At 36.2% G+C, this 288,358-nt stretch overlaps 1 protein-coding gene and 1 long non-coding RNA gene across 2 annotated transcripts; one reads left to right on the top strand and one right to left on the bottom strand.

The window, feature by feature from the left end:
- Window positions 147,568-259,839, bottom strand: DKK2 (dickkopf WNT signaling pathway inhibitor 2). The gene is made up of 4 exons (XM_003129269.4): window positions 258,860-259,839; window positions 154,146-154,296; window positions 152,831-152,986; window positions 147,568-149,944 (listed from the first exon to the last, which is right to left on the bottom strand). Exons 1-4 carry the CDS (start codon window positions 259,079-259,081, stop codon window positions 149,694-149,696), a joined length of 780 nt encoding a protein of 259 aa, XP_003129317.1. The 5' UTR covers window positions 259,082-259,839; the 3' UTR covers window positions 147,568-149,693.
- Window positions 249,163-258,273, top strand: LOC110262177. Its single transcript, XR_002346839.1, has 2 exons — window positions 249,163-252,247; window positions 257,289-258,273. It is a non-coding gene; the product is annotated as an uncharacterized LOC110262177 (long non-coding RNA).

Raw genomic sequence — 288,358 nt, 5'->3', positions numbered from 1 at the left:
GCTCTTATTTATAATTTTATATAATAATTTGGTAGTTACATTTTATCCAAATTCTAGAAGATGACCTGTGGATTCTGTCAAAATCGCATAATGTATGCCATAAATTTTTAGATTATCTAGTTGACTCTTTATTCTAAGGTAGATTATGTGGTAGCTTTTTTCCTCATTAATCTTTCACAAGAAGGGGCAGGCTTGGCAGGCTGTGTAATATCATAAAAGTAAATACAAATGATCAGCAGGGACTTGATTAGAATAAAAATTTGAGAGAAGATAATGAGTAAATGTAGAATCCTTAGCCGCTGAGAGTATAGGTGTAGCTAGAGCCTTGAGTACTTAAATAGTTTTCTAAGAATCCACTCCAATTAAATAAGAAATTTTTCCAATTAGCTAAAACTGAAATTTTGGATATCGAAGTCAAAATAGAAAAGGACTTGAAAAATGCAAGTTGAAAGAGAAGGAAGAATTGAATAAGAATAGGAGGAATAGAAAAGACAGATGTATGGGAATTGCTTTATCATCAGTCCCTTTTCTTGGTACTTGCCATAACTTATTCAATAATATAGCACCCTAACATGGTATTGTTTTTTGAAGTCAAAACATGGAATCAGTCCATTAGAAAGAGAGAACTGAGTGAGCAGAGGATCAATGACAAGTAGATTTATATGGATGACTAGAGAAGAGGAACTTGCAAAGCCTGAGAAATACATTCTGAGAGGTAGAAGGAGACTTAGGAAAGAGTGAGTCACTACAGGCAAAGAAGCATGGTCGACAGCATTGATTTTGTAGATTAGTCAATGGCTGCAAAATTTGAGAAAAACCGACTTGTTTGACCAAGTAATAAGTTGGAGAAGTTGAAGGATGTGGGAAAAAGCTGGGAGAGAATCTAAGTTGCAGATGGTTAAGGAATACATATATGGTAAGGAGTGGAGTAGAAAACTAATTCTGTGATGGGAAGAATGACTCATAGCTTGGTGACATAGAAGTAAAGGAATGAGTCACTGGAGAGGATTCATTGATGTGGGAAACTGAAGTGGGAATGAAATGATGGGGAAGTACTAATGGAATTAAAAGGCCAGCTAGAGGGTTACCATTGCAAAGATGCTGACAATTAAAAGGGAAAAGTTCATAGTATTTATACTGTGTGAGCTCTGTCTTCTGAGTGAAGAGGCAGGATCAACTGCTGAGAATGAGGGATGCAGTACATCTTCTATTTCTGAAATGAAATTGGTTATGTATTATTCTGTGATAAACTGCTGGCTTTCATTTGCTAAACTGTTAAACAGCTTCATTCAGTGAGATTCGCCTGCCTCATTTTTAATAATTTGCTACTTTATGACATTGTCAAAATAATAGCTATTTTTCAAACATTTTATATATGAGAATTACCTGTTCTTTGAGAGTTTGAGAATTCATTTCTAAAACTTTTGAGGTGGGTATATATGATGAAAAGAGTTCTTTGAAAAAACTTTAGCTTCTGTCCTGATTATGATTCTACTCAGGGCTTCTATTTCTTTGTGTTTTATATCATAAAATGATCATATTGTTATTTTTCATTTTCTTATTGATGCAAATTTAATGTCTTCTAAAACTTCCTAGTCATTAGTTATTTTAAAATTTAATTTCTTATTAATTAAAAAATTTAATGCATTTATAATCATGAATAGGATCTGTACAATTTCCACTATTGAGTTATTGACATTAATGTGGCTTGATATAAAATAGGTACACAAATACTATATAGTGTAAGTGTATATGTATATAAACTCAGAATGATCAAGGAACTAAACATGAGGTAAACTATAAGTCTTTTGGAAGAAAAAAAAAGGGCAAATGCTTCATGGCACTAGATTTTACAAAGATTTTTTAGGTATGGCACCAAAAACACAGGAAAAAAAAAGATTAGCTGAGTTGGACTTCATCAAAACCAAAAACTTCTGTCAATCAAAGGCCATAACCAGGAGTTCCCATCATGGTTCAGTGGAAATGAATCTGACTAGGAACCATGAGGTTGAGGGTTTGATCTCTGGCCTCTCTCAGTGGGTTAAGGATCCGGCATTGCTCTAAGCTGTGGTGTAGGTGGAAGATGCGGCTCAGATCTGGCATTGCTCTGTCAGTGGTGTAGGCTGGCAGCTACATCTCTGATTAGACCCCTAGCTTTGGAACCTCTACATTCTGCGGGTACAGCCCTAAAAAGATAAAAAAAATAAAAAAATTTAAAAGGCCATAACCAGCACTGTGAAAATACAACCCACAGAATGGGAGAAAATATTTGGTAGTTATATAGCTGATAAGGGGTTGCTATCCAGGCTATATAAAGAACTGTAACTCAAAAGCAATAAAAACAAACTACTGGATCAAAAAATGAGCAAAGTATTTGGATCACAGTTCAGTTAACATATACAAGTGGCCGATATAAACATGAATAGATGCTCAGCATCTCCATTCATTGGAATATACAAGTCAAAATCATAGTGAGAAACTAGTTTATATCTATTAGAATGATTGTTATCAAATAAACAGTCAATAAGAGTTGGTAAGAATTTGGAGAAATTGAAACATTTGTTCATTGCTGGTAGAAATGTAAAATGATATAGCAGCTATGGAAAACAGTATGATTGATGGTTCCTCAAAAACTTAAACATAGAATTGCCATATGATCCTGAAATTCTGCTTTTGGGTACGCACCCTAAAGAAATGAAAGCAGTGGAGTTCTCATTGTGGCTCATCGGAAACGAATCCGACTAGGAACCATGAGGTTTCAGGCTTGATCCCTGGCCTTGCTCAGTGGGTTAAGGATCTGGCATTGCAGTGAGCTGTGGTGTAGGTCGCAGACGTTTCTTGGATCCCACATTGCTGTGGCTGGGGCATAGGCTGGTGGCTACAGCTCTGGTTCAACCCCCAGGCTGGGAACCTCCATATGCAGCGGGTGTAGCCCTAAAAAAAAAAAAAAAAAAAAAAAAAAAAAGCAAAAACAAAAGAAATGAAAGCAGAGACACAAACTGATATTTGTACACCCATGTTCATAGCAACATTATTTACAATATCCAATAGATGGAGGCAACTCAAGTGCCATCCAGAGATGAATGGATAAACATATTGTGATATATACATACAGTGAAATAATAATCAACCTTAAAAAGAAAGGAAGTTGTCACTCATGTTGCAACATGTATGAACCTTGAGGACATTATGCTAAGTAAAATAAATCAGTCTCCAAAAGACAAGTGCTATATGATTCCCTTTATATGAAGTTTCTAGAATGGTCAAATTCATTGAACTAGAAAGTAAAATGATGGATTTCAGAAATTGGAGGGAGGGGAAAATTAGGAGGGTATAGAATTTCAGTAGGGGATGATGAAAAATCTCTGGAGATAAATGGTGATTATGGTTGTACAAAATGTGAATGTTCTTAATGTCGTAGAACCGTACATATAAAAATGGTTAAAATGATAAATTTTGTGTTATTTATTTTAACTCAGTAAAAATGGTTTAAAAAGTCAGAGGGAAAACCATAGTACATTTGTTAAAAAATGCTGTTCATTCTAAAAGCAAAAAATAGGGAGTTCCCATCAAGGCACAGTGGAAACAAATCCAACTAGGAACTGTGAGGTTGCAGGTTCGATTCCTGGCCTTGCTCAGTGGGTTAAGGATCTGGCATTGCAGTGAGTTGTGCTGTAGGTCACAGACATGGCTCAGATCTGGCGTTGCTATGGCTGTGGCGTAGGCCAGCAGCTGTAGCTCTGATCAGATCCCTAGCCTGGGAACCTCTATATGCTGTGGGTGCAGCCCTAAAAAAAGCAAAAACAAATAAACAAATAAAAACGAAAAATAAAAATACTTTCCATATGATATAAAAGAGAAAACAGAAAAGAGGAATTAAAGTTTTACAAGATAGCAGAGTATGATTGATAAAGTGTATGGTATATACAGATAATAAAATTAATAGGGAATTTTAAAATTCTATTGTACTCTGTACCCTACAGTGTATACACACAAGAGTACAAGAAACATATATTCTTTTTTCTTCCTCCCTTTCTCCCTACCTCCCTTCCTTCCTTTCTTCCCTTTTTTTCTCTGTCTTTTTAGGGCTGCACCCATGGCATATGGTAGTTCCCAGGGTAGGGGCTGAATCCAAGCTGAAGCTGCTGGCCTTCACAGCAACGTAAGGGATCTGAGCCACATCTGCAAACTACACCACAGCTCATGGCAACGCCAGATCCTTAACCCACTGAGCGAGGCCAGTGATTGAACCCACATCCTCATGATCCTAGTTGGGTGTATTATGGCCAAGCCACAATGGAAACTCCCTCTGCCTCCACTCTTGATACAAGTATCAAGATGATACCAGGTGATCAGGTATGCCAGAACGTACCACGCCCTTACAAGTTAATGGTATTTTTCTCGTAAATTGTCTTTACATAGCTTTAAAGCATTGTTTAAAGACATGTAGATAATGTGACTAATTTCACCTCTGCTTAGCTTAAAGCATAGTAAAATGTATTATGTGATAGCAGGTATTTTTTTAGCTAGTGTCTATACTTTCTTTAGGATCCATACACGTTGTTCTTGTTCAGAGGGTGCTGTGTATTGTATATAGCAGAAGGATGAATTGCTGAGCTCAACCCTATAGGGAGAGATAGCATGTCAGGAGGAATGAACCCTGGGTGGAAAGAATGAACAACAGGGCTGAATGAGTTAAGGACTTAGTGTGATTTTCTGTGATTTCCCTTAGAGTGTTATTTCTTAAGATTAAGCCTTTCTTGTCTGACCTTATCATGGGTACCTCTGCAATCTGATATAGGACTTCTATGGCAGTTTATTTACTTGTTTATCTTTTCAATTGGTAAGTCTTATTTTCTTTGATTCTCTGAGGGCAGTGTTTAACATTGAATGAGCATTCAATAAATGATTTATGTTTGAGTTAATGATTTTTTTTAAGAGAAGACATCAAAGAGAAGAATACTTGTAGATTTCTTTTTTGAATGACTTTTTTGAATGCTTTTTTGAACTCACCTATAACAAAATAAGTTTGGTGAATTTATATCTTGGTTTATTAATGCTGCCAATTTGAAGGATATGAATTAGTCTAACAATCTGATAACTCTTTTGCATGTTAGAACCATGTAAGGGACTTGTAACAATCCTATGTCCATGTAGCTTCTCAAGGTGTGGCATATAGACTAGCAGCACCAGAATTGCTTAAGAATATATTTTAAAATGTTCTCACGTCCTTATTCAGGTCTACTGAATAAAAATTGGCATTTTAAAAAAGATGCTTATATGATTCACATTAAATTTTGAAGACTGATATAGAGCATTTGCGAATAATCATCTACCATATTATTTGAATAGTTAAGCAATATATTTTTTGGTTATCTTCTATCATAATAAATCTAATTGATCAATTTTGTGAACATAGCCTCAAAGATAAGTCAGTTGATAGAATTCTTAGCTTTTCTGTCTCTGATAATAGGATTTTTACATGTAGTTAGCCATCCATTTAATAGTAATATAATCCTTTCATTGTTAGAATGAAAAAAAGCTTTCTGTATTCCTGCCTTGTCTTTTGTCCTTTGTGGCTACAGTTTATCTCTATTGATCGATTCATTTTGACCCAAACCACATGACTAATCTTCTACTAAATTCAGCCTTTCAAATATTCACCATTATGTCTACCTTGTTTAATATGGTATGTTGAATCACTCATTACATCTTCTGTTCTGTTTCTTTCTGAAATCCTAAAGTATTACATGGTGAAGGATTAGAATAATTAGAATAATCAGGAAAAATTAGAATAATTAGAATAATCAGGAAAAAATATTAGTTGGAAGGTACATGTACGAATGGTAACTAACTTAGACTTGCGAAAGTTGAATCTTAAGATTACTGTGGAGAAAGCCCAAAGGATGCCATGTTATGTTACAGAACTCCAAAGTTGCAGAGAGTGGCAATACCAGTTACCTTTGAGGTGGAGGTAAACATGGTGAATTATTTGAAAATCAGATTAAGAATGAATTGGACCCTCTGATTTCCTCCTCTACTTTGTGCAACAAAGAGATTGCCTCTCCCCAGAGAAAAACAGAGGTTTATTCTTTTTACTGGGGCACCTAGTCACAGCTGGGAGTAGGCACTGTAATAAAAAGAGGAGTTAAGTGAAAATTAATGTTATAAATATTGAGATTATTTAGCTTTCTTCCTGTATCTTTTTCATAGAATGCTAGGTAGCAGACTTGCTCTTTCTAGGAAGCAGATTTATGGTGTGTCCTCTGGGATTCTGAACACCATAATAGAAAATATCTGAGATATAAAGATGTCAGAGTTTTCTTATTGAGATGACCCAGTAGATTATCTCACAGCCAACAGTTGATGAGTCACTTTCATGAACAGAGCTTTCTCAAGTCTCGTACATAAATATGAATAAATAACAAAAGAACATCAGTTAGTCAAGGAGACAGAGGCTGAAGTAAAAGTAACTTGGAGGGAAGTACACAGTGAAGGGAGAAAATGAGCATGTTGCCTATGTTGAATAATAACAGGACGCTAAAAATATAGCAAACAATAGTTAGAAAACAAAGGAAATTTCTTGGAAATTATAAATATAATAGCAAAATTTTAAAATTCATTAGAAGAGATGGAAGATAAAATTGAGTTACTTCCCAGGAAAGTAGAACAAAAAGGTAACTAGGATAAAAATAAGAAAAGAAAATCTGAGGATTAATATAGAAAATTCAACATAAAATCATAGGAATGCAGAAAGGGAAGACAGAAGAAATCAGAGGAAAACGTAATCAAAGATGTTAATTCAAGAAAAATTTCCGGAACTGAAAGACATGATTTCCATCAGTGTTAAAGAATGCCGGATAGATATCCTTACCAGGTACTTTTGTACAGTGCAAGAAAATAGTCACAATATACACCATCATGCAGTTTCAAAACAATGTTAATAAGCACAGCCTCACTTTATTCTTTGCCTTTCTTTTTAAAGACGGTTTCTATGCAATTAAATTTATCAACATTTTTTTTTAATAACTTTCTGTCTTTGGTGCCATGCTTAAAAGTAGCTATCCCACCCAAGTATAGAGAGTAAATACATCTATAGGTTCTTGCTTCTGTAGTTACTTCTGTTAAGATGTGAGGTAGATTGTAGCTTTGTATATTTTAGTTTAGTTTTAATTTTGAAAACTAAATAGAAATATCCCCATTGTTTACTAATTCATCTATTTCTTAATGAATTTACAGTCTATTATAACCAAAACTATGTATTATATGTAACATAATGCACAAGTACAGTATATTTTATTTCTTGAATATTTTTTCTCTTCTATTTACTGCTGTCTTTAGAGTAGCTTTCATAGTTGGCTGAGAAAGTATTTCTTTTTAACTTCCTATTTCAGAAATTCCCCGACTATTCTTGTCCAAAGTAATTTTTTCAAGAGAATTTGAGAAACATTTTTCCATCATTAAATAAAATATGCAAAACTCTTATGGATTTTGATTATTATACCTTAAAGTTGAATATGGACAGAATTGCCATGTTCCTTCCACAAATTTTCCCCTTTTGTGGGCATAGAATCTCATTCAGTCTTTTAAGATTTCTTAAATACCCTTAAGTAGATAAGAATTCATTATTATGAATTTATTTTTATACAGTAATTGGATTTATTTTATAATTCTACATATTTTATGTTCTTTTTTATTATAAATGGGATAGTTTACATACTAATTAACTAATTATTAGAAGAATTCAAGGAAACCATGTGTGTAAGTGTGTAGCTGTGTGTGCATACACATATGTAAGCATGTATTTTTAAAATATTTGCCTTATTTTAACCTGGTGTTATCTAACTTCTTCCTTTATTCTTTTGGGTTTTCCAAGTATATGGCCATATCAACAATAATTGTTTTGCCACTCCTCCTTAGGACTCCTGGGCTTCAAGTATCTTGAATTTTAATATCCACAAATTTCTTTCTCATCCACTGGTTGCCACATGCAATTTCTGTCTTCTGGAAGTTCTTTCCTCTCTTTTCATTACAATTAATTCCTCAGTTTATAGCTTAGCCATCAATCTTCCAGATCTTTGGAGACTTAGTCAAGTGTTCTGCCTATATATTCCTATGTGCCCCTTCCTATTGTAGCATTCAAAGAACCATATTGAAATTATCTAATTACTTGCCTATACTTTCTATACTATAAGTTACAGGGACTGTGTCCTGTCTAGTGTTTTGACAGATGCTTGAAATATAGATTCTCTTTTAAAATAATTTTTTAAACTTTTTTTAATTGAATGAAAGAGTCTTTAAAATCTGTACTGCTTTACAGTTTTCAAAAGTTTCAACATGTTTCAAGTACTCCCACAAAAACCCTTTTAAAAAATCCTCTACTCCTTTATTATCCCTCCCTCTTCCTTCTCCCCACTGGTAACCACTAGTTTGTTCTCTGTACCTGTGAGTTCACTTCTTTTTCATTAGTTTGTTATATTTTTTAGATTCCACATACAAGTCATATCATACAGTATTTATCTTTCACTGCCTGACTTATTTTACTTAGCATAATGCCCTTCAACTCCATCCATGTTGCTGCAGATGGCAAAATTTCATTCTTTTTATGGCTGAGTGGTATTCCATTGTGTGTGTGTGTGTGTATCTACTTATTTATTAATCTGTCAGTGAACATTTATGTTACTTCCATACCTTGACAATTGTAAATGATACAGCTGTGAACATTGAGATACATGTATTTTTTGAATTAGTGTTTGCTTTTTTCAGATATATACCCAGGAGTAGAGCTGCTGGGTTATATGGTAGATCTATCTTTAGTTTCTTGAAAAAGCTCCATACTGGTTTCCCCAGAGGCTGCACCAGTTTAAATACCTACAATATAGTTTAGGATGATTTCATTTTCCCCCCATCTTTGCCAAAATTTGTTATTGGTGTTCTTTTTGATGATAGCCATTCTTACAGGTGTGAGATGTTATCTCATTGTGGTTTTGATTTGCATTTCTCTGATGATTAATTTTGTTGAGCATCTTTTTATGTGCCTATTGGCTATCTGCATTTCCTTTTTAGAAAATAATCAATGTGTCATCCATTTTTTAGCTGGATTTTTTTATGTTTTATGAACTGTTTTTGTATTTTGGAGATTAATCCATTATCAGTCATATTATTTGCGATGTCTTTTCACATTCAGTAGGTTGATTTTTGATTTTGTTGATTATTTCCTTTGCTGTGCAAAGCTTTTAAGTTTAATTTGGTTCCATTTGCTTATTTTTGTTTCTTTTGCTTTAGAAAACAAATAAAAAAAATATTACTGTGAATTTATGTCAAAGTGTTCTGTATATGTTTTCTTCTAGGATTTTTTTAGTATCTGTACTTACATGGAGTTCTTTAATCTGTTTTGAGTTTATTTTTGTATATTGTGTTATAGATGTTCTAATTTCATTCTTTTACAAGTAGCCATTCAATTTTCCTAGCACTGCTTATTGAAGAACTCTCTTTTCTCCATTATATATTATTGCCTCCTTTTTCATAGTTTAATTGACTATAGATGTGTAGGTTTATTTATGGACTTTTTGTCCTATTCCAATGATCTTTATTTCTGTTTTTGTGTCAGTGACATACTGTTTTGATGATTGTATCTTTGTAGTATAGTCTGAAGTCAGGGAGTGTGATTCCTTTAGCTTTGTTCTTTTTTTTCAAGATTGTTTTGGCTATTCAGTCTTTGTATTCCCATGCAAATTTTAAAATTATTTGTTCTGTGAGACATGCCATTGGTAATTTGATAGGGATTGTATTGAATCTATACGGTCATTTTAACAGTGTTAATTATTCTAATCCATGAACTTGGTATATCTTTTCTTTTTTTCTGCTTTATTTATTTATTTTTTTAATTACTTAATGAATTTTATTACATTTATAGGTGTACAGCAATCATCACAACCAAATTTTACAGCATTTCCATCCCTGAGGGTTTGGGATGGAGATGCCATCTTTCATCTATTTTTATTGTCTTCAATTTCTTTCATCAATGTCTTATAGTTTTCTGAGTACCTATCTTTTACCTCATAAGTAGATTTATTCCTAGTTGTTTTTTTTTTCTTTTTCATGCTATAGTAAATGAGATTGTTTCTTTAATTTCTCTTTTTAATAGTTCATTTTTAGTGTATAGAAATGCAAGAGATTCTGTGTATTAATTTTGTTTCTTACAACTTTTCCAAATTCATTGATAAGCTCTAGTAGTTTTCTGGTAGCATCTTCCTGATTTTCTTTGTATTGTATTGTGTCATCTAAAACAATGACAGTTTTACTTCTTTTCCATTTTGGATTCCTTTATTTCTTTTTCTTCTCTGATTACCATGGTTAGGAACTTCCAAAACCATGTTGAATAAAAGTTGCAAGAGTGGGCATACTTGCCTTGTTCCTGATATTAGAGGAAATGCTTTCAGTTTTTCCACCCTTGAGTATGATGATATATATGTGTGTATGTATGTGTATATGTATATATGTATATATATGTTTGTGTGTGTGTATGATTGTTTTAACTTGCTGATCTCTTAGTTTCAGATGCAGTTCAAAAACCCTGCATTTGTACTCCTCTTTCTTGACTACTGTTTTTGATATCATATTGTATTGAACCCAAATTTGCTCTGCTTGCCACATGACAGGCCAACAAATTCGGAGATGAGTTTTTGGGGCAAGGAATAGTGACTTTAATTGGAAAGCTAGCAGACTGAGAAGATGGCAGAATAATGTCTCAAAAAATTATCTTGCCTCAGTCTGAATTCAGGCTATTTTTATACTGAGAAGGGGGAGGGGAAAGGGCCAATGGTCACTCACTGTCACTTTCTTGGAGGAAGGGCTCACTACAATGCTGACCAATGGCTGAACAGGACCACTAAGTGTTGCTCACTAATGGTTGTTCACTTACAACTTCCACTGTCAGTGTCTATTTCACAATCTTGTGGGAAAAGGGGCAATGATCTTTCTGGCTACTTCTTGCTTAACATGGGCAAGGGGGGGTGAGCATGAAATGGAGTTGATGAGCCTTATGCTGGGAATATTAAGTAATACATTTCTCTTTCTTTATCTACAACTATTTAAACTTGGTAAAATTCCTGCTACAATGAAATTCTGATCTCAATACTTATCCTTTTTAAAGAGCAACCTTATGTCTTCTAAGGATTCCCAAACCCATTGCTCTCTAGGCCTCTCAGTAGTTGGGTCACTTTCTGGTGTCATTGGGGCTACTTTACCCCAAGTGTGATGAATCCATGGCTTTACTCCAGGTAACAACAGATGGGTGCATCGTAAGTAATACTACACGTGGTCCCGTCCACCTTGCACTCAGTTGGTACTCAGGCCCTTCTTCTCTCCAGATTTTAAGGAGGACTTGATCTCCAAGTCAGAAAGGATATAAAGTTACCTCAGTTGGATAGGCAGACCTGTTGGAAGCAAACTCATGAAAGAGGTTAGTATAGTGCCCAGAGTTCTAACATAATTGGCAACTACAAGATCTTTCAGAGCATTTATAGATTCCCCTGCCCAAGTAGACACCTGAAGTGGCCTATCATACAATATTTCAAAGGGGTTCAATTTAAACCTCCTTCTGGGAGCCACTCTAACCAGTAGCAGGGCACTGCTAAGACCTTATCCCAGGTTAGTCTCTTGACATATTTTAGCAATGCTCCTCTTTAATGTAGGATTCATTTTCTCAGTCTTTCCTGTTGATTGTAGTCTTCAGGATGAATGTAGCTTCCAATTAATTTGCAGTGCTCTAGATACTTGTTAGGTTATGCTAGAGACAAAAGCAGGTCCATTATCACTTTGAAGGCAGTTAGGTGGTCCAAACTGGGGGAAAACCTCCTTAAGGAGGGCTTTAACCCCTTTGGGGGCTTTTTCTTTGCTGGTAGGATATGGGTCCATTCCTTCTGAAAAAGTATCCACAAATACTAGCAGGTATCTGAAATTTCCTGCAGCCCGAGGCATTTGGGTAAAGTCTATTTGCCAGTCTTCCAAGGGGCAGATTCCTCCATTTTGGGTCCCCATCTGTGGAGGCCTCACAGCAGTCTTTGGATTATTTTTAGCACAAATCATGTGGTTTAGATGGCCTTTGTAGGTTAGGCCCCATTATATATTTTCAAATCCATTGCAAGGCAGCATCCCTCCTGTAATGTGTAGTATTATGAACGTGCTATAGCATAGGGTCCAAGAGGGCATCAGGGATTAAAACAATTGCTTGTGCGCTACATTTCCAGCCAGGCAAGGTATGATCAAGAATGAATCCCCACTATTTGGCCCTCTCCTTGTCCTTTTCTGAATATACTGGCTGGTATTATGACAAGTCAGTCTGTGGGAGAAGTGACCCTATTGTGTCTTGATAATCACCTTCCTTCGCTGCCTTTTTTGCAGCTTGGTTAGCTATTTGGTTACCTTTTATTATACGAGTTTAACCCTTTCGGTGACTTGGGCAGTGCATTATGACCACTCATGAGGTCTTATGGAATGCTTCTAATTGCGACAGGATTTCAGAAGCATGTTTTATGTCTTTATTGTTTGAAGTGAGGAGCCCCCTTTCTTGCCAGATTGCCCCATTACCGTGACCACAGAGACTGCGTAGTGAGAGTCTGTGTGTATATTTATGGGTTTCCCTTCAGTGAGCAGTAGGGCTCTTGTCAGAGCCATCATCTCTGCCTTCTGAGCTGAGCTCTCTGGGGGCAGGGCTTTTGCTTCAACAAAATTTTTAAGGCTTACTACCACATACCCAGCACAATGCCTACCTTGGTCCATGAAGCTGCTTCCCTCAGTGAACTGTTCCATAACTGGCTCAGCCAAGGGCTGGTCCATCAAGTCCAGTCTGCTAGAGTACACCAGCTCAATGATACGGAGGCAGTCGTGCTCTGGGGATTGCGCAGTGTCAGTTGGGAGCAATGTGGCTAGATTCAGTGCTGAAGTGCTTGCAGTCTTAGGTTATGATTGTCTAAGATGGCTTGGTACTTTTCCATCTTCCTGGAAATCAGCCAATAGCACCCATTTTGGTCCAATAAAAAAAAGGACACGGTGAGAGACATACATAGACATACATACAACCCAGGGTAAACCTGTAGGTTATGTGTAGCTGCTACAGCTCAAAGTCAAGGGGGCCATCCCTTAACTGTCCATTCTAGCTGTTTTTAGAAGTAGGCAATGGGTTGAAGGATATTCACCAGATACTGAATTCATACCCCAAGACTTATGCCCTGTCTCTCATAGACATACAATTTGAAGGTTTCTTTAAGTCCAGTAGCCTCAAAGCTGGGGCAGAGACTAACTTTGTCTTTATTACCTAAGTGGCTCTTTGGCACTCTTTAGTCTACATAAGGGGCTCAAGATCACGCCCTTTTAAAGCCTCAGAGAGGGACTTAATTATGAGCGCATAGTTTGGAATCCAAATCCGACAAAATCCTGCCATTCCCAGAAACCCTCTCAGTTGTCCGTGAATCTTGGGTGTTCCCAAGCCTGCAGTTATGTGTTTCTATCAGACAAAAGACTCCGCTGTCCTTGCGAAATGGCAAAACCCAAATATGTGACTTGTTGCTTACACACTTGGGCCTTTTTCTGGGGGACCTTATATCCACAAGTGGTCAAATAGTTCAGGGTTCTGATGGTATTTTGTAGACACTTATATGTAGGGCTTGCTATGAGTAAATCATCCATACATTGGCGTAAGGGTCCTTTGTCCAATATTAAGTTTCTAAGGCCCTTGGTCATCATTTCCCCAAACAAGGTAGGGGAATTCTTAAATCCTAGAGGCAGGACTGTCCAACAATACTGTTGGACTACCTGTGTTTCTGGGTCCTGCCATTCAAAGGCAAATAGCTGCTGTATTCTTCTGCAATAGGGATTCAGAAAAGAAATCTTTCAAGTCTGAAACTGAGAAACAGCTGTATTCTCCCAGAATAGTTGTGAGTAAAGTGTATGGATTAGGTACCACAGGGTGCAAATCTTAGACTATTTATTAATAGCCCTCAAGTCTTGGACAAAATGATACTCTGCTGAGTTTGGCTTTTTTACCAGGAGAATAGGGGTGTTATACTGGGATTTGCAAGCTTTAATCAAATCTGTTTCCAAAAAAATTTTTGAGAATTGGCTGAATTCCCTTTGGGCCTCTTGCCTCAGAGAATATTGTTTTAGATTAGATGTCCCATCATCCCTTTTTAATGGAATTTTTATTGGCCTGGCATTTGGCCTTTCCTGGGGTGCCATCAGCCCACACTTCTGGCCTTACCTCTTTGTAGACCTCTGGGGAAAGAGCTCTGCCTCCTTTTCTGGGGCATCCATGAGTGCCATCTGTAGGCTCAAATCATGCTCCATTGGGACTCTGATGTCAAGCTCTTCCGGCAAAAAGTTACTTGAGCATTTAATTTACAAAGGAGATCTCAGCCCAGAAGAGGGATTGGACACGCTAGCATATATAAGAAACTGTGTTTCAGAGTGAGGGCCCCTCATTGGCATTCTAGAGGTTGTAAAGAAAGAACAAGTTTGTACTTCTCCAGAAACTCCCATTACTGGAATGGATTAGGACGTTTTCTGGGCCAACTTGGTGTTTACCACAGAGTAAGTTACACCCATATCTATAAGAAAGTCAATCAACTGGTCCCTTACTGTCACAGTTACCTGGGGTTGCATCCACAGAAACCCAGCTGGTTGGCCATTTTCATTAAGGCCTCTTATGGGATATTGGCATAAGGGAAACTGTCTTGCTGTGGAAGTGGCTCCTGGTCCAAATTGAGTGCCCTGCCGGGTCTTAGATGGTGATACCAAACCAGGCTCCTGTGTTCTTGGGGTTAACATAGAACCTTCTAACTGATCCCCATAGAAGGGGAAACAAGAGAGGGTAAATATGCTGGCAGCATGGGAGCAGTTGAAACAACTGCTTGTGCAGCTTGGTCAGCTAATGGGGGAGGCAGGTTGGCTGGAAGGTGGTCTTAAGGTTTGAAGTAGCATGTCCTCACTCTCATTTTCTCCCCTCCCTCTTGTGGAACAGGTTTTCCCTTAGTTTTCCTTTCACACTGCTGTAATATAAGGCAACAGCTGTCTGACTTCTGTTCTTCCTGATGCAATATCATAAATGCTTCTACATAGAGAATCACATATTTTTTTACCTGCTCTTTCATAAAACAACTCTAATTGCAAGATTGTATAAGTAAGCCATTCAACGGCCATTTCTCTCCTGAGCCTAGTACATGTTGGGACCACACGTTATTGCAGTGGAGTACCATCTCTTTCTTATTCATATGCCCACAGTTATATTTTGCCCAATTATTTAATATATGCCCCAAAGGGCTTTCCTTAGGGGTAGTTGGAGTATTTCCCATATTTATAAGTCTAAGAACAACAAAACACAAAAAGCACAAACAAATTCCAATACCAAAGGAACAAACAGATTCCATCATGGATGAATGCAAAACAAAAGCAAATGCACAAGTTCACAAATCAAATTAGGTAGGGTCCAACAACAGTTCCCCTCTCCAACAGGGTACCCCAGTCAAAGGCAAAACAAAGTGACTTTTCACTTAAAGGAAAAGCCCAAATTGAGAGGGGAGAATGTTCCTGATTGTACACACTGGAGCTACCTATTCTACTGTATGGAGCCCATCAGCTTCCAAATGTTGATTCCTTGCTCCAACTGCCAAGCAATGGGGCAGCTGGTGCCACTTCAGTGAATTTTTAAGGGAAGATATTCAGGACAAGTGGCCCTGGCTGCTGCTAGGAACTTACCAGAAAATTCCCCAACTGGGGCCGGCTGGTCACAAATAGCAAGACTCCTGGCTGGCTCGCCAAAATTGTTACTGAATCCAAGTTTACTCTGCTCGCTGCATGACAGGCCAATAAATTTGGAGATGAGTTGTTGGGGCAAGGATACCGACTTTAATTGGAAAACTTGCAGACTAAGAAGATGGTAGACTAGTGTCTCAAAAAATTATCTTGCCTCAGTCCGAATTCAGGCTCTTTTCACACTGAGAAAGGGGAGGGGGAGGGGCCAGTGGCCACTCACTTACTGTCACTTGCTTGGGGGAAGGGCTTATTACAATGCTGACCAACAGCTTAACAGGACCACTAATGGTTGCTTGCTTACAATATTTTACATTTAATTGTTTGGCATTATCCCTTAATTGCTTACTGTGGATTTAACCACTTTTGTCTTTTAACTTTCCTGCTAGCTTTGTGTATGGATGTTATCCTACTTCAACTGTGTATTTTTCTTTAATAGTGAGCCTTTTTATTTTCTAGTTTTCTTGTTTCTGGTTGTGGCCTTATCTTTTTTCACTTAAAGAATTTCCTTTAACATTTGTTCTGAAGCTGTTTTGGAGATGCTGAACACTTAGCTTTGGCCCATGTGTTAAGACTTGTCATCTCTCCATTAATCTGAAGGATAGCCTTGCTGGGTAGAATATTCTTAATTGTAAGTTTTTCTCTTTCATCAATTTTAATATATGTGGTATCACTCCCTTATAGCCTGCCAAGTTTCTGCTGAAAAATAGCTGATAGCCACATGGGAGCGCCCTTGTATATTATGTTGCCTTTTCCTTATTGATTTTAAATTCTCTCTTTTTCATTATTTTTCATCATTTTAATTACAATTTGTCTTGGTGCATTCCTCTTTGGGTTCATCATGTATGGGACCGTGCTTCCTGGACTTATGTGACTCTTTCCTTTCCCAGGTTAAGGCAATTTTCATCTATTATATGTTCAAGTATATTCTCCAGCCCTTTCTCTCTTTCTTCTCTTTCTGAGACCTCTGTAATGGGAATATTAGCAGGCTGATATTATCTCAGAAGTCTCTTAAACTGTCTTCATTTCTTCTCACTCTTTTTTCTTTTTTTCATGTTCAGTGGCAGTGATTTCCTCTACTCTGTCTTCCAGCTCACTGATCCATTTTTATATATCATTAAATTTACTATTGGCCCTTTATAGGGTTTTTTTCATTTCAGTTATTGTATTCTTCTCCATTTGATTTTTCTTTACAGTTTCTAAGTTTTTGTTAAAAAACTTTATACTTTTCACTCTGTGCATCCATTCTTATTCCAAATTCTTTCGTCATCTTTAATACTTCTAACTCTTTCTTGGGAAGATTGCCTTCCTCCATTTCATTTAGTTCTTCTGAGGTTTTATCTTATTCCTTTGTCTGGAACATGTTCCTCTACTGCCCCAATCTGTCTAAATTACTATTGTTATTTTTATGTAGATGTTATATTAGTTATGTTTCTCAACCTTGGAGGTGTGGCCTTTTGTAGGAGCAGTCCTATGAGTCCCTGCAGTGCACTCTCCTCTTCTCTCCTCACCCAAGCTATATACTATAGTGATTCCCCCTAGGAGGGCCAACACAAGCTTGGGACAACCCAGATGTAATACCCAGCTGTGTCAGGAATAGACCTAATGATCAGAAACAATCTCTGGGATCAATGGGCCTTGCAGCCAGAAGCTAGGACCTGGGACCTAGGAGGGCTATGTGGGTCCTTCTGCTCTGATGTGCTGATAATGTGGGTAGACTGGTAGGCTTGGTTAGTTCTTAGCTTGATTTGTTGCCAGGCCTTACCTTGTGCAGATGCTACTGGCTGATGGTTAGTGGGCTATGGTCAAGAGGATGCTGACCTTAGGACTCCAGGGAACCCTGAGTCTAGTGCTGGCTTACTGGTTGGTGAGGTCAGGGTTCAAAAGACTCTGGTACTATTGCTCCCCTTGTTATGGGTGAAGCTAGGTCCTGGGTTTAGTGCTGGACCACTTGCAGGCAGAGCCAGGTTCTAGAATCTGGCTGCAAGACCCAGTGATCCCAGAGCTTGTCTTTGGGCCTATTCCTAACATAGTTGGGTGTTACATCTGGGTTGTCCCAAAACTTGTGTTGGCCTGCTAGTGAGCAGATCCAGGGCCCCACTGGTCCCAGGATAGGGTCTGGCTTGCTATAGGTGGAATGGATATCAGACTGAGGAAATGCAGTGTCCATGTGTCTAGTTATTTTCCCCCTGGTGAATGAGGTTTGTCTACAGGTTTGCATAGGCTTCTTGGAGGGCAGGGCTGCTGCCTGCCCATTGGTGAGTGGAGCTCAGTCTTGGCCCTGTGGTTGGCAGGGCTTATGTAGAAATGTGTTTAGAAGTGGCTGTGTGCTCAGGACTTCTCTAGGCAGCCTGTCTGCTTATAAGTGGGGCTGCGTCCTTACCCAGTTAGTTGTTTGGCTTGGGACATGCCCGCACTGGCACCTACAGGCTATTAGGTGGGGCAGTTCTTAGCACTTAATAAGCCAGGATGGTGGCCATTAGCACCAGTGTTCGTGCAATAGAATGAACTCCCAAATATTGTTTATGCCAATGTCTGTGTCCCCAGGATGAATCACAGCTGCCCCCTACATCTCTGGGAAATTCTCCAAGAGCAGCGGCTAAATCTGGCCCAGACTACTATCAAATTACTGCTTTTGCTCTGGGTCATGGTACATGTATATTTTGTATGCACCATTTAAGAGTGAAATCTCTATCTCCCACAGTTCATTGAGATTGTGAAAATTAAGCTATGCTGGCCTTCAAAGCTAAATGCTTTGAGGGCTCATCTTCCCACTGCTGGACTTCTGGGGTGGGAAGCCCAGTCTGGGGCTCAGAACTCTCACTCCTGTGATAAAACTTCTTGAGTATAATTATTCTCCTGTTTGTGGGTTGCCAACCCAAGGATATGAGAATTAATTATATCATGAGTCTGTCCCTCCTAACCATCTCTTGGATTTCTTTCTTTATGTCTTTAGTTGTAAAATATCTTTTCTGCTGGGTTTCACTCTTTATCATAGATGTTTATTATGCAGATAGTCGTGCTTTCAGTGCGCCCTTGAGAGGAGCTACTTTGCCATCTTGTCTGATTCCCCAAGCATAGTCTCTTAACTACTGGGCTACTGGGTTTGTTTTGCTGATAAAATCTATTGCAAATATAGCCTTTAAAAAAACTTTTCTGGTTTCTTTTATTTGCTTTTTTTAAATTTTTCAAATTGAAGTATATTTGACTTGCAATATTATATTAGTTTCAGGTATACAGCTTAGTTATTCAACATTTATATGTATTATAAATTTATCACCATGGTAAGTCTAGTAACCATCTGTCACTAAAAAGTTACTGCAATATTATTGACTATATTCCCTATGCCATATGTTATATCCCTGTGACTTAGTTACATTATAAACAGCGAGTACTTATTATAAGCTAGGCACTGTCCAAATGCTTAACCTATATTCCTTATTACATTTCATAGTCAAAACAGTACTCAGAATCTAATAACTTGTATTTAACAGATAAGGGAACTGAGGTTCAGATGGATTAAGGTTAGTCAGTGTTGCAGTTTGATGAAGGTATATTTTGCAGTCAAATGCTCTACCACTGAGCTATGCCCCCTGAAGGTATATTTTGAATTCATATCCAGAAGAGAAGTAATGTAAAGTCAAACTACAGTATTATTAATAGGAATAGAGGTAAAAGGACAAATTTGAGAGAGATTTATAAAATATAATTGGCAAAACTTGATGAGTAATTGACTGCAGAACTTGGAAAATTAGAAGTCAAGTACGGTCATCATGTTTCATATTTGGGGACTCTGAGTTTCTAGCAGAAGATAAGAGGATTAAAGTTGATGCAAAATCAAAAAATTCTGTTTTGTCCATCTTGAATTTCAAGTGTGTGTCTTTGGGATATCTAACTAGATCTCTCCAGAAGGCAGTTAGTATATGAGTGTATAGCTCGGTGTATAGTATATAGTGTATAGGGAACTTAGGTCAGAGTTCTGAGATCTGTGCTAGTAAGAGCAATTTAAAACACTTCTATCACTGGAGCAAACTTATGTAAAATAATATTTAGGGATTAATAATGTACATTGAAATGGTAAAACATATTCTAAATAGTGTTGAAAAGGATAATAAATTTTAACATAAAATTATAATATAACTTATGAATTCCCTGAATGCTGGCCAGGTATTCAAAATTGAAACTGAATAGAACAGTACAATTCCATTACCATAAAAAATTAATAGGAGATAGTTGAAATAACTATAAAGCTACTGCGCAAAGAAGGTACATCTTGGAAATTATTCTCAGTAAAATGATAAAAGACCCATTGCCTGATGACTATTTCAAAGCTGAGCCTAAAAAATGATCTAAATAAGTTTGGATGCTGTATCATAAAATCTTGACCAGTCTAGTCAGCTATGCCAGTTCTGGGACATCTTATGAAAAGCAGACTTTTTCTACTGTTAAGTTTCCAGATGTGTTTCCTCATAGTTTGTTTATGTTAGATTATGAATCCTAGGCAGAGATCCTCTTTACGCTTTGATGGGTCCCACTGACTTCATCCTTTTACACTTGCTCCTGGTGGCATAAAGGTAAATCAGTATTGCCCAGTTGATGTCCTTCCTCTTCTCCATCCCTAGGAACTTCAGCAAATTGAATCACATTTACCTGCTAATCCGCATTATAATTCTAAATATGCCTCATTCTCTTTAATTATCTAGCTTCACTTTACAATGGAATTCCAGGCTTTACCTTTTAAATTCTCATTACTCAACTGATCCATGCCTTAAGAATATAGTTCCATGTACTAGATTAACTGTGGTAGACTAATACTTACTTGAGGGGGAAACACTTATATAATACACATTATTACACACTACATAATCATCTGTATTGTAAGTTTTTATTTTAAAAACAAAGTATTTTGTTTTGATTGCTTTACACTGGTGTGCAACAATAAGGAAAATTTAACAAATAATAGGGAGTGGAGAGCAAAATAACTTGCCCGAGCTTATTCGTTAGGGAATCATTGTCCCTTTGGTTCCCAACAAATTATACAAAATGACCTGTAATCAAATGTTGACACATCAAGCTTTCAAATATGTAATGACAAAGAGGCAGAAAAATGTGTCAGGGATTTTAACATGCTACTTCAGAAGAGAAATACCAACTGTACTTAGAAAAGATCTAGTATGAAAGAGAAATAGAGTTAGAATAATGGGAGGAAATGCCTTCAACCAATGCCTTCAACAATTCTTAGGACGAATTGTTTGTTTAGCAGTTCACAAACTCCCCCTACCTCATTCATTATTCATGGCTAAAACACAGAAAACACTGCAATATGCCTGCCTCCCATCCAAAAATCTATTACTATCATTTTTTCTTTTTTTTAGGGCTGCACCTGTGGCATATGAAAGTTCTCAAGCTAGGGGTCAAATCAGAACTGCAGCTGCTGGCCTACGCCACCACCACAGCCATAGCAATGCCAGATCCAAGCTGCATCTGTGACTTACACCACAGCTCACTGCAACACCAGATCCTTAACCCACTGAGTAAGGCTAGGGATCAAATTTGCATCCTCAAAGATACTAGTTGGGTTCTCAATCTGCTGAGCCACAATGGAATGCCATCATTTTTTTTAATGCCAGACCAAAGAGTTTTAAAAGTAATGAACTTCATGTATTTATTTCTTAAGGCTAGTGTCAACTTTCTTTTTTTGAGGGAATATAACAATATATAATATAATATGTCATATATCATTTATATAATATATAATATATTTAATAATATAGTTATAATACAGCAATATTATGGAAAGACATGGGAGTTATGATCTGGTCCAGATCTCTATTCTAGCACTTACTAGTCACGTGATTTGGACAAGGCAATTAACTTGTCTAAATCTCAATTTCCTTACCTATTACTGGGTTTTCTAATATTTCTCTGTAACTTTGCATAAAGATTAACTGAGATAACATACATGTGTTTTCTTTCATTAATATGTAATAGCTGTTATTGTCAGAAATATTTAATGAAACCACACTAAAGAAAAATACATAGCACAAAATCAGTGTAATGCTTGGGGGAGTATTTGTCCACATTTTGGAAAGTGACATTAACATTAACCTTGATAAAAATACCACAAAGATGTAAATTGCCAAACTTTAGATTTTGCCTTGAACAAATTTATAAATAGCTTATTAGCAGATGGAGGAAAACAAAACAAAACATTAAACGGTATTCTTTTATGGTAATACTCTTCTCTCCTGGAGTTTATATGATTTTGAAAAATCTTCTGAATATATAAACTCTTAGTATATTTTGAAGGCTTAGAAAATTTTCTTCAGATTAGGGCTCCATGTACTAATTCCTCTAGAATATATTTCCTGATGCATATTGGTGCCTTTCTCTGCCATATGTGCAGATTGACTCACTCTGAAGATCCCTCTGACTTTATTCATGATTTTCTCCTCATGTTGAGTATTCCTCTTCTAAATAAAACATTGGGACAAGTAGGGAGAAGAAAAAAAATGGGAATTAGACCTCAGGGTTCTCTTTGCCCAGAACTTGCCCTGAGGGCTCTTTATGAGGGTGGCTGTCAAAGAATCCCTGTTACTGTGACAAAGACTAGTCCCTGAATGACTGTTGTAATGAGCGAGGTTATGCACTAAGGACAGTGAAATGCTTTAGCATTCACCAAAAGTAACTAAATATAAACTCATCGTCATTTAAAAAACTTTTTTTTTTTTTTGGTCTTTTCATTTTTTTCTAAGCTGCACTCATGGCATATGGAAGTTCCCAGGCTAGGGGTTGAATTGGAGCTTACACCAGAGCCACAGCAACGCCAGATCCGAGCCGCGTCTGCAGCCTACACCACAGCTCACGGCAATGCCGGATCCTTCACCCACTGAGCAAAGCCAGGGATCGAACCTGCAACCTCATGGTTCCTAGTCGGATTCATTAACCACTGCGCCATGACTGGAACTCCTAAAAAACTTTTTAAAGATAGTTTCAGTGATCTTCCAGAGGAGAACCCAAATCACCTGCCCAATGAGTCATAGTAGTATGATGTTTTCATTATGTGATAGTGAATAATCCAAAATGATGTAACACTTAGAGAGGAACCAAGGACCTCAGGTGGTCAGAGTACGTGGTCATCTCTCAAGGTTAACAGATGCCAGAGCTAAATAATTGTCTTTCTGGTTGCTAAGATTCATCTAATACAGGAATCAAGATATTAAAAACAGTGATATTTCTTGATGCATGCATTCATGTTATTTACTGTTATCTACCTCAATTATAAATACAAGCCATGTTCTTAGAAGTTTTAAATTCATATTATATTATACAGTTATTAGGTTAAAAAATGACATGTTTAAATATAACCTCAATGTGCATATATATTATATTGAAAATGGTTTTAAAACTTGTTGAAATGTCTAGATATTTACATATTATATAAATAAGCCTATAAACAGTTATTTCCTGTTTTCAGACTACAGTACTGTTAAAATTGCCTTGGAAATATGACTGCTCATTTTAAATACCTTTTAGTTCTCTAGTTCAGAAACACAGCTAAATTCACATATGAGGTAGATTAATTTAAAATACATCATATTAAAGTGTTTTTTAGTGTCGATTAAGCTCGTTGGATTCCCATGCTTCTGGTTAGTTTTCTTTGTTATTTATTCTGCCAGTAAAGAAATAAATAACTATTTCAGATGAGTTAGAATGCAAACAATAACAAAAACATTTCAGTCTCTCTCTGCTTCTTCACCTGTTTCATTTTTTCAACAACACTTATTGCCTGACATTTTATATGTATATTTACTTTTATACTTATTTATTGTCTCTCTTCCTCATGAATGTAAGCTGCATGGGAACAAGTCTGTCTTTTATACCACTCTTATACTCACCGTCTCTCTAGAACAGTGTCTGCGCACTGTAGGGAGTCAGTAAATACACAGTGAATGAAATAAAGAGGTGATGAATTGGCTAGCCCATACTCTTTACCTGATAAATAAAGAAGCTATAGTGCATGTTTATTTTGTTTTCAGAATAAAAGAGATGACAAAAAATAGGCAAATATGACTGCATCAAATTAGAAGTTTTCTGCACAGCAAAGGAAACAGCCAAAAGAGTGAACAGGCCACATACAGAATGAGAGAAAATATTTGCAAATCATGTATCTGTTAAGAGGTTAATACCGACATGTGTAAGGAATTGCTACCACTCAATAGCACAAATACCAGTAACTCAACTTAAAAATGGGTAAGGACTTGAATAGACATTTCTCCAAAGATGACATACAAGTAGCCAGTAGATGTATTAAAAAAATGCTCAATGTTACAAATTATCAACGAGTTAAAAATCAAAATCACAATGAAGTATCACCTTACACCAGTTAGGATGGTTTTTATTAAAAAAAGAGATATGATCCAGCAATCCCACTTCTGGTTATTTATCCAAAAGAATTGAAATCAGGATCTCAAAAAGATATTAGCACTCCTATGTTTTTTGCAGCACTATTCACAATAGCCAAAATGTAGAAACAACTTAAATGTCCATGGACAGATGAATGGATTAAAAACTGTGGTACTATATACAATTGAATATTATTCAGCTTTAAAAAAGAAGGATATCCTGCAATATGTGACAACATGGATGAACCTTGAGGACATTACACTAAGTGAAATAAGCCAGTCACAGAAGAACAAATACTACATGATTCCATGTATATGTGGTACCTAAAAGAATCAAACTCGAGGAAGCAAAGAATGGAATTATGGTTCCTAGGGAAGGGGGGCTGGAGGCGAAAGGGGGAGTTGCTACAATGAATATAAAATTTCCATTAAGCAAGTTGAATAAATTCTAGAATCCTCTGAATTGTATTGTGTATATAGATATCAATATGATATTGTATACTTACAAATTTGTAGAGAGGAGATTTCATGTTAATTATTCTTACCACAGTAAAATTGAACAAACAAACAAACAAGAATGGAGGAGATGAGAGGAAGTGGCACAAAGGATAAAACTCTAATGGGAATCTGGATTTTGAGGAGAGATAGCTTTGTATAGTAACATGTCTTTGAATCTATAATTTAGCAGAAAAACAATCATAGGGCAATTGCAATGATGATGTAGGTTAACCTATGCTCCTGGATCTTAGTCAGTTTTACTGCTGTATAATTGACCTCTAGCTGATTGATTCAAATACAGATTTTTTCTTTTTTCTTTTTCTTTTTTTTGCCTTTTCTAGGGCCACTCCCGCAGCATATGGAGGTTCCCAGGCTAGGGGTCAAATTGGAGCTGTAGCCGCTGGCCTAAGCCACAGCCACAGTAATGCAGGATCTGAGATGCATCTGCGACCTACACCACAGCTCACAGCAATGCCGGATCCTTAACCCACCGAGCGAGGCCAGGGATCAAACCTGCAACCCCATGGTTCCTAGTTAGATTCATTAACCACTGAGCCATGACGGGAACTCCAGACATAGAAAGATTTTATTTTCTTTCTGTTCCTTAATGTGATTGCATTCCCAGGAGCTTCAAAACAAACAAACAAACAAACAAACAAACAAACAAAAAAAAACAAAAACAAAGGCAAGCAAGCAAGAAAATAAAAAGAGAAAAACTATTAATTCTTCTCTAGAAAGGATAACAGATTTTTTTTGTGTGCTCTCAGAGGATTGAGAAAGCAAAGTGCATTGGTCCTTAAAATCTGTAAGATAGTTGTATGATTTATTTAGAAGAGAGTTGACACTTTAGTGATTTTAGAAGGTGTGGATACTTATGTTTAACTTTTACTAACATTTTAGTAGTGAAGATAAACCCAAATTAAACTAGCAGGTGGTAGTAGGTGCATTTCTGAAAGTGACGGGATTTTTTTGGGGGTTGCTGAGGAGAGCTTTACTGTATTGAAATATGCTGCCTTATGTTTCAGGATTTTAAAAATCTTAAAATCTATATAGTTTTTTTTTATTACTGCCTATAAATGTATGGTGGAGATACTTGAAGTAATAAATACATAGAGATTTTGTAATTAAAAATACATTTCAACAATATAACCTTATTACTATGTTCATTAACCAGATTGCCTCTTTACCAATTAAAGTCATGAGTTGAATTGTATCACATATCTGAGTTTAAAGTATTAGGTATTTGAATTCCTTGTTAGGGTAGGAAGTTTTATTTTCAGAATCAGCTCTTTTTTTGTTAATCATTCATCTTTTTCTATAAGCACGATAAAATGCTTAGAATTCATGATTTTCTTCCCTTTGCCTTTTTTTTTTTTTTTTCCTTGCTACAGTGTGCAGCAGATTCTTGGTCTGGGAATCCCTCAGTTCCCAGACCAGGGATTGAACCCAGGCCACAGTGGTGAAAGTGTGCGGCTCCTAACTGTTAGACTGCAAGGGAACTCCCTTAAATAGTTTTATCTTTAGAAATAAGAAATGAATTTGGAAATGTTCTTTGCAAAACATATCCATTATATAAATCTGCTTGAACTTTGATTTATAAGCAAGAGGAAAATTGAGTATCCATTTAGGAATGAAAAGATTCCAGAGTATTCAGTTAGTGTTTTTTTTTTTTTTTTTCTAAGATGCTAGAATATCAGAACCTTCCAATTTAAAAGAATTCTCATTTGTGTTTATTTACTTTTCTTAATTGGTTCCAAATTTAAATGTAGGTGTTAGTTCAGCTCACCTATGCTCTTTAATAACGTCCTTCCTGTGAAATATACTTCCTGAGTGTGATGAGATTTTGTGTGAAGCAATTTCCCTTGTTTCCTAATTTGAGGATTATGCTCCCCAGTTTGAAACTTGCTCCCATATGAACAGTTTATCTCGGTGTACTTTATTAACCACCTCCATTATTAAGTGGAAGTGATGATAATAGTGGGACTTGCTTCAAGATACAGGCAATAAGGAAAACCGAACACTTAGATCCCTTTCTTCTTCTTCATTGGCCATCTTTCAGATTCTAACATTGAGGTTGATTTAGGCCCAGATTATAATGAAGAAATTTTAACTAAAATAGACTGAAAGAGCAAGAAATGCAGAACTTGTCCAAACTCAAGAGCCTCATGGCTTTATGAAGTCACTTTCATTCAGTATGAAATTGAATACTAAAAAATGATCTGTTTCTCCCAGAAGCTACAATCTGGTTGATGAGACAGATACAATGAATACAACAAAGATGGCAATGAATGCTATCATAGGGGTAAAATCGAAGTTTTGAGGGAGTAGAGGAAGAAAGGCAAATTGTGAAGAGTTGCATTTATGAAGTTCTTATTGAGAGGGATTTGAATTGTGATTTGAAATGTACCGAGGACTGAAAGACGGATGTAGGTGTCAGGACGCCTTTGAAGGTGTTTAGGGAGTATGCTAGCGTCCAGAGTTTCTGTTGCTCCAGAGTTGGGTGTTGTGTAGCTCCTGAGACTAAATTTTATCTAATTAATGGAGTCACCCTCTGATAACATCCTGACCTTTCACCTTTTCTCAAGATGGTCTGTGGTCTAAATAATCCTTGGTCTTAGCTGACTAACCTCATCATGCCCAACATATACAGGACCCTAAGTCCAAGAGGTATCGTAACACTTAGATTCCTTAGTGTAGGCCAAAAATTAAAGGTGACATGAGCTCACAGGAGAAAACCTGAGGAGAAATTCCAGGGAAAAGCAGAAGTTATTTTTCCAGATAAGCTGTTTTATCCCTGTCTCTTCACTATCCTAATCTGAGGTTGGCTATGTTATGGAAGTTATTAGGCTTTGCTGGAAGGTGGAAGAATTAGAAGGAAACTTGAGAAAAAATATAATTTGGGGAGCTGTTAAACTTTCTCTTTTCAATAAGGACTTGAATGAATCATTTCTTGACTTCCATGGCATGAGCTATATCAGGTATATAAAATCTAAAGTTTTGTCTGACTGTGATGGAATATCTGCCATAGATCCATTTTCTGCACTCAGCTACCAGGAACTTGCTGGAGAAAAGTTACTAAACTCAAAATCATCCCATTGCATTTATGACAGACTATTGGTCTTAGACCACTTGGTGAGTATTGACTTTAACCTTCCTTTAGGAATATCTTTTTTCTGTAAGGTTTACCAGCTTCCAAGCAAAAACTTCAGCTGCTTTATCCTACTAATCTATTTGACATGCTTACAAATGTCTGAAATTTTATCACACCCAATTCAGTCTGATCTCTGGAATCCCTTGCCCCCCATCTAAAACTATTTCATTGGCTCTCTCAGGGACACACGCAAAACTGGATAGTTCCTCTGCTTCTAATCCACTAGGGAACACTGCATGTAGTCACTCACCCACTCGTAGAAAGCTAAGAAGATTATTACCGTGTGAGTAGAAAGAAGTAATAATTACATTTACTTGTTATGACATGGGTAACTAATTTAAATACTTTCAGGGACCAGCAGGAGACAACAACAAACAACAACCTACTTAAGCTGGCAAGTGAAATTCAATAGGTGGTAGTAGGTGGATATATTATGAACTTCTGTCATTTTGTGCATTTTAATGCATTCCAAAATTTTTTAGTTGTACCGAGTGGTACTCCAAAATATGTCTGTGGACCAAATGTGCTTCAGAAGCTGAGGTACTTAACCTTTCTGAGGACAAAAGTAATATGAGATCCTTGGGTGAGTGAGTGTTAAGTGAGACTTAAAACAATGTCTGGCAAATAGTAAGCACTTTGTAATGTCACCTATTATTATTGTTATTATAAGAATTCTTCCTTTGCTCAAGTGTTTATTTACATGCACTAATCTTTACATGAACTAGAATATTTCATTGATATATATCAATTCTTGGACAACTATTCATTCATTTGATAGTATTTTAGAGCAGCTGCTACCTGCCAGTCATTGTCCCAGACTTGAGAATTCAAAGGTTAACAAGATAAATAAAGCTCTTTTTCTCAGTGGAGGTTGGTCTAATGATAACAATAGATACTTAATATAGTTAGAAAGTGTAGTAATACTATAATATGGAAGCTATGAGTTGTTCCAGGAGCAAATTGTGGAGCATAAACCTGGCATAGGTGACAAGGAAGGCTTTGTGGCAACATTCATTTTTGTCGTGATACTTGATGCTACCATATCTTGAGTTTAGTCTTCAATTGCCTGTTTTCAGGTTGATTTTTCTCCACTTTTATCTTAGAAGAAACATGAATTTATCCTCGCTGGAATAATCATTCTAGATTTGGCTTTGTTTTCCCTATTTATTATACGTCTGCAAGTGTTCACTTACACGGCCTTAAAAAATACCTGATGTGCTGTAGTAACACAGATGCGAGGTTCTGATGTCATTAGATACTTCTGTACCTAAAAGCACCCAGTTTTATGGTATAAGAAATGGCATAACAAAGACTCAGTTCTGTGATTGGGGTGCTAAATGCTGTATAGAGCTGTGTGTATTGTGTGAGTGTGTGTGTGTGTGTGTATAAAATGTGTATGTTAGTGGCCAATATATACATATACACAGTGCTGTTTTTCCTACAGTCATGCATTTGGAAACCAGTGGTGTGGAAGTAGTGGTGTTTTTTTCTTATTTTAAAACTTTTTGAGGAGTTCCCGTCGTGGCTCAGTGGTTAACGAATCCGACTAGGAACCATGAGGTTGCGGGTTCAATCCTTGGTCTTGCTCAGTTGGTTGAAGATCCAGCATTGCCATGAGCTTGGTGTAGGTTGCAGATGATCCTGCATTGCTGTGGCTGTGGTGTAGGCCAGCAGCTATAGCTCTGATTAGACCCCTAGCCTGGGAACCTCCACATGCCACAGGAGTGGCCCCAGAAAAGGCAAAAAAAAAGACAAAAAAAAAAAAAAAGCTTTATGGTAGATTCCTTAAAAATTTGTACCTATTTCTGAGACTTTTGTTTTATTTTATTTTTGTCTTTTTGCCATTACTAGGGCCACTCCTGCAGCATACGGAGGTTCCCGGACTAGGGGTCAGATCAGAGCTGTAGCCACTGGCCTACGCCACAGCCACAGCAACACAGGATCCAAGCCACATCTGTGACCTACACCACAGTTCACAGCAACACCAGATCCTTAACCCACTGAGCCAGGCCAGGGATCGAACCCGCAACCTCATGGTTCCTAGTCAGATTTGTTAACCACTGAGCCACGACGAGAAGTCCTTTGAGACTTTTAGTGTATAAGTTTTAGTATCTAAAAATCTATGTTCACACATATTTTCCTATAATTATATAATTAATGAATATCAGCTTATTTTTCATGTTTTTAAATGTCGTCCAAAAGGTATTGTACCTTAAATATCTTTAGATAACATTAATTTTGTTCCATACATTTTCCCTGTTCCATATATATTTAGATATTTTATCTATTTGGGGAAAAGTAGTTCTGTGTCATTTTTTTCTACTATTATATATTATTCCATTATATGAATATACCATAATCTATCTTTACCCTTTTGATGGACATTTGGATCATTTCTAAATTCTTTCTGCTATACAGTCAATATTATCATATTTAAATGTCAATATTATAATGAACATTCTTATATACATCTTTTGGAACATATAATTCTCGATGTACCTAGGAGTTGAATTTCTAGGTATTAGGGTAAAAAAATCTGTCTTTGGCTTTAATAAATAGTATTGGTAGTTCTTTAATTTGGTTGTGTACATTTACAATACAAAACAGGATACAAAACTTAGTACTGTCAGACTTTTCTGATATGTACCAGACTATCTCAGTTTTGCTTTACCTTGTACTTTCCATTAAAAGTGAGGTTGATTATCTAGGCACCTATTTATTGAATATTCAGAGTTTCTCTTTTGTAAATTGTCAATTAAAATTATTTGCCAATATTCACAAATTTTCCATGGCCTAAAAAAGATTAGTGCAAACTTACCACTTTTCTTTTTATCTTCCTCTTTGTGGCAATTAATATCAGTCTTCTGTTCCCAGATTAAATTTTTATCTTTTTCTCAAATAAAAATTTTAATTATATTTTTCGTCTTCTGAAGTAGGTAGAACTTTCATATTTTGCATATATACTTCATTTCCTGGGACTTCGTGATTATTTAACCATCACCAGAGATTTATGCAGATCAAACTGTTCAAATTACTGCTAGTTGTGAGAGTCATCTCAGGTACTTTCCTTCTGGAGTCATGCCCTACACTATACCTCTACAGAGGTTTTTCATTCCTACTGAGTTTGTGGAGCTTGTTTTAACTATAGCAAATTTCGTGATGATTGTGAGCTTGAGAAGAATAGTCGTTGTGACTTACAGATACTAATGCTTCCTCTACCAATATATATCACAACATTTTAGTAAAGGGAGTTTCTTTTTACCTCTCTTTGAAGACAGAGTAAGGGAGAAAATTAGGAGAGTTGTGTATTGCTTTATTTAGATTTCGTATCCACTTGTTTATGACCTAAGTGAAGTTATTTTGATATACCTGTTCGTGGTTTAGGTGAAGTAGTTTTTATATAAGGATGAAATTGTTTATATTAGGGAGTCCATGTCAGAATGATGTCAGTAAAATTATTGTATTTCAAAGTGCTTGATGTAATGATATTTAAGCTTTAAATACCAAGAATTTGTAAGGACTTTTAAGGAGAGCGTATGGTCTGGACAAGGCTGCTTTTTGTTGATCTAAATAGCTCTCTGAAGATTTTGAGAGATTTGTTCCTGTGTGACCAAGCTCCTCTGGGTTGGTAGTGGTAGCAAACCATGCAGAAGTCTCAGGAAGAGAAGAAACATCTGTTCCTTCCTTGGCAAGGCTACTCCTCATAGGTAGTGGCAAAGTCGTGTAATGGTCCCTGAAATAATGACCTTCAGAGCAGACCTCCTTGCCTGTCAACACCAGCACCTTCATTCCACTAGCATTGTGCTCTAATAATAGGAGACTTTTGATTTGCTCTGGCAGCTGGATATCAACTCTTGATTAGCTAAGCTCACTCTTCTGAGAACCAACTCATAGAAATGTACACCTCAACTAAATTTGGACTTTAATTTCTTTTCACCTGCCCTCTGTCTGGAACAATAGTGTAATTTTTCATTGGTTTGGAGTATGTTATTTCTTTGTTGGCTTGTTAAGAGACATTATCCTGTGTGCTGTTAACTTATGAAGTATTATTATTACAAATTATAATTCCCAGAGTGAATCTGTGTTAAATAAGTTATTGGCAAAGACAGTCTCAGTTTCTGAGCATAATTTGCCAAAGACATAACAAGGACATGTGCTTGAATGGTAGCAGCAAGACTTTATCTTTCCTATTTCTCAAAGCCTTTGAATTCTATCTATATTATGCCCAAAGATTTCTGGTATGTCAAATTCCTTTAGAGTGTCAATGTTGGGTTTAGGTTCATTAAACTTACTAACAAAGTTTAGGAAAATATTGGGTGTTTCATATAGAATGTTGTAAATATATTTTCTGGTAAGCACATTGATCTTGACAAATTCAGACCAATCTTAATTTAACTTTGCCTTTCTTTGTCATCTACTCTGAAAGTTCAGAATGACAGATTTTTGACAGTATAAATCAGCAAATTTTTACCATTTGGGGGGTTTGTTAGTCTTTTCTGCAGGATTTCAATCCTACAAGTGATAACCCTGGGGCATTCTAGAGTCTGGTTCTAGTTACTGGTCTAGTAACAATGGGCTAAGGCATGAGAGGAATTATTAACTACCTTTATAAAGGAGCATCCTCAGGCAAGGAAATAATAGCTTTTTTAAAACCAAAGTGGAAGAGCAGCTTCCAAAGAATGAAAAGAACTTCCTTAGGTACTGGCAGTTGGTGGAGTGTGCTTCATGGGAGAGGACAAGGACAGACAGGTGAGTCATTCCCTTCATATTCCCCCTTTTAAGTAGCCAGGGACCTATCTTTGTGATTGTGGTCTTATGCACTACCCCACCCCCCCACAGACACATAAAAGCAAAGTTAACAAAGCAAACAAAGTTAAGCTGTACATTACTGAACTACAAAATCAGTTGAATTCCTGCTCTTTCATGGCCATCAGTTCATTCTTTAAGGTAGTAATTTGGGGGTTTAACCTTGGAATTCTTTATAGTGTTAAGGAAATCAGCCACTCTGCCATAAAGTGTTTGAATTCCTCATCCTCTTCAAAATGTTTTATCGTGCCAGTGAGACATTGTTCTAGGTGATACTAAGTGAATACATTGAATTGACTATTTTCTCATAGACCTTCAAAGTTTCTGTACTGGAATACAATATATATACGTGTGTGTGTATCTCTGTCTCTATTTGTTTATATGTACATACATATATGTATATGTTCATATATGGGGCACTATTTTTCTTCTATTCCATCTCAATAGTGCAATTTTAAATACCCTACAATCTTCTCTATAATCAGTTTTCTTTCTCATATCAATATTAGAAGTATTGGAATCTTTGCAGACAAATGAAATTGATTTTGGTTAGCTTGAGCGGTAAGTGAATTTGTTGAAAACACGAGATAATTTATAGAATGAAAACACTGAGAATTTATAGAATTGTTGGAAGATAGGAAAACAAGGTTGAAAGTGAACTGAAAACAGGAATTCTCTAGAGCCAAGAAGCACAAACTCCAGGAGGAGATCTATAGCAGCAGTGACAGGGCTCTGCCACTGAGTTGAATGAGGTACAGATTTTTCTTCTATCCTTGAATAATGATTTCAGTATTAAATTCCAGAAGATAGTACTCAACTGTATAGGTTTAGATTATTTACTGGGGAGTAAGGAAGGAAATTGTGGTTCTGTTTGAAAAGGGATTTGGATGCTGGATGACCAAAACTAATGAGTATCTCTACATGTAGGAAAATTGTGAGCCAGTATCATTTTAAAAATAGATGTAATACTTTGTTTTTGTGCTTTATCTATTTGAAATATTTTAATAGATGATGTTTAATCTATCTATAATTGTCATAATTCAAAATATTTTATTTTTTTTGTTGTCTTTATTCTCTGTATTGTCTACTTCCTTATACTTCCTTCACTGAAAAGTTTTTAATTTTAAAAATTTCTATAGGGGGATGGAGGATGGGCTGGGGCTTTGGGATAGAAATGCTATAAAATTGGGTTGTGATGATCATTGTACAACTATAAATGTAATAAAATTCACTGAGTAATAAAAGTTTAAAAAGTTTCTAATTTTAAAATTTTATATAAAATATAAAATCAGAAAATGGACATGTTTACAACATGATGTTCATCATGTTCTATATACTTTAAATAATGTATGAAGACAGTTAAGTACTTTTTAAAGGAATTACCTACTGTATAAATTTGTTTTGTTTTCACAAAAAAGTACTCTATTTTTGAAATTTTATCCTTCCTATTGTAGTCTAAGAGGAAGCTGATATGAAATGAATCATTCCTTGGACTCATTTTGAGAAAAACTGAAAATGTTAAAGAATTTGTCTCAGTTGACTTGGTGGTGTTATACATTTGAGAACCAGAAGACTTAACATCCTGTGAAGTGTCTTTAATGTCAATGTATAATGTAATATCACTGTTATCAAATAGGACAAAATAAAAAATTGTGTGTGTTTGCATAAATATGGGATGTATGTATGTGTATGTGTGTGAGTATGTTATCTTTTTATATGAAAATCTCACATGGAGTTCTTGCTGTGGTTCACTGAGTTAAGAATCTGACTCTAATGGCTCAGGTTGCTGCAGAGAGGTGGGTTCAATTGCTAACCTGGCCCAGTGGGTTAAAGGATCCTGTGTTGCTGCAGCTGTGGGGTAGGATGCACTCGTGTCTCAGTTCAGTCCCTGGCCTGAGAACTTCCATATGCCGTGGGTACAGCTGTTTAAAAAAAAAAAAAAGGGAAAAGAAAAACACAGAAACTGAATGTTCTACACAAAGATTGGTGAATTGTATTCCCTCTAAATGCTAACACCTCTGTTTGAACTTACAATCTTGGGAGAGATGTGCAATCACAGAGATGATTTGGGACCAAGAGTACCACTCCCAACCTTGCAAGGTTTGCTTAAGGACAAATGGGCTGGTAGAGCTGAATGCTAGGAAATTTAAGCTGCAAGGGCATTTTGAGCCAGTCGAGTTGTCTAGAGCTGAAGCATGAGCAGAAAGCTGAAGTCAATAGATAATTGCTAGCAGAAAGGAAAGCAGTGCAGGAAACTATAGGCCAAGCAGAGAGGTCAGTACAGTGCAGCAGATAGAAATTATACAGTAAGAAATATCTATTTAGTAGAAGCATACTTTTTTGGCATTTCTTCTGAGTGACTGGTTCAAATACATGCTGTTGAGAGGTTATGTTTGTAGAAGAGGGATCAGTTGCTATGATGGATCCTGACATGACAAATTAGAAACAAAGATTGAAGATAAAGATTGAGGGACAGGGAATGAGAACTAGCAATGGATTGGAGGACACTTCCGATGACAAAAGCCTTCGAAAGAAATAAAGTGGGAGTGGGAGGTACTCCTTTCATGCAATAAAATGTCGTAGAGGAAACTAGTTAAATTATTTTACATTTTCATTCTCTCCATCTAGCTTGAGACTTTAAAGAATTCTTAAAGATCGTGTTTTATGATTCGATCTGATAATTAGGTTAATGCAGAATACACAAGCTCGGAGTTCCATGGTGGCTCAGTGAGTTAAGGATCTGGTGTTGTCACAGCTGTAGTGAGGGTCCCTGGACTGGGGCTTCTGTTTACCATGGGCATGGCCAGAAAATATGCAAGCTAACCATTGCTATTTAGGAAAAAAGTAGGAAACAAACCCTTCAGTTGCATTTGAGGTGTATGTATCTCAATACTGACTTCAGCTAGCTATGAAATTTTTTTTCACCATGAGGGGGGAAAACATTTTAAAACTTTTTATCTTGGAATGTTTAAAATATACACAAGATAAAGTAGGACAGAGACAGCCACTTACCCTCTCTAAGCTTCAACAGTTTTAAACTACCTGCCATTTTTGTGTTGTTTCTGTTCTCAGTTATTTTAAAGCAAATCCTAGAATCACATTCATGTGTAAATCCTTGATTACATGTGTCTAATAGATTAAGACTTTTTTCCTAAACATAATAATACCAATATCATACCCCCTGCAAAATTTACAATAATTTCTTAAGAATAGCATTTCTTTGTCTATAGGAAACAGAATGTTTACCATATCTTTCTTATACCTATATATCATAGAAAATGATTCATGCTACTGGTTGACAAAAGATATGAGACACTTTGAGTCACATTTGTAAACAGGCCACCCTAATATTATTTTCCTATCAGCGGAAGTATTTCTGAGAATACTGACAATCTTATGTTGTAAATATGCTATAGAGTCAGACAGTAAGTACATCCATTTTATTTCTTAATACTCTGCTCATAGCTTTGACATTTCCAGTGAAAAGAGGATAGGGATAGTATCAGCAACTGTCATGGATGAAAAGAAATATTTCATTTCAGCATTGAAGGAACTAAGCCTGGCCAACTTTAGTTGTTATCTTTGGCCATGGACCTGTAACTGCTCTTACAGCTCAGACATGAGCCAGGTGTGAGGGACATGTGTTAACTCTCTGCTAACCAGGAACTCTGTTTTGGTGCTAATGTGAGAGACATTAGCGCATAGATTCCTGAGGAAGTCTGAAAAGAGTCTGGAGAAATAATTTTATCCACCTGTTTGCTTCTAGAAATGACCATACAAACCAACTGAACTACCAGAAAGAAATTATCAGGGGGAATTGCTACTTAAAGTTTTCATACACATGTTCTTGATTACCTGACAAAAAAGTATATAAATATGGAATATAAATTATAAATATAGGATATAAATATAGAATATAAATTTTCAGTTGAATAAGACAAATATTATTTGATGAGTAAAAACCCCTGATTATTTTTTGAGGCCTTATTTGACCCAGGTTTATGCTTGATGTAATGTGAATTCAGTCTCTACTATCAAGGCATTTATAGTTCAAGAGCATGTTAAAACAGGGAAATACTTTCTGGGTATTCATAAATGTAGCATATATATTTAAAATTCCTAGAGATGAAATAAATGCTAATTTGGCTAGAGAATAGATGGAATGGTAGAGCACCAAGTAGAATTTAGGCTGCAAATCTCGCAAATATTAAATAAAGAAGTGAATATCATCATTAAATAATACAGCATCTTTTCTAGTTCACAAAATTCCTGGTGGGCTATGTGCTTTTTGAGATACTATAATTGCATTTACCCAAGGCACATGTCATATTGAGAAAGTCCTTATTAGCAGCAGAAAGATATAGGCTTTGGAGTCAAATGGACCTAAATTTGCATGATATTTCTTCCATTTGCATCTTTTGTAACCTTTCACATACTGTTTATTTTCTAAAAATCTCAATAGACTCAGTTTTTTAATAGGGATAAAAATCTTACATTAATAAAGATTAGCAGTGATAGGACATAGAAAACATCTAGCACTCCGTAAATGTTAGTTTTTTCTTACATTAACCAATATAAAAAAATAGCCGTGGAATAATTTCAAGATGGAGAGATGGGTGAGAGAGCATTTTCACTAAGGTGGAAATAATGAAATTTTATAGGAAAACTGTATTTTAAGGCCTATAAATGTGCCCAGAAGATAAGATTCTACTAAGAGACTAGACTTATTCTTATTTACTTCTTCATTTTACCAGCACCTGGATCAAAAATTTAAACAAAGTAGGTACTCAGTAAAACTAGTTGCTTAATGAATGGCAAAAACTATTTTTAAGATTGAAGTTTGAAAATTCTTGTTAAGATGACTGCTCCCTTAACTGTGATTGTGTAACTTGTAGCAGACCAACTACTGCACCCAAAATCAGTAGAACAGCCAGATATAGATTTGATAGATTACATACCTACATATGCTATTTTATGTAAATCATTATTTGAGTCATCAGAAGATGGGTTAGGCAGCCAAAAATTAACCTACTTTTCAGAAATTCTGTGTACATTTTCTCTTTCTGGTCATTTATCAACTCAAAAAAAAAAATAGCAAGAAACTGGGCAGAAGATGGTTATTTAGAGACAGAAAAACCAGCAGATCTTTCAGCAATTTCATGGTCCCAGGGAGACCAGAACTGGAATGAGGCTGCCAAGGCAGCCAAGACTTGAGAGAGTAGGGATCTGGAGTGAGCCCAACACTCAACACTAGTTTCTCCCTTAAGACATTTGCTAACTTTTAAGCTCTACGGAAAGGGAGGCTAAATGTCAAGCAGAAAGTAGTCAAAAGGCAAAGCTGGGTTTTTTGCTATATTTTTATCCTAGAAAGACAGAATTTCTTATTTAGGACCATTCAAGGAGAAGGAGCACTCAAAGCTCTCATTTGAAACCCTGAAGAGCTGTGTTCTAGGAGGTACAGCACAAGCAGACTTACTAGGAATATAGCCCAGACCCAGTCTACTTGGTATTTGGTTGTACTCAGGTGATATGTCCCTTTTCTGTCATCCAGTGAAGAGAGTGAATTCACTACTGAGGGAGATAACATCACCCAGTACCTCTACTGTTTCACATAGAGAAAATATTTTATCTTCAAATAAAAATTACAAACAAACCTTAGAATAGGAGGAAGAGAAAAAGAGACAATTGGAAGACACCCACAGTTAACCCAGATACTAGAGTTATTGGATATAGACTTAAAAAAAGGATTATTATTGTTAAGAAAATAGATGAAAAGGTGATTAATTACACAAGAGAACTAGAATATAAGAAAACAAGATCCTGGGACTGAAAAATATCTACACTGACAATAGGAACTCAGTGGGTATATTTAATGGCATAGGGTACACAGTGAAGAGAGAGTAGGTAGACTGGAAGCTTATCCTGTGTCTATCAGGGCAGCTTCCTTTCCAGGGTTTCTGCTGCTGTGAGTGTTGGCTGCTACTAGCTCAAAGCTACACACTTTTCCGGAGAAATACTCAGAACCATGTCACCCAGAGATGCTCTCTTGGGGGTGACCCACGGCCATAATTTTTTTTTAATTGTGGTAAGAAACACATAACATGAAATCTACCTTCGTAACAAATGCAACCAATAATTCACAGATATTGGGATATAAAAGCCCAAACTCTAGTGCAGACAGAGTGCCTGCGGGGTACGGTGAGGCTAGACTCCAGCTGGACCTAAATATTTGCTCGTCTCTTCCTTTACAATTATGCCCCTCTCTTCCTTGCATATTCCTGCAGAAAGCACTCTTGATAAATTGCTTGCACAAGAACCCTCATTTCATCTTTGCTTCAAAGGAATGTGAGCACACAAAAAAAGTAATGTCTGTTAATGATAGAAAACCAATTTACTAGAAAGTGTAGTAATTCTAAATTTGAGTTCAACCTGATGGCATAGCTTCAAAAAAAAGTAAAACTGACAGAACACTGTAAACCAGCTATAATGGAAAAAAATAAAAATCTTCATGTATAAAAAAAAAGTAAAACAAAAAATGTAAACAAACAAACCACCTGGCTAGGACCTTTAAACAAAACTCTAAAAAACATTACTGGGAGAAATGAAAACCTGAATAAATTGAGAGATATGCCAAGTTTATGGATTGGCAGAAAAGCATAAATTTCTCAGTTCTCATCAAGGGGGATCTGGGGTTTTCTTGGGTACATTTAGTCTTTAATTTCTTGATCTATAAACTACATGCATGTATTTCACTTTGTAAAAATAGATGTTTTTGAAAATATAGAGCTAATACTATAGTAGCCCTACTATAGTGGAACTACTTAGGTCAGGTGTTGAATACAGTAAGGAAATAAATATCTCATTTGTTATCCTTAAATATTTTATAGCAGTATTATTTTTACACTACAATCTGTATGTTGATTACTTCTTTTCAACTGTAAAAGGGCCATTAGTTTTTTAAAAACAAGGCTATATTGGATTTATAGGTGTCATCAGCCATAGCTAGCATAATGGCAGGCCTATAAGACATCTAGTTAAATATGGTGACCTGCTGGGAAAAGCACCTGCCATGGTCACTGAGCATCCTTGCACATTCTTTCTGAGTATCCCAAAAATATAAGGCCCTGACTTCTTTATCCAGATTATCTCTCAGACTTGTCCTTGCAGCAAACAACTTAGGATAAGATATCATCTCTCTCTCTGGGAAAAAAGCAGGCTTGCTTTTGCTCATAATAAAAACAGTAAATCCTCAAGCCCAAAGTTATTCAACCCAGTGAGCATACATGCCACCAGTATCATCCTTCTCTGTAGGATTTGTGAGACATAGAGAACAAGTAAATGGAAATGAAGCTCTGAGTAATAAAATCCTTTATGCCTGACATAGAACTCTGTGGGGTGGGGGGGAGTAGTGAGCTGCTCTGGAGGGCCTTACCTATGCACCCAGGTAGAAAAGGCTGACTGTAAGATTAAATCTGGAGACTTCAAATGATTGGCTGGTAAGCAGCCATCAAAAATTGGGAAAGAAGTCAGGATAGATAGATGAAGTTATGGTCAGAAAAGAAGAGCTAAGAAGTGATAATGAGTTAAGAGGTAGGTGGGCCCCAGGCTGAGCAGCTGGAGCTTGTCTGCTACTGATATTTCAAGGGAAAGATAATGGCAGGAGCAGAAAGGAACTGAGCTCTGCTGGAGTAAAAGGATAAGATGACCATGTCTTTCATTCTTGAGGTCAAGGAGACCTCCCCAACTACACATGTGCAGAAAGGTTCCTCCAGGGTCAGGGAAAGGAAGGGACACTAGCCCTTAATATGTCCTGCCAACCTCCCAAAGCCTTTGCCTTGGAACCCATCTTGGCTAAAATAATGTATGTGTATACTGGAGAGGTCCCTGAGTCAGATCAGATATGGGCAATGAGCAAGATAATTGCCAGAGGGGACCTGGAAAACTGTCCTCATTCAAACAATTTAAGCTATCCCCAAAGTATGACTCTCCCTCTCAGCCTTCCCATGTGTCTTTCCGCATGTACTCTTTCTCCTAATAAACACTTTACCTGTTTCACTACTGTTGATCTCTTTGCCAACTTCTTTTTCTAAGGAAGACAAGGACCAAGGTCCTACCCACTGACCCTTGTGCACTAGCAGTTAGGATTCGGTGCTCTTAGCACTGCAACTTGGGTTCAATTCCTGGTCAGGAAACTAAGATCCCCGTTCAAGCTGCCACACCCCATGATCATCACCTCTTCTGGCCCCCAGGTCAGTGACTTAGAAAAATGCCTAGAACTACACAATAGGATGTAATCAGAAGGCTTAAGCATTCAGAATACTCAATTTCTGGATTTTGTGCCTCTGTAGTCCAATTTAACTGTTTCTCTAATAGAGATGAAATTGGTTATGATTGCAGCAAGATAAATATTTTTCTTTTTTTAAGAAATTAAAGCAAAAAGCAAGTTAATAATTTTAATACTATGGATGTATTGAGATTATAATGTCTTGTTACGCATTTGCTTGATAGACAGGCTTGGGTGTGCTTGAAAATTAGAGTATCTATTGTGAAGAATCTCCAAGATGTGTTCTTTTATCTCTAAAGGTGACACTTTTTAGTGGGTACCATATAGAAACTATTATTCTAAAACTCCCAGAACTTTGTCACATTCTCCTGAATAATTTGTAATAAATTCATATTTTTTATTAATGATCTCCAGCAAAAAACTCTGTAGGTAAATATTTTGGAGATTTCAATTCTCTTCCCAAATTTCTTGTAAAGTTTCCCTTGTAGATCCATCTATCAGAATGATTAAATTTAACTAAGGGAAATAAAAAACTCTTCAACTTTCAATGTCTATCTATGCCAATACATTTTATCAAGAAACTCTTAGTAATTAACTCTGAGGCTGTCCTAGAGTACTTCATATGGCATATCTGATTATTGCCAATGTCAGGTTTCGTTCCTATTATTCTTGGAGCTCTGATGCTGCCTTGTAAATGATTCTTTTCAAGTAGGACTTAGATTGTCAGAGAAAAATATAAACAAAAGTGAAATGTGGGCCAAAGTAAATATTAATTAATGTAAAAACTATAACCCTAAATCCAAAATGAAGTAAGTTTTTTGGCTAATACCTGCAGTTTTGCTAAACTGTCTGCACTTGGATTAAATGAGGAAGAAGGAAAAAAGAGCCAAGGAGAAAAAAGACGAGTGCGAATAGGCACAACAATCCAGGAGAGGAAGCAGATTTAGGAGCGAGATGCATATTTTTATCAATAACCCAGTGCTAATCTGGCCATGATCATTTCTTCCTCAATCCCAGTTTGAGCATGTGGGAGTCTGGTATCTTCCTTAGATTGTGGTGTTTCTTTCTCCAAGGCACCACTGCAGCTTTCCTCTAAAAGCTCTTGTGCCACACAGCCTCTTACCACCCTTTGGGACAGGTCAAATTTGGTTCTGCATTTTCCCATAGAAGTTCTGCCTAGTCTTCTGGAATTGAGCCCTTAGGAGAATATACTAGGGGAGAAATTTCACTGCCAAGGAACATGTCCCATTAGCTATTTATTTCTTTATGGGCTGAAAGTTTTCTCATGTAATTGGAAAGATGCCTTGCAGTTTTAGACAATGTACGTTACAGTTTATCAAGTCCCTTCATATCATATGGACACGTTTGCCTTTATAGTAATAACTCTATGAGGAGACCACATCATTTATTAGTATGTTAGGAAACTAAGGCTTAAAGTTTTATTACTTTGTTAGGTTTTTTGGAGAAATAAAAAGAAGCAAAGGGCCCAAATAGAGTCATTTACCATCACCACCATCGCCCCTTCCCCTCCAGGGCAGGAAATCAAGACTTAATTTGTGGAATTGCAGTTTGAGCCTCTTTCAAGAATGTGACCTTTAAATAGACAATCTGTAATTTCCTGATCAGTGCTAGTGAGGTAATCTGTATAATAAGACCTCTGCCTTTCCCTTCTCCTCCAAAAGAAGATGACCTGGCCTGAAATAATTCTTTCTCTTGCTAATAACTTCCTTGTCCTACCTTCCTTCTGCCTATAAAAATCTACTTTGTACAACTCCTCAGAGTATCTCTCTATTTGCTAGATAGGTGTGCTGTATTCATGAATTGCTTAATAAAGCCAATTGGATCTTCAAATTTATTCAGTTGATGATTTTTTTTTTTAACAGATTTAGTGACAGCAATGGGATCTGAAGAAAACTTCCAGGGCATTCAGGGACAACAAGAAACACAAGCTTGGTGCCTCAAGAACTGTTTTGAGTTCACTGGTTTTCTTGCTGTTTCTGAGGGCTGTTGTTGAGTTCTTCTCAGTGTGAGCACCCCTCTCTGCATTTGATCTCCAGTCTAACTGACTTTCCTTTTCAGGGCAGGTCAGCTTGAGCTGGTAAAAGATTTTACCCAGAGTCCAATTGCACTGTCAGACAGTTCTGCCTAGAGCCAAGTGTCTTGCCTTTCAGACCATAATTCCTAGATTTTTTGAGTAGAAAACCCCAGTGCTGATTGATTCTGTCCCCAGATTCCACATTGGTAATTGTTGGTGGCAGCTGTAGTTCTCCCATTTTTTTTTTTTTGGAATCCGTCCATAGTCTCCATTCCTTGAGGTTTGCTGGTTTTGTCATTTCCTCAGTCCATAGGAATTGGTGGTTATGTGCACAGGGCCTTCTTTTGGCCAAAGACAGTGATATCTCCTGGTTACTGACAACCTATTAAAGTAGACATGTTTGTTTGTATTCTTTTGCATATATGTAGGGTAATTGCTAAGGCAATCTTTGTATCAAAAGAGTTGAGTGCCACCTGCTTATTTTGTGTCTGAGAACTGTGATCCTAGAAGATGTAGATATTTGCAAAAGTGGCAATTTTTTTTTAATGTATCTTCTTTTTTGGGGGGGTTGTATCCAAGGTGTGTGGAAGTTCCTGGGCCACGGATCAGACCCACACCACAGTTGCAACCTATACCTCAGCTACAGCAATGTTGGATCCTTAACGCACTGCGACACAGAACTTCCAAAAGTGGCAAAATCTTGAGAAGCTTTTTTATGTGTGTCCCAAGAGCTTGGTTTGGTAGCCATCAGATTGAGGGCTCCAAAATATGGCTAAATAGAAATGTGAGTTGCACCCCCTTTGTGGGTAGACCTTGTTAAACAGAAATGTGAGTTCAATTCTATTTGAAGCCAAGGACCTGTTAAGCTGCTGCCAGTCCTTAGAGGAAATTACAATGGCCATTATGAAGATCTTCCAAATAGATAAGATCATTTAAAAAGTGCACCTAAAAGCAAGGGATGCCAAGTTAGGCAAATAGAATGAGATACCTTTTGAATTACTATGTAGAAGCCTCTGAAAGTTCTCAAAATTTCAAAATAATGTCAGTGAAAGATTCATTGCAAAAGGCTAATGAAAAATTAGAGAAATAAAAGACACAGTAAACAAAAGCTGTAACTCAGTTATTTGAAGAAATTAGAGACAACTCTCTTTGTCTTGCAAATCTCTACAGGGCAGGGCTAAAGTTGTGTGGTTCTACACAAGTTCAGGGTTCGCCTGCCTTTTTTTTTTTTTTCCCATCTCCTAAACCTTGCCTATTCTTTCCAAAATACTTAAACAGATCAGAATATTGGAAACAGAATTGTCCTACACTTAATCTGTGTCTTTGTGAAAGATTTTCTGCCCTGATTTTCTTTCATATAAGAGCCAGTCTTTGAAATGCAAACTTTAGGAAGAAGATTCTAAATCAGAAGGGAAAAAATAGAGAGAGGAGGATTTTGTGATTATTTGAACTAACATACAACACTAGTAAAATTCAAACATAATTATAAAATTTCAAGATGTGTTTCATGTCTTTGGATTTTATTTCTAATCAGAGGACTCACAACCCTGTGTTTCCAACTTTATCTTATGACTTCTTAGTTTCTGTTCAGTTCAGCACATACTGAGTACCTCCTATATGACAGGATTTGTCATGCAGACTGGGAGTTAATTAATAAGAGGATGATTTAGTCCTTTACAGGTATTGTGGAGGTTTTAAGAATGGACTTTAATAGCAATAGTGTGCTTATGTTAAATAGAACTAATTTTTTTATCCACTAAAGGAACAATATGTTTTTGGTCTGCTCTTGATAATAAGAGATTATAGAAGAGTTTTCTTTACGTTTTAAAGTAATCTGCCTAGAAAGCAAAGATTCTGTATTTGGCCAAAATAGTTCCCTGCGTTTATCAGATCTTTGATTACTTAAGAAAACTGAATCTTCTCAATAGTAAGAGCTAAGCTTTACTAACAGCTGTTTAACACTATTTGTCTCAGAAATCTTTTATTGTCACTTTGGACAAATAGATAAGTATTGTTTCATAATGATCTGCGATCCGATATAGTCAAATGTTTAAAAACTTTTGATATTTTTTACATACTTTCCAAGAATCAAATTCAAAATAAAATCTTTTTTGTTGTTGAACCAGCTGAAGTTTTTCAGAAGGTCCCTGGAACATTTGAAATGATTCTTTCTCTCTTCTTATAAAAAGATGTGCACTAGTTAGGCTTTTTGGTAAGTTAAATTACATGGGAAGCACTGTGGAGTAAGTGATGATAAATTTTAGGTTATGTTGTATAAGTGAATATTATTAATATAACTTGGTCTAGAAATTATTAGAATTTTCTAAAAATCTAATTTGTCCTGGTGTATTGTTATCACATTATTCTAGTTATTATCTTAAACTGGTGTGTGTCACAGAAATAACCAAATTTCCTTGTTATTTCCACTGTAGTGAATTCTCATTAGATCTTTGACAATGGGAAACAAGTACATGACCTTCTTAACTGCTATTCTCTTACATTCTGAAATTGCTTTCATCAAAATTGAGGCTTACACTAAAAGGACTGAAGCTGAGAATCAAGGAAATGCTCTAGCTAACTTTTACACAAGGACAGCAACAATAGAATCTATGAAGATTGTGACACTTGTGGATGAAGTCTGTTCTGCTGCTATAAAAAATGACTCCTCATTGCCAAGCTTTTGCTACCCTGATGTCTTTGGGACATGACAACAGTCTGCTTCTAGATTAATTAAGCTAGGTAAACAATGGCTATAAATTAAAAACAAACAAATAACCCACAAACATTTGGGGCAATGGAAAACCCAAATAGCCACTTGGTTCTTCCTAGCTCCCTGACAAACCAGATTTTTCAGTTTTTGCATTCCTTTACCCACTGTAGTGCATTTTAGAAAAAATATTTTTGTCCTTATAGGTCTCAGACTCTCCTTCTTCTGGACCCTTTCAACACCTGCATCTGGACATTCCTCAACTCCCAATTAGTATGAGTTATCAATATTTTTTTATTATTGTATATGGTTTTGGGTGGGTTTAAGCATTCCCCTTCCTAAAGGCTGATGTCCTCACAGTGGCAAAGAAACTGTCAGAAACTATTAGGAAAATATACCCACTTAGGATATAATTTCCACAATCTACTATGATTGAGGCACCCACTTCACCGGGCAAATCATATGATCCTTAATGAAAACCTAGCAAACTTCTTGGAATTATCACTTTCTCTATCACCCCCAATCATTAGGCAAGGTCAAGAGAACTAATGGAAAAACTGATTCAAGAAAAAAAATAATTAATATTGAGGGACTGAATGAATTGATGAGGATGGTTATCATTTTTATAATTTTATGTTTAAAATATTGCTGGTTCTTTAATTTTTTTCCAGCTTTAAAGAAATCTTTTAAGTTATCAGTAATTTGGTAAGAAATACCTTCCGTGAACAGTGTTGAAACATTTACTTTTTCTCTCTATCTAATTCCTCCAAAATTGCAAAACTCTCAGTGGGTATTTTCATGACAGGATATTTATTTGCATAAGTTCAATAGAAAACTGTTGTCCTTGTAACAGGAAACATTGGCTGTATTACCAAGGCTTTGACTGAAATGGTATTTCAAATAAAATCTGATGGTGATATTTTTGGCTTGGTTTCCTGGCCTTAAAGCCTTTTGAGAGTTCAGTCTGAGCTTCTTCTTAAAAGTTTCAACAAAACAACCTTAAAAGGAATTATATAGTCAATCACTATTCTTGCTGCACTTACATAAATTAAAATAATCAGGCCAAGTGTTAATAAGTTAATTTTACTATAGTTACCAATATGGTTATGGAGTAATTGTAGAGGGAAAAATTATTTTTGTTCCTTCGTAGATATTAGATTTTAGTTCTGTTAATTTCCTTTGAGGTGTTGTTATATACCTGTAAACTAGACTGGATTCTGAATTCTTCTGGTTGCCTCAAAATCTGGCTACAACTCACAAAACTAGTGTTTCCAGTTTTCTCTTACCTTCTGTTTTGGAATCTCTAAGAACCAAGACTGTCATTAAGTCTCCTTCAAAGGGGCCTTACCAGGTACTCCTGACCACTGGCATGGCTACAAAACTGGAAGGAATTGAGCCATGAGTACACAACATACAGCTAAAGAAGATCTCCCTGACACCTGGTCCGGTATGAATGCTGGGGACCACCAAATCAAATTGACAAGGAAGAGAAGTAGTTGATATTCAGGCAAACTGCTTCCACCTAAGACTAGAGATCACAGACTTCATACTGCAACTAAACTAAAACTCTCCTTCTTTTCCTGTCCTTTACTCTGGGATTGGCCTAGGAAGATGACACCCTTGTCCGTTTCTCCCAGGCCCTTACTAGGTTTGTCATCAAAGATTCTGATCTATCCAAATCTCTAGATCAGATTTGCCTCCACTCATTAAGATATCTTACCAGCAGCACCAGCTTTTGAAAGACATTTAGGATGACTCCTTATTTCAGGCCAAGACAGATTCTCTTCTCACACGTGCTAAAAACCTCAGTGACCCCTGGATTGCACAAGTAAACATAGCATTCCTGTGAATAGATCCATTCTCTGGTTAGGAGTAAATACAAACGAGAATATGATAGAAAACCTCTCCTTAACTCTTAGAGACAGGTTTTACTGTTAAGACAACACCTGTCCAACAAACACCCTTCTTAGCATCTTTGGCCAAGGTTGTTCTTTTTAAAAGATGGTTCTTGATTATCTTTTAGCTGAACAAAGAGGTGTCTGTGTTTGACCAACACTGTCTGCTGTACCTGAAATGGAACCTCTAGGGAGGTTGAAACTCAGTTACCTAAGATCACTGAGCACGCCACTTGGCTTAAAAAGATAATTCCTTCAACAGGGTTTTTTTTTTTTTGTGTGTGTGTGTGTTTGTTTTGTTTTGTTTCGTTTTAAACTGGTTTGGATCTTGGAGACCATACTCTATAGTAAACTCCAAATACTGGGAATTATGCTGCTTATAATCTCCTTAGCATTCTGTATTCTCTTAAAGGCTTTAAAGCATGTTTCCAGCCACTAATCACCAAGCAAATGATCTCCCTAAGACTAGAGTGTCAGAGAAGGAACAAAGAGAATGATGTACTTAGAAACTGTGAACCTGAAGTGGTGATACAGAGGATCAGTGAAAGTTGTAAGAACTACAGAAGGCAGCTGAGAGTGGCACTAGTGCCTTCATTTTTGTTTAAATCTCTGAATTAGGCAGAGAGTTTGATCAAAAGGAAATAATTATTTTTGTTTGTGTTTTTTAAAAAACAAAAGCAATAGGCCCCAAATGGAGTCATTTACCCCCAGGACAGCAAACCAGGATTTAATTGCAATTTTTATCCTCTCCCAGAAATGTGACCTTTAAACAGACAATCTGAGATTTCCTGATTAGCACCAGTGAGGTAATCTGCAAAATAAGACCTTTGCAGCCCCCCCCCCACCCCCCGCCTCCCAAAAGAAGATGATTATTTACCCTGAAATGATTATTTTCTCCTGCTAATAATTTCCTTGTCCCACACTCCTTCTGCCTATAAAAATCTCCCATTTGTACAACTCCTAAGAGGATCTCTCTGTACACTAGATGGGGTGCAGCTGGATCTATAAATTGCCTAATAAAGCCAATTAGATCTGCAAGTTTACTTAGTTGAATTTTGTATTTTTTAGCCGTTCTTATGTTACCTATGTTTATTTTTCTCTTTATTTTTTAAAAATGCCTTTAATTAATATATAAAGGCTTAAATATACAGTATCTTTTGAGCAACCTTATAACAAATGTATTAAAATGAACAGAGAAATACTGTCATGGGCTATTCACATGCAAATCAAATTTAGGAAATGAAAATATATAATAATTCTAAAACCTGATATAGGAATGCTGTAAATTCTGTACCATTTCAGTCATTAGCCTGTCTTTTGGAACCTTCCGTGAATCTTTGAAATACTTAATTTTGAGTCTGCTATAACTATTTTCAATAAAAGAAACTTTCATATGGCATTTTCTTAAGTGGTCTAAAATCTATGAAACATAAAGAGCAAGAATGCATTCATCAATGAGAAACAAATTATGGGTCACATTTTCAAATTTGAGTAACTGTTGTAGCTAGAAAAATGTACATAAATAGCAGAGTTGGAAAAGTTGCTGTACTCTGGAAACTAGCATGTTGATGCTAATGCATTGGTCTGGGTATGCTCACAAAGATACATTATAATAAATATAATCCTCACACCACAAAGTCTCTGACCTTTAAGAAATAATCTTTAAGGGCCTGTATTTTGCACGTTTGTGCATTGACATAAATTTGGAATAATTAAATGATGGAGTTAAAAAATCAAAAGTCCAAGCAAGACTTTCTTAATTTTTTAAGGTAGTGCATTCAGAGCGTATGACTGATATGAGTCATATGAGGAATGAGCCCTTTTTCATTTCATAAGATAAGTATTCAGTTGAAGAAATACTGCTAAAGGTTGTCCTGCTTTACAGTTGGAAACAGTCTTGGTTTCTGTTACGGTACCGTTAATATTGAGTCACCTGGGGCATAATGGATTCCATGGATTTAATATGCGAATTTAACTGCAGTATTTTTTAAAATGTACTTTGTGTTCAACAATTTCATTTTGAATATGGAAAATGTCAACAGAACAGTTTCAAGAGCCAACACTTATTGCTATTAGAAAAGAAATATGTTTCAGATACTTTAAAGAAACTAACTTCACATTCTTAATATTTTTGTGGGGTTAAAAAAGCAGAAGGAAAACAAGCATGACCACTGTAATACTTCAAGAAAATATTTAATATGGATCATAAATACAAAGTTTTCACAAGGCCTATGTTTGCTGAATAACAAAAATGTATAGGAAAAATTTACTTACAGAGGTAAATATGTGGCATTGCCTTGGACACAGTAGTCTTTTGATATGAAAACTTATTAAAACTAAATAATTTGAAGATGTATCTTGCACACCACTGCTGTCTACCTGGAGAAGTGCTATAAAAAAGGTGAATAAACCAAAATATTAGAGAATCTTATTTAAATGACATAATTTTTGGAATATTCTTAGCCACGTAATAATGGTTGACTGGTCTTGTCAGATATTATATACCACCAACTAGAGAAATGTGAGACTCATTAAGTGGTTAAGAACTCTTTTGGAGGAGTGAGTGAAGTATTCACTAAAAAAAAAAAAAAAAGCATGATAATTTGTATATCATCGTTAACCAAAAATACTTGTTGAATGAAAGGATTCAACACTAAAGTAAAAATTATTTTTAAAGGTTTAAATAAATGTGAACTATCTACATGGCATAAAAGTTAACAGTGACTTTATTAAAATTGTGTATAAGCCTATAACAAAATTTATTTTCTCTATAAAGAAAAATCGTTGAAATCAAGGAAGCTGTAATTAGTGTTTGAAAAATACTCAGTGATTTCTGAGTAAATGCAATACATCTCAACATTTTTTTTTCAAACAAAATTAAAAAATATATAAATATTCTGTTTTTTTCTTTCTATGGAAACAGTCTATATTTGTTGATTTTGGAAATTGAATGTATGTCCTCATGACGCTTATGTTTCAGGGACATTTATTCCCAGTCACCATGACAAGATGCCTTAGAATCTTACTTTGGAGTGAGTTGTTGCCTTATTAATTCATTTATTTGTTTTGAAAATAACCTATAGCTAATACTGTGATTAATCATTTGGAGAAATATAATCTTGAATTAGGTTCAGAGTACTGCAGTGATTTTCACGTGTGTGTGTGTTGATGGAGGGTGGGGGTGGGAGACGGAAAGGGGCTTGAAATTCTATTTGAACTCAAATAGAGGCTCATTGGAATTTTACTTCTAAATGTGTTCTAACCACAAGTATATTATAGTACAGGCATGTTGAGAGGCCCAGTGAGGAATAGGAAAGAACAGTGCTCTAATTGTCATAAATATTGGAATCCTTAATCTACCTTTAAGGAAATAACTTTGATTATTATACTGCCTTAGGTCTGTTTCCTCATTTGTCTGTTTCCTCACTGCTTGGACTAAGTGAGATTGAGTTCTATGACTCTCCTACTTATTATTTTTCAAATAATTCCTAGATTTGTCCATTTAAATTGTATCTTTTGTTTCCTTAGGATGTATACATTTCATATTAATTATTTTAAAAGGAGTTATTGTGATCAAATTTAATCTTGACAAAAATTTTAATTCTGAAAATTTTAATTCTGAAAATTCATTCTGAAAATTTTCAGAAATGGCATTATAGTCTATGTTTTTCCAACAGTTGTTTTAGTTAAGCTATTCGTCACTGAAAACTAACTTTACCTTTGATACTGGGCCAAAACCTTGAAAAATCTGACCTAGGAAACAGTTTCATATTGCACATAATTAGAAAAAAATAACTGTCTTTCTTTTCCTCTCTGTCTCTGTTTCTGTGCATCTCTCTGTCTTGTTCCCTCTCTCACACACAAACACACAAAAAAGAGAATTTAAAAAAATCCGAATTATTTTATTTTAAAATTTTATTTAACATTTAATAAGTAAATTATAAAATAGCTCTAATCTCAATTATAAAAGCATGTTTATAACTTGAATACTTGTATAAAATGTAAGTATTTGGTAAATAAAAATCTGTGTCAATGCTTTTAAACTGGAAAACCAGTTAAGGCATTACGAATTTATTTTTAATTAATATTTTTATTGAAGTATGACGTACATACAGAAAAGTACAATTTTGTAAGTGAATAGCTCAAGAATTATCATAAAGTAGAAAAAAGACATAATTCCTTCTTTAGTTAAAAAATAGAACATTATCAGGAAACAAGAAGGCCTCTTCATACTTATTTCCATAATTATTCCCATTCTTCATTGCAAAGTTAGCCATTGTTCAAACTTCTGATATTATAGATTAATTTTCCTTGAACTGGAGTTTTAAAAATATGAGATCAGCATATATTATATATTCTTTTGTGTCTAGCTTCTTTCACTAATGAGATTTATTTATATTAATACATGTAGCATTTACGTGTAACATTAGATTGTTCATATTCATTTCCATAGTCATTCTGCTGTTGATGGATATTTATGTTATTTCCAGTTTTAGGCTTTTAAAAATAATGCTGCGATAAATATACTTGTCTTGGGTTGAACATATGTATGCATTTCTGGTGCTTTGTGTTGTGATGTTGTTAAGGGTAAATCATGATTGTTTTAACATTTAAGAAAATATTTCAATGAAGTATAGTTGATGTATAATGTCTTGATTTTTACTGTACAGCAATGCGATTTCATTTAATCACAGACATATATTCTTTTTTATATTCCTTTCCCTTATGGTTTATCCCAGGATACTGAACATAGTTCCGTGTGCTATACAGGAGGAACCTTGTTGTTGATCCATTCTATACATCATACCTTGCATCTACTAACCCCAAACTGCCAATCCATCCATCCTCAAAACCTCCATTCCCTGGCAACCATAAATCTGTTCTCTGTGTCCATGAGTCTGTTTCTGTTTCAGAGACTGGTTAATTTACACCATATTTTAGATTCCACATGTAAGTGAAATCATATGGTGTTTGTCTTTGTCTTCTGACTTACTTCACTTAGTAGTATGATAATCTCTACAGATGTTGAGTACTATGTACTATGTTGATACAAATAGCATTATTTTGATCTTTTTTTATGGCTGAGTAGTATCCCATTGTATATATGTACCACATCTTTATCCATCCATTTGTCAATGGACATTTAGGTTGTTTCCATGTCTTGGCTATTGTGAATAGTGCTGTTATGAGCATAGTGGGTACGTGTATCTTTTTGAATTGTAGTTTTTGTCTGGATATGTGCCCAGGAGTGAGATTGTGGTATCATGTGGAAACTCTGTTTTGAGTTTTTTGGGGAACCTCCATGCTGTTTTCCGTAGTGGCTGAGCCAGTTCACATTCCCACCAACAGTGTAGAAGGGTTTCCTTTTTTCTTCACCCTCTCCAACATTTGTTACTTGTAGACCTTTAAATGATAACCATCCTGACCCATGTGAGGTGGCCCCTTATTGTAGTTTTGGTTTGCATTTCTCTAATAATGAACCTTTTCATGTGTCGAATGGCCATCTGTATGTCTTCTTGGGTCTTCTGCCTATTTTTCGGCTGGGTTGATTGTTTTTTTGTTTTTGAGTTGTACATGCTGTTTGTATATCTTGGAAATTAAGCCTTTGTCCATCACATCATGTGCAAATATTTTCTCCCCGTATGTAGGCAGTGTTTTCATTTTGCTTATGATTTCTTTTGCAGTACAAAAGCGTATTTGTTGGATTAGGTCTCTTCTGTTTATTTCTGCTTTTATTTCTGTTGCCTTGGTAGATTGACCTGAGAAAACATTGGTGTGATTTATGTCAGAGAATGTTTTGCCTATGTTCTTTTCTAGGAGTTTCATGGTGTCATATTTTATTTTTAAGCATTTAAGCCATTTTGAGTTTATTTTTGTATATTGTGTTCTAACTTCATTGATTTACATACAGCTGTCCAACTTTTCCAACACCATTTGCTGGAAAGACTTTTTCCCACTTTTTTTACAGCTATTCCTATATATGAAGTATAGGCAGGTATTAAAAGGATTTTATTGCATACATTATATAAAAAATTTTGAAAAAGAATGCTTCCACTGTTTGTAAATAGAATGTAATACATTATGCCAAAAAAATCTCCAATAAAGGAGGCAATGTTATAACATTGCATAAGTTGAAAATATTCATATGGTCTTAACAAATTGCATTTCCCCCAGAAAAACTAGGAATGAGCATAGTATGGGCAGAAATAACAAATTCTGCTTTTTGCCTCTTACTCTTCAAATGAAAGCCTTTGGGCAAAAATGAATTTATGTGTACCTAAGAATCTATTTCTTTTCAGTTATAATTTCTAGCTTGCAGTTTTCTCTGGGAATGTTACCAAAACAGAAATTTCTTTTATTGGCTCACACTCTTTGAAGAAATAATTTAGTAAAAATAAGAGTGGTTTTTTTTTTTCATTTATTAATCACAGGCTTTTCCTATTCTGGGGCTCAGGATACAGGTGGAAGAAAGAAAAGTTCTATTAACCAAAAGTGATGTAGAATAAAAGGAGGGTTCGGGAGTGAGAAAATTACTGATTACATCTCCTCTATCACGTGACCAAGGTTAAGCGCGCACTTGTGTGTGTACAAACAGACACACACACACACACACACCCCCCCCACAATTCAGCCTTGACTTATTAATGTGCTGTCCACTTTACCTAAATTCATTAGCATAGAGGATTGCTTCGTCCTTTATGTGGCTTTGTCCACACAGCTGTTGCTCTGGATGCTTCAAGGTTCTGTGAGCTCTCCTACTAGTTTATAATCTTACAAGGGTGTTTTTCTACCAGCAGAACATTGGCCATAAACGTCTATTAGTCAAAATAACTGCGGCAGTTTTATAAGGCCTGTGAGTACATATTTCCCAGTCTGCTTCTCCTTAAATTACTAGGAATGCAAAAATAACCAATAGTTTGACCTCTTAAATCACAAATTGGATAGGCTTACCATTAAAATATATTGTAAATGTGTTTCCCATTATTTAGCTCATTTAGCATGTAGAACAGAAAGCATTCAAATATTTTTTTTTTCACTTTACAGAAAGCATTAGATAATTTTTTCAAGCCATCAAGGGATATTTAAAAGACTAGAATACAATTGGAATATTGCTAATTAGGTCATCATTAACCATCTACATAAAAGATAAAAAATAATTTGGTTTTGTCTTATTTATTTTGATTCATTTTGATTGTCTTCACCATGGAAAGTTAGCATAACTTGTTCATTTTGAAAAATTATATCACTGTAGTTGACCCTTGAAAAACATGCATTTGAACTGTGCTACTTATACAGAGATTATTTTCAATAAATATATACTGTAGTACTAACTAATCTGATGTTGGTTGAAACCATGGATGTGGAACCATGCATGTGGGGGGACCAACTGTAAAGTTATACTCAGAGTTCCTACTGGGGGGGGGTCCTTACTCCAACCCCCCACATTGTTCAAGGATCCATGATAAGTCATGTCCATAGAATGAAGAACAAGGAACTAGAATGAACAGTTTACAATGTGAAAATTATTGCCCTGCAAATTGAAGAATGAACAACATTAAATGGAAAAATGAAAGTTATTTCAAATCCACCTAACTTTATCTATGTTTCATATTAATAATATTAGAATGCTGATTAGCATAAATGGGTATATTCATCTGTTTCTTTCCTAAATCATGTCAATGCCTTTTATCTTCAGTTTTATTTACCTGAAAAATATTTGAAAGCCTAAGGAAATAAGTACTTTTGAAAAAGTAATCTTTTGTGTTAATTTGTATATATGCTTTGAACTTTCTCTGGTGTAGCTGAAAATTGTAAAATGCTAAAAAAATTCTGGAATAGAGTTTCTGCTGTATGAATTAAGATCTGGTGACCACATAGCAATGTCATGTTGGAAATATCTTTGATGGGTCTTTTTAATGGATCACAAAGTTAAAGTTACTTGTTTACAATTATTATCAATTGGATTTCAAAGGTATATTGAATAGCTGGAAAATGACCAGGCAGAATATAATCAATTCAGATATCCTTTCACACACAAACATTCAAGCCTTTCATTTGGTGTATGTAATTTGAATTTAAAGGGAGCAGATTTTAAAGGGCATGTCTATTCAATCATCTAGCTTGCGAAAAATATAAAAATTACTTACATGAATATTGTAATCTATAATTTACTTATCAAGAATCAACACATAAAGAAGATGTACTTGTTTATTACAGTTTTCAAAACAAGGCATTCCTTTATGTGTAAGATAATGAACTTTTATATTGCTATTTTTTGGTCATTCATGAGTTTTTATTTTTTTTCCTTCCCCCATTCACGAATTTCTTAAAGTAAAAGCTGATCTCTCTTTTCCTGGGTTCTTAAATACCCCTATGACACTTCCCTTAGATTAAGCTCTTCTGGGTAAGATCTTTCCAACATACCCCTACATTTCAAATTTTCTTATAGTGCCTGAAAAATAATGCTGAAGCAGCAAGAAGATCTAATTGCTGTACAAGTAGGTTACATTTGAGCAAAGAACAGTAAATAAATACAAGACATTATTATTAGATGATTAATCCTAAATTTAAAATAAAGGAGTCTTTTCCCCTTTCTTTTCATCTTGGGAAATGTGACATGGCTTAAAATAAGCCAAAGGAAATGAAAGCATTGATGAGAGAGATAGGCTTGCAGGTGGTTGATAATGGCCAAGATTGCTTGCATTTTTATTGATGAGCCATACATAGTGCTGCTGCAAACCTGTATTTTATTTCGGAAAGCATGACATAAAGGTAAAAAATGTGTTCCATTAAAGTCAGATTCCAAATGTGTTTCATTAAAACAAGATTTCTGTGAGCTATCCAGATGAGGTGTAGCTCCTTATAGATAGAAGATTTAAGCATGTAATGTTTCTCAACGAACAGATAAAAGCTGTCTGTGTTTCTTTGAATTGGTCATTTGTCATTTGTACAGTTCTTTCTAAAGGCTAATAATAGCGGGTAAAGACCTCAACAATAAAATTATGGCAAATTTTATTGTTTAACTTGGTTCTATTAGGCAAAAGAAAAACTTAAAGAGAAGTAGTAGATTTAGCAACTGTCAGCTGTGCAGTCCCTACTTGTGTGATGTCAAAAGCAAAATCACTAATGCGAGTGAGAGCAGGACAGCATAGCAGTGAACATAACGGTGTTCTTAGACCAAAAGTGAAGCACCGATTCTGTGTTTTAAAATGAATGTTTTGTTGCTCTAATGCTAAAATAACTATGACATTATTTGGTTTTGAAGAAATTTTGACCTAAAATATAAACAATAACCTTTTCTAGCTTTTTCCCCCATCTCTCTCTTGCTCTCATTTTGAATATCTATTGTGGTTATGATTGTGTAAAATGTATATTATTATTTCTACCTCTTCCCCAATACACACACAGATTTCAATTAGGTAGATTTTAGTTAATAGGATAAACCTATAGCCTACTGAAGTTCTAAAAGGGTTTCCCAATACATAATATACAGCCTAGTTCAGGGTAAGATGAAAATGAATTAGAGAAATAAATGGCTTTCTCTTTTGTATTATTAACTGTACAGAAATCCTTCAATTACTACCTATATAGCTATTTTGTGGTGCCAATGCACTTTTTAGATTAAACTATTTTAATCTTTTCTTGGAACATTTTAGTTTATTTCTTTCACATTTTTGTTTCTAGGTATTAGGTTAAAAATACTAAGTTCCCAGAGTTCCCATTGTGGCTCAATGTGTTACGAACCCAACTAGTATCCATGAGAATGTGGGTTCGATCCCTGGCCTTACTCAGTGGGTTAAGGATCCGGCATTGGCCTAAGCTGTGGTGTAGATTGCAAATGAGGCTTGGATGCTGCATTGCTATGGCTGTGATTTAAGCAGCAGCTGCAAGTCTAATTTGACCCCTAGCCTGGGAGCTTACATATGCCACAATGAGGCCCTGAAAAGCCAAAAAAAAAAAAAAAAAAACCAAAAAACCTACTGTGTTCCTTACACTTGAAAGCCAATACCTTAACTGGAAATTATCCCAACCATAAGGAAGTTTAATCCTAAGGTTATTACTGTATTTTCATTCATGCTACTTTAAAGTTACATCTGAAGATATAAGGCTTTGGGTTGGTGGTTTCACAATGCACAACCAAGACATCCGTGAGAAGTTCACCTCTTTTATAATCCATTTTTTCCATTGTAAAATGAAAAGAATAATACCTACCTCACAGTATTATGATAAATATTAAATAATGTAATTCTTAAATCACTTAACAGTGAAGTTATTAACTCCATCTTGAAAGAAAATGTATGGAGAAGTGAGGGTCAGTTTTATGAGCAGAAAAGAAAAGACTCTAGTCCGTGTACTAGGATGTGTATCTGGGGAACTGCAAACCAGTCGCTTTACCTGCTGTCTCTCCTCAGGTGGATGTAATTAATAAATCTTCTAATTGAAATTCAGGTTACCTCTCTCATACCACTGATTAACATCCCTGCATGGAGAACGCCAAGATGGAGTAAATGCAGAGGCTCCCTTTTTTGTTACCACATGCCTGAGCTGGCTAATTAGTTATATTATTCTCCTTTTTCTAACTATCTATGAGGGCATTGAGCTCCTGGGAGAGCATGCCTAAGTGATTATCAACATCTGAACATAGTAAGTGCATAATGAATAGATACTTCATTAATGATATGGTGTTTGTCCACCTGGGTGCTTCAAAACCATTCCTGTTGAAAAGAGGGGTGAAAGGAATGATCTTGGCAATTCCTACAGGCATCTCACATTTCCACAAGGAGAAAAGGAATTAAAATTTTAAAAGCAGTTTCTTTGTTGGGTCCACAAACAAAATAAGTCCTAAATCGGGAAATAAGTATTCTACATTCTAGCTGGACTACAAAATCCTAGTGTACAAGTCATTTAATCTGAGTCTCAGCTTTTTATGTACAGATTCAAAATTATTGATTAGTATAGCTTTAAGGTTCCATCTCAGTCCAGAATTGTAGCAAAATGTAGCTGGCACAGTTAAAAGTACCAGTGACTAAGCCAGGTCCTATTAATGGCTGGCCAGCTTATCTTCCAAAAGGATTCTGAGACATGACTGTCCCTCCCATTGAGGAAGGGGAGAAAATAAGTTTAATACAATGGGCCTAGACCTTTCACTCATCTAGCACACTGGCAAATGTCTTAGCAACACCAGTGATCTCAACCACCTTATGCATTGGAGACAGTTTTACCTGTTGGCTGGTGCTTTATCTGAAGTTGATAGGTCAGATATAATGAATCAAAATAACAGTTGACGGCTCAGAGTTTAGTAACAACTCCACTGTTTACATATTTTACTGAACTTTTATATGTAAAAAAATCTGGAAATCTCATGAAAGAGGATTTTTCTCTTTCTTGGTTTTTCAACCACATAAAACTGCAATAAAACAAAGGCAATGGAAAACAGCCTTTGGCCGGAGACTTCTCTGCTTCTTAATTTTAGTCAGCTCAAAAGCTTGTCTTACACAATTGTGGAAACAGTGAGTCTGGTGTTAGACTAATCAAGAACTGTAGGAAGACTTGAATGAATAGAATAAGTTAGCCATGAAGTGTTTTTGAACTTTGATGTAGCTTTGAGTTTCACCTCATCTTGGTGATGAAAATTCCAGTATGTTTAGATTTTACGTAACCTGATTTATCAACCACATTAGAATTCAAATTATCTGTTCCTAAAGTGTAACTGTGTTCACCTTTATGCCTTTTCTCCAAATGTGAGAAATATGGGGAGTAAATTTCATATAGTTAAATGTTTCAAAATTGAAATTGAAATTACTTAAAATTTTAAACTGCTTAAATGATCCCTGCTATTATAAAGTTACAAACTGATGTAATCAAATACTTCTAGGAGACCAAAAATAATGCTTTTCTGTGAGGAATTTGGTCAAATAGTGTCACACTGTAGTCACATTAATAAAAGGTCATTTATTCCTTCAAAGAAAAAAAATCAAAGAAATAACAGGTGCTGGGCTAGGTAACAGTCTCTTGTGATTACAAAAATAACAATGAAGAGTTTAAATGGGAAAACTGTAAGTGCTAGAAGGGTTGGAAGAGCAGATTGAAGATTAGAATTAGAATCCACATGGGAAATAGGGAAATAAACTCTTTACCATAAATCATCTAGATACTTAATTTGAAATCAAACATGAACCTGAACATGTCATATAATCTGGCTAAATACACCTGGGTTTTATTAAGATGGTGTGAGCCAAAGACCACAGTGTTTTAGACAAGATTGTGCAGATACTATGCTAAGGAGAAAAACAAACACACTCTCTGTCTTGCTCTTGGCAAATAAAACCCCCAAACTCCAACTTCAAGGAATTAATGGGCTGAATTTCCAAACAGGCATACTGTATTTGGAAGTCAGTATAATACAACATTCAACAGCACACATTTTAAAGTGACATAGTCTCATTTTCAAAACCTTACATTTCTACTCATATGATTTTAAAATCATATGAGTTTAAGCAACTTACCTAACTTATTACTTCAATTTACTGTAAAATGTCCAATATTATAATCTAATGTCATAGAACTATTTTGTAAAATAAATAGTGTGTGTAAAATGCTTAGTGTTAGTACAATGCCGCACAAAATTAGATCTTAATAAATAATGGCTACTTTTATTTTTATTTTAAAATGAGTGTTAACTTAGTGCTATTGATAGGGCTGGAGTAGGCACAGGTGGTTATAGACGTCCCAATAGGAGATCACAGATAAAGAGGGAAACCTGAGGGATGTTGGGAGAACACTCTTAAATTCAAGACAGCTATCAGAATAAGGCAGGCTTGCTCAACTGGTGGAGGTGTGAGAATTGCCTCGGTTGGGTGAGGCATGGGATGAGGCCTGCATACAGATTCAGGCCAGGGGCAGGAGTTTGAAGACTGCCCTTCAGCTGATTTGAATACATATCTTAACGGATACTAAAGAGGAGCTACTACGCCCAGAAAGGAAGAGCTGGGCTTTTCCAACCCCCACGCCCCCTGGATGATAAAACTGTTGCCCACCGGATCCTTGGGCAGAGCTTCTTTGCCTGTCTGCTTGCATTTCTTACAACCGTCCTATCCTACTATGTCTGTTACTTCGTCTCTCGCTGAATTCCTTCTGCGTGGAGGCATAAAGAACCTGAGCCTTAGTGAGTCCAGACACAAGGTGAGTAACTTGAATTTAAAACTGCGGGTTCAGGTCCCAATCTGGGTTTTGGCTGGGTTTAGGTCCCGGCACGTGGGTTCAAGTCCCACTCTAGGATCAGGCCTTAGGTGCTGTCAGTTTTACTATTTAGACTCTTTTTAATTCATGGAATACTTTAAATTAAAGGAAACGTGGAACTCTACCTCTTCTCAATTGCCACTTCATATATCCTAACAAATACAACTCTAGGATTTGTTATAACTCTAAATTTATCGAGAAGTTTTCATGTTATTTTATTTTACTATTCTTTCACATTAATGGAAAAGTTACTCAAATAAGGCTTTTGTACAAATTTACCAATTGATTGCATTTTTACCCAAATTTTAATTCTTTTTTTACTGAGCTATAGTTGTTGTACAATATTATATGTTTCAGGTATATAACATAGATATTCAGAAATTTTAAAGGCTATATTCCGTTTATAGTTATTATAAAATGTTGGCTATATTGTTTTGTAAAATATTTTTATAATTTATTTTATATATATTAGTTTGTATCTCTTAATCTCCTACCCCATTTTACCCTATTTTTTTTATTTTCTTCTTTCTCTCTGTCTGCTCAACTGCCCCCCCCACAAACACACAATTTTCTATGTATTCTAAAAACATTTAAAAGTAAGTTGGAGAGGGTGTGTGTGCTGTTTTATTCTAAATGCTTCAGTCCTAAAAATATGGTCATTCTTTTACATAACTCCAGTTTAGCCATCAAATAGGAAATTTAATATTGATATAATACTGTTATCTAATCCATAATCCATTCTCGTTTAATTGTTCCAATTATATCCCTTATAGCTATTTTTCCCAGTTCATGATCCACATTAGGATTATGAATTATATTGTTTCCATATCTCTTTAGTCTCTTTTAATCTGGAAAATTTCCTCAGCCTTAGTTTTTCTTTTTTCATGGTTTTTTTTTTATTGAAGTATAGTTGACATACAATATTATATTAGTTTTAGGTGTATGATACAGTGATTTGATATTTATATATGTTACTAATTGATCACCATGGTAAGTCTAGTAATCACCAGTCACCATACAAAAGTCATTTCAGTATTATTGACTATATTCTCTGTGCTATACATTACATACTTGTGATTATTTATTTTGTAACCAGAATTAATTTTGTACCTCTTAATCCCTTTCAACTATTTCACCCAACCTGCCACCTCCCTCCCCTCAGGAAACCAACTAGTTTTTCTCTGTATCTTTAATTCTGCCTTGTTTTTTTTTTTCTTCTTGTTCTTATTTTGTTTTTTAGATTCCATGTAAGTGAAAACATATAGTATTTGTCCTTCTCTGATTTATTTCACTTAGTGTAATACCCTCTATATCCATCTATGTTCTTGCAAGTATCAGTATTTTATTCTTTTTTTATGTGTATAAACCACATCCTCTATATCCATTCATCTATTTATGTTATTAGGTTGCTACAGTGAACATAGGGACACATATATCTGTCAAATTAGTATTTTCATTTTCTTTGGATAAATACTCAAAAGTGAATTACTAGATCGTATAATAGTTATACTTTTTAATTTTTTAAGGAGCCTCCATACCACTTTCTATAGAACCTGCACCAGTTTGATTCCCATCAACAGTGCATGAAGGTTCCCTTTTCTTCATGTCTTTGTCAACACTTGTTATTTATTGTCTTTTGGATAATAGCCATTCTGACTAGTGTAAGATGATATCTCACCATGGTTTTGTTTTGCATTTCTCTGATGATTAGTGATGTTGAGCATCTTTTCATTAGGCTCTTGGCCTTGTATATCTTTGGAAAAATGTCTATTCAGGTTCTCTGCCCATGTTTAAATTGGATTATATTTTGGATTTTTAGACTTAGTATTGTGAGGTCTTTGTGTACTTTGGATATTAACCTATTATCAGACATATCATGTCCAAATAAGTACTCCCATTCTGTAGATTGGCTTCTCTTTTTATTGATCATTTCCTTCATTATGAAAAGCTTTTTAGTTTGAGGTAGTCCCATTTGTTTGTTTTTGCTTTTGTTTCCCTTGCCTGAGTAGATGGATCCAAAAAATATTGCTGAGACTGCTATCAAAAAGTATACTGCCATGTTTTCTTCTAGGAATTTTATAGACTCGTGCCTTACATTTAAATATTAATCCATTTTGAGTTTACTTTTGCATGGGGCAGCAAGAAAGTGGTCTAGTTTGATTCTTTTGAGTATACCCATCCAATTTGCCCAACACCATTCATTGAATAGACTGTCTTTTCCCCATTGTATATTCATGACTCCTTTACCATATATTAATTGAACATAGAAGCATGGGTTTATTTCTGGGCACTCTATTTTAATTCATTGATTTGTCAGTTTTTGTGCCAGCACCATACAATTTTTATTTAGTACAGCTTTGTAGTATAGTTTGAAATCAGGGCAACACTTGCAGACTTGATTTTTTTTTTTAATTTTAATTGTAGGTGATTTACATTGTTCTGTCAGTTTCTGCTGTACAGCAAAGTGACCCAGTCATGCATCTATATGCACTTTTTCTCATATTATTTTTCATCATATACTATCACAAGTGATTGATAGTTCCCTGTTCTATTCAGCAGGACCTCATAGTCTATCCAATCTAATGTAACAGTTTGCACCTATTAACCCCAAACTCCAAGTCCATCCCACTCCCTCCCCCTCCCCTTCCCCCTTGACATCCATATCTGTGAGGCTGTTTCAGTCTGTAAATAGGTTCACCTGTGCCGTATTTTAGATTCCAGATAAATATCATATATCATATAAGTGATATATGATATTTCTTTTTCTTTCTGACTTCATTTAGTATGAGAATCTCTAGCTCCATCCATGTTGCTGTAAATGGCATTATCTTGTTCTTTTTTATGGCTGAGTAGTGTTCCATTGTGTATATGTACTACATCTTCTTAATCCATTCATCTGTTTTTGGACATTTAGGTTGTTCCCATGTCTGGACTACTGTAAATAGTGCTGCAATGAACATACACATGCATGTATCTTTTTTGACTAAGTTTTGCCTGGATATATGCCCAGGAATGGGATTGCTGGATCAAATGGAAGTTCTATATTTAGTTTCCTGAGGAACCATCATACTTTTTTCCATAATAGTTATACTAATTTACACTCCCATCAACAGTGTAGGAGGGTTTCCTTTCTCCATATCCTCTCCATTATTTGTTATTTGTGGTCTTATTAATGATAGCCATTGTGACTGGTGTGAGGTGGTACCTCGCTGTAGTTTTGATTTGCATTTCTCTAATAATTAGTGATGTTGAGCGTTTTTTCATACGCCTTTTAGCCATCTGTATGTCTTCTTTGGAGAAATGTCTATTCAGGTCTTCTGTCCATTTTTAATTGTTTGTTTTTTTGCTGTTGAGTTGTATGAGTTATTTGTATATCTTGGAGATTAAGCTCGTGTTGGTTGTATCATTTGAAGCTATTTTCTCCCATTATGTAGGTTGTCTTTTTTTCTATGGTTTCCTTTGCCATGCAAAAGCTTTTAAGTGTGATTAGGTCCCATTAGCTTATTTTTGTTTTTATTTCTTTTTTTAATTTTTATTTTTTCCATTATAGCTGGTTTACATTGTCCTGTCAGTGTTCTACTGTACAGCAAAGTGAGCCACACACACACACACACACACACACATGTTCTTTTTCTTACATTATCCTCCATCATGCTCCATCACAAATGACTATAAATAGTTTTCAGTGTAATATAGCAGGATCTCATTGCTTATTCATTCCAAATGCAATCATTTGCATCTATTAACCACATATTCCCATTCCATCCCATTCCCTCCTCCCTCTTGGCAACCACAAGTCTGTCTTCCAAGTCTATGAGTTTCTTTACTGTGGAAAGGATTATTTGTACCATATATTAGATTCCAGATATTTTTGTTTCTATTGCTTTGGAAGACTGACCTAGGTAAACGTTTGTATGATTGATGTCAGAGAATGTTTTGCCCATGTTCTCTTCTAGGAGTTTTATAATATCTTGTCTTATGTTTAAGCCTTTAATCCACTTTGAGTTTATTTTTGTGCATTGTGTGAGAATATGTTCTAATTGCATTGATTTACATGTGACTATCCAGTTTTGCCAGCACCACTTGCTGAAGAGACTTTTTCCCATTTTATATTCTTGCCTCCTTTGTCAAAAATTAATTGATAATAAGTGTCTGGGTTTATTTCTGGTTTCTCTATTCTGTTCCATTGTTCTATGTGTCTGTTTTTGTACAGGTACCATACTTTCTTAATTGCTATAGATTTGTAGTGTATTCTGAAGTCTGGGAGAGTTATGCCTCTTGCTTTTTTTTCTTTTTCCTCATGATTGCTTTGTCAATTCTGGGTCTTTTGTGGTTCCATATAAATGTTTGGATTGTTTGTGCTAGTTCTGTGAAAAATATCATGGATAATATAATAGGGATTATATTAAATCTGTAGATTGCTTTGGGTATTATGGCCATTTTAATGATACTAATTTTTTCAATCTAGGAGCATGGGATATCTTTCCATTTCTTTGAATCCTCTTTAATTTCCTTGATTACTGTTTTATAGTTCTCAGCACATAAGTCTTTTACCTCCTTAGGTTTATTCTAGGTATTTAATTTTTTGGGTGTTATTTTAGGAGGTAATTTTTATGTTTCTTTTCTAATACTTCATCCTTATACAGAAATGCAGCAGATTTCTGAATGTTAATCTTGTATCATGCTACATTGATGAATTCCTTGATCAGTTCAAGTAGATTTTGTATGAAGTCCTTAGGGTTTTTGTTGTATAGTATCATTTCATCTGCATAGAGTGACAATTTTACCTCTTCTCTTCCAGTTTGGATACCTTTTATTTCTTTTGTTTGTTGATTGCTGTGGCTAGGACTTCAATACTTTGTTGAATATAAATAGTGAGAGTTGGCATCCTTGTCTTGTTTCAGATTTTAGCAGGAAGGCTTTCAGCTTTTCTCTGTTAAGAATTATATTGATTGTGGATTTGTCATATATGGATTTTATTATGTGCAGGTATGTTCCCTCTATACCCACTTTGGTAGGAGTCTTTATCACAAATTGATGTTGGATTTTGTCAAATGCTTTTGCTGCCTCTATTAAGACTATCATGTACTTTTTGACTTTTCTTTGTTAATGTGTTGTATGTCATTGGTTGATTTATGTATGTTGAACCATCCTTGTGAACCTGGGATGAATTCCATTTAGTCATGGTGTTTGATCTTTTTTATATGTTGTTGAATTCGGTTGGCTAAAATTTTGTTGAGAATTTTTGGATCTATATTCATCAAAGATAGTGGCCTATAATTTTCTTTTTGGGTAGTACCTTTGTCTGGTTTTGGTATTAGGGTGATGGTGGCTTTACAGAATATCTTTGTGAGTGTTCCTTCTGCAGTCTTTTGAAAAAGATTAAGAAGGATGGGTATATGTTTTTTGTATTTTTGGTAGAATTCGCCTGTGAAACCAGCTGGTCCTGGACTTTTATTTGTAGGGAGTGTTTTAATTACATATTCTATTTAATTTATAGTGTCCAGTCTGTTCATTTGATTTGTTTCTTCTTGATTCAATTTTGTCAGGCTGTATGTCTCTAGAAAGTTGTTCATTTCTGTTAGGTTGTCAAATTTGTTGGCATATAATTGTTCATAGTAATCTCTTATGATTTTTGTTATTTCTGCATATCTCCATTGAGATTTCTCCTTTTTAATTTATTATTTTATGAGTTCTTTATCTCCTCTTCTTGATGAGTATGGCCAGAGGTTTATCAATTTTGTTTACCCTTTCAAAGAACCAGCTCTTGGTTTTATAGATTTTTTTCTATTGTTTTTTAAACTCTATTTCATTGATTTCCTCTCTGACCTTTATGATTTCCTTCCTTCTGCTGACTTTAGGTTTTGTTTTTCTTCTTTTTCTAAATATTTTAGCTGGTAGGTTAAGTTGTTGATTTGAGGAAGCCTGTATCACTATGAACTTGCCTCTAAGAACTGCTTTTGTGGCATCCCATGGATTTTGAATGGTTGTGTTTTCATTGTCATTTGTCTCAAGGTATTTTTTTAATTTCCCTTCTGATTTCATCCTTGACCCATTGGTTTTTTAGTGGCTTGTTGTTTAGTTTCTATGTAGTCAGTTTTGTCTTGTTTCTTTTCCTGTGGTTGATATATATTTCATGCCATTGTTGTCAGAGTAGATGCTTGAAATAATTTCTCTACTTTTAAATTTGTTGAGGTTAGTTTTGTGCCTCAGTATGTGATCAATCCATGAGAATGTTCCATGTTTACTTGAAAAGAATGTGTATTCTTATTTTTTTTGGATTTAATGTCCTGAAAGTATCAATTAAGTCTAACTGTTCTGTTGTGTCATTTAGGATTTCTGTTGCTTTACCGATTTTCTGTCTAGAGGATCTGTCCCTTGGTATGAGTGGAGTATTAAAATCTACTATTTTTGCATTCCCATCAATTTCTCCTTTTATGTCTGTTAGTATTTGCTATATGTATTTGTGTGCTCCTATATTAGGTGCATATATATTGATAAGTGTAATATCCTCTTCTTGAATTGATCCCTTTATCAATAAATAATATCCTTCTTTGTCTTTCTTTATGGCCTTTGTTTTAAAATCTATTTTGCCTGACATGAGTATTGCAGTGTTGTCCAGAGTTCTCTTAAACTGTCCTTTTTCCTTTTCATTGTTTCTTCTTCACTCTTTTCTGTGTCAGTAATTTCCACCACTCTATCTTCCAGCTCACTATTCATACTTCTGCCTCATTATTCTGCTATTGTAGCCCTTTAGTGTATTATTCATTTCAATTATTATATCATTTATCTCTTTTTTGTTAAGATTTCTAGCTTTTGTTAATATTTCTTGTAATTTGTCATCATGTGCCTCCATTTATTCCCCAAGAACTTAGATAATCTTTACTATCAGTATTCTAAAATTTTTTTCAGGTAGGTTTTCTCTTCCGAGTTCACTTAATTATTCTTCTGGGCTTGTGTCTTACTCCTTTGTCTGAAACATATTTCTCTCCTGTCTTCTTTTTTTTTTTTTTTTCTTGTCTTTTTTCCATTTCTTGGGCCGCTCTTATGGCATATGGAGGTTCTCAGGCTAGGGGTCAAATCAGAGCTGTAGCCTCTGGTCTACACCACAGCCACAGCAATGAGGGATCCAAGCCACGTCTGCAACCTACACCACAGCTCATGGCAACACCAGATCCTTAACCCACTGAATGAGGCCAGGGATTGAACCCACAATCTCATGGTTTCTAGTCGGATTCATTAACCACTGAGCCACGGTGGAAACTCCTATTTTTTTTTTTTTTTTCTAGCTGTCTGCGTTTGTGATCTCCTTTCTGCAAGCTGCAGGGTTATAGACCCTCTTGCTTCTGGTGGCTTACTGATTAGAAGGACTGGTGCCTGCCTACTGGTGGGTAGAGCTGAGTCCTATCCCTCTGGTGGGCAGTGCTGTCTTGAGGCATATGTGCCTGGGACAAGATTAGATTGCCTGTCTTCTGATAGGTGGCGCTGTGTTTCTGCCCTGTTTATTGAATGGCTTGAGGCTTCCAGAAGTAGAGCCTGCAGGCTGTTGGGTGAAGTTATATCTCATTTCCAAAATGGCAGCCTTTAGGGGAGCTCTTGGGGATGATTACTTCCCTCATACATACATATTTAACTACCAAGAATTCTTTCTTGTTCTCTGATCTGATCTCTCTCTCTCTTTAGGGAAGCCATATCTTTTTTCTCCTTTCTTTGAGTATATTACTTTTTTTTTTTTTTTTTTTACATTTTTGTTTCCCCTTTTCACTATTCTCTTTATATTCTTTTTACATTTTCTTTTGTTAGATTGCTCCACTCTTTCATTTTCGTGTGAAGAATTTCCTAGTAGGAATAGTGATCTTGCCTGCCATTTGATGTTTACGAAGGTGGACTTAAAACGTTCATTTAAAACTGTGGAAAGACTTTGTGTCAACTGGTTGGCCTAACTTAGGGCTCTAGAGCTAAACCTATCTGTTTTTTGTGAGTAGTTCCACAAATGTCAGGTCTCTCTTATTAGCCAGTTTCTCCTATGATTAATTTCTCCTGTGCAGCCTGCTGCCTGAATTTGGGAGCAGAAAGGACTTGTGTGTTGACTTTCCCATACGGGTCTATATGATTTACCCAGGTGCTCTCCCTGTTCTGGGTCCAGTAGGTGAATATAAGTATAGTCATTCACCTCACTATACATGGAGAGTCTTTTGAGGGACTTTGTCCAAAGAACAAATCTCCGTTTTGTGTTGCAATCAGGTATGGTTAAAGGAGTACAGGTTGTGAAAAAGTATCTGGGATCGAATGTCTCCCATAGGCTTTTAACCCATTCTTTTGTTACTGTGTGTCTTTATCGTTAGCCCCTGTGACACTAGATCCCTCCAGTTTTGAAATTTGCCTCTTAATTTTTGTTCTGTTGATATTTAGATTTCACCTTTCCACACTCTGCCAGATCAGTTATGATTCATCAATTTTGTGGCTCTGAAAATTTGGTGCTATTTCTCTAGCATTTCTTCTCTTACCCTCCATTCTCTTGTGGGCTTATACTTTAAAAAATTTATTTGCCCTAATTGTAATGCAGTTTTGGAAGGTACTGGAGACATAAACGTAAGTTTAATCTGCCATGCTCAGTAAAGGGTTTCAAATATTATTTTAATTTTTTTTCTTTATTTCTTTGTACTAAAGTTGCTATTAAGAAAATTTAACTCATTCCTTATAGTTCAGAATGATCAGTAAGAGGGAGAAGATATGTTGATTTTTCCATTTGAACAAGTTTAGTAGAGATGTTAATATTCAAAAGTAAAAAGGGCAGACAGAGGATTTTAGATAGTCATCACCCAAATATCCCTGGAATAATTATAGAGAATTTAAAATTTGTTACCTAATTTTTCTTGGAAAACATTTAAATTGATTTATATTACAAAACTAAACATGTGTATTTCATATTTTCCCAGCCTCATTTGTAGGAAGAATAACACTGGTGTTTCTGACAGAACACAGAAGGAAAATAAAACTTACTATAGTTAGTTAAATTTTTCCCACGTTGAACTTTTCTCTTGTCCTTCCCTCTTAATATTGCACTCTTGCCAGGACAAGAATTTGAGGTCGTTTGCTAAAGCTCTGCTTCTATTATTTTATTCCTTTTCATCATCCTTACAACCCATACTTTACTGTATTCCTAGAGGTTTATTTCAGACTCTTGCCCAAATACATGAGTAATTAGTTCTGTTGCTGTTCAGCAAATGAAGCTTAATTACCCCAATTCTGTCTGGTTAAGCATCTTTAAATATACAAATGAGCACTTTAAGAAGGGCGAGAGGCAATATATGCCAAGGAAAGAGGTTGTGGAGGAGAGTTCTCAGGAACATAGTCCTTAAGATATAATGTAAATGGATGGAAATGTGGTTGGGTAAGTTGCCTGGAGGTGATGGGGTAGATAGGTGGAGGGGAGAGAGATAGGTATTTGAGCCATTGACCACATAAACTTTGAATTTTACTCAACAGTGGGTTTTTTTCCATTTGATTAAGGTAGTTATTTGAGCCATAATTTAATTGAATGTGAACAGTTCAGGTTCAGTTCACTCATACCTAAAAGTTAATTTTGCAATTTCATTTCAATTAAGACTTAACAGGTGTGTTTATCTTGGTTGAAGTTTATATGTACTTCTAACAAGACACAAATATTCATTCACTCTCTCTCCTTTAATAGGAATTTCTGATTTTATTCAAGGTGGCTGTGTGCCTAGCTAAAATATTGTATTTCTCATCCTCCCTCTACATATGGGTCAGGTCATATGATTATGTGCTGGCCAGTTAGATATAAATGGAGGTTTCTTTTATGGGATATATTGAAGTTTCATATTCCACTTACCAGCCAGGAAAGCCTATGTGGTGGCCAGAGTATCAAGTGGCAGGGCAATATCCAAGGGATATGGAGTGAAAAATGGAGGCACAGGGGTCCTTGACAACCTCAGAGTCACATCTCAGCTCTTGACATGCCTACCTCTGGGCTTACTTTGTGTGAGGAAGGTACTTCATCTAAACCATTGTATTTTGATATAGTTACAGTCAGGTAAACCTAATTCTAACGAAAGCAAAAGAGAACCCATAGCATGCTTTGAAACTGTAGCTAAGGATTGCAGAATTTTAAATTATTTGTTTATTCCATATGATCTGTTACCTAAACCAGAAAATCATTTTCTGTTGAAAAAAAAAATGTAATACAGAAGTAGGCCAGAAAGAAAAAGACAAATACTATATGATATCACTTATTTGTGGAATCTAAAATAGGGAACAGATCATCCCATCTAAAATAAACCAACAAAAAGCAGAAACATATCATGGCCAAGAAGAGCAGACTTGGGATTCCCAAGGGACAAAGGTGGCGGGGGGAGTGGGATGGATGGGCATTTGGGGGGTTTTTTGGATGCAAATAGTTATATTTGGAATGGATGGGCAATGGGATCTCACTATAAAGCACAGGAAAATGTGTGTGATTAGGTTACTTTGTTGTACAATAGAACTTAATGAAACATTGTAAATCAACTATACTTTAATGATAATAAATAAACATTTAAAAATATAACAAGAACATCTTTAGCTTTTTTCTTGAAGCATAGGGCCTAGCATAGAGTAGTCATTGAATAAATATTTATGTGATTCATCATATAACTTAAAAATTAATTAATGAGAGCTTACTATACCTGTCAGTATAAGTATGCAAGGATAAATACTATTTCTGCCCATCTCTAACTTAATGAGGTTTCAGCTTTTCTAAGAATGATGTAAACAACCAGCTCTTATACAAGATGTGAGGAATTAAGTCTCATAGCAGAAGCACATGCAGAGCATTAAATGATAGGAATTAAAGTGATAGATTCATAAGAATGGGGTTTATATCCTGACTGAAACACAGCATGATAAAGCAAGGAAAGTGGATTGGGCATGTGTGTAAAACCATGCTGAAGGATTTTAATTTTGTTGTCTATCTAATTGAGAAAACTTCAATTAATTTTTAGGATGATAATTCTGATGGCCATGTGAAAAACTTACTGAAGGCCAGAAGGGAGTACAGTTAGAAGCGTCTCTGAATACTTTACTCTCAGCAGGGAGAGGAGAAAACTAGTCTTAACCTCTATGGGTCCTGTAAGCCTAAGTCAAGGCAAGGACAAAGGTTTTCTAAAGGATTAGATCATGAGAGTACAGTGGGCAGAGAGTATTAGAAAAAGAACCACGGATGGACAGAAAGGTACAGGAACCATTGTCATGGACTGAATTGTGTTCTCCTAAATTCAAATATTGAAGTCCTCAGCCCAAATGAGAGTGTTTTTGGAGATGGGGCCTTTAAGGAAATAATTAAGGTTAAATGAGGTCATAAGAGTGGATCCTAATGTGATAAGGCCGGTGGCTTTATAAGAAGTGGAAGAGACACCAGAGAACCTTCTTTCTCTCTCCAAGCAAACAGAGAAGAGGCCATGTGATGATAGAGCAAGAAATCTATAAGGAAGAAAGAGAACGTCACCCGAAATCAACCCTGAAAGCATCTTGATTGTGGACTTCTAGCTTCTATAATTTGTGATTAATAAATTTCTGTTGTTTAAGTCTGTGGTAGGTTGTGATGGCAGTCTCAGCAGACAAATACAGTTATATGGTATCAAACCATACGTAGGTCAACTAACAGAATAGAACCTGAGGGAGATATCTGCATTGCTTCTGTGGAAGGGGTGAGTGCTTCTCTTCATGCATTGTGCCGGCCTCCTCACTCCTCTGTGGGAAGGAGACAGCGGTCAGACTGGCACAGTAATTGCACCACATTTACTAAGTTTCTACATCTATAACACAGCAATAATAATGGTACTGACCTCATAATTTTGTTATGAGAAGTAAACAAGTTACCAGTTAAGATAATAAGCAAAAAGCAATTGCCCAACTATATTAGCTATTTTTATTTTTACAAGCCGTTTTCACTGGCCCCCTGTTTGTATTCTGCCTTCTACCAAACTAAAAATTTGAATCTGTGACCCCTAAGTAGAAATTGGGGAATTTCTGACATGGTAGTTATGTGTATAGGCATAAATTGGTATTACACTAAATCCTGTATCATAATAGATTAAATAATGGCAGAACTCAAGCTGTTCAAAGCCAAAACACCCACTGCTGTGCTCTTTTCTTTCCATAGTGAGTTGCCACAAAAGGTAGACTCATCAAAAGAGACTCACATGAATCATAGGTCTTGCCCAACACCAAACTACTAATGGCTCAAAAAATATAAGCAAGAATCAGGCACACAAGTAGTATTCCTTTCCTGAGGGGCTTGAGCCTTCAAATCAGCTTCTTAATTATTCTTTTCCCACACTAAGAGTAGCAAACAAGCACTGACAGTGTGTGTGTGCGTGTCAGCTCAGCCATTTAGGTTTAGAGCTTCTTAGCTTTTATATGTGGTTAGTCATTCAGGGCAAAGATGTTACAGGTCTAATTTCCATTCTCTGGCCAGATATATCCCATAATTGCATAACTTCCATGTTTATTTATTATTTATTTATAGGTACATCTTGCTCAAATCATCTTTTAGATAAAAACTCTACAGAATTTACCTTTTTTAAAAAAAAAAAAACACAAAATTCAGAGATCAAGATTTCCTCTAGCTGCTGTTAATTCTTTTCTGTCCTTTGTGGCTTCCTGCTGGAAGGTAAGATAGGATAGAGTCATACTTTAGATCATGGCCTTCACATCCATCTCACCTGGATTAAAATCCTGGCTTTGCTGTCATTGGCTATATATACTTGGTAAGACATACGTCAATCATTGCCTCATCTTCTGATCTTCACAATGGGCATAATATTAATGTAATTTCTCCCATTTAAGTTACTGTGGAGACTTAATAAGTTAATAAAGTACTTAGAATAGTGGGCAGCATGTGGTGAGTTCTTAATACTATTAACCAACAAATTTAAATGTTACTGTGATTCTAGGAAGAGACTCTTTGAATGAGATCTGCTTTTTGTTGGATCTGCTTTTTGTTGTACCAGCGCCTCTCCTCTGCTCATAAATATGCCATTAGCTCTCCATTCTAAAGGGATATCTTCCTGCCCTTTTATAAGTCCCAACTTGTCATAATTTTTCTTAACAAGGAGAGGAAGTGTGCTTCAAATAAAACAAGGTATCACTTGATTGGCTGAGGAAAGGGTAATATCAGTAGGGATTGGTCATTTCTCTGTTTACCTTACAAAATCATGGCATGGTTCTCAGTGATTCTGGGATGAGTTGTATAAAGCTCTAGCTAAGCTCAAGATCACAGAGAGATGAAGTTCTATGCTTGGGTTGAAGCTTGTTGAAGTGTGTCTTTAATGACATTAATGTATCTTACTCATTTGGCTTTCACCATTCCGTATTAGTCCAGGTCTAAATAAGACCCTCATGTGTTCAGTGCTTATAATTACTTCTTTTTGAAAAAATCACTTCTTAATTAGATTCTCTTTCTCATATTTTATAGCTTCTGCTCTTCTAGACCATTAATTTGTTCCCCAGATCCATCAAAATTAGCCAGCTAAATTAAAGATCTGTTCAAGTCATTCCCCTGCCTAGCAACAATCCATGCTTCCAAATTTCCTACAAAATGAAGTCAAAGGCTTTTTATAAGCATTCAGGGATTTTCAAAATGTGGTATTCAAACTCACTCTCCCCTGGTGGTGTTCACCATGTTCTGTGGCCTAACCTGTTCCCCAAGCGCCCAGATCATGTCCCAGTCCCTGAAGACATCATACGGTCTTTTGTGTATTCTGTTAATTTATCAGCTCCATGACTTTGATTACTCGCTTCCCTCTACTTAGATTGCTCCACTCGCCTTTTACACTGTCTCTCTACTCTGACAGCTCCCCAGATTGAACTTGTATCTTTAATTTCTGGCTTCGGAAACTTCCCTGGTTCTTCTAGATGGCTAGTTTCTCTTTCCACAGTTTCACTTGACCGGTGATTCTCAGGAGTAGAATGAGGGTGGAGATGAAAACTTCTTGAGGGACTTCTTCAAAGTGTACGGCATTCCCAGCCTTCACGTCTCTTTGAGAATTAAAGTCTTTTGATAGGCATACTTCTTTGTAACAGTTAAAGTGTATAATTATTATTTATCCACAGGCCTGTTGCACATTATAAACTGAGATTTTCATTTAGAGCAACTATATCTTAGTTACTAACACATCCCCATACATGTTCAGTAAAATTATCTTTTCAATATAAACTCAGTTTATTATATTTCAGATTAAGGCTGTTTCTAAACATAGTTGAGAAATGTTCCTTCCATCATGATGGAGATGAATATCTAAAATTAACTATACATTTAAGTTATTCTAGGGGTTGTGCTCTATGAATTTTAAAAACTTTGTCTCATTTCCCCCTTGCTCAGATCACAATAGTTCATTCCATAAATTCTCTTTCACAGAAACTTTTATAGAGAAATATAGAAAAATTTAGTATGTATATATGAGGTATGCTTTATTTGCATCTTTATTTTAAATGTACCATTTAAATTTCATTTTAAATGTACCATCAGGGAGCTTCCATACACATTTAGAATACGTATTTGATTTATGCACAGGTGTATAATCTATAATCTATTAAAATGTGATTTTCATTTTTCTAACAGAATAGAAGAAAAATGGGAGCCCTCTGGTGGGCAGTAGTTTTAAATTCCGAACATCATATATATTATTTTCCTAATAGAATTTTTTTTTTTTTTGGTTTATGATTTTGGTTAATACATACTGTATTTTGAAGATTTTTGTTTTTTATATTACTGATAGGATTTTCTAAAGATTATAGAAACATTATATTTTAAACAGATTGTTAACAAAAAGTAAGATTAACCTTAAGTTATTTCCACTCCTAAAGTATCATTTAAATACATTAATTTTCCACAGAAAATGTCTGATTCTAATTAACTCTTCTAAAATAAAGTCAATTAAAATCGGTAGGAAAATTCACAAAACAAGCAAGAATAAAAAATTGAAGTCATTTTCTCATCCTCTCACATGGAATTTAAATGAAATATATTCATCAAACTAAAATCCAGAAAAGCAATGAAATTAGAAGTTTTGAAGTGTAGATTATACAGTGAGACAGATATAGGATTTTTTTTTCATTTTTCCTAACTAAGGTAAAATTCTCAAATCAAGAAGCTAAGCATTTTAAAGTAAACAATTCAGTGACATTTAGTACATTTACAATGTTCTACACCACAGCCTCTATCTACTTCCAAAATATTTTTATTACTATAATTAAAAGCCCAAGCCCTTAAGCAATTACTTCTCCATCCTTCCCGCCCCAGTTCCTGGCAACCTCCAAACTGCTTTTTGTTTTTATGCATTTACTTTACTCTAAATATTTAATATAAGTGGAATTATACAACTTGTACCCTTTTGTATCTGACTTCTTTCACTTAGCATAATCCTTTTGAGACTCACTCACATTGTAGCATATATTGTCACTTCATTCCTTTTATGGCCGAAAAATGTTCTATTTTACATGTGTATCAATTTTTTTTATCCATTCATCTATTGGTAGACATTTGGATTGTTTCTACTTTTTGGCTCTTACAAATAGTCGTGCTGTGAACATTTGTGTATGAGTATTTGTTTCAAGTACCTGTTTTTTAAAATTCTCTGGGGCTTATACATAGGAGAGGAATTGCTTATCATATGGTAATTCTATGTTTAACTTTTTGAGAAAGTACCAAACTTTTCCACAGCACCCCTACCATTTTACATTCCTCCAGCAGTGCATAAAGGTTCTAATGTTTTCACATCCTGACTAATATTTATTATCTTTTCAATTTTAGAAATCTTATTGGGCATTGAGTGATATCTCATTGTGGTTTTGATCTATGTTTCCCTGATGGATAATTATATTGAGCATCTTTTACATGTGCTTATTCACCATTTGTATACCTTTGGAGAAATATGTATTCAAGCACTTTGTTGTTTGCCTTTTGTTGTCAAGTTGTAGAAGTCCTTACATATTCTGGGCACCAGTTTTATGATTTGCCAGTATTTTCTCCCATTCTGTAGGTTATATTTTCACTTTCTTGATAATGTATTTTAATGTACAAACATTTTTAATTTGATCAAGTCTAATTTATCTATTTTTTTGTTGCTTGTGTTTCTGGTGTCATATCTAGGAATTCATTGCCAAACTGAAAGTCGTAAAGATTTACTCCAATGTCTTGTTCTAAGAGTTTTACTGTCATAAGCTCTTAGATTTAGTCTTTGATTCATTGTGAGTTAGTTTTGTATCTGGTGTTGGTAGAAATCCATCTTCATTCTTTTACATGTGGTTATACAATTGTACCAGCACCATTTGTTGAATAGACTATTCTGTGCCATTGAAAGATTTTGGCATTCGTATTAAAAAGAAATTGGGCTTAGATGTGTAGGCCTATTTTGGACTCTCAATTGTATCCCATTGTGTGTATGTTATACTTATGCCCATACCATACTATTTTGATTATTGTAGCTTTGTAGTAAGTTTTAAAATTGGGAAGTGTGAATACTCTTTGTTCTTTTTCAAAATTGTTTTGCCAATTCATTGTTCTCTGTATTCCATATAATTTGAGAAATGGCTTTTCCATTTTGATAAATAAAGCCATTGGAATTTTGATAGAATCTGTAGATCATTTAGGTAGTAATGTCATTTAATAACAATAATTCTTCAATCTTCAGTCTAAGAGCATGGGGTGTCTTTTCATTATTGATGTCTTCTTTAATTTCTTCATAGTTTTAGCAATATTTTTTGTTTTTCTGATTTCCTTTTTTGGATTTCTTACTGCTTGTGTGTAGAAACACAGCTGATTTTGGTGTGTTAATCATATACCCTACAACTTTGCTGAGTTCACTTATTAGCTCTAGTTGGTTTCTTTTATACAAAATTTAGTACATAATTGTTTTTAAATCTTTAATGAAAAGTAGTATCTAATTCTGGAACTTTAATATTAATATCACCTTTTTATGAAGCAATATATTTCAGATAATCCTACATTACTACTATAATCAGAAAAAAAAAACCCAAATGCTTCTTTCATTCAGTTGTATTTCATCTAACCTTATGATTCTTAGGAACTGGCAGAGTACCTTGTACATAATAAATTTTAAATTATTTCTTAATGTAGGCTATGTTTACATATGCCTAAAGAGCCTAAAGATCCTAAGTTTTAATCATTTTATGAAGTTAGATTTAGAATTAGTTTGATCCTCCCAATCTATAGAAATGCCTGTTCCCATATGTGTAAGCCTGGCATGATGTGGGGAAAATTTGCACACAAAATTTAAAATCTTGTGTGCTATAATGAAGTTATAATAGTAAGATTGGAAAAATGATGCCTAGGCATAAGGCAATAGGAGTGATACCTGTGGTTCTGAGCCTAAGTCTTATTAGAGTTAGGGAGAAAGGAGACCATAAGAGGTGAACCATCTCTGTGGAATGTTCCTGAGGATGGTGCTAGGGAGGGTAACTTTCAGGAGAGGGAATCAATTGTAATAAGAAAATAATGGATACAAGCAGAGGAGCAGCAAGGGCAAGAAAACAGACCGTTTGCCTCTCACCGTGCTGTACAGTTTCAACATCATAGAAAATCAATAGATGTTGAACCATGAATCAACAGTGAAACAAAGTCAATTAAAGTGATCTCCCAGACAATTGGTTCAAGATTATCTATTATTTATAGAGTCTAATTATTTTTTTTAGAAATCCTAACAACTTAATTTCATGTATGTTTTATAGATGGGGGAATTCTAGAATATCCTATGACATTTTTTAAGGAAAACCAAACTGTGTCCTGTAACAGGCATGGTTATTGAAACTATTAATTTCAAAGCAGGGTAGCAGCAAGAGCAGAACCTCCACTGGTACATGTAGAAGAAATAGGCTGTGACCTATAAAAATAAGGCAATTCCCTCTTCCCATTTTTCTTTCTTTCATGTTGTAAAATAGTTACTTGAAGGAACCCAATTCTTGAGAAATAGTCCCTGTTTTAAACCCTCTAAGTTTTATTTTTCAAGGTTAGTCTGACTGGGGTCTTTTGTGCTCCCATATGAATTTTAGACTTGTTTTTTTCTATTTCTATAAAAAATGCCATAGGGATTTTATAGACTTGAGTGTACGAGTATTTCACTTGATTAGGTAAGTTTATTCATAATTATTTTATTCTTTTTTGATACTATTGAGTGATAACTTTTTTCTTAATTTCCATTTTACATAGTTTGTTATTAGCACAAATGATTTTTGTGTATTGATTTTGTGTCCTGTGCCTTCACTGACTTTGTTTAGTAGTGTAAATCATTTCTGTGGATCTTTGGGGTTTTTTTATATATAGGATCATATAATTTGCAAATGGGGACAGTTTTACTTCTTTCATTCCAATTTGGATGCCTTTTAAATCTTTTCCTTGCTTGATTGCTCTGGTGACAGTCACACAATAAAATAGTAAAGCTTCCATCTTAGGAAAATATAGCAAGTAAGATAGCTAAGCCTGTCTTTATCATTATAAAGATTAAATTTAAAATGTATGTACTCTTTTACTTATAAAAAACTTATTAATGATAATTATTCAAACATCATTAGGTAGTCTAGCGCCTAAAGAACAATTTGAGGTAAGTGAATTTTATAGTTTGAGCCTGTTGACTCAGAATTTATTGTAATATTTAGGCCAGCAAACCTATACAAATACCTACAGTTAAAACTTTTTATGTAAGTTAATGACATCATCTTTGAATGAAAGATAACACAGTTCTTGAACTTTTTAAAAAAGAATATTGAAATTAAGCATTTCAGTTACAACTAGGCAAGGTATTAACTCAGGTTTTTGTAAACATCAAATTTGCATTTACAGTTGCTATGCCCATTTTCTTAATAATCTCCCCTTATCACTACTATATATCCAGTATCAGTTTTCTACCTTTCCAGATATAAGTAGTTGAATTTTCAAGCAGCATAAGTGAAACATTATAACCTCACAGAGTACAATATCAAACATCTGATATACCTGGGAAATGTAAGTTATCTCCTGACAAAATGATGCTCTTAAAAAAGGTGCCTGCATCATTTTCATTTAGGTTCTCAATAGAATAGGTCCAAGTTTCTGGAATTCCCATTTCTTGAATATCTGTGTTAAAGATATTAAGGAGTATTTCTAGAAAAGCAAGTCTCTCACTTGCCCCGTGAATTTGTATTTCTACTCTTACAATCATATCTCCTCTGTCATAATCTCACAAATTAGTAAAATAGGGCTTTTTTCTAGATGTCTTTTTTTTAAGGACTGAATTATAGCCTCCTAAAATTTATATGTTGAAGCCTAATTCTCAATGTGATTTTATAGTGTTTAAGAAGGTAATTAAGGTTAAACGAAGTCATAAATGTGAGACTCTAATCCAATAGAACTGATGTCCTTTTAGGAAGAGAAAGAGATACCAGAGAGCTCTCTGCACACGCTTAGAAAACAAGCCATGTGAAGAAACAATGAGAAAGGAGCTATGTGCAAGCCAGGAAGAAAAGTATCAGTCGAAAACAACCCCATGGGCACCATGATCTCAGAAATTTCAGCTCCAGAATTGGGAGAAAATGAATATATGTTGTTTAAGCAGTCCAGTTTGTGGTATTCTGCCATGGCAGTCCTAACAGACTAAGACACATTTTGAGAAGGGAAAGAGGAAAAGGGACATGCATTATAAGGAATTGGCTCACATGATTATAGAGCCTGGAGAATCCAGAATCTGGAGTGTGGATAGACAGGCTGGAGACTCAGGAGAGCTAGTAGTGCCAATGAAGTCTGAAGGAGAATTCCCTGTTGCTTAGAGAGGCCAGTCTTTTTCTTCTATTCCTGGCCTCCAACTGATGGGATGAGACTCACCTACATTATTGAAGGCAGTCTTCTCACTCAGATTTCACTGATTTAAATAGTAATATGATCCAAGAATACCCTCTAAGTTGGTACATAAAATGAGCCATCACACCTTTCACAGGCATTTTCAAATTATATTGAAATTAAGCAATATAGAGTCTAAATGATTATATTGCCATCTCCTTGCAATTTTGCAATATCTCATTTTAATTTTGAAATACTCTATAAAAATTCTGAGGCACACAAGATGCATCTTCTTTCACTTGGGTTAATCATGTGTTTCATCATGTTGTCTGAGGGAAATGATCTTCAATGAATGGTTAGAACGTTCCTCCCACATTTTTTTGAATAGCTTGTTTTTCTATTTTTCCTTTTATAAAAATAAAAATATCAGAGGTCCTATCATGGTGTAGTGGCAACAAATCTGACTAGGAACCATGAGATTGTGGGTTCAATCCCTGGCCTCACTCAGCAGATTAAGGATCCAGCATTGCTGTCAGCTGTGATGTAGGTCGCAGACACAGCTCTGATCTGGCATTGCTGTGGCTCTGGCATAGGCCAGAAGGTATAGTTCCAATTTGACCCCAACCTGGGAACCTCCATATGCCATGGGTGCAGCCCTAAAAAAGAGAAAAGACAATAAAATAAAATAAAATATCTATAAATGAGTAGGCATCCATGGAATAGGTGTACTGTATAATTCAGATGTTATGTCAGAAAAATCTGTGTGAACCAAGAGCCCCAGAATTTAATCTCTATACTGTTTGGAATTAGAACTTTTCAAATAGAATTTAATTCATTGTGAAATGATACAGAGTTAAAATACAGTTGAGTGATAATAATATTAGTATCTATAAAAAAATAAATTCTATACAGTAGAAAACTGACAGAACACTGCAAACCAGCTATAATGAAAAAATAAAAATCATTTAAATAAAAAATAAACTCAGTCACAGCAAAAAAATTTCTAATATGTAACTTGATATATTTCTTTTTGAAAAAAATATCACTCACATTTACCAAGAAGTCCCTCTGACAAGGTGAATGTAAGAGTCAAGACAGGTGTTTTATATCATCTCTGTGTTTGGCCATCAAGATATAAACATGTGCTATTCATAACTGAACTGACAGTTATGAATAATCAAGCTATTTTATATCTGTAATAGATTTTAGCATCATAGGATCTGTTATTCAGAACTTATGTTATTTGTATCCTTTGTTGCTTTTTATCTATTTTATTCCTTCTATGTCTAGTGCCAATAGACATGCCCACAGTTTTTTCTTTTTGCTGAGAGAGAGAATCTCTCTCTTTACTTAACTACCTTTAATTTAAGACTGTTAGTCTTACCTTAGAGAACTATACCCTTACTCTCTTTACCTTGTGCCATTTTATGCAACTGAAAGGATTTACTTAGTACCACCTGATTCAAAGATTTTAATAAAACGTGTTAGCTTAGTTCAGGCTGCTATAATAAAATATTATAAACTTGGTAAACTTTCTATAATAAAATATTATAAACTTTCAACAAAAGAAATTTATTTTCATAGTTCTGGAAGCTGGAAATCTGAGATCAGGGTGCCAGCATGATAGGGTTCTCTAAAGAGCCCTCTTCCAAGTTTTTGCAAATGGCTGAATTTTCACTGTATCTTCCCATGATAGAAAAAAAAAAAGTTAGACTTCTTTCTGGCCTCTTCTTATAAGGGCACTAATCCCATTCATGAGTGCTCCACCCTCATGACCTAATTACCTCTCAAAGACCCCTACCTCCAAATATTATATGACTGGGGATAGATTTCAATATATGAATTTAGAAAGGGGTGGCATAAACCTTCAATCCATTGCAGTGTGAACCCTGTACTCTTGATGTGGTTTTTGACCCCAGTATGAGCTTTAACTATCCTATATTGCTTAAGGCCTTCTCAGTTTTATTTCATTTGTCAAAGATAAGAAACACTTACATTTTCTGTCCCCAAAATGTTTAACCAACTATACCTGGTTTTCATTTATTCCTGAAAACTGGGCGATTCATTTCTTAGCTCATATCTTTCTTGTATCACCATATTTGTGTGCAACTGTGGCACACTAATAATGCTCCTCATCTGAAACTACAAACTAAATCAATATATTACATGGCTTCCAAGTTATCACAGGTGACACTCTTTCCTAATGTTTTGTACAGAATAGTATGAATTGTCGTCTTCCCAGATTCCTGTAGAAATGTCCTTGGTACCTACTCCCCAGCACCAAAGTCAATGACTTTTAAGATTTTTTCAATTTCTGACACCAATTTTTGTATCAATCAGTATCTCAAATGTAAGCTGTGATAATCAGTAACCTAAATATCTTAGTGATCTACAAAAAATGTATTTCTTGCCATGTTATATATACAACTGCATGTATTATGCACTCTAGAACTCAAGCTGATAGAACTGACCCATCTCTGGGGCATGCTGACCTCACAGCAGGCAGGTAAGAGAGAAGGTAATGGATAAAATTACGGCTTTTACAGCTTTTGTCTAGAAGTAGCACAAATCACTTCTATTCATTTTCAGTGGAATAAAGCAAATCATATGGCCAAATATGATGTAATGGGGCAAGAGTGAATTATCCTCTAATAGAGAAATGTTCCATGGCATGGACTCTGTTGGGAACAAAAAAAAAAAAAAAAAAAAAAAAGATAACACAATATTTCCACACATTGTGTTAAAAAAAAAAAATACCTGACACTTGCTGAGCATTTACTATGCACTAAGCATTGTTCTGAGTGCCTTATCTGCATTTAGTCAGTTTTTATAACACCATTATTTAGGAAATAATACTATCCCCATTTTACAGATTTAGGAACTTAGGAATAAAGATTGTTTATGTGAAAAGTCATGTAACTTGCCTCACTTGTATTTGAACTGAGATGCCTAGTTCTAGAGCCTGGACTCAATCATTACAGGATATTAGCCCTCTTAAAATGTTTATATAAGTCATATTCATGTGTTCTTAGGTATTTTAATAGAATTTTATAATAAATGAAAGATAATGTAATTTTCCAACTTTTTGTCAAGTGTATTTTCTCCTCATACTCTGATGCTTCATGTTTTTACTTGTAGTCCAAAAATGGTTTATCTGACCTCAGAAATTGTTTAGAAAAGGTTTGCCAAATTACCTTACCATTTATATCTCACCAACCTGACAGAGAATTCTATAACTATATTATGAACCTGAAACAGAACATTTTATTTATATATATATTTATCATAATAGATAAGGAACTTGATATGAATGGGGTGAAAGGTTTCAAATATTAATTAAATATAAAAACAATATTTTCATGCCCAACTTCTATGATTTCTTAGACATTATATTATGATTGTACAATCTTTAAACATAAGGTTCTCTGCATGATGTGAAAGGGGGATGACTAAGATGTCCCTAAGTAGCAGCATTTGTGGGATATTTAGCAAAATTAATAGTGAGGAATGGATATGTAGCTTATTTTAACATCATCTTGTGAATAGGTTAGGAAAATTTTTAAATTTTTACTAACAACTTTCTTAAGCCCAAATCTCTTGACAACTAATTCCTTCTAAGAGATTCAACTACTCAAACATAACTGACCCAATAAGATTGCACATTCTTACATTTGTTTTGAGACAGCAGAATACATTTAAATTAAATAGTGTATGTGTATCTGTGTTAGCGTGTGAGTAGCAGAAACACTGTTGATTTATTTAGAAAAGTATAGGTACTCTTATTCAGAGCAGTCGTATGGATTGAGTAGCTGCCAATAAGTCCCTGTACTAATTTCCTATTTGTGAATTACATTTGGTTTAATGGTATTACATGAATTGAATAAACTAAAGCATTTTGCTTTTGTGATTATAATTAAATCATATTTTGTGACAATAATCACATATTCTATAATTTTTACAGTTCTTTAGGGGTATAAACCTCAGGATAGAGGTGAAATACACGCCTGTTCAAAGAAGGCTATCTCAAGAGAAATGACTGAGCTGAAAGTAAACTATGGATACCAAGAAAACATATTATCTTAATTTTTTTAATTGTAGTTAACTTAATGTTATATGAATTTCAGCTATATAACATAGTGATTCTGTATTTTTATAGATTATATTCTATTTTTTTTTTTTTTTTGTCTTTTGTCTTTTTTTGTTGTTGTTGTTGCTATTTCTTGGGCCGCTCCCGCGGCATATGGAGGTTCCCAGGCTAGGGGTTGAATCGGAGCTGTAGCCACCGGCCTATGCCAGAGCCACAGCAACGCGGGATCCAAGCCGCGTCTGCAACCTACACCACAGCTCACGGCAACGCCAGATCGTTAACCCACTGAGCAAGGCCGGGGATCGAACCCGCAACCTCATGGTTCCTAGTCGGATTCATTAACCACTGCGCCACGACGGGAACTCCTATATTCTATTTTAAATTACTATAAAATGTTGGCTATATTCCTTGTGCTGAGCATTATATCCTTGTGTCTTAATTATTTTATACCTAGTGGTTTGTACTTCTTAAACTGCTACCCTTATCTTGCCCCTTCCCACTAGTTTGTTCTATCTCTGTGAGCCTGTTTGTTTTGTTACATGGATTCATGTTTTTTTGTTTTGTTTTGTTTTTAGGTTCCAGCTGAAAACATGTAGTATTTGTCCTTCACTGTCTGATTTATTTCACTAAGCATAATACCCTCCAGTTCAGTCCATGTTGTTGCAAATGGCAAAATTTCATTCTTTGTTATGGCTGAATAATATTCCATTGCATGTATACCCCATATTTTCTTTATCCATTCCTCTATTCATAGACACTTAGGCTGCTTCCATATCCTGGCTATTGTAAATAATGCTGTTATAAACATTTTGGTGCATATGACTTTTCGAATTACTGTTTTCATTTTCTTCAAATATACTCAGGAATGAAATTGTTGGATCATATGGTAGTTTTATTTTTAATCTTTTGATGAACTTCCATACAGTTTTCCATAGTACCTTTACCAATTTACATTCCCACAGTGTTCTAGTTTGCCCTTTTCTCTACCTACTTATCAGTACTTGCTATTTATTGTGATTTTGAGTTTAGCCATTCTGGTCAGTGTGAGACAGTATCTCATTCTGGTTTTGATTTGCATTTCCCTGATCATTAGTGACATTGAACATCTTTTCATTCATATGTCTTTTGGTCATCTGAATGTCTTTTTTGGAAAAAGGCTTATTCAGGTCTTCTGCTCACTTTTTAATCAGCTTGTTTATTTTTTATATTGAGTTGTGTAAGCTGTTTATATATTTTGGAGATCAACCATTACAAATTATATCATTTGCAAATATCTTCTATTCAGTAGATTACCTGTTTGTTTTGCTAATGGTTTTGTTCACTGTGCAAAAGCTTTTAAGTTTATTTTTGCTTTTGTTTCCCTTGCTTAGGGAGACAGATGCAAAAATACATTTCTAAGACATATATCAAAGGGTGTACTGTCTCTGTTTTCTTCTAATAGTTTTATGCTTCCCAATCTTACATTTAGATCTTTAATCCATTGTGAGTTTATTTTTGTACAATAAAATACAAATGTGTGAAAAAATGCCCTAATTTTATTCTTTTGCATGTAGCTGTCAAGTTTTTCCAACACCACTTATTAAAGAGACTGTATTTTCCATATTGCCTTCTTTTCCGTAGGTAATGCACCATATGTTCATGGGTTTATTTCTGGGCTCACTATTCTGTTCTATTGATATATGTGCCTGATTTTGTGCCAGTAGCATATTGTTTTGATTACTGTAGCTTTGCAGTGTAGTATGAAGTCAAGCATCATGATACCTCTGACATTATTCTTTTTTTCTGAAGACTGCTTTGGCAATTCAGGGTCTTTTTTGGTTCTATACAAATTTTTAGGATTATTTGTTCTAGTTCTATTAAAAAAATGGGAATTTTTATAGAATTGTTTTAAATATGTAGACTGCTTTAGGTAGTATGAACATTTTAATATTAATTCTTCCAATCCATGAATGTGGGATATCTTTCCATTTCTTTGTATCATCTTTAATCTTTGTCATCAAAATATTTTAGTTTTCATAGTATAGGTCTTTCACCTCCTTTATTAAATGTATTCCTAGATATTTTACTCTCTTTAATATAATTATAAATGGGATTGTTTTCTCGCTTTCTCTTTTTGATACTTCATTGTTAGTGTATAGAAGAGCAACAGATTTCTATATATTAAAATTGTATCCTCCAAATTTACTGAAGTCATTTATTAGTTCTGATGGTGTTTTATGTAGTCTTCACTGTTTTCTATATGTAGTATCAAGTCTTCTGCAGGTAGTGAGAGTTTCAATTATTTCTTTATAATTTGGATGCCCTTTATTTATTTTTTTATTTCCACTTGATTGCCATGGCTCAGAATTCTACTACTATATTAAATAGAAATGTCTGGGGTGGACATCCTTGTCTTGTTCCTGATCTTAGAGGGAAAGCCTTTAGCTTTTCACTTATACGTGATATTGGAAATATTTTCTACACTTTCCAGCTTATTCTGCTCAGATCTATGTGTACCCTGTATTGAATCCACTTTGCCACTGCTTTTTTTTAAGGTGGTGGATGGATAGCCTATGTGCACCACCAGCACTGAAGACAAATGATAGATAACTAATATCTACCAAAGCAGTTATCCCATCTACCTAGTGATTGTTGATTCTGTGGTGGATATTTTATGGTGAGCATATGACGCAAATATCTACATGATTTGTACAATCAAAGTAAGAGTTAACTCTGACTGATTTATAAATTAGAATAAGGGTACTGGAAGAAGGTTTCATGGAGGAGGAGATACAAGAATGGGCCTATTAGTTTTAGAGGCAAGATAATTTCTCTAAGAAAGGTAATTTCTAGGGCATGTGCTGAGCTTGAAAAAGAATGCAAATTCTGACATTGGCAGAAAATATTTAAGGCTTAGTTACGAGACTGATCTTGGATAAAGAAGGAGGTCAACTGACAATATCCCCAGTCCCAGTCATAAAAATAAATGAAAACACACACAACAAATAGTTTTGTTATCATTTGTCATTTTAATCTTCTGAAGAAAAAGTATATTTAAATATTACCTATATATAATCTATATGTATGTGTCAGCTTTAGGTGATATACTTTGATTCCTTGAAATTCAGCAAATTTATCTACCTATCACCTTTTTCTCCTCTTTCACTTTCAATTTTTGTTATTTTTATGTTCTTAGCAGTGTGTTAGCATAAAGTTTATGATCTGCCCTATCATACTGATCTCTTGGGTCTTAGTTTCACAGTTAAATATATTACATGCTCATCCCAGTCCTTTGCCTTATTTTTGTGATTATTTCTTTGTTAGCTAGAGTTCACCCTCTAGATTGTTCCTTGAGATCATGAAAAATATTTTATGCATTCTTGTATTTTCAGAATTGCTTATAATAATTTTATTTGAAATTCAGCTTGGCAGGATATAAAAAACTTTGCATAATAATTTCTTCCTTATTTTGTAGGTGTGTTACTCTTACATAATCTCCGTTTTTCTCCACAGACTGATTTTTTTTTCCAACTTAGATGATCGTTTTGCACAGTTGTCCACTTATTTTTCTTATTATACTCTTGGTCAGTTTCTTCTGGCAGTGTGTCTCTTCAATTTGTGAATTCAAGTTCTTTTTTATATCAGTAAAGTTTTCAAATTTGAACCTTCAGATATGTCTTCTTCAGGGAATCAGGCAATGTATAGTCTTAAGCTTCTTTGTTTATGTTCTATATCTACTGTTTCCCCTCTAGTCTTTTCTCATTTCCATTCTCTGTGGCCTTGCAGTGTTTTCAACTGTGTCTCATCTTCCTTACTTTTCTTTGAATATCATCATTATTTCTACTACGATTGTGTTTTCTTCTATTTTTTTCTTGAGTTCTACCTGCTTACTTAATCATATCTTGACTAATCCTACTTATTTCATGTCTCTTCCCTGAACTATTACAATTTTGGCTTTTTTATAGGGAAAATTGTGTCTTTTCAATTTTGAGTTAGAAAATGTAGTATTTTCATCTTCTCCATAGCAACATTTTTCATATGTGTCCCTCATCTATTGGTAAATTGTGTGGTATCCTGAACCTCTTTGAAATTCTTGTCTATATTCCTGTTGCATATTTTCACCTGATCTCAGCTGTTTTACCAATCTTCCTATGTACTTTGGAGTCTGTATAAAATATGTGTGTGTATACTTACATATATGCATACTTAGTTTTTTTGGAAATGTAGTTTGCAGTTTTCCTTATTTTTTTGTTGTTGATCTTTTTTATGGATTCCAGGAGAAGAAAATGCCTTATTAAGCCATGTTCTTACTACATATCCCACATGTTTATTTCTCTCATATAATTTCTCAATGCTGATATGAAAATGAGGCTATTTCATTGAGTTCATTAGAATGGTATTTAGATCATAAGTGTTAATATAGTATCATTAAAAACTAATATTGTCACAAAAATACTCTCATGAATAATTATTCATTATGCTAGGTGATCTTAGCATGGGAGACTGACTATGTAAAGGAGATTTTAAATGCTATTTTTCATATTGTAAATAGCTATGCTGAGGATTAATGGAATGATTTATGTATCTTAGAAGTTCAAATTTTAGTATATTTTTCTTAATGAGAGTAGTAAAAATGATTAATTGTTTATTCCAATTCACGAAGCAGCCCAGAGGACCAAAATAGCCAATTTCATTATTTCAATAATTGTTTACACTGATCAAGCCTCTGTATGGGTTCCAGTTGTTGACCATATGTGCAGTGATCTTTATAAGCAAAGTGCTCTTCTTCACAACTACTTTAAAACATGTACAACATTTGCAGTGAGACTTTTTTGTCAGTATGAAGGGCTATCAAAACTAAAAAGTTATCTTCAATGTTTTTCTGAAAAATAAACAAGCCAAAACAAAACAAAACAAAAAAACACAGACTGTGGCATTAAGTGCAGGAGAGACAATTTGTTATATCATGGAAGCCCTGACTTGTTTGTGCACGATAGTCATCTGCTACATGATTGAAATACCAGTCAACCACAGAGACATAATTTTTTAATTAGTAAGAGATCCAACTACTGGAGTTGGAAAAATATTTGGTGGATCCAAATATAATACTGCTCAAAGTTCAATAAGAAAGAGAAAGGGATTCAATAATTCCATAAACGATCACTTTCCTCCTTGATTTTGCATTGTCTTGCACTTGCCTTAATGTTGATAGCCTTCTTACACATGGTTTTAGTTTAAATTTAAATGAATTAACCAAAGCAGCCAAGAAACTGCATTCTTTTGTTTCCTTGCCCTCTCTTAATTTAGTGAGAAAATAGATGCTAAAAGAACACTTTTCACTAAAAAGGATAGCAGATGTCATGCATTTTGAAAAACTGTATCATTTGCTTCAATTGACTTCAAATAATTAATTTAATGTTTCCAAGAGAAAATCTGCTAAATATTCTGAAATCAAGTGAAAACCAAATGTGAGAAAGAGGTAAATTACACTAAATAACATTGAAATGCAATAGAGTGGTTAAGTTTTCATTTGAAAAGGCTGGGAGATAAATAAATTAAAAAAATGGATAAATTATTGCAAAAATGCTATTTGTGAAGGAGATATTCCTGGATAAAGACTATTAACTAGTCTTAAACATAGGAGGCATGACTGCTTGTTTGTGGTTATTTTTCTTAATGTACTTTATGCTGTATGAAGTTGCATATGGCATATCTGTATTCTTCAACCAGGGTTATTTCATTACTGCTAAGATTTGAGGAATTAAGCATAAAAGGGATAGCTTTTCAGAAGTTCCCACATGGGTAGCAGGTTAACAATCTAGCATTGCTGCAGCTATGGCATAGGCTGCATCTTTGGCATGGGTTCAGTCCTAGCCTAAGAACTTTCACATGCTGCAGGCACAACCCACCCCTCCAAAAGAAGACCTTTTCTCCTTCTCAGTCAAACAAATGTATAATGAACATCTAATTACTCCATGTTTCAAATAAATGGTTGTGGGCAGGGTAGTGGAGGAAGAAATATATTTATTTTTATGTGGAAAGTATGATACTTGCACATAGTATCTCCTTACATTAGTAACATTTAAAGTTCAAAAGTTTATCTGCCATGTAGGCCCCCAATATATCATCCCTCAATTTCTGCATAAATTAACCATGAAATCACAAAGGAAAAGATACAAATTTGATTAATGAAATAAGCTAGATCAGAAAGAAAAATCCTGTGCAGTCTCACATATATGTAGACACTAAAAAAGTTGAATTCATTGAAGTAAAGACTAGAATGATGATTAGGAAAGGTAGGAAAAATAGGGAGATGCTAGTCAAAGGGGAAAAAGTTGCAGTTATGTAGGTTGAACCAGTCCAGATATTTACTGTACAGCATGGTGGTTATACACAGTTATTAATTTTATATTGTATACTGCAAATTGTTAAGAGAGTAGATCTCAGGTGCTCTAGCAACACACACCCACATGCACACACACACGCACACACACACACACACACACACCAAAAAACAAACAAACAAAACAAAAAAAACCCCTAATACCAAGATGAAGACCAGGACCTGGTTAACATGCACACTAACAACCAGACTGAACCATATGAGAACAATGCACCCTGATCTCATGGCACATCTGGGTATTTCCTTAGGCAGGAGAGTCCCATGGAAGATGGGAACACATTCTCTCTCTAACATAGCCTGTCCTGAGCTGGACGAAAGACCTAGAGTGTCCTTCCTATGACCAGCTAGGTACTACTTGTTGAGGAGGCAAGAATTCCGGTTTCTTTTGTCTGAAATTCCTGTCCAGACTCATCTATCTTTTTTCACATTCATACAGAAATAGCAACTCCAAGCAAACAATTGGACCTAAAGGAAAGAACATATTATGACATTGTATAAACTTGATGATCTTGTGATGATAAGAAGAATGCCAGCTTGCTGGAAATGTTTTTTCTCATTTTTTTCCCAAAAATTCAGAGTACCACAGAACCAGGTGTAGGGAGAGGAGAAAATCATATGTCAATATGGCTGTTCTCTCTGATAAAAAATAGAAATTAAGTTGAGAACTATGAACATTAGGCTTCTCTTTTGTTGATCTGAAATGAAGGTCACCCTTCAACTAAGGCAAAATTGCTACCACTTCTACAGTATTTAGTATATATCAAATATTGTTCTAAACCTTTATATAAATTTTCTTGTTTCTTTTTACTAGAAACCTTATGAGGGAGATATCATCATTGTATTATTAAAATTTTACAGATAAGAAACTGAAGCATAGAGAAGTAAAAGTCACAAAACTAATGTGATGAAATTTGGATTTGAATTCAGACAATTTGGATCCAGTGTCTCAACTCCTCATCATAATGTAATACAGAAGACAGTAGAACCCAAGTGTATTCTGCACCTGACCTAGCTCAGTGATCTAGCTAGCACCACCACTTCAAAATTTGTATAATAAATAAAATGTCATTGGAGTTAATGAAAAAATATGACAGAAAATGAGAAAAAAAATCATCCTAATGAACCAAAGGGCTAGCCACCTCTGAGAATGATCTCTTGTGAAATTCAGAAGAAAATATTAAGAAATTACATGAAATCTTTAATATTATATCAGAAGAGAGAAGAAAACCTAATACCACTAAGTACTGATAAAAAAAGGAATGAGAAAAGATAATAGGATGGGGTGAAAATAATGATAGAATATTGGAAAGAATTTCAAGAAAATCTAACTCATTATCAGGTTAAAAATCCACAATACACTGTATACTGATACTGTATATAATTTAACCAATAATGAATAGGATAAACTTATGTGAGTTTGCAAAATGCTTGAATTGAAAATTGATACTCCTTGAGAAAACATTAGACCAAATGGAAAAGAAGCAATAATCAGCAATACATAGTTAAGATTGTTTTATGATATGGAAAAAAAAACTGATGTAATACTTAGAGAGTGCTCCTTGTTCAACAGAAAATAAATTTATTTATCTTAGATTCTTAAAGGTAAAATATGTCTGCCTCTTCTGTGAACTCACGTAAGTCTAAGGGGAATTATCCATTTCTTATCAGCTTGATTGGACTCATTCCTAAAATCATATGGGCCCTGGACCCAGGGCCAGATGATGGTAGTTCCTTGACAATTTTTTCCATTTCTTTTATGATTTGGGTGGCCTGTTACTTCTTGTTCAGTGTTGGTTATTTCTAGAGAAACATAACAGTCAATCTAAATTTTTAAAGTTTACATCTTAGGTATATATTTCAGTATTTCATTTTTCAAGTAGTCTTAATTGTAGTCAATTGTTATTTCCCCAATACCTTTTTTTTCCTACTGTACAGCATGGTGACCCAGTTATACATACATGTATATATTCTTTTCTTCTCACATTATCAGACTCCATCATAAGTGACTAAACAGAGTTCCCAGTGTTACACAACAGGATCTCATTGCTAATCCATTCCAAAGGCAATAGTCTGCATCTATTAACCCCAAGCTCCCAATCCATCCCACTCCCTCCCTCTCCCCCTTGGCAACCACAAGTCTGTTCTCCAAGTCCATGATTTTCTTTTCTTTGGAAAGGTTCATTTGTGCCTTGTATTAGATTCCAGATATAAATGATATTATATGGTATTTGTCTTTCTCTTTCTGACTTACGTCACTTAGTATGAGAGTCTCTCATTCCATCTGTGTTGCTGTAAATGGCATTATTTTGTTCTTTTTTAATGGCTGAGTAGTATTCCATAGTGTATATATACCACATCTCCCTAATCCAGTCATCTGTCGATGGACATTTGGGTTGTTTCCATATCTTGGCTATTGTGAATAGTGTTGCAAAGAACACACAGGTGCATGTGTCTTTTTTAAGGAAAGTTTGTGTGGATACATGCTCAAGAGTAGGGTTGCTGGGTCATATGGTAGTCCTATGTATAGTTTTCTAAGGTACCTCCATACTGTTTTCCATAGTGGTTGTACCAGCTTACATTCCCACCAGCAGTGCAGGAGGATTCCCTTTTCTCCATGCCCCCTTCAGTATTTGTTATTTGTGGACTTAGTAATGATGGCCATTCTGACTGGTGTGAGATGATATCTCATGATAGTTTTGATCTGCATTTCTCTAATAATCAGTGATGTTGAGCAATTTTAAAAGGTATTGTATTTTTGTATTCCTTTTCTGATATTTAATTGTTAGTATACAGAAATGCGACTGATTTCTGGATGTTAATCTTATATCCTGCTACTTTGCTGAATTTGTTGATCATTCCAAGTAATTTTTGGGTTGAGTAGGGTTTTTTATATATAGTATCATGTTCTGCACACAGTGACAGTTTTACCTCTTCTCTCCCTATTTGGATGCCTTTTATTTCTTTTGTTTGTCTGATTGCTGTGGCTAGGACTTCCAGTACTATGTTGAATAACAGTGGTGAGAGTGGGCATCCTTGTCTTGTTCCAGATTTTAGTGGGAAAGCTTTCACCTTTTCTCCATTGAGTGTTATATTTGCTGTGGGTTTGTCATAAATGGCTTTTATTATGTTAAAGTATGTTCCCTCTATACCCACTTTGGTAAGAATTTTGATCATGAATGGATGTTGGGCTTTGTCAAATGCTTTTTCTCCTCTATTTAGATGACATTGTGGTTTTTGACATTTCTTTTGTTAGTACAGTATATGACATTGATTGATTTGTGTATGTTGAACCATCCTTGTGCATGTGGGATGCATCCCACCTGGTCGTAGTGTATGACCTTTTTTATATGTTGTTGGATTCGGTTGGCTAAAAATTTTGTTGAGATTTTTGCATCTATATTCATCAAAGATATCTTCCTGTAGTTTTCTTTTTTGGTGGTATCTTTGGTTTTGGAATTAGGGCGATAGTGGCATCATAGAATGTCTTTGGGAGTGTTCCTTTTTCTTCAACATTTTGAAAAAGTTTAAGGAGGATGGGTATAAGTTCCTCTTTATATGTTTGGTAGAATTTGCCTGTGAAGTCATCTGGTCCTGGACTTTTATTTATAGGGAGTGTTTTTATTACATACTCAATTTCATTTCCAGTGATTGGTGTGTTCAGTTGATCTATTTCTTCTTGATTAAGTTTTTGCAGGCTGTAAGTCTCTAGAAAGTTGTCCATTTCTTCTAGGTTGTCAAATTTGTTAGCATGCAATTGTTCATAGTATTCTCTCATGGTTTTTTGTATTTCCATTGTATCTGTTGTGACTTCTCCTTTTTCATTTCTGACTTTGTTTATTTGGGTTTTTTCTCTCCTCTTCTTGGTGAGTCTAGCCAGAAGTTTGTCCATTTTGTTTACCTTTTCAAAGAACCAGCTCTTGGTTTTGTTGATTTTTTTTTCTACTGTTTTTTGAATCTGTATTTAATTGATTTCTTCTCTGATCTTTATGATTTCCTTCCTTATGCTGACTTTAGGTTTTGTTTGTTCTTTTTCTAATTCATTTATGTGGAGGGTTAAGTTGTTGATTTGAGATTTTTCTTCTTTTTTGAGGAAGGCCTGAATTGCTATGAATTTCCCTCTGAGCACTGCTTTTGTGGCATCCCATGGATTTTGAGTGGGTGTGTCTTTATTATCATTTGTCTCGAGGTATTTTTTAATTTCCTTCTTGATTTCCTTATTGACCCATTGGTTTTTTTTTTTTTTTTTTTTTTTTTTTTAGTAGCATGTTGTTTAGTCTCCATGTAGTCAGTTTTTCTCATTTCTTTTCCTATGGTTGATTTCTAGTTTCATGCCATTGTGGTCAGAGGAGATACTTGAAATAATTTGTGTACACTTAAATTTGTTGAGGTTAACTTTGTGCCCCAGGATGTGATCAATTCTTGAGAATGTTCCATGTGCACTTGAGAAGAATGTATATTCTGATTTTTTTTTTGGATGTAATGTCCTGAAAATGTCAGTTAAGTCTAACTTTTCTATTGTATCCTTTAGGATCTCTGTTGCCTAATTGATTTTCTGTTTAGAGGATCTGCCCATTGATGTGAGTGTGGTGTTAAGTCTCCTGCTATGATTGTATCCCCATCCATTTCTCCTTTTATGTCTGTTAGTATTTGTTGAAGGGATCTTGGTGCTCCTATATTAGGGGCATATATATTGACAAATATAATATCCTCTTCTAGAATGGATCATTTAACCATTAAATAGTGTCCTTCTTGTCTTTCTTTATGGCCTTCGTTTTAAAGTCTATTTTGTCTGATATGAGGATTGTAACTCCTTCTGTCCTGTCTTGTCCATTGGCATGAAATATCTTTTCCCATCCTTTCATTTTCAATCTATATGTGTCCTTTGCCCTAAGGTGAGTTTCTTGTAGACAGCAGATTGAAAGTTTTTGCTTTTTTATCCAATCTGCCACTCTGCATCTTTTGATTGGAGCATTCAGTCCATTGACATTTAAGGTGATTATTGATAGATAAGTATTTATTGCCTTTTTAAATCTTGTTTTCCAGTTGATTCTATGTTTCTTTTTTCTTTTTTTGGTTGAATGGTTTCCATTTATTTTTATGCTTGAGTACTTTTCAGTTTTTGTGAATGTAATGTTCAGTTTTGATTTGTGGTTGTCCTATTTTTTATGTATGTTAACCCCTTACTGTATGTGCTGGCTTTAGCCTGAAAGTCATATATAGGCTCAAACACATCATTAAAATAAAAAAAAGAATCTATCTTTTCTTACTTTCCTTTCCCACATTGTATGATTTTGATGTCTTTTTTTTTAACATCTTCATGTTTAGATCTGTATGCTTATTTAAGTGACTGCTTTCCAATTGTGGTTTCCTCCATCCTAATTCTTCTTTTTCTTTTAATTTAGAGAAGCCCTTTCAGTATTTCTTTTAGAATGGATTTAGTATTGCTGTACTCTTTTAGCTTTTGTTTGTTGGGGAAATTCTTTATTTCCCCTTCTATTTTAAATGCTATTCTTGCTGGATAGAGTATTCTAGGTTCCAAACTTTTTCCTTTCAGCATTTTAAATATATCTCTCCACTACCTTCTGGTCTGTAATGTTTCTGTAGAGAAATCAGCTGATAGCCTTATGGGGGTTCCCTTATAATTAGCGCTTTGCTTTTCTCTTGCTGCCTTTAGAATCCTCTCTTTATCTTTACTTTTGCCACTTTTATTATAATATGTCTTGGTGTGGGTCTGTTTGGGTTCAACTTATTTGAGGCCCTCTGTGCTTCCTGTATCTTGATATTGGTATCCTTTAGATTTGGAAAGTTTTCAGCCACAATTTCTTCACATATATTTTCCATCCCCCTTTCTTTTTCTTCTCCTTCTGGAAATCCTATTATGTGTAGATTGGCCCACTTTATATAATCCCATAGGTCTCTTGTATTGCTTTCATTTGGTTTTCTGTCTGCTGTCCTGATTGGGTGATTTCCATTATTCTATCTTACACATCACTAATTTGTTCCTCTGCATTATTCATTCTGTTCTTTATTGCCTCTAGCTCAGTTTGTATCTCTGCAAATGAATTTCCTAGTTTTTATTGGCTCCTCATATTTTCTAGTTCCTTTCTAAAGGAATCTGCATTACTCTTCATATCCTCTCTTAATTCCTTCAGTATTCTTAATACCTCCCTTTTGAACTCAATGCCTGTCAGACTGCAGAGGTCTATTTCATTGTTGACTGCTTTAGGTGAATTCTTCTGTTGCTTTAACTGGGAATGTTTTCGGAGCTTCTTCATCTTGCTTGTGTTTTTCTTTTTCTGTGAGTATGGGGAAACAAAACTAGTCTTATAAGGCTACTTCTATGCAAGAATATCCCCTTGAATTTTTAGGAGGTTACTATTTATTTTTGGTGTGGGAGTTTGAATATTTGCTGTCTCTTTCTTTGGCATGAGCAGGCTTTTATCCACAGGATGCTCAGTGTGTTTTCAGGGAGAAGGAGGCAATGGGTGGGTCCAGCAGTCAGTGCGTGATCGTTGGGCTCTCAACAGCAGCAAGGACCTACAGGAAGGTGGCACAGGCTACTCCTTGTTGCAGGGCCCTGGGTAGTGGTAATGAGCTCTAGCAGATCTACAAAGTGACCAGAGCATTTAGCAGTAGCAACAGCAGGGTGCGTGAGTTCCCAGGGGAGTGAGAGCAACAACAGCTCATGTTTGATTGCAATGCACTACTCTGAGGTGATTGGAACCACAGGTGGTGCCTGTTCAGGGACTCCTCATGGAAGCAGGCCATGACTGTCTCTAGAAGGCAGTGATAACTGTGGTGGTTTTCCTCCACTACCTTTAGACCATGCATGAAGCAACCTGTCTCACTTAGCCCACATAGGAGGTGCTGTACAGGGTGCTCCTAGTTGCAGGATCCTGGGAAGTGACAGAGATCAAGCATGTGGGTACTGCCTGGTGCATTTGGCAGTGGCAGCAGCAGGGCGGGTGTGTTCCCAGGGGTGTGAGAGCACCAACAGGTGGTGTTCTCTGTGGTGCCCTTGAGGTGAATGGGGCTGCAAGTGGTATCTGTTCATGGACCCCTAGTGGTGGTGAGCCACTCCCACCTTGAGAGCCAGAGATAACTGCGGTGGTGTGCCCCCGCCTCCTGTAGACCATGCCAGAAGCACTTCATCCTGTTTAGCCTCCACAGGATGTGCTACACAAGCTGCTCCTAGTTGCAGGTTCCTGGGTAGGTACAGTGATCCACTGTCTGGGCACTGCCCAGAGTGTTTGGTAGTGGCATCAGCAGAGCAGGTGTGCTTCCAGGGGAGCAAGAGCAACACAGGTGGTGTTCCATCACAATGTCCTTCTCTGTGGTGCCCTCTGAGGTGGTTAGGACTGAAAGTGATTTTTGTTCAGGTATCCCCAGTGGTGATGGGCCATGCCCACCTCTGGAATCAGGGATAACTGCAGTAGTTTGCCCCCATCACCTGCAGACCACACAGGAAGCACTCTGTCCCACTTAGCTCACACAGGAGGTACTGCACCAGCTGCTCCTAGTGGTAGGGTCTTGGGAAGGGACGGTGACCAAGTTTCTGGGTGCCACCCAGAACATTTGGCAATGACAGTTGCATGGCGGGTGTGTTCTAAGGGGAGTGAGAACAGTAGCGTATGGTGCTTGGTTGCAGTGCCCTCTTTTTTTTGCCAACCCCTGAGGTGACTGGGGTTGCAGGTGGAGCCCACTCACAGGCCCCCAGTGGTGGTAATCCACAAATCCCTCTGGCCTCCGAGACGACCACCAGTCTGTCCCTGCCACCCATAGATCATGCAAGAGGCACCACATTGCACTTAGCCCTCTGACGCCCTTAGCCCACACAAGAGTTGCCTGGCCACTGGTAGCCTGCACAAGAAGTGCCCAGTATCCACTAAATGAGCAAGAGGCTTCTCACCACCTGTAGCCTGCACCAGAGCTGCCCCATACTCTGAGAGAGCAATGGGCATGCGCGTGCTCTGGTGTAGGGCATTTCATATGGTGGTCCACTCCTTCCCTCACCCTCCCCAACAATGGTGCCTTCCCTCTCCTGAGGATCCAGACCTTCTCCAGGGTTCCCTCTGCCATGGCATTCCTCTCCTCAGCTCATGGCGTACCACTCCCCTGCCCATGGCACACTGCTCCTTAGCCTCTCAGTCTGTCCCCACACAGCCAGTCCCAGTCCTCCCTCCCACCCCGAGATTTACCTCCAGAGCCTAAGTCTCAGTGCCCAGCTCCCACCCGAGCATCTCAGGCTGTGGTGTCCAGGCCGGTGGTTCAGATGATCTGTGCAGCTCTCACTCTGTTTTGCTGTTCTCAGTCCAGCTGCTTCACTTTTCCTGGAGACTTTGAGGTCCCTCCAACTCAGCTGATCTTTCCATCAGTTAGGTGTCTTCCCAGAATGTGAGTTCCTTTTCTCCTTCACAGCTCCCTCTTAGGAATGGTAGTCCTGTTCTGATTCCTTTTTTCTCTCTTTTTCTTTTGTTCTACCCAGTTATGTCAAGAGTTTCTTGCCCTTTTCAGAGGTTTAAGTTCTTCTTCCACTATTCAGTTAATGTTTTGTGTGAGTCGTTTTACATGTAGATGTGTTTTTTTGATGTGTTTGTGGGAAAAGGTGAGCACAACTTCCTTTTCTTCTGCCTTCTTGCTCCACCCCCTCATATTTTAATATTTTAAAAAATACTCCATATTTGTGGTCTTATGCCTTTTCTCATTTCTGATGTTATTTATGCCTGTAGTTCTGTCTTTTCATCTGCTAGCTATTCCAGAGACTTGTTTATGTCGTAGATCTTTTCAAAGAGCTAGCTTTTAAATACAATTAGCAATTCTGCTGTATTTCTGTTTTCTTGTCTTTTAGATTCTGCTCTTATTTTTATTATTTCCTCATGGGTTTCTTAAGGTTGGCTTTTGTGGGGTGGTTTGCTTTTACTAATTGCTTGAGTTGAATATTGAATTTGTTTTCATTCTTTCTTGATTAATACTAAGAAGATTTAAGGCTAAAAGTCTTTTCCTGTTTAGCTGTATCTTGTAATGTGTGGTGCAGTTAAAATAGCAAACTAGTCTGAAATTGCAGCTTTTATTTTCTCAGCAATATGGGACATATTTAAGAAATTGTGATTAAATTTCCAAATGGATAAATATTCTGGATATTTGCTTTTCCTTTAACTCCTCCTATTATTTCCTAGTTTATTGCACTATGCATTGAGAATGCAGATTTTACAGTTTTCATATCTGGGAATTTCATAAGATAGTCTTTCTGCCTTAATGTATAATCAATTTTAAGGTTTCCATGAGAGTTGAAGGAAGATATGTCCTTTGTAGGAGTCAAAGTATATGAAGCAATTAAAATCACTTTTATTTATTGTATCATTAATTTTCCATGCATCCTATATAATGGATATCCCTGGTTACAGCTGAGCAAAATTACTTTCTAAATTTCTCTTCTGTGACTTTTAGTATCTTTCCCAGTCTTACTGAGGGTAATCAAGGAAAGTATTCTGGACATGTGTATTAAAAACTCAAACATCCTTAAGAAACTAAAAGTAGAATTATCATATGACCCTGCAGTCCCATTCCTGGGATTTATCTGGAGAAAACTATAATTCAAGAAGAGAATGAACCCCAATATTCATAGTAGTGCTATTTATAGTAGCCAAAATATAGAAGCTACCTAAATGTCCATCAGGAAATGAATGGGTAAAGAAGATGTGATACATATACAAAACAGAATACTACTCAGCCATAAAAAAGAATGAAATGATGCCATTGGCAGCAACATGGGTGGGCCTAAAGATTATCATATTAAGGGAAGTAGGTCAGAGAAAGAAAAATATCCTGTCCTCGTCGTTCGGGGATGGAGTGCTCCCTTTACTTCCTTGCCGAAGTGTACATGCTACTGTGGTGTATACTGGTGGGTGTTTGTTGATGATGTTGGTTTTGTTGATGATGTTGGTTTTGTTTTGTTTTTTACAATTTTCTTATGCCACTTATATGTGAAATCCAAAAAAATGATGCAAATGAATTTACAAAACAGAAGTAGACTCAGACATAGAAAATAAAGAGGATACCAAAGAGGATAGCAGAGTGGTGGGGTGGGTAAGTGGATAAATTAGGAGTTTGGGAATAACATACAGACTACCATATATAAAATAAGTAAACAAGGACCTACTGTATAGCACAGGGAACTATACTCAATATCTTGTAATAACCTAAAATGGAAAACAATCTGAAAAAAAATATATATAGATATAGATAACTGAATCACTTTGATACCTACTTGAAACTAATACAACCTTATAAATTAACTATACTTCAATTTTAAAAAAACTCATTCATTTATTGCTAGATCATATATATATGTGTGTGTGTGTATATATCAGGTTTTAAAGATATGTTTATACATGTTTCATCATGTGCTTATAATAATATCCTTTAGTACAATTTGATACAATCCCGTGTATATTGGCTACCATGTCATATTAGTACTTTTAGTACCAAATTTAATTTGATACTAAAATTGCAGCCTCTGCTTTACCTTTTCTTTTTTTTTTTTTGTCTTTTTGCCTTTTCTAGGGCCACTCCTGTGGCACATGGAGGTTCCCAGGCTAAGGGTCGAATCAGAGCTGTAGCTACTGGCCTACACCAGAGCCACAGCAACATGGGATCCGAGATGTGTCTGCGACCTACACCATAGCTCACGGCAACGCCGGATCCTTAACCCACTGAGCAAGGCCAGGGATCAAACCCACAACCTCGTGGTTCCTAGTCAGATTCGTTAACCACTGTGCCATGACAGGAACTCCTCTGCTTTACCTTTTATTTCCATTTACTTAATATATTTATTTTACTGTTGACTATTTAGGTTACTTTAAATTTATCTGTTTGAAAGAAACTTTTATCAATTTTCTCATGTATTTTTTTCTTAATAAGAAATTTTTTCCCATTTAGATGTATTTCTAAAATTTTGTGTTTCCAAAACTATTTTTAATAAATCACAGTATTAGTAGTAATGCCAGGTTAAAATGTTTTCCATGATCAAATAAGTATGTAATCACTGAATACTAAAAAAACTGCATAGAAATTCAAATTCAGCTTTAGAAAATTAAAGGCTCTAATAAGTTTTGATTAGAAAATCATTTAAATCTTACTAATCCAGCTGACAATCTGAATTTTTATAATGCCTGGGAGATATTCATATTAAATGGTGTAAAATGTAGGAAATACTTTGAAAATAGTACCAACCACAGGGCAGATACCCCAAAATAGCAGCTATCTTTATGAGATTAATTTGCTTAGTGCCTTACAGCTTTGCACTTGTGGATTTTAACTTACTAAGGGAGGTGGTATTTCCTTACAAACCATCAAGTAGTTACTCATTTCAGTCCTAAAATTAAAATAAGCATACTTGGCCTTTGTATTGCTTTAATAATCTTTCAGCTTCTTCTACTTTATTTGCAATTGTTATATTTTTAATGTATTGGTTGTCTATACTATGGCAGTGACCATTCTTTGTACCAGAGTACAATATATAATATACTGCCCTTCCATACCTACAGATGTCCTCTGTAGCATGTATTCTCTTGGAAATTAAGGTAAAATTCATTTCATTTGGAGACTTTTACTATTCCTCTTGAGATAATTAGAAAATTTTTGAAGAGGGTTAAATCTTGATAGGGATGGGGTTTTAGAAAGTTAAGAAAGAGATTTAGCTATTTGCGAAATTCTGTGTATGCTTATTTCACTTTATTTTCCAAGAATCTTCTTCAGGACTTTTCTGTTGTTACTGATTAGGAAATGATAATATAAGGTAGTATTATTATTATTTGTAAATGGAAGAATTGCCATTCACTGACTTTATACACTTGTATACCATATTGTTCCAGGACTGAACACACACTTTGACAGTGTCATTTTGGAGAGGAGAGGTCATTAGGAAGTTCTCTGACATTCAGATTCCCTATATTCCTTCCTCTCTTTTTCTCTACTGCCTTTGTCCAAGAGTGCAGCAGTTGAGTGATATGCTATATGGCCCTTTCTAGAGGAAATATTATGTAACATTGCTTAATCTTCAGAACTGTAGGCATAGAATTTTTCAGCCCTATCTGTCCTGATCTGAACTTCTACTCCCTATAGTATTGTGATCTATTATCAGGAAACAGAGGTTAGCTTAAAAACTTAAAAGCATTTCGTTTTTAACTCTGGAATTTGATATTTTAAAAGCTAAAAGTGCCACTGAGTTTAAAGTAATTTTCTCAGTGCTTCTAAGTCTTGGTATGAAGCTTAACTTACAGAGAATGCTAACTTGCCAAATGACTTTCAAGCTACTTTGGTATTCATTCAATTCTCAGGTCTTAAAATCCAGACACAAAGCATATGGGAAGGAATTCCTCTACACTACTTCACAGTAAAAAAGAAAAATAATTCAATTTAGAGAATGTATACCCAAAGTAATTTACATCTCTAAGAAAATTGATCAACAAATTAGAGGAGAATGAAAGCCTTTTAAAACATAAGGCGAATACAATGATGTTCTCAGAAAGTGACACTAAACATAGCATTAATGAATCACGATGGAAGAAGAAGATAACTGGGGAAATGAGGCTCCAGAAGCAGTTAGGGAACAGAGCAATGTGGTTTCTCCAAACATAGTCTGCCTGAACTTCTTAGTGACCAAGAGCAACAGAGATCTAATTGGGGATGTTGAAGAGCAACAGAATGAGCCTGCTCAACTTTTTTACTCCTGAACAATAGCCAGAGAATACTAAAGTCTTCTGGGGACTTAGGAGCATAATTCGGAAGTTTTCCACCAAAAGTATTCCTCAGAAACACATGTCCTCTTAGAGCTATTGCTGAGTGGTATGTTGAGTTAAAAAAAAAGAGTCTAAATCAGCCTTCAAGTTTTGGTTTCTATGTTTATTAAATGTGTCAGCTTTGGCAAACCATACAATCCCTCTGAGGTCCAGTTTCTTAATCTGTAAAGGGGGCATTATTCTTTATTTCACAGATTTTTATAATGATCCTGTGAGATTGTAAATTGTTTGAGGGTATGGACTTATGTTGTTATTTCAGCTTTTATCTCCAACACCTAATGCAGTGTCTGAACAGAGTAGATACTTAGCAAATATTTTCTAAATAAGCGAAACGAAAAAACAAAGAATGACTTAAAGGAATTTAAAATCCTATACAAATGCTCAATGTTATCATTATAACTTCTTCAACTGAAACTAAAACACAAAATCATTATTCTTTCACCATAATTAAATGGATTTGCTATAACTTCATATATGAAAGCGTTCTTTTAAAAGTGGCGAAATATTTTTATGTAGATTCACGTCATCAGTCTAAAAAATATGGTAATTGTTAATACTCCTGATCTGAGTAATGGGGTTAGTTAGCTGGGGCCAGGAAGACATTTTCTCTCATGACTTATATAAGTAAATGTGCTACAGTAACTCTTCGGTTTCCTCGGAAGAATATAGGCATTGGACTAACTCCCAATACTAACTGAATATCACATACCAAGTGCTATGGGACTAGCAATCCTCTCTGTTAATGACAGATTCTTTGTTTTCAAAGATACATCACAGTGGAAGCCAGCTAAAGATATCATCTACTGGGCACAGAGATGTTTTTTTAAGAAGGAACTACTTACCACAGATTCCTGCTTCTTTATTATAAAATCAAGCCTAAGAAAATCTTGAGGTCTTTAATTATTCATGGTCTTACAGACTAAGTAAACAATATTTAAAAAATTTAGAAATAATCGTGTTTTGTTTTCCATTTTTCAGTATCATTTATGAATCCTATATAGAAATTCTATAAATTTTTTCATGATGAAATTAATTGTATTATGTGTTATTGGGAAAATTTGAAACATTTTAACATGTTTTGCTATAATTTAATATTTTTCATACCTTAATTTTTCCTTTTACATTCATTATTTTTTTTTTTTTTTAATTTTCCCACTTTACAGCAAGGGGGTCAGGTTATCCTTACATGTATACATTACAATTACAGTTTTTCCCCCACCCTTTCTTCTGTTGCAACATGAGTATCTAGACATAGTTCTCAATGCTATTCAGCAGGATCTCCTTGTAAATCTATTCTAAGTTGTGTCTGGTAAGCCCAAGCTCCCGATCCCTCCCACTCCCTCCCCCTCCCTCATTCATTCTTTAAGGTGGGTATCATCTGATAGGCCCTATCATCCTGGAAATCCTACATTTTAACTTGATATTATATCCTATGTCTTTGCTTTTTTTTTTTTTTGTAAGAACTCAGATGCCCATTTCTGTTTACTAAGATCTTCATAATATTTGATTTTTACTTGGATCCATTGAACTGCTGACTTGCCTTTTGTTCACATCCACACAGTATTTTTCAGGAATATTTCTACAGGACTTATAACAGAGATCAAAAGGCATCTAAAGAGAACAAGACCTTATCTTTTTTTCTACCTCTGAAACGTATTTTTACTTTAAGGAAATAAATTTAACAAAATATATTTGCTAACAGAGGGTAATTCAAACATGGAATCAAAAAAATCAATACCTTTTTTAATATGAATATGTGCAGGATTATATGCTTCATGTCTTCTTTATTGTGTACAGTGAATTCCCTAATAGCTCTTTTTTTAAACAATCAGAATAGTGCTTTATACCGAGAGGTAATAAGGAGATTTTAATTTATTCTACTTTAATTCTCAGTGTCCATTCATTCTATTCACTCGATAGTACATGAACTAGATCTCTTCTTTTTTGGCAAAATACATAGAACATAATAAATAGTATTTATTATCTGTTTATGCTAATATTTTATACTAGCATAGTTTTGATTAAATTTCTATGATCAAATATATCATACATATGGTATGTAATTAACAAATTGGACTTGATAGAGAATTCCATTTTCTTTGCCAGCCCACATTTTTTTTTCCACTAACTGCGACAAACAGAAAGGGCTTTTATTATTTATGTATATAAAATCAATAATTTCACATCCAATTTTCATTTTTACTTAAATTTTAACAACATATGTAGTTTATAAAAGGTTCTATTTCTCTCATGACAAATTTTGGGAAGAAAGGTTTTATTTTAGCCAAGATTATACTCATCCCTGATACTTCCTATATCACACACAAGTGTTTTCCTAGTCTAAATATAATATTTAAAAATAATTCTCTGTGTGTGTAGGCAATGACTGCTTCATTTTAATTTTTGATTCTTCTGGAAATATGGAAAATAGTAGAGACATGTCTCACAGGCTTAAGATGTATACTTAGGATGTATACTAATCTTGTGACAAATATTTCTATAATGTGAAAAACATTTTGTTAAGATAAACATTTCATATTAAGAAAAGACAAATTAGCCTTTACTTTTTTTTCTTTGGGTTCATGAATACCATTGAAGTATAAATCATAAAGGAAAGAGAAGCCTTCATGTATGAAAGTGTAAAAAATTAATAAGCAGAAACCTCAATGAAATAGAGTCAGGAGATTAGATGGGGCTGCGCTCTCATTCTGTGATGGAAACAGCCCAACAGGAAGAAGAGACTCCTCTTCTTTCTGGGCAAGGTCTCATCCAATGAAAATCCATGTACATTTTTTTTTTTTTTTACTGTAACCACCCACTTCGTTTTTCCTCTATAGAAGAATCCTTCTCTCCATTTTTGTGGGGGACCTCACTTGCATGTGGCTTGCTATGGTCGTAGACCCCAAATTGCAATTCTTCATTGATCACGAATAATTCCATTTTTTTCCGGTCAGCAAGAGCCAAATGCTCATACAAAATAAGACCAGTCTTCTTGGAAAGTCTTATAAAGAAAGGGAGAAAATTGGATGTCAAGAAGGAAAACAGCAAGTGTAGAATTGGGTGATCATAAAAATGTTAAGATGAGAGAAAGAGAGCAATCAAGTGATCAAATCCATGACCAAGAAGTAAGAGTAGGAAGAAGACAAATACCTTGAAGTAGTGGAGAAAGCAGGGGCAGTTTTAGAACTCAAGGGCAGTTCTTGTGAAGTCAAGAATCCAGTCTTGGCCAAAGAGCTATTGCTGGCTGCCCTTATTCCATTTACAGATTCAGCTTGTGTTCTGATATCCCTAGAAATTAGAAGTTAGCAAGATCAAATTTATCTTTCCCCAGAGAGAAAGAACTTGAGACCAGAGAATTTAAACAGAAGGGCTGCCTAGAGACTGGGCTTCCATCTGGCACTGCATACCTGCAGATGAGTTTAACAGTTGGGCTCCTCAGAAACAAGGACCCTGTATTTATAGTGATGCAGCTGGAGGCACAAATACCTGGGGACTGAGTGGGTTTCAGGTATGGAAGATTGCACTGACAACAAGTTGGCTTGGAACTGCCACTTCTCTTACAGTTAATTCAGACTGTTATGGACCTATCTTATTGGAATGAAAATGGCAGAATCAACCGATCTGAGGGAAGACTAAGCTTTAAATACTCCATGGCACAAGTCTTCAATCCCACTAGTCTCTCCATGTGTCCCAAAGCCACTTTGTGGTAACTCAGCATGCCAGAAGTCTCCAGATCCACTTGAGCTTTCTTAAACTTAATAGCCAGGAATGAGCTATTAACTTAGAATCATAACTAAAATTAATGCGGGGTATGGATAAGCAAGACTCTGGGGGAGTCATTATCTGTCTTCCAGATGCAGGGGGTGAGGAAAGGATGGGAGTAACTGTGCATCTGAAAATATTCATATTCTTTTGGCCCCAGTCCAAATCCTGACTAATAATTTTGAAATGCTGAGGACAGAAGTTAAACAGGCATCTAGATCCATGTCCGCTAGGGAGCCCTTGATCAGCTAGCAGCAGGCCAGCAGTGAGAAAAGCTCTGAATCTTGAAGCCAGGCCAAGAAAATAAAACCCAGTGGTCTGGGCCTATTGTAGGTACTAATGGAGGGACAGAATCCAGATGAGGGTAAAGGCCAAAGTCTAAGTAGCAAGGATTGATGGAGAAGTAAGGGAATTGTGTGAGTGCAAGTTGTGTATACTTAAGGAAGTTCCTTCTTATTAACAGCTCAGGAACTATAAAGGGGCATAACTAACAGCCTTATGTATGTTTCTGACTTAACTGCCTAAATGCTGAACTGGGAATGATAGTGAGAGGTAAAGAGGATATAAAAGCAGTGGGTCAGGATATTAGCTTATTGGGAGTCAACTTAAAAAAATGCTCAGGCATATGAAAAAGGTAATCAGTATGTTATCATCTAATTAGCATGCTATTTGCAATGTAAACTAAGACCATCCTCTTGGGTTTTTTAAACATTTCCTGAATGGTCTAGATGATTATTGTTTATAGTTTTTTTCCCCAAAGGACTTTTTGTTTTTTAACTTTAATATCCGGAAAGCCATCAAGGAAAATATCAAAATGTATTGCTTTCTCTTAATGCTTTACCATTTTTGCTGTTACAAAAAAGTATTTTGGGAAGGATAGGTCATAAAAATTAGATCTAGCTCTAACATCTAAACTTAATATTAAGTAAAACTGTGTATTATATAGTCATATGTATATACTATAAATATTAGATAAAATAACTAGTATTCATTGGAATGTTTACAGCTTGCTCCACGTGTATTAACGTGCATTCAGATATTATGCTTTTGAAATAGATTCTGCCATTATATGTAGTTTTCAGAGAGGAAGTCAAAATGCAAAGAGATTATGTAACTTATCCAGGGTCAGCGTTTGTAAATTTAAAGCCAGAATTAAAATCCAAGCAGTGTACACCTGCACCTACTGAATATGCCACCCTACTGCTATTGAAGGGGAAAAATACTATACACATACGCACCTGAAAACATGAAGCGTTAACTGGGGATCAGGTTGATATGGAATCAGTGAAATAAAATGGTGCTAGGAGGCCAGAATGATATTTTCTCAAGAAGAAAAAAAAAAGCTTCTTTTTTTTTTTTTTTTTTTTTTTCCTCTCTCTCTCTCTTTAGGGCTGCATTCACAGCAAATGGAAGTTCCAAGGCCAGGGGTCAAGTCAGAGCTACAGCTGTCTGCCAGCCTCTGCCACAGCCACAGCAGTGCCAGATCTGAGCCACATAAGCTACCTACACCACAGCTCATGGCAACGCCAGATACTTAACCCACTGAGCAGGGCCAGGGATCAAAATCACATCCTCATGGATACTAGGTGGGTTCATTATTGCTGAGCCACAATGGGAACTCTTCAAAAAAGCTTTGTTATCAGCACTACTGAAAGTCATAAAATGCCTCCTCACTAGAATCTGGGAAATCAAATAAGGAAATAAATCCAGGATCCATGAGATCAAGTAAAAATCAACTAAGTTAACTAGCCATTTTTCACCAACTAGGTCTGTCACCAATGACATATCTAAACAGAATTCTTCCTATGGCCTCAAATAAATGATGCTCCATTTTTTTTTCTCATTTTGCCATAAATATCATACCTCGGAAATCTCTCCTTGAATTGTTTGTTCAATGAAGACTTGAAAGATGGACATTTTTATTCTTAGCTATGCCATGCATTGATCTGTTTTGTTTTGTCCGTCCTCTGGACTCTTAACGAAAACACTAATAAATTTTGTACTACCTGAGACAAGTAGAAGTTTAAGAGATAGCTTCAATGATGCTGGTTTAAGAGTCCTTATTTCTCTATGCAGAACCAAGCCATGCCATATTACATGTTAATTTTTAAAATAATTTGGGCAGGTATTTTGCCCATTACTTGCGTGATTATTGTCCTCTTCAGCTTCACATTGCTATGAGCCCCTGATCCCTAAAAGCATTGTATCTGGGGATAAATTTCAATCATGCATCAATCTTATGGTTGTCATAGGGAAAACTGTTGGAGGGGGTAGGAATTGGGGGATGGGAGTAACATATACACACTACTGTATGGAATAGATGATTAGCAGGAACCTAATGAATAGATGAGGGAAATCTACTCAATATTTTGTTTTATATATATATAATACACACACACACACACACACATAGCCAATTTACTTTGCTGTACACCTGAAACTAACACAACATTATAAATCAATTATGTTCCAGTAAAGTTAAAAAAAAAAATCCAGCATCAGTCAGCTGAGGGCAACAGCAGCCTTGATGCCAATTCTCCAGTAGGAAAAGTAAAGGGGGAAAAGGAACACTAAGCAGAGAGGGGTTGGCCAGGAGAGAACAGAGGCTAAAAATATACAGAAATGAAAAAGGGAAAGGATTATATGGGAAGAGAAAAAAAGGGAGAAAATTTGATAATAATTTTAGAAGTGGTTTTTAGATATAGAAGATTCAGCAGCAAGGAAGTTGTTTTACTTCACAAAGAAGTCTCAGCTCTGGATTTCCTCTTTCATTAAGATAATTTAATTGAAAAAAGACACAGAAAGAGATATAATTTGGTGAGACAAAAAAGGAAAAGGAGAAATTGTGTGAAGCAGAGAAAATAATAAATTTATGCTGAAATCTGCATGAAAAAATGGTGGATATATTTCATGAATGTTGCTTATCTATCCTGTCTCAAACTGGATGAATGTTTGGGGAATAGCTCCTTTTCCTTGATATTTACAACAAGATTAAGTGCTTTGTAATTGGTTAGAAATTTTGTTCATGTCAATAAGTTGGCATTAATTTTTTTTCTGTTTAAATGTTATAACTTTTATTAGCTATAATTTGTTGTCCTTCGAGGAATTGATCGTTTTTACATTGTTATATAGGTTGAATCCGAATCAATTTTTATCTAGAGTACTCTTAAAATTTTAAATATTTAAACTACATATTTTTTAAATATAGAAACTTATATAAAAGGAAAAAGAAAGCAAACAAAGGTAAATGATTTTTAAAACTCTGGAATTAGATTTCTCAGTCTGCTCTCACTGCATGTGGATATGCTATAGATTTTACAAAAAACTCAGATCATACTGTAAATACTATATAGCTAGTTATTTTTCTACTTAATGTATTTTGCATTTGGCTATGAAGATAGAAATGCTTCAATGATATTTTCAGAGGCTTTGTGGCATTCCATCCAATGCCTAGACATTTCTGCCAACCTATGTGAAAGTTTGTTTTTTTTTCCATTTTTTTTTTTTTTTTGCTGTGACACAGAGAACATCCATCATAGCTGAATTTTTGTACATATCTCTAATTGTTCATATTAGTTAATACAGTTTCCCTGAGGAGAAATAATGCAAAATTGGCCTACAGCCAAATTTCTCTCCAGAAAAGTTTTAATGATTTATAATCCCTCTAATGATACATGAAAGTATCTATTTGCATATGGAAGATAGGGAACTATGGGGGGGTCAGAGGGCCAATAGCAGTGATGGTGCATAAACCCTAATTGGGCCCCAGTATCCTTTCATTCTTAAATTCACACCCTGTACAGACTCCTCTCCTTGAGTATGGGTGGGCCCTATGACTTGTTCCCTTCTCATCAAGAGAAGTGGCAAAGGGGATAGGATGTCACTCCTGTAATTATTACTTTACGTTATGTAAGGCTTTGCTTTCTAGGAGACTAGAGACTCTGTTGCTGGTTTTGAGGAAGACAGTTGCCGTGAAATAAGTAGCAGTATTGCAGAAACTCATAGTAAGGGATTGGAGGTGGCCTCTAGGAGCTGAGGGTGATTTTAGGTATGAAATTAAAACCCTCAATCTTGCAGCCACAAGGAAATAAATTCCAGCAACAACCTGAGGAAGTTTGGAAGCAGATCTTTCCATAGTTGAGCCTCTGATGAGACTAGAGCTCCAGCTGACAGCTGGATTGTAGCCTGGCAACGCCCTCAGTAAGAACCTAGCTAAGCAGTACCCAAACTTGTGACCTATATAGACTATGTAAGAACAAATGTGTACTTGTTTAAAGCCACTAAGACTGTGGTAATTTGTAGTACAGCAGTGAAAACACACACATTAATCAAACTGTCAGTTTATTCACTTATTTATACAAATATTTATTTATGGTTTCTTTACTGTCATTATTGATTTTGGTGTTCATATTGTCCCACATTTGACCAGTGTGAACCTTCCCATTTGGGCTTCTGTCCTTTTGCAAATGCCCATCATTCTTTTCTTACCTCTGACTTTCTGACACAGTGCCCCTTCCTCTTTGCAGACACCCTCCAAATCTCATGCAGGTTTGTATATATGCCCTTAACTTTTGCTGCTGCTTCTCCACCCTTCTACCCCCTACCACTTGCCTACATGGACATTCTCTTTACTCTGCTTGAAATGTGCACCCTTAAGCCAGGCTGCCCACCTCCTGCTCCCACACTGATGTCTGTTTCACCCGAATAGGACTCAGATACTCCTTGTCAGCTCATCCTTCCATACAGATGCTCTTTCCAACCTCCTTGAATTGTTGTATTATATGTCAGGCAGCTGCTGGGCATATGGGCATTTCCTCATCCCACTCAATGGGTTGCCAACTACAATCCATGCCAGACCCTACTGCCTCAGTCCCCTCTTTTCTTTCTTCAGGTTTTTTGCCCTTTAGTGAAACTTTGCCTTGAGTGGGTGATTTTTTTCACACAGTTTGGGGCTTTGATTCCAAGGTCTAGTCATTCCTCCTATCCCCATTTAGCCTTCAATACCCCGCATTAGGTCAACCCTCTGCAGGGACGACCTATTCACCCTACTGGGCCTCTGATACCCTATAACAGGATGCAGTAATACATGGATATTCCCCTTATTCTTGCTTTTCAACACCCAGGCCTGACAGAAGTCTTCCTTACCCTGTTTGGGCACCTATTTGGGCACTCATTCCTCCATCTAGAGCATGACTTATTCCATTTCTCCAGTGCAGACACCTACCTGGATCAGCCTTACCTAACAGCTTTGAATTTAATCATTCAGAGAGAGGTAGGAAGAAAGGAAAAGAAAATTAAGGGTAGAGAAAAAGAATGGGAAGGGGAAAGAGGAAGGAAGGAAGAATATATGTAATATATCTGTGTTAGGCACATTTACTCAATATTAGGAATTTGAAGTTTTCTCATGGACTAACATCTGCTTATTTTCTGTGACTTATTTGTAAGCAGTATATATATTCTTTACCTAGCAAAATAAAGCAACTATAATTGAAAGCTAACCTAGGATATAATTTTTATGATGTTGCTATTCAGTATTATGAATTTGCATATACTACACATAAAATTTAACCAAAATGACAAATTTTTTTAATCACTTCCACAATGGGGACGTGTTTAATCTTCTCGAATTTTCCCACTCCATTTTCAAATATTTCCATATTCTAAAGTTATTTCAAATTTATGTAGTTGTTATGTGGTCAAATGGTAATGATAAAAAAATGATTTCAAAGTGTGTATGTGGAAAATAAATCTGCCCCCAAATCAGTGTTGCCAGTTTCTTGGCTAACTATCCATACATGTTAACTATACACAAAAACTGATGGAATGTATCATTTCATAGATTCAAGAAATTCTGTGAAGCCAAACCCTCTTCAATATTTGCCTAAAACTCCTATATCCAATCTCAGGTGATATTAGCACTGAAGAAGAAGAATTTGGGCAAAAAAAAGAACACCCAGACAGGAAAAAAAAGAGATGTTCTAGTCCCTTCTTAATTACACTTGGAAGACTAGTCCTTATCACTGTCAACTCAGGAAAATCTGGGCACTTAATAACTGAATTTTCAGTCTTTTCAGTTTTATATGCAATTGACAGAATAAACAACCCTTGCAGACTAAAACCAGTGACATACAGTTTGGTCATTTATTGAACAAATTGAAAAAAAATGAAAGTAAATGAATTTTTAATTATAAAAATGAGCAGAGAGTGATTATCTTTGCTTTATACTGATAAAGCAGTGGTTGTATGTATGAACATTTTATATACCTATGTTATAGCATGTATATGATTATTTAAATATATATTAAAGTATAAGTTCAATTTTATTCTCTTTAATAGAGTTACCAAATCCCCTAGAACAATTTACTTAACTTACTTCAATACCAATTAAAATGTACCATTCTTATTCCGCAAAGTGTGATATGTTTGTTGAGGGGTGATGCACAGGCTCTCTACTTTTGTCATAAACAGTTTCAAATTAACTCAAATATGTGTGCTCAGAGGAAATTGTGTTCAATAAATTTTGTTTCCGAGAAGTATGGTAAGAATAAAGTAATGAAAAACAATAAAGGAGGAAATAAACAAATTGTGCAAGGGCTGAAGCATAATGAACTTTTTACTGGAATAAGTGGTACTGACTGTAAATTGCATCTGGGTGGTCAAGCCACAAAGGGATGATGCAGTCAACGATAAAACTATATATCTTACAACACAGTCACTTTCTTACCGCTCTTTCACTTTGTGTTCTTTTCTAAGATCTTTATAACGCAACTCATAGAGTGTTATTCACGGTTATCTTTATAATGGTGAAACTTGCTGAAATGCAGCTTGTGGAACTTTTCGGTGGGGATAAATGCTTCCTGAAAATATTTCATTTTGAAAAATCAGTTTTGGGAGTTCCCGTTGTGGTGCAGCAGAAACAAATCCAACTAATATCCACGACGATGTGGGTTCAATCCCTGGCCTAGTTCAGTGGATCAGTGATCCAGTGTTGCTGTGAGCTGTCGTATAGGTTGTGGACGCAGCTCAGATCCGCATCGCTGCTGTGGCTGTGGCTTAGGCCAGGGGCTGTAGCTTCAATTCAACCCCTAGCCTGGGAACTTCTGTATGCCATGGGTGTGGCCCTTAAAAGCACAAAATTAAAAAAAGAAAAAAAAGAAAAATCAGTTTTTATTTCCAGACTACTTATGACATCTCTGATTTATTATGAAAGTATAAATACTGAATGATTTGATAAGGGCTGATTTTAATTTTTTATGTTTTTATGTAAGTTGTTTTTAACTTTTATATAAAGTAAGTCTGTTGTTTGGGGAGTATAATAGTATTTTATTATTTTGTCTCCTTGGTTATATTGTAAATAAGATTTATCACTTATTCAGTAAATGACAGGCACTTGCATTCTTTATTCTTTACAACAGCTTTGTGAGGCAGATGCCATTGTTGTCATCCACATTTTGCCCTAGGGGAAGATGAGTTTGTGAGAATTAACAAATCCATGGTTATAGAGTTAGAAAATGGTAAAACTGTGATTAAAATCCACATTTCTCTGATTCCAAGACCCATGATCAACTTACTTTACTATAATGTCAGAGAAAATTAAACTTTGTTTTTAATTACCATATTTGTGATTTTCTGCAGGCAAGATTATAACAAGTAAATTTAAGGACTTCGTCAATAATAAGAACAATGACTATAGGTTTTAGAAATAAGTGCTTTGGTCCATGGTCTAAGTTCATCTACAGAACACATAAAAGCATGTATTCCTTGTGTGCTCTTTGGTTTGCTAACTTGAGAGCCTAATGAGCAAGTGAGGCCTGATCACAGCCTGATGTAGGTTTTAGTTATAGCCGAATTGGATCAGGGTTGCGCTGGGTGTAATTCAGAGGGTACTATAAACTGGTGAACATCCAGATGCACAAGCTTTTTAATTGACTTGTTTCTATTTCTCTTCGTAAATGCGCCACTTGCAGTTTAAAGTTTCAGGGAACATTCTTTGAGGAGGAATGACTAACTTCTGACTTCTACTTTACCACTGTGAAGTTCCTTTTTCCCGGTGTTAGTGACATGCTTGCAGATAACAGTGATAACTAATTTTATGGTACATGTTTTAAAGCAAATATTTTCAAAGTTGGAAATTATCATTTTAACATTATAGGTGCTATACTGTATTTTCTACCACCCTACCACCAATGTTACTCCATCCTTACTTCTACTTAACTTTCTAACTGAAGTGCAGATTAGAAATAAGGACTTTACAAGGTGTATACTGTATTTAGAAATCTAACTTACATCATCTTCTATATCAGCAATGTCAATAAAAAATATAGGTAACTATATAATTTTATTTTCATTTTTAAGTTAAAAATATTTTATTGAGGTATAGTTCATTTACAATAATCTGTACAACATAGTGATATACTTTTTCATAAATAGATTACACCCTATTTAAAACTATTATAATACATTGGCAATAGTCCCTGTGTTGTACAATATATCCTTGGAGCTTATTTATTTCATACATAGTTTGTACCTCGTATTTCCCTACACCTATCTTGTCCATTTCCCCCTTCCTTCTCCTCCTGGCAAACAGCAGTTTGTTCTCTATATCTGTGAGTCTGTTCCTTTATATTCATTTGTTTTATTTTTTAGATTGCACATATAAGTGATAACATACAGTATTTTTTCTTCAGCTTATTTGACTACCATAATATCTTCCAGGTCCATCCATGCAGTTGCACATGGCAAAACTGTCTTTTGTATGACTGAGCAGTATTTCTTTGTATATGTACCATATTGTCATTATCTGTTCATCCGTTAATGGAAACTTAGGTTTCTTCCATACCTTGTCGACTGTAAATAATGCTGCTATGAACATTGGGATGCACCTATCTTTTTGATTTAGCATTTTTGTTTTCATTGGATATTAACAGAGAGGTGGAGTTGATGGATCATCTGGGAGTTCTATTTTTAGTTTTCTGAGGAACCTCTGTACTGTTTTCCACAGTGACTGATACAGATTTACATTCCCACCAAAAAATGTACAAGGGTTCCCTTTTCTCCACATCCCTGCCCAACATTTGTCTTTGTGTCCTTTGATGTTAGCCATTATGACATGTGTGAGCTGATATCTCATTGTGGTTTTGATATGCATTTCTCAGATGATTAGTAATGTTGAGCATTTTTTTCATGTGACTGTTGGCCATCTCTATATCTTATATGGAAAAATGTCTATTTAGATCTCCTGCCCAATTTCTAATCAGGTTCTTTGTTTTTTTTTTGATGTTGAGTTATATAAGCTGTTTGTATACTTTGGATACTAACCCATTATTGGTCATATTATTGACAAATATTTTCTCCTATTTAGTAGGTTTTTTTTTCATTTTGTTGGTGGTTTTCTTTGCTGTGCAAAAGCTTTAAATTTTAAATATGTCCCATTTGTGTATTTTTTGCTTTTGTTTCCTTTGCCTTAGGAGACAGAGCCAAAAACTATTGCTATAATTTATGTCAAAGAGTATTCTGTCTATGTTTTTTTCTGGGAGTTTTATGGTTTCTGGTTTTAAATTTGGGTTGTTTATCCATTTTAAGTATACTTTTGTATATGCTGTGAGAAAATGTCCTAATGTCATTATTTTACATGTAGCCGTGCAGTTTTTCCAGCACCACTTATTAAAGAAACTCTTTTCTTCACTATATATTCTTGGCTCCCTTGTCATAGATTAATTTACCATAAATGCATGTGTTTATTTCTGACCTCTCTATTCTGTTCCACTGATCTATATGTGTGTTGCTGTGCCAGTACCATACTGTTTGATTACTACAGCTTTGTAATATAGTCTAAAGTCAGGGAACGTGATACCTCTAGCTCTGTTTTCTTTCTTAGGACTGTTTTGGCTATTCAGAGTCTTTTTTGTTTAAAAGATAGATATTTAAAAATTATTCTAGTTCTATGAAAAATGCCATTGGTATTTTGATAGTGATTGCATTGGATCTGTAGATTACCTTGGATAATATGGTCATTTTAACATTATTAATTCTTCCAGTTCATGAAAATGGCCTATCTTTCCACCGTATATGATCTTTGATTTCTTTTATCAATGCTTTATAGTTTTACAAGTTCAGGTATTTTACCTCTGTAGATAGATTTATTCATAGATTTTTAAACATTATTTTTGATAAACTGTAAATGAGATTGTTATTTTCTTAATTTTTTATCTCTAATGTTCATTGTTAGTGTGTAGAAAAAAATGGATTTCAGTGTATTAATTTTCTAACCTGCAGCTTTACCAAATTTATTGCCAGCCTATTGAACTGTTGGAAGGGCCCTAACAAGGCAGGCTATAATCCTGTGGTGGTCCTGAGGCTGGCTTCTGCCTACTGGTCACAGGTATGGGGTCCAGGAAATCGGTGGCTGGTGCTTGCCCAACAGTGGGTGAAGCCAGGTCTTGGGACTGATGCCATTTCACTGGTGGGCAGAGCCATGTCCTCGGGTCTCTGGCTGCAGGACCAGGGGTCTCAGAGCTGACACTGGACCACTGGTGGGTGGAACTGCTTCCTGACATATCCGGCTGGAGGTTACTAGGGGTTATGGATGTCCTAAAACTTGTGTCAGCCTGTTGCTGAGTGGGGATGGATCCTGGGGTAGCTGTATGGGAGCCTCAAGGTGTCTCAGAGCTGGGGTTTCTCTGTTGGTGTTTGGGGCTGCTACCTGGCAAGTTCAAAGCTGGTGTTGGCCTGCTGATAGATGGGCTTTGTCCTGCCATGGAAGGCTGTGGGGCTGCAGTTACTTGGGCTCCGGTGTCCATCCATTGGTGGGCAGGGCCAGGGCCCGGGGGTTTCTAGGGCTAGTACCTGCCCACTGATAGAGCCAGTCCTGGGGCATTTGGCTACAGAGCCCTGAGGTCAATATTCTGTCACCTGCTTCCTGATATATATGGAGCTGGCTCTTGGACCCTTTGGATATGGCCATGTCTAAGGGCAGCTGTGAACTCAGGGAATCTTGAGACATCCTGCCTCCTAGTGATTGGGAATGTGTCCCTGCCAGTCTATTTACTTGGCCTTGTCCCAGGACTGGTGCCTATAAGCTGGTGGGTAGGGGTGTGTCTGGACATTACAAATGGTCCTTGCCAGCATCATGTCCACATGGTTAGAAGGAGCTCCCCACAATGGCTGCTGCCACTGTTCTTGTACTCAGGTTGAGCTCCATTTGCCTCCTGCTTCTCCAGGAGACTCTCTAAAATCTGCCGGGAGTCTATCCCAGGCTACTTTCAAATTACTGCTTTTGCCCTGGGGGTCATGGTATATGTGAGATTTTGTGTGTGCTCTTCAAGAATGGAGTCTCTCCTTTTCCAAGTTCTCTGTGTCTCCCAACTATAAGCCCTGGGGCCTCCAACGCCGAATATTTTGGGGAACTTGTCTTCCTAGCATAGGACCTCTGAGCTGGGGAGTCTAATATGGGGTTCTGACCCCTAGATCCTCAGGGAGAACCTCTGAAATTGTATTTATTCTCCTGGTATGGAGTCTTAGCCATTCTGAGACTATCAGAGTCCATTTTTACCCTTTGGTACACGCTCTGATAAAAGCAGCCCAAAACATTATGGGGAATGTCATGAGTCTCTAATTAGCCCCATTTGGGTAAGGGTTCCAGGCCATGAAGTGGCTACATATAAAGGAAAATAAAAAGCATCCAGGAGTTCCCCTGTGGTGCAGTGGGTAAATGATCCAGCTTGTCTCTTTGGAGGCGCCAGTGCAGTAGGTTGGGCATCCAGCATTACTGCAGCTTAGGTGTAGGTCACAGCTCCAGCTCAGACTAGATCTCTGGCTTAGGAACTTTCATATCCTGCAAGTATGTCTAAAAAAAGAAAAGAAAAAAATTAAATAAATAAATTAAAAAAAATCCTCAACTCTTAAAACAAACAAGCAAAATCCAGACCATTTCTGGTCATGAGGCAATGACTTGCCTTCAGAGAATAGGTCACCTGCAGACGATCACTGTAAATGCTGGACAAAGTACATAAAGCAACTATTTAAAGGCACCAGTGAGTAACAACCAGAAAAGAGAAGCGCACAGGGAGGGTCCACATTAACTTCACATAGTCTCTTAGAGCACTTTGCACATTCCGGGTCAGGGGAATGGAGTCCGAACAGGAGATCTCACGGGCTAAAGAGACAGAGGTTGAAGTTTGATGCAGTCAGATGGTGGGGAACAATAATAAGGAGTAGAAAATAGCGAAGGAGAATAAAAATCTTCATAGACATTCTCCATAAGTGTTTTATCAGTTTCTAAGATTCGCATGTGCAAGGCAAAACTCAAAAAAAAAAAAAAAAATCAATGAAAAATGACAACAGAGAGAATAAAGAGCTAATAACATACAACTGATCACCTGTGTGTTATTAGTAAAAAAGATTGTAGTTCAAGTCCCACCCTGGTTTATACATGTTATGAACCTTTATAGTACTAACTGTATTTCATTTGAAACATCAGGAATGCCCCACTCTTGCAGTAAGGGCCCAAACCTAGGCATTAGAATCATGCATGTTCTAGGGGTAGAGCCACAACTGGATACATGATAATAAAATTTAAGGACAAAAATGGTAAAAAAAAACTTTCAGAGAACAAAAACAGATTCCTGAAAAGAAAGCAAACATTGAGTTACTTTGTCAAGAGTGACTAGGATCATACTAAACAAATTAAGAATCAAATAAAATTTTCAAAGTGTTAAAGGAAAAGAATACCAAATCTAGAATTTTATAAATTAGCTGCTGTCCTTTAAATAAGAAGTCAGTATTAAATTGTTCCCAAGAATGAGTATAACCATGCAAAGACCCACTTTAAAAATCCTTGGTGACGGTCCTCTTCACTAAGAAGCGAAAAAACTCAGGAGGTCACATGACATGTATGAAAAATAATGGTGAGCATTAATTTCCCCCCCCCACACACAAATGCACAGATGTGCTCTAAAAAAGCAAGAGAAAAAGATAAAAAAGATAATCCAAACAACACAGAATGCAAAAAGAGAAAAAAAGACAATAGCAACATGGCTGTGGTTGGGGAGTTGACAGAAAAAAAAAAAAATAGGAGCTAATGTGTTTAGGTGGAAAATACAGATCATGAGAATTTAAATGGTTGATAAGAAAAAACAAAAACAAAAACAAAACAAAACAAAAAAACAGCAATGGGTCTTAAGTAAGTTAGGAACAACCAAAAGCAAAGTAAAAAATACATGACTGGTAAACCAACAGACAGGAAAAAAAATGCACTCTGTACCATGGAAACAGAAAGCCAGAAAAAACAAAAACAAAAATAGTGGTAAATTAAAATATAATGCTATAAATGAATTTTAGCATAACAGGTATTGCAAGAAATCTAAATGAAGCATACTAATTGAAATAAAAAGCAGAGATTCTCTGGTAAAATCTAGGAAGACAAATTTTACAATATATTATCTACAGGAGGACATCTTTAAATCAAAGTAAAATACAAAGAAAAGAAAAGGAAAAATACATACTGAGCACAAAAATAAAATGTGGTAGCAATCATACTGTCAGACAAATTGGAATTTGAAATGAAAACTATTACTGAGGAAAAAGTGTTTATGATAGTAAAATGATAGTATAACTAATGCTAGCTATACTAAAATTAACAAACACATATAAAGTGATATTATATGTTGTGTGCTGTTCCAAGCACTTTACATATTATAACACATTCAATCCTTATAATAACCCAAATACAGGTACTACTTTCCACATTTAATGGATGAGAAAAGTGAAGCAGCAAATGGTTTAGCAACTTGCCCCCAGCCAGAAAGATCTAAAACCAGAATTAAAACTCTGGAGCTGGGAGTTCCTATCGTGGCACAGTGGTTAACAAATCCGACTAGGAACCATGAGGTTGCGGGTTCGATCCCTGCCCTTGCTCAGTGGGTTAACGATCCGGCATTGCCGTGAGCTGTGGTGTAGGTTGCAGACTCGGCTCGGATCCAGCGTTGCTGTGGCCCTGGTGTAGGCCAGCAGCTTCAGCTCCGATTAGACCCCTAGCCTGGGAACTTCCATATGCCACGGGAGCGACCCAAGAAATGGCAAAAAAAAAAGCCAAAAAAAAACAAAAAACAAAAAACAAAAACTCTGGAGCTATGGTTTCAGGTTCTGTGCTATCATCTACTAAATATATTTATCATGAATGCATATGTAAGCAAAGGCATAGAAGATTTAAATGATAATTAGGTCTAATGAATAAATACATAGAAAACTTTACTTTTAGCAGAACAAAATTATACATTTTTAAGTTCTCCCCCAACCTTAAAAACTTCTCCCACATTTATGGCTCCAGCCCGCACATTTCTTCTGACCTGAATATTTAGCTTATTAGGCCACATCTCAAAGTGATCTCAGGAAATTTATCATTCCCTGAAACCTACTTTATCCAAAACTTGGAAATAATCTTACATCCCTTCCTCTCTCAATTCCTACATTGGATGTATCAGGAGATCTCTTTTTACCACTTAAAAAATATGCTCACAACACAATGGTATTTCACTATTTCCACTGTAGTAATAATCATGGTTGTGATTGTTCATCACTGATTATCTTGGTTATTGCTCTGATCTCCTAACTCTTCTCCTCCTTCTATCCTTGACCCCATTGAATAGCCAGTGTTTAAAATGTGAGAATGATAGCACTCCTCTGTTCAAAACCTTCTGATGGCTTCTGTCTTTGTTTGAATAAAAGCCAGAGTTTTTACAATGGTCCACAGGATTCTCTATCATTTGCTCTCTATTACCACACATTTCTTGAGGAGCCTGGGCTGGCCCATCTCCCTGGAATGATATTCTTCCAGATATCTTAGTAATTAAGTCTCACCTCTTTTTGCTATCTATTCAGATGGCCACCTGTTCAACAAAGCCAACCTTAATTCATTCTATTTAAAAATGAAATACTACTCCACTTGACTTTCCCAGTTTGCTTTATCCAACTCTACATTTTTCTCTCCCATAGCATTTTTTCCTTTCTTTCCATTTATCTATTAGCCATTGCTAATTACCTTTTTCTTTCTGGTAGAATATAAGGTAAGAGATTTTGTGTTGTTTTATGTACTAACTTTTCCCAGGTGCTTAAAAGAGTGCCAGGAACTATTTTATTAAATATTGTTGCATGGCTAAACAAGAAGCAGTCAAAAATTAAATTTTGTAATGGCCATATGGAAGCTTCAGTATATTAAAAAAAAGCGAATATTATACTGAATGCATTCTCTGATCACAAAGCAATAAAATTAGTACTATTTCCATAGTGTAGTGGTTATCATGTTTGCCTCTCACAAAGCAATAAAATTAGAAATTAATAATTAAAAGGAATTTTAAATATCCCTGCTGTCTATAAAAAAACTAAACTAAATAATGTACTATGAAAAACGCTTGAGATAAAGAGCAAATCTTCAGGGAAATTATAAAGAACTGAACAAAAAATGAAAACAGTCCAGTTAAAGTTTATTATACACAGCTTTCCAGAATTTGGAAAGAAAGTTATAGCCTTGTATAGATTACTCATAAAGCAGGAAGTATTGAAATCAGGCTAATTTCATTTTGAAAAAGGGCAACAGAACAAAGGCAAGAAAACAACAAACATAAAAGCAAAATTTATTTAAATAAATAAGAAGAACATCAAAGCAAAAGATTGATTAAAAAAAGTCAAAACTCTTAACAACATTTATTAAGACACAAAAAGGAAGATGCCAAGCAAAAATATATCAGAAAAAAGGAAAGTAGTCTCAGATACAGGAGAGATTTTTAAATACAATGTAAGAATAATTTGAATGGTATATGGGAACCTCCGTATGCCGTGGGTGCGGCCCTAAAAGACAAAAAAAAAAAAAAAAAGAAAAAAAAACCCCAAAAAACTATATAACTTAAACCCACAGAAAGAAAGCATCCTTCTTAATGGAGGAAATTTTAAAAATTTTAAAATTGTTTTTCTTTCCCTACTCTAATCATATATTGAATTCATTTTTTATGTATGTGTAAATATGTTAAATACCATCTCTTAGACCAGCTCTCCAATCCCACTGGTGCTGCCCTTATTCTGGCTCTCAACATTTTTTTCCAGCACTTTTTATTTTTTTAAGCATAATTGATTTACAGTGTTGTATTAATTACAGGTGGATAGCAAAGTGACTCAGATAAAGTATATATAATTTATCAGTTTCTTTTACCATATAGGTTATTTTAGAATATTGAGCAGCATTCCCTTGCTATATAATAGGTCCTTATTGGTTATCTCTTTTATATATATTATTATGTATATGTTAATCCCAAACTCCAAATTTATCCCTTCCCTCCTCTGTTTCCACTTTGGTAATAAGTTTGGTTTCAAGGTCTGTGAATCTGTTTATGTTTTGTAGTAAGTTATTTTGTATCATTTTATTTTTATGACATTCCACATATTAAGTGATATCATATGAGATCTGTCTTTATCTGTCTTCACTTAGTATGATAATCTATAAGTCCATCCAGGTCACTGCAAATGGCATTATCTTGTTCTTTTATTATGGCTGAGTAGTATTCCATTGCATATATATACTGCATCTTCTTTATCCATTCCTTTGTCACTGGGGATATAGGTTGCTTCTATGTCTTGGCTATTGTAAATAGTGCTGCAATGAACAAGGGGTGCATGTATCTTTTCAAATTAGGGTTTTCTCTTTTTATATGCCCAAGAATGGGATTGTTGGATTGAATGGTAATTCTAATTTTTGTTTATTAAGGTACCTCCATACTGTTTTCCATAGTGGTTGTATTAACTTACCTTTCTACCAACGGTATAGAGGGGTTCCCTTTCCTCCACACCATCTCCTGGATTTATTATTTTGTAGACTTCTTGATGATGGCCATTCTGACTGGTGTGACATGATACCACAATGTAGTTTTGATTTGCTTTTCTCTAATAATTAGCAGTGTAGAGCAAAATTTTCCTGTGCTTTTTAGCCATCTATCTGTCTTCTTTGGATAAATGTCTATTTAGAACTTAGGCACATTTTTATTGTTATTTCCCCAGTACAATTTTTTTTTCTATTGTACAGCATGGTGACCCAGTTATACATACATGTATATATTCCTTTTTTCTCCCATCATCATGCTCCATCATAAGTAACTAGACATAGTTCTCAGTGCTACACAGCAGGATCTCATTGCTAATTCATTCCAAAAGCAATAGTTTGCATCCATTAACCCCAAACTCCCAATCCAAGGGCTTAATATCTAAAATATACAAGCAACTTATACAACTGAACAGCAAAAATGCTAACAACCCAAGTGGAAAAAAATGGGCAGAAGACCTGAATAGACATTTCTCCAAGGGAGATGTACAGATGGCTAATAAGCACATGAAAAAAAATGCTCAACATCACTGATTATTACAGAAATGCAAATCAAAACTACCACAAGATACCACATTTTTTTTGATATAGAAATCTCAGTGAAAAAGGACATGTAGAATACATAATATCAGATTTCAAGATTTACTCTAGAGCTACAGTGATCAAGGCAGAGTGATATTGACAAAGAGTCTATGTAGAATAGCAGAGCAGAAGAAATACTACAGAAATAGACCCACTCAATACGGGCAATTGTTGTACCAAGGAAATTTAATAGAGCAAGGATAGTCTTTTCAACAAATGGCACTGGAAAAATTGGACATCTATATACAGAAAAATAAGCCTTGACCCATACCCTCAATATATTTAAAAAAATTAAATCAAAATAAATGGTGGTCCTCATTGTAAAACCACAAAGTATAAAACTTGAGGAGAAAATTTATGTGAGAAAAAAAATTGTGATTTTGAGATATGCAAGTATTTCTTACATACCTCTCCAAAGGCACTATCTATAAAAGATAAAATTGATACATTGAACTTCCTTGAAATTAAAAAGTTTTGCTTTTCTAGAAACATTGTTAAGAAAGTAAATGTCAAGCAACAAACTGACAATTCACTGGTGAATGTCATCTTCCAAGGATAGCTTAATACTCAACAATAAAAAAGAACAGGCTACTAATACACTCCGTGTGGATTGTATCAAATGAATCTTGCCAAGTGAAAGAAGCCATTCTCAAAACACTACATACTTTCTGATTCCATTTGCATAACTTTCTGGAAAAGGCAAATCTAGAGGGACAAAAACTAATCAGCTATTACCAGAGTCTGGGTTGGAATATAAGTTGACTACAAAGAAGAATGAGAGTATTTGGGAGAGAGGTGATAAATTCTTTTCAATAGCTTGGTATGGTGGCAGAAGTTACATTGACAATGTGTTTGTCCTACCTCAGAGGATGATTTCACTGTGTGTACATGATGCCCTAATGCACATGACAAAATTATAATAAGCCATAGTGATGAAAATAGTATTAAACTTGCATAAAAGCATAAAAATAGACCAGTAGAACACCACTGATAGTTTATAAAGATGTGTGTGTGTGTGTGTGTGTGTGTGTGTGTGTGTGTGTGTATAGGACCTTGAGTTGTCACTACCAAATGATTGGAAAAAATGGGAAGATGGGACTGGGAAAACTGTTCAGCATATGAATAAAAATACAACTCAGTCCCTATTATACAACATATATGAAAGTGGATTTCATGTGGCTTGTAACCTGAGTGTAGGAAAATAAATATTAAATTATATCTTTGTGATCCAAGGTTAGTGGAGTTCTCCCAAGTAAGAGGAAACCTAAGGTGAAAACTGGACTTCTCCACATAAAATTAATCATTTGGGGATAGAATATGAGAAATCCAAATGGCTAACATGTTTATTTAGAGAAATGACAAGACTCATTAATGATCTTGCAAAATGCAAATTAATAAATATATTTAAGAGGCACATATTAAAATCTTAACTAGTGAGAATCGGGAAGCCAAGAATTCTCTTTGAGACCAGGTGTACCCATTCTGGAGAACAAATTGGCAGTTCTTAGTGAAATTAAGTATTGATATGCTTTTAGACCAAGGAATTACACATGTGAATATGTATTTCATAGATCTGGACAGAAGGAAAATTTGCATGGGTTCACTGCAGGAGGGTAAGCCATTGTGGGGATTTGGAGGCATGCTATGCCTCTGCAGTACCATAACATATAAGCATATGGTGGAGGAAATACTCTAAAATATGATTCGCCAGTGAGGAGCAGTAAGCTCAAACTACAAAAGTTACTTAACCTCAGTTTATTCACCTTTACATGGAAATAATAAGAATACATATGCAATAAAGTTGCTGAGAAAATAAATGAGTTAGTATAGCATCTTGGTCCCTTTGGGCTGCTGTAACGAAGTACCATGGACTGGTCAGCTTATAAACAACAGAAATTTATTTTTCATCATTCTGGAGACTGGAAGTCTGAGATCAGGTTGCTAGCATGGTCAGGTTCAGTTGAGTGCCCTCTGACTGCTGCTTCACCAGTGTTCGCACATGGCAGACAGCAGAGAAGAGGAAACCAGTTTTCTCATTATTCTTAGAAGGGCTCTCATCCTGTTTATGGGGGCACCACCCTCCTGACCTCATCTAATCTTCATTACCTTCCAAAGGCCCCACCTCCTAAAGCCATCAAGTTAGGGGGGAGAACTTCAACATAAGAATTTCGAAGGAATATAAATGTTCATTTTATAGCATATAGTGTAGGTAAAGACTTTAAGACAATACCTGACAAAATTATAAAGTCCCAATAAATATTAGTTACCACTATTTTTCTTGTTGCATACAAGGATATAACAAGATGATTTTTAATAGTATTCAGTGAAATAAAATAAGAAACAGAGTTTAAAAGAATAAGAGAGAGAGCTGCATAATTCCCATCACTGTTAAATCGTCTGACTCTAATTTGAGATAAAGCATTTCAGAAGCTTGATTTCCCTCATTTTTTGGCTCTTTCTACCAGCATCTCAATAAATCTTGAAGATCTGAAGTGCCTTATGTCTCATTACTAACAAACCTTAGGGATATCTATAATAAATTCTAACGGTATTGTGCTTTGCCTATTGGCAGCCCCGCACTTTCTTTTCCTCGGATTCTCCCCCTTTCCCTGGTCAGAGCTGAGCTGGAAGTATGCACCATTGCCCTCTGCTGGATGAATGTTGAGAGTCATATTAGATGTAGGGTCAGATTTTCTGGCACTTAAATTTAAAATTCATGTGTTATGGTTAACCCGTAAAGTAATATCAGCATTACTTAATATAGCTTCTAAATAGATTTGGGTGCTGAATCACATAGTTACATCTTTTATTCCTTTATTTTAGCTCAGAAAATATTAAAGTATTTCAGTAGAATATGTTCAAGGTGTTAGTATACTTTCTGTCCTGGTTGCACATATATGTAAAGTAGTTTCACTTTGATGATCTGCCTGAGATACTGACTTTTTTCCCTTTGATTTAGTACAAAGGTTTGAGATTGCTCTTTCCAAAAATTATTATATCTGCATTAAAAATTACAAATTTGAAATCTGAATTTGTGCATCCCATCTCATAGGCATTAATATGTTAAAGTATTAGGCTCTTTAGCATCTTCTTAAATCAGTTTCTGACACCTAGACTTGTCCAGAAGGTTGGTTTCCTGGGCAAAGGTGAATTCCAAGGAATGCTGTCTCCATTACTCTCTGTACCTACTTCAATCTTTAGGTTCTCTTGGTTAGTGTTAGCTACTCAGCTAAGGCAGCCAAACTTAAAATAATCATATCGATATCAAGTAACAGTTAGTAAACTATTTTAAAGATGAACTATTTTTTAAGAAAAGTAATGTTATGACTCCTAAAATTTAAATTTTCTTAGTTTTTTTGATATTGCACATTCTCAATTTGTTTTCTTGACTACCATTCAAGAAAATGGAATGTCTGAACTAACTTTCAGAATTTAACTCCCCAAAAATGGTTAACTTGAGTTATAGTTTTCCATTAAAGTTGCCTGTTAGCTTGTTAATTTATTTTATTATATCTTTAAACTTAATTTTAAGAACTGTATATCATGAACTTCTCTAGTGCCTGTGCTGCGTTAAAGGCAAGCACCCCTGCCCCCACACGTAACTGAAATGTCACATGCCAATGACATTTCTCAACACAGTTGTTGTAGTTGTATTAAAAATCAATTGTGACTAAAACAGACAGTTCTAAGCCTCCGGACTTGAGTCAGAAGATGAGTAATGATCTGTGGTAGGGAGGGTTTGTACACAAATCTCCTGCTCTGACTCTCTTATACTCTTATGTGCCAGGGAGAAGATCTTAAAAACTAAGACAAAGGCAGAAATGGGAGGATAGGCCCTAAAACAGAGTTAAATGGCAATATTAAAGCACGTTTATTTGAAATATTACAATATGGGCACAGAAGGAGCCTCCCATGAGGTGAGATGCAAGGGAAATTGTTGTAGGAATGAACTGAATGAAACATTAAACTTCCGACACTGATTTTGAAAACAAGTGACAAAGGTGGAGTTTTAATCTAGTTGATAGATATCTCTTCAAAGTAGTTTGTATGGAGTTCTATCTAACTAAAGGGAGATGATTGTAGAAAATCCACATTAATTGCATTATGGGAATAACATTTAAAGTTTGCCATTTATTTGTTAGTGTTCTCAGACTGTAGCTCAGTATATCTAAAGCTTTATTGGCTGACTGCCAGGACATACTGATTGAGATAAAATTGCCAGAAATTGGCATGAAATTAGCATTGTATAGCTTTAAAGAGTGGTCAATGAAAGTTATATTTGATATGACCTTTTTGGTCTGATGAGCTTCTTTGTCATTTTGCTTGATAGTACTTGTGTTTTGGAAGATTGGGAAGTTGGGACAGCATCCAAATGCAAATGCTTCAGGCTGATATAATAGATGCTCTATTAAATGATCTAAAAAGACTGTGTGGTGGGTGAGAGCATCATCTTTGCAGAGGGAGTATTGTGAAGCCAAGTATTTTCCCAGTTTTCTCTGCCAAGAAGCTCTGAGGCTCTGGGAGAAAGTTCATGTGAGAAGAAACCAAGATATTATTAAAGACTGGGCAAAAGGCTCAAAGAGATAGATGTCTCTGTAAGATTTGGTGTTGCAGAGTATATCCTCAACATCAGCAACAGAGACACCTAATATTAATCTTACCAGCTCATGTGACACCTTCAGTTGGACATTTAATATGCACCTAAGTCCATAAGATGAATATAAAGTTTCAAACTCATTGTATTTATGTTTTCTAACTGTAACTGAAATGCAGTCTAAACATTTTTGTATTTGGTTTCTTGGCAGGATGTTTTCCATTTTAAAAACCCTTGTAATTAAAACTAGATCTCATCATTTTTCCCATATGCCATGAATTTATTTGATCTTCAAGATTATTTGCCATTTATACTTAGGCTTCTTGGCATTTCCACTCATTTCCTTCCATTACAGCTGCACAGTGTGAAGAAAAGAAACAGAATAACTAGCCCAAGATGAGAGGGAAGTGATGAGTTCCTTAGAGTAACTGAATGTGTTTAGTATGAGGAGAACACACTCTGAGTGGTTAAAAATAACAATACAGGAAACTGGAGAGGTAGACAGGGACTTTTCAACCCGTATTAATCTAAATAGGGACTGATTATCTGGACATCAGTCAAAGAAATTATATAATTGTATCTTCTTGTAGAAATATCCCTGTCAGCCACATAAAAATTAATTCAGGTGTGGATTAACTAGGGATGAGAATAAAGACAAAGAAATTAGTCAGTGAGCTACAGGAAAAACTGTGGACAGTGGCCCCACTAGATAGATATTCAGAATACAGAATTTATAGGACTTCATTAATTATTGAAAGTAGAAATGAATGATGATTCCTAGCTTTCTTACTTGGCAAATGGAGGGATCGTGGTACCATTCACTGTGATAAGAAACACATGAGATAGTAATATTTGCAAGGGCGGTAGAAAAGGATGAGTATAGATTTTTATATATTAGGCTTGAGGTGCCTATGGAATACGCAGGTGACATTATCATCCAGGAAGACAAGACATAAGAAAGTTCTTGGTCGCAGATACAGATTTTGGAATTGTGATGGATACTTTTGTTTCTGGGGCCAGGGGCACCTAGAAACTACTCTCCCTAGTAATACAACCTCCATTTCTTTCTAAAAAATCACCACTGCTCCTCTCCCAACCCATGTAATTCACATAGACTGATAGCACTCACAGGCTTCAAGGGCGAAGACACACCTGGGCAATTATAGTCGCAATGACTGGTTCTGGAATGGGCACAGGGCTTAACTCATCAAGTGAAAGTAAGTTCAGAACTTCTAATAAAACTGTGGAAAAAGAGACTTTTATTTTCTGCTTAATTGGTAATACAGAAAGAGACATACTGAAACTACTAGTGCCCATTTTTTTTTCTGGATATGGAAAGCCTACTTCTACAGGAAATCAGAGCTTAAAAATAGAATCCTAAAGAATCTATACATGTATGTGTAACTGAATCACCATGCTGTACAGTAGAAAATTGACAGAACACTCTAAACCAGCTATAATGGAAAAAATTAAAATCATTTTATATATATAATGGAAAAAATAAAATCATTATATATATATATACATAGTGGAAAAATGAAAATCATTATATATATATATATATTTGAATCCTGATGGAGAGGACAAATTATTTATCTCCTGCTACCATCTTCTTCCAGGTTAACAGCAACTCCATCATTCTGCTTGCTTGAGACAAAAACATTTATGTCAATTTCAACTCCTCTTTCTCTTTGCTTTCAGTTCTTCAGTAAATTCTCTTGGTTCTGTCTTCAAATTACATAGGATTCAATCACGTATTTTTAAAAATTACTGTCGTGGATTCTTGGACTGCCCACATATGCTTTGCAACATGATTTTGTTGCTTTTCCCATAAACTGATAGAATTACTTCCCTACCCCTTGGTTCTTGACTGGCCTTGTGACTTGCTTTGGCCAACAGAATATGGCAAAGGTGACTGTGCCAGTTCCATGATCAGCTTACAAAGGCTTTGCATGCTCCTCCTCTGTCTCTTGAAACCTTGCCACCACCACATGAATAAACCAAGGCCAGCCTGCTGAAGAATGAGGCAACATGAAGACGAGATATCCAGACATCCCAGCTGAGACCATCTGAGGCTAGCTTCCAGTCAGCTAATCTTACAAAATATGGGAGGGCCAGCAGAGCTGCCTTATAGCCAACCACAGATACATGGGTAGGCTCAGTTGAGACTAGACAAAGAAAACATCCAGATTACCTGAAGATTCATGAGTAATCATTAATGCCTATGGTTTTAAGCCCTTGAGTTTGGGGATGATACATGTATCAACTGATTTTCCTGATCCCAACTTTTCTTCCCTTATTCTGGCCATCAGAATAATCTTGTCAAAACCTAAATTAGGTCCTGACACTCTCTTCCTTAAAACACAGCAAAGGTTTAGATTTCATTCAAAATAAAGAGGACAGGTCAATAAAGAGGCCCAAAAGGCCCTACATGGTCTGCCCACTGGCTTCCTCTGTGCTTCCATCTGTGACTCTCTCCTTCGCTCACTTTTCTGCAGTTACCCTGGACTCCTTGTAGTTTTCATGCTCTTTAGGCTCACCCTACCCCTGGGCATTTGCTCTTGCTGTTTCCTCTGCCCAGAACATTCTTTCTGTAGCTCTTTATATGGCTTAGTCCTTCAGCTCCTTTAGATCTGGACTAACATGTTACTTTCTCAGTGACATTTTTTTCCTTATATTAGCAGCCCCACTCCGTCCCAGCCCTCCCTATCTCCCCTGCATGCCTTATTTTTCTCCCTCTCGCTTACCAACATCTAACATCATTTTGTATACTTTTGATATTACTTATTTGCTTTTTGTCCAACACATGATGTCAGAGAATGTTGTCTATTTAGTTTACTTTTCTATCCCTAATCCTCAAATAGTGTTTGACCTGACAGTAATTTTTCAGTAAAAAAAAAAAAAAAAAAAAAAATGTTAAGTGAATGAATATGTTGAACACCTTAATGATAACTGTGCTTGGATTTTTCAGTTTTTCAGTCAATAAATACCCTTTTTGAAATTTATTTGATTTAATGTGAGTTTCTGCCTCTGGCTTCCAAATAAGCCCTAACCAAATCAGGAGTTATTATCAAGTAGATGGAATCTAAAGCCAAACAATACTACTGTATATTCCTGGGAAAGTCCACAGACTCTAAAGGAGAGAGGATCCAGGTCCCTGAAAAATATCAAAATTTCCAGGCAGAAGGATATCAGAATAGGAGCCTGGATAGGAGATTAGTACTACAGTAGTCAAGAGAAGAGAATATTTCAAGACAGAGGGCATGAAGACCAGTGTCATATTTAACCAATAGGCCAAATGAAATACAAGTTGGAAGAGCTGACTAAATTTTCATCTTGCACCGTCTTGCTACATGTGCAGTTTTTTTTTTCTTCGTGACTGTTGTTTCAGGGTTCCTTCTCTCTATTGTAAACTTAATTTTGTGATTTGTTTTCTGATTACCTGCATCTTCTTCTACTGTGATTGAATTCCTCCAAGGACCTTCTGGGCTTTGTATCATTTTCTTGTAGATAATCCATTTGGGTTGGAACATCAGTGGAATTGTACAATAATCGAGGCTAGAATCACTTCACCATAACGTGGCTTGCACTTTTTTTCATATATTTTTGGAGCTTGATCCATGATCAGAGTCATTCACCCCAGCCACTTACAACACTTTGGGAAGGGTTTCTTCCTTTAGTAATTTTAGAAACCATAGGGACCGTAGACTCGATAAACAAATACCACAGATTAAAAGAAAAACAGCGCAAAACCCACTTTGTAATGGAAAGTGTTAGCTTTTAAAGATGAGCAGCTGGAATTTCCATATCAGGCAGTCAGAACAAAAACCCTTGTGTATTAATGCACTAATGCTTTCTAAAGATTTTTAAAAATGTTGTACAATGGGGATTGTAAATGTTCTCTCCCTCTGTCTGGGAGGCTTCAGGTGCATACTTTCTAATAAAGATGACCATGGCTCAGTCTTTCTCAAACCCAAGGGAATTGTTCTGCTGAATAAAATTTCTCAGCTTATTCATCATTCCTCCTTGAGGACTCTGATATGGAGGCTGCACATTGAAATTATTCTCTTTCCAAGTGATAAATTTTATGTTCCTTTAGGTTCCTCTGCATTAGCAAAAGGCTTTGAGAAGGACTCCTTCAAAACCTGAGTCCACTGCAATCACAGATCAGACTGAGATGAGAAGAGGGTCCTGGCCACTGCTTCTCCAGAGATGACCACCAGAGTTCCTTCCACTCATTCAGAGATGAAGCCTGTCAGTAGGAAGGAAAAAATGTGTCCCCATGGCTCATTTCCACCCTGAGTCTTTTTTGACAGAACAAAGACTGCCAGTTGGACCAAAGTTGAGGTCCTTTAGTTAAGTGCTGGGAACTCAAGTTCTCTGGGAATAGTGCCAAGACCACCAGACTCATTGAACTCACAACTTTTTACCATCACATCATCAGAATGAATTCCAGTCCCTGTGGTCAATATTGGCCTCTAACCAATGTGAGTCAGGTGAAAGGTTACTAAAGTCTTAAAAAGTGCTTCGCATTTTTGGATTTTTTTTTCAGGTGGAGGGTGTGTCTTCCTGACCCCTTCCCATTATCCCAGTAATTAACCTGTGTTTATCACTTCTTTATACAAGTTTATATGTCACTGTATACTGGATTCCAGGCTACTGGTTGACAAACGTCTGCTTATCTCTATATGGTGATAATCATTTAAGTTGAAAAAATGTAAGCCTTATTTAAGATGGGTTAGTTTTTTTTGTTTTTTGTTTTTGTTTTGTTGTTGTTGTTTTTGCTTTATAGGGCCACACTTGTGGCATATGGAGGTTCCCAGGCTAGGGGTCTAATCAGAGCTGTAGCCTCTGGCATACACCACAGCCACAGCAATGTGGAATCGGAGTAGTGTCAGCTACCTACACCACAGCTCATGGCAACGCCAGATCCTTAACCCGCTGAGTGAGGCCAGGGATCGAACCTGAAACCTCATGGTTCCTAGTTGGATTCATTAACCACTGAGCCACGACGGGAACTCCTCCAGGATGGGTTAGTTTATAGAAGAACTAAAATCTAACTCGATGCTGCATTTTTACAGGGCAGAATTTCTGACTGATCCTTTAGGTCTTGCCTTTCTTAAAAATTGAAACTTAAATGAGCACAGTAGCTTCATTACTTTGGCTGATCAGAGTTATGTCAACAAAGAATAGTTATGCAGGATGGGAAAGTAAAATCACATGAAGGACATTCAGTTCACTATATGCAACCATGCCTGCATGAGTAATGATAGATCTCAAAATATTTTTGCAGCAAATTTTATCAAATTATTCTTCATTATCACCTGAATTGCCCTTGTCTCTCTAAAAATCCTTTTTTTTCCAAAAAAAATAAAATAAAATGAGCATGGGACATAGTCATCCTTCACAAGCATGGGTTTTGACAAGAATTTTCTTTATTATAGTCAACAAATATTTGTTGAGAACCTGTTTTGAGCTAGAAATATAGGTGGAAAACAAATTATGTTTTTAGTTTAACTGAATAATTTTCCCCTGGTGATGCTGAGCTGAACCCTGCTGGTAGTTGCAAGACACATAGAATACGTAGTGAGGGACATACTGAAGCTCTCAGATGCTAAAGTGTGAACAAGTTCAAAATATTCAGGTTTAACAATGCCCCCTAAAGCAGCTGCCCAGAATACCTAATTCAACTCACAGTGACAAAACTTTATGAATTCCTCAAAATAAAAAGTGAGTAAAAATTTGCCTGAAGTTCATAGAAGTTCACCATGAGTTTTTGTTTTTGTTTTGTTTTGATTTTGTTTTATAAGTCAAGGAAGGTGTTTCTAGAGTGGCTCTTCTCCAGTCTAATCCTCTGTTTTGAAATAAGAAAATTGCCTCCGTATTACTATCAAATGTGGAGCAGGATCATCTTTGCGCTGATAGAAATAGTTCCTTAGCAAAGGTCGCACCTGGCCTCAGAACCACTGTGAAGGTGGTGCTCACTCCGGGCTGAGGAAGACCTCACCATCCTCGGCTTAGCCAAATCATCACCCTGCTCCCAGAGTGGGCTTTCTTCCTCAAAGAAACAGGCCTCGTATTTTCTAGCTGCAACACTTCACAGAGGGCTGGGGCTTCTGGCTTCGATTCCAAGCTTCCCTGTCAGATCATAGAGTGACCTTCTGTAAATGAACTTCTCCGTGGTGACGTGAAGATGGTTACCCTTGCGCAGGGAGGAGTTAGGATGCATGGTAAATGTTCACTGTGAGCATCTTGACTGAAAGGTGTTGCATGCTCTTTGAGAGAGGAAGGTTATTGCATGATGTCATTACCTCCAGCATGTACTCAGATGTTAAAGACAGGGAAGGGAGGATAAGGAAAGCAATAGTGTTTTCTTGGAGGGTGTTTCAGGGATTGACAGAGGGATGCATAGATAAGTAGGTGGCAGGTTGTTTTCCTACCATAAAGCACAACTTTTGCATCATGTCACTCTGACAAGTGGAATTTAAAGGATATTTCCAGCAAGGTGTGATGCACTCTGGAAATGTCTGATGAAAGAACATAGGGAAGTGATTGGGGACCTGGAAATATGGACTTGATTTGAACCTTTGGATGAAAATCCTCTTTTCTGGGTTCTTTCCATGACTTGTAATATTACAGTGATGACATTTGCATTCTCCAGCTCAGGATTAGCGAGAGAGGAAGTAAGGGCTCAGTTCAACTGCTTTACTGAGCACATAAACCATGACTTCTCCTGGAAGATAATTCTAATTAAGAGGACAGTAAACCTTAAGTCTGTTTGCTTCTCAACATAGGTAACAGAATCATACACGATTGTGACATTTGCCTGAATATGAAGAGGAAATTTTTCATCATCATCGTCTGCGTCTTGGTTTGGGGTTGAAAGAAGTCATAATTTTCACATGGTGATGTCAGATCCATTCCCACAACAGAGATTAGACAATACCACAAACACAGATTTATGGTTTCATGGGAGAAATCTCCTGTTTTCAAACATTTATCTTTAACATTAGGCTACTTACTGGCAGAAAGGGAAGGTCACAGTTGCACATGAAACATGGGGTATTTTCTTGTCAATGATGAACAGTTCACAGGTACAGACACTCATTGCTTCTGGTGTCCCTGCTTCCGTTCACGACCTCCATTTTTCTGGCGTATTTGACATGGCCCGACATAGATTGAGGACACAGATCAATGGCATCACAGCTCATTTGTGTAGGAGAATTATCATGTGTTCCTCACCATTAACAATAAAAATACAATAAAAATACCTTATATTTCTTTCAAAGTAATTTCTCTATTCAAGGACTAAAGGAATTTTTTAAAATATTCAGTAGTTAAGGAAACAAATAAAACATCACTTTACTTTTTGCTCTGCATAAAGAAAAGACTTGACTAAAACACCAAAACTTCTAGCTTTAAAATTGTTCCATTACACAATTTTTAACTTGCTAAATTTAGTTACACATTTTCTAATATTATCATGACACTGAGCTTAGTAAGTTCAGAATAAATTATTTTTCGTTTTGTTTGTTTGTTTGTTTCATCTTTTTTTTAGGGCCGCACCTGCGGGACATGGAGGTTCCCAGGCTAGGGGTCCATTCAGAGCTGAGCCACAGCAATGCCAGATCCGAGCAACATCTGCGACCTATACCACAGCTCACAGCAACGCCAGATCCTTAACCCACTGAGCAAGGCCAGGGATCAAACCCACAACCTCATGGTTCCTAGTTGGACTCGTTTCCACTGCGCCACGATGGCAACTTCAGAATAAATTATTTTTAAAAACTATTGCCTCCATCTTAGCATTTTATGGTAATTTAGTACTTATTTTTGCTTTGTTTCTTTAAATACTATCTTGTTCAATAAGGACTTAAGGGGATTTGTAAAGAATACATGGTATTGTAAGATGAAATAAATACGTGATAAAAGTAAGGCAAAGAAAAACTAAGGGAAGAAATTAGAATGAGGATAGTGTTAACACTTCACTCCATTTCCCGGATATGAGTGGTTTGGATCTCAGCTTTCCGAAAACCCAAATGAGAGTTCCATTGTGGCTCAGTGGTAACAAACCCAGCTAGTAACCATGAGGTTGAGGGTTTGATCCCTGCCTCCCCCAGTGGGTTAAGGATCAGGCATTGCCATGCTCTGTGATGTAGGTCACAAATGTGGCTCATTTCCTCAGTTGCTGTGGCTATATTGTTAGCTGGCAGCTGCAGCTCCAATTCGACCCCTAGCCTGGTAACTTTCTTATACCATGGGTGCAGCCAGAAAAAGAAAAACAGAAAAGCCCAAAGTAATTGGGGAAATAGTACCCAATAGTACCCAGTTTTTAAGGATTTTAGTTTCTCTAAAGTAGTAGTTCTCAAAATGTCATCTGAGTACACCTTAGTGTCCCTTAGAGCCTTCAAGGAGCTGCAAAGTGAACTTATTTTCATAATAAAACAAAAACAACATTTGCCTCTTCCATCTCATTCTTTTTGGTCGCATGGTGTTTTCTAAAGATTACATGACCATCACTCTGATGGTGCCACTCTTCTGAAGGCTAATGGAATGTGTGCTTACATATACTTGCATTTTTCAATTATTTGTTTCAGTTTCTAATGTGGTAATTACTCACAGATAGCTTCCACATAAACAAAAGCACTTTGGGGTTCTCAATCATTTTAAAGAATAGAAAATAATTCTGTTCTAAAATATCATCAGTTTGGGTTTTTCACTTTCCTTATATTAAACCCTGAAAGTGTCATTCAAAGAAGTTTAATATCAGTTAATCCATCTGATTATGGGCAAATAAAGAACTTTCAGGTTATTTATGATGTACTATAATCAGGAAAGCAGTGGATCTTATTGGCCTCTTATTTTAAGGGTATTGGTCAAAGCTCCTTTTCAAAGCTGGTGAAAGCCATGAAACTTCTCAGTTAAACACAAAGACACACATAATGTTACAGAGAATTTTGTAATGTTTTTTGAACACCCTGAAGTCTGTATGTTGACACCATAGAGTTCTAAGAACCCCTGCATTAGGAAACAGAAGGAAATGAGGAATTCAGGTTTCTTATAGCCAATGTCTTTAAAATGCTTTAAAATACAATTTTAAGGTAAATTTGGGTAATAAGATATAGGGAGGCTTAATGAATAGTGATTCATTTTTATCCTCTCTCTCTTATCATCTCTGTTTCACCCCACAGCATAAATTAAGGTGAAATATTTCTATTTACACTGTATATACTCATTCTACACCAGAAGGAAGTACTGTGTCTGATCATGTTGGAGAATGGAAGGTTTTGCAGGCCTGACTTTCCTTCCTTAGATCCTAAAAATAATAACCTCCATTACATAGAATAAATCCATTTCCTTGGAATATTCTGAGGATCTCAAAAATAGAAATGCTGAAGTCTCATAGATTTTTAAAAATACTTGGCTACAGGCAGCTAGGTGAGCTGATGTAGGACTGTAGAGACTCTTTTTGAGGACTGTTTAGTCCCAGCTCTAGCTTCTAAATTTGCTAAGGTGTATTTATTGAGTGCCTCCCATAATACAGACCTGAGCACTGTGGAGACTTGCATACAGAATGACATTTGGCTGAGACTAAATCAATGTGTAAGACATATCTGTATACAAGTAGACGTGTGAGAGACAGTGTAACATGATCAAACAGAATGGTTAAAAAGAATATCTCCAAATTTGGAAATCTTGGTTAGCGGTCACACTTACTGGCTGTATAACTTGAGCGAGTGTTTTAATCTGGTTTATTGAATTGGCATAAAGACCATACCTGATGCATAGGGCTATTGTGAGAATTAAATTTAGTAATGCATACAAAGTACAGAGGAGTGTGTGTCAAATAACAAGTGCTCAGTAAATGTTATTACAGAAAGTGCTGTGGGATGTGATGCAATGAAAAATGCAGTATGAATTTGGAGAAGGAAAAGATCACCAGGGGTCAGAAGGGTCTAAGGGAGAGTTCAGGAAGGAGGTAAGACTTCAGCTGGAGCTACTAAGTGGAGTGGGGAGTTATAAAGTTTTTGGTGCACCATAAATTTAAAATCTAATGGAAGAGAGAAGATCAGCCCCAATACGTATAAGAACAAGTGTCAGAAACATGGAAAGAATGCTCAGGTCTCTAGAGATATGCATAGAAGTGCTAAAACACAGGCAAGTGAAAAGGATAAAGAGTGGGTGTGAGTTATTAAAATGATTGGAATAGAGCTAAGTATATTGCACCACTTATGGGACCAGATTGTTCCATTCATCCCTCCCAAATTAAATTTCACTTTTCTCGTAGGAATCTTTTGTGGTTAATGGTTCCAAAGGGAGGATTTATCTTCTATTTTATTTATTTCTGAGGAAACACACCTTGTGCACACAGAAGATACACACACACACACACACCCAAAGTGAAGCCCCAAAACTATGTTTATGTGCCATTTAAGATATTTATGCTTTTTGTCTCTTCATTCAATGAATTAAAAATGATTATGGAAAGAATTTTGGAAAAGGCTCACAAGCACGTGTTAATGGAAACATATTTCTATAGAAAAATTTCAAGAACATTTGAAAGTAATGGCTTTGCTCATTTTTTTTTTTTAATGGTCATGATATATCCTGGCTTTGTTAGTACACTTTTCCTGATTAAGAACCCCCATTACACTAATTAAAATGACACCATCTGGTTTTAATACTGCACACAAACACTTCTATGCCTTAATCCCATGGCTGAAGCAACATTCAGTCTGGACCATGCAGAGGTCATGCAGTATGGTTTACTTGCTGCTACAATTTTGTAGATTTGTTGGTGGATGATCCTGAGACAGAGTAGTGCTAGATTTAAAAAAAAAAAAAAAAAAAAAAAAAAAAAAAAAAGTAGATGGAGGATTCAGAAGAAAGAACAAGATAATAGAGTTGTATGCATATATTCTCCTTTCAGAATGGAGGCCTCCGTGCTCTAAAGAGAAGACTGTTTTGAAGAGATGACATTTAATGGACCACTATGAATTAAGGTAACAAGCCATGTTAAATTCATGTGGGAATATGTTGTATACTGAAATGATACTAGGCAAAAGAGCTAAAGGAAGGGTGAGCTTGATGAGAACAACTGTGGTGAGTTCAAGGAACAGGGAAAAAAATAAGCTTGGCTGGAGTGGAGTGAGAAGGGGAGAGGGATGGGAAATAAAGTTCAGACATAAGAAGAGCTGGGTCACTTGATTTAGAAGCTATTCTGAAGGTAAAGAGAGACTGGAGTATTTGTAGTAGAGAAATGATTGTGATATTTCATTTTTTCTAAAGGTACAAGAAAAAAAAATCCCAAAATCAGTTTAAAAAAAAATGCAACTGATACTCAGATCAATGTGTTAATTGAAAAGTGTAAGAGACTCTCCACCTTTACTTCCTCTGCTCCTAACCCAGTGACAACGGCAAGTCATTTTGTTCAGTTTGTGTATCTGTTTTCCTGACAGATGAGTGGACATTCTTTGACCGTTTGTAGTTAAATAGGGATTAACACATTGATATCATGTTTAGTAATTCTGAGTATTATCTAAATAGAGATAATGTTTTGGTCAGGGACATAGAGTACAAGCTCAGTGGACTCAAACTAATTTTTTATAAAATGACAAGATGTTCAAAGAAACTGCTTAATTTTCTGATATGAGCTATGTTTCATAGCAAAATGTGAAGTGGCGTGAGATGGAGATTCAATAACTATCTTAGCCTGTTAGTCACAAAGCTAATTCCAGCCATATACTCTCCACATCCTGCTTTGAAGAATCCCACTCCTCCTATCTATTCTTGGTGTGAAAATTTTGAACTTTTAAATTACCTTTTAGTTATCCACCAATCAAATGATAGAGTATATATTTGTAAACTTCATAAACTTTTGCTTACCTGTAAGCTGTTCATGCTAACATTGTCCAAAATGCTTAACTGGACAAGTTTTTACCCTCAGAAGAAATCAATGGGAAGGAGTGTCTGCTGCAGAGAGAACAGTATATTCTCCAATTAGCCTAAATTCCAGCACTAACTCCTATGACTTCAGGAAAAATAAGGAAACTGCTTTAAGAAGTACTCAGCAAATCTTGGAGTAAAGAAATGGTTATGAAGGATAGACTTTCACCTCGGTTCTTCAACAGTACGCAAACCGCAGAATGCCTCATGATCCTGAGAGGGGTTGTTATTTCCAAATGGAGGCAGTGTAGCCTAAGTGATAAGAGTGCAAAGTCTGGCCCCAGTCAGGGTCTCAGATCATGGCCCCACCCCTCCTTGCTGTAGATGGTTTTTGTGAAGAGCGACAAAGGGTGATGGAGCAATGTCGGCCAGTGCCTGGTTCATCAGCAGCATTCAAAAAAGAGTCAGGAGTTGCAAGCATATTGTAAGGAATATAGCTTAGTAACACACTCAATGGCATTTCTGAAGCGAAGTAAAAAGTGCTATGTAAATAGTAATGATTGTTATCATCACTATGGTGTATGTGTCCTATGGGAGAGTCCTTCCGAACATTCTTCTTTGCCAGTGGACGATGAGATAAGAGCTGGATTCTCAGTGTGATAACCCGAAGCATCGGAAAGGAATGTTGGACTAGCAGAATGTTCTTTTTGGACGGTCTCTAAATCTTTGTTTTTTTCTGTGAAGCCCCCACCCCTAACAGCCGGTTTTCACCCAGTCTTTCTCTTCAATTGCTCCTCTTGACGTATTTCAAGGCTACTGACAGAAAAGTTTTTCCAAGGAAAGTTCCCATATCCCCTGCTCCCTGAACATTTTCTTGAATTGCCTCTTCCTGTCTCTTTCTTCCAGATGGTCACTCTTTTCAGCCTGTCCCACTCTTAACACTGAGTAGACTTTTTCTGAGGTTGTTTTTCCCAGTTAAATAAGAGATACTCATTCTCATCTGTAACCTCAAAACACTGTTTTGAGTAACTACACACTCATTTACTAAATAAATCCTATTTTCAAGTTGTTTTTACTGCTTTTATCTTAAGGAAAGTGTATACTGCATCCTCAAATTGTTCCTTAGCCAACACTGATTTTTAACAGTCCCAAACTGAAACCCATAGTGTATTGGGGTATTTACTCCCCAGAGAAAACTCAAGGTCCCTTGAAATGTAAAAATGAGTTTTGCAGTATTTTCCTCTCAGGTATTATAAAAGGCAGCATCACTATATTTGGACATTAGAAAGACGTGGATGTATGTTAAATAACTTGAATGTTGATATTTCCATAGACATTGCTCAGTTTTACTGTTATCTAAATAAGCTTTAAGCAATGGCATACAATTGGGCACAGAGAAAATAACCTATTGGAACAGGCAAAAACACAACTGTCAGCAGCGATAGGCAAGGTAGAGAGATAAATGGAAGATAAAATGATCTCAATTTCAAAGTCTGCCTGCAAAGCCTAAGTAGAACCTAGCATATTTTACATGCACTAGCTGATCTGATGTTCTCCATCTGTTACTAGGCCCTGGAGGCTGACTGGCCATTAAACACAGAATGATGACTGGTGTAGCAGGTGCAGTGAAGTGGGAAGGTGTGGAGCAAATAAAACAAGTCCATGGCATCTATAAGAAATGTTGACCCCCCAGGAAATTTTAAAGGGTCATGCACTATGGTATTTATTCATGACGTATGTGTGAGAGCTATGATGGCAAGTGTATTTCTCATGAAAGTACCTCAATTACTTGCATATTGTTATTTCTTTAGAATTCCCAGGTCCTATATTTTACAATTACTTAAGACTCAAAGAGAGCTATGACTTACTTTGACAAATTGCCCTTTAATGCAATGCATTGGCCCAGTGTCAATGGGAGTGTTGCCTGAGCTACACCCTTTGCTAAAATAGTTTTGTAAACCTACTGCTGTGAGTCAACTGTTCTCTTCCTGTAAGTTTTCCTTGACACCCTTTGACATCTGCATCAAATTGAAGCTTCTTATTAGCACCTTTTAGGAATTCCAGCATGCCTCTTGACGCATCTCTCTTACACTCTTGCTTTAACATCTCTCTCCTCAGTCTCTGTTTATTCCCCATCTTCTTGATGCCCTTTCAATCTTCCTTCTGTTTGCAACTGCTTCTCTTAGTGCATCCAACAAGTTCTCTCTTTTTGTTGACACAACCCCTCCTTCATATGATTTTTCTTAAGCTCTCAAGTTGGCTGATGAGAAAGTTACAAAGGGCAATTTTCTGAAGAATTATCAATATCCTACTGACAGCTGTTCTTTCTTTATAAAATAAAATGGCACTGTTCAGGAAAGAGGTGGATTTTTTAAAAACTGTTTTCTCATCAATAACTGTTCTATGTTCCTCTCTATGTTCTTGATGCTCATGCGAGGCCAAAGATGTTTTACTCTTTCTTTCGCAACCCTCATCCTGTTCAACAGCATGTCCAGTTGCCTCTACCTCTAACATACCTGAAGTCCTGCGACCTCTCAGGACCTCCACCTCACCTCACCAATTAAATCACCAGCAGTTTTTGCCTGGATGCCTTAGTTTCTTCTCTACACATCAGCTTGTGTGATTTTTTTCAAAGCTTGCATACTCAAAACTTGCCAACTTCATATATTTTTCAAAATAAATGTATTTATGATGGTCAGCAAGGTTCTATACAATCTGACCATCTGACCCAACTCTTTTTTTTTTTTTTTTTTTTTTTTGTCTTTTTGCCATTTCTTGGACTGTTCCCACGGTATGTGGAGGTTCCCAGGCTAGGGATCGAATTGGAGCTGTAGCCCCTGGCCTACATCAGAGCCACAGCAATGTGGGATCCAAGCTGCATCTGCAGCCTACACCACAGCTCACAGCAACACCAGATCCTTAACCCACTGAGCAAGGCCAATGATAGAACCCAGAACCTCATGGTTCCTAGTCAGATTCGTTAACCACTGAGCTTTGATGGGAACTCCAGTCTGGCCCAACTCTTTCTCTGACCTCATCTCCTCTCCTGCTACCCATTCCGTCACAATCTCCCCCTTAACTCCTTCCCACTGTCAAGTGTTTGCCCTTGCTCTTCCTGAGCTACTGTTTCTCCAGGCCACATCCTCATTTCATTCAGCTTTCTACTCATGTTTGCTTCCTCTGAGAGATCTTTCCTGACCACAAAATCTGAAATACTGCCACTTCTGTTCCTTTACCTTATTTCAGTTTTCTTCATAGAATTCATATATGTCTCCTAAAGTATATAATTGCTATTTAGTTATTTTCTGACTCCTAGCTATTGCCCTAAAACATGGGGGGAAAAACAGTGAATGGATGAACTTTGTTGGTTTGGTTTTCTGCTTCTGCCAACTGTGCAGCCTACAAAGCTGCCCAGCACCATCGAATTTGTTCTCCATGAGTGTGTGTTGAGTGAAGGAATGTTGAGAGGGTCTTCGATGCCCCAAGCCCCATTTGCTAAAGTGATTTTCAGAAGTATTCAAAACAATTTTATTTCAGGAATCTGCTGGTATGCTTCTTTAACTAGAACAAATGTAGGGTTGAGGGAGTAATTCCACTGAATCAAATACATACATATTTTTGTGTGTGTGTGTGTAATGACACATATATATTCAGTGGTACAGGTATATACGTTTATATATATCCATTCTTTTTTCCCATATAGGTTATTTCAAACTATTGAGTAGTTTTCCCTGTGCTATACAGCAGGTTCTTGTTAATTCTCTATTTTATACAGAAGTGTGTATATGCTATTCCCATCCTCCCATTTCTTTCCTCCCCTTACCCACAGTATCCCCATGGGAATCACAAGAGTGCTTTTGAAATCTGTGAGTTTGTTTCTGTTTTATAAATAAGTTCCTTTGTATTATTTTCATTAGATTCCTCATGTAAGTGATATTATATGATAAAAACCCATTTTTTTTTTTACCATAGACAGATGGCTATGTTCAATCGATTAAGAATATAAAGGTCTGGGGACTGATGGAGGGATATCCTTTCTAAGCCTCAATGTTAGTTGACTATGGAGTATATAATCATCTTTGTTTTGCTCCATCCCTCATACTCTCTTTTCATGTGGTATGAATTATACAGTTTTGAAGAATTTCAAATGAAATTCTTGAATGAGAAATGCATAGTTCTGTCCTTTCCCCACCCTTCTTCTTTGGCACTAACTGCCAGAAGAAAGTGTGTCATTATGCTCTGTGCATCCACATTGTACGTTTTACAGGGGCAGCTCCAGAAGGTAGAACTGATGGCTTGTGTTGCCTGAGAGTGGGCACAGAATCTGTTTCTGCCTTTCTTTTTTTCTTTTTTTTTTTTTTTTTTTTTGCTTTTTAGGGCCACACCCGAAGCATATGAAAGTCACCAGGCTAGAGAGTAGAATTGGAGCTGTAGCTGCCAGCCTATAGCACAGCCACAGCAACATGGGATCTGAGCCACATCTGCGACCTACACTACAGCTCAGGACAAGGTCAAATCCCCTCCAACGAACAAGGCCAGGGATGGAACTCGAATCCTCATGGATCCTAGTCATATTCGTTTCCGCTGTACCACAATAGGAACTACTGACTTCTTTTTCTTAACCTTTTTCTCAAATGGTCCAAATTTGGGTAGGATAAAAGTGTAATTGATTGTTCCCCCCTCTTAAATCCTAAGGCTTCGATAGGGTATTTTGTTTCTTGGCTAAAAAGGAAGTCGGGGAGTTCCTGTCATGGCGCAGTGGTTAATGAATCCGACTAGGAACCATGAGGTTGCGGGTTTGATCCCTGCCCTTGCTCAGTGGGTTGAGGATCCAGCATTGCCGTGAGCTGTGGTGTAGGTCGCAGACACGGTTTGGATCCTGCTTTGCTGTGGCTCTGGCGTAGGCTGACAGCTACAGCTCCGATTAGATCCCTAGCCTGGGAACCTCCATATGCCGCAGGAGCGGCCCAAGAAATAGCAAAAAGACAAAAAAATAAAAATAAAATAAAGTAAATAAAATAAAAAAAAATAAAAGGAAGTCGGAAAAATTCTTCACTTCTCAGAGAATCACACTGAGCTCAGTGGAAAAGAAAAATATCACGCAATATGATTGTTATAATCTAGAAATACACTGTAGCTAGGAAATATAAATGTTCTCAGTTTGAGGAAATGGATAACTATTTAAGCATACAACTGACTAATTAGAATAATGTGAGGAATTATTTCAGCAGTGCTTGAGATGTTTTCAACACTGACCTGTACCTAGGGAACTGTTTTAGCTTCATTAAGCTGCCATAGGTGTACTTAATTCATTCCATTATGTCACAGAATGTTTATTTTCCACATCTTCAGCCCATGAACACCTCTAATACAACACGGGCTCTTGCAACCACTCCCAGTCTCATAGTTGGAATACTGTTTGTCAAACACTCCTGACATCTTTTTGTTCAGGAAGCAGAGGAAAGGCCTTCTGAGGAAGTAGATTTGAGTTCACGCAAGGCCAGTCTATGGCCATATAGGGATAAAGATATTTTGTAGCTTCTTTGTGCTATAGGGAATGAACCAATAATATAAGTACGTTGGCATCTATATTTTGGGAAATTTTAACCTGGAGAGAAGATTGCATAGGGAATATGTCAGGTGGCTTCAATTGTTTTGAAGAGGTTTGTGGACAAACTGTATTCTGAGATGTTTCAGAAGGTAAGGTAAGAATAAAGGGGTGAAAAGCATAAGCTAGAATACTTTAATGAAAAGATAACTTTGAAACCATTAGAGCTCTCCTGCTATGAAGTAAGCACCTTCATAATAGTAAACTACCTTGAATCATCTCATGGTGATGTCATCCATAAGCTTTCTACCAAAACTGCAAAATTAGACACAGTCCAGTTGAACTCTGAGAATCCAGGATTCTATTAAAGTTTTTCCCATAAGCAAAACACAAGGAAATTTGAATTCCATTTTTGGAGGAGAAAAATTTAATATATTTTATCTTATTATACACTTCCCCTAAATTACAAAGTCAATAGCTGCAAATATATTCTGCTACAAAGCTTTCTGTAAGAAATATCTCTATAAGAAAATACATCTCATTAACATTTCCTGTAAATAAATTATTTCAAATAATAATTTTTGAAGGGATGTACATAAGGGAAATAATGTAGAAGAAACCAGATTGTAAATGTAATTGCTATATAGGAAACATTTGACTGAAATGTTCCATTTTCATGTTGCCAAGCTAATAGAAACCTGTTTGTACAGACTTTGGTTCTTGGATAGATTAGCTAATAATTTTTGTTTTAGCAGACATGTGGGGAACATGTAAATCTTAATCATCGTAGTAAATGAATGCAGGAAGCTAGTCATGCAGGCTCAGGTTCAGTTTCTACTGGGAAAACTTGAATTTGAGACTGCAAATGGGAGTTAAGTAAAAGAAAATTAAGGAGTGACTTACAGTCTATAAAAGAAAAGTCAAAAGTAACAACTATAAGATAACATTTTTGCTTTATGTCTAGACATAATATTTAGAACTGAGTAAAGTAAAAAAAATAATAAAATGGATTCAAAGAATTTAGAACCTGTGGTTTCTATAGATTAGCAAAATGTAGACTTTACACGTTATTCCATTTATATGTTTTTTTTTGTTTTTTGTTTTTTTTTTTATCTCAATTACCGCAGAAAACATCTTTGGCAAAAAATAGCTGTCGTTGGTGCAGAACAATCACATGGTGCCATCAGCCAGTTAGAAACCTACTGAGGGCAATGCCTCCTTCCTACCCTACTTGCCTTGGAGTCCATTTCAAGAGACCTCCTCACATTAAGATTGTTTTAGGACCTCAAAAATAGATAAAAAAAAAAATATTTTGAGGTCAGGTGTGTCCTCACACTGAGCTCATCTGTGTGGTAAATATTGTGATAGCAAATCCCATGGAAAACTTCCATTTAGGTTGTGCAGCCTTGGGTTTCAAATGTGAAAACTCAGTTTTGCTTCAGACATATGATCTATGTGTTGCCAAAACCTGGCCACTTCCCAGAGTTTCTCCCATTTCCTTGCTATGGCTTCAGTGCAGGACAGATGTGGCTTAAGCTTCTTTTATCAGTTTTACCCTGCTATACTGCAGAGTATGTAAAAGATAAATGTTTAATTCTGTCAATCATAGGGAATGCACAAGTTTTACAAGATATGATCTAGTAACTTTGTTTACCACATATTTGGGGCATCTTAAAATTTTTGCAGTCTGAAAATTCTGCTCTGTGCTATTCGCAATGGGTATAATTTGGAAAATAAAATAGGTAGGAATCACAATCAGGAGACATGCAATTTAGATACTTGAGAATCTGAAGGGATTCTTTTTGTCTTATTAATACTGGCTCTTATTAACTATAGGTGAAATCGAACTTTTGAAAAATGTAGATAATCAGTTTGAGGAAAACCAAGTTTGTTTTTTTTTTTTTCTGAAGGTCTGGACAAAAGACCTGCAGTCGTTTTGAAATTATTTGGAAAGTATTGACTGCTTTTTTTCTTGTCTACCACAGTCTTTAATTGAGTGGTAAGAAGTAGTGTTCCAAATTAAAAGGTGATTCTGTGTTGCAAGTTGACTCGATGCTTTCATTGCCTATTTAACAGCCCTTTTCATGTTTTAGAGCCTACTGTATACCAGGGTATATGTGGAGAATATTTTATTAAACAATAACTTTAAATAGAAATATGGCTTTTAGGTTGTTTTTATAGGCAATCACCAGTCTGAAGGAAACCAATCCTCCAGCACAACCTCAACTCTTGGAAAGTCACATGGTATTCGTCAATAATTTCACCATGTGCTTTTTTCAGTAATAGCATTTTCACAAATGTGTACATTATTTACAGAAACAAGTTGCATGATGGGAAACACTGATTGTACTACATTTGTCACCCTTTCTAATCTGCTTCTTTATCTTTTTCTTCTCTTTCTCTGCTATATTCTTATCACATTCCTCATTTTAGTTCTTCTTATGAAATCCAGACCAAATTTTCCACCATGCTATAATGCATTAAATACACAGATTCACAGTCTGCTAGTGATGCTTTTCCTCAGAGGTCATCATATTTTCTGGCATACATGGAGTCTGGCTTTGGAGGAGTAGGTGGCATCTTTCCATACTTTACAAGACAGGCCTTTTGCGCAGTCACACCGCTGGAAGATTTCCAGCCCATGAGAGCCCTTCTTGCGCTGCTTGGTACAGACTTCCCCCTGATGGAGCACTGGTTTGCAGATTTTGGTCCAGAAGTGACGTGCACAGCAAAACCCTTCAATGCAGTCTGTTGATCGTAGACAGGGATCTCCTTCATGCCCTGCAGAGATGATGACCAAAATATTTTACCATGGTGCTTTATAAAAAAACCTGCTTTGCAATCAGAAGCACCTAAAATGTTTAATTCTGTCAATCATAGGGAATGCCCATGTTTTACAAGATATGATCTAGTAACTTTGTTTGCCACATATTTGAGGGATCTTAAAATTTTTATACTATCTTCCATGATGTCTGGGAATCATAACTATAGGCTCTCCCTCTAATCATGTAAATTGATTATTGTCTATTTCCATTATTTGCTACCTGAATATCAAGTTTAATAAATAGTTAGGACTGTGCTTCATCTTCTCTTTACTTTGGCATGTGATGATTTTAAATATTTGTCCTTTTCCTGTTTACTAAGTGAGTGAATATAAGTAAATAAAAAGAATCACTCTGAAATTAATTTAATACCCCAAAGGTATAAACAAACTGATTCAAGGAGAAGGCTTAAATTCTCTGGGACTCCTAAAACCATGCATCAGTTAAAGTCTAGCCAGGAAAGCAAAAATGTTGAATATTCAAAAAGGAATATATTTAATTGGAGAACTGGTCATATAGGTAGTGAGTTGCAGGGCTAAGAAGTAAGAAGTACCAGAGGATGGTAAAGCAGCACAGCAGAAGCCACTACCACATTTAGGCTGGAGGATCCATAGGGGCAGATAAAGTCAGAATGGAGCCAGGGCAGGGGCTGGATTTACCAGCTGGTACTGGAATCCCAGTAGGTCCACCTGGCAGGAGCCACAGCCCCAAGGAGGCACGGCCCTGCCAGAAACACTACCTGAGGCAGAGAGGATGTTTTGGCCTTTCCCTTCCTCTGCCTCTCAGTCTCCCACCACAGCCAAACCCACATGGCTGGAAGCCACCTGACAGGGAGCCTAGGAAATAAAGTCTCTTGAAAGCTATGACACAGAGCGAGGGCAGATAGGCACAAATCTGGGTGTTTAATTCAGAGAAAGGATCAAGTCATCAAAGAGTAATCACAGTATCACAGTTGGATTGGCGTATAACCTTTATAAAGAAGTAGCAAACTTCTCTGTAGCCTGCAGGATCGTACATGCTTTTGAGTTTTTAGGCCATATGTTAGTTCCTCATTCTGCTGTTGTATCATAAAAGCAGCCATAGATAATGCCTAAGTGATTGGGCAAGGCTGTGTTACAATAAAACATTTACAAAAATGAGATCAGGACAGACTTGGCTCACGGATAGTAGTATGCCAAGACTGCTATAAAAGGTTATCTGTCAGCCCAGATGTCACCAATTCCACTGTGTGATATTGACACAACTCACTAGCCATCAACATTTCTTCCTGGCTTCCATAAGAAAATTACATATATAATTAGATGAAAACAATTAATAAATTTGCAGTTATACTGTGACATAGATATCTGTTGGAATAAAGAAGGATATGCGTATACTAACAAATGCATGTGAATTTGGTGGAATAGAAATAGATATGGGCAAAGCAGTTAGGCCCCCAGGGAGTGCAGACAAAGGATAATTAAAATTGTCAGTCTCTTTAGTCTGATTGATATACCTGTTAGTGTTCTAAGTTGGTCAGATACTCTATAGGATCCTAGCACTGCAAAATGTGAAAATGTGGGGAAATTGTTTTGTGGTCAAGTAAACCAGGGAGTTTTAAAAGTTAACCAGTTTTCCTCATTGCTGGACAATAAACTTCTTTCTTTTTCTTTTTCTTTTTTTTTTTTTTTTTTTTTTTTTTTTTTTTTTTTTTTTTTAGTGCTGCAGCTGCGTCATTTGAAAGTTCCCAGGCTGGGGTTCAAAATGGAGCTGTAGCTGCTGGCCTACACCACAACCACAGCAGCTTGGGATCCAAGCCACATCTGCAACCTACACCACAGCTCATGACAACACAAGATCCTTAACCCACTGAGCAAGGCCAGAGATCAAATCCGCATCCTTGTGGATACTAGTCAGGTTTATTACTGCTGAGCCACAGTGGGAACTCCTAGAATACTTTATTCTTGAATAAGGAACAGAGATGCTTATATAAAAGAAATGCTTGTATAAAAGATTTGTTCTTGGAGTTTCTGTTGTGGCTCAGTGGGTTAAGGATCCAGCATTGCCACAAGCTGTGATGTAAGTAGGTCACAGATGTGGCTCAGATCCAGTATTGCCATAGCTGTGGTATAGGCCACAGCTGCAGCTCCAATTTGACACCCGGCCTAGAAACTTCCATATGCCATGGGTGTGGGCATAAAAAGGAAAAAAAAAAAAAAGATTTGTTCTAAATATCATATAAAAAGGCAGAACTGTTTAGAAAATGGCCTGGTTGATCAGAATACGGCAATTCCCATGATACGTATTTTCTAACAAATTAAGATGTCTTAAGAAATCTCTAGCATCCTCAAAATTAAGAATTGAGAAATTCAGTTAAAATCTTGTACCTTCCTTATATTTTTTATCAAATTCCACACAAAACTAATGGAATTATATTTATATAATTTATAGGTGTACAATGTGGAGAATCACAATATGGGAGCAGTTTTAAAGTCACTGTAACATTAGAGTCACTATAATGGAGATAAAACAGAGAAATTTTAGGAAAGTAGCATAAAAGGATAAAGATATTAAAAATTGAAGAGAAATGAAAATTAGAGCATCAATATAGGCAGTCAAACATCTGAATATTAGGAGTTCCAAAGGGAAATCGTGGAGGGGAAGATTGTATTAAATAGTTTTCAAAAATTCCCAGAATTGTGGAAAATTTTCCAGATTAAAAAGCATGGGAGACATTTTCTAAAGACCCCTGCAACAGCTCCCATTTCACAGGCTCTTCTACAATGTGGTCTTAGCACTCATCCCCAAATATATATATTTCATTATAAAACAAGGAAAAATAACATAGAACTGCAGATATCCCTACCTTTTATATGTGACATCTTAGTGTGTGGTCTTCCTAGATTCTGCCATCCCAAGTCATGGTTTGAGTAATGACCATGGTTTCGATCTCTGTGCCGAGTGCCATCCAGAGCTGGGATATGAGGAGTTAAGATGCTCTCAGTGACCGGGATGCAGATGCCTAGAAATAGTCAGGTAATTTGTTAGACTTATTATAAAGTGTGGGTCTTATCCAAGTAGTCTCCTGATGTGAGGTATGAAGCTGTCTATCTTCTATTTATTCATCCATTCATTTATTTACATATTTATCTAGTCTGAGTATTGAATAGTTTGGACCTGAACCAGGCTTTCTTGATTTGAATCTTGTCAATCTCAAGACCAAGTGACCTTGGACAAAAATGGGGATAAAAACAGAATTCATTTCACTAAGTTATTATCAATACATGTGAAGTACTTAGAATAGTGACATAGTAGAGTATTAAATTATTATTAGCTCTCAGTACTTTAAAATTGTCTGATCAGACATCTTTGTTCAGGATCAAGTTTCCTATTTCATTCGACAATAGACTCCTAGACTATACTGTAAACACATCTAATGGTACCAGGTCTTCTCCCTTCCTCCTGTTTTTGTGCAAGGAACTCCCAGTAGGACTATGCCCAGAGGTCAGGAACCAGTATAGAAATATGAGTCTGATTGTGTTGTTTTGTATGACTAAGTGTATATTTCTAATCACCTTCTACAGTTATGTAATGGTTTTACCCTGTGTTGTCTGTGGTTCTACATTTCATCATTTATGCTGAATTGTCTGCCTATAAACTCATTGAGATTGAGTGAAGCCCTGCTTTGAGGAAGGCTAGGGAATGGATTCTTGTGTCTCCTTTAGGAGGAACCAATCACTCCATCAGCATTTGTATATATCACAGGGTGGGGCCTTCAAAAGAGGACACCTTGAGTATAAGAACCAAGGTATGAAACTAGTACAAAAATGGAAAACAGACTCATAATTGTGTTGCTAAATCACAGTAGGTTTCTTTCTTGGTTCCTTTGCACATATTCACTTATGTGCTTAGTCCACTAGAATATATAGCTATTTATATGCAACATTTCAACATGGCAAGTCCTAGATCAGCATAGATTATAAATGGCAGAAGGTTATCAGAGCCCAGAAAAACTAAGATGTGGGAGGGAATCCCAGCAATCTAAACCCTGATCCCATTCCTGCCAGTTGAAAGGCTCCTTACATTTCTGGAGTCTGACTAAGGAGAAAGCAGCCTAACTTGGTAGCCAGGCCTCCCACATGAAAGGAAAGACACCCATTGGCTCTGAGTGAGACCTTTACCATTATTGCAGCGGGTACCAGGACAACACATGCCATCTCTATGGCAGCGCTTCTTTTTCCTTCGACACACCATGCAGGCTGAGGATCCTTGGTGGGGACTGTGGCAGTATCTCCCAACTTCACATTCCTTATCACTGCTACAAGGGTAGGCCTGCCATGAAGTGGAACAACACCACCAAAAGCAAAGGAGATTAGATCTTTAACACATAAAGTCATTATAGCAAATCATGGGGGAAAATAAATCACAGTATATCCCTCCTCCAAGGAAATACACCATCGTAATAATGTTCTGAGCAGAGATACTCCGTATCGACATTTACTTAATTCACAACTTTATAAATATTGAGAGTGATGGTGATGAAGGTAAAGTTGACATTATTCATATATTTCCATTGACACAGTTTTAGCGTTAGGATTTAGACTTTATGTTGTTAAGTAGAGCTTTTAAGAGTGTCTTTGTAGGCTCAGAAACATTTGAAAGTGTTATATTGCCATTAACTTAGGGTATAAATGACATAGCCTAGCCCCTTCATTTTTTATTTGCTAAACTAGGATGGAGAGAAAGTTAACTAAAGCAAGAAAGTGTTATGTTAAGCAGTTAGAACACATCTCCTGCCCATGTATGGAAAAGATATTGGAAGAGTGACTCCTCACAATTCCTGCCTGTGAGGAGCAAAGAGGAGAAATGCTTCCAGAACAGTTTGAAACAGTGAATTCTCTGGCACAAAGAAATAAAGGAGCAGCATCCTCTTTTTAAACCTGATGGTGAGCAGAGTTCTGAGTGGTCAGAGGGATGTTAAACTCTAATTACATCATCATGTTCTCAGAAAACAAAAAAGCAGTCTCCTAATACACACACACTCCAGTTATATACTTATTGTCTCTTGGAAGTTATTGCAACACTAAAAATGTCCCTGTTTTCAGAGACAGAGAGTTGAGAAACTGAAATGTCACACCACAAATCAAACTTGCATTTTGAGGCATGTTGATTGGGAGACTTATTTGTAGTTTTTGTTTGTTTGTTTACACTGCAGTTCTTTTTTTCCTTGACTTTCAGAATAATGCACGTTTTTTTAAATTGAAAAATACAAAAATAAAAGGAAGCTATGTAGTTGTTTATAAGGAAGCATAAATGATATGACTTTAAAACTATAGGGTCAGGGAGTTCCTTGTGGCTTAATGGATTAAAGATTTGGCATTGTCATTGCAGAGGCCCAGGTTCAATCCCTGGCCCAGAAACTTCCACATGCCTCAGGTGTGACCAAAAAACAAACAAACAAACAAAACAAAAAAACCCTACAGGGTAAAATTTGTGTCACTCTTGAATAATGAGTATGGTTTAAGTACTTTATTTATGAGGTTTGGTGGCCTGGGGTTGCATGCATTGCTTATTTCTTTTCTTCCATCTCTTCCTCTCTCTTACACTCTGTTTCTTCCATCGCCTTTTCTCCCCATGCCCTTCTCCTGCTTATGTGTGTACTGCATCCAGTCCCCAGGAAGAGGAAATAATATGAAATTGATGTGTGACTCAGAAAACTTTACATGTCGTTCTATGAAAAAGTATACTTTTAGCATCATTACAATTTACTGGTTACCCTCAGAGAAGAATAGGAAATAGAAAACCTATTGAAAGTGCTTTTGAAGGATTGCACAGTGGCAATGTTTGATGCCCACATTATAATTGGAGCCAGATAAAACTATAAAAGGTATTTGGATATTACTGTCTCATCCTGGAACTCTATCATTAGGCTTAAGAGAAAATCTGAATGTGGTTGAATTTAGAGCATTAGGCCATTTTTCAAAAGTCCAAGACTGATGAAAACAGAACAAATGTCACTTCCTGATTGTCTCTTCCCCCTTCAAGCACTTTACTGCCTTCGTATTTAAACCTATTAATTTTATTTGAAATACAATTCACATGTTTCTGATTCATTTACATTTATTTCACCAAATTGTTTTGCAAGAAACATTTGATGTCTCAAAAGGTTTTTTTTTCCTTCCTCAAAAATAGGGCATGTTCTTTCAACGGAAGTTGAGAGAACCCATGCCACTTAAAACATCTTGTACTATTCAACTCAGACAATGAATCTTCAAGAGACTCTGAATATAGAGTAATACTTGATTCCATTCCTAAAAAAAAATAGTCTCTATGTTAGAAAGAAAGTTTTTTGCTAAAAGTAGCAGTTAGCAAAAAATTGTGAAAAGCATATCATCATTCTCAGTTGATGGGAAATGGAAAATATTGAAATGGAAAAGTAATACGTGTGAATGGGTCACCTTGCTGTGCAGTAGAAAACTGACAGAACACTGTAAATCAGCTATAATGGAAAAAAATAAGAATCATTATAAATAAAAAAGTAATATACACAGTAGTTCTTTATTTGAATGGGATCACAGTAAAATTTTCACCATTTTTTCAAAGGGAGGAGAGAAAAAAATATTAGGGAGTTTCATTACGTTCCTATATGTCTTTTAATTGTCTTGAAATATAAATGATAGAGACAGAAAAAGTATGCAGGAATTTTTTTAAATGGAAGGTTAGCATTAATGTGAACTTGCCCTTGGAATGAAATCCCAGAATATAACATTGAGGAGTACTTTGACAAAAAAAAGTTAGATTTTAATAATTGAAAGGCAAGCTTCTAGCATATTTATGGAACTCCTGGCTCCAATAAATAGCCTTTATATATGAAAAAAATCAAGAATGAATTAGACAAATTGATTGAAACAAGTTTTAAGGAAAGTAAGTGACATTTAGGGGCATGTCTTGTCATCTGAAATCAGCGTCTCCCAGGATGAGTTTAGTCAGTCTTAAAGTTTCCCTTGGTGTAACCATCAACAATAAAACAGAGAACATGAGGAAATATGGCTCTGACCCATTAATACCATTTCTCATATTTTGAACCTAATGCATTATTTTTCAGTAAAGAGTTTTAAACTCAAGTATAAGGGCTCTGCAGCTTGCTATGGATTTTTCTTACATTAACCCTTTTAACGTGTCTGTAAATAGTATCATATTAGGCAAGAGAGGAAGGAAGGGAGAGATTGGGAAAGAGGCAGAGAAAGAGACAGAAAGCAAAGAACATAAAGAATTTATGGAGGCTCCTGAAGAAGTGATGAGTTGTGACGATTAACAGACCAATAAAGGGAATTACACGTGTTAATAAAAGTATTGTTCAGAAACTTTCCCATGAAAAAATCTATAGTTTCCATTTTCCTTCTCCTCCAAAGGACCCATTTGATGATGATTGTGCGATAAACAAAAAAGTATATTTGGGTACCTTGTCTGAGTTTCCATTTAACAAAAATAATAATATGCTTCCCTGGTACTTAGTTTATAAATGAATAAGAAAACTGATTTTTAACCTGCCATGGAAAGTATTAATAGTGAGTTTTTGTGATTCTTCATTTACTTGACTTTATATGAACAGTATAAGAAACAGTGACAGTCTATGTAGAAGACTGGAGATCAAATGAAAGAATTATAGAGAGACTTTCTACATGCCTGTCTGGGACCAAAATGTTCCAAAACTGAGTCAGAAATCCCTGGTTGCCTGAGTATCCAGGAATACTTGCCTTCATGCAGAATCATTCATGACTTAGCCTCAGTCACACTTAAGAGATTAATTGAGCTGAGGTACCCAATAATAGCAGACGATGGGCCATAAATTAAGAGCGTATGAAAGCTGTCCAGGATCAGACCAAAACACAAAGAGGTTTTGCCCAGCTCACTTACTAGACTAAAAATACAGTGGTTCCCATAAATAGCAGTGCTAGTTATCATTACCACTAGGCCATGGACTGAAAAAAGAGTGAACACATTGGACGCAGCTTGAAAATAATGTCTATCAGAAATGAGCATTTCTTTTTTTAGAATAGAGGATTTTTTTAAGTCCATTTACTCTGTGCGAATCTGGAAATTTTATTTACAAGGGAGTGAAGAGAGTTTAAGTAAGTGGTATGTGCTTAGTGGCAGAAAACTTGGGGGTTCAGAGCCCTGACCTGGCTTCCAGGCCTCACTGTACAGTGTCACAAATAAGACCATTTAATCATGACTATTAATGCACACATAGAGGAGATATTTGAATTGTGACCTTTTTGCTGAATTTAGAGATCAGGAAAATAAACTTGGCTACTTTTCTTTCTAGAAGCCTCTAAATACCAACAGCATGTCCTGCTGCAGCTGTTGGAAAAAACAGAATACTGGCAGAAAACACGGACAAGACTAAAAAAAGTTTTCTCATTCCATTTTTTTGACAACAGTTTTATGTACACTTAAACTTGGTGTAATCAGAATTATAAGCAAATCTTACCATGCAAATAATAATAATTAAATAACTTTCTAATGAACAGAATAAAATGTTGCTGCATTTTATTTTAACGTATTGAGCCCTTTTCCCCCCAATTATTCTTAAACCCGCAGGGAGAAAAGCCCTCTTAAATCAAGACTTAGGCTTGAATTTATTCTTATTTTTCAATTACTGCTCGCCCCTTAGAACCCCCCTCAATGCAACAGTGAAGTGATAATGAAATAAGAAAGTGTTTCAGGTATCTTAGCAGTGCTGGCTATTTAGTCTTTGGTCACAACCAAAAACTAAGTTTAACTCCCGAGCTTTCAAAATAATGACATTCTTCCTGTTTAATGATGGAGGGGTTGGGGAGAAAGAAGAGAGAGACATCACAAAGTGTTCATGTGGGCTAGCCACCCATCCAGATTCTTGCAAGACCGTCCTAGTTTTGTTGTTGTTGTTGTTTTTAATCGGGACAATCCTTTGTCCCCGCAAGCACTGTTTGTAACAATCTCAGAAGTTTTCTGGAGCCAGAAAAACATCATCAGCTGGGCAGGCAGAAGAAAGCCTGCAGGGGGACAACCCAGCTTTGGGAATGAAAAACATTTGAGGCAAGTGGATAGAGGGACATAGCAGCAAAAGGCTGGGAACTGGAACTTGTCTGGGGTCTCAAAGAGAGCACAGCAAAGGGTTGCAGAACCAGATCAGACCTGCCCCCTCTCGGTCCTTAGAGAAAAGATTAATTTCTCTCGTCCTGACATTCCACATGATAGATCTCTATTTCAAAGAGCATGCAAAATATGCTTCCCTTTAAGGTGGTCATTTCAAAATCAAACCGTAAGATTGCAGCTGCAGGAGGTGCAGGGAAATAGAACTCAATCTGGCTAATGCGCCGTTGTAAACTTCAAGCTGAAGGTGGCTGTGCAACTTGATCTTTTCTTTTGTCCATAGTTACCTCTAGGGGATAGGGGTTTACCTAGATGCATCTTTGAGGATTTCTGAACCTAAGGCCAGGAGGATTTAGCTGTATTAAATTTGAGGGGAATTTTTTAGATATTTCATGATGTTCTGGATATGTGCCATAGGTTCTTGAGGCAGCTGTGTGGGTATTCATTTAATATTTGATAATTATTTATTCAGCATTTCTTTATTGAACACCCACTCTAATCCAGATGCTTACAACTATAGTCTGTGATCTACAAATGTTTTGTCTACCTCTCCCCTAAAATAATTTTGAGAAATATATATCACCTCACACATTTGACATGGAAAATGTTTCAGCATAAATTTTATTAATATGATATATAATGTTAAACATTTCTAAGGTGCAGTTCACAATTTGTAATGATTCAATAAAATATTGATCAATGTATCCTTACCTTAAAATAAATTCCAATGTATATACCAGTATATACTCTTCCTTGAAAGTTAGTCTTAGAAAACATTCAGTTATATTTTAAAACACACTAGTCATAAAAATGATTTTGAATGTTCCACATCCACCTTAAGAACTTTTCAACTGGGGCTGAGATTCACTTTAAAAAAATTAATGATAAGAGAAGGAAAGAAAGGTGTTGTATGTTTAAGATGCCCTGATCAACCATTAAGAATACTTTGGTTAAACCAATGTCTTTGAGTTTGTCATCCAAAAATATTTTTTGTACCTCTGGCTAATGCAGTATATCAAGATTTGGAATGTGTGACAGTTTTGCCTTTTTTCCCCCCATAAAATAGCAAAAGACTTATTTTAAACACAAACATATTCCAGTTTTCAGAAAAGAAAAAAAAAAAAAAAACAGCATGGAAGTGGAGGATCTGGAAATCAATTCCCTAAAACAATTTATGCTGCACCCACCATGGAAAACCTTTGAGTACCTTCACACATACTCTTTTAAGGCTGTTTGTTAGACATTTGATTTTTGATATAAAATCCCAGAATTGAGAAAATGTCTACTAATACTGCTTGGATTGTAAATTAGGAATGATGAACTTATACCAGGGGCCCATTTACCTCCCCAGTTAGCCTCACTTAAATCTTAAGAAACAACAATTCTTTGAAAGAAAGGCATGGTCCTCTCCAACTTCGCTTGCTCCACTCTGTTCTCCGTGTATCATTAAGCAGAAAGAAGATTCCGGAGGATTCTCTACTTTGAACATAGACCACATTCTCAACTGTAACATATCTGTTACTGCTATTGATCACAGGATGAATGGGAAAAGCTAACCACTTCCACCCAGTCTCAGCACTTAGAAATCTAAACCATGTTGTTTACCTGGGTTTTTAATTTTGCTTGGATTTGACCATTTCCTCCTCATGTGGAATATAGATAACATAACACTTCTATCCCATACTCAGAAAGCAATTCCAGAGGGTTTTTGCAGAAGTGGTTGGAGCTTTTTATACTCCATACATAATTATGAAGTCCTTTTGTAGTTCTGAGATTGGTTCAGTATAATTGCCCTAACCAAAGTGGAAGAAGAAACTACACAATTTCAGGTTCTGTTCCAAGTCCATGATCAAACGTCTATAATAAAAATTTTCGTGGTAGCCTTACACATTTGTCTGACCTCCTGACTTTATTTTATTTTTTCCCCAATATTTTTTTTTTTTTACTCTACAGCATGGTGACCCAGTTACACATACAAGTGTACATTCTTTTTTCTCACATTATCATGCTCCATCATAAGTCACTAGACATAGTTCCCAGTGCTACACAGCAGGATCTGATTGCTAATCCATTCCAAAGGCAATAGTCTGCATCTATTAACCCCAAGCTCCCAATCCATCCTACTCCCTCCCCCTCGGCAACCTCAATTCTGTTCTCCAAGTCCATGATTTTCTTTTCTGTGGAAAGGCTCATTTGTGCTGTATATTAGATTCCAGATATAAGTGATATCATGTGGCATCTGTCTTTCTCTTTCTGACTTCCCCCAGTGTGAGAGTCTCTAGTTCCATCCATGTAGCTGTAAATGGCAGTATTTTGTTCTTTTTTATGGCTGAGTAGTATTCCATTGTGTATATATACCACATCTCCAAAACTAATTTGTTGTTACAAGTTACTTAACTGAGCCTCAGTTTCCTCCTTGATAAGATGGATATAATTCCTACCTTCAGAAGCATTTTCCTCCTTATCTGATCTTAAAAAATCTTGTGGGGTTTCTTTAAAAATTGCTTATTCACAGACTGCCCATAAAGACTAGTTCTGTAGGACTGCATGTGGTCCAGGAATCTATATTTTTAATGAATACTCTCCTGTCGAGTATATGATAAGGTAAGATGGGAAACACTGCTTATAGAATTGTTGTGAAGTTTAAACATACCTCTTGCATATGCTTTATGCAGACAATGCCTCATCTGCATGAGATGTGGAATTGAACTCAGTGGTATCACACAGAGAGACATGGGTCTAAGTGGGGTATTGCTTCCCTAAGATCAACATGAGTCTGAGTAAGAGACTCACTGACAAAAACTATTTCCAGGCATGTTTATCTTCACTCCTAGAACTTTGCCACTGTGCTTGGGGGTGGGCTTAAGAATTTCTAAAACTGTATTAAAAAAAGTAAAGTAACACATAACAAACACACCAGTGCACTTTGGGAGAAACACAGTGTGGACTTGGAGCTGTCAGCACACCCATTACAGCTGGCTTGTTTCAGATCCTCATGTGGTGTACACCTGTGTCTTTCTGGCAATGCGTAGCTTTGCAGTTTTCTTTGCTTCGTGTATCCTCTTGGTCTTTGCAAAACAAGTATCCTTTCTCCCCATATCAAGTATGATAAATAGATGATGTGTGCCTTTTATTATTTTCTATACTTTCTATAGCATAACATTTTCCTTTACATTGAAAATTCAAATATTGATGTTCAGATAGCTATGAAAACTTAATATACTTTCAAACTGCTGTTTAGAAAAGACCTTCTTTTAAGATTATAGTTTAGGTCAATGTTGGTAAATATTTCTGTACCCAAATGTAAACACTTGCGAATTTTAAATGTTCCTTGAGTTGGAGTCATTTTTCACTTATAATATCATGGATTTAGAAATGAGAACCCTGTGAAGATGTGTGTGTGTGCATGTATATATGTTATCTTGCCTTCTTGCCTTCTCTTAGAAGTATACCCAAGAAATATGTAACAAAATTTACCCAGGGGAGGGTAGACAGGGTTATTGAGAACAGAGAAAAGAAGAATATTTAGTTTCCATGGAAATCCTTTTAAGCATTTTATAATTTGCAATAGGTGCATGCATTATCTATTAAAAATAATACAATGTTTAAAAGATGGACAGTAGGCCCTCTGTATCCACAGATGTGGAACCCACCAATCAGAGGCTCAACTGTACTAAGCTATTTCATATGAGCATCCTCGGATTTTGGCATCTGTGGGGGGTCCTAGAACCAAGTCCCTGTGGATGCTAAGGGACAACTGTAATATTATGAGATTCAAGGTGAAATTTCCTATTTCTTGCTAATATGTATGCCTCGTGGTTTCGTATTAGGAAGGCTTAAAAGAATTTGGGTTTCCTGGAGTCAGGGCTTCTTGCAAGAGTATCAAGAACACAGCAAGTTTCTTGATTAAAAATTTTCCCTTTTGTTTCATAAATCATAAATGTCATCTTATTAGCATAAGCAAATCATCGATGCAACATTCAAATTATATATAATGTAAATAACCCATTGTTCCAACAATTACTTAATTGAGCTAATGTTTACTCTCTTGGTTGATTTCTTTTAGTATAAGACCTGCAAACTTTATGCTTTGATAATCTTGTTTAATTATCTTATTCTTCTAGGAATTAGGCTAGACTAATAATCAAATGGCCACTTGCCATATTCTGTTCTGATTTTGAGGAAACAATTGATGGAAGCTGATAAAATTGAAAATATTGCTCCTTTATTGGTGAGAAGATAGAAAAAAAGCATAGCAAAATATTATCTTCAGTATTCATTTTTTGTGAAAAGACTCTTAGTTTCTGTTTAAGAAAGAACTACTTTAATCTCTGTATAAATATTGCTTGAAAATATAAAATGTTACCATTTAAATTTAGAATCATAAAAAAGGCAGGCAGCATTTTATCCTCCAGGTGTGGAGAAGGAGGAAAAGAAATCATTTGAGATGAAGCATGATCTCAAAAAACCACCCAGAAGGTTGGAGCAAGAGGTTTCCTCAGTAGCAATAGCCACAGAGATTGAATCAAAACCTAAGGAACATTTTGATTAGGAAAGTAGGAGGAAGAGGTGGTTCAGAGTTCAAACTCTGAACTCCACCTAAGTAACTCAATTTATTTCTGTCTTAGAGGAAAATAAACAGAAAGTCTGAGAAGAGTCTTGGACTAGAATAATGATACTCTATGCTACTGAGAGATGGAAGGGCTAAGATGCAGGTTATACATGCAACAGGATGAAGGGCTTCAACTCCTGAGATTTGGATGAGTTAGTGAGAAATAAGTTTGCATAAGTTGCTAAGCTTATCTGCTACTAAGAGAAAGGGATAGGATTTATCTCACATAATCAGTTATTTTACTATCCTTATTCTTTCCCATTTTTTAGTTTGATTCCTTCTCTAGGTATTTTTAAAATTTTTTATTCATAATTTTTCATTTTTTGCTGCCCTGAAGCACGTGGAGTTCCCAGGCTAGGGATCAGATCTGAGCCACAATTGCAATCTACACTGCAACTGTGGCAACACCAGATCCTTTAATCCATTGTACCAGGGTGAGGATCAAACCTGTGTCCTGGTGCTGCAGAGATGCTGCTGATCCCATTGTGCCACAGTGGGAACCCCTCTTCTCTAGGAATTTTAAGCTGATATTTATATGATGCATAAAATAAGTAGGGATCTCTGCTTCATGCCCATGTTTCATTTTTATTGATTTGGAATGTTCACTTGATAAACCAGATCTCGCAAAAAATTTCTTCATACAAAGAGCACTCTAAGTACACTTAGGATGTTATTTCTGAGTTCCACATATCGGGACAATGTTTGAGAGAATTTGAAGCACTCTCAGAGTCTCTAACATAATCATAGGGTTAATCTGGGAGAATTATTGCCTGACTTCCTGACAGATGAAATTACAATATCCAGGGTTACTCATTTATTTCAGGCATTCACAAGACGATTGGGTTGAAAAGCCCCAACTTGGAGAGTATTCTTATTTTTAGCGTTGGATAATAGCAATTATATGACCACATGTTGTTTATTAAAATACAACACTTTTCCAAAAAATAATCAATATCTCAATACACACGTGGTTTTCTCAGCCTCCTACCCCCATGAACAAATTTAAATTATTATTGTGTGGTAGAAGGAAGGGAAGGTCAGCACACAAAGGACAAAGAACATTTTTGTCTACTGAACCTCAAGGCATAGAGAAAGACATACTCATTGGCTTATGATATATTTCTATCAAAAATTATATTTAAATGCTTTGCTAGAAGGTTGGAAAGGAAATTATGATCTAGATGACACATCTTTGGTTTGTGTGACCTTAGTGTCCAGATCTCAGCCTCGGAAATGTGGTACATCTAGTGATAACATACTTAACGTGTTAGTAGTCGCAAAGAAAACACATAGAAGACATTGGTCCCCCATACCACCCACATTTCAGACATCTGCTTGGTGTGGTGACCAGGGCATTCTCAGTAGTGCAGGAGAGGTCAGATTTGTGACTAGATGAAAAAAATGAAAGCATATCTCAGGACTTAAGTCACTTCCCCTTCATCCCATTGGTCTTTCCAGACTGTGCAAAAAGTATGCTCCTCTGTATTTCTGCTGCTTCTTTTAAGGCCCTCATTCATTACTAAGGATCCCCAGATGTACTGGCACTGGACTCACATTCCAGCAGAATTTTCAGAAAATATGGGGCCCTAAAGCATGAGATGGGGAGGGAGAGCAGGAAAGAGAAATGGAGTGCCGCTAAATAAGCAAGGATTACCCCAGGGATTGTGATAGATGTGTCCTGTCTCAACACAGTTTGAGTGCTCTTGTGGTCAGTGGGAAGTCTACAAACAGATCAAACAAAATTCATTAGCCAAATGATTTGCTAATGTGGCGCAACTTTGCTAGGGTCAGTCTGAAATGCTGTATGTTTTTCAATTTTTTTTTTCCCTCATATCCAATAGTAAAGTATTTCTAGAGCTATGTCTGGGATCTATCTGAAATCTATCCCTTTTGTTTTTGTTTGTTTGTTTGTTTTTTACTAAAGAAGGCGATTATGTTGCAATAAAGATGAGCAGAAAATAAATTTCTTAGCATGCCATATGATCCCTGTCTACCTGCCACCCCAGCACAGTGTTATATATTCTAGCAATTCAGAGCTGCCTGCATATCCCTTCATGAGCCACGCACCCTCATGACTATGCATTTGCAAATATTTTTCCTCTGGCAAGCATACCTTTCCTCCATTTACTTCATCATCCAACTCACTATTCAGAGATTATAGCAAGAAACTTCCCTTTTTGTAAACCTTCTGGGCTGGCTCCTTACTCCCAGCTGATTTGGATGTCCCATTTAAAATGCTTCTGCTAGCACCTCATGCTTATCTATACCGTGATGTAGCAAATGCTCTATTAAATTCTTCCTCTGCCTTCTTTATACTCTTTGATTTTGGAAATCATCCTTCATCTCTATATCATCAGTGGTCACACGCTGCCTGGGAATAACTTAGCCTTCCATGTTTTGTCCATCAGTGAACTAATGAATGACATCTTGATGCAACTTGAAAGCCAGCTTGAAAATTGAGAGATGATTTTGAAAAAAAAAAAAAACAAAACTAAAAGATAACCTATAGAATGGGAGAAAATAGTTGTAAACAATGTAACCAACAAGGGCTTAATCTCCAAAATACATAAACAACTCATACAACTCAAGAACAAAAAAATAAACAACCCAGTCAAAAAATGGGCAGAAGACCCAAACAGACATTTCTCCAGAGAAGACATTTGGAGGACTGGTAGGCACATGAAAAAATGCTCAACATCACTAATTATTAGAGAAATGAAAATCAAAATTACAATGAGGTACCACCTCACATGGGTCTGAAGAGCCATTAATAAGTCTACAAATATCAGAGAGGGTGTGGAGAAAGGGAACTCTTATACACTGTTGGTAGGAATGTAAATTGGTACACTATGGAAAACAGTATGGAGGTACTTCAGAAAACTAAATATAGAACTACCATATGATCCAGCAGTCACACTCCTGGGCATATATACAGACAAAACTTTCATTGAAAAAGACACATGCACCCATATGTTCATTGCAGCACTTTTCACAATAGCATAAATGTCCATCGACAGAGGAATGGATTAAGAAGATATGGTACTTATACACAGTGAAATACTACTTAGCCATAAAGAGAACAGAATAATGCCATTTGCTGCTGCAACTAGAAATTCTCAAAGTAAGTAAAGTAAGAAAAAGACAAATACCATATGGTATCACTTATAAGTGGATTCTAAAATATGGGACAAGTGAACCTATTTGCAAAACAGAAACAGACTCACAGACACAGAGAACAGACTTGTGGTTGTGAAGGAGGGAGAGGGAGTGGGATGGACTGGGATTTTAGGGTTAGGAGATGCAAACTATTACATTTAGAATGGATAAGCAATGAGGTCCTACTGTATAGCACAGAGAACTATATCCAATTTCTTAAGACAGAACATGATGGAAGATAATACGAGAAAAATAACATGACTAGGTCACCTTGCTGTACAGCATGACATTGGCACAACATTGTAAACGATAATAATCCAAAAAAAGATTATTTTGTTTATACTTTGAAATTGCTTTTTTTCTTTTTTAGCCTCGCTGTGTCATATGGAGTTCCCAGGCCGGGGATCAGATCTGAGCTGTCATTTCAGTCTAGGCTGCAGCTGCAGCAACATTGGATCTTAATCTACTGTGCAGGGCTGAGGATTGAACCTGTGTCCCAGCACTGCAGAGATGCCACTGATCCCATTGTGCTACAGTGGGAATTCCTGAAATAGATTTTTTAAAATAAGCTAAGTCCTACATAAACCATTTGTAACCTATAGCTATTTAACTAAGGACATTATATGTGTTTAAAAAAGAAAGAAAATTGGTTAATTTTCCAACCAGCAACCTGGCTGCTAAAAGATCATGTTGAGCCTCAATTCACATTTTCAAATGCTGTCATCAGCTTCTTGACATCACATTCCTATAGCCAAGAATATTTTTGGCATATAAATCATCTAAAGTGAAAAGTAGGCTCTTTCATTTCTAAGTAGTATCGATGATCTCTGCCATAGCAGTAATGCTGTCCTAGCAGCCATTCACAGCAGTGACTCTGTATTTTACCTCTTTCCTAATTTTCTTTAGGAAATTGGTAAGCCTCTTGGTGAGTGGAATCTATGACAGGGTCAGATGAAGTTGGGGACATTCTATCCAAGTATTTTAGAAATATTTCTTTCTAAATTTTCTTTGCCTTTGTCTATCAATATTTTTCTTATCGGCAGTCATATCTGATAGCGTTTTTAGTTAACCTCCATAACAATGAGGTATTTTTGTAAAGAAGCAAAAAGGTAAGCAACTCATGATGGCTTCTTTTAAATATGCTGAAGGTATGTACGTAGGTACTAAGGGGATTCAATTTCTTGATATGCCTGAGTCACAGCAATATAGCAATCAGTACAAAGCCACTAAATTACTTTGTCTAAATGCTTGCTTCATGGAATGCCAACATCAAAACATTTATTTAATGTCTAACTTGTTTATGATCTAAACGAATTGAGCTAAATAAGGTTCTCACTATGTTAAATTAGTTAAATCTCATTAGCATGTCAATTTTTACCCCCGAATATGGACAGTGTATCTAGGTTTTGAACTAATTTCATTTCAAATCATGTATACAATTTTTGTACACACTTATCAGCTCTGCTCATTATGCCCACATGTCAGAATTTTTGAGATAGCCATACATTTTTCAGGCCCTACTCCCAAGTTTAAGAACTTAGAGAAATTTGCAAAGGACTTTATTCAGCTTCAAATAGATTTGTATTTGATGTTTATGGAAAGGTTATATGAGCCAAAAATAAGAACCTTCTAGGTCAAGTTTCCTAAGTTACATATTTCTTAAAGTTTTGAGTACAGGTAGGGATGTCACTGTGTATTTGAAAAGGTTAAATCTCCATAACACTCCTATACAGTTTTGCTGCACAGTCTAGAGACTAGAGGGATTGGATTCCCTTGTTCTGCTGAAAGAACCAAGATACAGATACACCTGGGCACAGCAGGTACCAGACAGGATGGATTATGGTCTGACTCTAACATTTCCTGGGTTTAAATGAGATCAACAGAACTTTATTCACACAAACAAGTCAAGTTGTTTCCACATTAACACTGGATGAAGTGATTTTTATTACAAAACCCAGCATCGCCAGGCACTTTTCTGAGGGCAGATCAAAAACATAAGGATCTGGCCAGGTACTGCTTTTCATCTCCCCTCCTTGAACACAGCACTGACTAATACATGCTGATCAAATTCTCCTTGCGATTTTAAACAGGACAGTTTGGAAAAGTCAAGAAAGAGCTCTTAAAATAACACTGCTCATCTCATAGTAACAAGAATTGGGGCTGTACTTTTATAAATGATACATTGAAAACTGTTTACAACTTGCAAATGATGATTCTAAGAAATATCAGAATGCCTTTCTTATATAGAAACATTAATAAATAACAGCAAATTTACTAAAAATTCCCATTCCGCTTTCTGGGAACCTTCCAAAAAGAAATCACAGTTCTTTCAAAGGCAGTTTCACAGAATGAATCAGTTAAGAGAAATCAGCCAGTTACTGATTATATAATAATTATTATTATTAACATGTAGCAGCAACTGTGCATAAAGCTATTTGTCCTCAGAGCAGTGATTTCTTAAGTATTAACAAATTAACCCTTTCTGTCATAACTTCCAATATATGTTTGGAGAGCTCTAGGGAAAACTTTGTTTAACATCCATGCATCCTATCCTGGTAATGTCTGCAGAGGTTCTTTCCATTGTTAGATAAACATATTTGGATGTACATCAGTCATGGTAATAACACACCCATGTCCTGCTGTCTCACTGGTTCACTGCCAAATCCACAACCAGGACCCAATCAAAGGCAAAAAATGTGCTTCCAGTGATAGAGCAGGATGGTTTTCATTGAGGACAGAATTGCCGAAAATAATACAAAAATTGTCTGGGAATCTGGGTGCGTAACCTGGGTGTGGTGAGGATGAGCTTTCCATATTTCTCACTAGAGTTCAGTACTCTCCGCATAACCTCAGCCCAGCCGTGGATCTTTAAATTCACCATCTCACTAGCCAAAAAGACTCCTCCTGCTAACAGATGCCACAGTTGCTAGAGCTTCTCTACAAACTGCACATATTTTTTCTGAGACCCTGAAAATAACAGGCTCCTGGAAACTACAGATATTTTGCAGATGTGCTTTCTACAAAATGATTTCATAATTTGCCTAAGCTCTTTACAAACGGATAAGACCAACCACAGGTTTTCATTACAAATCACAAGCTTTAATTGTATTCACTTTTCTTTGATAATTTTCACAATTGTAAGCATTCGGCAATTCCACCCATTGGATATTTAATGATATTAAGGAATTGTTGTTAACTCTAAGTTTTGATAATAGTATTGCAGTTTTTATAAAGTTCTTTTCTCTTTAAGAAGCAATTGAAATATTTGTGGATGCAATAACATGTAAGATTTATTTTAAAATGGTCTTTGGAAAGTGGGGATGAGTTGGAGAATGTAGATGAAACAAGGTTAGTTATGAGTTAAAATCTGTTGAAGCTATAGGGTGGGCACATGCGGATTCACATATTCTCTCTACTTTTGTGTATGTATAAAATTTCCATTAAAAAAAAAGCTGAAGAATTCCTGCAACATAGGCACAACTCTAAAACTAGTCTTTAAAGAGCAGCCAACTACAGACATAACCTGAAATCACGCAGTTCCACACATATAGTGCAAGCAGCATCTTGACAACACAGAGTCAGAATTCTCTCCCCCTGATACCATCCTCACTTAGCAGAAGGTCTAAAGGCAGCCTCTGATAAGATTGCATCAGTCTGGTAAGACCTCTGATAGTGTGAGTAAACTTCTGAGCTTCTATAAACTGGGTTACTCACAATCTACTATATGGAGGTAGTCATGAGAACACTGGGTTTATAGTGATTTGGCCTCTGACCCTCAAATCTCTATAGTGAAAAATTGTCCCAGGAGCCCACAGGAAAACACCTATTACATATATTGTCATCCACTATTTACTGAAGGGCTAGTAATGTTTGCAACTTAGGGGTGGTAGAGATGCATGAAACATAGTCAGTGCCCTCAGGAGACTCATGTAGGACAGAAACAAGCCATTGCTTTTGTGGAAAGTCAAAACTCAGGTGGTGACAAAACACATACTTTCGACCCATCTTTTCAGGGAGCACACAGGAACTCCATTATCTTGGAATGAGCACAGGGGAAGAGAATAGATATCAAACTGAGTCAAAGTTTCTAAGTAGATGGAGTCTCTTTTTCTTTTTTTCCTGGTCTTGGAATAATGGGCGCATTATGCTCTGGAAGTATAGGATTGTATCTAGGATTGATACTAACCACATCAGTTGTAACTGGTATTCCCCTCTGCCCACCTCAAATTCACCCCTTTACAGTTGCTTGAAAGGTATCGTAAAGATAAAATGTTTTCATTAAAATGTCACATCATTTGGTAACACTTGCTAAACATCTGTGTAAATGACAGGGCTCTCTGTTTCTCAGGAAAAATACAAGTAGCTAAGAAAAGTTACTCTCTAATAGCCTTGCCATGATGTCTGTATAGCACCTTCTATTTGGCAAAGAGCCTCCATACACGTTTTGTCATTCACTTCAGAAGTGAGTTGAGTAGGCATTTTAAAAACACCATTGATGTGAAATTCACATCAAATAAAATGTTTTTAAAGTGAGCAATTCAGTGGCATTCAGTACATTCAGTGTTGTTCACCCACCACCTCTGTCTAGTTCCAAACCATTTTCATCTCTCCAAAATACCCACCACCTGTCCCCCATACCATTTAAACAGTGTTGGTAAGCATCTCAGCTTTGCAGGTATGGAAGCCTAATCAGCTTCCCATTAGGACTGTTAAATGGTCAGTGGTTAGTAAGCGCTAGAGCCTAAAACAGAGCCCAGTTTTCCAACTCTAAATTATTTACCAAACCAGTGGATCTCAAACTTAAGCCTGCATGGAATCACCTGGATGACACAGACTGAAGGGCTCCAGCCTCGAAGTTTCTGGTTCAGTTAAGTCTGGAGTAGAGGCTGAGTGATTGCATTTTTAATAAGCTTCCAAATGATACTGATGTTGCTGAGACCACTTTGGAACCATTATGCTAAATTGAGTTGCCTCTTCGCCTGTCTTCTAATTTATAGATGTTGCTAATTCAGTCAAGGACATTATATATGTAAACAAAGTTGGCTTCCAGGAGGGGTCTGCTTTCTCTCTGTCACAGGTTTTTTGGCTGGATCAACATCAAAGTGAAAACATGTAGGTAAAAGCACTATGTCAGCTTAAAAATGATGATGTAAATTAGAATCTTACCCTTTGCTGAAGATCAGTCTTTGTACTTAACTAGCTATCTCTTCCAGTATGTCTGAAAAAACTACTAAACTGTCTAAGTTTGTACTTCCAAAATGCCAGAGCTAGAGGTGTTTTCTATCTTGGGTCTGATACACAGTACTGGCATAGACTAGTCTTTAATGTTGAATGAATTATTTACCTTACAGGTAAGAGGGCTTCAATAGTACGACTTGAGGTACTTCTAAATACATAGCTGTAAGCAACCTATCTGATTGACATAATGGACAGAGCTTTATACACAGGTCCATCCTTACCCAAAAGGTTTCCTGCCAGTGCCCTAGTCTGTGTGCATTAAAAGGTCTTAGAAGCTTGATTAGGGCATCTACTCCTCTCCTGCATGTCTGCAGGAGTTGTTTTAGCATCAACCCCAAACCACTTTCTTTGCCCTGCCCCATGTGTGTACATGTGTATAGATGACAACTGGCAATATAGCCAACATATATTCCAACATCTGCCTGCCAGATCTGTGCACAGTCTCTTGGTCACTTCGCTTGGGATTCAGTATGGACCAGCATTGCTGGGGAGTAAACGGTAGAGCTGACAATGTCTTGTTTCTAAAGTGCTGGGGTCCTTTAATCTTTCTTCCTTTGATGTCTGAGATTTCCTTCTTTAGGCACTGACATTGGGACTAAATGAAACACCAGGAAACCATTTACCAGTAAGGGGTGTGTGTTACAAACACCTGCAGAGCCCATGGTACCAAGTGACTAGAATTACTCACATATTTCTAGAGCTCTGCTCTGTGGGTGGGTGGCTATTCGGACTCTTTTTTACTTTGGGTAAAAAGATGACAGCCCTGGTCACATTTTTATCACTTCTATTTATTTTCTGTCCGTGTGTTAAAGACATAAACAATAGTAGCGGGGGCATTTTTGGCTCTGATGAATTTGTATTTCAAGCAGTTGCTTGAAAACACATAGAATCTCTATACAAATGGCTTTTGGATTCAAACAAAAGATAATATTATTGTGGTCCAGGAAGGTGAGGACTGGGAGATGGAATTCTGGGTTCAAGTGCTAACTCTTCCATATCAGCATGTAGACTTTGCACATATCACTTAACATCTGTGAGTTTCTGGTTTTTTTTTTGTTGTTTTTGTTTTTTGTTTTTTGTCTTTTTAGGGCCACACGCATGGCATATGGCAGTTCCCAGGCTAGGGGTCGAATCGGAACTATTGCTGCCAGCCTACACCTAGAGCCACAGCCATGCCAGATCCGAGCTGCATCTGGGACCTACACCACAGCTCATGGCAATGCCGGATCCTTAACCCAGTGAGAGGGGCCAGGGATCGAACCCACAACCTCATGGTTTCTAGTTGGATTCATTTCTGCTGTGCTATGACAGGAACTCCTGTTTTTGTTTTGGTTTTTTTTTTTTTTTTTTTTGTCTATATAATGAAGGAAATCACCTCAAAAAAAAGTTTTTGTTTTTGTTTTTAACAGGCTGTCTGTTGCAGCTGATAAAAAATTGCCCATTTTCCAGAGGCTATTTGTCATTAAACTGCTTTTCTATAGCATTATAGATATATGTCCCCTTTTATTGTTGTTTCCGTATAGTATAACAAACTATAGAGATCTAGGCAAAATATTTGATAAATATGAAAAAGCATCAACATTGTAAACACAGCCTGACACTACAAAAATTTTGATTAATAGCTAATTTTTTTGATAATAGCTAATATTTATTGTTTACTGCGGACCATGCTCTGTGTAAGTGCTGTACAAGCAACAATGTGTATGAGGCTCCTGCACAATGTAGAAACATTTTATTGAATTGCAGAGATTCAATTCCAAATTGGACTATCAAAAAGGTCCCAGTAGATAATATGTTTATGAAAATCCGTGTAGGCAGGGATGATCCTTTGGAGATTTTCAAAACATATTACAAATGCAATTCTATTCTTTTTCATAAGAGTCTTCCCCATCTCTGTAAATGGCAAGTTTATAAAGGCCAAAAACCTTGCAGCCATGCTATATTTGTCTCTTTCACTCTGAACTTCAAATCTATCACCAGATCCACTGAGCTCTATCCTTAAAGTGTTCTTGTAATCCAGCCTCTTCACCATCTGCATTGCTTCACCCCACTCCAAGCCTTCTATCTTTGCTCTGCCATCCCAGAATTCTCCTGCACTATTTTATTCTCAACACAACAGCCCTAGTAGACATGGAAGTTCAATCCTGTCAATTACTGGCTAGAAACTTCCCACTAACTTTGCATCTCACCCAGCACAAATGCATGAACTCCTTCTGTTTTGTTTTGTTTTAGGCCCACACCTGCAGCAGATGGAAGTTCCCAGGCTAGGGGTCAAATCAGAGCTGCAGCTGCTGGCCTACACTTCAGCCACAGCAATGCCAGATCTGCGCCATGTCTGCTACCTACACTGCAGCTCTTGGCAATGCCAGATCCTTAACCCACTGAGCGAGGCCAGGGATGGAAACTCTATCCTCATGGATACTAGTTAGGTTCTTAACCTGCTAAGCCACAACAGGAACTCCCAGTGAACCCCTTCTGTTTGATATCAGCTGACCTTGTGCTGCTTTTTCACTATGTACCCTGCTCCAGCCATGCTGATCTCCTTGCTCTGATTCCTACAAACTAGGCATCTTCAAACTTAGGGCCCAGCACCAGATCTTCTCTTTGAGCCACCTGGCCTACTCTCTCCTCTCCTTCAAGCCTTTCCTCAAATATCACTTTATTATTGAGGCGTCCCTGTCACCCACACTACTGCTCCCTCATCTCCCTTACCAGTTTATTTTTCTCTATAGCATTTCTCACCATCTGACATGCTATTTATTTTAACCGTTGACTTGATTATCATCTCTCCCCTCACTGAAGTCTAAGCGCCACAAGGGCAAGGATTTTTTAATTTTTTCTTGCTATGACTGTATCTCCAACATCTAAAACTGTGCCAGGCATGTAATAGATGCTTTAAAAATGAATGGATGGATGAGTTGATGTATTTTATAAACATAATTTTGCACCTCTAGCATTAATGAGGTACTTTTTCTCCTCACTGCTCTCTTATTTAGGCTCCCTAGACTCTTCCTTCTCTGTTTTTCCTTTCTCTTGTGAAAGTTTGGCCTGCTACCAGAATAAATTGTTTTCCTGAATTTGACTAATGAGAGTTCAGTTAGAAGGATATAGTATATTTTTTTTTTATTTTTCCCCATCTACTAGCAAATTGTCTTTCCCTTGCAAAATTCTCATATTAAAAACAAAATTTCTATATGTATGTGTGACTGCGTCACTTTGTGTACAATAGAAAATTGACTGTTAACTATCTATTATGGAAAAATTAGAAATCATTAAAAACAAACAAAATCTCTAACTATGCTCATTCTTCCATTGGTAAATTTCTTTTTTCTTTTTTTTTCTTTTTTTTTTTCTTTTTTTTGGGGGGGGAAGGAGCACATCTGCAGCATATGGAAGTTCCCAGACTAGGGATGGAATCAGAGCTACCGTTGCCAGCCTATGCCACAGCCACAGCAACATGGGGTCTGAGCTGTGTCTGCAACCTACACCACAGTTCACTGCCAGATCCTTAACCCACTAAGTGAGGCCAGGGATCGAACCTTCATCCTCATAGATCCTAGTCGGGTTCTTTAACTGCTGAGCCATGAAGGGAACTACCCCTTGGTAAATTTCTTGAAAGAGTAGTTTAGGCATGTAGACTCCTCTGTCTGGCTGCTAATCTATTCCTTAATTCACCATTTAACCTGAGACTTGATGCTACCAATGTACAGAAACTCATTACTGAGCTCCTGATTATATTGAACCTTCTAAGAGCTCAATTTGAATGATAATTCTTGGTCATGTCATTCTCTCTCTTTCTGAAGTAAACAATTGTCCTTTATGGACAATGATTATCTCCTCAGTTTCTAGTGCTCATCTTCCTGGTTCTTCACTTTATCTTAAACAGGTCCTCTTCATTCCCTCACCTTTTAACATCATAATTCTAAATATCTCTGATCTCAGATTTTTAATTTTTTTGTACAGTAATTCCCTCCATAATTCTATCCATTCTGTGACTTTGACTATCTTATACAGATGGCACTCTACAAAATAATGACTAAAACTCTCCCCTTGCAACTCTAGTCATTTCCTATTCACTGCCTAACATCTTCTGGGTCTCACCTAGCATCCTAAATGTTGCATATTTGCATCTACAGTCACTAATTTTCTATTAAAAGCATGTCTTCCTCATGACTTTCCTATTTCTCTTCAAACATCCTCTAAAAATTTGAAGTGGTTCAAAATTTTAAAAGGAGACCCACAAAATTTTATGACTATGGGAGAAGGGGATGATATCGAAGGAGGGAAGGGAAGCAGTGTTCAGAGCATTTTTAACGATAAAGTGCAACCAGTTAAACTCTAAATTTTAATTTTTAATCAAATGCAGACAAACATTAATAGTTCTTAGTTCTGGGTGGTGGAAGTCAGGCATTATCATCCTTTTAAATTATTAGAGTTTTTAAATTTTCTCTAGGAGTTCCCATTGTGGCTCGATGGAAACGAATCTGACTAGCATCCATGAGGATGCAGGTTTGATCCCTGGCCTTGCTCAGTGGGTTAAGGATCCTGCGTTGCCATGAGCTGTGGTGTAGGTCGTAGACATGGCTTGGATCTGGCATTGCTGTGGCATAGGCTAGCAGCTATAGATCTGATTTGACCCCTAGCCTGGGCATCTCCATATGTCACTGGTGTGGCCCTAGAAAGACAAAAAATAAATAAATAAATAAATATAAATAAAAAATAAAAATTTCTCTAAAAATACAGCTCTTAAGAAAAGAAATAATTGCTATGTCTACCATTTGGGAAAACATTTGCATTAAATGGAAAGTAATGCAGTCAATAATCTGCTTATTTTTTGTAAATTCCACTAAACAAAAATGCATGTTTGGAAATGACTACATGTTTGGTGTGGTGCTGACTAAACAACAAGAAAACTAAATCTTAGATTTGGATAGGAGCGTAGCAGTTATTTAACTCAACATGACTCTTTTATTCAGCATCTTTGACAAGGGGCCATCCAGCCTTGGCTCCAGTGAGGAAATTAGGACCTCAAGGGGCTGTCCATTCCACTTTGGAAATGAATTCCTAAACTGTTCTTCTCTATATCAAGTAAAAGTATAATTCCCTTTCCAGTCCTATTCAGTTTTTCTGGTTCTGCCTATTAAATTTACTCAGAAGAAGTCTTACACTGTTACTAGTCCAGTGGTTTTATTTAAGTTTCTGTGATTATACTTAAACCATGAGAAAGTCTCTACTTAGATTTGGTCATTTTCATTACAGGAAAGGACCTTTTTCTGTTTCAGATATTCTAATATCATCTAGTATAAGAGGAGGTAAAGCAGGAATTTTTTTAAGCATAGGAATTGGGAATTTAATGAACTTTCTAACTTAAGGGGTGAAGGTGGAGAACTATCACTAGGACTCTGTGAACAACTTTTTATTAGTAAACAGATCCTGTGCACTTCAAAATGAGGAGTAATTTTGATGCCAAAAGTCATTATTTGTATTAATTCAATGTCAGTATGTATCCAGTGAGTCCATAAAGTAAAAACAACCTTCTCAAAATAGCCTCAAACCTTCAAATATAATGATAATATGTGTAATTCTGATTAGAAATGAGAAGTTAAAAGCTATTGATCAAACACTTCTGGAGCAAGTCCTGTGTATTTTTTTTTTTTCAGCTTCAAACACTTAACCATGAATTGTCAAGAGGTTTAACTGCACTTACAATCATGATTTCCACTTCTGTTAGGATTTATAGAAAGTCCCCAAAAGTCCTGAATCTGTTAATCCATATTCTCCAAAATTTAATCTCGCTCTTTCATCTTTCCACCATGTTAGTAAATTTGCTTATTAAAATAATGCACAACTTAAAACTCAGTCTTCATTTTATTTTTTAGGACATTATCTTTTATCCATTTTTAATTCCTGATATATTTCTCTCTGCCTTTTGCAAGTTGCATCTAATTTCCTGCTTTAGCTTAGTTATTTCTTGGTATTCCTCCTAGGTAACCACTTTTATTTTATGGTATTCCCATTTGTGTTTCAACTCCTTGTTCAAATTTTTCTGTAGACAACCAGCTGTTAAGCTTAAGAACACCAGATGTTAGTGTAAGATTTGAGATGCTGTTACCAGGACAACCAGCACTGAGTGCCGGCAGTCCCATCACTGTGTTCACTGCTCCAAAGGGGGGATTGAGCTTCACCTTTTCCTATGGAAATAAAACAGACAAAAACACATTTGTAACACAATTTTAGAGAGTGGCTAGAACACCCTTCTGGTATAAACTCTGTTCATACCTTTCCAGTGGTTTTGCTCTACACAAAAAGAACAAAGTAACAAGTGTTTAATAAAGAAAAATGTGAGACAAAGAAGGATTTAACTGTTACCACTTGGAGGATCAATTACATTTTGATGATTTTCAAGGTTATAGATGAGTTGCCTAGCTCAGTAGATACAAGGGAAAACTGAGACTTCCTGTCTTTCCTTCCCTTCTCTCAGAAGCTCAGAGGTTCCCGAGATTTTTTTTTTTTTTAAACTTGTGTTCATGTGAGGCAGTCCCTCACATAAAAACAGAAATCCTAAATTTAGGTCACAGAATAGCCCAGTGATGAGTTGAGCAAGAGATTCGGAGTGTTTCCTGAAAAAGGGGGAATACTTATAGCCTCCTTCTGATATTCCAGAATCACAGAATAATGGGACATATAACTTGTAGCACAACCCTATCACTTGTGGATAATGACGGCAAATATTTTAGACTTCAAATCTGCACTCATTTACTTTATGATTCTAGTCAATTTATCTTAAGCTCTTGACACATCTAGTTTTCTTAGGGTGTGAAAGTCCTGCTGTGCAGTATGGTGAGGGAAATTCAAGTTATGGATAGAGTGTGAGTACCATCTCTTAACATCCCTCCCTCAGTTTCCACAAATACACAAGTTTAATAACTACTACTTATTACATCATTGAGTGGTCAAGTAATATGTAAAGTACGTTGGAAATGTTATAGAAGTATTATTATTCTCTTTGATTTATGTAAAATCCCTAAGATAACTGACATGATGAAAAGTTCCATCCTTTTCACTTTGAAGCCAAAGTCACCACTGTGCAAGCTAAAATTTCACAGACAGAGAAGAGGTCTTAGGCAATTCATGGTGTACAGAAACCACCATCAGTGTTAAATGGCCATGTCTGTGGAGTCTGTGATGGACACTCTTCCAGAAAATATAGAGGGGGTTCCTCATTGTGAAATATATATCCCCTACAAGTTCATAATAATGCTGCTTTGTTTCAAGTGGAGAGCCTTGGAAACCGCACAGTGAGGCAACTTTCCTTCTCAGTGGAACTTAATGGAAATTTTTAAATTCATAAATAATAATGAACAAGATACATTGCACTGGATTCTAATGCTAATATTCTCTTATTATAACTAATTGGAAATATAATGTTTTATTTTCCTTTAATGTTATGCTCATGACCTTTCCCAAAATGAAGGCTGGGTGGATTGCTTTTTTTGCTTTTCTTTCTTACTTATAGTTCCTGCCCATCATCCTAAAGTCAGAAGGTAAATATCTCTATAGCTGAAACTATCTGAGCATGAATGTAAGGTGAACACATTTTCCTTCCTTCCCTTCCTTCCTTTCATTCCTTTTCTTCTTCCTATATATACCTATTCTTTTTCAGATTATATTCCTATGTAGGCCATTGCAGAAACTGAGTAGAGTTCCCTGTACTAACACTTGGTCCTTGTTAGTTATCTATTTTCTATACAGTAGTGTGTATCTATTAATCCCAAACTCATAATTTATCCCTTCCTCCCATGTTTCCCCACTGGTAACCATAAGTTTTATCTCAAGATCTATGAGTCTGTTTCTATTTTGTAAATAAGTTCATTTGTATCATTTTTATTAGATTCCACATAAAGTGATGTCTTATGGTATTGGTCTTTTTCTATCTGACTTACTTCACTTAGTATGACGATTTCTAGGTCCATCAGTGTTACGGCCCATGGCATTATTTTCTTATTTATGGCCAAGTAATACCTCATTGTGTACATGTACCATGTCTTATTTATCCTTTCCTCTGTCAATGGACATTTAGGTTGCTTCCATGTCTTGGCTATTGAAAATAGTGATGCAATGCTCATTGGGATGCATGTATCTTTCAAATTATGGTTTTCTTCAAATATGTGCGTAAGAGTGGGATTGCTGGGTCACATTTTTTTTTCTATATTTAATTTTTTAAGGAAACTATACTATCCTCCACAGTGGTTGTAATAATTTACATTCCCACCAATAGTGTAGGAGGGTTCCCTTTTCTCCACATCCTCCCCCACATTTATTGTTTGTAAACTTTTTGATGATGGCCATTCTGACTAGCATGAGGTAATATCTCATTATAGTTTGTTTATTATTGTTGTTGTTGTTTTGTTTGCTTAATGACTGCACCTGTGGCAGATAGAAGTTCCCAGTCTAGGGGTTGAATTGGAGCTGCAGCTGGGATCTACACCACAGCCATGATGACACCAGATCTGAGCAGCATTTGCAAACTATACTGCAGTTTATAGCAATGCTGGATCCTCAATTCACTGAGAGAGGCTCAGGATTGAACCCACATCTTCACAGATAAGACAGTGGGTCCTTAACCCACTAAGCCACAATAGGAACTCCATCATTGGAGTATGATTTGCACTTCTCTGATAATTAGCAATGTTAAGCATCTTTTCATGTGCCTTTTGGCCATCCATGTTTCTTCTTTGGAGAAATGTTTATTTAGATCTGCCCATTGTTTTGATTGGATTGTTTTGTTTTTTTTGATATACATCAGCATGAGATGTGTGTATATTTTGGAGATTCCTTGTCAGTCACATTGTTAATATCTTCTCCCATTCTGTTGGTTGTCTTTTCATTTTAGTTATGTTTTGTTTTTTATTTTTTGGGTTTTTTTTTTTTTTTTTTTGCTGTTCAAAAGCTTTTAAGTTTAACTCACTACCATTTACTTATTTTTGTTTTTATTTCCATTACTCTAGGAGATAACCCCTCCTCAAATTGCTGCAATTTATGTCAAAGTGCTCTGCCTGTGTTTTCCTCTAGGAGTTTTATAGAATCTGTCTTTAAATTTTAGGTCTTGAATCCATTTTGAGTTTATTTTTGTGTAAGGTGTTAAAGAATGTTTTAATTTCATTTTTTTACATGTAGCTGTCTAGTTTTCCCAGTACCACTTAGTGAAGAGACTGTCTTTCCTTCATTGTATATTCTTGCCTCCTTTCCTGTAGATTAATTGACCATAGGTGCATGTTTTTTTCTGAGCTCTCTATTCTGTGCCTTTGATTTATATGTCTGTTTTTGTGCCAGGACCATACTGTTTTGATGACCATAGCTTTTTAGTGTACTCTGAAGTCAGGAAGCCTAATTCCTCTAACTGTATTTTTTCCCTCAAGATTGGTTTGGCTATTTTGGGTCTTTTGTGTTTCTATACAAATTTTAAATATTTTTTTCTAGTTCTATGAAAAGTGGCATTAGTAATTGGATAGAAATTGCTGAATGTGTAGATTGCCTTGGGTGGTATAGTCATCTTAACAATATTGTTTCTTTCAATCCAAAAATATGGCATATCTTTCCATCTGTTTGTGTCATCTTTGATTTCTCTCATACTTTATACTTTTCGGAATACAGGTCTTTTGCCTCCTTAGGTAGGCTTATTCCTAGGTATTTTATTCTTTTTGATGTGACAGTAAATGGAATTATTTCCTTAATTTCTCTTGCTCATCTTTCATTGTTAGTATATAGAAATGCAAGTGATTTCTGTGTATTAATTGTGTATCCTGCAACTTTATCAATTCACTGATGAGCTCTAACAGTTTTCTGATAGGATCTTTAGGATTTTCTATGTATAGTATCATGTCATCAGCAAACAGCAACAGCAGTGACAGTTTTACTTATTCATTTCCAATTTGTATTCCTTTTATTTCTTTTTCTTTGATTGCATGGCTAACATTTCCAAAACAATGTTGAATAAAAGTGTGAGAGTGGATGTCTGTCTTATTTCTGATCCTAGAAGAAATGCTTTCACCTTTTTATCACTGAGTATAATGATAGCTGTGGATTTGTCATCTGTATGGTCTTTATTATGGTGAGATAGATTCCCTCAAAGCCTACTTTCTGGAGAATTTTTATCATAAATAAGTGTTTAATTTTGTCAAAAGCTAGTTTTTCTGCATCTATTGAGATGATTTTGTGGGATTTAGCCTTTAATTTGTTAATGTTGTGTATCATACTGAGTGAGTTGTGGATTTTGAAGAATTCTTGCATCTTTGAACTAAATCCCACTTGATCATGGTATATGATCCTTTTAATGTATTGTTGGATTTTGTTAGCTAGTATTTTGTTGAGGATTTTTGCATTTATGTTCATCAGTGATATTGGATCTATAGTTTTCTTTTTGTAGTATCCTGTGTCTAGTTTTGATATGAGGGTGATGAGTCATAGAATGAGTTTGGAAGTGCTTCTTCCTCTGCAGTTTTTTTTAGAAGAGTGTCAGGATAGATATTAACTCTTTAGGTGTTTGATATAATTAGCCTGTGAAATCACCTTGTTCTGGAATTTTGGTTGTTGAAAGTTTTTAAATCACAGATTCAGTTTCAGTTCTTATAATTTGTTCATATTTTCTACTTCTTCCTGTTTCTTTTAGGTTATCCATTTTATTGGCATATAGTTGTAGTAGTCTCTTATGATCCTTTGTATTTCTGTGGTGTCAGTTGTAACTTCTTTTTCATTTCTAGTTTTATTGATTTGTGTCTTCCTCCATTTTTTCTTGATGTGTGGCTAAAGGTTTATCAATTTCGTTGACCTTTTCAGAGGACCAGCTTTTAGTTTAGTTGATCTTGTCTATTATTTTCTTCATCTCTGTTTCATTTATTTCTACTCTGATCTTTATGATTTTCTCCTTCTATTAACTTTGGGTTTTGTTTGTTCCTCTTTCTCTAGTTGCTTTAGGTGTAACATTAGGTTGTTTATTTTAGATTTTTCTTGTTATCTGAGGCAAGCTTTTATTGCTATAAACTTCCTTCTGAGAACTGCTTTTGCTGTATCCCATAAGTTTTGGATCATCATGGTTTCATTTTCTTTTGCCTCTATGTATTTTTTCTTAATTTCCTCTTTAATTTCTTCAGTGATCCATTTGTTGTTTCATAACATATTGTTCAGCCTCCACATGTTTCTTGTTTTTACCGTTTTTTTTTTTTCTTGTACTTGATCTCTAATCTCATAGATTCGTATTCCAGAAAGATGCTTCTCATAGATTCGTATTCATTTCAGTTTTCTTAAATTTACTGAAGCTTACTTTGTGGCCCAGGTGGTGATATCTCCTGGACAATGTTTCATTTGCACTTGAATGTGTATTCTGCTACTTTGAGATGGAATGCTCTATAAATATCAAATAAGTGCATTTGGTGTAATGTGTCATTTAAGGCCTGTGTTTCCTTATTGATTTTATGTCTGGATAACGTATCCAGTGATATAATGGGGTGTTAAAGTCCAACACTGTTACTGTGTTACTGTCAATTTTTCCTTTTATGTCTATTAACATTTACCTTACATATTAAGGTGCTCCTGTACTGGGTGTATGTGTGTATATATACACATACACACATACACGTATACACATACACATACATATATATACAATTGTTATGTCTTTTTTTTGGATTGATGCCTTGATCATTATGTAGTGTCCTTGTATCTTATAACAATCTTTATTTTAAAGTTTCTTTTGTCTTATGTGGGTATTGCTACTCCAGCTTTCTTCTGATTTCCATTTGCATGGAATGTCTTTTGCTATCCCTTCATTGCCCATCTGTATGCATCCCTGGATCTGAAGTGGGTCTCTTTTAGTCAGCATACATGCAGGTTTTGTTTTTGTTTCCATTCAGCCAGTCTTTGTGTTTTGGTTGGACCTTTTATCTGTTTACATTTAAGATGATTATCAATATGTTTATTCTTATTGCCATTTTGTTAATTGTTTTGGATTTGTTTTAATAGGTCTTTTTTCTTCTTTCCCTCTTTTGTTCTCTTTTCTCATGATTTGATCACTTTCTTTAGCATTGTGTTTGGAAGCTTTTTCTTTTTTGTGTATTTATCAATTGTAGATTTTTAGTTTGTGGTTACCAGGGAGTTTTAATATAGCAGTCTCTGTACATATACATGATTGATGTAAGTTGTTGATCTCTTAATTTCAAATGTATTTCAAATATCATTCATTTGTACTCTCCTCTCACTATTATTTGTTTAGTAAACATACTTGCATGTGTATGATTTCCTACCTTGACTGTATATTTGCCTTTACTGGTGAGCTTTCCCATTCATAGATTTCTTTCTAGTTGTGGCCTTTTCTGCCTAGAGAAATTCCTTTCGAAATGCTGGTTCAGTAGTGCTGAATTCTCCTGACTTTTGCTTGTCTGTAAAGCTTTTGATTTCTCCACTCATGTGAATGGAGAGTGCTTTGGATAGTGCTAAAATCTTGGTTGTAGATTTTTCCCTTTTATCACTTGAAATGTATCATGGCATTCCTTTCTGGCCTGCAGAGTTTCTGCTGAAAAATCAGCTGATAACTATATGGATGTTCCCTTTATGTTATTTATTACTTTTCCCTCATTGTTTTTAATATTTTCTCTTTATGTTTAGTTTTTATCAATTCAATTACTAGGTGTTTCAGCATGTTCCTCCTTGGGTTAATCCTGTATAGAACTCTCCATACTTCCTGAACTTGGGTGATTCTTTCCTTTCCTGTTATGGAAGTTTTCAGCTATCATCTCTTCAAATATTTTCTTAGGCCTTTTCTCTCAGTCTTCTCCTTCTGTGATTCCCTCTATAATGTGAATGTTGGTGCATTTGACTTTGTCCCAGAACTCTCTTAAATTGCCCATATTTCTTTTCATTCTTTTTTCTTTATTCTGTTCTGCATCATTGGTTTCTAGCATACTGTCCTCCAGTCCATTTATTTGTTCTTCTGCCACATTTATTCTGGTAATGATTCCTTCCAGTGTATTTTTCATTTCAATTATTATATTCTTCAACTGTTTGGTTGTTCCTTATATTTTTTAACTCTTTGTTAAAATCTTATTGTAACTTCTCATGTTATGCATTCATTCTTTTCCCAAGTTCTTGGATCATCTTCAAAATCTTTCTCAAATAGATTGCCTATCTCTGTCACTTATTTGTTCTTCTGGAGTTTTATTTCTTCATCTGAAACACATTCCTCTGCCATCTCATTTTGTCTGAATTTCTATTTGTATTTTTTATTTGAAATATTAATTGTATTTCTTGTTCTTGGAGAAATGGCCCTCTGTAGGGGATCTTCTATGTGTCTCTGAAGTACACTCCCCTCTTATCACCAGGGTTAAGGACCAGCTGGTTCCAGGGTAGGTTCTGACCTGTTTGTGGATTCAGTTCCACAGGCTATGGGATTTTAGTTTTATTGCTTGTAGTTCCTGCCCCTGGTAGTTGAGGCTGGTATTGAGGCTTATTTAGGTTTCCTAGTGGGAGGTCCTGGTACTGCCCCACTGGTAGGTAGAGCTGTCCCTCTACCTCCTAGTGGTCAGGGTAGTGTATAAGTGAATATGTCAAGGTGGCTGTGGGCTCAGGAAGTCTTTAGGTAGCCTTTCTATTGATGAGTGGAACTGTGTTCCTGCCCTGTTAGTTGTTTGGTCTGAGGGTCCCCGCGCTTGAGCCTACACACTGTAGCATGGAACCAGCTCTTAGTGCTAATGACCCAAACAGGCTGTCAGCCTTCAGGTGAGTATGCTTATATATATTTGCCACCAACTTTTATGTCCTTAGAGAGAGGCACAGCCACCTCCTGCCTCCCAAGGAGACCCTCCAAGACCAGCAGGTATATCTGGCCCAGGCTCTTATGAAGTCACTGCTTTTGCCCTGGCTCCCAGTGCACACGAGACCTTGTATGTAGCCTCCAAAAGTGGTGTCTCTGTGTCCCCAGGCATATGGTGCTCCTACAATCAAGTCCCACTGGCTTTCAAAGACAAGAGATCTGGGGAATCTTCCTCCCCATGCCAGACCCCCAGGAGGGGAGCCCGATATGGGCTCAGAACTCTCGCCCCTGTGAGAGAACTTCTACAATATAATTATCCACCAGTTTGTGGATTGCCCAGACAGGGGGTGCAGGATTTTGATTATATCTTGAGCTACACTTTTTACTATCTCATTGTGGTTTCTTCTTTGTATTTAGATCTAGAATTTTTTTTGGTATGGTCTAATCTTTTTTTTTTAATCAGTGGTTGTTCAGCAGTTTTTTGTGATTTTATTGTCCTCATGGGAAGAGGTGAGTCAAGGCTCTTGTACTCCACCATCTTGTCAGTACCATGTCTTTTCACTTGTTAACACTTCAGTTCTATGAGCTTCTGAAGTTTGTATTAGAAAACATCAGATGGTTAAGCTCACCATCACATCTCTGAAGATACTTTTCATCTTAGTGCTATGGTCCCCAGCAGTGACTGAGGTGCTAATGAAACTAGAGAGACACTCTGGAAAGCCTTCTACCATCAGCACCCTGCTCCTGGTGTGCTCACTCCCAGCACTCCTGGTCCTTGGAGTGTGGACTGTTTGCCAAGGGTCAGGCATGCTTTTAAAAGCTTCTAAATATCCTCTGTCCAGTCAGAATTCCTTTCCAGGAAAGGTGTGTTCCCCCCAGTTCATGAGGTCCTGTCAGGCAGCTAAGAGGTAAACATGTTGGTGAACACATTTTTAAAATAGGCTCATTGCTGGCTCCACTTACTAGGCTATATAGCATGACACTTGGGGAGACTATGGGGTTGGCAAAGGAACGACCACACCAGAGTGTGTCTGTGAGAGAACTGTTTTCTCGCCTCTGGAATCACATCCAATAGGTTTTAATACATCACCCATAAATTCACCACCACTCATCTTTTCATTCCTAACTGTACAAAAGGAGAAGCAAATTATTGCTTTTTTCTAATAAAGGTCAACAAACATCTGATGTACCATGGAAATTTTTGCTGAATTGCAGCTAACCCTAGATATGACCAATGGTTTTAATTGCCACAATCGGAAATACAAAGGCAGTAAATGAAAAACATTGCTTGGTAGTAGGCTATTGTTAGTAATCACAGAATACTGATAAAAAGAGAAATTCTACATTTAAATTACAACATGGCCCAGTGGAGAGTTAAATGAATATTATCCCTCTGGTAAAACCCTCTCCTCCATGCCCTCCTCCTGCATCCCGATCCCAGAAACAGAACTCTCCCTCCTATTCCCAGTAGAACTAGTTTCCTTTTATTTCAGCATTTAGCACAATCTAAAATAGTTGTTTAGATATTTCCCTAAGAGCAAGTAAGGTGGTTAGCTCATCTCTATATGCAAGTGTTTTTTTTTTTTTTGCAATAATTTCAGATACACAGAAGAGAATTAGTGAATAATTATTGAATATAGGAATTCTTAACTCCAGAGATAATCTAAAGAGTAAGAGAACATAATCCATATTTTCTAAGATGATAATCTGCTATCACTTTTGAAAAGAACAAAAACATTTCAAAAAATTTAGCTGACCACTTCTATTAAAGTGAAAGAATCTGAGAATTGATTCAGAATTGTCTGAACTCTATTTTTTGCAGTTTCTATGACCTAGTATAGAAATGATTGATAATGTGACCCTATATATTAAAAAGGTATGGTAGATATTTACATTATATATATATTATGTTACAGACTCCTTGGAATGGACTATTTTACTATCTTTTAACTGTTTGTTTAGAGCTTTATTAACAAAATACTAATTATCACAAGCTCAAGTATCAATACTAATCTCAGTCCTCTTAAAATGATTGATCAAAAATAGAAACAAACCTGAGATCTGTGATAATGTGCTTGGATTAAACATTATTTATACTTTACAAGATCTGTACCTGTAGTCAATGAACAAGGGTGATATTTTCACTCTTAGTCTCCCATTTATGTTAGACCTCTCCAAAGACAACACATATAAACTACAGAAAAAGTCCTACCAAACAGATTATATGGTAGGTACTCTGAAGGAAGTCTAAGATCATGGATGCACGCCTAGCATCATTTTTAAAGGATGTAGTTTGGTAAATTTTTACTTAAGCAAGGAGGGTAAAAATTATGTGCTTCAACACATCTGCTTCTCATTTTTGGTATCCAGTTCAACCAAATGCCCTCCGGCCTAATAGATGCAATTTTCCTTAGGTTCTCCCCATCCCTTAAATAAAAGAAAATGAATCAGAAAGGTTATTAAAAATTTAAGACATAAAAAGGATATTAAATACAGACACATGTTTACATTTCTTTATAGCTGATCATATCAAGCAGACAATATCTTGCAAAGCTAAAAAATATGCCCAATTATTGTATTTGACTTTCTAAAATCACAAGATGTCTAAAAAAAGATTTTATTTGCCTGAGTGGAAAAATATTCCAAAATATAAAAGGATTTTCTTGGTGGATAGAATTAAATATCCCAAATATCCACATCACAAAAATTCATTATATTAAGCTGTTTTTATGAGTGACTGATTGCCTCTCATGAGTTTATGTTGTTAATTGATCTCACTCTTCTTTCTCAGGAAAGAAAATTGGCCTTCTAGGCTATTAAGCAATGGTTGACTTGTAGTACTCAATGCAAGTAAACTACCCCCTTCCCTTTCATGTAAATCTCTTCAGTTATCTGGCACTTCTCCTTGATACTTTATGTCTATTCTTTCAAAGTTTTCTTAAGATACAGAGATTCAGTGGGACCTATACTCACAATTTGTAAAATTCCCATAAGTAACTTCATTTCTAGAACATAATGGTCAAATTTTAATGAAAATTTCCATTTTCTTTTAAAATATGAAATATGGGGGAATTCCCATCATGGCATGGCAGAAACAAATCTGACTAGCATCCGTGAGGATGCAGGTTCAATCTTTGGCCTCCCTCAGTGGGTTAAGGATCTGGCATTTCCATGAGCTGTGGTGTAGGTAGCAGACATGGCTTGGATCTGACATTGCTGTGGCTGTGGTGTAGGCCGGCAGCTACAGCTCCAATTGGACCCACAGCCTGGGAGCCTCTATATGCCACAGGTGCAGCCCTAAAAAGACAAAAAAAAAAAAAAGAAGTATGCTTCATTAATAATAATCACAAAATGAGCAAATTCATGACAACAATATTTTGCAAAAGTGAAGGATATTGAAAAGGTTATTGTTGGCAGAATTTCACTTCTCTCTTATTCATTCATTCAACAGATTTTGGCCCCTTGTAAGACCAATTTTCCTTTCCTACCATAGAGTGCATAGATATTCAGTGAAGCTGAAGTAATTTTTAAAATGTGATTTCTGACTTTCCTCAAGATGTTATCAATTTATAAAACAGTTTGCTCACTGGCATGAAAACTGAACTGAGAGTGAAAACTTAGACAAAGAAAGGATAAAACTAATTGTACATAGAACTTGGATGTCTAGATATCCATTATAAATGTATTTTATAAGCAGTAATTTCTGTCTTAATAAATGGTCAACTAGCCTTAAGACACACTGCCTGACGTTTCAGGATATTTCATATTAACATTCACATTGTTATAGAATGTGCAGACTTTCCTTCAAATTAGTTATAATTAGAAAAATGATTAAAACTAATTAAGCAAATTCTTTTTTTATTGTCTTAGCAATAATGATTAAACTGTAAAGGAAAAATGAAGTGGACAGGTTTGTATTTTTCTTCTTTCCTGTTGGTTTGTTCATTCTAAGGTCATGAGTATTCTCTACTTGAGGAAAATGGTTTAATAATATGGTCACTGATATTTATTATCCATTATAGTTAACTGATATTTATTATCCATTATAATTATGCATATTTGGGGGATCTAACCATCTGATTCTCTCTTTTTATCCAAAGTTTTCTCATTTGCCAAGTAATATAATATATGAAGAGGTTAATTCCATTCATATAATTCATTTATGTGTTAGAAACTTAACTAATATTTTGATAAATAAGGTTTAAATTAACATTAAATAATGTTTGACTTGACACTACTTATGAATCCACATGCTATTTCCCCTTTCTCTAGAAAATCGAGTTAGCTAAATTTCTGTGTGTTCTAAAATAGTAATTCTAAATTCACTAAATATATCAGAAAAAACGTATTTTGATCCAATTTAAAAGTTGGTACATGCTGTGAGCTGTTTTTTGCAAAAAAAATTTAGAGTTGAAGAATATTTAACACTTAATTATAATAGCCATGTTTTAACACCATGTTAACTTTCCTAAATTTTTAATCTTATTAAAACTTCTGAGACCTTGACATTTTCACAACAGAGTGATTCTAGAATTCCATCAAACAACCATACAACAATAAATTTTAAAATGTCTTAACCTTATAAAGAAATTTCAAACTCCTAACATTTGTAATCACCAACAGCTTGTACAAAAAAAAAAAAAAAAAAAAAAAAAAAAGAAAGAAAGAACAAATCTGATAATAGTTTACAGTCAGAGACTTTCTTCCTAATCATGGGTTTTCTCTTTCTTGGGCTTCTGGCATTAACAATTTAGTTTCAACAGTTTATAAATTAGATAGATAATAAACCCCTTATGCAAATTTATATATATTTAAAAAATGTTTCTTAACTTTTTCTACCGAAAATAAAGTCTCACATAATCCTGTCCTTCCATCATTTGCTAGAAAACTCAAGCAAATACAAAGAAATCATTTCTTATATGGCACAATAGTTAAAAGACCATGATGGACCTGGCTTCATCACTTACAAATTTGCGTGACTTTAGACAAGTTACATCACCAGTGTGTGCATTTTTAAAATCTAACCTGATAGAGTTTTTTAAGAATGAAGTTATGTGGCATATTTAAAGCACATAGAACAATGTCTGACACTTAATAATTACTGTATTTAGCTACAGCTAATATTATTGTCATCAGGATAATGCTTGTGAAATTAAATCCATAGGTAATCTCTAAGTCTCAGTTGGTCAAATTATGATTTTTTTTTTTTCTCATCAAACTGTGGACTGGTTTCTTAACCAGATTTCTCTGAACTTGGTTGGGAAAACATGACATCTTTATTTTCACTAACTTCTAACTCCATGACCTTCAACTGTGAATGTACACAATGGATCACAGTGTTATAAGCAGAATTTGTGACTCTGTCAACAGTGGAAATCACAGGTATCTTTATATCATATTGGATCTCAAAATACTGTTTCCACTCACCACCATTTTCAAATGATGGTACCTATTAAACCTACAGCTAGATCTTATTTAATATATAAACATATATATTGATATATCACAAACTTAGTTAATCACATTTCAAGTATAAATGATATTCCTTTTAGTTGTATAATTTTATTTAAACATTATCCTGAGAAGGCTTACTAAGTTTCACCAGACTGCCAAAGGGATCTTGTGTACTTGATCTACTGATTAAGTACATTGATGGATAGAGGGAGCTTTATTTACTCTCTTCTGTTTCTAATTCTCAGATGAATGTGCCAAAATTCAACAAAATGACTAATAGGTAGGCAACTAAAAGATAATTATCACAATTACAAAGGTTTTCAAAAATGCTTTATCTTAAAATTTAAATTAAGAATGTGAACTGAATAGGCAGTAAGGAGCAGAAAAGAAAGTTGGAGATTAATAAGCAAGTTAGTATTTATGATAGTTTGTGTGTCAACTTTAGTAGGCTACTCTACCTATTTATTTAATCACACACTGCTCTATCTGGATGTTGCTGTTCAGCTATTTGTAGATGTGGTTAACATCTACAATCAGTTGACTTTAAGGGAGAGGATGCTCAATAATGGGAGTGGGCCTCATCCAGTCAGAGGAAAGGCCTTAAGAACAAAACCTGAGTTTTCCCAGAAAAGAAAAAAATTCTTCCTGAAGACTATAATGTCCACTTTTTATGAGTTTCTAGCACACAGATTTTAGACTTTCCAGTCCCACAATCATGTGAGCCAATTGCTTTTAAAATACAGATAGATAGAACGAACCAGAGATAGATAGACATGTAGATGTGTGTGTGTGTGTGTGTGTGTGTGTGTGTGTATTATATGTATTTCTTATTGGTTCTGTTTCTTTGGAAAACTCTGACTGAAAAAGTGTTCATTTCCACTCAACCTTCTTGATTTCAAATAGAATAAAAGTGAAAGAAGAAATATTTCTCCTTCTACAGTTTTCTTATATTCATCTACTTTATGTCATTAATTTTGTTTCTTGATATTTAAATACCACCTAAGAAGCATTTTTGAAGACATGAAATAGAAATATACCTTTATTTTGTTAATATTCAGATAATTAGTACTTCTTTTTTATTTCTTGCAATAGCTAATATCAACCATTGTGTTAAAACTATGGCGACATATCTTCTTGTAAGCCTAATGAGTTATTTATAAAAGTTTGGCAGGAATAGGTTTCCCAAGAATGTCAAAGCCAAGAATTATACAAGTCTTCTCAGAAAGGAATAAAAACTGCTTGGAGCATCCCATCAAAAATAAGATTTAATACATGTAAACTGTTTGACATGTTTTCAATCATTTAGATAATTCTTTCAATTTTCTTCCCCCAAATATTCATACTATTGGGAAGTCCTTGGTTGTATTTGAAGTCCAGTGAAAAATCCAGTGATCCATAGTAATTTAAGACTTAAAAATAATTTGTGATACTTTAAAATAATTTAAATAAGGGAAGGTTTTTATGTACGTAGTTTCAAATGAACTTGGTTTAGATGTTTGTAGTAAGTCATGGATAATTTATCTTCGAAGATGATTGAAATTATGAGATAATGACTAAGTAGTAATTAACACAATAATTCATCAGGAAAAAAGTATCTCACATGCTGTCTCCAGTAAAAGTTAGCTTTTGTGACATAATATCAGACGCTGAGTTTAAAGAAACACATGCAGTTCATTTTTTTCATGTCCCTTTCACAAAATAGAATTTACGTCAGAATATATATTATAGGCCAAAATTTATGTAGCATTACTCTCAATTCCAGTCATAAAAGCTGCAACTGAATACTAACCTAATCACTTTCCTGGGGGTTTTCTCATTAGTGCCGACTCTCCAGCCCTTCTAAATTCTCAACCATTCTAATTTTCCCAAGAATCTATGTGTGTTTCTTATTTAAAGCTCATCTGTTGGCAAATAAACTAAATGTCTTGACTATTGTTCACAAAAAGTCATTTTTGAAAGAGCATACTGTGGGCCTCTGAGTTCTTTCTTTCTTTAAACAATATGTATCTTAATGAAGAGCCTGGAAGTCATAATTCTCTGGAGGCTGTCTTAAAACTACCAGGCTTTTCAGCTGCAGGTTCCTGGTTAATAACATATTACAAGTAGAAGAAAGGTCACAATAAGGCACTGTCTTCAAAGAATTATCTTCATTATTATAGTTCATCCGTTCAATATAGGTGTGCACTTTTTTAATTTTAAAGGAGTGACTGATCTATTTAAGTCTTTGTGGTAACTGATAGGGACAGAAATTGATGACAGTGAAGTTCCTTGCTGGTTTCACTCATTCATTCACTCATTCATTCAAACAGTAGGTACCGAGCATTTATCATAGGTCAGGGACCATGGGAGGCTCTGGCTTCATCATGGTGGAGGAAGACAGACACAATGTTTGCTTTTCTTCAGCTTGTTGCTTGGCAGAGTTGAGTTTCAAGAGTAAATATGATAAGCTTATATAAGTAAATGAGGATCGGTGCTTCATAGTTTTTAAATTATTACAAATATTACATTTACTTTTAATTAAAGTTTCTGTGAAACAGTATGCCCAAGAGATAGCAGAAGTACATAATGCATAAAATGGGCTGCATAATGAGGTCATTGAGTCATCATTTTCCATATGGCTTTCTGGGGAGCTTGGCTTTGAATGAGCAAGATTCCTGAGCCCTTGTCATAATGGGGTTTACAGAAAATTAAAGAGCTGGCTCTGGTTGTAGTTCCTTCAGGTTAAAAGGAAAAGAGTTAATATTATTGACTCCCCCACTGAAAAGAAGATAAAAAGACACTCCCTCAAGATATACAGTCATATTCTTCCTCCCTTTCCCACGTTGCCAATTTGGATTTCACAGAAGCATGACTGATCAACTTAGAGACATTCCCAGAGTAAAACAAAAGTACTTAAGAAGAAATTGTAGCATTTGACCTAAAATAAATCCCAATTACTTTTGGGAATTAAGTTGAGTGCTAGGTTCCTAGAGGATGAGGCTGATTTAATGTTTTTTCCCCCCCTTTTTCAAAATTCAGGAGTCAACTACTACAAAGAAGCAGTTTCATGATCTTTACTCAAAATGAAGCCTGGCTCCACTTATTCTGATATTACCCAAACTTTTAGGGTCCAGTTTGGGACCTGTCTTTCCTCCTTGTCTCACACAGCCCGAAGCCATCCTCCAAGCTCCCACTTCTCCAGGACTATTTCCCTGGGCTCCATCACTCCTGGGACCTACTCTCTCAGTAGTGAGAAGGGACACTTTTTTTCTTCTATCCCTTCCCACGCCACCCAGCCCTTCCCCCAGAAATTCAGTGCCATGATGACTTGACAATTACATCCTAAAAAAGCTTTACTTTGAAAATCAGTTATATAACTTGGACCAACTATAGTGTTTAAATGGAGGACAGAGGATGGGGCGAGAAGGGGAGAAGTATAGTTTTGTTTTTTTAGAGGAGAGATATGTTTTCTCTTCTGGCATACTTTCAGTCTCTCTCTGTTTCTTTTTTGGTCACTGGCAATAGAAACTTCAAACATTTTTTATACACTTTGAGTACTTGCTTTATATTCTACCACTTTGTGAACTAAAGAATGCAGGAGAAACAGTTCCCATTGTGGCACAGCAGAAACGAATCCGACTAGTAACTATGAGGTTGCAGGTTCCATCCCTAGCCTCACTCAGTGGGTTAAGGATCCAGCCATAACCCACTGTGTAGGTTGCAGACACAGCTTGGATCCTGTGTTACGTGGCTCTAAAAAGCAAAAAAAAAAAAAAAAAAAAAAAAAAAAAAAGAATGCAGGGGGAAATAAAGCAACTTGGAATTTACTGGTCACAGCGAAACAAGGGAGCTGACAAAAGAAGACAGGGAGTCCTCAAGAGCACGGAAGTATCCCCAGGAGTTTAAATCGGTCAGAGGTCTCCCCCACCATCATAATTCCAAACTTCCTCTCAAATCTACTATATGGGACACCTCCCCCACTCCAGGGGCATAAGACCTGGAGAACTTCCTGTTTCTACTGCAGATCTGGATGTGGAATAAAAGAGGGAAATGCCTAACATATAGTTTCAGGGATATTGAGTTGCATAGAACTTTATGAAAACCCATCCACTATCATTATTCTCTTTACACCATGTGTTTTTGAGTTTGGGTCAAACATTAGTGAGCTTGAGCCAGGTGGCTTGGGTTTGAATCCAGTTCTACAACTTTTGAGATGCATGACCTTCAATTTATTTAACCTCAATTTTCACATTTATAACAGATGATGTTGCTATCTGCTTCACAGAGAACATTTTCTGGCACTGTATGCCAGAATTTAAGACTATATATAGGAGTTCCCATCGTAGCTCAGTGGTTAACAAATCCAACTAGGAAGCATGAGGTTGCGGGTTTGATTCCTGCCCTTGCTTAGTGGGTTAAGGATCCGGCATTGCTGTGAGCTGCGGGTGTAGGTCGCTGATATGACTCAGATCCTGCATTGCTGTGGCTGTGGTATAGGCCGACGGCTATAGCTCTGATTAGACCCCTAGCCTGGGAAGCTCCATATGCCTTGGGTGCAGCCCTAGAAAAGATTAAAAAAAAAAAAAAGAACATATATAAACAAACACCTTGGAAGCTATCTGAATACATCTGTAACTACAAGCATATAATTGTAGTCCATTCAGGAAAGTGTAATAGTTATCTATTTTTTGCCATTATCACTCTAGAAATTCGGTGACATCTTGTATATAAAATTCTCAGCAAAGTGCTTGACATAAAGCAGGTACCGAATGGTAGTTATTATTATTACTATTATTATCACCATCATCATGTATTGTTATTACAAGACCGCCTTCTTTTCCCCATGGTACACCAAGAGTATCTTGATTGGCAGTCTTTGTTGCCGTTATAGAATCTTTCAAATAATTGACCCAAGTACTCGCTGCTTTGGTTAAAAGTTAACCTTATTTTTATTGCTTTGGTCTGGTTTGTCAACTGCTATATCTGTTCAGGACCTACTGAACCCACAGAATGTTAGGACTGTGGCAAAATGGGCAGTGCCGATCATGGGAAACATCTTTAATCCATGAAGTGCAGTTCCAAAATTGCAGACCAACTCTGAATACCCATGTGGCTACCATGTACCTGAAGAGGAAGAAACTGGTAGCCAAAATTTACTTTTGACAATGTCTCTTAGGAAATTTTGCTATAAAATACTATTGACCACTTCTTTGAGAAGGACTGGAAAGGTAAAAATTCCAAAATGTTAACACAACTATTTGGAAACAGAAAAAAAAGGAATCAAATAACTGTTCTTGTTATGTTTCAAACTTTTAAAATACCCAATTAAGTTTGGTTTTGTTTTGCTTTGCTTTACAGAGGTAAACATTTGTTTGGGTGGCCATCTTAGAATCTATTCTAGTACTGACTTTTGTCACAGTGTTGCAAACATTTTCTTGCTTTGTATTTTCTCTGGGTAAACATACAGAGAATGTGATTTTCCATATGTACTCTGTCATTTGCATTGCTTTGGGGGATTTGATTAGTCTGAGATATACAAGGTCCCTGAGTCAGGATAAACCCAGCCACTAACTTTCTAAGTGATATTGAGCTATTCCCCCTAGACATGCAATTTCTTTGTGTTACAGATTTCTCTCTCCTAAAAAAAAAAAAAAAAAAAAAAAAACAAAAACAAAGCAAAACAAAAAAACCATGATATAGTCCTCCTCATGTTCTCTATATTATTAAATCAATAGGAGCTGCAACTTCAAGTTAACATATTTCAAAAATAATTCCTGAACAGCCTATATCTATATTCTGCTTAGTGCTACAGGAAGACAAACCAGAAGATTAATGGTGCTCTGGTGAGACAGAGCAGAGGAAACTCCTACCCTCAAGATCATCAAAACCAAAGACATGTACACGACTACCTATAATGTAGCCAAGACCACGTAAATGTTAGGGCATTATTTTTCAGAAGATTTTAAAGCACTGCCTAACTAAATGAAATCACCCTAGTCCAGAGTATGAATGATGCTGTTATTACTTATTTCTAGTGTCTTCCATTTATTTTATGGTGTTCATTGATCCATTCTTTGCATTCTTCTTGTCTGAAAGTAGTATTGTTGATATGTTTAATAAGGAGACCCCCTTCCTTTGTTCCTAGATGCATTGGCTGAAAACCAACAAAAGCCATTGAAAAAGACTTAATCCTCTAAGCTTGGCACCACATCAGTCTGGAAGTAGTTTACATGCAGAGTCCTTTGGAGTAAATACTCATTAGAGGTTCCGTTGGCTCATTTGGTCACCCACATTTTGCAGTGGGTGGCCCAGTTGGTATCCTCATTATTTTATTTTCCACCCCTGAAAATAATCCAGATGTAGCAACCTGACACTATTTACTTTGGTACTAAGCCATTGTAATGGAGCATCCATTCATTTTGATGCCAGTCAATAGGTCCAGAGAAGTAAGGCTCTCAGGCTGGTAAGGCTGTAATAATCGTTTTTTCTAACGTCCCTTTTTCATTGTAACTCCTGAAGTGCAATCTGAGTACTTCAAGAGTAACTCACTATTAATTTCTCATACCTGAGGACTTCTAGAACTGTGTCATATCCTTTCCTACCTCCCCCTACCTTCCTACTCTTTCTCTTTGTTTGCCCATGCCCTTACCCCACCTCTCCACCTCATCTTTACCTTAATGAACAAACCAGTTCACAGAAGCAAAATTTATCAAGGTTATCACAAATTATAGAGCAACACTCTTGTTTTTCATCTACTACCTAGAGCTTCTTGATTAGTACTTGGATCAGAGGAATGGAGTCTCTATAGTGTCATCTTTCTGGGCTTAGCAGTGAAAGTTCTCAAGAAAAAAAATCAGCTAATGTTTCTTGACTACCTATTAAGTTCAGTGCAAAGTAGCATTAAAACACAAGGCAGTTAAACATGTCTTTTTGCCAAGCTTGCATTCTTCTAATAAGGCCATCATAAGTAAGTTGGTACTTTTTTCCTCATGATTATTACGATAAGCATCTGCTAAATGCTTATAATATTATCTACAAATGAAATATTTATTAATATATGGGTTAAAATAGTAACATGCATAAAGTTTTTAGAACAGTTGCAAGCTTTTTCTTATAGGTACTAGTACCTGAGAAGCTGTTGCATTCCTCTCATATGAATTAGCATCAATTTTCAATATGAAAACTGTTCAAAGTTTTTACTTTTAGGGTTTATAAAACTCAGATTCTTTTGTTAATTTCCCCTTGGACAATAGGAAATGGAAAGGAGACATGGTGTTGAAGGATGAGGGAGTATGAGCGTCTAATAGATGTTGAGCATTATATTGTATATTTACATCCAGTATCTTACTTAATACTCAGAATGACCACACAAGGTGCATATTGTTCTGTCTGTTGTATAAGAAAAACTGAAACCTGGGCCAACAAAAGCTAAGAGCCAGGATTTGAAGGCAAGTTCATCTGGCTCAAAAACTCATGTTTTCCCCATTCCTTGAGTAATGATTAGACTACTTAAGAGTATTTTTTTCAAAGACAGGAAGGGTGTAGGAAGCATCCTGTCATCTTCTGCAAAGTCATACAGTATTCTGGATTTTAGCTGCTGCTAAGATTTAATAACTGTGGAAAAAAACAACCAGCAAGGTATCCTCCTGTGTACCATAAATAGCCACTCCATGGTAAATTACACACCAGTGACTTATCCTAGAAGGAGCACCATATCACTGTTGGACAGTGTTGCTGACCAAAACCATGAGGGCCTGCACGTGTTCAGGATCTGCTCTGTTAAGTGTGTAACACACTCAGCAGATGCCGTGCTATTCCCAGACTTACTACCGACTTACTCAAATGCACGGCACTTGTGCACAGATGCAGTTTCTGTCATTTCTCATACATCACAGTATCCAGGTGTTTGTTCGTTTGTTAAATCTGGACATTTAACTACATTAGACTTTTATAAAAGGTTAAATGGATTCAAAAGAGGGCAATTCATAAAACTAGTCACTTTACTACCCTAAGTCTTAAATTATTCATCCACAAACCCTGCGTGTAAAATTTCATTGTGGTGTATATATTATAGTTTCTTCTACAGCAGTCTACATTACAGAAAGTTTCTCCAAGACCCTGTTGCAGTAACCAGCACAGAGCACCTAATTACCATTGGTAGCATTACTGAAAATAGCAACAATACCAAAGTACATTTATTTGTCTAAACCTATAGAATCTATTTAATATGTTTGTTGATGAATACATGAATGTTCTATGAACTTATTTACAAAAAGTTTAGCAGGTAATTATTCTCTTTAATCATAGTAATTATCCAGAATAGAAAAGTCATATTACCTGTGTTAAGAAAAAAAAAACTACCCAAAACTCACATAATTATTACTTGTTATACTTGTGGGATGATTTACCTAATGTAATGCTGAATAAAAGTTAATTTACATGTCTTCTACTGGCTTCACTTTATGGTTAAGCAAATATTATACAGTAAGTTAACAACATGCATAAAAGTTAAGAAGGTTAGCTAAGTTTAAAAGGTTTGAGCATAAATATTTAAATTTAATTTTTGATAGCATATAAGTAGATATATAAATATATGTCTATTTATAAAAATATATATTTATATAGGTATATATGTATGCCTATAAGTATATATCTCTATAAATATAGAGATGTATAGATAGTACAGATATATAGATGTATATACAGACATACAGATTCCATATGTATAGACAAGTAAATGTACTATGGTATTATTGCTATTTTCAGTAATGCTACGAATAGTAATTTGGTGCTCTGTGCTGAGTACTGCAACAGGCTCTTGGAGAATGGACAGATATATGTGGGGAGTAGTCTAAGCCATCATGAAATTTATTATCTAATAGTATTAAATTGGCATTTCATGGTCTCATCCTTAAAACAACAATATGAAGCAAACCTATTACTATAAATTGACATGAGCGAAGATTCAATACAGGACAGGTCAGGAGTCCAATTCTCTCTCTTTTTTTTTTTTTTTTTTTTTTTTTTTAGGGCCACACCCACGACATATGAAAGTTCCCAGGCTAGTGGTCGAGTCAGAGCTGCTGCTGCCGGCCTATGCCACAGCCACAGCAATATGGGATCTGAGCTGTGTCTGCGACCTACACCACAGGTCATGGCAACGCCAGATCCTTAATCCACTGAGCAAGGCCAGGGATGAACCCACATCCTCATGGATCCTAGTTGGGTTCATTAATTTCTAAGCCATGAAGGGAACTCCCAGGACTCCAGTTCTTAAACATGCTGCCTGATGGAAAAAACAACCGGGTGAAAGGATTTGTTCATAACTTTGCTGATGCAGCTTATATTGAAAAGGTGGATAGAATCAGAGTTAAGCAAAATTGTACCCTGCATTCATGAAGGAATAGTCTGATTTTTTTTAAGTGAATTGAATTAACACTCAAATTATTGTGATTTCATGTTAACATATTATGCAAATATTTCCAGCCTTTAATTGGAAAAATAAAAATTTCTTTTATAAAACATTACATTTTATCCATTATTCAGCCTAAAATCTTAAAAAGCTATTACACAAATGAAAACATTTCTCCATGCTATTCAAAATCTGAACTTTTGTTTGGATTCCTTTAGAAGCTGTTATGAGTATAGGAGCTAGGTACAAATAGACTTATTTCCACTAGCATTCAAAATTCACTTACCATATATGTGTTCCCTTTGTATTTGAACCTTCTACTTTTTAAACTATGTTGTCAAATTGGTCTTCTGTCATTTCTGAAACAGAGGAGTTGTGCTCTCCCCATGCTGAGCCTTTCTAGGGCCATCACTTAATTGCCTTTTCCATGGTCTTTCACTGTTTGTAATCCTGTCCCCCGTTTTAAGGTTGGCTGCAAAGCCCAGCTTTCTGATGTTGTTCAGTGAGGCTTTTCTCTGTTCATTCCCGAGGAGGGGGACTCTTCCTCCTCACTGAACTTTGTTTTTACCTTGATTTGTCATTCATTCTCTTTATATGACACATTTAAAATATTTATATGTTTATGTATATTATCTCATCTAAATTATAAATTCTTAGAGATCAAAATATATGCATTTTTTTCTCCTTTGGAATTATAGCAGCAACTAGGACAACATTCATATATGTAGTAAATATTGGGCAAATCAACAAAATATTGTCAATGAGTCAACACATATCACTCTAATGACATTTTGTAATTCTGGTATGACATTAAACAGAGGAAATATTTAAAGATTTGGGAATTTGGGGTTAGTAGATGCAAACTATTGCATTTGGAATGGATAAGCAATGAGATCCTGCTGTAGAGCACAGGGAACTACATCTAGTCACTTGTGATGGAACATGATGGAGGATGATGTGAGAAAAAGAATATATACATATATGTTCTTTTACAAAACATTACATTTATAAAACATTACATTTTATCCATTCATGTATATATATGAATGACTGGGCCACTTTTCTGCACAGAAGAAATTGAATAGAACATTGTAAATCAACTATAATAGAAAAAATTTAAAAATTTACAAAAAAAGATTTGGAATATGTCAATGTGTAACAATGGTAAAGTCTTATAAAATGGCACTTATCCTGATCTGTAATTATTTCATTTATTTACTTATTTTGTTCCTTCTTCACTAGATTAGAACCTCTATGAAAGCAAAGACCTGTCTACTTTGTATAACATATTAGCCTCAGTGATTTATTAACTATTTGTAGAAAGAAGGAGAGAGGAAGGGAGAGAAGAAGGAACGAATAGGATGTCCGCATAAATTACTACTGTCATCACCACATTTTTCTAACTGCGAAGTCATCAGTGCTTCATTTACAAGTTCCTGGTGCTCCTAATACACCAGAACAGACATATACCCAGAGGAATTGACACTGCTGACACTGAGTACATAGTACAACAAAGACTGAAAGTGTTTTACCTGTCTCCGTTTCTCTTTTGCTCATTAATTAACATGATAATTATGAAAAGACAAAAATGGATGAGCAAAATGCCAATTTAGATGTTTTATAAATAGATAAAAATATAAATTTGTGCCTTCCATATATATGTTAATCATCAAACCTCATAGCACAAACATATTAAACCTGTTTACGGAAAGAAAACCAGCCACAGTGAATATTCTGTAGATTATGTAAAGCAGAAGCCATAAAGAAAGATAAAGGAGAAGGGAGGGGTGAAGGAAGGTAGAAAAAGGTATTATTTTAGGTAATTAAAAAAAATTGATGGAGAAAGGATAGTTTTTTCAACAAAATGGTGCAAAAGTAATTGGATAGCCACAGGGGAAATAATAATAATATTGACCTAAAGTTGGACCTTATACAGAAATTCAACTCAAGGAGTTCCCATTGTGGCTCAGTGGTTAATGAATCCGACTAGGAACCATGAGGTTGCGGGTTCGATCCCTGCCCTTGCTCAGTGGGTTAAGGATCCGGCGTTGCCGTGAGCTGTGGTGTAGTTTGCAGACGCAGCTCGGATCTGGTGTGGCTGTGGCTGTGGCTGGTGGCTATGGCTCCGATTCAACCCCTAGCCTGGGAACCTCCATATGCCACAGAAGCGGCCCAAGAAATGGCAAAAAAAAAAAAAAAAAAAAAAAAAAAAAAAAAAATTCAACTCAAAATGAATCATGGGTTTAAATGTAAATGTAAAACTATCAAGTTTTTGAAAAAAAATAAGGAAAATTTTGGATCTAGGACTAGGCAAAGAGCTCTTAGACTTGACACAGAAAACATAATCCATAAAAAGAAAAGTGATAAATTGGACTTCTTCAAAATTTTGAATTCTTGCTCTATGAAAGATTAAAAGACAGGTGATAGAGTAGGAAAAAAAGTTGCCAACTACATCTCTGACAGAGGTCTAGTATGCAGAATATGTAAACAACTCTCAAATTCAATAGTAAAAAAGTGAACAGTTAGAAAGTAGACAAATACACGATGAGACACTTCACCTAAGATGTACAGACTGGCAAAATGCACCAAAAAGATGTTCAATATCATTAGTTATCAGGGAAATGCAAATTAAAACCTAATTGAAAACTGGACAAAAGATCTAAATAGACATTTCTCCAAAGAAGATATATAGATAGCCAATAGGCACATGGTAAGATGTTCAACATCACTAGTTATTAGAGAAATGCAACTCAAAACTACAATGCAGTACCACCTCACACAGGTCAGAAGGGCCATTATCAGAAAGTCTACAAACTAGTGCTGGAGAGGGTGTGGAGAAAAGGAACCCTACTACATTCTTGGTGGGAATGTAAATTGGTGCAACCACTGTGGAAAACAGTATGGAGATTCCTCAGAAAACTAAAAATAGAACTACCATTTGATCCAGCAATCCCACTCCTGGGCATCTATCCAGAGAAAACCATGACTCAAAAAGACACATGTACTCCAATGTTCATTGCAGCACTGTATACAGTAGCCAAGACATGGAAACAACCTAAATGTCCATCAACAGAGGAGTGGATAAAGAAGATATGGTACATGTACACAATGGAATATTTACTCAGACATTAAAAGGAATGAAATAACGACCTTTGCAGCAACATGGATGGACCTAGAAATTATCATGCTACATGAAGTCAGTCAGACAATGAGACACCAACATCAAATGCTATCACATGCGGAATCTAAAAAAAGGACAGGATGAATTTCTTTGCAGAACAGATACTGACTCACAGACTTTGAAAAACTTATGGTTTCCAAATGAGACAGGTTGGGGGCTGAGGGGATACACTGAGGGTTTGGGATGGAAATGCCGTAGAATTTGGTTCTGATGATTGTTGTACACCTATAACTGTAATAAAACTCATTAAGTAATTTTAAAAAAAGAGAGAAAGGGGAAAAAAAAAGATCTCAATAGACATTTCTCCAAAGAAGATATATTGATAGCCAATAGGTTAGATGCACCACATCACTAATTATTAGAGAAATGCAACTCAAAACTATAATGCAGTACCACATCACACCGGTCAGAATGGCCATCATTAACAGGTCTATAAATAACAAATGCTGCAGAGGGTGTGGAGAAAAGGGAACTGCTTATGTTGTTGCTGGGAATGTAACTGATACAACTACTATAGAAAGCAGTATGGAGGTTCTTCAGAAAACTAAATGTAGAACTACCATATAATCCAGAAATCCTGGTCCTGAACATATATCCAGACAAAACGTTCATTCAAAAAGATACGTGAACTCTTATGTTCATAGCAGCACTATTCACAATAGCCAAGACATGGAAATAGCCTAAATGTCCATCAACAGATGAGTGGATTAAGAAGATGTGGTACCTATATACAATGGAATACTACTCAGCCACCAGAAAGAACAGAATAATGCCATTTGCAGCAACATGGATGGAACTAGAGATTCTCAAAGTAATTGAAGCAAGTCAGAAAGAGAAGGTCAAATACTATATGGTATAACTTATATGTGGATTCTAAAATATGGGACAAGCAAACCTATCTACAAAACAGAAATGGACTCACAGACATGAAGAACAGACTTGTGGTTGCCAAGGGGGAGGGAGGTAGTGGTAAGAAGGGGGAGTTTGGTGTTAGTAGATACAATTACATTTATAATGGCTCAGTAATGAGATCCTACTTTGTAGCACAAAGAACTACATCCAATCTCTTGGGACAGAACATGATAGAAGATAATATGAGAAAAAGAATGTGTGTATATATATACACAACTAGGTCACTATGTGCTGTACAGCAGAAGTTGGCATGGCATTGTGAATCAACTGCACTTTAAGAAAAAATATATTTAGGAGTTCCTGTCGTGGCTTAGCAGAAACGAATCGTACTAGCATCCATGAGGACACAGGTTTGATCCCTGGCCTCGCTAAGTGGGTTAAGGATCCAGTGTTGCCATGAGCTGTGGTGTAGGTCATGTACACAGCTCAGATCTGGTGTGGCTGTGGCTGTGGCTGTGCTGTAGGCTGGCAGCTGTAGCTTGGATTTGACCCCCCAGCCTGGGAACCTCCATATGCCATGGATGTGGCCCTAAAAAGACAAAAAATAAAAATAAAAAACCCATAATGATATATCAATACACACCTATCAGAATGGGTTAATATTTTTTCAAACATTAGTGACAACATCAAATTCTGGTGAGGATGCAGAGAAACTGGATCACTCATTCATTGGTGATAGGAATTAAAATGTACAATTCTATGGAAAACTGTTCAGAATTTCTTTGTAAAACAAAAATGTAACTACCATACAATTCAGAAAGTGCCCTGATGGACTTTTATCCCAGAGAAATTAAGACTTTTGTTCATACTAAAACCTATGTACAAATATATACTTTTTTAAATTGTGCCAAAACTTACATAAATTTTACTGTTTCTAAGTATACAATTCAGAGGTATTAAGTACACTTACAATATTGTGCAACCATCACCACTATCCATTTCCAGATCCTCTTCATTATCCAAAACAGAAAGTTCATACTCACTAAATAATAACTCCCCATTTCCATCTGCCCTTCACCCCTGATAAACTCTATTCTCCTTTCTGTCTCTGTGAATTTGCCTAACCTAGGTAATTCATAAAAGTGAAATTATACAATGTGTCCTTTTGTGTTTGGCTCATTTCACTTAGAATAATGTTTTCAAGATTCATCTATTTTGTAGCATATGTAGAATTTAATTCCTTTTTAAGACTGGATAATATTCTATGCCAATGATATTTGGTTTATCTATTTATCAGTTAATATACACTGAGCTTGTTTCTACCCTTTGGTTAGTGTGAACAGTGCTGCTAGGGGCATTGGTATGCAAGCATCTGTAGCAGCTCTAATAGACATAAAATAAACCCAGATGTCTTTCAACAGGTGAATAGTTAAAAGAGCAATATATCCATACCATGGAATACTAATCAGCAATTAAAAACAATGAACTATTGATACACACAACAACTTGAATGAAGTCCTAGAGAATTATGCTGAGTAAGAAATGCTAATCTCAAAAGATTATGAAGTGTATGATTCCATTTTTGGAACATTCTTGAAATGCAAGGATTAGGGCAAAAGAGAAGTGGATGTGACTATAAAAGGTAACATGATCGGTCCCCATGGAATGGAAATGTTCTGTACCTTTACCATTATTAATGTCAGTATCCAGAGTGTGATGTTGTAACAGTTTTGCAAGATGTTACCGCTGGGGGAAACTGGGCAAAGGGTATAGCAAATCTCTGTATGGTACTTACTACAACTGCATATAAATCTATAATTTTCATAAAACAAAACACTTAACAAAAGGAAGAAAGGGAGGTGAGGGGAGAGGAAGAAAGGAAGTGAGGAGGGTGGGAGAGAATGAGGATGGGACGGAATCTCATTCAGATACTCAAATACACAATACAAAATCAGTTTGAGAATTTGATCAGGAGGCAGTTTAGATCCCCGCTGACACAGGATCAGAGAGCAGCCAAGACAGTGGAGCAGAAAGAGCCCTGTGCCCACTTCCTCTCAGGAGGGCACCTAAATCACAACTATCTGCAGAACAGCCATCACTGAAAAAGATGGGAACCTACCAGATCTTCTACAACTGAAAACATTGAGGAGCCACAAAAAGACAAGCAGGAGGAGCGCACTTGCAATATAATCAAATCCAAGAATAATTGCAGAGGTTCTCTTACAGAAGTACCCCGCAGTACAGGAGTTCTACGCCCCATGTCAGGCTCTCCAGCCCAGAGGTAAGGCACCAGGAAGATGAACCCCCACAGCATTTGGCTTTGAGAGTCAATGGGGGGCTTAACTGCCAGAGTCCCACAGGACTGGGGGAAATAAAGACTCCACTCTTAAAGTGCACACACAAAATCTCACACACACTGGGACTCAGGCAAAGCCAGTAATGTGATAGGAGCCTGGGCCAGATCTACCTGTTGCTCTTGGAGAGTCTCCTGGAGAGGGAGGGGGTGCCTGTGGCTTACCTTGGGGACATAGACACTGGTGGGACACGTATTGGGGAACATTCAAAGGTGTGAATACTCTTAGCAGCTGACATATTGGCTCATTTATGCCAAGACCTAGCCCCACCCAAAAGTAAACAGGCTGCCTAAAGACTAAAGAGCCCACAGGCACCTGTAGATATGCCTCTAGTCAGGGTCCAGTCCACCAGAGGGCCAATAGGCCGGCAATGACCCCTCCTGACAAGAAGTCTGCACAAGCCACTAGACCAACCTCACCCACCAGGGGGCAGACACTAGGAACAAGAAAACTAAAATCCCACAGCAAGACAATGCAAACTTTGGGATACCCCAGACCTCACACCCAGTAGGAACCACCCCCAACCTCGCAACGATCTGGACTGGGTTTTAAGATCCTTGGGCCCTGCAGCCAAACTCTGAGAACCAGCTCTGCCTTCCAATAGACCAGAGCTAACTACAGAATCTGGCTTTACCTACCAATAGATGGGCAACAGCCTCAGCATCTTCAGGCTTCAGAACCCTAAGTCCACCCACCATTGAGCCAGCACTAGTCCTGGGGTCCCTAGGGTTCTGCAGCTAGGCACTTCATGACCAGGCCCTGCTAAACAGCAGCCAGCAGCATCCTTACAAGGCAGAGCCTGGCAACCAACTACACTAGGGACCAAACCTTCCAAACTGCCCACACTGTAAGCCAGTGGCAACAGAAGGACCCATGCAGCCCTCATAGGGGAAACCCCTAGCGAATAAAGTTTGAGTGATGAGAGGGGAGTGCACTGCTGGAACCCATGGGGTACCTCCTACAGAGAGCCACTTGGTTGTAACTAATCTAACACACATAAAAATACAAATAGCAACTTAGAATGAGGCACCAGAGAAATATGTTCCAAATGAAGGAACAAAATAAACCCCTAGAAGAAGAACTAAGCGAAGCGGAGAAAGGCAGTGGAGAAAAGCTGTCTACCCAAGAAAGAGCTTGGAGTTATGATGGTAAAGGTGGTCAGAGAATTCAGGAGGAGAATGGATACACAGATCAAGAAGTTAGACGCTTTAACAAAGAGTTTGAAAATATAAAGAATAGCCAAACAGAGCTGAATAATAGAATACATGAAATGAAAAATACACTAGAAGGAATCAATAGATCCCAGCCAGACAAGCTTCCTCTATATCGCCCCCAAATGGTAGCTCAGAGGCACTGTATGAATCTTAAGATACTTCAAGAAAGAAAAGGGTGGTAACTCACATCCATTTCAGTATCCACAGTGTGCAGCACACAGTACAATTATAAAATGGCCCAATTTAAAATTCCCTTCAAGCTGTATCTATAGAATTCCCTGACAAGTTCTGACTGGCACAATCTTGACACTTTGTAGCCCCATCAGTGCAGTAGGAGTTTCTTTTACTGGAGATGTATTAGAAATCAGAGGGCATACTTTGATTCCTCTTCATATTGTATAAATATTTTGCTTTTCACTAAAAATTTCCAAGGAGGGAAATAACTGAGTTTTATGTTACTTGTTTGAGGCCTTGCATTGAGGGTGCTGATTGTTTAATAGCAGCCATTCTTATGAAGTGAAAGTAGAAGTTAAAAAATAGAGTTGGTTCCTTTTAAGTTCCTGTTGTCATTCAGTTCATAAGCAATTTCAGACCAAGTGCAAATAGACTCTGTCTTAATGTTCCTTAAAACGTTAAAATTTCAGTGTAGATTGGCAATTCTACAATTCAGTGTGGGATGGCAGTTTACCACAGAATATATTCCTCTAAAAGCTAAGAGTTAAGGGAAGTGTTCTAGATTTTCTGCCTGCACATAGCTGGAGAGACTTATTTTCACACACACATGCATACACACACACCATCAATAAAGCCATGTCAGAAGAGTCTACAGTCACTCTAATTTGAAGCAGCTGGTGTATTCTAAATATGGAGAGCACAGGCTTCTAGAATCATCAGTACCATCATTAAGGATTAGAATCCTTGATTTAAACATTCTTTATTATTCTCTTTGTAGGGGGATTTATATCAAATAGCTGTTAGTTCTTCCCCTATTGTTCCCAGACTGTCGTGCATAAATGTCAACAAGAGTGTATTTCATTCATACTCTAAAATTAAATCCTTTATCCACAATTAACCATAATCACGACCACATACGACTATGATTTACCATAACTAAAATAGATGGCTTGGGATTTATTGTTGGCTTAAGTTCGAAATAGCAAAGGCATATTTTTTAATTAAGTAATTGCATGCTAACTATTTGGGACATAATTACTACCTATTTTGTTTTCCACATATCTCCATCTAGTTAGGTAGTAAATTGTTACAATGCCCCGGTTAGTAAAATCTAAAGGACTGCTCTGTGTGTGTGTGTGTGTGTGTGTGTGTGTGTGTGTGTGTGTATGTGAGTTGTGTGTGAGTGTTTGTGTGTTTAAAATATGCTCTTTGAGAACATAATCAGTAGAGAAAAATAAACTGAATTATGACTTATTTTTCTAGTGATAATTTTTTAAAAAGTGCTTTTATTGACAATTTATATATACTGTTACTGTGTACACCTATGTCAATGATCTCATCTGAATGGCACAGTGACTCTATAAGAGAATATAAAGTACTTCATTTCTTTTGTTTATCCAAGACTCATATCCCTTTCAGTGGTAACATTACCCCGATGTTTTATTTAAGAATTCAGCTTCCCTCATTTTACTGCAGTTTGTCAGTTGGGTCACCCTGCCTTCTTCTGCCCTCCCTTCATTAAGGAAAGTAATGCAAGACCCCAACTAGTTCACTCAGACTCTTTCTGGGGATTTGCATATTGAGTAGGAAGGCCAAAGGATAAAATATGATTAGAAGTCTTTCATTTTGACTGAGGTACCAAATAATGCCCAAAGGTCTTGTTTTTCTAGAGCCCTGAAACACCATGGGTTCATGCTCTTCTGCGTCTCAGTGCATTCTTTCATTTGACTGTCTCAACTTTTTCATATCCTTACAATAAATTCATTTTTAAGAAAATATTTTGGGAGTTCCCTGGTAGCCTAGTGGTTAAGGATTTGGTATTGTCACTGCTGTGGCTTAGGTTTGATCCCTAGCCCAGGAACTCCTGCAGGCCATAGGCACAGCCAAAAAATAATGATAATGTTTTGTGTAGATCACTTAAAAGTTGATTTCTGTTTGCTTCCACCTGAAGAACTTTAACTACTATGCTGTCACTCTCTTCTTGTAGAGTAGGAAACTGAGGTGTAGAGAGGTGATGGAACTAGTCCAGTCATACAGCGTCTAGATAACACAGCTGAATGCAGGTCTGCCTGAATCCAAGCTCTTTAAATCCCCAAGTAACACTAGCTCTGTTTTCAGTTTCAGAAGAGTTTAGATGAGAGGCCATCTAGGTGGTCACACAGTCATATTAGATCAGATCAAAAATATAAACTGGATGAAGGAGGAAGCATACCTTTCTTTGTGACATTTAATCAGATAGTCACTATTTATTATGCACCCAGAAGATTCTTTGTAGTAAATAGTACAAAACCATGACCAAGTTTCCAGTGATCCTGGAGGTCCCTATAATTCCCTTTTTAGTGTTTAATGTCACACAGCTGTGCACAATTTCTGAATTAGCTTGGGTTCAAGCACAGTCCCTACCTGCACTTAAAAACACATTTTTATTTCACACCCATTTAGCTAGGGAGGATATGTGATGTCCAGAGCAGCAAGTGCTAACATATGTGTAAACATCACTTTAAAACTCCCATGAAGAATTACACTGTCAGAATCAAAGGCAGGAGGATCAAATTATGCATAGATTGAAAATAAAAATGGGAGTCAGCACTATGATGTCTTCAAGTCCAAGCTCAGGGAACTTCATCCCTTTTGTGATTTGGGTACAGTTTACTTCTCTGAGCCTGTTTACATCCTTTCCCAGTGTCATTAAAGGGAAGCAAGATTATCTAATGGTCCAGGTAGCACTAATTTATTCCACCAAACCACTGTCTCTTCCTTCCTGCAAGTGACCTGACAAGCCACCCCTGGAACTACCTTTTCATAGACGTTTTGTGAACTGTGGTCTTTTCTAGGTCTGCTTGAAAGCGGTTACCCTTGGGGCCAATGGAGTAGAAAGTGACCTGAGACACCAGGTGGGAGGGAAAAGCAGCACTGGAGACCACCTACATTGCAGCCAAAGTTTTAAAATCAATACCCAGTAAAATCAACAACTTTCCCACCCTAAATTTTGTTTAAAATATCTTAGAGTAAGGGATATTTATTGATTGGTATGCTAGAATGATCCTGGGAAATAAAGTCAAGCAAATCTGGGCTTGATTTTGGCCTCTGTGCTTACCAGCTATGTGGCCTTGAGCAAGTAACTTCTCAGTGCCTCACTTTCCTGGTCTGTAAAATGAAGGCACCTCAAAATGTTCCTATCTCTCAGGGTTATTTGGAGACAACCCTAAGTGTGTTTGAAAGTTGTACCCATGGAGCCGTGAAAGAAGTGGAATGTGGTATGAGAAATTGAGTAGTTGGATAATCTATCTAAAAATTCTCTGGCCTCTGACAACTACCTAACAATATTAATATTTCCTTCTATACAGGAAGTATTTTTGAAGATTATTCCACTAGATCACACTGTAACAGTTGTTTAGGAAACATCATTAGAAACTAAGTGTCGCCAATCTACTAATGCCCATTGAACGTATATGCTCCACCCCCGAAAGAAGCCTGTTTCTTTTCTCTTTAAAGAATGGTGGGAGTTTCCATCATGGCTCAGTGGAAGCAAATCCGACTAGCATCCATGTGGACACAGGTTCTATCCCTGGCCTCTCTCAGTGGGTTAAGGATCCCATGTTGCCGTGAGCTGCGATACAGATCGCAGATGCCACTCGAATCTGGGGTTGCTGTGGCTTGTGGCGCAGGCCAGCAGCTACAGCTCAGATTTGACCCATGGCCTGGGAACCTCCATATGCCTCAGATGCAGCCCTAAAAAGACAACAAAACAAAACAAAACAAAACAAAACAGTGGTGATTTCTCTCACAAGAAATAAAATGAATTAGTCACAGATTTTTTTTTTGATCATCATGGAATCAGGGTCCCACCAGTTAGAAACTGATGGCATATTTAAGCTATATATTTAAAAAGTATAAAGGAGCGATTTACAGTGGTGTAGGCAAGATTTATAGCAGGAATGTCTATTAGTGGGAGCCAGATAATAATTTAGAATTTTCTAGTAACCACATTAAAATGTGAAAAGAAACAGGTAAAATTAATCTTAATGATATCCTTAGTTTAACCCAAACTATCCAAAATATTATTTTAATGTGTAGTAAATATTAAAAAGTTTAGTAAGATAATTTTCTCTTTTCATATTAAGTTATTGAAATCTGGTGTACATTTTATATTTACAGCCCATCTCAGTTTAAAGAACAAATTATCAAGTAAATTATAGCCCTACCAAAATAATAAAGTTGTGTTTAATGGAAAAATGTTTTATACTATTTCTGGCTTTTAAATTTAACTAATTAAAATAAAAATTCAGTTTGTCAGCTACATTATAAAAATCACACCATCAAATGGTCAACAGCCACATGTTGCTAGTGGCTACCATATTGGATGGTATAAGTTTAGAGAAACAAGAGACAGTGCAGTAGTCTGAGGTGAGCAGGTCAGGAAACCATTATCTCTTCTAGGCATGAAGAGGAAGTGGTGGTTGCAGAAACATGAATAGCATTGCTACGTAGAAAGAGTCCCTTCCATATACTTTGATTGAGGTACACAGCCAACTAGATGGCCAAATACAGAGGGAAGAAAAGATATACGTGCCTGGAACCACTAACTTCTAGGACCATGCCGGCAACTTGACTTTCCAAAAATGAAAGCCCTGATTTGTAGCATATGCTTATTTCCATGGTATAATTTCTCTGATCATGGCTGATTTTGAAAACTAACAACATGAGATCACTAAAGGCATATAGGGGGAGAGGAGTGTGCAGAATTGGCTCTCCCCACAGTATCTCCTCCTACTGTTCAGTCTCATGCTGGTCTCCTCTGATGGCCATACTCAACTGGGAACCAGAAGCAAGGGTACCCTGATACGCTTCTTATGGGTCAGCCTCCTGGGGGCACTGAACAGATTGGAAAAGGATCAGAAAGGGCAAGTGGAAAATATAGTCAGTGCTTAAAATAAAGACCTATCATTATCTCTATTCCTTCTGCATATATAGAAGAAAATGACCATAAGGAAGCTGAAATCTATAGTATAAACTTTGAAGGTAAGATGTTAAATAGAATAGGTATCAGGTTATTTCTCCTTTAGATCAAAAAGTTTTGTTCTGAGTAAAGAATTTATGCAAAGGAAGAATGTCCTTCTAATGTCAATCCCTGGTGGACACCACTTGGGAAAAATAGTTAATATGGTGTCACAAATTATGAGAGAACACATTTCATCTTTTGCAATGGATTAGGAAAAATTTTTGTGAAAATAATTTTTGCAATTACTGAAATGTTACTTTTTTGGTATGAAACAATATATTTATTTGTACTAATAATATAATTACTCAGTGTATTGACAAAATTGATGTGCTACATAGGTAAATGTGCTTCAGAGTCAGTTATTTCAATGTCCATCTTAGGAATCATCCAGGTTTGTACATTTGTATTTTTCTACAGCTGTTTGCACCTTTAATTCTCAATAATCCTTCCAACCCTTGCTTTTGGATCCATTCCCCTGTGATCCAGGTCTTCCTCCTGCTGCACTCTATGCCTCTTTGGGCCCTTCTACCTCCTCTCTTTTTTTTTTTTATAATTTTTTTTAAATTTTCTCACTGTACAGCAAGGGGGTCAGGTTATCCTTACATGTATACATTACAACTACATTTTTCCCCCACCCTTTCTTCTGTTGCAGCATGAGTATCTAGACAAAGTTCTCAATGCTATTTAGCAGGATCTCCTCGTACCTCCTCTCTTTAACCTTATTTCCAGGTTACCTCTCACCACTGGATGATTCTTCCCAGGACACACTTTTTATGTCACCCTGCTGCTCAAGAAGCTTCAAGGCTCTCTCTGAAATATGTCTAAATTCTTGGCCTGGCCTTCAAAGAACTCAATAACTTGAGTTTAACCAACTTTTCTATAATTTATTTTAATTTTTTTTTTTTTTTTTTTTTGGTTCTATAGGGCTGTATCCACAGCACATAGAAGTTCCCAGGCTTGGAGGTGAATCAGAGTTACAGCTGCTGGCCTACGCCACAGCTACAGCAACACAGGCTCTGAGCTGCATCTGTAACCTACACCACAGCTCTCGGCAAGGCCAGGGATGAACCCATATCCTCATGGATGCCAGTCAGATTCATTTCCACTGCGTCATAATGGGAACTCCTAAAATTTCTTAAGAGCACTTCCGTGCAGCCAGATCAAGTTATTGCTATCTTCAGAACACAAGTCCAGTTTGCCACAGTACCTTTTTTCCGTACTGACTCCTTATTTTCTTCTGGCCTCCCAAAAACACATATACAGATACAGATACACACACATCCATGAACACATCAGAATACTGCTTTTCCTCATCTGTATTTTTTCCAAATCCCACCCATCATTGAGTTTCCTCCATGGGGGTCAAACTTTTTGAAGCCTTCATAACTATCCATCCTACATCCTCAGCTTCAGACCCTGAACTCTAGTGACAGCCACTCCCTCACACATTTTGCCACTTGGATCCTCTACCTCCAGTTGTTTCCATGAGCAAACTTGTATCGCTCCTTTTGTCTCCATCCTGACACTAAAGAAATCCCATGGAATCAGAAAGGTGACTGGACTTTGAATCTAAATGACTTGGAGTCCTGAGTTTAGCAAGAAGCTCTAAAATACCAGCAATTTTCACAAATAAATGTAACAATATTATCTCTGCTTGAACAGATTTATCCTATTATCATCAGTTACCCTTATGATACTAGTCTGCCCTAAGCCCTGGAATCACAGGATTGTTAGATGAGATATTTGCATTAGGGGTGGCACAGTGGGTTAAGAATCTGACTGCAGAAGCTCAGGTTGCTGTGGAGGTATGGGTTCTATCCCTAGCCTAGCACAGTGGGTTAAAGTATCTGGTATTGCTGCAGCTGCAGCATAGTTCGCAGTGGTGGCAGTTGGATTCAATCCACAGCCTAGGACCTTCCATATGCCATGGATGTGTCCATAAAATAAAAAATATATATATAATAAATGTGTTTAAAAATTTTCATTAGGAAATGGCAGAAATGCTAAAAGATTTGGGTTAAGTGCTAGCCTGTAGTTTAGTGCCAAACTTTCCCTCTATGTATTTCTGCATTGGCAACTTTCTGATTGGCATGTGGAAAGGAGCCTTACTCACCTGAGCCCAGTGTCTTTGATGTGGTCTCTAGAATTTCTGGAGTAACATCCCTCTTCACTTGCTGCCTCTGACCCCACCTCCTAGTCATTAAAGTTTTACCTTGTGGGTTTGCTTCTGAATTCAGACTATTACTGAAGATCTGGAACGGCAATCCTCAATTTGTATGCTGTGACATGTTAACAAGTGTTAGTGAAGATGGGAGTGTATATTAAAATAAATTTGGAATATGCTGACTAGAATAAAGATAAGTTTCTTTACAGAAGAAATTCTCAGAGCCTTTCCTGGGCTCATGTAAACTATGAAGTATTAGAGAAAGAATATAGTAGGTAGCATTTACATGTATATTTAGGGAAAAAACTCTCCTCCTCATCCCTCCTCTAAACTCTGCTTCCAGAACATGAGAGCTTACCTCATAGGGTTGTGGTGAAGATAGAAATGAGTTATTGCCTGGAAAGAACTTGACACAGTGCCTGGCAGAAGATGAAAGCTCTTTGGAGTTACTGCCATCATTGTTATCACATAGATGCTTCAGTGAGACCTCACCAGGTGTTCCTGCGCCCTCTGAGAAGGAAAGAGTTGCATGTGCATGGAATGGGGATCTTTTCAGGAGCCATGAAGATCTCATATGGATAATGCACAGAACCAGGATGGATCTCTCTGTGTCCCTTTGAATCGTAAAACAGTTCAAGTGCAGAGGAAGCTTTTTGTTTTCCATTCCTTCCAAAGCCTGGCTAAGCAGGGTTCAATTAAATAGCATGGAATAATGGTTCAGAGCATAGCCTTCAGCATCTTGTCTAAATTTTGACTTTTCCATTGCTGACCTTAATCCCTTGGGCAAATTGCTGGGTTTATTTAAAATGTGAGACACTAACTTTGCCCAGGTAGTCATTGCCACAGTATCTGTGAGGACCAGTTTGCTTCACACCTGGCATATATGTAGTAAGTATATTGGCCTCTTGGGTTTCTGACTGGTTAAACTCCTGGGTTGGACCCATGAGGCCTATTAGGTAACTCCATGGGGAGTTGAAGGGGGATGCCATGTAAGCTCTCAGTGACAACTGCTCTGGCAGCTAAAACAGGCAAACTTGATTTCACAAGATCAAAAAGTAATCTCTGAATCAATGCTGGTATCCCTTTATGTTTTAAAAAATTATAAATAATTTCTAATATCATAAAGATTTATTCCTCGGTAAAATAAAAAGCATTCCCAAGTTCATTGCTGTGATTAGGAAGGTTGTGAATAATATCAAAGTTATTCACAAACCAGTGGTCGGAAGCTGTAGGAAAAATGATTTTAATTTTAGATGTTTCACGCAACACTGCTAATGTTATCTATCCTGTCTGGGCAGGGAGAAAACTGGCAAGCATTGTGACACGGGGAATTTATGTGAGTTAATGGAAATGTTGCGGCTGACCAACAAAGGCACTTCCCCAGCCAAAATCAAAACAAAGATATTAACTTGGAAGGGGGAAAAAGCCTGCAGCATAATAATATCATGCATGGAAACCTTATCTAGTGGTTGAAGTAATTTGGTTTGAAGAACTTAAAGAGCATTTTGTGGTTTATGGAAACGGGTAGCAGACACTGTATTTAGCAGCCTCAACACTATTAAGTTTACATACCATCCTCTCCTCTCACCAAGTGGGGCCATTTAGCTTTATCTCTGGATTATTACCAACCTAAGACCTCTTGGGGACAGAAGCCAAGCTTTCAGAGCTTGCAATGCAATGCCCACGCACCGCAGACTATTTCTGAAGACCAGTGCAGCTATAACAGATGTTTCCTTACATTCACTTAAGATAAATGGTCAGAGTATAGTTATACGATTTCAGTCCAAGATTTTGATACTACACATCCATTCCCTCTTTATTCTAGGAAGAAGTCTACTCACAAATGATCTTTAGTACAAGTTCACAATTAAAGTTTATAATAATTCTAAATTAAGTAATTTAAAGGGTAGGTTATACTGAGTGAAGCAGACATTGCAGAAGAAAAAATAATTTGAGGGTTAGAGACAAATTCTTTTTCTCTTATAATTCAGCACCATGACTTTCTTTGTGTTTCCAATGAAGAATAAGATCTTTGCTAAGGAACTTAACAAATTATCCCTTTCATGGCTACCATTGGCCCCATCTGGCCTCCAGCTACTCTCCTTTGAAGCCCTGGCGCTCCTCTGAGGGTTATCTTGCACACCTGACACTACAGCAAGCACAACAAGGGCTCTTGTTTGACCAACACATGGGCACATGCAATTGACTGCTCAAACAGCTTCTGGGAAACAGTAAGACTGATTTCCTCCTTCATTTTTCTAGTAAAATATGCTATTATTTTAGCACGGAAAATTTCTCAAGACTTGTAGTATTTTATTTAAAAATTTGGCTTCATTTGCTATAGATAATATTATTAACACTGTTAACAGTACTAATTATTTATAAACTAAACTTTATTACCTAAGATAACTTCCTCTCTTTTTTTGCCTTTTTTTAAAGGGCCACATGCGCAGCATGTGGAAACCCCCAGGCTATGGTTTGAATCAGAGCTACAAATGCAGGCCTACACCACAGCCACAGCAATGCAGGATCTGAGGCATGTTATCAACCTACACCACAGCTCTTAGCAACACCTCATCCTTAACCTACTGAGTGAGGCCAGGGATCAAACCTGTGTCCTCCTGGGTCCTAATCAGGTTCATTACTGCTGAGCCATAATGGGACTCCAATAATTTCCTATAATTCAATTTGCTACCTTTTTGTTTCCAGAATTTAATTTCAATTATATTAAAATTCATTATAGTTATAATGTCATTTTCTAAGACAATGTTTTTGAATATTGAGACAAATTAAAATGTATAGTATTTTTGTTAATCCTTTTCTTTCATTTCTCCTTAGCTATGAACATTATTGTAAATATGTTAATTAGAATTCTGAAATTTTTTCCTACTTCAATTTATACTTTATATAAGGACTTATAAATTAAACTTTATCTCAGAAATTTCACCAGTGTACCACTGCCAAATTTTTTTTTAAATTAGACAAAAGCCTCAATGGATGTTCTATTATATTTAATTTAGGAAGATACACAGAATGAATTAATTTTGCTCTTTCTTATTCACTTTTTGAATAAGTGATATGAAGAAATCTGTAAAAAATAAATTCACCAATATGAATTTTCATGATCCTACACAGTGTAGGGGGGAAAAAAAAATTCTCATGTGAAGAATGAGGTTACTAAGGAATAGGGTTCTGTGTACTTTTAAGTATCCTTTCATCATGAAGAGTACAGAAAAAATTTTGCTTCCATATTTTTACTTAATCAAGCCACCTGTCCCACCCTCTTAATCCTGTGATACTGAGAGATCCTTAAAATGGGTGGCAAGTGCTAAAGAATTAAAAACACAAAAATGTTTGCTTTGGAAATCTTTCATTTGTAATGACAATCAAATAGAATATATAGAGACAAATAATATTTGTCATTCCATATCTTCAGAGTCACACAATCACTTAATTAATAAGCATTCAGATACAAAGCAGGCCCTACCTACAATGATTTGTAGATCAGATTTGAAAATAGTCTATGATTCAAAATTCAACACCCATTTTTGATAAACTGTCCATAAAGTGGGCATGGAGGGAACCTGCCTCAACATAATAAAGGCCATCTATGGAAAAACCACAGCTAACATCACATTCAACAGTGAAAAGGTGAAAGTATTTCCACTGAGATCAGGAACAAGACAAAGAGGTCTACTTTCACCACTGTTATTCAACATTGATTTGGAAGTCCTAGGCATGGAAATCAGAGAAGAAAAAGAAAGAAAAGGAATTCAAATTGGAAAAGAAGTAAAATTGTCATTGTTTGCAGGTGACATAATACTATACTCAGAAAATCCTGAAGATGCTACCATTAAAATATTAGACCCCAATGAATTCAGTAAATTGCAGCATACAAAATTAACACAGAAATCTCTTGCATTTCTATACTCTAACAATGAAAAATCAGAAAGAGAAATTAAGGGGAAAAATACCCCAAAATAAAATACCTAGGACTAAACCTACCTAAGGAGGCAAAAGACCTATAACTCCCAAAAGTAAAAGACACTGATGAGAGAAATCAAAGATGACACAAACAAATGGAAAGATACAACATGTTTTTGAATCGAAAGAATCAATATTGTTGGGAGTTCCCGTCGTGGCGCAGTGGTTAACAAATCCGACTAGGAACCGTGAGGTTGCTGGTTCGGTCCCTGCCCTTGCTCAGTGGGTTAAGGATCCGGCGTTGCCGTGAGCTGTGGTGTAGGTTGCAGATGCTGCTCGGATCCTGCGTTGCTGTGGCTCTGGTGTAGGTCAGAGGCTACAGCTCTGATTCGACCCCTAGTATGGGAACCTCCATATGCCGCGGGAGCGGCCCAAGAAATAGCAAAAAAAAAAAAGAATCAATATTGTTAAAATGACTGTACTACCCAAGGCAATCTTCAGATTTGATGCAATTTGTATCACATTACTGATGGCATTCTTCACAGAACTATAGAAAATTTTTTTTAAATTTGTCTGGAAACACAAAAGAAACAGAATACCCAAAGCAATCTTGAGAAAGAAAAATGGAGCTAAAGAAATCAGGCTCCCTAACTTCAGACTATATTACAAAGCTACAGTCATCAAAAGAGTATAGTGCTGGCACAAAAAGAAATATAGATCAGTGCAACAGGATAGAAAGCCTAGAAATAAACCCATGCACCTGTAGTAAATGGATCTATGAAAAAGGAGGAAAGGATACACAATAGAAGAAAGACAGTCTCTTTAATAAGTGGTGCTGAGAAAACTGGACAGCTACAGGGCAAAGAATGAAATTAGAACATTCTCTAACACCATACACAAAAATAAACTCAAAGTATATTAAAGACCTAAATGTAAGGCCAGATGCTATAAAACTCCTAGAGGAAAACAAAGGCAGAACACTATTTGACATAAATCACAGCAAAATCTCTTTGGATCCACTTTCTAGAATAATGAAAATAAAAACAAAAATAAACAAATGGGACCTAAATAAACCTTAAAGCTTTTGCAGAGCAAAGGAAACCATAAAAAAAAAATAACCCACAAATGGGAGAAAATCTTTGCAAATGATATGACTGACAAGGGATTAATCTCCAAAATATACAGAGTTTATTCAGCTTTATATCACAAAAACACAACCCAATCAAAAAATAGGCAGAAAATATAAACATACATTTTCCCAAGAATGCACTCAGATGGCCAAAAAGCACATGAAAAGATGCTCAACATCACTAATTATTATAGAAATGTGAATCAAAACTGCATTGCAATATGACCTCACACTGGCCAGAATGGCTATCACCAAGAAGTAAACAATAAATGCTGGAGAAGGTGTGAAAAAAAGGGAAACCCCCTATTCTGTTGGTGAGAATTTAAATTGGTACAACTACTATGGAGAGCAGTATGGAGGTTCCTTAAAAACTATTGAACTACCGCTTGATCCAGCAATCTTATTCCTGGGCATATATCTGGATAAGACCAAAATTAGAAAACATACATGCACCCCAGCGTTCATTGCAGCACTATTTACAATAGCCAAGTCTTGGAAGCAACTTAAATGTCCATCAACAGAGGAATGGATAAAGAAGATGCAGTATATATATGTATATATATATACATATATATATATATATACACAACAGAATATTAGCCATAAAAAAGAAAAAAATATTGTCATTTGCAGCAGCATGGATTTCCCTTGAGGTTATCCTACTAAGTAAAGTAATTAAGACAGGGAGAAAGACAAATATCATATGATATCACCTATATGTGAAATCTAATAAAATGATATAAAAGAATACATTTACGAAACAAAAACAAAACCATAGATTTCAAAATCAAATGTATGGTTACCATAGGGGAAATCAGTGGGGAAGGATGAATTAGGAGGAAAAGAATAACATATACACGCTACTCTGTACAATATATAATTAATAAGAACCTACTATCAGAGCTCACGTCATGGCTCAGTGGTTAACGAATCCGACTAGGAACCATGAGGTTGCAGGTTCAGTCCCTGGCCCCGCTCAGTAGGTTAAGGATCCAGCTTTGCCGTGAGCTGTGGTGTAGGTCACAGACTCAGCTTGGATCTGGTGTTGCTGTGGCTCTGGCATGGGCTGGTGGCTACAGCTCTGATTAGACCCCTAGCTTGGGAAGCTCTATATGCCATGGGTGCAGCCCTAGAAAAGACAAAAAAGACAAAAAGACAAAAAAACAAAACAAAACAAAAAAAAACCTACCATATACACGGGGCAATCTATTCAATAGTTTGTAATAACCTATATGGGAAAAATAATGGATATATGTATAACTGATTCACTTCGCTATATACCTGAAACTAATACAACATTGTAAGTCAATTACATTCCAATAAAATTTTTTAAAAATAGTCTGATTCAATTTATGGAAAACATAGAATATGCAACTATAAAGACAAAAGTATAAACTTAGAGATTTCTTGTTTCAAGAGTTCTGATCAGGATTCCATTAGATTTCTAGGAAAGGTAACTAAATACCTCTCATTGTAAGTTTGTAAGATTATACATTTAATATGCTACCAAGAATGTTTTTTGAATGAAGTTCTTTCAAGCCCAGAGTTCTATGGTAAACTATGAAATCATGAGGACATCGAAGCTGACAGATCTTGGAGGCCACGACTACCCTCACCTGACACTCTGAGATATCAAAGAAAGAGCAAGATCTGGCAGTTGACCTCACACACAAAATAACTGAGCCACGGGATGGAGACAGGTTTTCATGGTTCCTTTGGCATCCTGCTTTGCTAGTCTAAAAACCAATGAGATGAAGAAAAGCAGCTGTACAAGATTGGCCCTCTCCTTTCTAAAGCAGTTGTTACAGAAATACAACTAGGAGGTTTGTTCCCTGCTTCTCTGAAAAGTGTCTGTCTGACACCTAGTTTAGCCTTTTTTCTGTAGGCCAACATTAACTGTGTGTTAACTTTGACTAATTATCAATTATATATGATTTTAAAAAGAAACTGACAGGATGCAAAAGGTAGTTTCACTATATTAATAGATATGCTAATATATATTAAATATTCCCTAATTGGCATACAATTACCTTTTGAACATTCCTAGAGAGTTCTATAACACAGAGCGCCCATTTACTTTGATAAAATCTCTTAGAAATTTTTACCTTAAAATTTAAGTTTAATCTCTGTAATGCCTACCCATTAGTCTCAGTTCTTTCTTCCAGTTACAAAGCACAACTACTTCCATCATTTTGGCTATATAATGTAAGAGCTCTTTCTGTATCCTCAGAATCTAGCACAAGCCCTAATACATAGTAGGCATTCAATAAATTTTATTAAATAAATAATTGAGTGAATGAATGAATAATTTCTCCACATCAACACTTAAAATATTGCCAGGCATTCTTTCCCAGGTAAAAACGTTCAATTATTTTATTTGTTTATCCTGTGAAATGGTTCTCAAATTTTTTTACCAGCCAAGTGCTACATGTTTCGGTAGCAATATATATAGATCATACTTATACATAAAATGTCAATATGCAAATAGATTTAACTCCTCCTGAAATATAGGAAATTACCAAGAATATCAATAAGATTATCTGGGGACAATCAGCTATCCAGCCACACAAAAGGTATATTTTTTTTAATTTCCTTAGAGTTCAGTTTGTTCTTTACCATGCCAATGAAAAATCTTTGCAATGTCATCCAACATAAGTTACTGGAGGACAGGAACATAGTAAGTCCATAAAACAAAACATCCATGACAAAGGCCCTTAAATACTTCTTTTTCCTTTTTTTTTTTTTTTAGCTTTTTAAGGCGGCACCCATGGCACATGGAGGTTCCCAGGCTAAGGGTCCAATTGGAGCTGTGGCTGCTAGCCTACACCACAGCCACAGCAATGAGGGATCCGAGCCGTGTCTGCAACTTACACCACAGCTCACAGCAATGCCGGATCCTTAACCTACTGAGCAAGGCCAGGGATCAAACCCACAACCTCATGGTTCCTGGTCGGATTCATTAACCACCAAGTCACGACGGGAACTCCAAATAAATACTTATTTTTCTTTTCAAAAATTTCCAAGACTCAAGTATACTGAAATAAATATTCAGGTCTGCAATTATGCATATATGTGTAATCAATTACTCAGACACTTTTAATGGGCATTATACTTGCCCTTTTCATTTTAAATAGTGTCTTCTTTTCCTCTTTTATGGCCTACCAAACTACACCTGAGTAAATGTACATATTTATTGAAAATGGATTCCATTAAAGTGTGATCTTACCCAACAATTGTTTTCTTCAGGAGGAAATAATAGACAGCACATGCAGTTGCTTAATATCAGGCTCCTGTCTCTAGAATTACTGTCTTAAAGTTGTCAGGACCGTTCAAAAATAAGAATGATCCAAACATTGTTGTCATATGAAACACGCTTTTTGTGAACATTTAAGCAGGTAAGGCAGGAGAATCCTAAACAACTGGCACAGAGAAGTTGAAATATCCAAGCAAAGGACTTCCTCTTCTCAGTTGTCAAGATATCCCGTTTTTCCACAAAGGAACCATATCTTCTAATCAATTTTGAATGTACTGGGTTTTTCTGGTCCATTCTATTTCAATCTCAGTGTCATAGCCCTCGCTCTGGCCACAGGTAAGTTATTTTGCTTAAATATCTTCTGGAAGAATAGTACATTAAGTGTATCCACATTTTTTCCCTGTCAAATTGCTGTAATCACTTTGATTAAGCAAAGGCATAAGGTTCTATTTACATCCCTTCCTTTAATCCAGTGAGGGCAACCAGTCAATGTTCCTTATAAGCGCACTCTGAAATGGATGCCAGCAAGCAGCTTACAATAAATCTCATTTAACTTAGTAGCTGTAGTTGAAAAATAATAGTGATATAATTTTAAAAGAAATTCTTCAGTGTATTTTCATGTATATGGAATAGTTCTAAAAAATGTTAATAAAACTTTCCACAGGTATATGTTTAATAAATTTATTATCAAACGTTCATAAGATGAGCCATATACAAATAGCTATAGCAATCATAAAAATCGCCCTATGTCTTGTTTAAAGAGAGAAATCCATTTATCTGTGCTAATTACAGAAGACATTAAATAGTACTTCATATTGATGACCATATTAGAAAGCTTACATTTGTACCAGTAAATCCCAAGTAATCACATAAATGGGTCATATTATAAGAATGTGACTTTGCAGCTAATAAAAATAGTTCCCAAATACTATGTGGAAAACTGTAGCATTAAAAATGGGGATCAGTGACTGAGCCAAATGTAGTAAGTAACTCAGATTCATCCACTATAAGTTTCTTTAGGGGAAAAAAGGCAGAAGTCGGCCTCAGGGAAAACATACGAACTTTGGAATCAGAAAGAATTGGATTAATATACTGACTTCAGAATTTATTAGCTTTTGTGTCCATAGGCAAGTTACTTTACTTTTCTGGTGATAATCCATGCCTACCTTCTAGAGCTGCTATGAGAATCACAACTGAAATATGTAAATCAGCTAGCACAAGGCTCAGCCATTCTGTTTTAGGGTTTTAAGAATGCTCCCAAAGCAATAAAGACAAAAATAAACCAATGGGACTTAATCAAACTTAACAAGCTTTTGCACAGTAAAGGAAACTATATATATATATATATATATATATAAAAGACAACCTACGGAATGAGAGAAAATAGTTGCAAATAATGCAACCAACAAGAGCTTAATCTCAAAAATATACAAATAGCTCATATGACTCAACAACAACAAAACAACTCAACTGAAAAATGGGCAGAAGACCTAAATAGACATTTCTCCAAAGAAGACATACAGATGGCCAACAGGCACATGAAAAAATGCTCAACATCATTAATTATTAGAGAAATGCAAATCAAAACTACATTGAGGGGCCAGTCACACCAGTCAGAATGACTATCATTAGTAAGTCTACAGATAACAAATGCTGGAGAGGGTGTAGAGAAAAGGGAACCCTCCTACAGTGTTGGTGGGAATGTAAATTGGTACAGTCACTATGGAAAACAGTATGGAGGTACTTCAGAAAACTAAATATAGAACTACTATATTATCCAATAATCCCACTCCTGGGCATATATCCAGACAAAGCATTCATTGAAAAAGATACATGCACCCTTATGTTTACTGAAGCACTATTCACAATAGCCAAGACAATGGAAACAACCTAGATTTCCATTGACAGAGGAATGGATTAAGAAGATTTGGTACATGTAGACAATGGAATACTACTCAGCCATAAAAAATAATGACATTTGCAGCAACACAGATGGAACTAGAGACTCTCATACTAAGTGAAGTCAGAAAGACAAATACCATATGATATCACTTATATCTGGAATCTAATATATGGTACAAATGAACCTATCTACAGAAAAAAAACTCATGGACTTGGAAAACAGACTTGTGGTTGCCAAGGGGGAAGGGGAGAGTGTGGGGTAGACTGGGTGTTTGGGGTTAGCAGATGCAAACTATTGCACTTGGAATGGATAGGCAATGACATTCTGCTGTATAGCCCAAAGAACTCTATGTGATCACTTGTAACAGAATATGATGGAGGATAATGTGTGTGTGTGTATATATATGTATGTATGTATGTATGTATGTATGTATTATATATATATAATATGTCACTTTGCATACAGCAGAAATTGACAGAACATTATAAATCAACTATAAAAATTTTTTAAATAAAGACAGCAAAAAAAGAATTTTAGATGTAATCCTATTTTTATAAAGAAAATCTCTATGTGTGTTGTGTATGTGTGTATACATACATATATCTTTTTCAAGGGGACTTCTTTTTCTAATTCAATCTTTATTTTCTTAGAATGGCTATGGCTACACTAAAAAAGTAGTTTATTAAAAAAGCTAAGTTCAATTTTTGTATTTTTTTCATATTTTTTATTTTACTATTCTATAGACATAAGTGTAATGTAAATTTTAAGTGTAATCTAGAGTATTTTAATTGGTAAGATTTGAACTTCAAATAATTTTGGTAGAAAGAACTGTTCCTGTGAAAGGAAGGCGATGTTTTGAAACCTTATCACCTTAAAAATGAATAAACATGATAATAATATTTGTAATGCAAAAGAAATACATAAAGAGGTGATAAGAACAGGCATATGTGCAGAAAAGGAATGTGTGTAAAGGGTGATAAAATGAAAATATAAACATCAATAGGCCAAAATATTTTAAAACAATACACAGTTTTATAGATAAAAGATAAAAACCCACTAAAACTTATTTACTGGGCTTAAGATTTGCTAAATATCTAATAAATTCTTTTAAGAAGAATGATCCTTTATTAACGGCAAATTTGCTATTGCTATGAATTTTTTTTTGCTAGTGTTTTAGGCTGAAAAACCACAGTTCAATAGTTTTCAAGCTATATTAATGGCTAGAGATTAAATTAGCAATTCTGTTTAATTCATCAAAAATATAACACTCATTTCAATTAGAATAAAGAATGTCGTTTATAACATCAAGACAAAATGATTATGGAATTTCCAATCCAAGCAAAACTTGCACCATCAGTTTTGCAACACTGGACATTAAACTACTTTTAGCACCTGAGACTTTACTCAGAGTGGGGCTTGTATTCAAGGAGCAAAAAGGCAGTTTATACCTGCCTATGTCAATTTGTTATTTGGTAACTATTCAGTATCTTTCTGTATGCTAATGTTTTTCTTCTCACCATTTTTCCTATTTGATATGCCAACAGAGGGAGCTTTGTACCAGATTTCCTAAACTGTGACCCCCTTGAGATATAGCATGCACTCACATGTATCAAAGGACAAAGAGAACAAATGGCCCATTATGTGCCAGATATGATGCCAGACTCTTTAAATGTACTGCCTCATAAAATCCTCCTGCAAAGCATATCATCTGCATTTTGCACATGAGGAAATTAAAATTTGAATTCAGTCTCTTGATCATGGCCATAGGAAGTTTAGATCTCATTACCTTCAAAATCTGTGAGAGCAGAGGTAAGCAGTTATTCCAAGTTCCACAAATACCTGAACTGTCCCAACTACAGCTGGTTCTAAGATCATAGATTTGAAACTTCCTGGGAGGGAAAACCCAGGTATGACTAGTCTGAGGACTTAAGGGTGACCTTTTTTCACTTTTCTCCATATCACATAGGTAGGGCTCCTCTCTTGCTAAAAACAAACAAACAAAACAAAAAATTTACCTTCCATTTAGAAATATAAAGCCCCAAAGAGAGTTTTACAACTCTTCAGCATTGTTAACTCTGTACAATTTACAAAGCCAAGGAATGCCAAGGATTGCCAATAACCATGAGAAGAGACAAGGAAGAACCCTTTTCTGGAGACTTTAGAGCCTTTAGTTTCTGCCAAAACCTTTATTTCAGGTTTCTCCCCTCTAGACCTGGGAGAGCATAAATTGCTCTTGTTTTAAGCCACTCAGTTTGGGGCACTTTGTTAAAGCAGCCCTAGGGAATTACTAGAGATCTTGGTAATCTAAAGGCTTTCCTTTGCTAAGAATTTTCCAAGTGAGTAATTTAACTCCTATGATGATATTCATACTTTCAGGGCTAAATTAAGGAAATAGCTTTTTGAGGCAACTGAAATGGGGTTGAAATCAACTGATACTGATTGCTGTGAGGATCAAATAATATATTTAAAGCCTCTTAGTCCAAAACCTGGGAGGAATCTCTTGCTCAGTGAGAAATAGTACGTTCTCTTTTCCTTCTCTCTCATCCCAGATTATCTGCAGGTTTTAAGGTCATGGCGGGCAGAGATCTTGGCTTGACATCTCTCATACTATCAGTGCACTGTCTTGCTTATAAAGTACAATGGGCTGTGTTAACAAAAGACTGAACTGCTATTGTTTTAACCTAAGGGAATGAAAATTTATTTGTTTTCCATAAGGAAAGGCATGTAACAAGGCACTAAAGAAATTTTCTGTTACAATTAAGAAAAATAAACATTTAAAATTCACAACGGAGAAAAATTACTGCCTTTTGGAATGTGAAAGCCTTATCATTACATCATAACCTTCACTGGACTACTGCAGACCTCTGCCCTGGAAACCCTCTGGTCTTTGCTGACAAAAAATACATTCACCCAATCAAAGATAAGCAGGAAGGGAAATGTTACCTACCATGAAAATCTTATTCTGAACTTAATTTTTTGCACTTGGTACATAATGACTTTTCCATCTTCCTTCAAAGAAAAAAATACTCAATTTCAAAACCATGTGTTGGAGGAAAAAAAAAAATCTGTCCTGAATTATATCATTCTGAACTAGCTACAAGACACTGTTTCTTCACAATGACTGATTTCACAGTGCATAGGGATGCAAATGAATTGTCCAAATCTTTTAAGTCTACATTTTTGTATTCTGGAACTCCAAGTTTCACCAAGTGGCTATATAGTTAGCAGACCTACTGATTCTCTTCCTTTTACTTGCTTTTTCCACAAGCAGAACCTGGATCTAATTTCCAAATGAAAAACCTCTTCACCAAAAATTTATTTTTATGAAGGAATGGCTTTACAGTGTTTGCCATTTGGGTTCTTTTATTTGGCTTTTTTATTCTCTTCAAAATGTGAATGGAAAATGTTTATCTGCTGGAGGGCTTCACATGCTTCTGCTTTGCTGGCTCAATGATTTCTATTGCCAAAAAGAAAAAGAAAAGAAAAAATAAAGAAAGAAAAGGGAAAAGAAAACCGCTAGTCCTTGACCAAATGTTGAGTCAAAAGCAAATTTGACATGCCCTAAAAATGGTAAAAGAAATTAAAAATCAGTCTTATTCCAACATTCTAACTTTTGGACCTGGGGTTCTGAGTCTGCTCCTGTTGAAATAATTACCATAGCACACCCCAATTAAAATTCCAGGTTCTAGAATAACATAGATATGTTTGAATTCAACTGTGCCTCTTACAAACTATGTAATCCTGGACAAATCATTTGACTTTTCTCAGCTTTCACTTCCTGTTCTATAAAACAGGGATAATACCCATCTCTTGACACCAATGGGATGATTAAATTTGGTATATAAATAAAATGCTTAGTGTGGTGTCAGATTAGTTATTATATTCCATACATGCTTAATAGTATATAAAATCATGGCACCTACTAAAGGGCTATGGATAGACTGAAAGTGAAGTTTTTCATAGTTCAAGTCCACTAAAACCTTGTTACTTAACAAGTGGTGGCAGGTTGGTTCCTTTTGCGGATGTCAAGGGAGAATTTGTTCCTTGTCTTTTCTGGTGGTTGTTGGCAACCTTTAGTGGGGCTTAGCTTGTAGATTTCTGTCTTCCTTTTCACATGGCATTCGCCAGGTGTGTGCCTGCTATCCTGACAGAAACTTCAGAGAAAACTAGCTCCTGGATGGCTCAGTCGTTCTCCTTTATAGTCAAGTCAGAAGAGCGTTCTGCAAAAGACCACTAAGATGTCTACCAGAGCTTCCTCAGGCTTCATTCTGCCCAGGCATAGTTCACTATCATCCAGTCCTAACAAATGTGCTCATATTCCCAGTGTTCCCTTGGCTGACTGGAAAGGCCTCAGGATCCCACCTCAGCAAGGGAATCTACCAAACTTCACCGTTGTTGAGCCAAGAGCTATAGAAGATTCAAGGCTTGGTGGCACTGCCCTAAAGTTCTGCCCTGGCAGAGTTCTTAATTAAAGGCGTCCAGTCATCATTCCACAGCTTGGACCTTTTGGCTTCTCAGCCAAGCATATACACCAAATGCCTGAACCAGCAGCTTCCTTTCCTACTGGCAGGGTTACCATAGCAACAACAAATAAATCATCAGTAGGGCACAACTAACCATTTCAGACTGGGTCCATCATCATCACATCCTGAGACCCTGTTAAAATGCAAAATATTAGGCTCCACCCTAGATTTACTAAATTGGAAACTGCATTCTAATAAAAATCCCCAGGTAATGTGTATGCACATTATAATTTGAGAAGCCCACTCTAAGAAGTTGTGTAAATCTTACAATCCAAACTAAACTGCAAGATGAAGGGGGGTGGGAATGAATTGGAATGGAATTCATATTCCCCATTTGTTTTACTTATTTATTTTCTTATGAGGGATGATCAAAATTAGAATTGATGAAGCAATATGGTTCAGCATAACTTATATACATAATTCTATGTGGGTTGAGAAAAAGTACAAGAATCTATACAAGTGTATGAGAGAGAACAATTTAAATTAAGCCCACTATTCCAAACTATATAATCAGAGTGAGTGAGGGGTTGGGTATATGAATAAGCTACTGAATTACTCAGTTTCAAAGCGATTCTTACATTGTGATATTGTGGTATTTCACTTCACTGTCATTCAAGTGTTTAAGAATATATATTTTTCTGATGCTCAGACAGATAACTGTTCTAGTGATCCCTTCCAGTAATGAAGAAAAAAAATGGGTATATTGGTTATTTATTGATCTAAGCCCTATGCTAGGGTTCACAATGATGTCTTCCTAAAAAATTATCAAGGGTGGTTTAGATCAAAGCCCCAATTAAGGCTCTATTATTTTACTAAAGTTTTACTAAACTTTACTAAAGTTTTAAAATTTATCTCACTATATAATTCTATAATTCAATATGGTATACAGAATCACTGCACTAGGCAGAAAAATATCCCCCAAGTGGTGTCCATATCCTAATCCTGGAATTTGTGAATATGTTCCCTCCCATGACAAGAGACTTTGCAGATATTAAAGACCTTGGGATAAAGGAAATTATTCTGAAATATCTGGGCAGACCCAATCCAGTTACATAGGTCTTTGAAAACTGGAAAAGATACCAGAGTGATGCAATGTGAAAGGATTCAATCTTCTGTTTCTAGTTGTGAAGATGAAAGAAAGGGGTCCGATGTGGGAAACCTCTAGAAACTGGCAAAGTTCAGGACATGGATTCTCCCCTAGAACTCTGGAATAGAACTCAGGCCTGCTGACACCTTGATTTAGCCCAGTGAGACCAGTGTTGAACTTCTGATGTATAGATCTGCTAATTAATTTGACTAATTTAAGTTTCTGACTTAGCCACTAAGTTTGTGGTCATTTGTTACAGCAGCAAGAGAAAGCAAACAAAAGAAAAATGAAAAGAAAATTTAAAAACATGAAATTGTAGAAAGACCTGGAAGATCTGTTTCTTCCTTCTTGATGCCTTCAATGCAGTTCTCCTCCAAATATATGGAGATATATATTTTGCTCTAACATCACTGCATTTTTTTCTTTCATCTATGGTATCTGATATGCACCGTTCTCTTTTTTTTTAAATAATTTTTCCTTTTTTAGATTTTATTTTTTCCATTATAGCTGGTTTACAGTGTTCTGTCAATTGCATCATTCTCTTAATTCACCTCTATATGTCTTGCTGCCCATTTGCATTATTAATCTGAACTTGCAATTAAAGAGGTAGAAGAGGAGTTCCCTTCGTGGCTCAACAGTTAATGATCACGACTAGGATCCGTGAGGACATGGGTTTGATCTCTGGCCTCACTCAGTGGGTTAAGGATCTGGTGTTGCTGTGAGCTGTGGTGTAGGTTGCAGACGTGGCTTGGATCCTGAGGTGCTGTGGCTCTGGTGTAGGCTGGCAGCTACAGCTCTGATTTGACCCCTGGACTGGGAACCTCCATATGCCTAAAAAGACAAAAAATTTAAAAAATAAAAAATAAAGAGGTAGAAGCTGTTTCCAAGTATTTTTATAAGTGGAAAGATAAAATATGTAGATTTTATTTTATTTTATTTTATTTTGGTTTTAGTTTCTAATAGGCTCATACACTCTGTTGGATAAATTATAGTATGATCATACAATTATCATTAGAGTTGCCCTGATTATGCTACACTAGTAAAAAGAAGTTTTACAATATCACTTTATAAATACTTCTGTTTCTAGAGTGATGAATCCCCAAATCTGGTAGCTTACCAGAGTTACTTTAGAAGCTCCTCAGGGAAGACTATAATCTCCTGTTTTAAAACAGCATAACTATACAGAAACTAGAATTTTAAAACCAATGGGAATTTAAAATAAATAACACCCTTCTGTGTAAAACCCAGCAGGGCTTCACAGACCAATTCTTAGCTAAAGAACTAAGAAAGTAATCAAAGAGCTAAAATATAACTAATGAGCTAGAAGGCAAATGTCAGAAATAAAAAATTAAAGGGCTGGAGGGTAATAGTATGAGGGCTCACATTAAAATGACCTTAAAAAAGGCAGTTTTTTCTGTGTTATTAATGATAATCATGCTTGCCTATATAATTTTGGTAATGTGAGTAGGGTGTTATAGCATGATTCAGAAGGAGGAATTCCAACATCTCAACAACAATTTCAAAGCAGTCCACTTTTCTCTAAACCCCAGGGAAGGAATCCTCCCTGGCCTCAGCTCCTCTTTCCATGCTCAGCAGCACCTGGTTGTGGGAAAAACAATACCTTCAACAAACAATCTTCTGGTAACCAAGACGGTTTGTTTGTCTGAATCAGCTTTCTAGGATCTGGTTGAAATCTTTAGTGACTCTAGGATCATGTTAAGTGCACAGTATTTGTGAAGTGTTAAATTCTATGTGATTCATTTGATGGCTGAATTGCAGGCAGGTGGTTTCCCCTTCTCAGTGTATGCTCTGCTTTTCCCCTCCCCCACATTCACACTCCCTACCTCCCAATTTGACTTAAGTGAAAGAAGTAAAAAGATCCGTGACAATCTCTGGCTTGTATCCTGTTTCTGTACAAAGCACATCAAATGAAAATTAAGGAAACATGTAACTGTTAAATAAGAAATTTTAGCAAAAATATTGTTCTCAAATTTTGATTGAGTAGTACAAATTGAAATGAAATTTTAACTTTCCTTGGTTGTAAGTAAAATTCAGCTGTTTTAAAGGAGAAAATGAAAGGAAATAAGGACTTAATATGACAAATAGGTCAAACATTGATAAACTGAAAACTTTTCAAAAGGACAATGTTTTAGATATTAAAAAGAGAAGACATTCTTTAAAAGAGAACTTATTCATTCAGGTAGTATTTACTGCACATCTACTCTATTTCTGTTATTGTGCTAGACGTTGGATATACAATGCTGAAAAATATGAACGTCAGTTTGGTTATAAATGGGGACTCGGGTAATATGAACCAAAAACATTCAGAACATCACAGTTGTAATGAGAGTAAATACAGGATGCTATTGGAACACCTAGGAATCGTATTCTGTCTTGAGAACTTCATGAAAGCCTATAGAATGATCAAGAATTATCCAAGTAAAATGGGTAACGGGAAAAAGAAGAAGCAAACATAAGCACTCGTGTAAGTCATGGACTTACAAGTCATGTTAAGGCAGTCAGACTCCATTTTCAAGGGGGGAAAAACCATCAGATTTCCAATTTTGAAAGCTCACTCCACCCACAACATGGAAGAGCAAAGGGAGAGGCCAACGCTCCTTTGCTGTCTCGTACACACAACAATATCTTAAGCACACGTGTGCAAAGTAAATATTTTCTACACTTCAAGTTATTTATTAAGTATTTGTTTCCGAGTTTTAGGGCCTAATAACTTAAGAAAATTACAAGCCAAAATAAAATTATGTTAATAGTAGTATTATAGGAATTTCTCTGAGATTTGATATTTCACTAAGCAGAAAATTTCAAGAGTATTTAGAAGGATGACAAATATAATCAAAACTGGATTGTATAATAAATATCAATTCACTACTCTGTTATCAGGAAGATTTGATCATAAAATCATTTCATAAAGTGCCAAATAACAGAATTTTCTGTTTGCAATTTGATAATTAAATGAAAACAATTATGAACATCAAGGATTATCAAAATAGAAACAAGTATATTTTCTCAACAACTGAAATGCTTTCACATACTTAACATTTTTAATATGAAGGCATTCCAGATTTCCTACTAAAGGATCAGTTCAAAAGATATCTATCATCTTTGAACATAGAAAAAAAATTGCCCTAGTTTCAGTACTAAAAAATTATAACATGTCCTTCCTTGGCTAGTACTCATTTAGTAATGTTTTCAGGACTGAAAAATTCAAAAATAAAGTAAAAATAGTGGAATTAAAAAGTAATGTTGCAACTGAGGAGGGGCCTGGGCTAATCTCCACTGGCAAGAATCAGAACTGAGAGTCAGGACAACAGTGTGGGTTTGGAAAGAGGTAGTGGAGAATCTAAACTTGTTCTGTATTTATAAAATATTACTACAAACAAAAGCTGAAAAAACTACGAAAGGACTAGAATTCTGCAGCTGGGAGGATAAAGGGAGAAGATGAGTTCTTACTTTAAACATGTGTATTAATTACTGCACAAGGCAGGATAGGCGTTTGCAGCTGGAAAGGGTAAAGCAAAGAAAAATAATTTTATTTCAGAATAAATTTATGAAATCATGCTTCAGCAAGGGATCTTGCAGCTGGGGGAGGGCAAAGGGACAGCAATATTTTTCAAGTAAGTCACTTTAGTGGAACATGCAAGCCCTCACTTTGACAGAATTGGAAGGGACATTCTTGAATCAATATCAAAGTGGACTAAGGCATTTTGTTTCACACACAAAAAAAACAATTTTAGGCTCCTTGGCTAACAGAGATTTTTCTTTAAATGAGTACTTGCTAACCAGTTTCTAAATCTCTGTAATTCTGTGGGAATTCTCCTCAAATTACAGAGGATATGATTTTGGCTCCAGGTGACTGTTCGTCAATTCTTCATGTTTGTACTTCAAAAGGATTTATTTTCCTCTAAGGATCCCAAAGCATTTTGCCATCTGTGAAATTTATCATCACTATCATCTTAAATCAGCTGTTTTTTATACTAAAAACAAACAAAAAACCTCTGAGTTTTATTTTGTTCTGTTTAAATGACTTGATTTACCTGCCAACAGGCTGCCTCCTTACTAGGTAGGAAATCAATAATGACACGATATCTGTACTCACATGTGTGCTTTGAGTTAGATTATAGCCATGAGTCTCCGTTAAAGCCTCATCAACTGAAAATTATAAACTATCCAAAGATTCATTTCAAAGTATAGGTTAACCCTGTGTTGAGAACCTAAACATGAGAGTTATTAGGCAATAAAAATAGATAATACCTCCATTCCCATTTTTTTAATTGAAATAATCTACTAAATTGTGGTAGAATGAATAAAACAGAGTCTATAATACCAAGAGAGCACTGATATGGAGCCAGGGGCCCACCGGGGAAGCAAACTTATGCAGGTGTCCATCTGGATGGAACATGAACTTTGAACTGGGCCGCAGTATCCTGAAAGAATGGCAGACTCCTGAATAATAACAACCTTAGTAATCAATTAAGTATAGACAAAAATGGTTCCAGTCTGCCAGCACCAACCATAATTCTTGCAATATAACTCATATCAGATTCCTCCTTTTCCTTTAAAAACCCTTTAACCCGCCTCAGAGTACTGGATTTCTACCTGATTCTGTGTCCCTAGAACTGCAGTTCCTAAGGCTCCAAGTAAACGGTTTTGTTGCCTTACAGCAATAGTCTGATTTTTCAGTTGACAAAATACATACCAGTACATTCACAATTTTTCACTGTTATCAATTTAAGCTAAATCCAATATCTCATTTAAATAATATTTCTAAGAGGGGATGGGACATTTGTCCTCTTTCTGTATTCCCAGTCATAGGACAATACTTGTCATTTAAAATGTTCTCAATAAATACTGGTTAAGAGAATAAACCTAGGGTTCAACTTTAGGAAGAGGTGGTAAGTCTCAGAACCTAAAATATTAAACTAAAGGGAATGGACTCAGTTGCCTTTCTAGTTCTCCTGTTAAGTTCTAAATCTCCTGGAAATTTTCTATTTACTTTGTTCTTAACCACTGGAAGAGAAAGACCAAGAATTTGCGTAAGAAAATTGTCCTCAAACTTTTGAATCTAAAGACCCTTATAGAGTCTTAAAAACTATTAAGGCCCTCCTGAAAGCTTTTGTTTATGTTTGTGGTACCTATGTATAATGACCATACTAGAAGTAAAAATGTAATATTTATTAGGTCATTACAAAATAACAATATAAGCCCATTATATGCTTATGAAAAATAACTATATTTTCTAAAACAAAAGAAAAATGTAGTAAGAAGCATGGAATTGTTTTACATTTTTGAAAACCTCTTTAATGTCTGACTTGGTAGAAGACAGCTGGATTCTCTTATCTGCTTCTGCATTCAATCTCTTGTGATATGTTGTTTTGGTTGAAATAGATAAAGAAAATCTGGCTTCACACAGATATGTAGTTTGAAAGTGGAGGAGTATTTTAATAGCTCTTTCATACAATTGTGAATATTCTTTGATTGCTACACCAAAGCTTGATAGATGGTAGTTTCTTAAAGGTTAATTGCAATATATAATCCAAAATCATATCAATGAAAATTTCATACTCTATTACATAAAAATCCTTTGGTCCACTTTGCACTATGATTTTGCAACATCATCCATTGATCATTTAGAAATTGTTGGTTCATAGAGTTACACAGACCCTAAAAGCTCAAACGTTATCATGGCAACAAATATCATGTGCTGTTTTCCTTGAACTAACAGGTTCACTTTGTTCATTTCTGAGAAAATGCTTGCTAAATATTTGCTAAGTCTAAATAACTACAGTTTGTTTTTCAGTTATTCTTTAGGTAAAAAATATATATATTTACTTTTCCTGAAAAAAAGCTGTAAGTTCACCTTGCAACTCAAGTATTACAGTACTATTATGAGATGCAATAAAAGTGCTTTATGCATACTTTGTTTCATCACACAGAATGTTTAAAAGTTATGTACTCAAGGGTCAGGATGTAATAGAATTAACTTTTACTGCTTCATCAAGGACATTCTTAAAGGAAAGTTCATATATATGTATGTATGTATGTATAATTTATTATGCGTGTTGGTGAAGAATATACTGTCTGCTAGCACAGTTTGGTGCCATTATCATGATGCATGATAAGGCACCAGCAATTTTACTCACCATTGTTTTCATACCATTGATAACATGTCAACATAATGAAAGAAAGGCATTCTAGTGTTATGAAAGAGTTTTGACTTTTTAGACTTCTTGCAAGGGTCCTGGGCATACCCAAGAGTCTATGGGCCAAGCTTGCACAAGTTGGCATAAGGTAAGTTTTCAGGTCAATAAATTAGAACAAGTAATTTTCTATTTTACTCTTCAAGGTAAGAGTTACAGCACTGCCCACTATCGTCTTTAAGAAAGGAAGTTGCTAACCAGATATAATTTACTACTTGACATAGTAAAAATCATTTTAACCACACTCTCCAAAGTAACAGGCAAAGTATATCCAAAGCTGAAATGCTGAAATATCTTATATCCCATACAAATAATATTGGTGAAGGGAAAGTTTAAACACAGAATTTAAAGAGATTTCAACCTCTCTTACTACAGCTTAATAATTATCACCTACTTTACAAGCAAGGAACCCAAGGAGCAAATAGATTTAATAAAATCCCCAGTAGAACAATTTAGCAGCAGTGTTTTGCAAATGTGATTAAAATAAATTTACCCACTATTTGTGTCAGCTTCAATGTTGAGACCTTAAAATTATTGTTCCCTTCATTTATTGTAAGTAATTTCATCTCTATCAAATCTTCTAGGTAGCTACAGTAATAAGAAAGAGACATGTTTTGCAGAAGGGATTACTTATTGAAGCCATGATTGTTTTTCTAAAAGAAGAAAAAATGTTTCTAGATTAGTAATCTAGAAACTAACCCCAAATCATGATGTTTTCAGAGATGGTAAGCAGAAGAATATCCAGGTTCATAGACAGGGAGAATATACCCTGAGGTAGGGGGATGTGTGAGAGTGGGAAAGAGACTCATCACTGGTTAGTTAGTATTAGGGAGAAATCTCATAAAAGCTTTAACCACATTCTTTAAGGTATGAGTTCTACTTTTAGTCAACTCTCCCTAATACTTTTTATCACAGTGTCAACTTATGACCTCTAATCATTACTTTTTTTTTTTTTTTTTTGTCTTTTTGCCTTTTCTAGGGCCGCTCCCATGGCATATGGAGGTTCCCAGGCTAGGGGTCGAATCAGAGCTGCAGCCGCTGGCCTACGCCAGGGCCACGGCAACACGGGATCTGAGCCATGTCTGCAGCCTACACCACAGCTCACGGCAATGCCGTATCCTTAACCCACTGAGCAAGGCCAGGGATCGAACCCACAACCTCATGGTTCCTAGTCAGATTCGCTAACCACTGCACCATGATGGGAACTCCTAATCGTTACTTTTAAAATGATAACACTTCTCAGAAGATAGGCTCAGAGGCATTTACTTATCTTTGAGATCTCATCTGCAGACTCTCACCTGAATGGATGATCCCCAAGTTATACAATGATTTTCAGATCTCTCTTTTGCATTACCTTTTAAATTTTTTATTTTTAAAATATATTAAAATATATTTGGAGTTCCCTTCGTGGCTCAATGGTTAATGAACCCAACTAGGAACCATGAGGATGCGGATTCAATCCCTGGCTTCCCTCAGTAGTTAAGGATCTAGTAGTGCCATGAGCTATAGGTCGAAGATGTGGCTTGGATCCTGCACTGCTGTAGTTGCGGCATAGGCTGGCAGCTGTAGCTCTAATTCGACCCCTAGCCTGGGAACTTCCATATGCCGTGGGGCAGCCTTAAAATGCAAAAAATCAAAAAAAAAATACAAAGTATATTTAAGTATTTGTAAGTTGTCAAGCACAAGTATGAACCCACCATCCAACCCAAGAACTAGAATATCAATAACTTGCCTTAATTTAGTATATTCTTGTGTTCCAACCCCTTTTACTTCTTACAAAATTAACACTATCCTCTATATTATTTATATGTTATTTTCTGTCACTAACCATTACATTTCAAAGCTTCATTTGCGCTCACTTCTAGCCATAGTTCAGCTATTTATTTTTGCTGCTCTATAATACTCCATAGTATTAGTCTACCATAATTTATATAACATTCTTTTGTCGATGAACTAGGTTGTTTCCTAGTTTTTTACACTACAAACTATGCAGCGATAGCCCTTTATATATCTCTATCTATCTGTCTGTCTGTCTGTCTATCTATCTATCTTCTGATGGGCTATAAACATTTCTCTGAGCTATATTTTTAGGACTAGAATTGCTAGGTCATAGAATGTAGGAATGTTCAGAATTACAAGGTATTGTCAAGTGGTTGTGGCAATTATACTTCTATGAACAATATATGAAAATTTCACATATTGTCTTACATATTTGGTATTATCAGTTTGTTAATTTTTGATAATATGATATATATATAATTGAAAGTCGACATCTTAACTTTCATTCTCTTTATTACAATATTGAAACTTTTCAAATTTGGTTATTGGCCATCTTATTACTCTTCTGTCAAATGCCTTTTCATGTGTTTTCCCATTTTTATGGATTGTTTACCTTGGTTTTAATTTCTTGTTGATTCACAGGAATTTGTTGCATATTCTGGACACTAATCCTCGGTCATATAAGACTTTGTTTGGCTATGTGTGCTGAACACATCACCCAGTCAGTGACCTATTTCCTACTTTCTTTATGGTGTCATTGGGTAGGCCAGTATTCTTTTAACATACTCAAATTTATCATCTATTTTCTGGTTCATGCCTTGCTTAGAAAAGTCTTTTCTTTCCCAAGATTTGAGATTTATTATATATTCTTCTAAATGTAACACTAATCCATTTTGAATTGATCTTTGTATGTATGTAGTAAGGTAGTGTTACAATATCGGGTTTTTTTCTGTATGGATGCTCAATTTTTCCAGCATCAGTTTTGAAATAGTTCCTCCTTCTCTTAATGATCTCCATCTCCATCTCTTCCTTGGCTCTCTAGTCTGTTTCATTGGTTACTCTGTCAGTACCACAGCATCAATTAACATAGCTTTACAGTTAATTGATACTAATCAATTACTAATACTTATAAATAGTAATACTATTACTATTCTTATAAATGGGATTTTAATTCTTGTAAGTGGGATTACAGAATAACCTGAAATTTTGGCAAGGTAAAATACTTTTGGTAATGAAAGTGACATATAGTTTTCTTCAAATGTCCATGTACCAGTATACCAGATAAATTGTATTGGCAATATGAGTGGACACTAGGATGCAGTAATACCCAAGATAAAAACTGAGATTGATAAAAGGTATAATAACAATATCATAACACCTCTTGTGTGATGTAATTTCCCCCAACTCTAAACAATAAATAAAGCTTGCCCTTCCATAGAGTCAAATTAGAGCAAAATTATTTAAAAGTCTAAGTTTGGGGGACTAAATCACATCTCCATATAAGACTGTTAGAGAACACAATGGCCAGTCTAACAAATTATTCTCCTTGTCTGCCTAGAATCCACTGCTAGCTATGTGTGTACCATACATAGAGAAAAACTAATAAAGAAGAAACCCCCCAAAACAAACAAAACAAAACAAAACAAAAACAAACCCCCAAACCAAAAAACATTTGGAAAGTATCAGGAAAACACAGCTAATGCATGGGTTTTGGTGTTGTCTAGTCACTGAAAAGATGATTGAGGAATATAGTCCAACAAAGAAGAGGATTTTCAAAATGTTCTTATTTTTATAGGGTATGGTTAATAACTTGAGTTTTCCTGCCCTGGCAGTGGCAGCCTTGAAGATCGAATTGGTTTTTTGGATACAAGATTTTTTAAATGCTCTAAATGTATACAGATAAAACACTGCCTCGACCATAAAATAAACATGTCTCTCACATGTACATGAAGGTATTTTCTTAGAAAGGTCTCCTCTGCCCTTTCTGTATCTTGCCCAGTGTAAGTTAAATTCCTAAGTCGTTTTTCTGTGAGATACTCTTAACATCCCTTTGTAGAGATGCCTGTTTTGATCTCTGGATATGTTTTTTTAAGATAGAGCTAAGGGGCTTTCCTGATGGGCTGAACATGAGAACAAGGGAAAGAGAAAAGTTATAGCTGAATCCAGTGCTTTTTGGTTGAGCAATAAGGAGAATAAATAGATTTACCATCAAATGGGATGGGATCAATGGGTTTGGAAAAGGGAAAAGATGAATTTGATATGGTCAGTATGAAATGTCTTTTAGTGGAAATGTTAGGGTGACCCTTATTCCTATTATTCTGACAATCAAGAGAAAGGTATTACCAACAGATATAAATACGGACGTCATTGGCATATAGTGGATGTAAAGCCAAAAGATCATTAATCCACAAAGGGTATGGCTATAAATGGCAATGACTAAACATCATACTAGTATCAGACCAGTTCCCATGTTTAAGAAATAATAAAATTAGTTTGTCATGATTTACTCTAAATAAACCTATTTCTGTAAGTACTTAATTTTACAATCTGCTTTGTAATGTAGTCCACAATCAACACCAAACCCATCATTCTCTAGAACAAACCGTCACTTTTGGAAAATCAGAATATCTCATATATTATTGCTTTTAGACCCACGACAATAGTTGAATTATCTTAAGACAGTGGGATAAAATAACTTTGAGTAATAAACTTTCAGTTCCTTCTTCAGCCAAGTAATTTTGCCTGCTTACCTATAGGCAGAGCCAGTTGAGTTTGTAAGTCATACCTGAATGAAGACAAATAGCTTTTAATAAATAATACATAATTTTCAAAACTAAGTTTTGTGAGAGAGAATCCAAGTCAGGGCAAGAATACAATCTATAGCTTTAAATAACAATACCATCTATTTCCTTTGTTATTTCCACTTATGTTTTTCCTACTTAGACATATTCATTATAAGCAGTTATTAGAGGCAGCTGTTACTAAGATGGAAAGGAATGGGAAAGGTCTTAAATATTGCTTTCTTAAAAAAAAAAAAAAAAAGCTCCAAAACATCTGGGTTCTGCACTAAGAAATATTTTTGGTGAGACTGAAATGATTATGTAAAAGATTATGCAGAATGAACAGCAACTAAATCTCTTCCTTGTTGTCTACATTTTGAAAGTCTCCTTTTACTTTCACAGTAGTTTTTGTCAAATACTATGAAAAGTTTAATGAATTTGTCCAGTTTTGCTTATTCTTAAACCCTTTAAGCACTTTGGAATGTGGTTACTCAATATTTACCAATGATTAGAAAACTGCCTATATTATGTACGATTTTTAGCTTTGTTTGTTTATTCTGACAATGTTTTCCTTCTCTAAGGAACTTGCCCACCCTTCTGAGATGTACCCAGAATCCAAAGACGTGAAAGAGGGAGATAGGAATGACAAAATACAATATAAAAGAGGAAATCAAAACCAAAAAGTTGGCTCAGACTCCTAGAACAAACCCTGTACCCTGGGTCCCAACTAAATATAAGTTAGAGGGTTATGTTATCACGTTAGTTGGAGCTGTTATTGTTAGGCCAGTATATCTGTTGTCACTGGAAAATAGCATAGCCAAGTCATAGTTCCCAATGGAGGAAAATGTGGTGTCAGAATTTCAAGAAGTTCCAAATCAGGACACCTGTGTGCCAGATAGACCCAGCTGCACATGTGGGCTGGCCAGTGCTACAGGACGCCATCTGCTCAGCACATGAAATACCAGTTTCTTTGCTGAAGATGGGTTTGAAGAATGGGATTCTTTAAAGAGAAAGCTCACCACTTGACTGTGACATCCTTAGCCTTCCTCACATTTTAAAATAAACAATTTTAGGAAGAGGGGATTAAAGGCTTGTGTCTGAGAGATGACAAGTAGGGTATATTGCTAGCTCCAGAAGAATTGTTCTCAGAAGTTCTCCTTCAGATCGGCATTTGGCTTTTCATTCTAGTGACTGATGAAGTATGACTGTAACTCTCAGAAAATTCCAGGTGTTAAGCATGTGCAAATTCCAAAAATGCTCTGTTTCTGTCACTGGATTTGCAACAATCATACCAACAAGGGAATATCTATCTTTCCTAGTCCCTCTAAGATATAATGAGATATTTGGCCCATACCTTGCCTTCCTGATTTTTAATGAAAATCTGGTCAGAGAAAATATGGTGGACAGCCCAGAATCTACTGAACAATTAGTATGAATTGCCTTTTATGTCCTTTCTTAGCAATCTGTTACCTTTTAGTAACCATTTGTAATTATTAGATACATTAAATGTTTATTTTTCTTTTAATGGATATTTATACTCCACTCCCCTTGAAGATTGTGGCCATTTTGGTTTCTTCTTCAGAGATGAGAACACAAGGATTTCAATATGTTTCTAGAATTTACATGCACAGTTCTATAAGGCTTTTAAACTCCTTAAACAAATTAAAACCCCAATATGGGAAAACAATCTCATTCACTTTAACAACAACAAAAAAATCAGCAAGAAATTTACGTGTTCGTCCCACTTAACTCACCAAGGCAAAACTCTTCTATATAAAACTGCAGTTTAAAAACTGAGTTTGAACCTGATCCATGACAGAATCACAGATACCAAATATTGAGCTTGCTTATAATGTATATGGTCACTTTTCTAGCATCTTCCTCCCTGCCTGATGGCCTTCTTCATTTACTGAGTGCTCTGCATATTACAGAAGCTATAGGGCATTAAGATTAACTGAATTTGACTTTATTAATATAATAACGCTAACATACATTTCTTGGCTCAACAAATGTTAGACTATCTTCTAGAAGCAAAGGCCCATATATTGCTTAGATAGCCAGCCACAGTATCAACCACACTCATGCTGGCTGAAGGATACTGCTAAGAATGTGGTGGAGAGGTATAGTCACAACATGTTTAATGTCAGACCGTATGATCCATGGATAGGCAATGACTATAATTTGGAAATTACCTTGCTTATCCTGCTTAACTTTGTGTTGAAGTCATAAGCATCTATCAGTTATGCTCTTCCTTTTCTTCCCATACATTTTAGCTGCAGAATATCACTTTTTCAAACATGTAGATTAAACCTAATTATGATGATGACTATTGGCTCTTCACTGAAGGTATAAGTCTTAAATCTGTTGGCAGGGATTTGAAACCAATAATTAGTCTAGTGCTCTGGCCACTCTGCCTTGACTTCCTCAGATATTTTAAATAGTCCATAAAAATTAAGAACATCTTGGTCCCACCATCAAAGCATTCTCTCCAATTAGTCTGACTCTCCAGAAGTGGACATTTTTAAAAACCGGAATTACTGGTGAGGTTGGGCTACATTTTTTGTATTGATGTCTACTAAGAACCAGAATTACACTTTTTCGTCTTATTTTTTCAAATGACAAACTATCAGATATAGTTGTTCTTTTGTGTTGAAAGCTTGTATTTTCTAACAATAAAATTCACAGCATACACCCCAATCCAATTTGTAGTCAATCACTGGGGTGGCTGTGGCACAAGACCTGACAGTTGGTCACTTGTGCTTTGAACAATACGAGCCCACAGAGACTAAAATTTAGTTACAATGCGTTTCCAGGACCCCACTGGAAATGTAATTTAAGAAGATTGTTCTTATTAAAAAGCCATTTCCTTCTAAAGAGTATTGGGAAGATAGCAGTAGGGCAAATAAGCAAGTAGCTAAATTTATGAGGATTTCCAAAGAGTCTTTTGGAAGCATTGTATTAATTTTGAACAACTGCAAAAACATTTTTACACAGTTAAGCTGTTTAGCCTTTTCTCTGAAATTTAAGAGGATGTGTTTGCATTAAAAAATAGCTTTGACTTTTTTTTTTCTTCAGTGCACGCATTTTAATTACCAAGTGGCACATGAAGTTATGTGTATCACCAGACTGGACTCTAGGGGATTGCACTGGGAATGATTTGTTCCTGCCTCCTCGTTCAGGAACAGAGTGGGTTTAGGGTGGGGAACATACTATTGGCTTGCGCTCATTAACTGCTTCCTGAACATTGTGGTTCTCTGAGAAATGGTAACTCTATTACATAAACTCTGCCCAAGTTCTTTTAAGGAAAGAACCTGATTACAGATAATAGTGCAGATTTTTGTAAGGCTATCAACCAAACTGAGGGTATTCTCCCTTAGAACAATCAACATTGAAGGGTTTACCTATATAACCATAACACTCATTCCGTGACTCAGAGTGCCTTTTGAAACTTTTTTGGAACTGTTCTCAGAAACTGCACCACAATTCTTTGACTGACATCCTTGCCTTCTGTGGTTTATTTGGTTTATGGAAACAACACAAAGTCAGTCAGAGCCAAGGATTTTGAATGCAGTGTGTTAATCAAATGTATAATTTTGTTTATGGTCATAGGTTATGGCCTAAAATAAATAAACATGTAAACTACTTCTGAAGTTAGTTTCAAAGGAAATGTCTAGAATGACAATATGAAGGGAATGAGTTTTCTTCAGTGACTAATTTGGAAAAATAATGATTGAGTGTGTTTGTATTAAAAAAAATCTATGACATCATTTTAAACTCACACCTTTATCACATTCTTTCTTTGACATATTTCAACACGCGTTCTGTTCCTCCACCCTACCTGTGGGAAGATCTTATCCACTTTCCTTAACATGACTCTCCACCATCTGTTCTGAGGTCACCAGACAACTACCCTCCTACTAGTGCAACTTTGTTATTTCTTAACCATGCTTCTAATTCCTTGTAAGCCTGCCTCTTTCCACTTAGATTTCCTTAGTGCTTTGTAAATGATAAAATTAGGATCTGTTTTCCTCAGGGAGTAGTGAGGCATTTACAAAGGAAAAAAAAAATCAAAATTTAATTCCTTTCAAAATATTTGGAAATGAAAAGGTATGCACCACTTCTTTACATCATCAGCATAATGTCCAGCGTATCAGACCTTTTCTTGGTTGTGTATGAATATAGAGTCTCTGCCAGGGCAGCCTACTGTCCATCAAGGCAACTAGAGTATGTACTGTGAAAATGGCTAAATGGCTAAGGGCTTTTACATGGAGAGTGAGACCCAGCTTTGTTTTATTCATGCTTCATTTAGAGCAGAGAATAGAATGTTCCCATTCTTAACATAATTAAAGTTAAGAAAACTAGATAAGTAAGAGATACAAGTGTTCATCCTTAAAATCTTTATAAAAAAGAAAACTCATCAAGTTGTTGTTTTTACGGCTACTTATACCAAGGACCTAGCATAACATATTGTGTCTTATGTTTGTTGGCTGTGACCATAGCATCTAAAATACCTAAGAAGTATATAAACAACTAGCAGGTTGAATGACTTACTGGAAGAATTGAATCACATCTGATTTCTGAAATATATCAATAAAAAGCTTCTAGCTAGATTATCTGGCCTCTAATTTATATGAGGCTATAGTGTATCATGATTAAGTAGACACACTCGAGTAAGACTGGCTTTAAATCCCAGCTCTGCTACTCATCAGCCATGAGTGGTCCCAGGAATGAAGAGAAGCAAGATAGTTGATGACACCACGTGCCAATTTGAGAAGTTCAGACTTCAGGCTCTAGAAATGAATATGTCTATAAGAGCCTTATCATATTTTACTTCAGAAAGCTCACTTTAGACGTAGTATGGAGGGTGGTTTGGAGAAGCACAAAACTACAACAATGTTATAACATTCAATCAGGAAATGTAATAGTCTGAATCAAGAGAGTGACAGAGGGGATGGTGATAAAACAACAAAAGAGATCAATATTAAGAAACAGAATCCTATAAATTAGAGAATATTTTTTTTAAGGAACAGGGATGACAAGCAGGAAGCCTAGACTGTTTCTAGATGGACAAATGATGAGGTGAGATTCCTGCACATGTAATGTGAGTGATCAGAGCTACTATATTGTTCTCTAGGTAATGCCTGCTAGCAAAACAATAATATGTTTTCAATAGCTTTGAAAAATATCCTCTTTCCTGTTTGAAGAGTCTGTGGCAAAATATATTTCCTCTGTCACAGTCCTATGATTTCATACCCATACAACTTGACTTTCCAACTGGATGATTCCATGAACTTTATCCATTGTGACCCCATTGTGAGCCCACATCTATAATGTGCCCAAACTATGACATTCAAATTTAGTTTCAGAGCTTTAAAAATACGCTGACCTGGAGTTCCCATCATGGCTCAGTGGTAACGAACCTGACTAGTATCCATGAGGATGCAAGTTCGATCCCTGGCCTCAGTAAGTGGGTTAAACGATCCAGTGTTGCCATGAGCTGTGGTGTATAGGTCACAGACACACCTCCGATCCTGTGTTGCTATGGCTGTGGTATAGGCTGGCAGCTGCAGCTCCAATTCAACCCCTCGCCTGGGAACTTACATATGCCATGAATGCTGCCTTAAAAACCAAAAAAAGAAAAAAGAAAAAAAAATACACTTTCAATCTTTCCTCCTATAAAAAACCCCCATAATCTACCAAAATAGATTCCAGAATAATAAAATCCAACTAGATTAACTCATTCTTTGATTTATTCTCTTTTATTTAGATTTGTCTTTCATAAATTCAGAGTGGAAAGGTCTTAATTTTGTTTTCCATCAAACAGCCTCTAATAATGAAATGTAAATAAGCAAAATTTTGTACTTTTCAAAGAGATAAGAATAGACACCATTGTCACAACTACCACTTTACTGATGAGAAAACTAAGTCTAACAGGTGTTAGAGGATTTCTTCAATGTCCAGCATATAAAAAAATAGGCTAACCAGATCCTCTGAATCTATATCCCTGGCTCTGTTAAGTTCATCTGTCCTATGTAGAAACTGTAGCCATCCTCAACTACATATTCTTAGAAACAGAGTATGAGGATACCTATTGCATACACCCAGAAAGAACATTACTAAAGTAGGATAACAGATTAAGATTAACATGCCTGACACACCTAAGTACCAAATGAAGCATCATTATAAGTCAGTTACTCCTGGAAGTGGGGAAAGAGGCAGAGGTTAGGCACATCTCAGATGAAGAGGTTCACCACATCTAGGCCAGAGGCTGACCTGAGGCTGCAGAAGGGAAGGTGGGAGAAGTCTGAGACGATAGAGGCTTCTCTCCATGAAAATCTACCTGCCCCTTCTTTCTACCTCCTCTCAATGGGGCTGATTTCTCAAGTACAGCCAGTCTCCAAGCCTAGTGCCCTGAGTTCCCTGCAGGGCAAGGGTGTATCAAATAGGTCAGTGGGTTTTCAAACCACAGATTTTGATCAATCAATTCTAAGAGTGATGACCAATATTTAAACTAGAGCCAACAGAATGGAAGAAGAGAATAGCACAGAGCAGAAGGACTAAAAAAAATTCTTAAGTCTCACTGTATCATTAGAGTATTTATGATTGAAACTTTGTGTGTGTACTTGATCCCAATATAAAATATAGTTCTGGAAGTTCCCATCATGGCTCAGCAGAAACAAACCTGACTAGGATCCATGAGGATGCAGGTTCCATCCCTGGTCTTATTCAGTGGGTTAAGGATTCAGCAATGCCATAAGCTGTGGAGTAGGCTGCAGACACAGCTAGGATCTGGCATTGTTATGGCTGTGGTGTGGGCCAGCAGCTACAGCTCCGATTTACCCCCCTAGCCTGGGAGCCTCCATATGCCATGGGTGCGGCCCAAAAATACATATATGTACTTGTCTTTTGTGTGTGTGTGTGTGTATTTATATTTATATTTACATGTATATTTTTTTGGTACAGACCCTCTCAGCCAGGCTTCTTGCTAATCTCATCATTACAGTATCATGACTGAAAAGGCAACAAGGACAATATAGTCAAAGCCACGTCCTTTCGTTAATTTGTTTAAAAGCTACTGACTCAGTTGTCATCATGACATTGTATTCTTTGCTAATACATTTTGACATACACAAATGTAGAGCTGAAAAAGAGCTCTAGATATATTTAATCTTATGCCAGCTTTTAATCAAGTGAATTTAGTTCTTCTACAGAGCTCTGTTATTATTTGGAAAGCTTGTGTTAGAAGTTAGATGATCCAAGTTCCAGCAGAAGTTCCACTGTTACAGGCACTATTTGTACTACACTGGGCAGACCACCACCAACCCTTGGTTCTCTTGTATGTAAAATAAGTGAGTTAAACTAGGTGATTTCTAATGTTTCTCCCAGCTCTATGCCCACTTTAGTCTGTTATACAAATTTTTGAATTGTAGATGATAAAATGTTCTCTTGGTTCTTTCTTTAAAGCTCTCCTTTTTGATTGATAATGATTAAGCATATTTGAAGAATCCTCTTATTTGGTTATTAAATGAGCACTCTTAAGGATCTACCAGGTTGAAATAAGTGTGAAGGAGGTTTTTCACACAAAAAAAATTAGCAAATGATTACTCACAAAGTAGCAAGTAGCAAAAACTTACTCTTTAGTGCATAGTTCAAGCTATAAAAACAAATGTTACATATTGTTTAAAATATGTAACATTTCATGAGCATAAATAAGAGACACTTGCATATCTTCATTAGATAGTATTTGCCCTAACAAAAAGTCCATTATAGAGAAAAAAAACTCAGAAGCCATTTAAACCTCAAGCATTCAAATAAATAGGATTCAAGAAACAAAAACACCTGTCTTGATAGGAATCTACACAGCTTTCTTTCATCACTAGTGAGTTCTGAAACAGACCAGAGCATGAGAAGGATTGGAGCAATCAGACTTGATTCTTGTGGCCTGTGTAAGTTAAACCCAGGACACTTTTTAGCAGGCTTTTTTGATAGTGATGAGAAATCATAAGACTTGGTGGCCTGAGTCCTGAGAATTTGGAGTTAACCATAAAAGTTTTAATTTTTGATATGGATATTTTTTGTTTGTTTGTTTCTGGAAGGATTTCCAAAACAGTTGAGCAAGCAATGGGAACTCAGGAGTCTAATCAAGCTCAAGATAGACATCTGCATATGTGATGAATGATTTCAAAGAAGGAAATAATACCAGCCAAGAAGAGAATATGGAACAGAAAGGGAAGATGACTGGGGAGAAAACATGAGGAAATGCCCATGTTTATAGGTAGAAGGTTTTGGAGGAATCAGTGAAAGCTGTAAAGGGGAATCAGCCAGGGAGGAAAAGCAAAGCACGTAATATTACAGAAACAAGGGGACAGGTTAGGTATAAAAGATACACAACAGGCTACAGAGTACAGAGAATGGTTACTGGAAAAAAGACTTTGGATTTTAAGTGACAAATTAACACAGTGCTTGTTGAGCCAAATTTCAAAAGGTTAAGATGAAGTGAAGTTAGAATGAGAAGTGAGGACTATTGTTTGATTGTAAGCTGTCATTTCACTCAGTTTAAATGACTGTTTTCCCCAGTCCTCCCATTTGGATGAAGTTTTTGGTTTCTTACCAGCTATGAACGCTTATTGGCATATAGTTTCTTTCCAATATATTAAAGGAAATTAACCACATACTTCACTGAGATGACTTCCACTCTCAAACATTAAAACATCTTCAAATTACCTGAACCATGAAAAGAAGAACTCAAATGAAACAAAAAAGTAAAGGGAATGGAATGGGAATAATGAGCTTCAAATTTCTGGGTCCTGTTAGCAGGACAGGCTGACACAGAAAGAGGGTCATAAATCTTCCAATTCTCAGCAAGCTCTTTGCACTCCAAGCACTATGCAGAAAGTGTCAATAAGCTTGCCTTTGCACAGGCTATCTTACTTTGGAGAATATCAAATTAATGCTCTTGGCAGCAGACTCTAACATGTTGTTCAATTATTTTGGTTCCTGTGTTTAAAAAACTAATATTGTTGTAGTTGTTAGGGCCTCTCCCTATCGTGATTATATTTTTAATGTCTGGTATAATTTTGCTTCTGTGTAATTTCACCAATTATTCAATTATATGATGTTTTGCTTACTAAGACAACATTGACTTACTATCCCTTTTAATGTGAACATTCAGTACAAGAAACATGAGAGCATGTGTGTATGTTTATTTTGTTCTGTCTTACAATTCTTGGCCTTGGTATAACTGCGTTCATTTGTTTCCTTCATCTACATCACTTGTTTAGTAACTCCTGCCTACCTTGGTGGGGGAAATTAAGCAGCCACTTTCTATTTGGTACAGGAGCACTTGACCTTACTTATTTCTGTAACAGCTGTAGTAGTAATGACATCAGGACAATGACTAAGTGCACTTTCCTCTTTGTCCCTGTTGACCAGTAAGATGAGTATTACGACTATGGTTGCTGTTGTTATTGTTATCCTATTTCACAGATTTTTTTAAAGAAGTACCAAAGATTAAGTGGCTTTCCCATAGACGTTAGGCTAGTCAGTGCGAGCCAGCCAAATTCAGAAAAATTCCCTTTGGAATTCTATTAGGAAAATGTAGTGCTGCAGCGCTGCTACAGATAAACTGATTGTCTGAAAAGCAGCTAGGAGGAGTCAAAAGTAAAGAAAACGCAAAAGCAATAGCAGCCTCTAAACCTAGACAGTTTCCCCTTTTCTGATCTGAGTGTGAGGGATATCAGCCAAGCCGACATAAAGTCATTGTAGAGAGGCCATTGAGAAGGCTTCCACTTGGCTGATGTCCATGGGTACGTGATGTTACTTGGATGCAGGAAGATGGGCACTGGGGACTGTGGGGTGGTTACCATGAGAAGAGAAGAGAAAAATAGGATTTATGCAATAGCATTCCCTTCTACGTGGGGCAGCGCTAATGGGAAAGAGTAGGAGAAAGAAAGGTATGTGTGTCTTTCTTATTGACAGTGAATTATCCCTAACAGGGAGGCAAGTGAAGGCAGAGATGAAAATAATGTACCACTGTGTGCCTGCCATTGTATCCATGAACTGCTAACATACTCTGGAAACTCAGAATGGCAGTTGGCAACAATAGAGGGTTTAGATTTTGCTGTGGTTTTTAATGAACCTAGAGTTATACCCATGTTATTAGAAAATAGAAGAGGGAAGAGTAAAATAAAGGTCCATGTTTCCTCTTAAGTGCATGTTGTATAGGTATTGTTTCTAAACTGTATATAGCAGCATATTGACGCAGCTTAGCCTGGTTAGTTAAATGTGCACTACCTCTCTTAGTTAGGTTCATATTTTGGCTTTCTCCACTTACTGCCGTATGACTTGTACAAATTTCACAGTCTCTCTGTGTCTCAGGAGAATTATTGTTTTATAATTTATAAATATAAGGACGATATTAGGACTTGCTTCAGAGGGAGAATTTTTAAAAGTTAATTCAAATGAAGCAATTGGGGCAGTTCCTGGTACAGAGTAAACAATCAATAAATTAAACCTCTTACTATAATTTGTTTTATAACTACTTGCAAGCCTGTTTAAGGAAATAATACAATCTGAAAAGTTCCCAGAAGAAAGAACATTCTCATGATAAAGCATGGTATGGAGAACAAACATTTTTTAGGAGTTGTTTGGATGGATCCAGTCCCTGCCCCAATCATGACACTTCGTTTTGCCACTTAATATACTTATTCATTCATTCATTGTGTTTATTTGTTGCTTTAGACAAACTGAGACAGTGAAAATGTTGAATGATAATTAAATATTTAAACTTAAGCCATTATGTGCCAAATTATAATACATAACTAGAATCAAGCAGTTAAATTAAATACCATAATATATTTCAAAGGCTATTTGATGCACATCTGTCCCTTTTATCTGACTCTGGGAGAGAGATAAGTAACTTTTAAAAATACTTAGTACTTATGTGTTTTTCTGATTTTATTTCTACATTTATTATTTGGAACACATAGATAAACCAAGCTAGTGTTAAGAACTCACAAATATAGTCTCTTATTCAGGTTCAGTGGTTGTGGATAAATGTTAGAATAATACTTCTGTTTCTAGTGCTACATAAACTGAGTTTATAGCGATTCAGATGTGATATTGAAACCCCCTCTGCCTTAAAGGTGTCTGATTTAATTTACCATTACAAAGACAAGGATTTATGGGATGAACTCTGCCTAAGGACTCTGATTAGATGTTGGTGTTTGTTATTAATGGCTTTCCTTCCTTGGTTTGAACCCAAAGAAGTGGGCAGTAACCCAAAGCTGTTAGCATGAGACACTCATTGGGAAGCCACTATTTAAATATTTGGATGGTGACTTTTCTTCCTGTGGACAGATGTTCCTACAAAAAAAAAAAAAAGTCTCTAATATTTTTTATCAGTTGACCTCTGTATTTGGGAGAACGGGGTATATTTAACCCCCAAAAGATAATTAAAGAAAAACATGTTGTTCTCTAGTTTCTAGAAAGAGGGGACAAAAGAAGAGAAAATTAACATCTACTTTCCTTAAACAGCAATACTAAATTTTTATTATACATCCTATCTTTACTCTTTCCATGTAATCTTAAAGCCTACACAACACAAAAATCTATCTATTAATTATTATTAATTTTGTTTTGGAGGGGTCGCTTCAGATTTTTTTTAAATGACTCAATAAGAGTAACATAAATATTGCATAAATCTTTTCAGTGATTGGATAGTTAACTAGAAGCAGCTTTATCTCCTTTTTGTAGATGCGTACAAGTGATGAGAGGTATAATGAAGTAAAATGACTTAAAAAATAAGGGTCACCAGGAAGTCATAGACAGAAATAAGATTGTAATTCATTTTGATGTTACATCAATACCAACAAATGAACAGCCAGACGAAACAGAGTCTTAAATAGTCAACATATAAAAGGCCTCTATAATTTAACAGATTGTTTTAATGGGCATTTAAAATGATTGTGCATAGAAAAGAGCAACAATATTCTCCTAGAACAGAATAAATCAGTTATCTTTCTATTGCATTGCTTTCTCTACTTTAAAATGATAAGATTTGAAACATCATGGGGAGGAGTTAGTATCGGAGAGGACTACTAAGGAAGATTGGCAGTTCAAAGTCACAGCTGCAATGAGTTTCGGTAACCTTGTCCTTTGCACCCTCTCCTCAGTACAGAGATAAATGACGGATGCCCCCCCCCACACACACACACCTAGAGTATCATTAAAATACTTTTCTTTCTATTCACAAGTTAACCGTCCCTCGTGTCAACCATCAATTCTCCATTATCCACAGTGAAAAAAAAGAAACCTCAATGTAGATTATTTCAAATACTTTTTATTTTGAAAAATTTAATTTCAAAAATGATTTGCTTTTCTGATTATGCTTGGCATCAGTTGATGTCCAGAGGAGAGAGCAAATATTTATCCTCTAGCAGGGGAGAGTAGGGCTGAGGTTTTTTGTTTTTTTTTTTTAAAAAAGTCAGATCATTTCAGAAAGTGAAGGGATCACCCACAGAAAATAGGATGGGTAGTTTATTTCAATGAGTATTTTTATGAGTGTTTGTGCATGCAAATAGATGCAGCATTTTCATTAAATAAAACACAATGTACAAATATTAGTGTTCTCTAACTTCCAAACTTCTGTTTCAATGAATTTCAAGTGTGCTTTTCTCACAACAAACTTCATCCAAACCCTTATCCTTCATCCAAACCCTTATCCTTATCCAAATTATATCAGAAAATAATTGAATCCGAATTTACATTAAGCTAGTTTCTGCTTCTTTTTTTAATAGATACAGGCCAGGAAGCTTATCTACCTTTAAAATATAATTATTTTCCATAGTTTCCATAACTTTTAAAAATACTTCAACATCATACAACATTGTGTTCAAATTTATCTGCCCGTCTCATAAAGGAGTAAAAACTAAACGAAGCGATTACAAATACATCCACAAGGTTTTTCATTAACCAAAAAAATCATTGTTAATTGCAAGGATAAATTGATTTTATACACTCCTTTTTAAAAAAATTTGTGTTTAAGGTGGCCTCTGAAAGCCGATATCTCACACTCAAGGGGCAATGTCGAGCAGCAGTGTACTTAATCAGAATTTATTAATCCACATGATATTGAAGATTTTGTTTAATATTACTTTTGATATAGAAAAAAACTTTCAAGTCTCTAAAGATTGAAATATATAAATACTGACACATATGTTAGTAATAGTTCTGTAATCTAATTTATCCCATCTACATGTACATACACCCACTATGTTTTAAAACCCATGAATAAGAGATGCAAACGGACAATCAAACCAAAACATTAATGTGAATAATTCAGCAAAATCATTTTTGCTACTACTGAACCGATCACCTGAAAACTAAGACATTCGATTTTTTATGTCAGTTTCCAATCAAAATTCATAACTGTGTCTTTGAAAGCAAACCTAAGAATGAGAATTGTAATATTTCTGGAGAACAGTGCATTTTCTCTGGGAGTCTTCTAAATCTTTCCTGAAATTTAAAGGCAACTTTTCCAGAAGTGATTTACAAATAATCTACCTTGGAACAGGACAAGAGAATGTTTAATTATAAATGAGAATGTGTCTTTACATGGAATCAGGCTACGGTGCATCAAAAAATCCTCGGGACCCATTTAATCTTATTTTCAGTTTTGTAGATTAATGAATTATTAAATTTATTTGATAATTTCTTCTGCAACAGCAATAATTTTTTAATTCTCTATTCTGGAAGTAAATCAGGAAAAAAAGATAATTATTCAGTGTTCACATAAGGAAAAGAATACCAAAGTTTCTGACAGTCTGCTTGAAGTTTCACCTTACAGTCTCTTCTTGTTCTTGTATCTCTGATATGCATACAATTTAGCATCATCAATCAAAGATTGGGAACAGGGAGACAGACGTATTAGGCCTCAGGATCACACTACATAATTAGCTAATCTTATCAGTTGGCATTTTACTTACACATTTCAGCCAATTGTATTTTTCTATTATTATGGAAAAAAATTAAGCTCAACTACATTTTACCTCTAAATTTTTTTTCCATAAAAGGATATGGTATGTTCCCTTTTGAACAGTCCTTTTAATTTCTATTCCATTATTGAAAATAAGAGTGCTAAGAATTTGGAACCGCATAACTAGTGGAAGAAAGAAGATAAAGAGACCCTTCAATATTCAAAGAATTCCTCTTCCTAGTTCAAAAAAGAAAGATTTCTATTTGTTACTTCATAAGAGTACACATTTTAGATCACTCAATAAACTAAACGCATAAGAAGCCAGAACATACAAAAAATAATCCTCTTATTTTCCAGCTGTCTTCTTGTGATTCGACTCAAGGTTTCATTGTACTTTACCATTGTCTCTAGTAAGTTGCAATTTTCTCACAAAGCTAATGTCAAATTTTAAGGATCCTGTATAATGGGTAAATATAATGACATATTCCATAGAACCACTAAGTTATGGAGAGCATATAAGATATACAATTGAAAAAAATTCAACTCATTTATAAAATAAATCCATCTTCAATTTGAAGACATGCAAAAAATAGAGTCACAGTGTCTTTAAGGAGCAGATATTTAGAGAGATAGAAAAATAAGCAAACATTTTATACATATTTATATACAGATATACTATCAAAATACAAAGGGTAAGCCAGGTTCTGGAGTTCACTCTACAGTCTACGGCTAGTGGCAGTCCTGACATAACACATAATTTAACTGAGGAACGTCAGGTGTTACGGCCCAATGGTTGACGGAAAGAAACTCACAGAACGTATGTGGATTAGAATCAAAAGGAACCTCAAAGATCATTGGGTCCATCCCTCTGTTTATGACTGAACTAAATAAACACAGATCTTTTCAACAACTGATAAGGTAATCACTGATAAGGTAATTTGAAGTCAGTGATGTTTGAAAAAAAGTTTGATGATTTGGACTGAGAGCATCTTTTCTTTGTAACCTTTGACCCATCCCAGGAAGAACCTCTAAGAGAATGTTAAGTCCATTCCTTTTGAAAATGGAAGGGTGTTTCCCAGGGAAGAGAAAAAGGAAGGGAATGAGAGCGGTCTTGTAAGTATAAAGGTATGTGCACGTGTGTGAGAATATGCACAGGGCATGTATGCAGGTAGTGTGTATGGTGATGTATAGTTATTATTTCCCTTGAAACATTAAAAAAAAAAAGTTCTGATATTGTAGACTTTGTATTCGAGAGGAGAGCCCAAATGTTTGACGTTTCAAAGCCTAGGAAGCACTCTGGAATGCAAAACTAGCAAAACCTGCCCTGTGAGCGGGCAGTAGGGGGCCAAGCGCAGCAGTCTATCCAGGACTGCCCGTGGCTGTCAACCTTCACCCTGCCTCCTGCGTTGGGGTATACTGAGCCACACAGCTGCTGCAGCAGGCTCCTCTCATAAAACAAGGAAGCCCAACATCTGTGGGGCAATGAGCCGCCTTCACGGTTTGACAGTAGTGTTGTGTGAGGTGGCGGTGCTGTTTGGCAAATTGGCTTTCAGTTTTTGGCTTCTCACAAAAGGAACGGAAGGGGGAGCTGCAGCGGTTCCCGGGGCCCCCAGGGCCCCCTCTCCTGGCCGCTGTGCGCTGGCCGGATCTGGTGCTGAGTGCGCACGCTCCTATCTCTCTGTGTGTCTGTGTAACTGTTTGAGTGACTGTCAGTCTATCTGTCTGTGTGACACAGACAGAGATGCTCGAGGAAAGTTTCCTCTGGTAACTTATACCTCTAGAGTTTGCCTTGCTATGTTGCAGGCACCCTGGGCTTCCGCACCTATGATGCTGTCATTGTCACTTCGTTAGTTTGATTTCTTTGGATGATTTATTACAATTCTACAACGATGAGAAATGCACACCTATTGAAGTTTTCTGTATGTGACCTTACTTCATGGAAGTGAGAAAGTGGCTGGAAAGGAAGGATAACCTGAAAAAAAAAAAAAAAAAAAAAAAAAAAACCCGGTAACTTCCCCCTTCAGATTGTGAAGTGTAATGGTTAAGAGCTTAGGAACTGGACTCAGACTGTCCAGATTCGAATCCTGCTCTGCCACATACACTGTGTGCCTTGGGCAAGTAGCTCGTACACTGTGCCTAAATTTCTTCATTTGCAGGACAGGGATAGTAACAGAGCCTAGCTCATGGGTTGTAAAGATTAAAAATGTATTAAATGCTTAGAACACTGCCTGCCGCATAATAGTTGCTATGTATTAGCTATTAACATCATTCTCCACATCGCTGTGTTAAATGTGGAGGACCATTCTGGCCACTTTCCCCATCAATATGCACTAGATCTCAGTACATGCCCATATCCCAAAGCAGAGATCAACGTACCCTAACCCTCCCGCTTCGCCGCCCTCTAGACACACGTAGCCACCCAGCCACCCTCACCCATGCAGACCTGCTTCTGGGAACCCCTCCCCAGCTGTCTAGCGCGCCACACCTGAGGGCGCACTAGGAAGGTCGAGGGCCTCAAAGGCAAAGGAAGTGCTAGAGCGAGCCAGCCCCTATCTCTTCGGGCTGGAATGTATTTGGGGTATTTTCCTACCTGCCCCAGGTTTTTGCCCTTCTTACTGCCGCCGAAAGCCAGTCCTTGGTATGTGCCCGCAGATCGATTGGCGGCCTGGGCAGGCGTCTCCCCGCCCAGAGAGGACTTGATGGAGTTGAGTTTGGCCCGCGAGCTGCCGAACTGTGAGCTCTCCACCATCAGCACCGCGGCCAGTAGGAGCAGGCAGCGGGAGGAGTCCTTGCCCCGCATCAACACGGCCATCTCCCGGCGACGGGTCTCCGGGGAGGCGCAAAGCCCGCAAGGGTACGGATGCAAAGGGAGGGAGGACCCCAACACTAGTCCCTTCACTCTGGGTGCTGGGACTCGCGGACTCTGTTCCCACAACCCCACTTGACTTTGGGGGCCCAGCACCGTGTGAACTCAGTCTCGCGCCTCAGACCAGGAGAGAGCGCGACCCAAGCAAGACCCGCTTCTCCGCCAGGGCAGGAAGTTCTGCAGTAACTGGAAGCAATCAAAGGCGAGGCGCCTTCTCGCCAAGGAGGCGTGACCCGAGGTGCAAGAAGACCCAGCCCCACAGACCGACCGCACAGCTTCCGTTGCTCCTTGCCCCGCACCTCCAAGATCCCGCCCGATTCTCCACGGTCCAATCCTCCTCAATTCCTCAAGAGGTCCACATTAGTTCCTTCTCCTTCGGCCTCAGTGGAGTTTTCTCTCTTTTCCTTCCCTACCCTTTATGTCTCAACCTTTGCAGGACATAGTCCCCCTTTTCAATGTTAGCGGGAACTATAATGGGGCATCAGGAATCGCCCCCAGACCGGACCCTTGGAGTATGAGGCCCGCCGCCGAGGTCCCCCTAGTACGCTCTCACAGTCGCCCTGAAGCGTGGTATTCCAGTTCACCACCCGGCAGCAGCCAAACGCTGCCAGGAACCCTGCGATGCCCTGGGAGTGGTCTTGCGCTCTGCGCGGTCTGCCTCTGTCTCCCTCTCACCGACTGCTCTCTCACAGTCTCTCCCTTTGCTTTTTATAGCTTCCCACGGTGGGTTGTTTTTTTTTTTTTTTTTTTCCTCCGCCCCCAATTCAAGAATGACAAAGAGTGAAAACGTTTCTATCACCCTCCGCGTCCCCGCCCCCTCTTCTCTTCTGCCTGCGGCTGCTCCTTCTGAGACTTCCCCTCCTGCTTCTCCCTCGCCCCCTCTCACTCCACCTCCACCGTACAGCAATTAAGAAAATAGAACTCACCCTTAGAGGAAATGAGGGCTCCTAATTCCTAACAACCGCTCCGGAGGGTGGAAGAACTTTTGAAAGCAAACGGAGGGCAAATTTGGAAGCGGAGAGAGGGGAGCTGCCGCTGTGCTTCGCTACCACTGATACCCTTTCATGGGTTGCTCAACTCATCTCCAGTTCCTGACTCTAAGAGGAGCACTGGAAAAGCCCTATAGAAGTTTGAGGGAAGTGGGCATCTGGGAGTTAGTGGTCTGTGTACGCTCAAGTTGGGTTTTAGCCTGTGCCTCCCGGTGGATGTATGAGGTTGACACTGTACTGGTGCGCCAGGGGCTGTCCAACCGATCCAGATGGGATGGGGGCTCTGGGAAGAAAAGTACCAGAGAAGAGGGAAAGATACCCCCATTCTCCCTCTCAAGAGGCATTTAGGACTTTCTTGTCTCCTCCCTCTTCACCTCCAGCCCCCGATCCCTGCAGACTAGCAGCATTTGCATATATCTCTGAGGATCTGGGGGTACTGGGGTGACCCCAGTACACTTTGAGTTTTGAAGCTCACAGATCTACCGGACATCTTTACCGCCCCATGGAACTCCCCGCTTTGCAAGGAGGAAATCCCAAACAGGAATGAACGGGGGAAAGGAAGCCTCTGAAGTTCTGCTTTCTGCCTCCCAACCTCTGGGAATTTCATGGGAAGCCTTTCCTGCCAGACCCGGAGGCTCCCCAGGTCCGGCTCTGAAAAAGTCTGGAGCGTGAATGCAGGCCTGTGGCACTTGGGGGCGCCAGCAGCAGCTGATGAGCGACGTGCCGAAGTACTGCAGCAGAAGAGCTGTCCCAGGCAATCTCCCTGATTGGAGACCAAGGCTTCCAAAGCAACGCGAGGGGCTAGGAAATTGTTACCTTTCTCCTTCTCTGGAGCGCTAACCTGTGCACAGAGAGATACAGGCAGCGATGCACAACTTGGCGGCTACTGCTGGGGAGGAGGCTGCTCTTTCCAGCCCCACCCTAGAATTTTCAGATCTGAATTCCCTAGCTTTCATACCTGATCCTGGCACACATCACATCCATATCTACGGTAACAGCACCTACCGGGGGTATACCGTCAACACTTCCCTATGTGAGAACATTAATGACTCCTTTCTTTTCCCAAGAAAGGGATTAGGTCTACAGTGCGAATTTATAGCTGGGCTCTCCCAGGCTGCACCAGCTTTGCATATATCTCTGCCCTGTTCTGTGAGTCTGTCTGCCTTGGAATTCTTCACTTTCAGAATGATTTTTCAATTTCTTTTTTAATACACAAGCAAAAGGTGATTAAAACCTGAGGAATACTCAGACATGTTTTCTTATCTTTGGATTGCCTTGTACTTCCTCAGGGTAGAGATGTTCCCAATAAATTTCTTTTCACATTATAAAAATACACACAGGAATAGATTTGTAAGGACAAGTGAAGCATCCCAGGCACTGTTAGAGGGCAAGGAAACTGAATTACACTCTATAGATAGGGACTTGGAATTCAATGCTTAGACTTTAAGGGAGGTTGTATCTTTTGCCTTCATTGTGATTCTGCCAATCTGAAAACATCAGAGGAATGGATAAAATTAAGTTAGGAGGCTACTTACTGGTTTGGATATTTTTCAAGAGTGTTTTAGAACAAAAGAAAAAGAGAGCTAAATATGCAAACAAGAAATCACTCTACCTCCACTGGAAAAGTATGGATATCTACCAGTTGCTGAAGAACCAACTCAAATGAATTAAAAGAAAATTTGAAGGTAGTCTGCCTATTTCTGTTGGTTCTCTCTTTTCCACCAACCAAAATAAGACACCACATAGTCAGACCTAACTCCTGTCATATGTTAAAAAGAAGTAGTGTAAAGCTCAGCATATTTACATTCAAGAAACCTCTCAGCTCTGGATATCAGGATAAAGAGATTATCTTAGAGGTTTACACAGGACCCTACAAGTTCCAAAAGCAAATTTTACAAATTCAGTTAAAAATCAAAGTTGACAAAGTCACTTTCACAAACATTGTACCTTTTATACAAAACAAAATCATACTGTGAAATCAAATGCTAAAACATACACAGCTATGCCTTAGGCTGAAAAGGAGGTAAAAACTAACTTCATTCATGATCCAAACGCTCTCTGTAACCTGGTGTAGAAGACAGGAACAGACACACATACTCCATATGCAGACAAGTAGATGTGCATACACAAAATCAACTAACTGCAAATAAACATAATCCTTAGAATTACTGTCATAATCCCACATGTGCTTTCTCATGTGTGTTTTCGTAAGTATGAAGATACAAGCTTCATATCCTACTTGGAAAAATAGATTTGTATGCCTTTTTCAATAATATCATTAGGGAATAAATATACAAAAATAACACTGTATGGAAATAAGGGTAGGGTCTCCTTGTCCAGAAGAAAGTGCCTCAGTGGACACTTTCTCCTTTGGCCATGCTTTCCTTCTTCTCCCTGCTCCTCCAGCTGTGGGATCTTTTAGATTCCATAGAAAACCCACAACTGTTTCAGCAGTTCCTCCTGTGTCCTGGCGTCCTTCTGAATACTTAGGCCTGATGTAAGCTGAGTGTATATATCATTGCCTTATTCTTGTTTTTCATCCTTCTATCTCTCTCTTTGCATTATAGCCACTTTCTACAGTAGTCTGTTTAGCAATTGTTCATGTATTCACTGTATATTTATTAAATTTAGGGCCTTCAGGATCCAAAAGTGGGCCTTGGCCATGGAGAGGCTTACAGCCCCTGTGAAGGCCTTGGCTTACTGAAATCTGCCTACACCCCTCTCAGGGGTTGCTGCTATGAGCTTTCCTTTGTTCTCATCCACCACTGATTTCTGCCAATCTCAGTCTCTCAAGGGTATCTGGAAATTCCAAGCTGGGTTGAATTCATATGACTAAGGGAATAAAAATATTAAGAATGTTTCCCAGAGTCTTCCCATTTCTCATAAGTTACATGTACATTTTAATAGCGTACAGGGAGACTTTGTGGTTAAACCCAGAGAAATGACACTGGCTGTGGTTATTTTAGGTAAGAAGAATTGTACTGTAGCAAATTTGGAAAGGGAAAGTAATTTTTCATAGGGCCCATATATCCCCAAATCATCTTGTTCATGAAAGACGGATATGAAGCATCTTCATCGTGTTGAGTGTTAAAAGATTAGGAAAGTATAGTTTCATGGGTTTCCTTTCTCCATAGTAAACCATCCTACAGAGTCGCCTGTTCTAGTAGTACTTACGTCTTGCTTTTTTTTTTTTTTTTTTTTTTTTTTAGGGCCACACTGGTAGCATATGGAAGTTTCCAGGCTAGGGGTTGAATCAGAGCTGCAGCTGCCAGCCTACACCACAGCCACAGCAACACCAGATCTGAGCAACATCTGCAAGCTTCTCTGCAGTTCACAGCAACACAAGATTGTTTATCCCACTGAGTGAGGCCAGGGATTGAACCCTCATCCTCATGGATACTAGTTGGGTTGGTAACCCACTGAGGCACAACAGGAACTCTCACCTTTTGGATCTTATCACATGAGAATTTTATGTTTCTCACTTTGTCTAAGGAAAAACAATACCGTATGTTGGCATCAATAACATTTTAAATAATTTGTAATAAATGAACATTAGCACAGGTATTGTGAGTTTTTGTGTTTCTTGATAGGACTAATTTCCATTCCAGATATGAAAAAATACATCTCTTGTTCTATGCCTGCCATAATTTCAACTATTAACTCTTTTCTGACTTGATCTCCTAGACACTAGAACCAGCTAATGCGAGAAAACCTTGTTAATCACATTTGAGGCACTAGCTGTGCTTGACGCAAACATGTACAAGTGAAATGGTTCAAGGGATTTTAGAGCAAATCAATCAGAAACATAACTTCTTAGCCAAAAGTTTGTATTTTGCTCCCTGATACATCAATCATCTGCCACCCAAATGAAAGAAATTCATTGAACAAATCCCTTCCCTAGAGCCTGAACCTAACTAATAAAGAACATGCAAATAATACAGTCAGAAGTGCAAGTAGACAAACTTCTATTGATTCTTGGACATGTGAGTGATATTAGGTGGAACTGAGATTAGAAATAATCTCCAAATACTTAACACCAAACTCTTCCTTCTGTGATGCACAATATCTGCCTGTTCTGCACATCACATATCTTTCATGGTGGTCCACTTACTCTTACCAATGAGCTCTGGCGGGCTGTTTCAAGATTAATCTTTGGAAACAGCACTATATTTGGTGGTGAAAGGGAAATATGTTTAATTCTTAAGAGAGGTTCATTGCAATTTTCAAGAGGAAATATCATCTTGAACAACAAAACAGCTTTTAGATAACCTTGACCAATGTTTTCAAAATTCTGTTCCTTAGACCTCCAGGGTTCTGTAGAAGTCCAACACAGAAGTTAGAACTGCTGTACTCTTGGAAAGATTTTGAGGGAGAGGGCTCCAGCAACATGAATTTTTAAATTCCTGTTTGGCTCTTATTTTTGTTTGGGAGAAGGGTGTGTTGGCTGGTGAGTGGGTGGGTGGGTTGGTTTTAACCAGCCAGACAGATCTGGAAGCAACAATGGGTTGGGCAAAATATTCTATGAGTTCTCAACCTGACAACAACAGGATGGATTGATTTCTATCCTGTTATTATTACAGATTATTTCCAAAACAAACATTACTCAAATGGGGAAACTACTGAAAACCTCTCAACTTCTCCAGTCACAAATGATCACTTGAAGTAAAGAACATTAAAAAATGGAAAAGCAGGGTAGCTAATCCAGTCATGGTAAAATGTGTCTGTTTCTGGGCACTTATCTGAACGTATATGTAGTGAACAAAGCCATATATGACAAACCCACAGCAAATATAAAACTCAATGGATAAAAGCTGAAAGCCATCCCACTAAAATGTGGAACAAGACAAGGATGTTCACGCTCACCACTGTCATTCAACATAATATTGGCAGTCCTAGCCACAGCAATCAGACAAACAAAAGAAATAAAAGGCATCCAAATAGGAAGAGAAGAGATAAAACTGTCACTGTATGAAGATGACATGATACTATATATAAAAAACCCTAAGGAATCAACCCAAAAACTACTTGAACTGATCAACAAATTCAGCAGGTAGCAGGATATAAGATTAACATTCAGAAATCAGTTGCATTTCTGTATACCAACAATGAAATATTAGAAAAGGAATACAAAAATACAATACCTTTTAAAATTGCACCTTAAAAAATCAAATACCTCGGAATACACCTGACAAAGGAGGTAAAGGACTTATATGCCGAGAACTATAAAACGTTAATCAAGGAAATTAAAGAGGATGTAAAGAAATGGAAAAATATTCCATGCTCCTGGGTTGGAAAAATTAGTATTGTAAAAATGGCCATACCACCCAAAGCAATTTACATATTCAGTGCAATCCTTATCAAATTACCCATGATGTTTTTCACAGAACTAGAACAAATAATCCAAAAATGTATATGGAACCACAAAAGACCCAGCATTGCCAAAGCAATCCTGAGAAACAAAAACCAAGCAGGAGGCATAGCTCTTCCAGACTTCAAGAAATATTACAAAGCCACAGTCATCAAGACAGTGTGGTACTGCTACCAAAACAGACAGACAGACCAATGGAACAGAATAGAGAGTCCAGAAATAAACCCTGACACCTATGGTCAATTAATCTTTGACAAAGGAGGCAAGAACATAAAATGGGAAAAAGAAAGTCTATTCAGCAAGTATCGCTGGGAAACCTGGACAGCTGCATGCAAATCAATGAAACTATAACATACCCTCACACCATGTACCAAAATCAACACAAAATGGCTGAAAGACTTAAATATAAGATAAGACACCATCAAACTCCTGGAAGAGAACATAGGCAAAACATTCTCTGACATCAACCTTATGAATATTTTCTCAGATCAGTCTCCCAAAGCAACAGAAATAAGAGCAAAAATAAACCAATGGGACCTAACCAAACTGACAAGCTTTTGCACAGCAAAGGAAACCAAAAAGAAAACAAAAAGACAACTTACAGAATAGGAGAAAATAGTTTCAAATGATGCAACAGACAAGGGCCTAATCTCTAAAATAAACAAACAACTGATAAAACTCAACAGCAAAAAAATCAACAACCTAATGAAAAAAATGGGAAAAACGCCTGAATAGACATTTCTCCAAGAAAGATATACATATGGCCAACAAGCACTTGAAACAATGCTCAACATCCCTGATTATCACAGAAATGCAAATCAAAACTACCATGAGATACCACCTCACACCAGTCAGAATGGCCATTATTAATAAGTCCGTCCACAAATAACAAATGCTGGAGGGGGTATGGAGAAAAGAGAACTCTCCTGCACTGTTGGTGGGAATGTAAGCTGGTACAACCACTATGGAAATCAGTATGGAGATACCTTAGGAAACTATACATAGAACTACCATATGACCCAGCAATCTCATTCTTGGGCATATATCTAGATAAAATTTTCCTTAAAAAAGACGCATGCACCCACATGTTCTTTGCAGCACTGTTCACAATAGCCAAGACATGAAATCAACCCCAATGTCCATGGACAGATGATTAGATTAGAAATATGTGTTACATATACACAATGGAATACTACTCAGCTGTAAAAAAGAATGAAATAATGCCATTTGCAGCAACATGGATGGAACTAGAGACTCTCATCCTGAGTGAAGTAAGTCAGAAACAGAAACATATATCACTTATATCTGGAATATAATCTACAGCACAAATGAACCTTTTCATAGAAAAGAAAATCATGGACTTGGAGAATAGACTTGTGGTTGCCAAGAGGGAAGGGGAGGGAGTGAGAGGGACTGGGAGCTTGGGGTAAATAGATGCAGAATGTTTCCTTCGGGATGGATTAGCAATGCAATACTGCTGTGTAGCGGTGGGAACTCTGTCTGGTCACTTATGATGGAACATGTAATATGAGAAAAAAGAATGTATACATGTAAGCGTAACTGAGTCACCATGCTGTACAGTAGAAAAAAAATACACATAAATAAAAGATAAAAAAAGAAAAACCTTAACTGTAAAATAAATTGTGGCACAGATTGAAAAATAATGGGAAAACTACCTGCAAAAAAAATAAGGAAATAGGTTCCCAAGTGGCAATATGAATTCCATGTTTGCAGCATTACCACACTTGGTAACAGGAACATAAATTGTGTTTAGTTTATCTTTAAATGATCATTTTGTAATAGATCCTACCTTTTAATACTCTGAGAATAGTCTCCAATGCTTGAAAACATTTTGAGGTATGGAAAAAATCAAGATATTAAACTTCAACCAGTTTAGGTAACTGACTTGGAAGACATAACAATAATAGAATAATAATGATAACCAAAATATATTCAATGTGTCAGGCCTGTTAGGTACTTTATATGTATTACATGTATTATCTCTTATTTACATACCATAGTTCATGCCTTTAAAACAATGTGCAATATTCAAATACTTCTGAGCAAAGAGTAACTTGCCACACGGCAGGCAAGTTGTAGATATAGATGCTCAGTTATATCAACAGTGTGCAGTGCACCTAAAAAAAGCCAACATTATCAAAAGGAAATGGAGGTGCCTTTGCACCATTGCATTAGAACAATATACTGATTCCTCTAAAAGAGCCAAGATAAATCACTTGGACTACACATAGCACCAAGATTCTTAGTAAATGAGGACATATATTACTGATTCAACTAATATATTAAAGCCTCTTGAAAACTGAATGATCATATAGCAGAAAACCAAAAAGTCTCTCTGCTATACTGATGATATCTTTGTCTGCTCTGGCTGCTATAATAAAACACTACAGACTGAAGGACTTCAACAATAGATATATATTTGCTTATAGTTCAGGAGGCTGGAAGTCTGAGATGGAGATATCAACAGGTTTGGTTTTTTCTGAGGTCTTTTTCCTTGGCTTGCAGATGGCCCTTTTTGCACTATGCTGTCCCTTTGTTTTTGTCCAAATTTCTTCTCCTCAAAAGAATACACATCGTATTGGATTAGGGCTCATTTCCAATTAAAGAGCCCATTTCAACTTAATTACCTTTTGGGAAAGCTTATCTCCAAATGCAGTTACATTCTGAAGTTCTAGGGGTTAGGGTTTCAACATATGAACTTAGGGAGGGGGCATACAATTCAGCCTACAGAAGATGCATTTATAGACATAGTGCATGGGAAACATTTGAGGAAAGAGTAACATTTCTGCAACTCTGCTGGAGTTCCTAAACTTAAGGTGAGAAATGTGTCTTATGTCCACTTAAAAGTGTCATTTAAATTTTTCCTATACCATTTGACCTCTAGCCTATGTTAATGAAATTAACTTCCTCACCTTCCTTCTGTGTGAATTATGGCTAAATATGAACTCAGCTGACTGAGCCTGAATGTGACTGTCAAGATTCCACTGGGACCCTGAAAAAGGAAACAAAAAGTACAAGCTATTTGCCAAGAAGATAAGCTCATTTCTGTATTTAAAAACAGCGCTTTATTAATGAAAGATGGAAGCAATAAAATACAGGAGTATGTGATACAAAACTGAAATCACTGGAGATCAAAGAAAAAGGAAATGGCCATCAAAAATAGAGTGATCTAGCAATCAGCGCGTTGTTCTGTTACTAACCTAATTTGTCCACTTACTTAATTTGATTTGTTCAATTTACTCAGTAAATTAATAGTCACTTGGAATCATGGTAACTTTAATTAATTCAAGGCAGTGCTAAATATGTAGAAGCAGAGGGAATATCTAATTTCACTGAAGTTGCTTATGAAATCTTTTTTTAGTACATGTGCACTTTGACCACTTAGTTTTTAAATTATCAAGAAATCTGAGTTAGAATAAGCTCAGATTTAGGTGGGTTTTTTGGTTTGTTTTTTGGGTTTTTTTTTTTTTTTAGTTGTTCTTTCTGAAATCCATAAAATACTGTAATACTATTTTGGTTCTTAGTGTCAAGAATATATGTGCAAATAATCAAATACTATCTCCTAGGAGTGCCTGTTGTGGCTCAACAGAAATGAATCTGACTAGTATCCATGAGGACATAGTTTCCATCTCTGGCCTCACCCCATGGGTTAAGGATCTGGCGTTGCTGTGAGCTGTGGTGTAGGTTGAAGACGTGGCTTAGATCCCACGTTGCTGTGGCTATGGTATAGGCCAGTGGCTACAGCTCCAATTCAACCCTTAGCCTGGGAACCTCCATATGCCATGGGTGTGGCCCTAATAATAATAATAATAATAGTAATAATAATAATCTCCTAGAACATAACAGCTGTTTTCATGTTTTAAAATTGGGTTAGCCTTGTTCTCCAACAAAAATGTTTTATATTTTAATTAACAAGAAATAATTTTATAACAATGTTATAACATTATTCAAATTTTAAAAACAATCCCCTTGTTCTATAATATTGAATACCCTTCCCCCTCCACTTAACACTGGAGCTAGCACTGGGGCCAGGGATATGCCAAATAGGACACTTTCTAATGTGAAAAGTCAGGATACATTTATAATATATTTTTTTTCTTTGGTAGGGCAGCATCTTTAGCATATGGAGGTTCCCAGGCTAGGGGTTAAATCAAAGCTGTAGCTGCTGACTTACACCACAGCCACAGCAATGCCAGATCTGAGCTGTGTCTGCGGCCTACACCACAGCTCACAGCAATGCCAGATCCTTAACCCTCTGATCGAGGCCAAGGATCGAACCTGCATCCTCATGGATATTCGTCAGATTCTTAACCCACTGAGCTACTATAGGAACTCCCATTTATAGTCTTTTAAGCACCACTTTCATGTTCACAGAATTACATGATTTTCCTTCTATATGTTTACATATTTCCAGAAGGTCACTCATTAATAAAGCCCACAAATTCTGATCAAAAGTTATATTTGTTACAACCTAATACTCTTCATTCTCTTTAGCAAAATGTATTAACACCTAAAACTGTTAAGTTTAAGTTAATTTGTACACTGTCACTCATTTGTTACACACTATGCCGTCATGTATTCCCAGACTCAACTTCTGGGAATTCATGATGGCATAGTTTTTAAACTCCTCTTTACGAAACCAGAAGAAGATACTAGGATAACAGAACCAAAAAAAAAAAAAAGATAGACTACAACTATAGTATGATTAACCGAGTGAGCACACAGAAACAATTACCTAATATTCCAAAGCACACTAAAGGAAATGAAGAAGAAATTGAAATTATCAAAAACACCATAGGTCAGAATTAGAACAACTCATAATAATATGTCTCAAAATAAGAAAGATTTAAAAAGAAATGTAACAAGAAAAAATTTTTTTTTCCTGGACCCATGGCACACAGAAGTTCCTAGGCCGATGATTTTGAACCTGTGCCACAGCAGCAACCTGAGCGACAGCAGTGATAACACTGGGTCATTAACCCACTGAGCCACAAAGGAGCTCAAAGAAAAATCATTTTTAGAAACCTAGATTTAATAAATCTTCTAAAGAGAATCTTTGGGAGAAATATCAGATGAAGAGGAAGGATGTTTATAAAGCAAGAAATAATGAAAATGGTTTTTTAAAAGAGTTCAAGAAAAATAATAAATATAGAAATGGGAAAAGCTGATTGGACATACTTATAATAGTTTCCCCCAAATAGGAAACCCAGGCAATAGAACAAAACAAACACTAATTAAAATTATTTAAGAAAATGTTTTAAAATAACATTAACAAAAACAAAAAGATTTGAAACTAGTTATGATAATGCAACACAGGAGAAAGTCAACCCAGAATAGACAACTTCATAACATATTCTACTTAAACTACTGAACTTGAAAATAATGTCCTTTGGCAAGTAAGCAAAAAGATCATGTCACTCTTATCAACCACTGTATAGTAGGATACAATCACGTAACATATTTAAGATATTCAAAGGAAGAAAATGGTAACCAAGATTTTGAATCAAGCTAAACTGATCTTCACATACAAGAGTGCCAGACAAAGTACTGGTACCAGACTTCATATACAAGAATACCAGTGAGCCTATAAGTCAGAGAATATTATCACATAAGCCCTCCCTTAGAAATTCACTGGAAAATAAGATTTAGACAGCCACAATGACTAGGGAGACACTGAAATAAAGAATGATACTAAAAATGCAGTCACCTGTGCAACTAAAACGTCAGGATGGTTTTCAGAGAGACACATGTATTATATAATGCCTATATGCAGTAACAAGTTATGCAAGAGAAAGAGTGAGCAATAACACATGAATGTGGATGTGAAGAGATCTTAAATAAGGTAGTAGTAAATAAAATTCAATAGTCTTTTTAAACAATGAATAAATGGGATTTATTCAGAAATGTAATACACTTATAGGAAATCAATTAATGTTTTCCTACTATATAATAGATCTAAGGAGGGAATAATATGATCATCTCATAGATGCAGGAAAAAGCATTTGGCAATACCTAATCAACACCATTCATGCTAAAAATTACCTATAGAATGGAAATTTATGGAGATAAATAGAGTTGATCCTTGAATAAGATAGGTTTGAGCTGCATGGGTCCACTAACATTCAGGTTTTTTTTTTTTTCAATAGTAAATACCACAGTAGTCCTACCGGATCCTTGGTTGGTTAAATCCATAAATACAGAGGGCTGACTATACATTATACTCAGATTTTTTTACTTCATAGACAGTCCGTGCGCCTAACTCTCCCACACTGTTCACAGGTCAACTGTATAGGTATAGTTATAGGTAAAGGGATAGAGACAGATATAGAGATAAAAAAGAGATAACTGGGACAGAGATATCATTACAAGTTGGAATCCTTACTTAAGAGAATCACTTAATGCTTAAATAAGAAAGTCAGAAACAACTGATTGATCATCCTCTTCTTATTGTTAAGTCATTCAGTTGGAGAAACAGAAATCAATTATAGCCATAAGAATTGGAAAGGTTAAAGTAAACCTACTTCTATTTGCAGATAATATAAGGAAATATTTGGAAAACTTAAAAAAAAAGGAATTTACTAAAGGATCAGTCTTTAAATTTACTGCTGAATAATCTCTAGTCTTCATATGTAAGAAAAAAATTATTTAGAAGTCATAACAGAAGCTAAGACCTCATGTCAATTGCCAAAAACAAATAGTATAATTCTTAGGTAAAAACATAATATGAAATGCACAAAATATATACTTTTAAAAACCAATGCTCTGGAAAGATTTTTTTTGAAGTGGGCTTAAGCCAATTGAAAGTAATATAGTTTTCTTCGAACACAAGACTCGACATTACAAAGATATCAATTATGCCTGAATTAATTAGTATGTTTAATATGATATCAATAAAAATGCATTATGTTTCTGTTTCCCCAAAGTTCGGAAAGTTGTTTTAAAAATTTCATTGGATGGAGTTCCCGTCGTGGTACAGTGGTTAATGAAACCGACTAGGAACCATGAGATTGCAGGTATGATCCCTGGCCTTGCTCAGTGGGTTAAGGATCCGGCATTGCTGTGAGCTGTGGTGTAGGTCACAGACCCGGCTTGGTTCCCACATTGCTGTGGCTTTGGTGTAGGCCAGCAGCTACAGCTCTGATTAGACCCACAGCCTGGGAACCTCCACATGCCACAGGAGTGGCCCTAGAAAAGGCAAAAAGACAAAAATAAATAAATAAATTTCATTGGATTAAAAATCTTTCAGGAGAGTAAACAAGAATGGTCACGAAAATCCTGAAAAAGAAGAGTAGTGATTAGAGAGATGGAGATAAACCTACCAAGAAATTAAAGGCTTTAGAAATGGCCTGAGTTTGTTACTGGCACATAAACAGACATACAGACCAACATGACACAACAGATAACTCAGGAGTATAGTCAACTGCATACAGACATTTAGTATGCGATAAAGGCAGCATCCCAAGTCAGTGGGCTAAAAAGTTGGACTTATTAAGCTTTAGTTTAACTAGATAACCATATGAAAAAAAAAGGTAAAACTGGATCTATTCTTCACACACTAACAGATAAATTCCAAATGGATCCAAATTTTAAATGTAAAAAAATAAAATAAAATAATGCCAGAGGTAAAAAGAAAATGGATGGATTCCTCCATAAACTGAGTTCCTCTGTAACCAGGGAATTAATTACTCTTCTGATTTAAAATCCAGGAGTAATAAAGGGAAAGAGTAGAAAATTTGATTTCATAAAGATGATTTATTTCCCTGGCAAAAATCACTATAAACGAAGCTAAAATACTAATGACAAACAAGAAAAAGTAATCGGATCTTATACAGAAATAAATGGTGACTATCTCCAATGTGTAAAGTTTCTTAAAAATGGACAAGTTCCACAACTATAAAAAATAGCCTCGAGCTACAGAGAGTTTAAAGAAAAAAATCAAATGGCTCAAAAATATGAAAAAGCTCTTGCATGTGGTAAAAGAAATACAAATTAAAACCACACAAATATGTGGTTTATTATCTGTAAGACTGCAAAAATTCAACTGTTCAACAATATTTCTATAGCAAGCTTGGGAGAATACAAGCACCCTTGTTGATGGGAATACAAAATGGTAGTATCCTATACGGTGGAGAATTTAGCAATTTTGTAACATTACACATGCATTTTACCTTCGACTTAGTGAGTAATCATTCTTTTAGTAATATATTCCAAAGATACGCTAGTAAAAATAGGAATATACATTAACACAGGGGTGTTTACTATGGCACTGTCTGTAATATCAAGGGTTTGCAAAGAATCTAAATGTCCAATAAGCAGAGCATTTGTTGAATAAACTCAAGACATATCTACAACGGAGTTTTATGTATCTGTAAAAATAAATAATTAACATATTTAATATATTCCCAAGGAGTGATTGCCAAGATATAACATTAAGTTAAGGGGGGGGGGCAAGATGGAAAACTGTGTGCTATCATTTAAATAAGAAAGGGTCGTTACAAGACATATCTGTAATTGTGTCTCTATTTGTGTTTGCTTATGAGTTTTAAAACATAAAGACACAAAATAAAATGGAGGACAGGAATAGGATGGCGGGGACCATGAATATAAATTAGTCATTTCATAGAATTGGCAGTTTAACTGTATAAATACTTGACATAACTATAAAATAATTATTCATTATTGAACTATTTTCAGTAATCAGATTCTTAGAGGTAAGGTTGGTATCAGTACCCTGAGGCTTTCCTGTGGCTTCTGTTGGGTTGTAATTACTTTTGTGTGGTGAGGACCAGAATTTTTGATGTTGGAAATACGAAAAACAGATATAAAATTTATGAGGCTATGTATAAGTAAACGCTGTATGCTGGAATTTGAATCTCCAGTATCAATATTAACTTCCTACTAAAAGGATCAAGCGCTCTTTTCAGGAAAGGCTAAAGTCTAAAGTGGGAAATATACAAACTCAGCTTTATCATCTTGACAAATTAGACAGCAAGGAAATTATAAAAGACCACTAAGATCATATCCAAAGGATTTAGGAGCCAACCTAAAGAGTCTCCCTTTGGCAAATGTGCATAAATAAGGAAAATAACTATAATGCATTGAAACTCATAAAATAATTCAGACCTGTTAGTTCATTACAATATTTTAAAAATTGAGTTACTTCTGGATCATGCAAAGTAACTAGCTTATTTTGGAAATGACAAAGGAGAAAAAATAAGCATTTATCCTGCCTTTCCTAGTCTCACTGTGCCTCAGAACAATCAAAGAATTTATCAAGAAGTTTTCTTCATACAGGGCTTAATATACAAAGAATAGATGATGGAATTAGAGCATCATCATTGTGCAAGCCTAAGGAGTAATAGAATCTAGGCAATCTTCATCGACGTTTGGCAACATTACAGAAATTGAGACAGCCAAATATTAGATGCTGCTTGATGGGAGTCCATAGCACAGTTGACCCTTGAACAGCATGGGTTTGAACTGTACAGGTCCATTTATACACAAAGTTTTTAAATAAATATGTACTACAACGTTATACAATTTTTTAATATTGGTTGAACTGGCAAATATGGAACAAAGGATATGAAGGGCCAACTGTAGAGTTATATGTGAATCTTCAACCGCTGGTTTCCCTAAGCGCCATTTTTGTTTAGGGTCAGCAGTAGCACCTAGCAAGTTGTCTTGACAAAAAAATTGAATCTGAATCTGATGAAACCTCTAGATTAAAGTATGAATTTTCAGATATAAGGAGAATGCAAGAACATATTAAATAGTGGCACAAGGATGAAATCAGTAAAATCCTGATCATGTACAAAATTCTTTATAACAAACGACTCAATTTTTATGAACAATAGCAACAACACAAAAATGCAAGGATGTAAAATAAAAAATAATTGAGATGCATTAAAAAATTGTAATGAATGGATCATATATGGATCTGATTTAAGCAAACAAGCTGAACAATTTATGATGGATACTTGATAAAATTAGGAGTTGTTGTTAATTTTTAAGTGTGATCATGGTTTCTCTGAATAAGTTTTTTTAGTATTTATCTTTTAAACATACCTGCTAGAATACTGACAAGATGAGATAGCTTTATGTCTGGGATTGGCTTCAAAATAATCTCAGGGAGGGGTTTGGGATGCAAGTGAAACTTGAGTGGTCATAAGCAGATAATTGTCTGCTAACTGATGTGTACACATGAATTATACTCTCGTTTTTATTGTTACAGTTTTGAAAATTTCCATAAATAAAAGTGACAATAGCAATAACAAATTTAAGGCAATATCTCCAATTATACAAATCGGTGGCCTTTGGGGCAAAATATTTTCATGGATATTGATTATATCTTTTCATTTTCTTCTAAACTCTTCAAGAGAACTGAAAATACTGAAACTTGAGGTCTGTAACTTAAAATATCTGTGAGGAATTAACCTCTTCTAAATACTTCGGCAAAGGCAAGTTGGCTTTAGGACCACAAATCATTTAGATTTCTTCCCAGGAGATATATCTAGAACAAGCATATTTTAACTTTTTTAGTGACACCCAAGTTCAACAATACTATCCTTTTGTTTCAATAATAACACTTGAGACAAGTCTCCTGATTTAGGTCGGAAAAAAAAAAATCAGTGTACTCCCAATCCCAAAGTATTATATTTTACAGTGTGGAATGGATAATGGTAATGCAGGTTTAGAAACCAGAGAAGAATAAAAGAGTCTATCCCAGAAATAGTTGTGTAAGAAGATAATTCCTACACAAATATACAAAATAATGCTATTGATACCAGAGTTCACCTTTGAGAGGTAAGTTTTAAAACTGAATTGAATTTTTTTTTTCTTTTTAGGGCCACACCTGCAGCATATGGAAGTTCCCAGGCTCAGGGTTGAATTGGCCTATGCCAGAGCCACAGCAACCTCAGATCCAATCCATGTCTGCTACCTACACCACAGCTCACAGCCACACCAGAAGCTGAACCCACTGAGCAAAGCCAGGGATGGAACCCGCATCCTCATGGATACCAGGGGTTTGTAACCCGCAGAGCCACAAATGAGAACTGCCTAAATTGAATTTTTAAAGTGGAAGTTAACCTATAAGTAGACACTTACTGAATTGCATACCTAGATCCCAGATCTTTCTCAGAGAACCATTTTCTTTGAGAACAGACTCTCATCTATAGTTATTTTTTTCTTTGTATTGTATGATATATGATTTTTTTTTTACAAAAATGTAGTCAATTTACAATATCATGTTAGTTTCAGGTTTATGGCAAAATGATTCAGTGATATATATTTTCCATTATATATGGATGAAATTTTCTAATCCATTAGATTATTTCCCATTATAAAGTATTACAAGATATTGAATATAATTCCCTGTGCTATATGGTAAATCCTATTGCCTGTCTACTTTATATATAATAGTTTGTATCTGTTAATCCCGTAATCCTAATTTGTCCCTCTCCTCCCCTTTGTCCCTTTGGTAACTGTAAGTTTGTTTGCCATGTTCGTGAATCTGTTTCTGTTTTGTGTATGGATTTATTTTATTATTTTTTAGGTTCCACATATAGGTTATATGAGATCGTATAACATTTGTCTTTCTTTTAGCTGCAAAACAAGGTTCCTGACAGTCATATTGCTACAGCACTATTTGCCTCTCTGCCCACACAGTACTTGAATTTGGCGTCACATCTGACCCAATAAGGCCATTAAGCCTCTTCCTTCCCTGTGAAAATTGGAATGGGCATTAAAATAACAGTCTAATTCTACTCGTTTTCTTGATATAAGAAGATACACACTCAGAATCTTTGGGTACTATTTTCTGTCTTGTGAACAAGAGGGAAAGAAAGTCAGTCTTTGGTGAGAGAGATTGATACTGATGAGCAGAAAGTGGTGGAGACAAATGGAGAGAAGAGGGCTTACTAGGTGGTATTAAAAATAAGAGATTAGTTAAATGGATGGGTGAATAAAAGGCTAAGTAGGTAAACACACACACACACACACACACACACACACACACACACACACACACACACACAGAAAGAGAGAGTGGGATAGATAAAACATAGAGGTAAATGAGTAGTTATCACTACAACTAGCTCCAGATTGTATAGTTAAATAAGAAAACCAAAATGCAGAAAAACACAGTCTAACTGTGTTTTTGTGTGTGCACACAAGCTGAACATTTAAACGAAATTAAGGTTGGTTTCACCATGGGAAGAGAAGTAGGACTGAGGAAAATAGGTTGGTGAAGGATACTTCTTCGTATGTGCTTTCCAAAATCATTTAAATTTTTATAGCTCACTTCTATTTTTGTCTTGTTTTTATAAATGTTTTATATGCTTATATTCATATGTTATCTAAACAGGGAAGAAAAATGAAATTTATAACTGTTACTATCCAGGAAACACTAAGCAAGAATTTGAGGACTAAAGGGAAACTTTTTGACTTCAAAACAATTAGTAAGAACCTAAGATTCTATCAGTTAAAAAAATTATCAATTCTTAACTTTACCACTAGAACCAGCAATAACATAAGACATTTTTGGAATGTAATATTTTATTTCCTTTCATAGACTTGCTCTCTTGTGTTTACTTAGGCTAACACTAAATAAATTGCTATTCCTTAAGCATTCGCATTCCCTGGAAGAAAGAAGCCATAAATTATGTCACTTAGTGGCAAAGGCAGGGCTGGGAATAAATACTCAGGGCTGGGAAAACCAAAATATATTATAATTATCAAGAAAAGGGACTCTGATTTTCTGGTTTTGTAACTTTTTTCCCCAAATACTTTAGCTCTATCCACTGGGTTTCATATTAACAAATGTTTGTGAAATAAATGATTAGATATAAATTACAATTGTCAATTGAAAAACACACAGAGTATAAACTGATCTCAAATAAATTTCATCAGCTACTAAGTAACTTCAGAATGATGCAATCAAACCCTTTATTTAAAATTCTGGTCAATAACTGGTCACAGTTACCCAGAACTTCAGTGGCCAGGAAGTTCCGCTAAACTTTATCTTCACTTCACTTAAGCTCTGTTTCCAGCAAATTACATTCCAGTAAAGTCTGCACATTTTCCTTCTTGGACACTAGAGGGAGATTATTTGTAGTTATCCACTTTTAGTCATATCTTGCAGGAAGGCTATTCTTTTTTTATCATCATCCAGTCTGTAACTGCATATAGTCACATATGGAAGCTTTCCACCTTTAGAACCTAACAAAAACACATTTTTAAGAACAGTCTTCTAACGTACATGGGACAGATGCCAGTTTAGGAAATAACTCACATTTAGTTATAAAATGAGATTACAAATTTGAGGACATTTATAATAGGTAAAACTAACATTGAACTAAAGGAGATCACAGCTCAGAACATTTTAATCTAATCATATTTACAGGAGAAAAAAAAAGTTAGAAAAATTTAATAGCTAAAACTTTAGAACCTCAGGGGATACCAGCAATTCATACTAAATTATTTTTATAGATAATATGTAACAATATCCCTTGTGTTCTCATCTCCCCCTGCTCTCCTTCTTGTTCATTCACTCCTGATAGACCAGCCTCATTGCTGGTGCTGAACCCTCCAGAGACATTCTCACCAGCAATGTCTCACTGGCTAATCTCTCTGCCCACAACTTCTTCCTGCCAACATCTTTAGCTCATTTCCTCAATGGCCCAAGTCTGACCAAATGCCATCTTCCCAATCAAATTTACCCTACCTAAAATTGTGTCATTGCTACCACATAGCCTGCCTTATTTCTGTTAACTTATTCTGTATCTTATTTTTCCCAGGCCATAGGTAAATTTCTATCATTCTACATATTTTACTTATTTATTATGTTGACTTTGTCTATGTTATCCATTAACATGTAAGCTTAGCGAAGGTGAGGACCTCAGTCTGTTTTACATACCAGTGCAACCCAAACGTGTCAGTTAATGCCTGGCATGTAGAAGGTACCAAAAGTTAAAACACTTGATTAAAACCTTTTCAAATCAATAAAACATTAGTGCTTTGTACCTAAAAAGTATTTTTCATGATCTCAACATCTGTTATTGAATGAGTTTTTCCTACCAGAAAGACTTGCAAAGATACCAACATTATCTTTCATTGACATTGAATCTTACTCCACCAGAGCAGATGAATAGCTACCATGTGTTGTCTTCCTGTGATTTGGCACTTGAAATCCCTTCATTTTTTAAAACATCTATAAATAGTTTTGTAATTTTTTCTCTTGTATCCAATATGATTTATCTCTATTTTTCCATTGGAGTTAAGACACATAAAAGATGGCTTAGAGCTGGAATAACCACAACCAAAATTGTGACGTTAAACCAAGTAAATCTTTGATGCTGAGCCATTAAAAATCATCTAATATTCCATCTCTCTTAGCCACTATCCCTCAGAAAACTTTTATCACTAGCCATCAGCTAATCCCTGCTAGAGTACCAACTCTGATTGGCTTAAGATACTACTGCTCTAATGGGATATTTGTGTTTAAATAAAACTGGAAAACTCCAAGACCCCTAGGATCCAAAGAAGCACATATCTTTGTCAGGTGGTGGGAGGGAATATTTGAAAAAGAGGAAATATCCAAGCACTCTGAATCAGATCATGTAAAGAGTCTTGATTCCTAAGACTCACTGGATGAATGATTTTTGAATTGGTGGATCCCATTTGAAAGATAATATCCCGCTAAATGCAAAAAAATTTGTAGCTCCACAGACATAACTGATAAGAACAAAGCTATATTAACTGGAGTGGACATGTGAAGTCAGAATAAATACAGAAATGGGAAATACTGGGTAAAAATAGGGTATATCTTTGCTTGTGCCTCCCAGCACCACCTGTCCTTCTCACAGTGAAAGCACTTAGTGTTTATAAAACTACTCATTCCCAACTGCCCCATTCTTTCTTCATGTGATTTAAGAGTGGACATAGGATCCAGACCTTGCAACTCAGAGCATTCTATCCCTGGCCGTAAAAGCTGATTTTAGCAGCAAGACCAGACATTTGCTGAAACACTGAGAATAAGAAGTTCTCCTCTTGCCAGGATTTCTTAACTGGCAGGAGATAAGATAGGAGACTACCTACTTAAGAAAGAAGGCTCTACAAGGGGAGAGCAGAGTCAAGAGGCAAAGAGAGAAAGATTACTACTTATGGCTCGAGCCAGACCTGACATCTAATGTTAGAGGATCCTATCATGAGACTCAACAAATTTCCCTTTTTGTCTAAGCTATTTCAAAGTTTGGGGTTTTATCACTTAGAGTCAAAAGAGTTCTAAATAAAAATACACTGAATTTGGAATAAATAAGAACACATGTTGAACAAACTCCAGTCTAGAAACAAACAGAGGAAATTTGTTACTTGAGCAAATAAGTATACTTTCCATTAACTTTTAGCTTAACACATGTTAGAGTTCAGGTTTGATTGGAGCCAAGTGGACATTTGAGAATTTACTAGAGAGCAACTGACATGATTGCCTCGTGTGATAGATACCACGTAAAAAAAAATCATTTGTGGTTTTCTAATATAGAAATATAACTTAAGATTAAAAAGTTCTTTTTCAGATGAAATGTCTCTGTTTTATTATTCACATACTTTGGATCTGGTAATTTTATAAAAAATGGAACAATAAGGAGAATCTATTCACTCTTTTGATTTATAATACTTCTCAAGTATTACTAAATTTATAAATATCTTTTGATTTTTAAATACCTCTCAGGATTATTAAGTTGCAGTTAACAAAAATTTACTCAAGCTTGCACAGAAAATTTGAAGCAGGCGGTAGAAGATATCTGATGGTACCTGAGATTAAGACACAAAAGCACAATTCAGCTTGGTCACACTGGCCCAAATCAGAGGGTGGAGAACCAGACTACTCCCCCTGCTTTTCATGGGACTGCCTGTTTCTTGGTCTTGCCTAGATTTTTGCTTCTGTTTTGTTACACTCTTTCTTTCTGAAAACCACCTTTCTTTGCTGACTTGGGGCCATCTTCTCTCTGTAGCTGGATTTGGATTTTTTCAGAGCCAGTTTCCAGTCATATCTCTTTATTATCTTGTGACTAGGTTTTATTTTTTAGCTGGATGTTTCGCTCTGTTTGATCTTTCTAAATTGCAAATTCCTAAGAGAATCTGCTTGGATCCCTTCAAGGGCAAGGTCACCTGGAAAAAAGAAGCTGCCTAGGTTCACCATCCACCATAGTGGAAACTTCCAGTGGACACAGGTGCTTTTTCAGAAAGAATGTGAGAAAGGAGGTAAGGATCAATTTTTTTTTTTTTTTTTTTTTTTTTTTAGGGCCATACCCATGGCACATGGAAGTTCCCAGGCTAGGGGTTGAATTAGAGCTACAGCTGCTAGCCTAGGTCACAGCCATAGCAACACCAGATCCCCAACCCACTAAGCAAGGCCAGGGATTGAACCCACATCCTCATGGATACTAGTTGCATTTGTTTCCACTGAGCCACGACGGGAACCCCAGGATCAATTTTTCTATTGCAGAAAGGAATATAAAAATGATCTTGATTACCACAAGAATACATACACATTCTCACTGGAGAAAAAGGATAAAATTATATGAGATGGTACTAAGAAATAAATAATAATGATTTAAATCATTAATTCATATTTTAAGGATACTGTTGCATGAGTTGTGCTCCATGCAGAGAACTTTGTTTTCTGCCGAGTAAACTAAAATGTCAGTATCTTAGAAGATCCATTAGACATGTATGAAATTATTTAGTCTATTATGCCTTACAAAGTGTAAAATCAGCAGTATTATCTCTGTATCATTTATAGGTGTATGGTATAAATATGTTTCAGAACTAAATAAAGATTTTAGAAACAAACCAGACATTACATTAACCCTGATAATTGTTTAGATGTGTAGGTTCCACTGGAAAGTTTGGGGAGGGAAAGGAAATGGAAAAACATCAACTTCTAACCTATAACATCAATTGTAAAATTCAAAATGGTTTCTGATGTTACAATGGACATAATTTCTCAAGACATCATAAGCTAATTTAAAACATATTCATATAGCCATAGATAATACTTATCTAAAACAAAGAAATTGTAACCATACAAAATAAAATGTGTTTGATTTAGTTTTAGGAAATGTTTATGACCTAATATACAAAGCAATTTTGGAAGAAACTAAAGTAAAAAATTTAAGCTCTCAAAGATCTGATTTTTTTTCTGAAATGTGACATATTGAAATAATCTCTGCTAAAAGGAGTACTGATGAGGCAATTGAGCAAATGATATTAGTTCAGAAGATAAAAGAGGCAAGTGATGTATTGAAAATCAATAATGTAAACAATGTAAAATAGAGAATGTACAATACTTGCTGTAACTGTTTGGGGTTCCTATGCCACTTGGTATTTCAAACTTATAAAGGTGATTATGACAATATTTTATTAATGAAGACATTTTAATATAAAATTATTCTTATGTTTAAATGTAGAAAAAAATTGATAAATAGATTGATAAAAGGAGCTTCAAAATTTTTCTTCCTTGACGCACATATTCTGTTCTCTTCTTACAGTCTTTTGTTTGCTTAGTCTCCTCAGCGGCATAAAGAGCAAGGTTTCCAGAGCAACACTGAGAGAGAGAAATTGTCTTACTCCTGTAATGACAAATCAAAAAACTGAGGCATAAACTCTTATCACCCTATCTCTCCATATTATGAGGTGAATATTTAAATGATCACTGTAGGAAACAACCCAGGACTGGTTTAAATTATTACAATCCAGGAAGTTCCCACTGTGGCACAGCAGAAATGAATCTGACTAGTATCCATGAGGATGTGTGTTTGATCCCTTGCCTCACTCAGTGGGTTAAGGATCCAGCTTTGCTGTGGCTGTGGGGTAGACTGGCAGCAGCAGCTCTGATTCAGCCTCTTGCCTGGGAACTTCCATATGCTGTAGGTACAGTCCAAAAAGCAATAAATAAATAGAGGGAACTTGTTTTTCCTGAGAGCCACATATCATTTGTAGGATTAGAAAAATGTTAGGATCCCTTCTTATTTAAGCTAATTAATGTGCAAAATCACAAGAAAACAAAGTAGATATATCAGTTCTAGTGGTCACTTTAACTAGATCTAACATTTCAAGTGACTCAGTGATGAATTCAGCTACTGGAGGGTCAAGAAATGCTTCCAAGCAGAGAAGGTATTTGATTTGAGATTTAAGGAATGGATAAGAAATAGTGAACTGAAAGAAGGTGAGAGAGCCAATAGGAACAAAAGACACTGAGCAGTAAGTGGGCATGGCAGGATTTCTGAGTGGGTGGGGTGCAGAATCTGCTGGGGACAAATGAGAAGAGGCTGTGAAGCATCAGTTCCAGGAAAACTGTGTGTCAGGTATGGACAAAACAGCACCACTGACTTAATTCACAGTTTCAGGTATGTCTAGTTATGTTCCTCTGAAATTTATTTCTCTTTAAACTTGAGAAACTCCAGGAATATCACCTGTCCTTGCTCAAATACTGCACTCTTCGTTGAATATTAAAAAGAACTTTTAATATTCAGAATATATGCTCACAGGGCTGGCTCTTCTACTGCAACCATGTGTCTTTGGGCACAGATGTTTTCAGCTGATTTGGTGTCCTCAATGCCTAACATCAGGCAGCACACTGATTGAGCTTAATAAATGTTTAATGAAAAAAGAAACAAATAAACACTAAGCAGTAACTTTCTGTATATTTTTAGTAGGCCTTGCACTGAAAATTAATAAAAATTTGGCACCAAAACAGCCCATTATGTAACTGTCATGGTTAATAATGAGATAACTGAAATGCATTGACAATTCATGGTCTAACGTGTCCTTCTAATTTATTTGCCTAAAAATAACAAGACCTTGGCTTGCAAGTCAGGAAAACCCTGCTGCTAACTAGGTATGGGACCCTAGCAAGCAAGTTAACCTTATCAACAACAACTAACATGAATGTCCCTTTAAACGTTGTAATATAGCAGGATACAGAGATTATTTTACTTTAAATATAATTTTAAATATGTTAAAAATATATCTCACCTGTTTGCTATTATTCAGAAAATAATTTAGTTCTGTAGTGAATTAATTTCTGACCTTTTGCCGTAACTGTATACAGAAAATTATTTTATTGTTATCATTAATATGATGTCATACATATGCAATATATCTTGGCTATTTTCTCTCATAAATATACGAAAAACCTAGTATTAACATTCTAATGCAGTTACTTTTGGAAATTTATAAAGTAAAATATTAAAGAGCAAATGTTGAAAATAAGAAAGAGATGCAATAAGAATTCAATTACTAATTTATATATTTTCATCTTTATCTTTTCAAAAAATTAAAGTAGTTAAAAACCTAGTACACAATATTCCAAAAAACAGCCTTTCTGTATTTGCTGAATTTATTTGTCAGAGGAAAAATAGAGAGAAAATAAATCTTTTAAATTCAGGCAAGTTCCTTAAGGGCTGTTAAATCTAAGATATTTATCTAACAACTTAGAAAGATACTCTTTCGTTGGACAGAATTTGTCATTACAGGAAAAGTAAATAACTTAAACACACCCAAAAGGAAAACATTCATCAGAAAAGGCAGAACAGGCATGAAACTTTTCACCAAGAGTTTAGAGTGACATGTGAAGTGGAAGTAAATCATTGAGTTTAGAGATTAAAAAACGTACAACACCAACACTAACCTTTAAAAAGTAGAAAATATGGATATATTACAAAGAAAGCTTTTTAAAAATCATGGCTTAACCAAATAGTTACCACTGACCATTTGTTATGAAATGGACATGTGGACACATTAGGTGTTAACTAAAAGTAACAGTAATTACTCCAGAAATCAGCAATTCAGTTCAATAAATAGTTGCCACATATGTATTCAAGCAGCAGATCAGGATACAAAGATGTTTACAGACTGGTCTTTCCACTCAGACAGCCCACAGTCTCCGAAAGGAGGCAGGTATGCAAAAAAATGTTACAGTACAGTATGGTAAAGGAAAGATTAACGATATGTACAGAGTGCAGAGAGCACAGAATATTAATAATTATGAATAATTACTTCTATAGAGATTTAAGGGAAGGAGGGTAGAGATAAGTTTCCCAGAGGAGGGCAACTCTGAGCTGAACAGTTCAACCAGAAGTTTACTTTCCCCTGCTTCATGTTCTATATTCCTGAAAAGACAATGCTTGTTTGGAAAAATGAAAAAGGATCATCGCAGCAGGGTTTGATTTTATTCCTTGGCAAGAAATAAAGGAGGAGTACATGGGGCCAGAAATCATGGTAATTAGAGGAGGAGGGCCAGAACTTAAACAACCATAATAACCAAAGAGAAAGACTTTTAAATCAATTTTAAATTGAATTTACAATAATTACAAAGCATTATTTTCCTCCATATCTTCCAAAAGGATCTAAATCTGCCAAATACTATCCATAAATTTATCCTGAACATTTGTTTCTAGTAGAGTGAAAGATGTTTATGTACACTGTCCCACTTTCAATAGATGGTTGGGGCATGACATATATGCCTTTAAATGATCAGGATTCATTTTCAGAATCAAAAACCTATTTTATATTCTACTACTGTGTGCCTAAGACAACTTCTGAGGATAAAATAGAGGGAAAATCATTTGGGGATAATACTGTTATAACACTAGTTCAAAGAATATAGATGCAAGTCTGTGTATTTTTTTATTTAAAGCTATAATTTATGGAGTGCCTATTGTGTGCCTGGCATTTCATTAAGGCTGAATCTACATTTTCCATTTAGTCTTTTTCACATCCTTGCAAGAAGATAATATCCAATTGACAGATGAAGATGCGTTTTGAACCCCAGAATTACCAGTATTCATTAGTTCACAAAATTATAGGATTAAATTTGAGGATGGGAGAAAGAAAATATGGGGATTTTTCAGGTAAACTAAACAGTGTGAATCAAGGTGACCAAAGAATTTGAAGTGTAATTATTTTTCTCTTTTACACACAGGAAGACAAGTGCTTGCAGGCACCTATAGATGGTTCACCCTATGCTCTGCTCTCCTCCCTGCTGTGTTTGACTTTCCTAATTTCAGAATCTGTGTGTGACTAAAATCATGCCAAGTCCTTTGAGGAAGTCCAAAGATCCTGGATATGGGGGATATAAGCTATTAGTATGGATCATACCTAAAGAGCCCATGGCAAGGCATGAAACTTTCCAGCTTCATCTATATAAGTATGAATGTTTTAGCCGGTTCAACCTGAAAACTTAAAGCATGCCATGAATAATGGAAACATTTCTCCCCCTGCTGTTTTTAAGGATTCCAAGGAAATCCATAAACAGCTTGCTTCCTCTCAAGAAAAGAGGAAAGATACATTTATTTTGACAGACTATCTCTTCTCCAAATACCTGTCATAAATAAGTCACTGTTTCCCTAACACAAGTCCGAACTCCCCAAGCAGGGCAGACAGTTTTATTTGCTGTCCCTCATGTGCTTTCATTGTCAGCATCAAGTCCCCAAAATGGTGGTGTTAAAGCATGCCTTCTGTGACCACACTGTATTTCAGTGAACCTCCTAAGATTACTGCTCACATTCTAGAACTTCATGGAATAGGTTTGAAATTTGTTGGTCTGGAGTTACTATATTTTTTTTTAATAGCTGATTTACAATGTTCTGTCAAATACTGCTATACAGCAAAGTGACCCAGTTATACATATATAATACATCCTTTTTTCCCATATTATCTTCCATATTCTTTATTTTTTTTCTTTTTGAGCCACTCCAAGCGTATGGAGTTCCCAGGCCAGGGATCAGAGCATTCTTTGGTAAACATGTTATGAAGTGATAAATTATTTCACAAAACATGGCTCATCTCTCTTCTCACCAATTTCTGTGTTTTGCTATTTAAACTTTCACTTAGCTTGTCTTAAATCTTAAGAGTTTGAATGAACTGAGCTATCAATCTTAGAAATTGAGTATTTTAGTCAGTTGGGCTGCTATAAAAAATTACCACAGACTGGGTGTCTTAAACAACAAACATTTATTTGTTGTGATTCTGAAGGCTGGAACTCAGAGATTAGGGTGCAAGTGTGGTCAGGCTCTTGGTGAGAGCTGCCTACTTGGTTATGTCTTCATACAGCCTTTCCTTGGTGTGTATACACAGACATACCCAGATTTCATGTAACTTCCTCTTTTTTAAGAGCACTACTCCTAATGAAGGCCCTGCCTTCATGACCTAATTATCTCCCAAAAGTCCCATGTTCAAAAATACCATCGCATTGGGATTACACTTTCAACATATGAATTTTTGGAATACAAATATTCAGCTCATAGCACTTAAACACAGACCTTTATTATTATTATTATTTTTATTTTCTGGAAGTGGAGGGGTCATGTAGTGAATACAAATTGAAATGGCACGGCGATAGGGACTCCTAGTCTCTTCTCTTTCTGTCTCAAGGTTCTATCCCAGGGACATCTCTGGCTATTCCTCCTAAGAATAGTTGTGACTCTTGATTGTATGACATCAATGCCTCTGTTTAGCTGTGTTTGGATATATGAATCCTCTCTGCTCTTACACAAAGAAAAATGAGAAAGTAGGGTTGCCTCTTGGGTCATCACCTTAACTGTATAGATCTAGAATGTCGATTGTGGCCTCCCTAGTCTGTGACCAGAGCTTGGAGACTCCATAGAGCTTCCTCCCACCATGACTATCCATGCGTTCCAACTAATTCATCAGAAGAAACTGTGTTCTTAGGAGTCCACTCCTTGACTTGCTTACAGTAGAAGCGGGGACTTAACCTTTCGGCTGCTTATTACTTCTAAGATCAGTTCAGGGAAGTAGAGGCTGTGCTATTATATGGTTCAATGA

Source organism: Sus scrofa, chromosome 8, assembly GCF_000003025.6.
Source record: "Sus scrofa isolate TJ Tabasco breed Duroc chromosome 8, Sscrofa11.1, whole genome shotgun sequence".
NCBI lineage: Eukaryota > Metazoa > Chordata > Mammalia > Artiodactyla > Suidae > Sus > Sus scrofa.
The sequence above is the reverse complement of the archived record's forward strand: the minus strand, read 5'-3'. Positions and strand labels throughout refer to the sequence as shown.

Coding starts and splice junctions, on each gene's coding strand:
- DKK2 (XM_003129269.4), bottom strand. CDS start 259,081: ATGGCCGTGTTGATGCGGGGCAAGGACTCCTCCCGCTGCCTGCTCCTA. Junction 154,297..258,859: donor AGGGCAAAAACCTGGGGCAG/GTAGGAAAATAC, acceptor ACTTCATGGCAG/GCCTACCCTTGTAGCAGTGA. Junction 152,987..154,145: donor TGGTACCCGCTGCAATAATG/GTAAAGGTCTCA, acceptor GACTATTTCTAG/GCATCTGCATCCCGGTCACT.